The 288,358-nt window shown below is 43.4% G+C and overlaps 3 protein-coding genes, 2 long non-coding RNA genes and 2 pseudogenes across 19 annotated transcripts; 4 read left to right on the forward strand and 3 right to left on the reverse strand.

The window, feature by feature from the left end:
• The first annotated feature begins 1,322 nt into the window (after window positions 1-1,322).
• Window positions 1,323-44,607, forward strand: NCMAP (non-compact myelin associated protein). 10 transcript variants are annotated; one of them, XM_070458938.1, is made up of 7 exons: window positions 22,841-23,053; window positions 23,617-23,684; window positions 24,790-24,929; window positions 25,187-25,272; window positions 36,265-36,352; window positions 40,572-40,656; window positions 43,069-44,607. In XM_070458938.1, the coding sequence occupies exons 4-7, from the start codon at window positions 25,207-25,209 to the stop codon at window positions 43,208-43,210; spliced, it is 381 nt and encodes a 126-aa protein (XP_070315039.1). In that variant the 5' UTR covers window positions 22,841-23,053; window positions 23,617-23,684; window positions 24,790-24,929; window positions 25,187-25,206; the 3' UTR covers window positions 43,211-44,607. The 10 variants fall into 10 exon arrangements, with proteins under 10 accessions (XP_020757708.2, XP_070315038.1, XP_070315039.1 ...); XM_070458939.1 differs by lacking the exon at window positions 25,187-25,272; XM_070458936.1 differs by lacking the exons at window positions 22,841-23,053; window positions 23,617-23,684 and adding an exon at window positions 23,693-24,014.
• LOC139032229 (uncharacterized) lies at window positions 22,283-38,035 on the reverse strand. The gene is made up of 4 exons (XR_011484756.1): window positions 37,820-38,035; window positions 27,170-27,244; window positions 26,243-26,380; window positions 22,283-22,473 (listed from the first exon to the last, which is right to left on the reverse strand). It is a non-coding gene; the product is annotated as an uncharacterized lncRNA (long non-coding RNA).
• Window positions 44,608-59,695: 15,088 nt separating the features above from the next.
• LOC139032147 (mitochondrial import inner membrane translocase subunit Tim9 pseudogene) lies at window positions 59,696-60,501 on the forward strand (annotated as a pseudogene).
• Window positions 60,502-73,354: 12,853 nt separating this feature from the next.
• On the reverse strand, window positions 73,355-74,640 carry LOC110142726 (glyceraldehyde-3-phosphate dehydrogenase pseudogene; annotated as a pseudogene).
• Window positions 74,641-81,304: 6,664 nt separating this feature from the next.
• SRRM1 (serine and arginine repetitive matrix 1) lies at window positions 81,305-111,539 on the forward strand. Of its 5 annotated transcripts, none has more exons than XM_070458943.1 (18): window positions 81,305-81,436; window positions 84,075-84,164; window positions 84,451-84,573; window positions 86,651-86,821; window positions 87,751-87,866; window positions 90,231-90,434; window positions 90,906-91,100; window positions 91,392-91,511; window positions 93,572-93,846; window positions 99,463-99,543; window positions 100,059-100,145; window positions 101,414-101,558; window positions 101,900-101,941; window positions 104,840-104,950; window positions 106,893-107,354; window positions 107,927-108,122; window positions 109,920-110,129; window positions 110,508-111,539. In XM_070458943.1, exons 1-18 carry the CDS (start codon window positions 81,416-81,418, stop codon window positions 110,610-110,612), a joined length of 2,754 nt encoding a protein of 917 aa, XP_070315044.1. In that variant the 5' UTR covers window positions 81,305-81,415; the 3' UTR covers window positions 110,613-111,539. The 5 variants fall into 5 exon arrangements, with proteins under 5 accessions (XP_070315044.1, XP_070315045.1, XP_070315047.1 ...); XM_070458944.1 differs by having other exon boundaries at window positions 100,062-100,145; XM_070458946.1 differs by having other exon boundaries at window positions 90,321-90,434.
• A 6,097-nt stretch (window positions 111,540-117,636) lies between these two features.
• Window positions 117,637-143,424, reverse strand: LOC139032230 (uncharacterized). 2 transcript variants are annotated; one of them, XR_011484757.1, is made up of 3 exons: window positions 143,014-143,424; window positions 140,099-140,176; window positions 117,637-118,477 (listed from the first exon to the last, which is right to left on the reverse strand). It is a non-coding gene; the product is annotated as an uncharacterized lncRNA (long non-coding RNA). The 2 variants fall into 2 exon arrangements; XR_011484758.1 differs by lacking the exon at window positions 117,637-118,477 and adding an exon at window positions 125,088-125,826.
• A 31,416-nt stretch (window positions 143,425-174,840) lies between these two features.
• CLIC4 (chloride intracellular channel 4) lies at window positions 174,841-243,873 on the forward strand. The gene is made up of 6 exons (XM_070458451.1): window positions 174,841-175,256; window positions 214,007-214,116; window positions 224,223-224,348; window positions 231,299-231,405; window positions 242,201-242,382; window positions 243,619-243,873. The coding sequence occupies exons 1-6, from the start codon at window positions 175,185-175,187 to the stop codon at window positions 243,871-243,873; spliced, it is 852 nt and encodes a 283-aa protein (XP_070314552.1). The 5' UTR covers window positions 174,841-175,184.
• The last annotated feature ends 44,485 nt before the right edge of the window (window positions 243,874-288,358 follow it).

Consider the following 288,358-nt stretch of genomic DNA (forward strand, 5'->3'; position numbering starts at 1 on the left):
CTGCCAGATTCTATAGGGAAGAGCTTTTGACACTCATCAGCTGTCAAACCGCCTGTGTAACATTCTGTGATTGGCCAGACCCCAACCTCCCCCAAACCCTTCAGTCCGATCAGCATAATCCCAATTCATTTACTTATTTGGCCTCACCATGCAGCTTGGAGATCTTAGTTTCCAGACCAGGAATGGAACACATGCTCCTTGCAGTGGAAGCATGGAGTCCTAACCACTGGACCACCAGGGAATTCCCCACACAATCCAACTTTAAAGACAACTATACAGAGACAGCCACTACAGAAAATCGTATGGAGGTTCTTTAAAAAACTAAAAATGGAACTACCACATCATCCAGCAATTGCACTTTTAAGCATAAACTCGGATAAAATCATACTTCGAAAAGGTACCTGCACCCTAGTGTTCATTGTAGCACTATTTACAATAGCCGGGACATGAAAGCAACCTAAATGTCCATAACAGAGGAATGGATAAAGACATGGTTCATGTATTGCTCAGTCATTTAAAAAAAAAAATTAATGCCATTTGCAGCAACATGGATGGGCCTAGAGATTGTCATACTGAGTGAAGCAAGTCAGACTCAGAAAGATATATATCATGTGATTCAGCTAATGCGTAATCTTAAAAAAGGGTACGAATGAACTTCTTTACCTGAAGTAGAGTCACAGACATAGAGAACAAATTTATGGTTACCAGGGGATGGGGGAGTGGGGAGGGATAAACTGGGAGATCGGAATTGACATATACACACTACTGTATATGAAATAGATGACATTAGTATAGAAAGTAAATGACTAATGAGAATCTATTGTATACAATAGGGAACGCTACTTAATACTTTGTAATGGCCTGTATTCCAAAAGAATCTAAATAAAGGGTGGATATAACTATTTGTGTAATTTATTCACTTGGCTATATAAGTAAAACTAACACAACTTTGTAAATCAACTATACTCCAATAAAAAAATTTCAAAGGCTACAAATATTATTAAAAAAAAAAAAAAGACTCCTAACAAACTCCCTGCAGTTCACATCTAGCTAAGCGCCTGGCGTATTTAAAGCTTCTTCTCCCTTTCGGCCCTGGCTGAAGTGGCCTTGGTGGACCGAGGGGCTGGGGGTGGGCGAACTGGAGCCCCAAGAAGGACCTGGGCCGGGAGAAGCCCGAGGACGCGACCGGGAAGCGCCGCCCAGCCAGCGCCCCGAGCCAGGCGCCCCTGGGGCGGCCCCCAAGGCAGGGACCGAGGGGGCAAGGGGCCCCTCCCGGGATCACCTGCGCGCGATGGGGCGGGGCCGGGGGCGGGATCCCGGGGCGGCCGGAGCCGGGGCTGGTTCTGTGGCGCTGGCGGGAGGCGGAGTGGGGCGGCGGCCGGTGCGCGGGGCTCCCCCGAACAGGTAGGAGGCGCGGGAAGAGGGGGACTCCGAGGCTCCGGGGTCACGGGTGGTCCGGCTCGGGCGCGACGGGTCACAGTCCACCTGCCGGCCACGATCCTCGGAGGGGAGCCGGGAGAGGGAAGGTGAGGGGTCCCCAAGTCCCACCCATCCCCCTTCGTTGGAGGAAGTGCCTGGGGTCTGCGCCCGGAGGGCGGTGGTCTGTGATCCGAGTGGAGAGGGAGGTCGGTTGTCTTTTTCGGGCTTTGGAAATGGGGATGGGACACGCGTCGCAAGTTCGACCCTCGTGGAGAAGCCTGCATTTGGGGCGTGTTATTCCGAGCATCCGGCTGGCGAGTTGTTTCCTTGACCCACCTCCCTCACTAAGCCTCGGGCGGAGGGACCGAGACTCCCAGGAGAAAAGAGACCCTGCCAGCCAGGAGGTAGAAGAGATTTTTAAACCACTTAGGACCTCTGTTGGCTTCATCTGTGAAATGGGCGTCTGTGCGGAGGCCCCTTTTGGAGGAAGATCTGCAGTGAAAACCCACAGCTAGGAGGAAGAACCCAGGGTTCTAGTTCAGATCAGCCAACTCAGCAGCTCCGGAGAAAGGAGGCGGGGACACGTTCTGTGGTCTGGGTACCTGTCAGGAGGAGGACAAGGGTGTGTCATATACTAGGCGGGCTTCGAAGGATCTAGGAATCTCTCTAGTCTGGGAAGAGGGCCGGGAGGGTTATTTTCCCAGGTAGCGTGGGATTGAGTATCTTCCCGGGTAGCGCTAGTGGTAAAGAATCCGCCTGCCAGTGCAGGAGCCGCAGGGTCAGACATAGGTTCAATCCCTGGCTGGGGAAGATTCCCCTGGAGAAGATTGCCAGGGAAACCCCATAGACGGAGGAGCCTGGCAGGCTACAGTCCATGGGGTCACAAAGAGTCAGACACGACTGAGTGATGAAACAACGACCAATAAAGAAAGTGTAGTGCTAAAGAGCTGCTGTTTTGGAATCAGTCAGCCTGGGCGTTGGAATCCCTGCTTTGCCCCTTAGGCGGCCAATAACTTAGTCTTGGTCAGAACTTTGCATTTCTCTATGGTTTGCGTTACTCCATAAACAAGGCAATTTCTTTGACAGATCGTCAGATAGTCCATATAAAGTGCTCAGGACAAGGTCTTTATGTTATAGGCACTCAATAAATATGAGCTATTAATTTCCACCAGATTGTAGCTCCTTGGGGACAGGGGCCGTGTCTCTTTGGTTCACCATTATTGGTGCCCCGTGGACCGAGGAGCCTAGTGGGCTCCAGTCCCTGGGGTCACAAAAGAGCCGGACAGGACTTAGAGACTAAACAACAACAAAAACAGCGGGTCTCACTGCACATTTGTTGAATGAATGAAGGATAAGTGAGTATGTAGTACCACAGTTGGCGTGTGGCAAGTAATCAATAAATAGTGAATTGAGAGATGGCCAGACCCTAACAGATGGGTATGGATAGGAGACAGTGGTCTAGGTGGATGGAACAGAGTAACAGATTAAGAATAAGCCCAAGCAACAGATTTGGGGCACCCCTTCTTGAGGGGGGCAAGGGAGCAACATGATAAGCTCAGCAGAGCGCAGAGTAGGGGAAAGCTCACAGAATGCTGGGATCCTGACCTAGCGGCCACACGGACGGACATGGAGCAGCTGGAATCTAGGTCAGTCAGATGCCTTTCTCACATCCTCTAAGTGTCCATCCCCAAGCTGCAGGGGTCAGGGGTGCCAAGAGACAGCAAAGGGCTGCGGGTGCCTGGTGAGAATGGAAGATGAAACGGGAGAGGGGCTCCCGTGGCCCCTTTATGGCAGTGGGACCTCCCTCACCTCGTCCTGCTGTCTCCTGGCTCCTGGTGAGGCAGCTGAAGGGGGCAGCGTGGGGCCAGGTGGGCGACCCGCCGGCGCGCGTGCTGAGCCAAGCTCATGGCGAGCCGGGCCAGGGGATTGTGCTGGGTCTCTGGGGAAATCTGCTCTAGTGGAATCAAAGCTCATCCCTGCAGCCAGTTCCCCTGTCCTTCGTCTCCTCCTGTGGACCGTGGCCACTGCCGCCTCAGGCCAGGAGGGAGCTGTGTCCTCGAGGTGGAACCACCCTTAGCCAGGTGAGGAGCCTACAGCCTGTCTGACATCCTGGCAGGCAGCCTGTTGAGGGTTCCATCTCCCTGCGGTGACTAGGAAAGCAGAGATCTGAAGTGGAGGTGAGAGATTTGGGCAAACCCATCAAGAGGACATGGGAGGCACTGTATCTCTCTAAAGAGCCAAGTTCAAAGCCTTTCCTCTTAGTGCTTTCCATAATTGTGCATAATTATTTGATATCTGTGTTTCCCACTGACTTGTAGACTCAGGGAGTAAGCCTGCCTTCTTTCTCACCATATCCCCACCTACCATAGTGCCCCGCACACAGCAGGCGTTCAGTGAATGTCTGTGGAATGCATGAACCCAGGCTAAGGACTGGGGCTCTTGGCTCTGAGAGGAGAGCTTTGATGCTCCAGGGAGAGCATCTCTTTACCGAAGTGATGTAGACACCCCAAGTTCTTCCCCCCACTGCCACCCTCGTCTCCCATCCAATCCCCACCCCCTAGCTTGAAAGGCATGTCCCCAATCACACGTTCTGAGCCTCTGCCCTCTCTCCTGCCACCATCAGGGTCTTTTCTCGAGGAAGAGTCCCCTGCTGGTAGAGTTTACACCTCAGGGACAGGCCTGGACACTGTGCTGCTTCTCCCAGCCTGATAGTCAGCCCCCTAGAGACCCCCTAGGCTCTGAGAGGAGGAAACAAACATCCAGTCTGATCCCTATCCTGCAGGATCACAGGGTATAGGAGCTACAGTTCAGTTCAGTTCAGTCACTCTGTTGTGTCCGACTCTTTGTGACCCCATGGACTGCAGCATGCGAGGCCTCTCTGTCCATCACCAACTCCCAGAGTGTATTCAAACTCATGTCCATTGAGTCGGTGATGCCATCCAACCGTCTCATCCTCTGTCATCCCTTCTCCTCCCACCTTCAATCTTTCCCAGCATCAAGGCCTTTTCAAAAGAGTCAGTTCTTCACATCAGGTGGCCAAAGTATTTGAGTTTCAGTTTCAGCATCAGTCCTTTCAATGAATATTCAGGACTGATTTCCTTTAGGATGGACTGGTTGGATCTCCTTGCAGTCCAAGGGACTCTCAAGAATCTTCTCTAATACCACAGTTCAAAAGCATCAGTTCTTCAGTGCTCAGCTTTCTTTATAGTCCAGCTTTCACATCCATACATGACTACTGGAAAAACTATAGCTTTGACTAGACAGACCTTTGTTGCCAAAGTAATGTCTCTGCTTTTTAATATGCTGTCTAGGTTGGTCATAACTTTTCTTCCAAGGAGCAAGTGTCTTTTAATTTCATGATTGCAGTCACCATCTGCAGTGATTTTGGAGCCCAAAAAGATAAAGTCTGTCACTGTTTCCACTGTTTCCCCATCTATTTGCCATGAAGTGATGGGACCAGATGCGATGATCTTAGTTTTCTGAATGTTGAGGTTTAGGTCAACTTTTTCACTCTCTTTCACTTTCATCAAGAGGCTCTTTAGTTCTTCTTTGCTTTCTGCTATAAGGGTGGTGTCATCTGCACATCTGAGGTTATTGATATTTCTCCTGGCAATCTTGATTCCAACTTGTGTTTCTTCCAGCCCGGCGTTTCTCATGATGAACTCTGCATATAAGTTAAACAAGCAGGGTGACAATATACAGCCTTGACATACTCCTTTCCCTATTTGGAACCAGTCTGTTGTTCCATGTCCAGTTCTAACTGTTGCTTCTTGACCTGCATACAGGTTTCTCAAGAGGCAGGTCAGGTGGTCTGGCATTCCCATCTCTTGTAGAATTTTCCACAGTTTGTTGTGATCCACACGGTCAAAGGCTTTGACACAGTCGATAAAGCAGAAGTAGGTGCTACAGGAACCCTTAAAGGCAACAGAGGGTGCCTTCAGGTGAGGACGCTGGAGTCCAGAAAGGATGAGATACACCCAGTGAAGAACTGTTAGGAGAGACCTCAAGTCCCCTTATCTGAGTGCTTTGTCACTGCCGTCGGCTGGGAGGTTCTCTGGGAATATGAATAGCTACAACACTTCCCTTTACTTTCCAGTCTTCCACTAAAGTAGAATGGAAGGTTATAAAAAGAAAGGTAAAGTGGATTTTAAGCTGCCCAGTAAACCTTTTTAATTGAAAACAAAACAAACAAACAAAGAAAAAACTCATATATGTTAAAAATAAAGACCCCAAATTATATACATTCAATTTACTTTTTAAAAGATATATGTTTGATATTGGAGAAAAATGATCCAAAGCAGGAACCCCTCTAACCTGGGCCGGGTGTTGCTGGCCAAGCAGTGCCTGTGCTGGGGTGTGCCCTGCAGGCTGCCGCGCCAGGGCCTCTGCGGCTGCCCAGAATCAGCGCTGGGTTTGTTTCTCCTGGACCACCTCCGAGCATGGAGCACACTGCCCTATCGGTTTCTGCACCTCCATCCATCTGGCCTCCTGATGCAGCCACTGGCATCTGGGTTTCTGACATCCCACTCTTTGCTTCGGGATCTGGCAGGGTGGATCCCGCTTCGTCTTCTTTCAGAGGAGTTCCTCATCAGGACGATAGGTCCTCCGTGGGCCGGAGGAGGCAGGAAGAGAGAAAGGGGACCGAGCCAAGGCCAGAGCCTACCAGTCAGCAAGTCTCCATGGATTCCTCAGCAGGGCTGGGTGTCAGTACAGTTGAGGGGTAGGGCCAGAGCGTGGCAGCTGGGCTGGAACCTCTCCTGTGGTTTGAAGCTCCCGGGGGTATTGGCTGCAGCTTGGCCTAAGGAAGGAAAAGGGGGTGTGCTGATCTCTAAAGACAGGAGAGGCCTGTTCTTCAGCCAGGCCTGTGGTGAGGGGCCCCCTGCCTGGGCCGGACACTCCTGAGCAGTTGGGGCCCTCAGCAGGGCTGCCAGGTCCATGGTACCTAGTGGGCGGCTCGAGGAGGTGGAGGGGGCGATGTTGGAAGTTCCTGGGATGTCAGGCATCCGTGCAGACCCTGGATGGCCAGGGCAGCCTCAGCCAGCAGGGGAGGATGGGGCGCAGAGTGGGGAGGGAGGCCTTGGTTTTCGAGCTGCGGGATTTTGTTCAAGCCACATCACCTCCCTGAGCCTCGGTTTCCCAATTTATTAAAGAAGATGCTATCCAAGGCCCTCACTTATAAAGATGAGTTTCCCTTCCCCTTCAGAGAAAGTTTGTGTCTTGGGACCTGTTGAGTCAGCTGTTCAGGCCAAAGAGCGTCAGGGTGTTTGAGTTCTTCCACAGTTCACTCATCATTCATTCATTCATTCACTCAGTCACTCACTCATTCTTCAAGACTAACACCTGCCTCTGGCCTGTGCCGGAAGTTCAGAGAGACCTTTTTCCTGCTGTGTGTCTGTTTCTTGCAGAGCCCCCAGCACGTGGGGCCTGACCTTCTGCAGCTTCCATCTCTTCCTCCACCGGGGATCATCTCTTTCAGTCTGCTGTGCAATAAAAAGCAATAGTGTGGGACTTCCCTGGTGGCCTGGTGGTTAAGTCACAGTGCTTCCAATGCTGGGGGCATGGGTTTGATCCCTGGTTGGGAAACTAAGATCCCACATGTCCTGTGGCACAGAAAAAAAAAAAAAAATTAATCCTACGAGGACTTCCCTGGTGGTTCACAAGTGGTTAAGACTCCACTCTCCCAATGCAGGGGGCATGGGTTTGATCCTTGGTTGGGGAACTAAGATCCCACATGCTGCACCACATGGCCAAAAAATAAATAAAAATAAATGAATAAAAAATTAAAAATGCAGTTGTGCAACTTGTTCCCCCAGCTGCCATCCCTGATCCCCTAACTCTCCTTCAGATATCCCTAAGGTTTTAGCCTTCAGGTCTCAGAGGGAAATGGTTAACAGTTAATGCCTGTTTGCTGAGGGTTTGCCGGGGCCCACACAGCACTGAATGCTCCACATGCCTCAGCCCTTTCCCACCCACGGCAGCCCAGGAGGTGAGTAGTTTTCCCTCGCTCCCTGCTGAGGTTCACAGAGGTCTGGTGGTCACAGAGCTAACCAGCGACGCCATTTTGCCTTCATGGGCCCCTTCCTCCATAAAAAATACTAAGTTATATTAATAACTGTATTGGTACATTTAAACGTTTTCTTCATCCTAAAAGTTCCTGTTTTCTTCTGATTTTGAAAGAAATAAGAAGCATTTTTTGTGAGCCCCCAAAAGTCTTGTGAGCCCTGGGCACTGGGTCTCCTGGGTCCTGGAAAGACGCAGGCCCTGAGGCTAGGCAGGAGCAAGGCTGAGATTCCAGGAAGTCCTAACCTCCTCCCTGTATTGCCCTTCAGCAATTAAGAAAAAAAAAAAAAAAAGAACAGGCCAGAAACTGCAGAAAAGGGGACTAGTTATCCAAACTTCTAATGCCTGTGGTGGTTTAGTAGTTCTTTCTGGAAAATGTCACTTGGTTTATTTCCTCACCTCCCCACCAACTCCTACCCTCTTCCTCACTATTTCTTAACCAAAACTTTTTCAAGAGCCAAGTCCACTCCGTCCTCTTTTGTGGCAGCTATAGATGCCCTTCGTTGGTCTCCTCTCCAGTCTCAGACCTTAACGGTAACTGGTTTGCCCAGAGGACAAAAGAGGATTTATTTATTGTACAGAAACAGATCCATGTTCCTCCCTGATCCCCAGAAATGATGTCACTGCTCATAATAATAATAACAGCAATTCATAATTTTGAGAGCTCTCGGTGTGCTGGGCATTTGCTAATCATTTGTAATCACTTGGCATGAGCTGTCTCCTGAAAACCTAACCCTATTGGAGAGTGGGAGGAAAATGAGATATCTTGTCAGTCCTCCAGAAGAAAAGGTGGCAGAATGTGAATCTAGAATCAAGGTTGACAAATTTAGTTATCTTTAAGCATAAGGTATGTCAATTAAAGAAAAGCAAGATGATATTTTTATCATCTCCATTTTGCAGATGAAGAAACTGAGGCTTAGAAAGACTAACTGAGATGCTCGAAAGGCAGGGCCGGGATGGGGACCTTAGTAGGGAACTAGGCTGAGTCTGTTAGTTTGTTGTCAGAGCATGAACCCCGTGACGGCAGGGACCATATCCCACGGTCTGCCCCATCGTCTAGCACGGTGCCTTGGTACACAGACTTTCAGCGTGGAATGAGTGACTGACCTCTGCACTGTTCTCTAAGGACACTTGTCCACTTTGGGTCCCTGCTCCTTGTCTTGGGACAGTCACTGCCTCCTGTCCCTGCAGTGCAGAAGTTGGCCACTACAGCCCTGGGGGAGTCTATTGTTGGTTTAGTCGCTAAAACATGTCTGACTATTTTGTGACCCCATGGACTGCAACCCACCAGGCTCCTCTGTCCGTGGGGTTTCCCAGGCAAGAATGCTGGAGTGGGTTGCTATTTCCTTCTCCAGGGGATCTTCCTGACCCAGGGATCAAGTCTGAGTCCCCTGCATTGGCAGGCAAGTTCTTTACCACTGGGTCACCACGGAAGCCCTTGGAGCAGCTCAAAGCCCTGCTGAGATGAGGAATCAATCAAAACAGACCAAGGCTCAGGTATTCACTTGCCCATCGATGCCCTTCCAACCCCGCCCCCAACCCCAGTCTGTAGAATCCCACCGACGGAGTTGACTTCCTGCCAAGGCTACTGCTCCCTGGAACTCAGAGATGAAGCCTGCAGACACACAGGCAGAGTGCCAACCAGAAGAGAGTGGCTGAGGGAGTCTGTGTCTCTGCCCCGGGCTCATTTTTTCTCTTCCTAGTGCCTCTGGCTCTTCCACAGGGCACATTACCAGGCTGAGAGCAAGTACCCCCAGGGGAACTTGAATTCACTCACCAAAATAATTAGATGCCTAAGAAGTACAACTGTTCTAAAAGACAGTAAATCAAGCAGCAGATGTCATCTGAAGCAGAATGATTGAAGTAGATGGAACCAGATTTTGCAGTAAAGCATGATACTTTTATTAATATTTAAAAAGATAAGGAAAGACTTTTGTAGAATAATACAAGAACAAGAAGTCATAGGAGAGAACCAAAGCAAAAGATTAGCCATGAAACTTATCGTTGTTGGTTAGTTGCTAAGTCGTGTCCCACTCTTTCGCTACCCCATGGACTGCAGCCCACTGGGGTCCTCTGTCCATGGGATTTTCTTGGCAAGAAGACTGGAGTGGGTTGCCATTTCCTCCTCCAGGGGATCTTCCCGACCCAGAGATCAAAATGTGATGCCTGCTTGGCAGGTGGATTCTTTACCCCTGAGCCACCAGGGAAGCCCATGAAAGATATACTATTTAAAATAAAGGACACGACCTGGCAGAAGTCCTTGCCTCCCCTCCACTTAGCTTCAGGTCAGAAGCGCCACAGAGGAAGGCACTCTGTTCTCACATTCCGTAAGCAGAACAGAGCTCTGCAATCCAGCTGGACCCTGTGCTCCAGCGACGAAAGAGGCATTGCCATCTCAGCCTGTTCCTTTCTCCACTTCTTTATTCAGAAATGCTTCACATCGCCTCATTATACGTCTTGGGCCAATATGGCTGAAACATCAACTCTGAATCAGGCTCTTGCGCAAAAGAAAATAAAACAAATTTGTAGTGAAAAAAAATAAAGGACACAATAGATGGTATAAATATCAGGTTGGATACAGCTAAATTAACATTTCCCAGGTGGTGCTAGTGGTAAAGAGCCTGCCTGCCAATGCAGGCGACATAAGAGACGTACGTGGGTTAGATCCCTGGGTCAGGAAGATCCCCTGGAGGAAGGCATGGCAACCCACACCAGTATTCCCCTAGAGGATCCCATGGACAGAGGATCCTTTCCAGGCTGTGGTCCATAGGGTCAGAAAGAGTCAGACACAACTGAAGCAACTTAGCACGCATGCATGCAGTAAAGAGGAAAATTAGATTGAGAACTACCCCAGAAGGAAGCAGGAAAAAAATAAAGAGATAACAAATGAAAAAGAAAATCTAAGCGAGATGGAGAGTAAAAGTAGGTGTCCTGAAAGAAGACGAAAAATGGAGAATAAGGAAGAATTGAAGAAATTATTAATAGAGATTATATGTTCCAGGATTAAAGGAAAATGAATGAAATCATACTGAAAGGACTCATGGAGTCGCCAACAGCAGAAATCTCCACACAAAATATCATGATAAAATTGAAAATCTGAAAGACAGTGAGAAAGGGCAGAGAGAACTAGCCTCCCTTACAAAGCGCCAAGATTTAGACTGATTTTATACATCTCAATAATAGCACTTGATCAAGGAAGTCAAAGAATAATGTTATTATAAGAAGTGAAAGAAGAGAACCCTTTCAATCAAGAATTTTAAAGGCAGCCAAATCGTCATTCAAACATGAGGTCATACTAAAAATATTCTTAGACAAATAAAGCCTTAGAAGGTGGAATACACAAAGACCCACATTGAAAATACTCTGAAGGAACTACTTAAATAATAAAAGAAACAAATCCAGGAGCTGCCGCAGGAGCTGTTGGAAGTCAGGGTGTTTAAGTCTGGGGTCAATGCAAGAAACAGAAACAAAACTCAGCATTCTTGGTAGGAAGGGATTTTATTCACCCTATTCTTTTAAAATATTGGAAAGGCTGGAGGCTTCCAAAACGCTGCAGACTGGAGAGCTCTGGCACCTGCCATAGTCAGGAAGGTGAAGGACTCACAAAGCTCGGGCAACTGCTGAATTTAGGGAGACACGACCACGGTCATGTGATCCAGGGATTCAAGCGCTGGTCTGCTGTAACTGCCTGGATTCTGAATCTCAGAGTCTGGCTACAGCACTCACTCCTTTTTTTAGGAGGACCTGCCTTGGGCCCAGACCCTTTGGGAGGTCACGCTGTCCAGCTAGAATGACACTGATCTGTTTCATCTGATTTATTTTGTTGCTTTCTATTGATGGCAAGTTTTCCATTTTCAGAAACGATAGAATTATTCTGTTTACAGGTTATTTTTTGAATGTTTAAAAGGAAAAGTAGGTCTAGGGATCTCAAGCCATCGTGATTGGTGCAAACAATTATTATAAGTAGTCAGAGGTGGAAGAGGTGTTCTGGGGAGGAGGAGACAGTTGGATGTCATGACCGAGGAAGGTTTAGATTGGGGTAGCACTGGGAAGAGGGCACTGGAGAAAAGGCCAGTTTGCTGATTATCTGTCCCTGTGTAACCAACTGCTCTAAGACTTCATGGCCTGATAGCTGTATAGGTTGAGCGGACTCAGGGGAGAGGTCCTCACTTGGGATCTGACACGTGCTTTCTGCCTGACATTCACAGCTCACGGCTCAGCTGGCCTGGGTGTCTGTGGTGGCTCACTCACGTGGCGACTTGGTGACACGTGGCTGACAGCTGGGACCACAGCTGGGGCGGTCAACTAGCACATCTGCCTGTGGCCTCTGCACGTGCCTGGGGCTTCTCAGAGCATGTCAGCGGGGTGCCGAGAAGGAGCGAGCATTCTGAGAGGCAAGAAGCAGAAGCCTCCCTGAAGGGCTTTACCCCAACAGCCAGTGTCGCTTCTGCCACATCCCAGTGGTCCCAGCAGTCATGGGGCCCACCTAGATTCAAGGGAGTGGAGAAACAGACTCCATCTCATCAGTGGGGAGATACTGTGCAGCTAGTAATAGCTTCCCAGTATGGGAGGCACAGGTGAGGCATGGGTCAGTTTAAGGAGACAGGAAGTCACTCATTCCCTGCCTAGGGTTGGGAAGAAAGGGAGAAGACAGGTGCTGGTGGATAAAAGTGGAAAAGGTTCATGGAAGACTTTGGTTGATAAGACAAAGAATGATGGCTTTATTCTGTGACCAGCCAGAAGTAGATGGATAGTATTGAAATCAAAGAGAGACACCATGCGGAAGGCCAAGGTCTCAGCAATTTTTTCTGCAACAAGGGATCCGTAGGGAAGACAGCTGGTAGCTTCTGTTCCTTTACAGTAGAATATCCCAGGAGCATGAAGGGGTAGAAAATACACAGACACACACACACACTGCCCTCAATCCACTAAGCACTTGTTAGACAGTTACTGTATGGCAAGTGCATGGCCAGACCAGGCACTGTGGAAATAAGCCTATGATTCATAAACCACTGGGCTATCCTGCAAATTCTGGTATTTCTACATTCATTCTATAGCTTCTAGTTCTCCTCTTGGACTCCTTGTGGACCCAAAACCTTTGCTAGGACAATAAAAAGGCAAAAAGATAGGACACTGAAAAATGAACTCCCCAGGTCGGTAGGTGCCCGATATGCTACTGGAGAGCAGTGGAGAAATAACTCCGGAAAGAATGAAGAGAAGGAGCCAAAGCAAAAACAGCACCCAGTTGTGGATGTGACTGGTGATGCAAGTAAAGTCCGATGCTGTAAAGAGCAATATTGTGAAGGAAACTGGAATGTTAGGTCCATGAATCAAGGCAAATTGGAAGTGGTCAAACAGGAGATGGCAAGAGTGAACATCAACATTCTAGCAATCAGCGAAATAAAATGGACGGGAATGGGTGAATTTAACTCAGATGATCATTATAATTTACTACTGTGGGCAAGAATTCCTTAGAAGAAATGGAGTAGCCATCATAGTCAACAAAAGAGTTAGAAATGCAGTACTTGGATGCAATCTCAAAAACAACAGAATGATCCCTGTTCGTTTCCAAGGCAAACCATTCAATATCACAGTAATCCAAGTCTATGCCACGACCAGTAATGCTGAAGAAGCTGAAGTTGAACTGGTTATATGAAGACCTACAAGACCATCTAGAACTAACACCCAAAAGAGATGTCCTTTTCATTATAGGGGACTGGAATGCAAAAGTAGGAAGTCAAGAGATACCTGGAATAACAGGCAAATTTGGCCTTGGAGTACAAAACGAAGCAGGTCAAAGGCTAACAGAGTTTTGCCAAGAGAACGCACTGGTCATAGCAAACACCCTCTTCCAACAACACAAGAGAAGACTCTACACATGGACATCATCAGATGGTCAATGCTGATTTCGGACTGATTATATTCTTTGCAGCCAAAGATGGAGAAGCTCTATAGAGTCAGCAAAAACAAGACCGGGAGCTGACTGTGACTCAGATTATGAACTCCTTATTGCCAAATTCAGACCTAAATTGAAGAAAGTAGGGAAAACCACTAGATCATTCAGGTGTGACCTAAATCAAATCTCTTATGATTATACAGTGGAAGTGACAAATAGATTCAAGAGATTAGATCTGATAGAGTGCTTGAAGAACTATGGGCCAAGGTTCATGACATTGTACAGGAGGCAGGGATCAAGACCATCCTCAAGAAAAAGAAATGTAAAAAGGCAAAATGGTTGTCTGAGGAGGCCTTAGAAATAGCTGAGAAAAGAAGAGAAGCTAAAGGCAATGGAGAAAAGGAAAGATATACCCATTTGAATGCGAGTTCCAGAAAATAGCAAGGAGAGATAAGAAAGCCTTCCTTGGTGATCAGTGCAAGGAAATAGAGGAAAAGAATAGAATGGGGAAAACTAGAGCTCTCTTCAAGAAAATCCGAAATCCCAAGGGAACATTTCATGCAAAGATGAACACAATAAAGTACAGAAATGGTATGGACCTAACAGAAGCAGAAGATATTAAGAAGAGGTGGCAAGAATACACAGAACTATACAAAAAGATCTTCATGACCCACATAATCATGATGGTGTGATCACTTACCTAAAGCCAGACATCCTGGAATGTGAAGTCAAGTGGGCCTTAGGAAGCATCACTACAAACAAAGCTAGTGGAGGCAGTGGAATTCCAGTTGAGCTATTTCAAATCCTGAAAGATGATGCTGTGAAAGTGCTGCACTTGATACGTCAGCAAATTTGGAAAACTCAGCAGTGGCCACAGGACTGGAAAAGGTCAGTTTTCATTCCAAAAGAAAGGCAATGCCAAAGAATACTCAAACTACCGCACAATTGCACTCATCTCACACACTAGTAAAGTAATGCTTAAAATTCTCCAAGCGAGGCTTCAACAGTACGTGACCCGTGAACTTCCAGATGTTCAAGCTGGTTTTAGAAAAGGCAGAGGAACCAGAGATCAAATTGCCAACATCTGTTAGATCATAGAAAAAGCAAGAGAATTCCAGAAAAACATCTACTTCTGCTTTATTGACTATGCCAAAGCCTTTGATCGTGTGGATCACAAGAAACTTTGGAAAATTCTGAAAGAGATGGGAGTACTAGACCACCTTATCTGCCTCCTGAGAAATCTGTATGCAGGTCCAGAAGCAACAGTTAGAATTGGACATGGAACAGCAGACTGGTTCCAAATCGGAAAAGGAGTTCGTCAAGGCTGTATATCGTCACCCTGCTTATTTAACTTATATGCAGAGTACATCATGCAAAATGGCAGGCTGGATAAAGCATAAGCTGGAATCAAGATTGCCAGGAGAAATATCAATAACCTCAGATATGCAGATGACACCACCCTTATAGCAGAAAGCAAAGAAGAACTAAAGAGCTTCTTGATGAAAGTGAAAGAGGAGAGTGAAAAAGTTGGCCTAAACCTCAACATTCAGAAAACTAAGATCATCGCATCTGGTCCCATCACTTCATGGCAAATAGATGGGGAAACAGCAAGAAACTCTATTTTCTTGGGCTCCAAAATCACTGCAGGTAGTGACTGCAGCCATGAAATGAAAGATGCTTTCTCCTTGGAAGAAAAGCTGTGACCAACCTAGACAGCATTTAAAAATCAAAAACATTACTTTGCCAACAAATGTCCTTCTGGTCAAAGCTATGGTTTTCCAGTAGTCATGTATGGATGTGAGAGTTGGACTATAAAGAAAGCTGAGCATCGAAGAATTGATGGTTTTGAACTGTGGTGTTGAAGAAGATTCTTGAGAGTTCCTTGGCTGCAAGGAGTTCCAACCAGTTTATCCTAAAGGAAATCAGTCCTGAATATTCATCAGAAGGACTGATGCTGAAGCTGAAACTCCAAAACTTTGGCCATCTGATGTGAAGGACTGATTCATTTGAAAAGACCCTGATGCTGGGAAAGATTGAAAGCAGGAGGAGAAGGGGACGACAGAGGATGAGATGGTTGGATGGCATTACTGACTTGATGGAAATGAGTTTGAGTAAATTCCGGGAGTTGGTGATGGACAGGGAGGCCTGGCATGCTGCAGTCCGTGGTGTCACAAAGAGTCAGACACTACTGAGTGACTGAACTGAACTGAGAACAAGTGTCCTGAGTTTTGACTAAAAAATTGTGGTACAAGTGCAAGTCCAATTATTTAGCCTTATTGTATAAATAAATCAGGCATTTGTGAGGGTTTTGCATGCATAAGGCATTTAGCAATGCTTTTCAAGCCTCTAGGAGAGTGACTGATGCTTCTTGTTGTCGTTCAGTCGCTGAGTCATGTCTGACTCTTTGTGACCCCATGGACTGCAGCATGCCAGGCTCCTCTGTCCTTCACTGTCTCCCGGAGCTTGCTCAAATTCATGTCCATTGAGTTGGTGATGCTATCCAACCATCTCATGCTCTGCCGCCCCCTTCTCCTCTTGCCTTCAGCTTTCCCCAGCGTCAGGGTCTTTTCCAATGCACTGGCTTTCACATCAGGTAGCCAAAGTATTGGAGGTTCAGCCTGAGGCATAGTGGGCATTAATAAATACTAGTTTCCTCCTCCAGGATCTGTCCAAAGCCTCCCCACGGATCTCAAGTAGGTCAGTCTTTTCTGAGAATTCCCAGCACCTCACAGGTACTTTGCTTATAGCACTATCACATGAAAGTGTTATAATTAGCAAACAGGTCTGTCTTCCCTTCTATTTTAGGAGCTCCTTGGGAAATGAATTCATGCACACTTAGAGGCTGCATGGAAGAGATGAGTCCGCTTATTATTAGCAATGATTATCTTATTTGATTTTTGCAACCAGGGAAAAGACAGGAATCACCAAGTCTAGTTTACAGATGAGGAAACAGACTCAGAAAGGTTAAGTCACAAGCCTAAAGACACTCAGGTCAGAATTCAAGTCCATTGTTGTTCAGTTATCAAGTCGTGTCCGACTCTTTGCAACCCCATGGACTGCAGTGTGCCAAGCTTCCCTGTCCCTCACCCTCTTCCAGAGTTTACCCAAGGTCATGTCCATTGCATCAGGGACGCCATCCAACCGTCTCAGTCTCTGTCCCCCTCTTCTCCTTCAGGCCCATATCTAACTCTAAACCCCCACCTCTGTCGCCTTCAGCACACCACCATGTCACAGGAAGTGGAGGACTTTCCAGGAGAGGGCCGAATCCTGTGGGGTTGTAGGGGACTCAGTAGTCCCAGAGAACCAAGGTTAGGGGTGTGTGGGTGCTAAGAGGGAATGGGGGAGGAGATGGGAGAGAGATGGGAAGGGCTTCGAGTGCCGGGCCTCGATGCAGGGAACAGGTTGGAAAGACCTGCCCGAGGGTCCCAGCGTTGCCCAGATCACACCGTGATCTCGCCTCCCAGCTCACTGGTTGCCTGATGTCCACGTCCTCCCAGTCAGGACTGGGCCTGGAACGCAGGTCTCCTGACTCGCAGCCCTGAACTCACCTCCCCCAGCTTCCTCCCTGTCACAGCCTCCCTTTCAGGCTGTGGTGTTTGCTCAGAGCCCAAACCTGGGGCAGAGAGCAGAGAAATATTTATTTATGTCACCGCCAACCCTGCCTCCTGGAGGCCCCCAAGGGCTCCCTCACAGAGAAGTTCAGTTATATAACCCCGAGTTGACACAGCAGGAAGGAGGAGGACATAAATTATAATTACTCATTTTTTTGCAGTCTCGGATGCACTTTGGATAGCTTGACACTTTGGATACCTCTCTTCTTCCTCATTGTACTGACCTGGGGCCTCCAGGGGGACCTTGGTGGTTCTGTTAGCCGATTTTAGCCTCAATTCGGATGAGCCTGGGGCTTTGAGGAGACCTTCCTAGAGGCTGGGGAAAGGAGAGAAATGAGATCTCAAAGGGCTGCTTTATTCCAAGCACTCTGCCAGGGGCTTTATATTCATAACCTCATTTTTACCTCATGAAGAAGGTCCTGTTTATTACCTCCATTTTGTGGGAAAGGGATGGACGCCCAGAAAGGTTAAGTAACTTCCCAAAGGGCACTCAGCAGAGCCAGGTCAGGAGCTCACAGCTCACGTGGAATCTGTGACATGGGGATTCTGGAGAGATTAAAGTGTGCTAGCATCTGCCTATGCAGGAAATTCTTCCATAGCTTAATCCCCAAACATCCCTCACATTCAATCTCCACTCTGACCTTGCCTGGACACTCAGCTCCGCTGTGCTGGGACCCTCACAGCCCCACCCCGCTCACTGCCCCACCCACCTCCCCAGTCCCACACTTCCCTTTCTAAAGTGTTCGTCCTCATCCCCATCTCCCAGTCTTCATGCCCACTGTTCTTCCCAGCTACAATGTCCCTCCTCCTTTCTCCACCTGACAAAATCCTAGCAAATTAATAATAATAATGCACCTTCATAGAGCAGAAGGTGTGGAGTGGAGTGGAGTTGTTAAAAGAATGAAACTCCAGCTAGTTTCATCACTTTTGCTGGCTGTGTGACCTCAGGCAAGTTAGTTAAGCTTTCTGGACTACAGTTTCTTCACCTGTAAGATATAGTGATACCCAGTTGACCTGGAAGAAGGAGAAAAAGTGGGATGAAATGAAGTAAAAATAAATAAAAATGATAGAAGTAACTTCTTTGTAAATTTCTTAGAAAAGTTCTTGGCACAGAGAAAGTGATCAAATGTTCATTCTAACGGTCAAGACTTTGAAATGTGGAGCAGACTCTGAAGTCGGGTTGCTTGAGTTCACGTCCCACCTCGGTTGGTGACCTTAGACCAGTTAGTTAATCTCTCTGGGCCGTGGTTTCCTCTGTAAAACAATTTCAACAGCAACGTGCTTTCCACTTAGGGTGGATGAGACCGTCAAATAGACTTAAAGTACCCAGAGGATTTGGCACTTAGTGACAGGTAAATACGGGCGTTCAGGTACAGACCTCAAAGCCCTTATTTAATTAAGTCCTTGTTTAGCTTCCCTGGCTCAGATGGTAAAGAATCTGCCTGCCATGCAGGAGACCTGGGTTTGATCCCTGGGTTGGGAAGATCCCCTGGAGAATGGAATGGCAACCCACTCCAGTATTCCTGCCCAGAGAATTCCATGAACAAAGCAGTCCATGGGGTCACAGAGTCAGACACGACTGAGTGACTAACGCTTGTTTAATGACCACATGGTGCCACTCAGCTTTTCCCTCTCTGAGCAGCTTGCCCTTTTCTCTTGTCCCCTGCTCAGCACCGTCTCCCCCACTGAGCTCCGTAGCATTCACAGCCTGTCTGTGTCTTAGCGTCACATTACTGGTGGCCGCTTGGGGTGGGAAGGCTCAAGCCCTATGACCTGTGTTTGATCCTTGCTGGATGCTTTGGTTCAGCCAGCAGCTATTAAACCCCTGTGCTGTGAGGGTGCACAGCATGGGAATTTGAAGTGATGCTTGGGTTAAAGTATCAGAAATGCCAGGAGGTGAGGAAAGAGTGCTCTGGCATATGCAAAGGTCCTGTGGCCACAACGGGACAGAGTTACAGGGCAGAACTCAGACAGAGAGGAGACTGGAGGGGTCTGAAGAATATAGATCCTATACAGGGGCCTTGCTGACGATGGTAAATTCTAGTGTAAAGTAGACTTGAGGTTTTTAAAGATCGCTGCAGCTGCTGTGGAGGATCACAGGGGCCCAGAGCAGAGGTAGTCCTGACCCACTGGGCAGCGATGGCAGCATCCAGGTGACAGAGGACAGAAGCCTGGACCCCAGCAGAGACAGGGATGCTGGAGGAGATTAGTAAGGAGATGTGTATGAAATGAAGGTAAATGTGAAAGGGCTTGTTGATGGGAGTGGCAGACTGGTGACAGGTGATGACTTCAGTGGGTTTCTGGCTTCAGAGGCTACGTGGATGGCAGTGGCATTTCCTGCCATGGGGAACTCTGGAAGAGACCAGATTCTGTGAAGTGCTGGCACGTGACAAAGCCCAAGACACTGCCCAGGCCCTCAAGCGGGGGAAAGCAGACATATAATGATGATGATGATGATGATGGTGGTGAGCACAATGGCTAACTGAGTGCAGGATTTGAACCCAGTGGTCCAACTCCAGAAGCTCTGTTGTAACACCCTGCACGATATAGCCAACAGGCCATCATCTTCATTTTCCTTTTGCTTATTTCTTCCTTTTGGCTCCACTGGGTCTTTGTTGTGGCACATGGGCTTAGTTGCGCTGAAGCATGTGGGATTTTTTTTAATTAATCAATTTATTTATTTTAATTGGAGGATAATTACAATACTATGATGGTTTTTACATACATCAACATGAATCAGCCATGGATGCACATGTGTCCCCCCATCCTGAACCTCCTTCCCACCACCCTCCCCACCCCACCTCTCTGGGTTGTCCCAGAGCGCTGGCTTTGAGCGCCCTGCTTCATGCATCAAGCTTGCACTGGTCATCTATTTTACACATGGTAATATACATGTTGCAATGCTGTTCCCTCAAATCATCCCACCCTTGCCTTCTGCTACAAAGTCCAAAAGTCTGTTCCTTACATCTGTGTTTCTTTTGCTGCCTTGCATATAGGATCGTCATTACCATCCATCTAAATTCCATATATATGCATTAATATACAGTATTTGTCTTTCTCTTTCTGACTTACTTCACTCTGTATAATAGGCTCTGGTTTCATCCACCTCATTAGAACTGACTCAAATGTGTTCCTTTATAGCTGAGTAACATTTCGTTGTGTATATGTACCATGACTTCCTTATCCATTCATTTGTTGATGGACATCTGGGTTGCTTCCATGTCCTAGCTATTGTAAACAGTGCCACGGTGAACACTGGAGTACATGGGTCTCTTTCAATTCTGGTTTCCTCTGTGTGTATGCCCAGAAGTGGGATTGCTGGGTCATATGGCAGTTCTATTCCCAGTTTTTTAAGGAATCTCCATACTGTTTTCCATAGTGGTTGTACTAGTTTGCATTCGAGCATGTGGGATCTTAATTCCCAGATCAGGGATGGAACCCAAGTCCCCTGCATTGGGAGGTGGATTCTTAACCACCAGGAAAGTCCCATTTTCATTTTCTAAGTGCCTACTAGGTGCTGAAGACTGTGCTAGGCACTGGGATGTCATCTCTGAACAACAAAGACCAGTGCCTGCTCTCACAGATCTTAGGGTCTGGAAGGTTGGATGGGTCACAAACAAGATAGTTTCTGCTGGTGGTGGATCTAAGAAGGTCAAAGAGGGTAAGTGAGACAATTCCTGGGGTTGGGGGATAGTGAGCATCTTAGAGTGATGACATTTAAACTGACCCATGGTAAAATTGCACAGTCACACAGTTAATAGTTCAGAACTCCAGCAGGGATTGGGGGTGGGAATGAACAAACTGTATGAGGTAATTTTCTTTTTAACTGAAACATTTGACATAAGTGCTTGAAGGGTTGGACGGTTTGGGCTTTGAAATATCAATAGGAGTTCACCAGGCAGATAGGATTAAGAAGTCATTTTACAGAGAAGCATCAATATGAGCAGTGGCAAGTAATGCTATGGGATGTATGTGTGTTATTGGCCAGTCACTCAGTTGTGACTGAGTGAACACACCAGGCTTCCCTGTCTATCACCAGCTCCCAGAGCTTGCTCAAATTCATGCTCATTGAGTCACTGATGCCATCCAACCATCTCATCCTCTGTTGTCCCCTTCTCCTCCCGCCTTCAATCTTTCCCAGCACTGGGGCCTTTTCCAATGAGTCAGCTCTTCGCATCAGGTGGCCAAAGTATTGGAGCTTCAGCTTCAGCATCAGTCCTTCCAATGAATATTCAGTGTTGATTTCCTTAGGATTGGCCGGAGTCCCCAGCCTGCAATCCTCAGTGACTCTGAGCTCCTCTTTCAGGGGTGGGGCTCCGTGGACAGCGCAGGATCTGCCATGGTATGTGGGTAAACAGGCGCAGCCCTCCACAGTTCAGTGAGAAAATGAAGTGCCTACAGGCATGTTTTGCAGTAGCCCCGCCTGGTGGAGTTTCTTGCTGGCTCAAGAAATCAACACAGAGGCAAAAGCTGGCACGCTGGCCCTGCCCCCTTCCCCTGCTCTGCCCACCACCCCGGGAGGACCCAGGTGCCCCGACACACCTCTCACATCCTTCCCGGCTCTGCTCTCCTGCTCATTTTCATATTTCCTTGGTCCCCAGACTCTCACTGCCTTGCCATGTTCTGCACACCCTCCAAGCCTCTTCCACGTTCCCACTGACTCTTCAAAGATGGTGGGGTAGGTACCGGGAGGCCCCCTGGCTTGGGAAGTTGAAGCCTGGATCCTTACCCCGCTCTGTGACTTTGGGCAAATTGCTTGACCTCTCTGAGCCTCAGTTTCCTTGGGTCTCAAGCAGAATGGGTGTGATGAGGGGTGAAGGAGATTATGAACGTGAAGCCCCAAGTACAGTGCTAGACACAGAGGCGGTCCCAAAACGGAGCAGGGGCGACGTGAGTGGTAAATGCCCGTCACCCCCCACTCCAGCTCCTTGAAAGCCAGGCTGACCTACGGGCCTCTGGACTCTCCCCGCCGCCGCACCTGCTGAGCTCCTGGGGTCCGTCAGCCACGGCAAGAGGGCTCATATCGCGTTGAAACAAAGATAATGGCAGAAACGAAGGCCCATGGGCTCAGCTCTGGGGGGTGGGGGGGAGGCGTCAGGGACCCAGAGGTGGCACTGGGGGCCCTTCCCGGGACAGGGCAGCCCTGCCAGGACCCTGACCCAACACCAGGCCGACTTACCCACTGGGCAGAACAGACACAAGGCCGTCTAAATGTTTTAATTTCTCTTAAAATCAGGAGTGGAGTGGGAATCCATTTTAGGGCACAAGCCAATCTCACTTCAGAAAAAATAAAATGTTTAAAGCCCATGAAACTTTATTATGCTGGAAACAGCCTGCAAAAGCCACACCGCAGCCCTGACCACGTCTTCATTCATTCAACCGCATATCCTGGGCAGGGTACTTCCTGTTGGTTCTTATTTGATCCTTATGATCTTGTCTGGTGACACACACGTCATTTTTCTCCCTGAGATGAGGAAGGTAAGGCTCCTGGAGGGTAAAGATGTTGCCCATAACTTAGATGTGACAGAGGTGGGATTTGAATGCAGGTCCACCTGAGTCCAAATGCTTTTCTTCCCTAGACCACACCCTTTGCAAGTTCATCATCTTATTTGATTTATAGCATAACGGTGGGATAATCAGTCCCATGTTGGTTTGTTTGTTTTTTTTTTCAGCTGCACCATTCAGCTTATGGGATCTTAGTTCCCTAATCAGGGATCAAACCCACACCCTGGGCAGTGAAATTGTGGAGTCCTCACCACTGGACTGCCAGGGAATTTTCAACCCCATTTTATTTTCTAAGGTGGTTTTTTTTTTAATGTGGATCATTTTTTAAATGTTTATTGAACGTGTTACAATATTGCTTCTGTTTTATGTTCTGTTTTTTTGGCCACAAGGCATGAGGGATCTTAGCTTCTCTACCAGGGATCCAACCCACATCCCCCTGTGTTGGAAGGTGGCCTGAACCACTGAACCGCCAGAGGAGTCATCCGACCCCATGAGAAAGCAGAGGAAACTGAGGAGAAGGGGACCCCTTGCTGCCCGGGTCCTTTCCTCGTAGTCAGTGAGGGTGGGGAACCAGCCCCTCCTCCTGCGCCCCTTCCTACGGCCCGGTCGGGCCCAAAGCCCTTTCCTGCACCCCCCACGGTGCCCAGCCTCTGCCCTCACTGCGGGCACCCTGTCCAAGTGGCTCACCTGCCCTCCTTCCCGCCTCCCCCCCACAGAGGAGCTGCCCACATCCCACCTCCTAGCAAAGCCGCCACCTGAGAGGGAGGGAGAGGAGAACGCAAAGGTTCAGATGCAAACCTGGGTCCCCAGACAAACGCCCCTCTGTATCTCGGCCGTGGAGACTGGCTGCGGGCCAGCGCTCCCTGCGGGCGGGCGGCTTGAATGGCCGGGATTGTTCCCGCACCTCCTGTCCCTGTCTGCTGCCCAGCGCCTGCCAGGCTCCCCCCACACGGACAGGAAAGGGGAGGGCCATTCCTTCTGGAATGGAAGGTGTGGGAGGCAGGCGAGCCTTGGGGAGGGTGGGGGGTGGGTGATGTGTCCTGAACCAAACTGGGGAGGCGGGAGAGTCACAGGAGGGAGGGAGCGTGAGAGGGAGGTCACCGTCCCAGCCCGCGCCCTTTGCAGGGGAACAAACTGAGGCGCAGACAGGACAGGTGACTTGCCCAAGGTCACACAGCGCGGCAGTAACAGAGGTAAGACTCGAACCCTGGACTCCTAACTTCCAGCCCGGGGCCCCTGGCCTCCCACGTCAGGCCTCACGGTTGGGGTTTGGGTGCTGAGCCTGCTGAACCGGTGAGGTCGTGAGCGCCACAGCCTGGGACTTTGAGATGCAAAGGAAGAGTGTCACGTAACAGGCTCCACAGCACTAGGTTCCTCTAGCTCTGTAGTCAAGTGCAGATGCTGCAGACAGAGTTCATCCTCGACTCCTTCATCACAAAGACTCGAAGGTTGGCCAAGCCCTTGCCAAAGGTGGAGGAGAGACCGAGAATCAAAGGGAGACCACTGGAAAGTCAACATCAGGGGTAACCTCAGATTATTGGCTCTTGTAGGACGGCACTGGCCTGGGTTCTTAAATCAGAAGCAGCTAGCTGGGGGCACTGGGGGTCAGGGCGCCTGGTTCTGAAGAGACTTGGGTTTGGTTTCTTCTCTGCACTCCCAAGCCCAGTGTTTTTTTTCCTTCGGAGGTTCAGAGTGGCCTGCCCACGGTAGACACAGCTCAGTTACACCTCTGTGTTCTTGCTTCAGCAGGCAGCAGTGAGAAGTAACTCAGAAGCCTCAGTTGGTGTGTTTTAGAGACGTAGCACAGCTTCCAGGCAGGGTGGTTGAAAGCAACGCTGCGGGGCGAACACTGGGCCAGGCGGGACCTTATTGCGCTCACCGGCCGGGGCTCCTTTGGGTTGTCTTTGGCTCTTGCTATTCTTGTTACTGACCTTGTCTTGGGTGAATCAGAAAGGCGTTCTGGAAAAAGTACCCAGTGAATGACCAACGCGCCCTCCCGTCCGTGTGCCCCGGGCATCTCGCTGGCCCCCAGCTTTCCCATTTGTAAGGAGAGTTTTCAGAGTGGCTTGCACCAAACCAGTGATCACAGGAGCTGCCTCCTAGGATCACCGCAGAGGGTGTGGGGACCAGGGAAAGAAACCTCGTGGGGAGACGAGTGGAAGGGAGGAGCCTTTTGGAGGCACTGAATTTTCCATCATAAGTTCATCCCACAAACTCTCCAGCAGAGGAGTGGATCTCCTTTCACTCTGGACGAACACACAGAAAACTGACCAGTTTCACTTTTTTCTTGGCTGGCAGAATTCTCGTGCACCTCCCTCCACCCGCTTGTCGGCCTGGCTGCCCACAGCATCACCCGGGCGCCCCCTGGTCCCTGGGTCCTTGGAGTGTCTCCTGCAGCTCCCTCCTCCGCTTTCACGGGGCAAATCCTCCAGGAAAAGGTGCATGGGGCGGGGTGGATTTTTTTGTGTGTGAAGCTTTTTGTGCCCCTAAATGTTGTTCTACCCTTCCACTCCATGTTTAGTTTGGCATCTGTCCACTTCTAGGCTGGAGATAATCTTCCCTTAGAATTTTGGAGAGTTAGCTCAGAGCTTCAGGACTGCTGCTGTCAAATCCACGGACATTCTGGTTTCATCTGAGTGTTGATCCTTTTCTGGATATTTGACCTTGTTTTTTTTTTTTTTTTAATAATTGATAGATGTGTGGGACATTCTCTTTATGCCCCGTGTTCTGGGAGGTAATGATGACGAGCCCCATTGTGCATCTTTTATATTCACTTTTCTGGTGAGTCCACCGTCTTCTTATTATGAAAATTCAGGTCATTCATTTCTGGGAAATTTCCAGGTATTCTTTGATAATTGATTCCCCTTGAGTTTTTTTCCACTTAATCACTTCTGGAATTCTTAGCATTAGAATGTTGGACCTCCTGGAGTAATTTGTTTTTGCCTTTTTTCTCTCTCAGTCTTTTTTGGTTCCACTTTAAGAGACATTTCCTCGACTGTCTTTGAATGCTTCTATTGAACTTTTACATTTCTTTTGTCATATTTTAAATTCCTAGCACTCTTTCTTGTTCTTAGAATATTCTTTTCTTATAGCATTCTGTTCTTGTTTTATAAATATAGTATCTCATCTTTCCAAGGATGTTGAAGTTTTCTTCTGCCTTTGCATTGTCTCCGTTGGCATGGAAGGGATGGATTTGAGCTGCAAATTCCTCTTTCCAGCCCCATTTCATACCCTGGCTTTTGGTAGTATCAGCAGAATCTGGGGTTTCTTCTGTGCCTTCAGCTTTTGTTGGTTTCCCCAGTCTGCAGGTTTGAGCCTCAGTCTTTGCCAGGCTGCTCAGTCACACTTAGCCTTCAGCTTTTCCAACTTTCAAACCTGGACTGGACTCCCTCCAAAGTGGCTGTCATCTCTCCTTTCCCTTTTGACCTCATGGAGTCATATGTCCAAATTCCTTCACTGCCATTTGTGGGGGGTGGGGTGAGTTTCAAGAGGAAGCAGAGATAATTATATTCCATTTGCTCTGGTTAACCAGAATTCCCTCTTGCTTTTTTTTTTTTTTGTCTGCATTGAGCTGCCTGCTGGATCTTAGTTCCCCCATCAGGGATCGAACCCATGTTCCCTGCAGTGGAAGTGCAAAGTCCTAACCACTGGACCACCAGAAAAGTCCCCCTCCTGCATTTTTTGAACAACAAAGATAGATCCTACAATTGTTTCTCCCAGGATGAAGCAAACCAGAGTTTGTCCTTCTTACCTGTTGTTTTCCTCTGGGCCCAGAGGAACCAGCTCTGAGTCCCTGCAGAGCCTGGAAGCTGCTGTGAGAAGTAGAAGGCTCTGCTGCCTGTCGGGAGATGGAATGCCCGGCTCGCCCACTCCATGTGAGTTCTCTATCCTGTGAAGAGACGGGTAGGCTCATGGAGGGGCCAGGACATCCTTGCAAACCACAGCTGGGCAGGGAGGGGGCTTATAAAACTAAAGACATTCTAAGCCCTTGGCAGGGAAGAGATTTGTCTGTTCAGGCAGGAACGGGCAGGGAAGGCTCGAGAGGATTGAATACAAACCTTTGGGTCCGACAGATTAGAGTCTGAATCCTATATATTAGCTCCCTTAACAGGGAGGAGATTTGAAAAGGAAAAATTGAGAATGAGACTTCCCTGGTGGGACTCCAATCTTCCACTGCAGCGGGCCCGGGTTTAGACCCTCATCAGGGAACTAGATACCACATGAAACTAAGAGTTCACACGCTCCAACTCAAGACCCAGCATGCCGCAACAAAGATCAAAGGTCCTGAGTGCCACAACTAAGGCCTGGTGCGACCAACCAAATAAATAAAAAGAAAAGAAAAATTGAGAATGGTCACCAGTTAACTGGGCAAATTAATCCCACTGATGGGACCAAACTGGGCAAATAAATCCCACCAATGGGACCGAATCCTGGCAGGCACAGGCTAGAGCAGGGGGGCCTTCAGGACAGGCCGAACTGCAAGTATATTTGTAGTCAGGCTGGGAGTAGGCGCTGAGATGTGAACTCAGCTCATGCGGCAGGGGCAGGATCGGGCCTGCCCAGTTGCCTCTTGAGCCCGCTCCCCACGCCCCTGCCCTGCCTGCCCAGTGTCTCCCGGACCCCTTCTCTGCTCCTCTCACGGCAGCTCTCCCGTACTGCCTCCCAATGTACCTCGTACCTGCTACTCCCTCGGCGTGTCTGCATCTCCCGCAGCACCTGGCCTGTGAGATGTGTCGATTCAGGCAGGACGGGGCTGAGGAAACAGGTGTGAATTGACTACAGACCTTGAAGTCCAACAGATATGGGTCCTGTCTATGAGGCTGAGTAATGGTCCCCCCAAAGATATCCGCATCCTGATCCCCAGGTGGCCAAAAAAAAAAAATTCATTAGCGTCCCCTTAAATTCCTTAGTTCCCCTAGTTTCCTTTCCTTCCTGATCAGAATGTTGGGGTTGAATTATCTTCCTCTGACATATTGGCATAGAGCCATCAACTCTTTACCCTTGTGCCTTTTTTCCCTTGGGGACAGTGGGACACCTGGAGATTTATATAGCTCAGGTATATTTGAGGACCCTTGGAAGCTGGGCCCTTGGCTGGAGCCCAAAGACTGAGGGGTAAATGTACGGCGCAGGTCCCATTCCAGCTCTCGGTCAGTCTCAACCAGGACGCCCACTGGTCTCCTCCTCCCACTGACTCCTGGCACACCCTATGCCTCCCATTTGGCACCAGGCATAAGTCTGCCTTGTGACCACTTTCGCCTGGGATTTCTATCTGTAACTTTGGACATGAAAATTAGACTTGCAGGTCTTGGGTGGGAAGCTCCTTGAAGCATCTTTTCTATACAATGTGGGCCACAAAAATCAGAAACATGGGATGTTCAAGCCTGAATTTAACAGGTGGGTAAATAAAACTTAATAGATGTGGTAGACCTGGAACCCAGACTTCCAGATCCACAGGCCACTGCCTTTTCCAAAGGACTTCAATATGATGTTAATCAGCCACCTCTCTGTGATCAAGGCTGGGCCAGGCATGAGGGGGATGATCCCCACTAACTGCTGATAGAAGGAGATTTTCTTAAAAGAAATAGTTTTATCCTCTTTGTCTGAGCTGTAGAGACATGATCCCCATGGCCCCTCTTTGAGTCATCTCAGAGCTGTGTTCATGGTGGGAGCTTGTTGAATGAATGACGGAAAGTGGACAGAACAGGTGGGAGAGTGACTGTGTGCACAGTGGGTGGGTGGATGCGTGGATGGGAGGATGGAAGAGTAGATGGATACATGGAACAAGAAATGGGCTTCCTAATTTCTAAGAGCCAACTGCAAGGAATGTAGTCAGTATGTAATTGTGGCGGGGTGAGGGGGGACTAAGCTCCAGGTAGTATGATGCCAACTCAGCCCCCACCTTCGGGGGCTCTGACACACGAGGGGACAGAACCAAGTACAGGCAGAGCGATTAGAGCCGGGGGAGATGACATGGGACCCAACAGGAATGGAGGGTGTAGGCGGGAGCCGGTCTGGATTCAGGCAGACTGGGATCACCATGTACTCAACAGAGCCTTTGGAGGTTCAAACCCCTCTGTAGAGTTCTCCCTGTTTTATTCCAGTCTCAACTACCTTCCAGGAAGGATTCCTGCCTTCTATCCTGAATTGTACACACCGTCTTCCCTCATCCAATATCCCCCGAGTCAATAGCTACAAAGAAAGATGAGCTTTCGGAAGACACAGGGTCTTGAGATCAGCTATGAATGGCTGGTCCATACCCTAGAACCACAGGTGGAAAGGCCTTTAGAGATCATCTCCAAACTAGGCCATTTTGCAGGTGGGAAAATCAAGGTCTAGGGAAGACGATGACTTTCCAAAGTCTATAGCAAGTGAGTAACAAAAGGAAACCCATGTCTCCTGAGTCTCACCCCAGGTTAAGAATTCTTTAATGCTTTTTCCCTGCACACCCAGCAGCCCCCAGGTCCTGCCAGTCCCGTTAGGACTTTTGCCTGCTTGGGGTTGGTTTCACTCTTTCCTCTGTCTCTGCCCTCGGTGGAGATGGAGGAGAAGGTCAAAGTTCTGGATGTTCTGATGAGTCTCTCCTCAGATCCCCTTCTTGGGATATCAGCCTTCACAGTCTGGCTCCCTGAATGCTTTGTTCATACTTGAGCTCGACCAAGCACAGCAGACACTTGATCAGCTGGAGAACTGGGGGCTCCAAGAAGAGTAGGGGGAACATCGACTGGGGGGGAACAGGAGAGAAAAGAGAAAAGGAGCTCGGATGAACATTCACTGATCACCCACCAGCCAGCAGGCACTTTGTTCATTGTTCAGGTGCTCGGTTGTGTCTGAGTCTTTGCAACCCCATGGACTGCAGCATACCAGGTTTCCCTCTCCTTCACTGTCTCCTGGAGTTTACTCAAACTCATGTCCGTAGAGTCAGCAATGCCATCCAACCAACTCATCCTCTGTCGCCCCCTTCTCCTCCTGCAGGCACTGTGCTGGGCAGTTATAACATCTCATTTATTCTCAGAACCCCACAAGATAGGGAACGTTTTATAAATGAGACTGTTTTTCCTGTTTATAAATGAGACCACTGAGGCCTAGAGAGGTGGCTTGCAGAGCTGGTCAGCAGGGATCCCAAGATTAAAACCCAAGATTTCCTGACCCCAAAGCCCCTGCCAGGTCCCGAGCTTCCAGACCATGTGCTTTGTCACAGTAACATCAAGAGTTCTTGCAGCACCAGCAGGAGCTGGAGTTTCTCTCCTAAGGACCCAATCAACAAGGTCAAGGCTAACAGGAATCAGTGCAAAGTCCTGCATGCATGTTCAAAAAGACAGCTGCACAAGAGTGTCCTGGGGGTCTGGTTACTAGACCACAGCTCATCATAATATCGTCACCATGCGTAATACAGCTATCATTGCCTTCTAGTTCCAAAGGACTCTGAGTGTAGAAAGTCCTTTCATGTACTGATCGTAGGGCTTTGACTGACCATAAACAAACACAAGATAAGTCAGGAAAAGGCATCTCAACAGGGTGTGTGGAGCAGTGGGCTGTAGCTGCTTGAAAAGCTGGTAAGCTATTTGTTTGCATTAATCCAGTGTAATATCAATAGGTTTTGTGCCCAGTCCCTGTGCTAAATGTATCACATGTTTTATCTCATTTAATTCTCACATGACCCTGTGGAGTCTATAATTCTTGCTTTACGGATCAGAAAACTAAGAAGTGAAGAAAGTTGACCAAGGTCACGCAGCTAGTAAATAACTGAATTCAAGCTCAGGTCTGATCATTGTCAAGAACAATGTCATTCTGGACAGTTCAGGTCCCCTTTGGAGTGAAGCATATGGTTTGGGGTATTTTATTTAAGGAAGATACTGACACATAAAGAAACGAGGAACCTATTCATGAGGGAGACTAAAGATTGTTTGAAGAAGCGGAGAATATTTATCCTGGAGAATAAAATCATCAGAGAACATATAGTTGCTGTTTTCGAGGGCAGAAAGCATCTCTACTTAGAAACATGTTGGATTCACAGGACATTTGCATGTGCTCAGACATGTCTAACACTTTGCAACCCCGTGGACTGTAAGTCACCGGGTTCCTCTGTCCATGGAATTTTCCAGGCAACAGTACTGGAGCAGGTAGCCATTTCCTGTGCCAGGGGATCTATCAAACCCAGGGACTGAACCGCCCGTCCTGCATCGGCAGGCGAGTCTTTACCACTGGGCCACCTGGGAAGCCTGAAGGACATTTACCAACCATTTGTTGGTTACGTTCCAAGGGACATACTATAGTGAAGGAAAGAAAGTGAAGTCGCTCAGTCGTGTCCGACTCTTTGCGACCCCATGGACTGTAGCCTACCAGGATCCTCAGTCCATGGGACTTTCCAGGCAAGAATACTGGAGTGGGTTGCCATTTCCTTCTCCAGGGGATCTTCCCGACCCAGGGATCAAACCCGGGTCTCCCACATTGTAGGCAGACGCTTTGCCGGCTGACTCACCAAGGAAGTTCAAAGGGACATACTATAGCCGACTGCTGTTGCCACCTACTGGTAGAAGGTAAAAATGACATGCTGATTTCGGCCACCATCACTGTTCCATTCATAGAACCTTAACTTTTTGTACGTGGAAGGGCTTTTAAAAAGGTCCATTGTCGTGTGTAAGAGGTAATGGGTTGCCTCTGTGGGAAGAGAATTAGGACCAATGGGTTAAAATCACAAGGGAAGAGATTTTGGTCCCAAAATGAAAGTTACTTTTCTGACAATTAAACCATCCCACTAACCTAAGGGACAGCTTGGGAGTAGTTAGGTTTTTGTCTGTGGAAGAAGCCAAGTCATGCTAAATCTCCCCTCTCTCAGATGAATGAGAGAAATCAATCCAGTGTCTTGGCAGGTCTCAGGCATTCATGGCTTCCCTATTCTGAGTTATAGTTGGCCATTTGGGTAGGGGTCTGCCAGACTTGATAGCATCTGGGTTTTCTTATCCAGGGAGGAACATCTAGGCTAGGTCAGAGAGAAGAAGGATACTGTGGGGGCAGAGCAGAAGGGAGGGGGATATTCTGGACAGGTGGCAACATTGATCCTCCAGTTATGACCTTATGGACTTCCCTGGTGCCTTAGACAGTAAGGCATCTGCCTAAAATGTGGGAGACCCAGGTTCAGTCCCTGGGTCGGGAAGATCTCCTGGAGAAGGAAATGGCAACCCACTCCAGTATTCTTGCCTGGAAAATCCCATGGACGGAGAAGCCTGGTGGGCTACAGTCCATGGGGTCACAAAGAGTCAGACACGCCTGAGCGACTTTACTCACTATGACCTTATACGTGACCAAGGAACAGAGAGGGATGGTTCAGCGAGTAAATGGTCATGACTCTCCACCTCTTCCCAGAATGACCTCCCACATGGGGCCATTTGTAAACAACCCAAGGAAACAACAGCTCCTTGTAGATTCTGTAAAGGGGATTAAGACTCTGCTGGAGACAGAGGTTCAGAGTATAGGCAAGGTCAGGGACCAGTCTGGGTCAGGGTTAGATGAAGGGCTCTGGCCTCTCTCTCTTCCGCAGCCTGTGAGGGTCTTCTCATCAAAGCCCTACATTGATTTGGCCCCCAGATGCTGGCCACTGCACCTTGTGCATTCTCTGGGGAGCAGTCTAGTGAGAGTTTATGGAGAAGGGGCTGTGAAATTAGACAAACCCTAGCTTGAATCCTAGCATAGCTACGTATTAGCCCTGTGAAGTTAGATTGATATCTTCCCTGATGTGGGTCTCAGTTTCCCCATCTGTAGAATGGGCACAGTGACTGTATTCTCCTAATCAGACAGATATGAGGATTCAATGAGACCTCTCACATAAATCACTGAGTACAGTGCCTGGGGCACATGGTATATTATTATTAAATTAACCTCTGTCCATGAAGATCAGCCTCACCTCCCTGTACACTCCCCCATTTTCTGTGGCCATGGGCCCTGGTCATGGACATATTTGACACTGACTTCTCCCTGCTGGACCTCACTTGGTTAATAAGAATCACAGGGGCCCGACACATGAAAACACCCACACCCTTGGCTATCAACGCTCCACCACCCTCCCTCCCACCTTCTCTATGTGGTCGGAACAGAGATGTAATTGAGAGCCCTTGGCCCTTAGATGAGGCAAAATATGCTCTGGGATTGCTCACTCTTCTCTCAGAAAGAGGAGCAGCCGGGCCCATCTGAAAGGGAGTCCCTCCTGGAACCTGGCACCCAGGAGGTCACCGTGAAGGACCTGCGGAGGAGCCTGTGCCCTGGGGGCCCTAGACGGCTCCGTTACTGGTCAGTATGTATCTGTGTGCATGTGTGCGGGTTCCTGTAGTGACTGGTCTTGAGCCCCCATCCCCACCCCGGGTGTGTACCAGGGGCAGGTGATGCGGAGGGAAGGATACAGGCTTTGAAGTTTGCAGTCCTGGGTTCATTTGCCAAGCCTGCAGTATTGAGGCCATATGGAAAGTCTCAGGGTCCTCATTTGAAACAAGGGGAAAGGAAGACCTATTGCACATGGCATTTGCTAATTAAATCAGAGGATGGATAAAAAATATCTGGCACAAGGTCTTTGCACATGGCGGACACTCAGATGATGGCTTCAGTCAATTCTGTGCTTGTTGGTTTAACGGGGAATGAGTCCATGATAGAGTTTAGTTTATCTAGTGATTATGCCATGTCTCTCTCCTTAGGTGACCTTTGGTCAATGGCCACCTATTTGCCTCTTTTTTCTATTTTTCAAAGTAATTATGGGTAACTCCCTAGCGGTCTAGTGGTTAGGACTCGGTGCTTTCACTGCCACAGGCCTGGGTTCAGTCCCTGATTGGGGAACTTAGATCCTGCAAGCCACAAGGTGCAGCCAAAAAAAAAAGGAATTGTGAGAAAGCATTACTGGTGAGTGTGCTCAGCTTGATATTGGTGGAGACAGAAGCAGAGAGTTTAGGCAAACGCATATTAAAAGTCTTTATGTGCCAAGATAGGGAGTGTGTGTTGTGGGAGGGAACCTCTCCCTGGGAGTAGGAGTTGGGGGTGGATGGTTGGGGAAGACTTTTATGCCATGTTCTCTTATTGATCCATACTTATTTTTATAGAAAGAATTTTTTTTTCCTGTTTTGAGCTCCTGTCTCTAATTAGTTCAGCAAATACTCACTAATACCTGCTAAAAATCCTAAGAGATACCCTTTATTGAGCACTTAAAAGCACTTTTCATACTTAACCTTGAACCCTCAGTTCCCTTGGGAAAAGCTGCCTCCTTTTACAAACAGCAAACCCAGCTGGGAGAAGTTCAACCACTCACCCAGGTCCTTCCACCCACAAAGGTGAGGAGAGCCAGACTCTTTTATCTGAAGGAGGCAGAAAGATATGGGGGAAAAGCCAAAAGCAGTCTCTAACTCAAGGGCCTGACAATGAGGGCGGAAAGTTGGCTGCCAGACACAGAAGAGAGCCACCGGCCGTGGCGGCGCGTCTTTGCCGAGCCGCTGAGGCAGAGCAGAGGGCAGGAGGGTTGATTCTGTCTGGCGGGGAGTCTTCCTGGAGGTGACCAGGCTGAGCCTGGAAGGTTCCTTTCGGAGGGGGAGTGGGCAGCGGAGCGTGGCTGGCAACCCAGGCCTGTTTAAGGTGGTCGGGAGACAGGAAGCCCAGCCAGGCGGAAAGGTTGGCCGGTGTGGGGCCGTCAAAGGGGTCCTTCAGAGAGCCTGAATCACCCAAGCCCTGAGGGTCTGGTTCAGGGGAGGAAGGGACAGACAACGCGGGGCTTGGGCCTGTGACTAAGGCAGGACTTCAGGGCTTAAAGGAGGGCAGAGACGGTGAAGGCAGAGCCCATCCTGTGGATCCGCAGACCCGGCCACCCGGGGTCATTCTGAGGTTGAGAATGGGAGCGCTGGCCGGGAACAGGTCGTAGTCTCCAGAGCCACCAGCCTGGCTGCAGGTGACCCCGATGGAGGGGTGCTGGCCCCTGTTTCCATCACAAGCTGGCAGAGGTAGGGGACCTGGAGGGGGCCAAAGCCTGGGGCCGCAGCTCAGAGACAGCAAAGACTGGGAGTGATGTGGGAGGACGGAGTGGCCCATTGTCCCAGCGATCTGACAGAGGTTGATGTGGGGAGCCAGGAGGCTGGAAAGGAGGTTGGAAGCAGCCAGTGACGGGCTTTCACTGCCAGACATTCAGGTGTGGGTGCCCAGGAGATGACTCGTTTTTGAGCCCGGGAATGCCATGATCAAACCTAGGGTCTCACTCTCAGCAGAATGCGAGCTTCTGGAGGCCAGGAGTTGTTGGCCTTTGGGCCGAGTTCCCCATCTCCCTAACTGGGGGACCGTGGTTGAGTCACTCATCCACATCGAGCCTCAGTTTCCCAGCAGCAAAACGCAGTGATTGAGAGCGCTGAATGAGCTGACACGTCACGTGTGAGGGCACCTGCAGCGGCCTTGTGCGGAGAAGACGCTCCCTCTGCTTGGAGGGCTTTGGGCAACTTCAGCCGCGCTCTCTCGCCTCTCACCCCGCCCCCAGCCCAAACCACGCCCATCCTCCAAGGCCCATTCAGATTAATCTTCTTGAACTACTCTTCACAACCCAATACCTCATCTCACTGACTGCTTAATAATAGTGTTTTTAGCTGCTTTCCCCCCATCTTATTGTAAAGATTTTGAAACCAGGAACAGAATATCAGGCGTTGTAGGGTGCCCAAAGTCTCACTAACATGGGAAATAGAGCCCTGTGTAAACTTGGGGCTCCATGTGATATTGGGGGTTTCAGTTTCATCAGTAAAATGGCAACAATAACCTTCCTCACACATTTTCCAGAAGATCAATTTAGATACTTGGTGTGAAACATAGTTAGGAGGAGCTGAATAAATATTGTTGAATGAATTGAAACTGATTTGAAAAATGGAAATCTTTAAAAATGTCAAACCTTATTTTTAACTCCCCATTGTTCATTGTTCAATTGCTAAGTTGTGTCCAACTCTTTGCAACCCCATGGGCTGCAGAACACCAGCCTTCCCTGTCATCCACTATCTCCTGGAGTTTGCTCAGGTTCAGATCCATTGAATCGGTGTTGCTATCCAACCATCTCATCCTCTGCCGGCTTCTTCTCTTTTTGCCTTCAGTCTTTCCCAGCATCAGCGTCTTTTCCAATGAGTTGGAGCTCCAATAGTATATGGTAAAAGGCCTGATGTTTACTTGCTGCTAAGAGAAACTTGCCAACAAAGGTCCGTCTAGTCAAGGCTATGGTTTTTCCAGTAGTCATGTATGGATGTGAGAGTTGGACTATAAAGAAAGCTGAGCACTGAAGAATTGATGCTTTTGAACTGTGCTTGTCGGAGAAGACTCTTGAGAGTCCCTTGGACTGCAAGGAGATCCAACCAGTCCATCCTAAAGGAAATTAGTCCTGAATATTCACTGGAAGGACTGATGCTAAAGCTGAAACTCCAATACTTTGGCCACCTGATGCATAGAGCTGACTCATTTGAAAAGACCCTGATGCTGGGAAAGATTGAAGGTGGGAGGAGAAGGGGATGACAGAGGATGAGATGGTTGGATGGCATCACCAACTGAATGGGCATGAGCTTGAGTAAACTTCAGGAGTTGGTGAAGGACAGGGAGGCCTGGCGTGCTGCAGTCCATGGGGTCGCAAAGAGTCAGACATGACTGAGCAACTGAACTGAACTGACTGAAGAGAAACTGTATGCTTAAATATTTTCTCCAGTCACCCAGATGAAGACCAAAAGAGGCATCATACAGGGATTATAAAATGACTGGTTTTAACCAAAATTTCATCTTCCTTCTCAGCACGCCGAGATGACCACAGCCACCCCTTTGGGGGGTAACGCCGTCTACTCACTGAACGTGACCACCAGAGAAGACTTTCTGTACAAGAGTAAGATCAGCTTGGCTTGGCGGCCAGGGGATCGAGGGTGGGACAGGTTTGCCTTCAGCTCCTGGTGTCAAGGTCAAGAGCGTGTCCTCTGCAGACAAAGTGCGTGGGTCTCGATGATGCCATTTGCACCTGCATGAACCTGAGCACGTGACTTCACTGCTCTGGGCTTGTTTCAGCATCTGTGTTGTTGTTGTTGTTGTTTAGTTGCTGAGTCGTGTCTGACTCTTTAGGGACCCCATGGACCGTAGCCTGCCAGGCTCCTCTGTCCAGGGGATTTCCCAGGGAAGAATACTGCAGTGGGTTGCCATTTCCTTCCCCAGGGAATCTTCCTGACCCAAGGATCAAACCCGAGGCTTCTGCATTGGCAGGCAGATTCTGTACCACTGAGCCCCCAGGGAAGCCCTCCTTGTCTGTACAATGGGAGGATTAGTGATCTGCCACATAGGTAGGTGTGAGGGCTACAAGTGATAATCCACTTGAAGAACTTAGAATAGCCTCCATGCCTGTGAAACATGATGATTAGTCACTGAGTTGTGGCCTGATGGACTATAACTTACCAGGTTCCTCTGTCCATGGGATTTCCCAGTCAAGAATACTGGAGTGGATTGCCATTTCCTTCTCCAGGGGATCTTCCTGACCCAGGGATCGAATCCATGTCTCCTGCATTGGCAGGTGGATTCTTTACCACTGAGCCACCAGGAAAGCCCGCCTAAGTACTTAATGAGTATTTTTATTATTATTATTACTACCATTACTTTAATTTCATTATGGAGTTTGGGGGCTTGGAGGGCAATGGAAATTTGAATCTCTTGTAGGATAGCCCTGCATGGGACTTCCCAGGTGGCCCAGTGCTTAAAAATCCGCCTTCCAATGCAGGTAATGGGGTTCAGTCCCTGGTCAGAGAACTAAGATTCCATATGCTGTGGGGCAACCTAAGTTCACATGCCACAACTAAGATGTAATGCAGCCAAATAAATAAATATTTTTTTTAAATGGCCCTATACGAGTCACCTTAAAATGCAACGACTTTCATTTTTTTTTTGAGAGCAAAAACATCCTGTCAATTTATAAAGAAGTCAGTGAATGTAGGTGGGAAGAGCTAGTCCTGGGGAGACCTTTGCCAGGAATAAGAAGAGGGCCCCAGAGGAGAAAAGTGAGGACCACTCCTCAGAAAACCAACTGATTGTATTAGGTGAAGTTTGGGTCCATTTTGTACATGCATGCATGCATGCTAAGTTGCTTCACACATGTCTGACTCTTTGCCACCCTGTGGACTGTATTCAGCCAGGCTCCTCTGTCCGTGGGATTCTCCAGGCAAGAATCCTGGAGTGGGTTGCCATGCCCTCCTCCAGGGGATCTTCGCAGCCCAGGGATTGAACCGACATCTCTTTCATCTCCTGCATTGGGAGGCGGGTTCTTTACCATTAGCGCCACCAGGGAAGCTCCCCTCCCCCATTTGGTACATACCTTTGCAAATGGAACAGGCCTCCCAACACACATGGAGCAGTGATGAGCAGTGATAATTGGCTCCAGACTGTGGTACTGGCAGGAAGCTAGATTCATGGCAGGATGTGTCTCTTACATGGAGACCCACTCTTGCGATGGGGTCTCACATATTAGCCTGCTCTTTGCTGGGTGTAGAGACCTACAGAGGCCTGCTGAGGAGTGTCTCAAAACAGTTCTAAAGGGAAATGCAAAGCAGATAGAATTAGTGTCAGCAAGGTGGGACTAATAATATCAACCAGGCAATTTTGCCCCCTAAATAGGATTGCCAGATTGAGCAAATAAAAGAACAGATTACCAATTAAATTTGAATATAAGATAAACAATTGATAGATTTTTAGAATAAAGGATATATGTAATATTTCAGACATATTTTGAAATTTGTCATTATTTATCAGATATTCTAATATACTTGGGTATCCTATATTATATCTGGCAACCCTACCACCGGAGATATTTGGCAATGCCTGAAGATGTTTTTGGTTATCCCATCTGGGGGTGTGTGGGGAGAAGTGCTCCTGGCATCTAGTGAGTATAAGCCAGGAATGCTGCTGAACACCCTTCAGTACAGAGGACAGCCCCCATGACAAGGAATCATCAAACCCCACTGGACTCCCCAGGAAGGACAGGAAAGCAAGTTACTCCATGATGGATTTCCCAGCCCCTCCATTTGTCCCTCCCATTCTTTCTTCCTATGAATAATTGCGCAGGTCTTTTTTTTTAAGTAAACTACTTTTGGGCCATGCTGTGGGAGGCATGTGGGATCCTAATTCCTTGACCAGGGATCAAACCTGTGCCCCCTGCAGTGGAAGCGCAGAGTCTTAATCACTAGACTTTCAGGAGGAAAGTCCAAAAGTAGGCTTTTTATAAAAGCATTACATACATGCAAAAAATTGCACAAATGATAAGTGCACAGCTGGATGAATTTTCAGAGTGCACACAGCTGTGTGACCAGCACCCAGATGAAGGAGCAGACCACCATCGGTATTCCAGAATTTCCAGTGCTCCTTGCAGTCATTAGCCCATGCCCACTCAAAGAAACCCACTCTTCTGATTTCTACCACCATAGATTAATTCTACCCTGGTTTTGAACTTTGTATACATGGAATCATGTATCTGTATCTTTTGTATCTGACTTCTTTTGCTTAATGTTATGTTTGTATATACATATTTTAATGGTTACAATATGTATATGTGGTTATGTGTATAGTACCATATTCTATTTTCCACTTTTACATCATCGTAAGTGTTCCATGTACCAGAATCTTCATAATCATTATTTTAATTATTGTATAATACTTCAAGGGATAAGTATACCATATCTTTTTTAACCTTTTCCATATTTAGAATATTTATAATGTAATAAGCATTTTCATTTATACAGCTTTATCTTTATTGGGGATTATTGCCTATGATCAATTATCCAGAATCAAATAGATTGGTTTAAAGTGTGAACCTTTTTTATGATTCTTGATACTTTCAATATCAATTCTGGCAAGGATATTCATCTTGAACCTAAAATTAGAAATTGACATTAGGACTGGGCGCTGATATTGAAAGTAGAATCTGAGGTATTAAGCTACAAGGACATTCATTATAGCCTTGTTTTTAATAGTGTAAAACTGAATGCAACATAAATATCCTCAATAAAGAACTGGCAAATAACTTATGGCCAGCCAAACAATGGAGTACTATACAACCTTCAAAAGTCATGAAGAAAACTATATACCTATACAGCAATATGATCAGGATATTTTGTTGTAAAACAGTTTATGGAACATGGTTCCATTTTTATCAAATGCATATTTTTCCATATTTATGAATATTTTCTTAAGATAGATTTTCAGACGGGATTATTAAATTATTCAAAAGATTATGGATATTTAATATGTACATATGCAAAAATATGATCACATTGGTGAATGTATACATATGTAGACTCTCAGTGGTTCTTGGGGCAATGAGGTCTTAGCCTCCCCTCCTTTTTGGCTTGTATTTATATTACCAAAATTATCTACAGAGGCTTCTCTGGAAGTCTAGTGGTTAAGACTTCACACTTTGAATGCAGAAAAAAACATGGGTTCAATCCCTGGCCAGGGAACTAAGATCCTACATGCCATATGGCACAGCTAAAATACACATATAAATCTACAAAAATTACATATTACTTTTATATGATCAAAAAGAAGCAAGGATGTTTTGTTTCATGAAAGAAGTTTGGAGTTATGTTGGGGATGATAGGAGCAGGACTGGACCTGCAGCAGAATTTTGGCAGGTAATGTGCTCAGGGCCCGCACACACACAGCAGGCAGCATTGCTCTGCTACCCTGGAGCGATTCTCTCCTGGGGTCAGCAGTGAGTGTTCCAGCAGTGAGTGTGGCTTTCACGCCTCTCCTCGACCCAGTGAGGATGCAGGGAGCCACTGTATGGGTCTTGCTCTCACCTTACGAATCCTTCTTTGGATTTCAGTTTGCACACTAGCCCAGGCTTCCCTGGTGGTTCAGACTGTAAAGAATCTGCCTGCCATGCTGGAGACCCAGGCTCGATCCTTGGGTCAGGAAGGTCGTCTGGAGAAGGGAATGGCTACCCACTCCAGTATTCCTGCCTGGAAATTCCCTGGCGTGCTTCAGCCCATGGGGTCACCAAGAGCGCACATGAGGGAGCAACTAACACGTTCTCTGCACATTGGCCATCTCCACTCCTGTCTTCCTCGCAGGTTCTGGAGCCATCGTTGCTGCCATTGTGGTGGTTGTCATCATCATCTTCACCGTGGTTCTGATCTTGCTGAAGATGTACAACAGGTACGGGATGCGCTGGGCTTTAGAACCATCTGGTCCCTTCAGTGATGCGAGAATGAATGGAAGCTCACGTTTGTAGTTGCCTGTTATCTGCACAGCAGTATCTTTGAGTCCATTTTCAAATGCTCTTACCTTTTGTGGGTCCTTTTTTGATGTTTATTCTACTGGAAGAATAAACTTGACTGGTGGCTCAGACGGTAAAGCATCTGCCTGCAATATGGGAGACCCAGGTTCGATCCCTGGGTCGGGAATATCCCCTGGAGAAGGAAATGACAATCCACTCCAGTACTCTTGCCTGGAAAATTCCATGGATGGAGGAGCCTGGTAGACTACAGTCCATGGGGTTGCAAAGTAAGACACAACTGAGCAACCTCACTTTCACTTTCACTACTGGAAGAACTTCACAGTGGCCATAGATTTTTGTATTTAGAGAAGTATTTTCGATATACAGTAATGATAATGACAGTGGAAGTGTCTCTAAATAGACATTGTTCCAAAGAAAACACACAGGTGGCCACACTCAACATGACTGAATATTAGAGAAATGCAAATCAAAGCTGTAATGAGGTCGAGTTACACATGTATCAGATATACTTAGGGTTGCCAGTTGGTAAGGAGGGAGGGATAAATTGGAAGATTGGGATTGACATATAAATACTATTCTATATAAAATAGATAATCAATAAGAACCTACTGTATAGCATAGGGAACTCTGCTCAGTACTCTGTAATGCCCTATATGGGAAAAGAATCTAAAAAAGAGTGGATATATGTATATATATATAGCTGATTCACTTTGCTGTACAGCTAAAATTAACACAATATTGTAAGTCAACTATATTCCAATACAAATTTGAAAAAAAAAAAACCTATAATGAGGTATCACCTCATATTGATCAGAATAGCCATCATTAAAAAATCTGCAAATAATAAATGCTGGAGAGGGGGTGGAGAAAAGGGAACCCTCCTGCACTGTGGGTGGGAATGCCAGTGGTGCAGCCACTGTGGAGAACAATACGGAGGTTTCTTAAAAACCTTAAAATGAGAGCAACCACACATGCACGCTAAGTTGCTTCAGTTGTGTCCAACTCTTTGCAACCCTGTGGACTATAGCCCACCAGGCTCCTCTGTCCATGGAATTCTCCAGGCAAGAATACTGGAGTGAGTTGCCATTTCCATCTGTTCAGTTGCTCAGTCATGTCCAACTCTTTGCAACCCCACGGACTACTGCACGCTAGGCTTCCCTTTCCACCACCAACTCCTGGAGCTTTCTTAAACTCATGTCCATTGAGTCAATGATGCCATCCAACCATCTCATCCTCTGTCATCCCTTTCTCCTTCTGCCTTCAATCTTTCCCAGCATCAGGGTCTTTTCCAGTGAGTCAGTTCTTCACATCAGGTGGCCAAATTATTGGAGTTTCAGCTTCAGCATCAGTCCTTCCAATGAGTATTCAGGGTTGGTTTTCATATGAACTAGCAGTTCCACTCCTGGGCATATATCCAGAGAAAAACCATACTTCAAAAAGATACATGCACCCCAATGTTCATAGCAGCACTACTTAACAATAGCAAGACATGCAAACAACCTAAATGTCCATCAACAGATGAATGGATGAAGAAGATATGGTATGCATACAGACTGGAATACTCCTCCATGAAAAAGAATAAATAATGCCATTTGCAGCAACATGGATGCACCCAGAGGTTATCATACTAAGTGAAATAAGTCAGAAAAAGGCAAATATCATATGATATCATTTATATAAGGACTTCCCTGTAGCTCAAACGGTAGAGAAAATGCCTGCAATGCAGGAGACCAGAGTTCGATCCCTGGGTCAGAAAGATCCTCTAGGGAAGGGAATGGCAATCCACTCCAGTATTCTTGCCTGGAGAATCCTATGGACAGAGGAGCCTGGCAGGCTACAGTCCATGGGGTTGCAAAGAGTTGGACACGACTGAACGACTAACACACACACATCATTTGCATATAGGACCTAAAATCTGATACAAATGAACTTATTTATAAAACAGAAACAGGGGCTTTCCCTAAGTGTGGCTAAGACACCACACTTCCAATGCAGGGTGTGCACTGGTCAGGGATTCTTTTTGGCAGTGTGGCCAAAAATGAAATAAGTAAACAAGATACAACTGAAACAGACTCGTAGACATAAAAAACAAACCTATGGTTGTCGAAGGGAAAAGGTGGGAGTCGGGGGAGAGGAATAAATTAGGAGTTTGGGGTTAGCAGATACTATATATAAAATAGATAAACAACAAGGTCCTACTGGATCGCACAGGAAATTATATGCAGTAGCAGTATCTACAGTAATCTCCTCGCTGGAGCTGTGGTTACAGAGCCTGTTCCGCAGGGCACACAACAAGGAAGACTCAGCCCTGTGTGGGTATCTCGTTACAGGAAAATGAGGACGAGACGGGAGCTGGAACCCAAGGGCCCCAAGCCAGCTTCCCCTTCTGCCCTGGGCGCAAACAGCAATATCAGCCAACAGCCTGCAACGGTGACCTTCAGCCCTGTTGATATCCACGTGGAGGCTCGGTGACGCCCACGCTGGTGCTGGCTCAGCCACCGACCAAAGAGCCTTCAGTCAAGACCAAGAAGCACATTTCTCCTCTGGCAGCTTCACGACGAGTCCCTTCCAGTCAGGTTGACTGGGGCATCTCTTACTCAATCCCTTATGCTTCTGGTGACTCCCAACCCCATCCTGCCCAACCCCAGCCCAGCTTCATCCATATCCCTGCCACCACCCTTCCTAAAAGCTCTGCTATGTTGGGAATCCACTGATGTGGGTTTAGTCATCTCCTCTAAACACAACAGCTAGACAGACAGACAGGTAGGCAGGCATGCAGATAGCCCAGGCGTCTTCTGGTTAGGAGTCAGGAGTCAGGGCGTGCTCCTGAGAGTCATGGGGTCTGCCTGCGGTCATATCAGAGGAAGGGCCCTATCCATAGCTTTGCAGCCGAAAATACTCGATCCCATAATCAGGCACAGGGGAACTAACTGGGGCTCACTAACCAAAACTCAACTTGTTCATGTACAACTTGTTCTAGAACTAAATGAACACTAGCTAGCTTCTGACAACTGATCTGCACATTCCTCCATCTTTAAGAAAGGTTATAGAAAAAATTGAATTCTCCAAAAGTGTCTACATCTTTAGTAAAGAGTCAAAGTCAAGGACACAGGATGACCTTGGGAAGACATGGGAAGAGTGGCCTCTAGGATGAGAGCGTATTGCAGTGTCCACGGGCCAAGAATGCGCCTGGAGACTGCTTGACTCGGGCTCATTTCTTGGCTTCCCTCTATTTGGATTCTGAGCAGTCCTCACTCTCCAGTTACCACCTTACCTCCAAGGTCAGGTATTTGGAGACTGATTAGATTACAACTCTATTTATGTTACCGCTAGCCTTCCTGGTCACTTTACAAAGATTCTGGATATATTCAAAGTACCATATTCACAAACCATTCCCCTGGACAGAACTTGTCTCTTTGACTCCTTAGCCTGGAGAACAGTTGAAAAAGGAAAGAATTTGGGATTAAAGTGATGTGTTTTCTAAGCCCCACTTCCTGTTTGTGAGACCTTGGGAGAGTGACTTGACTCCTCCCTATTCTGTTTCCTAACATGAAATGGAATAATGTCTGCCCCACTGGATGACTATAACACGTCAAGCACCTAGTAAAGTAGCTCAGGTGGTGTCTGGCACCCAACAGATGCGCTCTAAATGGGAACCAGCATTATTATCATGAATTTCTTCCGTTGCAAGACATATGCTTGTTCCCATTTTAATGATTCTGAAGTCAGAATATGTTTTAAAATTGATGGACCCATTAACAAAGTTGTATTTTTTTTCCCTCTCAAAAACTGTTTTTTAACCAATTGTACATTTTATAATTGACAACATCTTGGAAACAAGGTAATAAATCTGTATTCTGTTACAGAAAGTGACACACTCTGATCTTTAATCTTAAATTCTAGGAGTCTTTCCTTCTAGATATCCCTTTCGAGGGAAAACTGAGGATCTTGGAGGTAGGAAGACTGACCCAGAGTTATACAGCTCCTGTCACCCCACTGTAAAAATGCTCACTTCAGATTGTCTGGAGAGGGACTTTCCTGGCAGTCCAGTGGTTAATACTTCACACTCCCAATGCCGGGGGCATAGGTTCAATCCCTGGTCAGAGAACTATGATCCCTGAGGGCCATGTGGCCAAACACACACACACAAACACACACACACACACAAGAATATGTCTGGAAAAACACTGGCAAATTCTTTCTTCCCAGACATCTCTTCTCCATCCTGTGTTTAAATATCCACCAGACACTTTTCAAGGTGCTTTCATATAAGTTTTCTCCTGGGATTTGTCTTTCCCAGTTACCCTGGGAGATGCTATTTTTTCCATTTGCCATTGGGAATTTCAAACTCAAAGAGAAAAAATATTTGCCAAAAGTCTCGCAGCTAGTAAGTTGCAAAGACAAGACTCAGATCCAGGTCTCTTTGACTCCAGGGTCCATCTTTGTGTTGTATCATACTCTTCCCTAACACCCTGGCTCAAAGAATGTGGATTCTTCTGTGAGTTGAACAAGAGTAGGACAGGCTTATTCATGTGTCTGAGTGGAGGTCAGGGTCTAGCTTCCACAACAAAAGTGGGGTAAATTCACTTTGTTAGCTTCTTTGGGCTTCTGTAGCCAAGGGCGCCCTTTCCAAGTCCATCCAAGCTCTAAGGAGTCCTGCTTCATTCCCCCTACCATTTAGTCTCAAGGAGCAAGGCATGAGATGCCTCAAACCAGGGCAAAGCCATTTAAGGACTCAAGCACACGTAGATATGTTTCCCAAAAGTATTTTGCTTTAAAAAAAAAGTTGGACCATAAAGAAGGCTAAGCCCCAAAGAACTGATTCTTTCGAACTGTGGTGTTGGAGAAGACTCTTGAGAGTCCCTTGGACATCAAGGAGATCAAACCAGTCAATCCAAACAAAATTAACCCTGAATATTCATTGGAAAGACTGATGCTAAAGCTGAAGCTCCAATACTTTGGCCACCTGATGCGAAGAGCCGACTCATTGGAAAAGACCCTGATGCTGGGGAAGATTGAAGGCAGGAGGAGAAAGGGACCGCAGACAGTAAGATGGCTGGACGGCATCACTGACTCAATGGACATGAATTTGAGCAAACTCCGGGAGATAGTCAGACACAACTTAGCAGCTGAACAACAAAAACTACTCAAAAACCAAACTCTTCTGCCCACAGTGGAATCTTCCAAGAAAGAAAAGCATATTCCTCTAGTATAAATGAAAGTTTGGAAATGGAAAAGGAGGGTAGAGAGGTGAGGGGGAGGCAAAGAAAAAAGGATTGTTGTGTTTTGGTTTTCACTGATGACGATGAACTCAATAAACGTCCTTAGGGCTCCTGTGTGCCAGTTGAAGCGCTACTACACACAGTACGCACGGTCTCTGCTCTCAGGGAGTCTGCAGCTGGCCTCCTGAGACAGGCATCTTGCAACACAGTTGTATTTTGTTTCTGACAGGTGCCTTTCCACACTGAGCAGATGGTGCCTTATTTGGCTACTGAATCAAAGAAAGATATTAAATGCTTAAATGTCTAAAAATAAAAAAATGTTTAAATCAAATATTTGTTGAGTTGATTTCAATTTGGAGCTAACAAATACCTTTTCTGGAAACTTTCTTTCCTTGACAATGTAAACAGGATCCTAAGGGAAGGCCAGAGCTGCTTCAAACATTGCACTCTCAGTTCCGAAGGATGGTGGAAAAGGTGGACTGCTCTGTGAGCTAGAAAACTTGTTAATTTCATTAAATATTAAAAAGGGGATTCCATTTCACAGTAGGCTGAGATGCCGAAGTTTGGAGACCCCTAGGAGTGGAGGAGACATTAGAATGGAACCCAAATTACCAATAATGATGTTTACCATTAATTAAGCTCCTCTCTGTGCCAGGCACAGGATGAATCCCTTCTACCCACTAGCTTCTTTAGCCATTACGACTCCCATGCATAGGGTGAGCATTTTTTCTATTCTTTGGATGAGGAAACAGGTGCAAGTGAAACAGGGAAGGGGGCAGGGCACAACCTTCAAAAGAATGGCACAGTCCGAGGACATGACATAAACTTATCAGAACTAAATAGGTTCAAGATGGTGGATTTGTCAACTTCCACTAAACCTGGAGCCTCAGTATGCATTCACTGTAACATGTCAGCAAGCTAAATGACACCCTCACAGGTGCCATGACAATTTCCAGGCAGACCTTAAAGGTCAAAAAGTGGCTGATGGCCCAATTCCTGGGAATCTCCACCCTCTTCCCCAAAAGAGCTGAAACACTTCTCCCACACATTAGCCTATGAAATTAGGCTAATAAATGCTAACCACACCATATTTCGAGGCCACTCTTGTCTTCTGAGATGATTCACACCCTCTGTGAGGAATGTGTTCCTCTCTAAATACATCTACTCTGGCTCCCCTGGTGGCTCAGACGGTAAAGCGTCTGCCTACAGTAGACCCGGGTTCGATCCCTGGGTTGGGAAGATCCCCTGGGGAAGGAAATGACAACCCACTCCAGTATTCACACCTAGAAAATGCCATGGACCGAGCAGTCTGGTGGGCTACAGTCCATGGGGTCGCAAAGAGTTAGACATGACTGAGCAACTTCACTTCACTTCACCTATTACTTTGTCTCTCATTGAATTCTTTCTGCCATGAGACATCAAGAATCTGATCTTCTTTAAGTCTTAAAACCAGATGTGTGATCTCAGTTGGAAGATCATGGATTTTGGCTGGATTTGAGCCCCCGCACATGAGTTCAAGTCCTAATCTGAGATGAATGGTCTCAATATCATTGACATTTGTCCTTTTGGTCATGTTGACTTCATGTGGCTGGTCTAATGATTGCTGCTGCTGCTGCTAAGTCACTTCAGTCGTGTCCGACTCTGTGCGACCCCATAGACGGCAGCCCACCAGACTCCCCTGTCCCTGGGATTCTCCAGGCAAGCACACTGGAGTGGGTTGCCATTTCCTTCTCCAATGCGTGAAAGTGAAAAGTGGAAGTGAAGTCGCTCAGTCGTGTCCGACTCTTAGCGACCCCGTGGACTGACTGCAGCCTACCAGGCTCCTCCGTCCATGGGATTTTCCAGGCAGGAGTACTGGAGTGGGGTGCCATTGCCTTCTGTGGGTCTAATGATTAAATTGACACAAGACAGATTAACAGGAGAAAAAGATTAATTCATATGTACAGAGGTCAGAAATGAGACCTCTGAAGTGAACAAAGCAGGATATTTATGCAATATCACTTTTGGTTCATTGTGGGGGCTTCCCTGGTGGCTCAGATGGTAAAGGATCTGTCTGCAATGCAGGAGACCCTGGTTCGAACCCTGGGTCAGGAAGATCCCCTGGATAAGAAAATGACAACCCTCTCCAGTATTCTTCCCTGGAAAATCCCATGGACTGAGGAGCATGGTGGGCTACAGTCCATGGGGTCACCAAAGAGTCAGACATGAGACATGACTCAGCGACTAAACAACAGCAACAACAGTGAAACAAAGAGGCTTGGGCTTGGAGTAACAGATGAATGAAGAAGTGACAATATTTGTTTATGCAGTTTTATTAGCCTTGACTTTCCTAACTCTGCTGATAAGGGTGCTCTCTCTCCTGGTAGAAGGAAGATACCTTCACATGGGAGAATTATTTCCCACTGTCAAGGAGAGATGGGATGTTAGGTTTTTATAAATATCATTTTTTTCCCCACCAGCTGTTTCCCAAGCAACCTTAATTCAAAATAATTCAAGAAGCCATTGTGGCATATCTTGGGGCAGGCTACTCTGAGCACCAACAGTGACCATTCTTGTGTTTGGGAAATCTTCTACTTAAAAAGAGGCAGGACCAGCTCCTGCTATAAAAGCTGGAAAGGCCAGACGCTCATTTTCTCGGAGTCCCTTGCAGTTAGGGCGAGGTCACATGACCTAGGCTCTGCTAATCAGACACTCCTGCCACAGACTTCAAATCCAGAGTTGGCAACATCAAGAGGTAGGAACTGTGCAGAATCTGCTCCGGTGGTAGGTGTTGGCACCCTACACTTCAAGGGGCAGCCACATCAGGGATTCGAGCTGCCACATCGGGCATTCTTTTCTTTTTTAATTTTTCTTTTTTTTTCTTTGTTTCATTAATTAATCGATTTTATTTTGGGCTGTGCTGGGTCTTCGTTGCTGCGTGTGGGTTTTCTCTCGTTGCAGCGATTGGGAGCGCCTTTTCGTTGCCATCACGGGCTCCTCCTTGTGGTTTCTCTTGCTGCGGAGCATGGACTCGTCTAGGCGCACAGGCTTCAGTACTTGTGGTGCACGGGCTTAGCTGGCTCAAGGCATGTGGAATCTTAGTTCCCGGAACGGGGATCGAACCCATGTTCCCTACATGGAATCCCCTGAACAGGCAGATTCTCCACCACTGGACCACCGGGAAAGTCCCAGCGGGCATCCTGGAGTCCAGCCCCACTGCCCGTTGGAGTTGGCTGTGTGAGCTCTACCTGACAACCACAGCTGTGGGATCTGTCCCAAACTGGTTCTATGGTGTAATTTTAAGCATCATACCTGGCATCATACCTCTGAGCCTGCTTCTGGCCTTCTAGGAATTCTAGCAACTACCTGATTCCTTTTTCTGCTCAAGAGTCACTTCCTGCTGCTTGTAGCTAAGTGCCGTGTGGCTGTGGGGGACTCACGTCTGTGCCCACCCACGTGGTAAGTGACTGGCCCTAGAACCCAGGTCCCCAGAGCTCTCTCTCTTTCCATGCAGATGCTTCCAGGTGTGTGAGCAAAGGATCCCAAAGTGCCATGAGACTATAGAGGAGGTAGAGTTACCGTCAATTCCTCTTAACCCAGAGACTGTGTGACTTTTTGAATGCTATTGAGGGAGTATTTTAAAAGTACGTGGAAGAATGGGTAGGGTTTTTTTTAATTTTTAATTGAAATATCACACACACACATAAAATGTGTGTATGCAGCTCAAAAAATGTTCACAAATTGAGCACACTTGTGTAACTGGCATGCAAATCAAGAAGTAAAGTATTCCTAGCACCCTAGCACCTCCTTCTTCCTCCCACCCTACTCACCTCCCACAAGGAGTACCCACGATCCTACCTTGTTCCACCATAGAACGACTGTGTCTGTAAGTAGCATTACAGTGTAGACTCTTGTTTCTGGATTGTTTTGCACAGTATGGCGTTTGTAATACATGTTCATCTTGTCACCTGTAGTTGAAGAGCATCAATTCTCATTGTGGTAGTATTTCATCATGTCACAAAAATTATGTTTAATTTTTTTTCTTTTTTTTTTGGCCTCAACATGCAACATGTTGGATCTCAGCCCCACCCCCACCCCCCAACCCCACTCATTGGAAGAGCAGAGTCTTAATCACTGGATCACCAGGGAAGTCCCTTATTGTGTTTTTTAACTTGTTTATTTTTAATTGGAGAATAACTGCTTTACAACATTGTGTTGGTTTCTGCCATGTATCAACATGTCAATATGGTTTTAACTTGTATTCCCTGATGATGAGTGGAACTGATTTTCATGTTTATTGGCCATTTCAATTTCATTAGATTTCCTCTTTCACAAAGTTGCCTTTCCATTTGTCTATCCATTGTTTGTGTTTGGTTGTTTCCTTTTTTATCATTGATTTGCTGGAGTTGTATATCTGTTCTGGATATAAGTCCTCTGTCATCTTATGGCTTGCCTTTTAAAAAACTAACCATTTTTTTGGTATGTAAATTGCATTCCATCAAGTTCGCCCTTTGAAAGTATGCACTTCAGTGGTTTTTGGTATTTTCACAGAGTTGGGCAGCCATCACCACTATCAAATTGCAGAAGACGTTTGGGTTCACTTATTCCTTCTCTGTGGCTCACATTCACGGGCACTGGAGAGACGAAGAGGGTGGGATAGACGTGGCCCTGACGTCACCGAACATCCCGTGTAGCAGGAAAGACAATGAAACAAACACCTGCAAATGGATGGAACAGTTATGCTCGTGATAGAAGAAAGTTCAGGATGCTGTGGAAGCCTCTTGCTCGGGCACCTAGCTCAGCCCAGAGGTTGGCACGTAGGGAAGAAGCTTCCTCGGTTGAAACAACATCTGTGTGAAGACAGAAAGGCTGAGTAGGAATGAGCAGGGGAGGGTGGGAGGAGAGGAGGAGACGAAGGGAGCCCCGGTGGAGAGAGAAGCTTCAGCTGAGCAGGTGTTCAAGGAAGCAGTGGGAGGTGGGCGAGGGGAGGAGATGAGGGGTTCCAGGATGAAGGATCTTCGGGGTTTGCTGTTTTAAAGGCAATGTGGAGCCATGGAACGTGCTGGAACGTGTAAGTGAGCAGATCAGAGCTGTGCTTTATGGAGATGGATCCTGCTACCGTGTGCAGAATGGATTGGTGTGGGAGAGACCACAGGCTGGGAGGACAATTTTGAGTCTATTGTAAGAAGTAACAGGAGCGTCTGTTAATTTTTAAATGCCTTTTCTAAATAACCCTAGAATTGTGAAGTTTTGTTCTTTTCCTTGTTTTTAAGTAGCTATTTGTGGGTGTGCAGTAACCCAACAAAAATGTCTCCAGGAATCGTCTCGAGCCCACTGGACGGTAGCACACAGCGGGGCATTGTGTCAGTTCTGTAGCCCTTTGTCCTCGGACACTCATTCCCTGCACAAAAAATTTCCTGGCAAACAGGCGAATAACTGTGGTTCAGTAGATACTACTGTCCTGGACTCTGATGGTCTGCCCACGTTCGGGAGGAGCAGGTAAAAACAAAATGACCTTCAGGTCTCTAGTGACATAAAACCCTTGGTCTGATCACAGCCCAGGTATTAGCAGAAAGGGCCCCTTCCTGGCTCAAACTCAGTCTCTTGAATTGAACAGTACCTGGGACCCCAGATGCTCTTTAAAGATGTTGCAGTGTCTTAATTGATCTCAGAGAAACAGAGCAACCAATTCGTTCATTCTTTCTAGCTTTTCAGTTCTTGTCTTAGGAGGCATATGGAGTAAAAGAGATAGAACACATTAATGTCTGCGTATTCACAACATTGAATGGAAGAACTGTGAATTGGGCAGTTTGCTGTGTATAATAAAGAACAGGAGGGGAAAAGAGGGGTGTTTTGTTTCCTTTTATTCTGTGTGTTTGCTCCTCCACCCTGCCTGGCCTCCAGCAGAGACAGCTCCTCTGTTTTCTCCAGATTATAGCTCTGTCATCCTTGGTTTTCTGTTCTCCACTTCACCCTGGCCTGCTGCAGTCCATGGGGTCCCAAAGAGTGGGACACAGCTTAGCAACTGAGCAACAGTAACAACGTCACCCTGAGTTCCCACTCCTGCTTTCTTCTCCACCATAGACACTCCCTTTAATTTTTAAAATTTAGCTCATTGAAAACAAATGAGCAAAAACTTTCCATTGACCACGCAGGTCCCTCCTGGCACTGGGCCACATCTCTGCTTTCCCTGATAGGAAAACTCTTCCAAAGTGCTGTGGAACAGTCTTGGGAACAATGCAGGTTTGGCAGAAAGGAATGGAGGAGTGACCCACAGAAGAGGGCCTGAGTGGAGTAAGACGGACCCCGCACAGGTATGGAGCTGAAGGTTAAGTGCGGTCACTGCCCCTTCCCTCTGGCCAGCCCGGTGGTTGGAGGCCGGGGGTCTACACTGGGTGGCCTTGGGGCTGCTGCTGGCCAGACACGAGGGTCAGGGAGACCTGCATGAGGACTTCCATGGTCACAGCTAGACACCCAGGTGTGGCTTTCCACCCAGGACACTCACAAGAGCATCCAGCACAGGCACACCCATGTCACAGCCATGGAGGATGTGCCCCATGCCCCTATTTGCCACTCCCGTGACCGCCTCTCCCACCGAGGACGTGGATATGACCGTGAGCAGCCTATGCGCTGGGGCCGCAGCGCTGATCTCTGCTCTGCAGCTGCATTTTCCTTTCCCTTCCTTATCCCCAAGGAGTCCAGCTCCCCCAGTATCGCTCTCCACCCCCGATCTTATTGGGTTTTGCTTGGGGTGGGCTCCGGGTAGATAGATGTCTTCTGGCACCTTGACCTTCCACCTGCTCTGAAACCTCATCCCCCCCACCCTCTGGAGCACCATGGGAGGTCCTCGCTGTGTCTCGAGACGATGGGTCTTCAGGGGAACAGTCACCTCTTTGTGAGACGTTTTAGAAGGATGGGCACATGCTCTGATCACACATCGAAGTCACAGACGTGGAAGACGGGGGTGGGTGGGGGGAATCCTCTGAAGGAGACCCAGAGCTCAGAGGAAGAAGAAAAGGAAGTGGGAGCTGGGTGGTCTCAGGTGAGCAGAGGGAGGGGCACAAGACTCAAAGATGGGCCCGCAGACCCCAGAGGACAAACCAGGTTCAGACCTGTATGCCTTAGACTGAATCTGGCTGCCGATTGGCACCAACTTCTCGGGGGGTCTGGAAGTCCAGGGCTGACCACAGCAGACTGTCCTGATGCAGGAAGTGCCCCATGGAGTCGGGGACTTTGCCTTGTTGGTCCAGTCTGGATATAGGGGTGCCAGTGGGTACAGCCTGTGCCCTCCTCACTCAAGGAGGGGCCTGGGCAGTAACGTGCCGGTGGGTCAATCCTAGCTGGGCTCTGCCACTCACCGCTTTGTCTACAGACCGACTTTGCCCTGTGTGCGGGCGGCCTGAGCTGTTGAAGGAGGCATTGCAGTCACTTTGGAATATGCCGGGCAGGTTGTCATGATGGTGCTCACGGTCCATTCAGGTGAGAGTTGGCATCAACTGCCCCAAACTTCTAGCCTCTGATTCCTCCAGGTCAGGGGTCTGTGGAGGTTGGGGGACCTGGCCAGGGACCTCTGCTAAAGGAAGCAGCCATATCCGAGGGAAACAGTGGCTTTGGAACAAGGACTAGAGTCTGGCAGTCTTACAGGGCCTGTAGAGATGAAATTGAGAGGCCAGAGGGACGGTGCCTTTGGGCACGGGCTGGCCACATTGTTGGATTTGGGAAGGGGGTACCTGGGGCAATGACGAAGGCTGGAGGAGAGAGAGGGGATGGCAGCCCACTCCGTATGCCCCCTACCTGTTCTCAGACGACCAAGCTGCCACACACAGAATTTCCCAAGGTCTGCATCTCTTTTCCCTCCTGATGGTGCAGCCTTCAAGGAAGGCCAGAGTCCTGGAGACATAGGGAAGCAGAACGAGCTGAGGATAGACATCCCAAGTTAAACTTGGGACTTTTCCTGATGGTCCAGTGGCTAAGACTCCCCCATGCCAGGGGCTCAGGTTCCAACACTGATCAGGGAACTAGGTCTCACCTGCCACAACTAAGAGTTCACATGTCTCAACTAAAGAACCTGAGTGCTGCAACAAGGACTGAATACCCTGCAAGCTGCAACTAAGACCAGGTGCAGCCAAATAAATTAAAAAATCTTTTTAAAATCCTTTGACCTGATCCGGGAGTGGCTGGGGAGGTAAGGGATTAGCTGCTAATCTCATGACCTGATTTGTATGTGTGTGAGTGAGTGTATGTGTTTTTATTCTTTTTATATCACCGTTTGAATGGAGAGCAGAGGTGGTAACTGGAAATAGAGTTCTTCCAAGCCCCCCGCACACCCCCCCCCCCACACACACAGGCAAACTGCTGTCTCTACTTGCATTACTGACTTCTTTTTCTGATCTCTCTAGAGCCCTTTCTAGTGAGGCTTTTAATTTCATCATTGCATTAAGTTAACTTTACCAAAACTCTTTAGTGCTGCCTCATTTTATCAATATTGGAGTTTCTGCTTCAGCCTCAGTCTCTCCAATGAATATTCAGGACTGATTTCTTTAGGATGGACTGGGTTGGATCTCCTTGCAATCCAAGGGATTCTCGTGAGTCTTCTCCAACACCAGAGTTCAAAAGCATCAATTCTTCAGTGCTTAGCTTTCTTCATAGCCCAACTCTCACATCCATACATGACTTTCCACAGTCTGTTTTGATCCACACAAAGTCTTTGGCATAATCAATAAAGCAGAAGTAGATGTTTTTCTGGAACTCTCTTGCTTTTTCAATGATCCAATGGATGTTGGCAATTTGAACTCTGGTTCTTCTGCCTTTTCTAAAACCAGCTTAAACATCTGGAAGTTCACGGTTCATGTACTGTTAAAGCCTGGCTTGGAGAATTTTGAGCATTACTTTGCTAGGGTGTGAGATGAGTGCAATTGTGTGGTAGTTTGAGCATTCTTTGGTATTGCCTTTCTTTGGGATTGGAATGAAAACTGACCTTTTCCAGTCCTGTGGCCACTGCCAAGTTTTCCAAATTTGCTGACATATTGAGTGCAGCACTTTCATAGCATCATCTTTCAGGATTTGAAATAGCTCAACTGGAATTCCATCGCCTCCACTAGCTTTGTAGTGATGCTTCCTAAGGCCCACTTGACTTCACATTCCAGGATGTCTGGCTTTAGGTAAGTGATCACACCATCATGATTATATGGGTCGTGAAGATATTTTTTGTATAGTTCTTCTGTATATTCTTGCCACCTCTTCTTAACATTTTCTGCTTCTGTTAGGTCCATACAATTTCTGTCCTTTATTGTGCTCACTTTTGCATAAAATGTTCCCTTGGTATCTCTAATTTTCTTTAAGAGATCTCTAGTCTTTCCCATCATATTTTTTCCTCTATTTCTTTGCATTGATCACTGATGAAGGCTTTCTATTTCTCCTTGCTATTTTCTAGAACTCTGCATTCAAATGGATATACCTTTCCTTTTCTCCTTTGCCTTTAGCTTCTCTTCTTTTCTCAGCTATTTCTAAGGCCTCCTCAGACAACCATTTTGCCTTTTTACATTTCTTTTTCTTGAGGATGGTCTTGATCCCTGCCTCCTGTACAATGTCATGAACTCTGTCCATAGTTCTTCAGGCACTCTGTCTATCAGATCTAATCCCTTGAATCTATTTGTCACTTCCACTGTATAATCATAAGAGATTTGATTTAGGTCATATCTGAATGATCTAGTGGTTTTCCCTACTTTCTTCAATTTAGGTCTGAATTTGGCAATAAGGAGTTCATGATCTGAGCTACAGTCAGCTCCCGGTCTTGTTTTTGCTGACTCTATAGAGCTTCTCCATCTTTGGCTGCAAAGAATGTAATCAGTCTGAAATCAGTATTGACCATCTAATGATGTCCATGTGTAGAGTCTTCTCTTGTGTTGTTGGAAGAGGGTGTTTGCTATCTATGACCAGTGCGTTCTCTTGGCAAAACTCTGTTAGCCTTTGACCTGCTTCATTCTGTACTCCAAGACCAAATTTGCCCATTACTCCCAGTATTTTCTTGACTTCCTACTTTTGCATTCCAGCTCCCTATAATGGAAAGGATATCTTTTTTGGGTGTTACTTCTAGAAGGTCTTGTAGGTCTCCGTAGAACCATTCAACTTCAGCTTCTTCAGCACTACTGGTCAGGGCATAGACTTGGATTACTGTGATATTGAATGGTTTGCCTTGGAAACGAACAGAGATCATTCTGTCATTTTTGAGATTGCATCCAACTATTGCATTTCTAACTCTTTTGCTGACTATGATGGCTACTCCATTTCTTCTAAGGGATTCCTGCCCACTGAAGTAGGTATAATGGTCATCTGAGTTAAATTCACCCATTCCAGTGCATTTTAGTTCGCTGATTCCTAAAATGTCGACGTTCACTCTTGCCATCTCCTGTTTGACCACTTCCAATTTGCCTTGATTCATGGACCTAACACTCCAGGATCCTATGCAATATTGTTCTTTACAGTATCAGACTTTACTTCCATCACCAGTCACATCCACAACTGGGTGTTGTTTTTGCTTTGGCTCCTTCTCTTCATTCTTTCTGGGGTTATTTCTCCACTCTTCTCCAGTAGTATATTGGGCACCTACTGACCTGGGGAGTTCATCCTTCAGTGTCCTATCTTTTTGCCTTTTCATACTGTTCATGGGGTTCTCAAGGTAAGAATACTGAAGTGGTTTGCCATTCCCTTCTCCAGTGGACCACATTTTGTCAGAACTCTCCACCATGACCCATCCGTCTTGGGTGGCCCTACATGGCATGTCTTATCATTTCATTGAGTTAGACAAGGCTGCGGTGCATGTGGTCAGACTGATTAGTTTTCTGTGACTGAGATTTTCAGTCTGTCTACCCTCTGATAGAGGGTAAGAGGCTTATGGAAGCTTCCTGGTGGGAGAGACTGACTGAGGGGAAAACTGGGTCTTGTTCTGATGGGTGGGGCCATGCTCAGTAAATCTTTAATCCAATTTTCTGTTGATGGGCAGGGCTGTGTTCCCTCCCTGTTGTTTGACCTGAGGCCAAACTATGGTGGAGGTAATGAAGATAATGGCGACCTCCTTCAAAATGTCCCATGCACTCATTGATACATTCATGCCCCAAACTTCTAGCCTCTGATTCCTCCAGGCCAGGGGTCTGTGGAGGTTGGGGGACCTGGCTAGGGACCTCTGCTAAAGGAAGGAGCCTTATCTGAGGGAAGCGGTGCTTTGGTACAAGGACCATTAGAGTCTGGCAGTCTTACAGGGCCTGTAGAGATGAAATTGAGAGGCCAGAGGGATGGTGCCTTTGGGCACGGGCTGGCCACATTGTTGGATTTGGTGGGGGGGGGGGGGGTGTACCTGGGTCAACGAAGAAGGCTGGAGGAGCGGGGGGGGGGGATGGCAGCCCACTCCATGTGCCCCCCGACCTGTTCTCAGATGACCAAACTGCCACACAGCCTTTTCCAAGGTCTGCATCTCTTTTCCCTTCTGATGGTGCAGCCTTCAGGGAAGGCCAGAGGCCTGGAGAGAGAGGGAAGCAGAAAGAGCTGAGGATAAACATCGGTTAAACTTGGGACTTTCCTGACGGTCCAGTGGCTAAGACTCTGCATTCCCAATGCCAAGGGCCCAGGTTCCATCCCTGATCAGGGAACTAGAGCCCGCAACTAAGAGTTCACATGTCTCAACTAAAGAACCTGAGTGCTGCAACAAAGACTGAATACCCTGCAAGCTGCAACTAAGACCAGGTGCAGCCAAATAAATTAAAAAATCTTTTTTAAAAACCTTTGACCTGATCCGGGAGTGGCTGGGGAGGTAAGGGATTAGCTGCTAATCTCATGACCTGATTTGTATATGAGTGTGTGTGTGTGTGTGTGTGTGAGTGAGTGTGTGTGTTCTCTATTCTTTTTATATCACTGTTAGAATGGAGAGCAGAGGTGGTAACTGGAAATAGAGTTCTTCCAAGACCCCCACTCCCCCCCACACACAAAGTACCATCTCTCCTTGCTTTACCCACTTCTCCTGGTCTCTCTAGAGCCCTTTCTAGTGAGGCTTTTAATTTCATCATTGCATTAAGTTAACTTTACCAAAACTCTTTAGTGCTGCCTCATTTTATCAACTTATCAGTAGAACTGGGCACAGCCTATTGCTCCTACCTTCTGGAAATACTTTCTCGCTTGCCCTCCAGAACCCTACCCTCTCTTAGTTCTTTTCCAACCTCAGCGACCATTTCTTTCCAGCCCCATTGCTGGCTCCTCACCACCTTCCCTCCTTCTAAGTAAAGAAGTGTCTCTGTGCTTGATCTCAGTCTCTCTTGCTCATTCCTTGGTGACTTCATTTAATTCCTGGACTTTTTGTGTAGGATATGATTCATATAAATTAATTGAATACAAATCTATTATATTGAAATTATTAATGACATCAGTCAAGATGTTCCTATTCTTATTTTTTCTGCACTTGATAAAATATTCTCAGAGAAATGTTAGTGTGTCTCGCTATGATTAGATATGTTTTCTTTTTCCTTATATTTTTCTTCTAATTTTTCCTTTATTTATCTTTGTGGTAAGGTGTCTAATGGTTTATGATGTCTGTCTTCTTTGTGAAGTGTACCTTTTATTATTAAAATATTCATCTTTGTTTCATTTAAAAATAAATAAACTTTTTTTAAAAATCCCCTGATTTAGAGACTGCCCTGGTGGTCCCGTGACTGAGACTCCTCGCTCCCCAGGAGGGCCCAGGTTCTATCCCTGATTAGGGAACTGGATCCCACATGCTGCGGTTGGGAGTTTGTGTGCGGCAGCTGGGGACCTGTGTGCCCCGGCTAAAGACCCCGCATGTTGCAAGGATGACCGAGGGTCCCAGGTGCCACAACTAAGACCTAGTGCAGTCAAATAAATAAATACTAAAAGAAGAAGAAGAAGTGAGATACAAGAGTATGTACTGTATCCAAAAAAAAAAAAAATCCCATGATTTAAATACCTCCTATCTATTGCAGCTTCTAAAAGTGTAACCTCAGAACTCTCCCCTGAATTCTATTCTAGACAAATGGCCAATAGACTCCTGATACCTCCACTTGGGTGTCTAATGGGCATCCTGAACATTCAAACCAAACTCCTGGTTTTTTTCACCAAAACTTACTCTCCCCAGTCTTCCTGTCAGTCTTCCAGGTGCTCAGGCCAAAACCCTCAGCAACATCCATGGTACCTCCAGTTCCCTCAACACCCATTCACTCATAAATTGTCTGCTCTTTTAAAAATCCTCATTTTTCTCCCAGTTTATAGCTGGTCCTTTTACTCTTGGTGGTATCTTTTGATGAACAAATGTTTTTCATTTAATGTAGTCAAATTTGTTTCTCTGATGCTTAGCACTTCTGAAAATATTTTGTTTGAGGTATTTGTTCCCCATCACCAGTCCTTAAAGATACTCGCTGGTAGCTTTCCGTTTTTTCTCTAAAGATTGGCCTTTTGCATCTCTCACACCACCCTCTTCCAAACCACCATCACCTTGTCCTAGATTGCTGTGATCCCTCATTAACACTTTCCAGCCTCTAGTCTTAGCTCTGTACAAAAACCGTGGTGATTCTGTAAAAATAAGCCAGATCATTTCACTCCTCCCCTAAAAGCCTCTCATTTTGCTCCAAGCAAAACCCTAAGTGCATACCACAGCCTGTAAAGCCCTGTGTGACCTCGCCGACTACACCTCTCACTTCCTATAACTCACCCTCTCTCTACTCTGACCACGCATTTAGAAACTTAATGTTGTTCTCTTTCATCCAGCGGCTGAGGCGCCCGCCCTGACCCAAACCCTCCGCCCCCCTCCCCAAGAGTCGACTGGCAACGCAGCCCCCCAGCCTCTTTTGGTGTCGGATGCGAGTCTGTCCTTAAGTAAGAAATCAGGCCTACTGGAGACATTCTAGCAAAGATTGGACAACTCCTTTTCCAGAACAGAAAGGAAACCCATGCATCAAGAAAGGTGACTAATAACGTACCAAAAGAATATGGCTGCACAAATACCAGAATCTGATCAGATAAAACAGTTTAAAGAATTTCTTGGAACCTACAATAAACTTACAGAAATCTGCTTTTTGGACTGTGTTAAAGACTTCACAACAAGAGAAGTAAAACCAGAAGAGACTACCTGTTCAGAACATTGCTTACAGAAGTACTTAAAAATGACTCAACGAATATCTATGAGATTTCAGGAATATCATATTCAGCAGGATGAAGCCCTAGCTGCCAAAGCAGGACTCCTTGGCCAGCCACGATAGAGAAGTCCTAACGGATGGACTTTTGATGAAAAATTGCCAACAGCTATTGCACTGGAAATGAGGATTCACCTGATGGAATCCTCTAAAAGCAGTAGCCATCATGTTAAACCATCTGTCATGACTGGCAAATGGAAACAACTGGAGAAACAAAATTGTTATATACAGGAATAATCAAAATAGAAGGTCTTATTGTTCAATGAAAATAATAAGATGCAACACTTGTTGAGGCCTTCAGATTCAGCAGCTTGGTCACTTGATTAGAAAAATAAACCATTGTTTCTTCAAAAAAAAAAAAAAAAAGAAACTTAATGTTTCTAAAACATACCAAAACACACTCCCACCTCAGGACCTTTGCACGTACTGTTCTCTGCCCAGAGTTCTCATTCCCCACATATCCAATCTTGTTCCTCCTCTTAAAGAGTTTCCCTTATCAGAGAGGACTTCCATGCCCACCCTGTATTAAAAAATAGCACATCTCTGACTTCTCTGGTGGAACAATGGATAAGAATCTGCCTTTTAATGCAGGGGACACAGGCTTGATCCCTGGTCCATGAAGATTTCACATGCCACAGAGGCCCATGTACCATGACTACTGAGTCCAAGTACTGCAACTAGTGAAGCCTGAGTGCTCTAGAGCCCATGATCCACAACGAGAGAAGCCACTGCAATGAGAAGCCACAATGAAGAGTAGGCCCTGCTCGCCCCAACTAGAGAAAACCCATGTATAGCACCAAAGAACCATGCACCAAAAATAAATAATAGAAAAATACAGTGAGTCTCTTAAAAAAGGTACCACATCTCCTGCATCCAGAATCTTCATCTTGTGTTTCTCATTTATTTTTCTTTATCATCTCTTTTCTTCTAGTAGAATATAAGTTCTATAAAAACCACAATTTTCTTAGTTTGCTACTATATCCTCAATGTCAGGAGTGGTGCCTGACATATAATAAGTATTAAAGAATGTTATTAAATACTTGATGGAGTGAATGAATGTGTCTTGAAAAACATAGTGTTCATTTAAGAATAAATGTTTTGAATGTACATAAGTTTACATAAATGTGGTATAGATATTCTGCTTCTTGCCTTCTCACTGAATGTAAATCCAGTTCATCATTTCTAACCACTGTACAGTGTGACATCAAAGGTCACATTTTCTCATTTGTCTTCTTAATGGTGGACGCACCATGGTTTGCCTCCAGCTTCAGCTACATACATAACATGAAATAAACATTCTGAAATTTTACTGTTGTTTTTATTCACTAAGTCGTGTGACTCTTCTTTTTTATTATTATGTTTTTGTGTGGGTCCAGCTCTTTTGTGACCCCAAGAACTGTAGCCTGTCAGGCTCCTCTGTTCATGGAATTTCCTAGGCAAGAATACTGGAGTGGGTAGCCGTTTCCTTCTCCAGGGGATCTTCCCAATGCAGGGATCGAACCTACGTCTCCTGAATTGGCAGGCGGATTCTTTACCACTGAGGCACCAGGTAATCCCTCTTCTGAAACTTACACCTTATGAATCTGTGTGAAAGGTCTTTTTGGTATTTGGGGGGTGGGGAGTGGAGGGAGTGGGATGGTATATACATACATACTCAGGAGTAGAATTGGTGAGTCACAGGACAAACAGAGATACACTTATCTATATACAGCGTTTGGGGACAAAGCACACATAAATTCATGCCTCCCTCCATCAGCAATTTGTGGAAAATTCTGTTCTCTCCATATCTTTACTGGCCCTTTGAATTGCCTTGAGTTTCTACTTTTTGGCATTATAACAGATATAAAATGTTATCTAATTGTTGCTTTCATTTGGATTTCTCTGATTACCAGCTAAGAGCTCATGGAGTTTTAAGTTCTGACATTTGCAGTGTTTGGAGGTTTTTTGTTTGTTTTGTTTTGCTTTGTTTTTTGAGGGGAGAGAAGGGAGGAAGGGGAGAAATCTCTATCTAGATACTAATAAAATTTATTCAGTCATATATTCTCCTTTATTCCCCATATCTCATCACTTTCTCCTGGATTCAGTTCTCTTCTTGCTGTGCTTACTTTAGGAGGCATTTCAAAGAAGGTCTTTCATGGCAACATTCCTGAGGTCTTGAATAAATATTTATTTTCCTGGAGTATTTAAATGACAGTGTAACTAGAGATAAAGTTCTCATTCCAAAGTTCTTTGCCTTCTAGCACTTTGAAAATATTAGTCCATTGTCTTTCACATCCCAGCTATTAAGGAGTTCAAAGATATAATAATATGGCCAGGAATTTTTCTCTGCCACATTGTATTGTATTTGTAAAATACCAAGTATGAACCATTTTTGGACTTTTCTGGTGGTGCAGTGGCTGAGAATCTGCCTTCCAAGCAGGGGACAGGAGTTCCATTCCTGGTCAGGGAGCTAAGATCTCACATGCCATGGAGCAGCTAAGGCTGCGCGCCACAACTAGAAGAAGCCCTTGTGCCTCAACAAAGACCTAGAGCAGCCAAAAAAAGAGGAACATTTCTAAAAACTGGCTCTGAACACGTCCTGATTCAAGAGTTGGAGCATTACCAAGGCTGTTTAAAAATCTACCTCCTCACTCCTTCCCTATCTTATCTTCTATTCTCCACCATCACCCCATCCGGGAACCACTTTCCTGAATGTTCCTCACTTTAAAAATAATTTTGTTATAAATGTGTGCTTTCTTAAAATAATACATGGTTTAGTTTTGCTATTTTTTTTCAGCTTTTAATAAATGAGCTCATATTGTGCATGTGAAGCGAAATTGAAGTGAAGGCCTCTCAGTCTTGTCTGACTCTTTATTACCCCATAGACTGTAGCCTGCCAGGCTCCTCTCTCCAAAGAATTCTCCAGGCAAGAATGCTGGAGAGGTTAGCCATTCCCTTCTCCAGGGGATCTTACCTAGCTAGGGATGGAACCTGGGTTTCCCACATTGTAGGCAGATTCTTTACCATTTGAGCCCCCAGGAAAGCCATCATATTGTGCATAGTCTTCTGCAACTTTTTTTTTTTCACTCAGCTTTAGATTTCTGTTTCATCTATCTTGTTGAATGGAGCTGTACTTAATCCTGATTCTTTTTGCATAATATCCCACTTTGGAATCATATTACAATCTATCCCTTATCCTGATGACAGACATTTAGGTTTACATTCAAGTTTTTGACAGTAGATAGAATATTGTTATGAATATTTTATACATATCTCTTGGTACATGCATACAACTGTTTGGAGTAAGGGTCATAAGGTTTGCATATCTTTAATTTCATTCAATAAGACCAAATTGTTTTCTGGAGTGTTTGTGAAATTTCCTTTTTTTTAAAAATTGCATTATAGTTGCTTCGCAGCGTTGTGTTCGTTTCCACTGTACAATGAAGCATGTCTATTCACTTCAGCTAGATGTACACACTTTCCCACTTCCTCATGGATCTTCCTCCCCAGCAACCATCCCACCCATTTAGGTCACCACAGAGCACCAAGGTGAGCAACCCGAGCTATACAGCAGGTTTCCACTAGCTATCTCTTTCACCCATGACAATGTACATATATCAATCCCAATCCCCTAATTCACCCTGCACCCCATCCTCCCCACGTTCACACATCTGTTCTCTGTCAGCATCTCTACTCCTGCCTTTCAAATGAGTCTGGGGTCCTGCAACTACTGAACCCTGGGCGCCAAGAGCCTGTGCTCCACAGTGAGAAGCCACGGCAGTGAGAAGCCTGTGTATCACAGCAAAGGGTAGTCCCCACTTACTACAACTAGAGAAGGCCCAAGCAAAAGGCAGTGAAGACCCCGTGCAGCCAAACAGAACTAAATTAATTCATTTTAAAAAATTATTAGACATTCAACAAGACAGGAAACTGTGATCTGTAATGAAGAGAAAGATCAGTCAATATACAGATATCCACAAATGACCCAAACGTTGAAATTCGCAAAAAGTTGAAATAACGTGGATGAATTTGTCAGAATCTACAGAAGATCTGCATAATGACTTAAGAGATGGGAAATTTCAAGAGAAAGTTGGAAACTATAAAAGAAAAACCAAGTTGAAATCCCCAAACTGAAAATGCCATATCTGCAGTCAAAAATGCTTTGGATGTGATTAACATTAGGTTGGATATAACCAAGGAAATGACTAGTGAAGGTAAAAACAGATCAGTAGATGGGAGCTGCTTGGTGGCCTCATGGTTAGGATTCAGGGCATTCACTGCTGTGGCCCACCTGGGTTTAACCTCTGGCAGGGGAACTGAAAACCTAAAAGCTGCATGGTGTTGGGAGGGGGAGGGAGAAACAGATCAATGGATATGGTCTCAACCGAGAGAATGAAAGACCCATAATCGAAAAGGGGAAAAAAAGGACAACCAATTAATGCCCAAAGGGCAATAACACAGTAATCTTTGGAGTTGTCTTTTTCTTTTTAATTTAATTTTATTCTTGGCTGCGCTGGGTCTTCATTGCTGCTAGGATTTTTCTCTAATTGCGGCGGGGGGAGGGGGGTTGCTCTAATAGTTGCGGTACACAGGTTTCTCACGGCAGTGGCTTCTGTTGAGTTGGGGGGCTTCAGTAGTTACAGCACATGGACTCAGTTGTGGCTCCCCGGCTCCAGAACACAGGCTCAATAGCTGTGGCTCACGGGCTTAGCTTCCCAGGGGGCGCCAATGGTGAAGAAGACGCCTGCCAATGTATAGAACAGACTTTTGGACTCTGTGGGAGAAGGCGAGGGTGGGATGTTTCAAGAGAACAGCATCGAAACATGTATATTATCTAGGGTGAAACAGGTCACCAGCCCAGGTTGGATGCATGAGACAAGTGCTCGGACCTGGTGCACTGGGAAGAGCCACAGGGATCGGGTCAAGAGGGAGGTGGGAGGGGGGATCGGGATGGGGAATACATGTAAATCCGTGGCTAATTCATGTCAATGTATGACAAAAACCACTACAATGTTGTAAAGTAATTAGCCTCCAACTAATAAAAAGAAAAAGAAAAAAAGAAGATGCCTGCCAATGCAGGAAGACCTGAGACATGGGTTCCATCCCTGGGTTGGGAAGATCCCCTGGAGGAGGAAATGGCAACCCACTCCACTATTCTTGCCTGGGAAATCCCATGGACAGAGAAGCCTGGCGGGCTACTGTCCCACGGGGTCACAAAGAGTCAGACACGGCTGAAGCGACTTAGCACGCACGCACGGGCTTAGCTGCTCCTCGGCATGTGGGATCTTCCCAGATTAGGGATCAAACCCGTGTCTCCTGCATTGGCAGGAGGATTCTTTACCACTGAGCTGCAACGGGAGCCCTGGAATTCTCTTTTTTTAGTAAAAAAGATTTTGTATTGCTATTGGACGGAATAACATGGGGTTTCCATGGTGGCTCAGATGGTAAAGCGTCTGCCCACAATGAGAGAGACCCAGGTTCGATTCCTGGGTTCAGATCACCTGGAGAAGGAAATGGTAACCCACTCCAGTATCCTTGCCTGAAAAATTCCATAAACAGAGGGGTCTGGTGGGCCACAGTCCAAGGGGTGACAAAAAGTCGGACACGACTGAGCGATTACACTTTCTTTCTTTCTGCACAGAAAGCATTTGGGTTAAGCTCGTTAACCGAAAGCTCGGCCTCTGTACACCCTTGCCGAATCAAATCCCAGAGACAAGAGTTTGGGGTGAAGCAGGAAAGGATAGCTTTATTGCTTTGCCGGGCAATGGGAGACACACACTGGGCTTTTGCCTCGAAAACCTATGTGTCTCAAATCCAGAGAACTTAATGATGGTTTTTATAACAGTGGGTCAAATGTAGGGTCTTTGAAGGAAATGGCAACCCACTCCAGTACTCTTGCCTAGAGAATCCCATGGACAGAGGAGCCTGGCCGGCTACAGCCCATAGTGTCGCAACTTAGTGACTAAACCACCACTTGACAAGACTGGGTGTGAAACTGTTTGCACTCCCTTAACCTCCAGTCGGGTGGTTCCTCTCCTGAACTTGGTGAACGTCTCTGGTCCCTTTCATCTTGCCTCATGTAGTTTCTTGGCCGTCCGTCTCTCGTTGTCCCCCACATAGTCTAGCGGTTAGGATTCCTGGGTTTTCACCCAGGCGGCCTGGGTTGACTCCCGGTGTGGGAAGGAAGAAGTTTTTGGGCCTCCTAGGTGGCGCTAGTGTAAAGAATGCTGTCAACGTAAGAGGCTCGGTATTCTTTACCCCTGAGTCACCAAGGAAGCCCTTAATTAGCAACCATTCAAATCAGCCCTTTTCTAAATCAAGGAAGGTGAAGGAGGCAGGAGTCTTGCCTAAGAGAAAAAGGGATCAGAAAGATCTCCATGCCTGGGAGCCCCACACAGCCCTTCTCTGTTTCACCCTCAGCCTTCTACAAATTAATATCTAGCCTTACATACTTTCTAAGTGTTTTGATCAATAGTAAATAATAATTGAAATAAAAGAACACCCCTTTAAAGAATTGGATAATCCGCCTTGCGGGCAGATTCTTTACCAGCTGAGCCTCAAGGGAAGGCCGAGAACACGGGAGTGGATAGCCTATCCCTCCGCCATCTCATCTTCCTGACTCAGGAATCGAACTGGAGTTTCCAGCATTGCAGGTGGACACTTTTATCAACTGAGCTATCAGGAAAGCCCATAGTTTTTAAATGTTTTAATCAACAGTAAATAATAAATGAAATAAAAGTACACTCCTCTAAAGAATTGGATAATCACTGATAAGACCTGCTAGGCAATGCCCCAAAATATTAAGAAGAAATGCAATAATTCCTTTTATCCTATTTCCAAACTTTGAGTAGTTTTTCCTAAACAAGAGTTAAGAGCTAAGACTTAAAAGATAAACATGGCTTTTTCTTTCTTCTTTTCTTCTCTCTCTTTTTCTCTTCTTTTTCTCTCTCTTGAAGACATGAGGGGATACAAGAATTGGGATCATGAAATCAGTTTCTGAAAACAATGGCAGATTTTATTTTCTTGAGCTCCAGAATCACTGCAGACAGTGACTGCAGCCACGAAATTAAAAGACCCTTGCTCCTTGGATGAAAAGCTACGACAAACTTAGCGTATTGGAAAGCAGAGACCTCACTTTGACAACAAAGGTCCATATAGTCAAAGCTATGGTATAATCAAAGCTATGGTTTTTCCAGTAATAATGTACGAATGTGAGAGTTAGACCATCAAGAAAGCTGAGCGCCTAAGAATTGATGGTTTCAAACGGTGGTGCCAGAGAAGACTCTTGAGAGTCCCTTGGACAGCAAGGGGATCAAACCAGTCCATCCTAAAGGAAGTCAACCCTGAATATTCACTGGAAGGACTGATGCTGAAGCTGAAGCTCCAATATTTTGGCCACCTGATGTGAAGGGCCGATTCATTGGAAAAAACCCTGATGCTGGGAAAGATTGAGGGCAGGAGGAGAAGGGGACGACAGAGGATGAGATGGTTGGATGGCATCACAGACTTAATGAACATGAGTTTGAGTAAACTCCGGGAGACAGTGAAGGACAGGGAAGTCTGGCCTGCTGCAGTCCACGGGGTCACAAAGAGCTGGACACAAGTTGGCTACTGAACAACAAAGACCTGTTCCACCAGTTTCCCGAGAACACAGAATGCCTCACTCTCCACCCTAAACTGCCTTCAGGGCATGTCAAAGGTCAACGACTGCAGCAGCCCAGTACGCAGTCCCCACAGAGGCAGATGGCGAATGGCCTTGTTGCTGTTCAGTCGTTGACAAATACTTTTGGCAGGTACCAATTTGTACTTGACGTGTTTAAACCTGGAGAAGGACATGATAACCTGCTCCAGTATTCTTGCCTGGGAAATCCTATGGACAGAGGAGCCTGGGAGGGCCCATGGGGTCACAAAGAATCGGACATGACTGAGCAACTGAGCACACACTTTAAAGCAATTTTCTGATGAATTTTAATGGGATCAAGACATTCTGGAAACTAGTTTCTTGTTGTTGTTCAGTCATTCAGTTGTGTCCGACTCCTTGCGACCCCATGGACGGCAGCACGCCAGGCTTTACTGCTCTTCACAATCTCCCCAAGCCTACTCAAACTCATGTCCATTGAGTCGGTGATGCCATCCAACCATCTCGTCCTCTGTCATCCTCTTCTTCTCCTGCCTTCTGTTTTACCCAGCATCAGGGTCTTTTCCAATGAGTCAGCTCTTCACATCAGGGAGCCAAAGTATTGGAGCTTCAGCTTCAGCATCAGTCCTTCCAATAAATATTCAGGGTTGATTTCCTTTAGAATTGACTGGTTGGATCTCCTTGCTGTCCAAGGGACTCCCAAGAGTCTTCTCCAATGCCATATTTCAAAAGCATCAATCCTTTGGCGCTCACACCAGGAAATCTGGTGTGCTACAGTCCATGGGGTCACAAAGAGTCAGACAGCTAAGCGACCTCCTTTATGGTCAACTCTCACATCCATACATGACTACTGGAAAAACCTTAGCTTTGACTATGTAGACCTTTGTTGGCAAACTAATGTCTCTGTTTTTTTAATATGCCGTCTAGGTTGGTCATAGCTTTTCTTCCAAGGAACAAGTGGCTTTTAATTTCATGGCTGCAGGTCACCATCTGCAGTGATTTTGTAGCCCAAGAAAATTAAGTCTGTCACTGTTTCCATTGTTTCCCCATCTACTTGCCATGACATGATGGGACTGGATGCCATGATCTTAGTTTTTTGAATGTTGAGTTTTAAACCAGATTTTTCACTCTCCTCTCAATTTTATCGAGGCTCTTTAGTTCCCCTTTGCTTTCTGCCATAAGGGTGGTGTCATCTGCATATCTGAGGTTATTGATATTTCTCCTGGCAAATTTGATTCCAACTTGTGCTTCATCCTGCCTGACATTTTGCTTGATGTACTCCGCAGAGAGCACTTACTGGGCTTCCCTCATAGCTCAGTCAGTAAAGAATCTGCCTGCAATGCAGAAGACCCTGGTTCAATTTCTGGATGGGGAAGTACCTCTGGAGAAAGAAATGGCCACTCACTCTAGTATTCTCACCAGGAGAATCCCATGGACAGAGGAGCTTGGCAGGCTACAGTCCATGGGATCACAAGAGTCGGACACAACTTAGTGACTAAACCATCACCACTCTGTAGAAAAGTTAAATAAGCAGGGTGACAATATACAGCCTTGACGTACTCCTTTCCCAATTTGGAACTAGTCCATTGTTTCATGTAGGAAACTAGCTATTCACCTACAAAGTAACTGGTGTCTCAGACAGTAAAGAATCTTTCTGCAATGCAGAAGACCAGGTTCAATCCATGGATCAGGAAGATCCCCTGGAGAAGGGAATGGCTACCCATTCCAATATTCTTACCTGGAGAATATGTGGACAGAGGAGCCTGGCAGGCTACAGTCCATGGGATCACAAAGAATCAGACATGACTGATTGACTAACACACACACAGTTTTCATTCCAATCCCCAAGAAAGGCAATGCCAAAGAATGCTCAAACTACCACACAATTGCACTCATCTCACACGCTAGTAACGTGATTATTAAAATTCGCCAAGCCAGGCTTCAGCAATTGGTGAACCGTGAACTTCCAGATGTTCAAGCTGGTTTTAGAAAAGGCAGAGGAACCAGAGATCAAATTGCCAACATCTGCTGGATCATCAAAAAAGCAAGAGAGTTCCAGAAAAACACCTATTTCTGCTTTATTGACTATGCCAAAGCCTTTGACTGTGTGGATCACAATAAACTGTGGAAAATTCTGAAAGAGATGGGAATACCAGACCACCTGACCTGCCTCTTGATAAACCTGTATGCAGGTCAGGAAGCAATAGTTAGAACTGGACATGAAACAACAGACTGGTTCCAAATAGGAAAAGGAGTACATCAAGGCTGTATACTGTCACCCTGCTTATTTAACTTATATGCAGAGAACATCATGAGAAATGCTGGGCTGGAGGAAGCACAAGTTGGAATCAAGATTGCCGGGAGAAATATCAATAACCTCAGATATGCAGATGACACCACCCTTATGGCAGAAAGTGAAAAAGAACTAAAGAGCCTCTTGATGAAAGTGAAAGAGGAGAGTAAAAAAGTTGGCTTAAAGCTCAACATTCAGAAAACTAAGATCAAGGCATTCAGTCCTATCACAATATGGCAAATAGATGGGGAAATGGTGGAAACAGTGGCTGACCAAAAATCACTGCAGATGGTGATTGCAGCCATGAAATTAAAAGACACTTACTCCTTGGAAGGAAAGTTATGACCAACCTAGACAGCATATTAAATAGCAAAGACATTACTTTGCCATCAAAGGTCCATCTAGTCAAGGCTATGTTTTTTCCAGTGGTCACGTATCGATGTGAGAGCTGGACTATAAAGAAAGCTGAGCACTGAAGAATTGATGCTTTTGAACTGTGGTGTTGGAGAAGACTCTTGAGAGTCCCTTGGACTGCAAGGAGATCCAACCAGTCCATCCTAAAGGAGATCAGTCCTGGGTGTTCACTGGAAGGACTGATGCTGAAGCTGAAACTCCAAAACTTTGGCCATCTGATATGAAGAACTGCTCATTGGAAAAGACCCTGATGCTGGGAAAGACTGAAGGTGGGAGGAGAAGGGGATGACAGAGGATGAGATGGTTGGATGGCATCAGTGACTCAGTGGGCATTGGTTCGGGTGGACTCTAGAAGTTGGTGATGGACAGGGAGGCCTGGCGTGCTGCGGTTCATGGGGTTGCAAAGAGTCAGGCATGACTGAGTGACTGAACTGAACTGAGCACGTACACACACACTACCCAACTGATTTCTAGCTGAGAGTCTTCTATCAAGAGTCTAGAAACTCTTTTTTTCTTTATCTGATCAAACAATGGTTGTCTATCCATTTTCTTTTTTCCATAATGGACTAAATCTTTTTAAAAAATCTTTTGGTCATGCAGCATGGGCATGTGGGATCTTACTCCCCAACCAGGGATGGAACCTGCACCAGTACACTGGAGTCTTAACCACTGGACCACTAAGGGAGTCCCTGGAGCAAAATTTTTATTTGGCCTACTAAAAGCCTTTTCTTTTGGAACAAGATTATAATATAATTTTGACATATGCTATTAACTAAATTATCTATAAAATCCAATTTTCTATAGCAACCCTCAAAACAACCCAAGAGATCTAAATAGAACTCTACCCTCCTTTCCCACCCAATGTTTGTGGCTCAAAATTTCAAACACTTTCTTTTCCCTGGAAGAAAGTGAAAGTTAAAGTCGCTCAATCGCATCTGACTCTTTGCGGCCCCATGGACTATACCATCCATGGTATTCTCCAGGCCAGAATACTGGAGTGGGTAGCCTTTCCCTTCCCCATGGGATCTTCCCAACCCAGGGATTGAACCCGGGTCACCCTCAATTGCAGGTGGATTCTTTACCAGCTGAGCTACCAGGGAAGCATCAGAAGTTTACGGCAGACACAATACGCGTTTGGATTCACAAATGTCCGTTGGAAGAAAAAAGTCATCTACCATCAGTTCACACCAGAGTGATCACAGAGGACCATCTATCAAGATAACAGAGTATTTCTAGAAATTCAGATATCCTGGAGAAATAACCTGAACTTCAAGATAACCTACATGAGCAGATTAGGTTATGGAGTCCCTGGATAAAGAGAACCATTTGGCCTAAGCCATTTTGTGATCTAAGCCTGGTTACAATGCTTGCCCTCCAACAGATCTATTACTAAGGTTTTAAGAATCAGCTCTCAGGGTCTTCTTAGTGAAAAATCAAAACAGTGTTTCTCAAAGTAAGATTCCCTATCAGAATTATCTGGGCATGTTATTCCTGCCTGCCACATAGATCACAACACTGGGGGTGAGGCCCAAGAATCTCCGTTTTCTAATCAGGCTGCCCAGTCTCACCACCTTGAACTTAGGGTGAAACAATAAAGACAGTTAAGGTGTGCCTCATAAATGTTCAGGGGAAATGAAAAGTCAGCCTCCACAACTCCAGGGTGTCAAAGCCACAGAGAGTCTGTGCAGTGAATTGTTCTGTATTCACTCAATTGGCTTTAATATTTGAAATATATAAAATACAAACAGATCAGAGGTAGCCTTTTAAAAAAAGTACGGATTTTATTATAAGATTATTTAATACAACAAAAGATTTTCCAATATAAAATGTCTAATCTACCTATTCTAGACTAACATTTCTGTTAATTCACTTTACATTTACACACACTTCTTTGGAAAGAGGTTATAGGCCATAGCTTCTTAGCCTCTATTGGGTCCATGAGTTGCCTTGCAGGTATGGAAGCTCCTCACTCTTTCCAGCTGCTGCCTGGGCCTTGGGGGGGTGGAGGAATGACAGGCATTCCTACTGTGGCAGTAGGTACCTAGATATGATCAGTGCATATGCTGGCTCTACCACCCCCACTCATCTGGTTGTAGGTTTGACAGGTAAATTAAATAACCTCAATTAATTGATAAGACATGGTGACCCTCGTTGGGATGTAAGCAATGGGTCAAGTCATAATTCATACATTCTACATCTAGTCTAAACGTCTTTATCAACTGCCTGTGGGCCACTGGACCACAGCCCTTCAGGAGTTCTACAAGATCAAAAGTGAAAGTGTGTGATCCAAACTTATATTTGCTGACTTGCTTCCCTGTGTTTGGTCTCTAGCCAGCCCTACATTTACAAGACAGTGTAAAGGATCCTGCCCATCGAGGGAACTTGGGTGTGGGAGATAAAGAGAAAAAAGAAAGACCTCTTAGAATGACAGTATTTGTTGCTCATTTTAAATGAAATCAAGAATGATTTTCAATCACTGACCACTTATGGTCACCACTGCCAGAAGAGTTCTGGGCCAGAAGGTGAAGGAAGTTGATCCAGGCCTCTCTGGCTTTCCCTTCCTCTCACCTGGGTGAGACTGGGAGGCATTTCATTGCCCAAACTTGTTTGCTTACTGATCAATAGGATAAGGTCTGTCTTCATTCCCTCCTCCAGTCACTTGCTCAATACTTACATGAATGTCAAGCCATTTGTAATGTTGTGGTCGCAACCCCCAGCAGATAAACCGAACCCTGAACCTGAGTTTGTTGTATGCCAGCTGTGTGATTTTAGGCAAGTATCTTCTCCTTCCTAGGTCTCACTTTACTCATCTCTAGAATGAGGATAATACCTATGCATTCGCTTGTGAGGGCTCTTCCAACAAAGTGACACAGACTGCGCGATTCCAACAGAAATGCATTTATTTAATTTTTTTTTTCTGGGTATAGGGTACTTTTATTGATGGCACACGACAAGGCAGGGCTCCCTAAGCCCCTCCCCTTCCTCAGGGCCTTGGAGATGGAAACTGTGGAGGTCGGGAGATTCTCAGTGTGGTGGAGGATCAAGGTGGGGCAAGGACTCCCCAGCAGCTGAGGAACTCTCTCTTCCTCTCGTGCTCCTGCCGGGGCTGGGGGTCCGGGGACCTTACTCTTTGGAGGCCGTGTGGATCATGAGGTCCACCACCCTGTTGCTGTAGCCGAATTCACTGTCGTACCGGGAAATGAGCTTGACAAAGTGGTCGTTGAGGGCAATGCCAGCTCCAGCATCAGAGGTAGAAGAGTGAGTGTCGCTGTTGAAGTCGCAGGAGACAACCTGGTCCTCAGTGTAGCCTAGAATGCCCTTCAAAGGGCCCTCTGACGCCTGCTTCACCACCTTCTTGATCTCATCATACTTGGCAGGTTTCTCCAGGCGGCAGGTCAGATCCACAACAGACACGTTGGGGGTGGGCATGCGGAAGGCCATGCCAGTGAGCTTCCCGTTGAGCTCAGGGATGACCTTGCCTACGGCCTTGGCAGCGCCAGTAGAAGCAGGGATGATGTTCTGGGCAGCCCCTCGGCCATCATGCCACAGCTTCCCGGAGGGGCCATCCACGGTCTTCTGGGTGGCAGTGATGGCGTGGACGGTGATCATGAGTCCCTCCACGATGCCGAAGTGGTCATGAATGACCTTGGCCAGGGGGGCCAAGCAGTTGGTGGTGCAGGAGGCATTGCTGACAATCATGAGGGTGTTGTTATACTTCTCGTGGTTCACGCCCATCACAAACATGGGGGCATCGGCAGAAGGCGCAGAGATGATGACCGTCTTGGTGCCACCCTTCAAGTGAGCCCCAGCCTTCTCCATGGTAGTGAAGACCCCAGTGGAGTCCACCACGTACTCAGCACCAGCATCACCCCACTTGATGTTGGCGGGATCTCGCTCCTGGAAGATGGTGATGGCCTTTCCATGGATGACGAGCTTCCCGTTCTCTGCCTTGACTGTGCCATGGAACTTGCCATGGGTGGAATCATACTGGAACATGTAGACCATGTAGTGAAGGTCAATGAAGGGGTCATTGATGGCGACGATGTCCACTTTGCCAGAATTAAAAGCAGCCCTGGTGACCAGGCGCCCGATGCGGCTGAATCCGTTCACTCCGACCTTCACCATCTTGTCTCAGAGATGCGGCTGGCACAGCACGAAAGTTTAAACGGGCAGGAGCAGAGAACCTATTTAATTTTTAAAATTTGATTTATTTATCTGGCTCCATCAGGTCTTGACTTCCCAGGTGGTGTTAGTGGTAAAGATCTTGCCTGCCAATGTGGGAGATGTAAGAGGCCAGCGTTCGATTTCCTGGAGAAGGGCATGGCCACCCACTCTAGTATTCTTGCCTGGAGAATCCCATGGACAGAGGAGCCAGGTGGGCTACAGTCCACAGGGTCGCAAAGAGGTGGACATGACTGAATTGACTTGGCACACACGCACAGTCTAACTTGTAGCAGGTGGGATCTTCTTTCTGGCATGGGGATACTTCGTTGTGTGCCTTCTCTAAACTGTGGCATGCATACTCGAGAGTACTTGGGCCCAGTAGCTGTGGCCCATGGACCCAGTTGCCTGACCAGGGATCAAACTCATGTCCCCTGTGAAACTGTTTACCACAGATTGGGACTTGAACCCATGTGCTGGGACTCGAACCCAGCCAAAATCCAGTTTGGGACTTGAACCCATGTGGCTGGTACTCCCAAGCAGGGTTTGGCTGGTTCAAGTTCCAGTAACGTGGGTTTGAGTCCCAAGCAAGGTTTTGGCTGGGTTTGAGGTGGCTTGGATGGTAAAGCATCTGCCTGCAATGTGGGAGACCCAGTTCGATCCCTGGGTCGGGAAGATCCCCTGGAGAATGAAATGGCAACCCACTCCCAGTACTCTTGCCTGAAAAGTTCCATGGACAGAGGAGCCTGGTGGACTACAGTCCATGGACATGCAAAGAGCCGGACACGACTAAGCGACTTCACTTTCACTTTGAGTTCCAGCCACGTGGGTTCAAGTCCCAAATAGAATTTTGACTGGGTTTGAGTCCCAAGAAAGGTTTTGGCTAGGTTCGAGTCTCAGCACATGGGTTCAAGTCCCAAGCTGTGGTAAATGGTTTCACCTGCATTAGCAGGTGAACTTTTTTTTTAAAGAAATTATTTTAATTATATTTATTCATTTTTTTTGGCTGTACTGGGTCTTTGTTGCTGTGAGGGCTTTGTTTTTGTTTTTCTCTATTCAGGAAGATCCCCTGGAGAAGGAAATGGCAACCCACTCCAGTATTCTTGCCTGGAGAATTCCATGGACAGAGGAGCCGGGCGGGCTACAGTCCATGGGGTTGCAAAGAGTCGGACACGACTGAGCGACTTCACTTTCCACTTTCTTCTTTATGAAGAGCAGGGGCTGCTCTCTTGCTGTGGTGTGTGGGCTTCTCATTGCAGCGGCTTTTCTTATTGCAGAGCACAGGCTCTATGGCTCTCAGGCTTCAGTAGTTGCAACACACGGGCTCAGTACTTGTGACCCTCAGGCTAGAGAGCACAAACTCAGTAGTTGCGATTCACGGGGCTAGCTCCTCCAAGGCATGTGGGATCTTCTTGGATCAGGGATTGAACCCATGTCTCCTGCACTGTTAGGTTCACTGGCAGATTCTTTACCACTGAGCCATCAGAGAAGCCCCTAAACAACAGAAATGTATTTTCTTTCATTCTGGAGGCTAGAAGTCTGAGATCAAGGTGTTGGCAGGGTTGGTTTCTAGTGAAACTTACCTCCTTCTTTGGTTGTATAAAACCACATTCTCTTGGCATCTTCACGTGGTTCTCTTTCTCTAATTATAGCATCCATGTCCTTATAAAGGCACCGACCATACTGGTCTAAGGCCCACCTAGTGACCTCATGCATGGGTGTGCAGTCGCTGCAGTCATGTCTGTCTCTTTGTGATCCTCTAGACTGTGGCCTGCCAGGCTTCTCTGTTCATGGGATTCTCCAGGAAAGAACACTGGAATGGGTTGCTATTTCCTTCTCCAGGGAATCTTCCCAACCTAGAGATCAAACCCATATCTCCTGCATTGTAGGCGGATTCTTTACCCACTGAGCTACCTGGGAAGCCCCTCTAACGACCTCATTTTAACTTAATTATCTCTTTAAAGACCTTAACTTCAAATACAATCACATTATGAGGTACCTGGGCTTAGGACTTTTAATACTGAATTTTGGGAGGACACAGTTCAGCCCATAACAACCTACTAGGTATTATTGTGAGGACTGAATTTTCTAAAGTGTCTAAAGCATTAACATAAAGCCTGACATGACTTCCCAAGTGGCGCAGTGGTAAAGAATCCGCCTGCCAATGCAGGAGACTCAGGAAACGCCAGTTTGATCCCTGGGTTGGGATGATCCCCTGGAGAGGGAAAGGGCAACCTGCTCCAGTATTCTTGCCTGGAGAATTCCATGGACAAAGGAGCCTGGCGGGCTACAGTCCTTGGGGTCACAAAGAGTCGGACATGATGGAATGTGGACACACGCACTGACATAGTATGTCCCGCAAAATGGGAAATGCTACTATTTTGTGGCCCTATATAAAAGAAAGATACTGTCATTGAAACACAAGATAACGCAGATGGAAAAAGGGAATTCTCCCAATTATGACTTCTCATTTCCCATCTAATGGATATTTTGTGTTCTTCAAGTCCTTCTGTTAAATATGTGCCAACACAACATCTGAACACAACATCTCGGGGCAGAGGGGAGGGGACTTTCTTCTGGCTAGAAAGCGAGACAGACAATTAACAGTATTCTTCTTTGCCTGTTGCTGTTATCCTTCTGACTGTATTATAAGCTCTTTGAGGACTGCCTTAAATTTCATTTGTGTCTCTTATTATATCTAAGAACACTATGCTGAGCATAGAGTAAAGGCTCAGTAAAAAATAAATTAAACCACGAGTCTTTGTGATAGACACTTCTAGTGTCAAGTTCTGGCCAAAGGGGTACGTTATCCTGAGAGAGCAGATCGCCATCTAGTGACTCTTGTTATTAATATTAGACTAGGAAAGTGCGAGGTTCAGAAAATCCTAGGTTGCTACTTCTATGTTTCATATATTCGATATTTATATATGCAAACACAACCACAAATCTTACAATTGGACAGCTTGATTAATTAATGATACACTAGACTAATCTTTTATTTTCCTTCATCCCCAAGAGATTTATCACTCTCAAAACAAAACAGAAATTTACCAAATAATCTATATAGACTAAAATAATCTCATAGCTGAATAAAAATGACTGGATAAAATCTGATACATTTTGCACTGGAAAGTGTCTTTGAGCACAGTGGTGAATGTATTTTCAGTAGGAGTGATTCTAGAGGACAGAGGAAATCGGCAACAAGAGAACAAGCAAGCAACAAGCAATGAGAATAAGTGATAGAGGAAATGGAGCCTAGAGGATCAGCACCAAGGCTGGATGCCTATTAGCTTTTTGAAGTTCAGAATTTGAGGACTTAAAGACCAGGCATAGCCAAGAACCATTAGTGACTTCCTGGGGATGGTTTCTTGGTTTAAGGCCCATTTTCAACTGCAGAACATCAGAGCTTACAGGAGATGGTGTCTGTAAGTACCTTCACTGCCAAGTGGAGCAGTATCTCCACTGCACCTCTAGGGTGGAGGCTTCTCAGTCTCAGCAAAGTTTCACTGTGGACTTTTCCTTATAGAATCAGTGGTTATATTTCAAAGACCAGATTCACTCATTGGTAGAAATGCTTTTGGTGACTAAGCCTTAGACTCTCACTCATACATTCATTCAATAAGTATTTATTGATGTCCAAGAATGTGCTAGATACTGTTCCAGACACTAAGGCTTTAATGGTGAACAAGATGGACAAGATTTTTGCCCTCACAGAGCTTCCTTTTTTTTTTTAAAGGGGCAAAGACAGTAAGCATGTAAACAAATAGATAATAAAGTCATGTACTATAAAGAAAAAATAAAGCAAGGTAGGATGGGGGTGGTGGTGGTGGTGAGGGTTCTGCTATTTTCCACAAGGCTGGTCAGGAAAGGAATATTTGAGGAGGTGACACTTCAGTCACTTCTTAAGTCACTTTTGGCTTACCAACATACAGACCCAAAACTGACTTTTGAAACCTAACCTGTTCATAATTAGACTAGAGTCTATAGCTCAGTGTGGCTGCAGTTTAGAAGTGAGAGATGGGGAACGGGAGCTGATTAACCCAGGAGATGAGTCTGGAGAAGGGAGCAGTAAACAAACCGTAAAGGGCTTTGTAAGTCACTGTAGCTAATTTGGACTTTATCTGGAGAACAACAGAGAAGCCACTGATGAATTTAAAGCAAGGAAGCAAAAGAATCAAGATTATCATCTTAAAAAATCACTCTGGATATAAGATGGAGACATCAAACCCTGAAGGCAGAGAAAATGGTCAATAGGTTAGTTCAATGAGCCAGACAATAACCCAAACTGCCTAAATTAAAGAGGCAATGGGGCTAGAAGGAAGTTGAGGTGAGAAGGCAAATTTTGATGGTTGTAGAGTGTGAAGAGAAGAATGATGACAGGGAGAAAGGTGTGCTCATTAAATAATAAGAAAACAGAGGGTGAGACAAGTACAAGGAAGATGAATTCAGTTTGAGCTACCTACAGACATCAAGCAAATGTTAGCAGGAAGTTGAAAATACAGGTCTGAGGTAGCCCTATATCCGAGATACGCAGGTTTGAGAGACAAAAAGGTAATCAAAACCAAGAGAGGACAGATAGGTCAACTTCTTTTTTTGAGAAAAAGAGTTAATGACAGAACCAGAAGGAAAACCAACTTTTACAAGATAGGCAGCAAAAGAACAAAGGCAGTGAAGGAAGTATAAAACAGAATGACTGATCAGAATCACACAGAACAGTAAGACATGCATTGTGATTTCATAGGCCCATCTAGTTAACTGCCTTGTTCTGTGGAAACCAGTCACTTCCCCATCTTTGACCCTCTGACAAAGCTTTTGTAAATTCAACAAAATCGAGCCTATACTGTTAACATGTGCCAGACACTGTTCTGCGCCATGAGTGTACCAAAAAGACACACGCCTTGACTTTATGCAGCTTACATTCTAGTGTGGGGAACAGACAAAATAAACACACTAAATATAGGTAAACAAATACTAGAAAGTGATATATGCTATGGGGAAAAACAAAGTAGATTAAGAGGTATCCAGGATGCAGAGGGAGTATGTGACTAATTTCCAATGGGGCAGTCATGATAGCCTCATTGAGAAAGTGATGCTTGAGTAAAAATCTTGACATTTGCAAGTAGGTATCTGGGGGGAAGAGCATTCTAGGCAGAAGTTAAAACCAGTGCAAAGACGTTGAGACAGAAGCTAGCTTAAGAAGTTCAAGCACTGAGCTGTGTTAGGGTACTAGAAGATGAAATCAAAGAAACAAGGGGAAGTCAGGTGGAAATACCAGGGGCTATTGGGAGGTCTCTGAGCTTAGGACACACTTCTAAGTTTTTCTGTTTTTTTTTTTTTGTTTTTATTTTTAATGGGGCCACTCTGACTGCTGTATTCAGAACAGATACTGAGTGCCAAGGGTAGAAGCAGGAAGGCCAGTTAGGCCAGGGCAGAAGTTCAGGCCAAGGATGACGGTGTTTTGAACTAGGATGATAGCAGAGAGAGTTTCTTGATGGTTTGGAAGTGGGATATAGGAGGAAGAAGAATCAAGAACAACACCAGTGTTTGTCCGCAATTAAACAAAACTGCCATCAACCAAGGCAGGGACGACTTCGGGAGGAGAGGGTCGGTTTTTGGTGGAGTGGAGGGTATTTGAGAGAGAGGAGGAGGAACCAGGAGCTCAGTTCCGGGTCAGGTTAAGTAGGTGATGTCTTTCCAGTGGAAACGTCCAAGAGGACGTTGCCAGCACACGTTTTAAGTTTGGGAGAGAAATCTAAGGTGGAAATCTATGAAGCTGCTAGGAGGGAGCTGGTGTTTAAAGCCGTGAGAGTGAATATAGTCTCCAGATGAGTGCTGTGAACAAAAAGCAGCAAAGGGAGGTGAGACTGTGTGCTGGGGGAATGACAAAAGGTGGCCAGAAAAGGATCACATGCTTATCAGAGAAAAAGAGAGCGCCTAGAGTAAGTGTAGCAGGAGATATCGATGCTGGAGTCCTCACAGTCGGAGCAGATCGCTGGAGAGGCAGAACTGGGCCAGCGCGGTCGACGCCCTGGCCTCCAGCCTGGAGACCGGCCGCTTCTCCATCAGGCCGGCAGGGTCACAGCTTTCCTCAGCTTCCTGCCCGTAAGCGTGGGGACCGGACAGCCGAAATCGAAACTCAGTTCCAGCTTCTCCCTAAAGCTAAGGAACTGTACGGAAACGGGCGCTAGCCGAGGGAGCGGGGCCAGAATGCAAACTTCACTCATACTACGTAGCTCGGCTACTTCAGGGCCGAAGTCAGTAACTGACAAACTCGAAAAACCAACACAATCACAACTTCCATTAACGACAGAGGAGGCCGTAGGCTTTTCCTCTGCGCAACGGCGGCCTCACTAGCGTCACTCTGAGGTAACAGTCTTTTTCTTGAATCGCTCCATGGAACCCCCAAAGCGGGAAGCCTCCCACACTACGAGTAGAAGGATGGGTCAATTCACGGTCGGCGAACGCGGCTAGTTAAGCACCACAAAAGGATTCGCAGGGCAGGGCGAGTCAGTGACTCTCGCACGCTCGCACTGGCTGAGATCGCGAGGCTCTCCTCATGGACCGGCCAATGGGGAGGTTCAGAGACCGGTAGCAACCCCCACGCCCCACAAAACGCGCGTGCGCGAGTGTGACGGGCGCTAACCACACTGAGCAGGCGCAGCCTCGTGTCGGCTGGAGGGGCGGGTGTAGCGGCGCGCGCTGCGTCCCGGCGCTCGGCTTTCCTTGCCGGTCCCGCCCTCCGTCGCGGCGGCGCGGTGCACCTTGGGATAGGGAGCGATCTCCGAGCGAGGCAGCAAGATGGACGCGGGATTCTTCCGCGTAAGTAGGAACGCGGGGACCTGGGGTGAGGTTGGAGGGGGGGTTATCCGCAAAGCCCGGCAGGACCCCTAAGCTCAGGACGGGGTAGCCGGCGAGCAAAGGCTTCGAAGATTCTGGGGATCCTCGGTGGCAACGGACGCTCCCCCCTGCCCTGCGGCGGGGACCGGTGCGCCTCTGCGCAGTCTCCTCCTCCGGAATCGTCCCCCCTACGCGGCGGCGACGACGGTCGCCGGAAAATGGCGGCGGGAATGGCAGGGAGCGATACCTCGCCTCCCGGCCTGCCTGACGGGGCCTGCAGACCGAGCCTCGCGTCCCGTCGGGTCCTCGGGCCTAGTGGGCCCGCGAGGAGGAAGTCCCTGGGGGGAGGCGGAGGGAAACCCTGAGGTGACTGGCTGCAGAAGGGTCTTGAGAGAGGACGGGTTTGAGGGTACCGCCTCAGGAGAGCGTGGTCCGGAAGCGACGTTGAGCAGCTTTTCTTGAGAAAGCGGGCGCCTATCCCCCCCCCCCACCCCCACCCCGGGTCTAAGCCTTCGGGAAGGCTCCGGGTCAGAGTTCGCGGGAGCTCCCGCCCAATTTGATAATCTCTTCAGGGAGGGGAACGCGGATAATTTGTGTTTAGAACGTTCGAATCCGAGACTCTCTGAGCAGAGAGGGCAACAAAAAAGTGCGCGTTATATGAAGGCGGGGTTATGGAATGGATATGCTTCTCCTTCCCGCTCACCGTACCCCCTCTCCAGTTTGTTTTACTCTTTTGAAAGTCTGCTCGAGGAAAGGTACCTCTAGATTCTCAAGGGTCTGCGGGCCCATCACTTGCCAGCAGGGACGTTACCGCCTCGAAATTGGCCCTCAGGGCCCATAATTTATCGAGCGCGTGTTGGAGCCTGTTCATCCCCTTTTTCACTCGTGTAGGAAATGATCACGCAGTGGAGATCTGAATCCTGGTTTGGCAAGTGACACTAAGAGATCTAGAGTTTGCAGGTTCTTTTTAATGCTGAACGGACCGTGTAGAGACCAGTTGGTTTAAGTCAGAATATAGGTTGGCTCTTTCCACTCCCTGGAGTATGAAATATGCAGCTTCTGTGTGTGTGTGTGTGTGTTTAAAGGAAAAGTTAAAAAAGGGGAAGACCGGGACTTTAGTAAAGAAAACTCTTGACACTCCAGAACCAGCGTTGAAATTTCTTTTCCATTGACTTTAAATGTGTTAGTTTTTCATTAAATGTTGAAGTGTTATTCCAGGCGTTTGACTTAACAGCCAGTTATATGACTGTTTTTAGGTTGTGCAAACAGTACTGTAGTTGTTTATGTAATGATAGTTTCGATTGAGTTTATCAAATTTTCACACTGCAAATTGTATCAAAGTATTTTGTAGTAAGTACTATTTCCTGTAGTGTTAATGTAATATTTTAAAACACAAGCCTATTCTTTTGATATTTTCATTATTTCGCATGGAAAGGAATTCCTAAAGGAAAAGAGCAAGACGGTTGATAAATTTACAAATGAGGTTTGCTTTTAGTGTTGGTAAAAATCTGTAAGAAAAGGGTACAGTATAATCCTTAGGGGGATTGACTGGATTTAAGCTGAGTTAAAAGATTTTAGGACAATTATTCTTTTAGTACACGGCCATTCAGGTAGTAAGATAGAAATAGTGGCTTTCATTTGCTGGACTACTGCCATCTGCCAGTTACTTTAAGTATATAATTTCTGATACACACCACCCTGCAAGATATTGAATAGATTTTAGTAAGTAAGGAAACATTCTCAGAGAGGTTTAGTAAGTTGTGAGGTCATATGACTTACATAGTGGCAGAGTTGGGGTTCTAATCCACATTCTTTACCTTCCTAAAAGAATTTTCTTGATTACTTTCCAAGGGACAGTGGCCAACTCTGTGAACCATTCGGTAGTTTTCATAGCTCAGCCAGCTATTTCCGTGTTTAATTGGGCCAGTAGGAATGACAAAACTCATAGTGATTACTTGATGGCCCAAGTAGTGTTTGATGGCTCTCATTTTTCCAGTTTCTTTGCAGAAATTGAGTTTATTAAAGTAAACCTACTATGTTTTTCATACATCTCAAGTTCTAAAAGTTGTGAAACCTAACAACATGGTCTCAGGATGTTCTTTTTCCTTTCCCCCCTGCTTATATGCATTGTCACAATAATTTTGCAGGCATGCTACTGGCTTTCAGAAGAGGATGAAGCTTAATGGTTTTGTTTAAAAAGGATATGTTAATATTTACTATATTTCAGTGTGTTCTCATTTAAAAAAACAAACCAAGAAGAACCTTAAATGTTTTAGCATAGAAAGAGGTGAAAAAGATATACATCAAATGTAACTTGGTAATGGGGGAGGTGTTAGGTTTATGCTATATTCTGTGTATTGTGTTTGACTTGTTATAGTGAGCATATATTTTGTAATTTTTTTAATATATATTTTTTGTAATTTAAATACAGTCAAATTTTCAAAATGTTAACTATGTTGGGAAAAGAGTATATACTTTGTACCTGTGAATATTAGCTATGATATTTCTGTTTACTTGATGACCCTATTTCAAAACTGTAAAGGTCATAACCATCATTAGCAGATAAAAAATAGGATTTTAACTTTGAGTTCTTAATTGAAATGTGCTTCTCTTCCTACAGGGAACAAGTGCAGAACAGGATAATCGGTTCAGCAACAAACAGAAGAAGCTACTGAAGCAGCTGAAATTCGCAGAATGCCTAGAAAAAAAGGTATTCTTTTGGTTAAACTGTTCTGCACTTTTATAGCACAGTTGATTCAAACATTTTGGCTGTTTTGGAGCTGGACTGTAACATGACTACTTAGGAAAACATTTATAATTAAACATTTTCCATCTTTTAGCAACAATAGCAAACACTTGGAGACTGGCACAAGCAAATAAGAATGAGCTCTTAATAAATTGTATCATGCTAAACCAAAGAGGAACTTTGTTAACGTGAGCTTTCTTTCAGGATTGTGAAGTTGTACTCAGTAATAATTGCTTGCATCTTTTATCAGGTGGACATGAGCAAAGTAAATTTGGAGGTTATAAAGCCTTGGATAACAAAACGAGTAACAGAAATCCTTGGGTTTGAAGATGATGTTGTGATTGAGTTTATATTCAACCAGCTGGAAGTGAAGGTAATAATATACAGATGGCTCTTATTTCTGAATATGTGACATAATTTTGTGAATCTATGGAAACTGAATTTTTCTATGGAGTACAAATATAGGAGGGTTATTTTACATTGTTTGTTGTGAAAAGAATTCACTTTGTAAACAACTATTAAGGCTGGAAGTTTAGTGAAGGTACATAGTTTTGAAAGCTACACAGGTGAAAAATCAAACTTATTGTTTGTAATTTTGCTGTTACATGTTAAGTTACTTTGACAGCAATTTTCTAATGATAATGTGATTTATGATTTAAAAGGCCTGAACCAAAATGGAAGTTATTCCTTGCGTCTGAAGTATAGCACCATCACCTTATTAGGTCACAGCAGAGTGAGTGTCCCAATGTCGCTCTGACCCAACTCCCTTGATGATGCAGTGTGTGTTTGGAGGTGAGTTGTGTAAAGTGGCCGAACATCAACAACAACAACAAAATACAAACAGGAAAGAGCAATGGGTAAATCTGTACACTGCTCTTTAAAAATACTATTATGAGATGTGAAGCATGAGGGGCAATTCTGATTTGATTGGATATTGTTTTTAAAATAATCAAGAAACTAAAGTTTTTAGTTGTAGCTGCATGTCAGCTAGTCATCAATTACATTTTAGGCACAGAATTTTTTGTTTACATTATAGTTAAACTTCAGACTAAAATTAATTGACAATATTGTTAGACCAAGTTGATATAATTGTTCCTTTCTTCATACATGAGATATGAGATGACAATAGAATTGATGTTTAAAAACAATTTTATTATAAGATAGTTTGCTGTTATGCCACGACAACCCAAAGGACAGTAAGATGCACCATATAACCTTTTGGCAAATATACCAATGTGAATTTACTTTTCCCAAAGAGTTCACCCTTGTGTTTTGACAGAACAGTTGACATTTCAACTGATAAGGTATTTCTATTTTTAAGATATAATTTGGTAATTACATTGTGTTTTGAATATTTGCAAATAGTATTTAATTTTAAGAACATGTTTCTTTTAAAATGTATGCATTTTACTTAGAAAACCAGGAACATGGGAAAAAGTTTTTTAAATGATGATTAAAGATAGATTTTATTGGAGAAATGCTTTACTGATTTGTATTTTAGTGCATTTTAAAAACCTTAAGTATCTGGTAGTATTCCCCTTATAGTGAGCATGAGATTAAAGTTTAGAACTTTTTTAAACAATCTTTTCTTTTTTTGTGGTTGTGTACTCATTATTGCTTGTTCGTCTTTTGCAATTTAGATAAATGATATAACATTAAACTCAAGGTGGTTGAGTTGCAGTAGGGAGTCGGAAGCAAGCCAAGGGAACATCTTTCTCTACAGGGGACTTGGCGATTCCAAACCCCCAAGGTTCCAAGAAGAAACTGAAGACACCTGGAATCTGTACTTGCTTTGTGCTATTGAGCTGTGCTTGTTATATGGACCTTGTTGCTTGACCAACAGATGTAGCGTTTAAACACCCAGTTATTCCTGAGAAATAATGACCTCTTAGCCCTTTGTGGACAGTTGAGAATTTGAGGTGTTTTTATAATAGATTTTCCTTATGTAGAAGTGAAACTTTCAGCTTAGTCTTCAAAAGTTACAGAGTGCATGCATAACTGGACAATAGATATTTTGTAGAAAGCTATCTACAGTGTTAGAAGTGAACAGTTTATATACTTTTCTATTTCTCAATGAGGGAGAATTTCCAGACAAGCAGAATCTTTCCTTGTTAGTAAATGCAAGAATTTGTGGATGTTCCATGTTGGTTTTAAAGTTGATAAATGTAAGGCCCACTAACAGCCATAGTCTAAAAATACTTAATGAAATCCACAAAGGATTAACGGGCTGCTCTGATGGCTTTTGGTAGAGTGAGAGAGAATTTGGTAATCTGTCCTAGAGATTACATTGCTGAGAAACTACTAGGGAAAGCTATTTTTAAAATAGTAAAGAATATATGTATCTAAGCCCCTATGATAGACTTAAAAATACTAATTTAAATGAGTTTTAGATTGGTTGGTTGGTTTGTTTTGAAGTAACCTGTTTTTCTTCCTGTCATGTCTTTTTGCAGAATCCAGATTCGAAAATGATGCAAATCAACCTGACCGGGTTTTTGAATGGAAAAAATGCTAGAGAATTTATGGGAGAACTGTGGCCCCTACTCTTAAGTGCACAAGAAAACATCGCTGGAATCCCTTCTGCTTTCCTAGAACTGAAGAAGGAAGAAATAAAACAGAGACAGGTGATGACCTTTACTTTTTTGTAATGTTTGACTGGAGAGAGTAGTATCCAGATTGCTGAGACACTTTAAATTTTACATGTCCTGGCTAGGGTCAGTATGTTTTTCTCTACTGTAACATGTTTGAATGTTTGGCTTTAGTTCTCTACTTCTCTCACTTTCATATCCCACCCCCCACCCCCTAACAGTGAGTTTAAAATGTCATTGTCTCAGAGTCCAATAATTTTGTAGATTATATATAAAAAACATTTAAAATATATGTTTGTGTGTGTATATATATATATATATTTTAAAACATACCATATATGTATATACATTAAAAATACGTGTGTGTGTGTCTAGTACATTTAGCTTAAAAGAAAATTGAACTTTAGTAACCGTGTAAAAGGTAAGCACAAGCTCTTCATATGGGCAATACATTTTAAATCACAAAAGGATAATATAAATGTGAAAATGATCTCTTTTTTCTTAGTAAACTTGAAAACAGCCATTCTCTTTAGTTCAGCAAGTATTCAGTACCCATCATAAAGTTTGTCTGTAGTGCCGTGTGCTCAGTTGTGTCTAACTCTTTGTGACCCCATGGACTGTAACTCTCTGGGCTCCTCTTGTCCATGAATTTTCCAGACAAGAATACTGGAGTGGGTTGCCATTTCCTCCTCCAGGGGATATTCTTGACCCAGGGATCAAACCTGCATCTCCTGCATTACAGGCCAATTGTTTACCCACTGAGCCATCAGTTATTCAGTCTGTAGTATGGATGAAAAAAGACCAGTCTTGTTGAGAAGCAGAGACTGATGAAATGACAGTTAACTAAAATTGGGGTGGTGAAAGACAGTTGTATATAACATTGGTTTTTATCAGATGTACAGTCTTCAGTTTGCTCATTAATCTCATATGTTCAGCTGTTTACTTTGAAAACCTTATCTTTACAGATTGAACAAGAAAAGTTGGCATCTATGAAAAAGCAAGATGAAGACAAGGATAAGAGGGATAAAGAAGAAAAAGAAAGCAGCAGAGAAAAAAGGGAGCGGTCTCGAAGCCCAAGAAGGTACGGTACAATCTGCATACCTGATGTTTTGGGTTTTTTATGTGAATTTATTTTTAGTTGAAGGATAGTTGCTTTACAATATTGTGTTGGTTTCTGCCATACGTCAACATAAATAAGCCATAGGTATACATATGTCCTCCCCTCCTTGAACCTCCCTTCCACCCCTCTAGGTTGTTACAGAACCCTGGTTTGAGTTCCCTGAATCATACAGCAAATTCCCATTGTCTAGCTGTTTTACATATGGTGCATACCTAATGTTTTATGAATAACTTAGGTATTAAAATATTGTGTCCAAGCCCTCTGAATATTTGAAGTTGTGTATTTTATCTTCAGGTTAAATCCACCCCCTAGTTCATTTATTCTGCATTTGTTCAATAAATATTTAATTGAATTCTTAACAAAAAAAATAAAAATAAAATATTGTGTCCAGAAAGTTGAGTTCAGTCAGTCAGTCGTGTCCAACTCTTTGCAACCCCATAAATCACAGCAGGCCAGGCCTCCCTGTCCATCACCAACTCCTGGAGTCTGTTCAAACTCATGTCCATTGAATCGTTTATGCCATCCAGCCATCTCATCCTCTTTCGTCCCCTTCTCCTCCTGCCCCCAATCCCTCCCAGCATCAGAGTCTTTTCCAACGAGTCAGCTCTTCGCACTAGGTGGCCAAAGTATTAGAGTTTCAGCATCAGTCCTTCCAGTGAACACCCAGGACTGATCTCCTTTAGGATGGATTGGTTGGATCTCCTTGCAGTCCAAGGGACTCTCAAGAGTCTTCTCCAACATCACAGTTCAAAAGTGTCAATTTTTCAGCGCTCAGCTTTCTTCACAGTCTAACTCTCACATCCATACATGACCACTGGAAAAACCATAGCCTTGACTAGATGGACCCAGAAAGTTACACAGTTAAAAAGGAGCTAAAAATACAATTTAGGAAATTTTTCCATCATACAGTTTTCATGGTGAGCTATGGCTTGCCTCCAGACTAGGATATTTCTTTTTTTAAGAGATCATCATTTGACTATAATAATTATCTCTAAAATCTAGGTAAATTAGTCAGTCCCTTAATTCCTAAATCAAAATCTTGGCTTGTCTTTCATATTGCTTTAAATTATTTTGAGTTACTTTGATGTACTCCAGCTCTTTTCTTTAGTTTTTTTTTTTAATTGGAAATCTATACCCACTAGCCCTTCGTATTGTACTTTTCTTAGATGATTGTAGTGAACGCAAAACAGATGTTTGCTTTCTTTCTCTTTCCATTGAGACTATGGTTAGGTTCCCATTTTTTAATCCATGATTCAACTTGTGTATATGTGGTGGTGAGAATTCCATTAGGCTTTCCATTTTTCGGATTCTAATATCTTCATAAATTAGCTCGCTGGAATTAGTAAAGAGCAGATAATTTCTTTGTCCCTTTTATTGATATACTTGATATTAAAAGCTGTTACCAGGGAAGCAGTATATCTTAGGCAAGTTTGATATATTCATCCTCTTGTGAAGAGCATATTGCTTTAGTTGCCCTAATAATTTTTTGTACAATTCCAAGAGTATATGATGAATTTTGATGGGATCTGTCCAGATCTAAACTGCTTTTTTAGATCTGATTTATATACAGGGCATCCCTGATAGCTCAGTTGGTAAAGAATCCACCTGCAATGCAAGAGACCCTGGTTCGATCCCTGGAGAAGGGATAGGCTACCCACTCCAGCATTCCGGCCTAGAGAATTCGATGAACTGTATAGTCCATGGGGTCACAAAGGGTTGGACACGACTGAGTGACTTTCACTTTCAACAGACAACTTTCTTATTATTACATATTTCATTCCTTTTACACATCCTCTTCCTGTAAAAAGTTGTCCTTTGGTCTTCCCAACTCTCGGAATGATTAAGAACCTAAATCTAGAGTCCTAGGTCAGTATGTTCCTCTCATAACTGTACGGGACCGCCCTGGTGGCTCAGAGAGTAAATAATCCGCCTGCAGTGCAGGAGACCAGATTTAATCCCTGGGTCAAGAAGATCTGGAGAAGGAAATGGTAGCCCACTCCAGTATTCTTGCCTGGAGAACTCCCATGGACAGAGGAGCCTGGTGGGCTACAGTTCATAGAGGCACAAAGAGTCAGACATGACTGAGTGATTAACACTTAAAACTGTTACAGTAGAGAATGTTGTTATCCTTCATTTGCTTGATTTTCTGGTGTTCTCGGCCCTTTTCCTACTAAATAAATGTGAGGGAGTATCTTGTATTTATAGGGAACTGCACAGGTGTAGACAATAATGGTGTAACTTAAAAGGTTAACCTCACTTCTTTTGACCTTTTCTCTGGTCCACGTTATTTAAAAAACCTGAAAAAAAAAATTGCTTTCATCCTAGACGCAAATCCAGATCTCCTTCCCCTAGAAGACGATCTTCCCCTGTCAGGAGAGAGAGAAAGCGCAGTCATTCTCGATCTCCCCGTCACAGAACCAAAAGCCGGAGTCCTTCCCCTGCTCCAGAGAAGAAGGAAAAAACTCCAGAGCTCCCAGAGCCATCAGTGAAAGTAAAAGAACCTTCAGTACAAGAGGCCACTTCTACTAGGCAAGTACATAAAAATTCATTTTTAAATATCACAGTTTTAGGCTGTTATTAAGTCACAATAAATATACTTGTGAGTTAGAAACGTAAACTTGTTTTCCTTACAGGTTTTTAAAATTATAAAGTTAAATTGTTGAAAAGTTCAAATTTTATAGTAAAGTATAAGTAAGATGACCCAAAGGTGACCACTGCTATCTGCTGGTTGTGTTGTTTCAGACATTTTATATACTGTAACTTGCTCCCCCCATCCCCCATATCATGGACAACTTTGCAGTCTTAAAAAATACATGTGATTAAAATTGTTAGTTGTTCTCTGGATTTCAGTGATGTATATATCTTTCTAGATGTTTTTATAGATTTTGAAAACTTTTTAAAGAGAAAAATAACTTTTTCATATCCCTGTATTGACTTAGGAGTCTGAGTAGAAAAGGCACAAAATAAGCTTTTTTTCAATCCCCCACCCCCACCCCACAGTGACATCCTGAAAGTTCCCAAGACTGAACCAGTACTAGAACCTAAAGAACCTTCTCCGGAGAAAAACTCCAAAAAGGAAAAGGAAAAGGAGAAGACCCGACCAAGATCTCGGACACGTTCCAAGTCAAGATCCCGGACACGTTCTCGCTCTCCTTCTCATACTAGACCAAGGCGGCGCCATAGATCTCGATCAAGGTGAGTAGTGGCTTTTAAGATCTGAATAGATCTTGAATTTTTATGTGTTGTTCTCCTAGGTAGAATTAGGTAAATTATTTCAAAGCAGTAGAAAATAATTTAGCACAGGTTTATGTTTTGGATTTCCAGAGATGATTTGAGAACACTGTCTATGTTCTGTTAAAAATCTCCACACAAATAAAAAATTGTGTCCCTTGAAATCCATTTTTTAAATGTAGCTGTTGAGAAAACTATACTAAGGAATTCATTCCTTGCGAGTGGTTTATTCAGATTCTAACTCTGTTGTGGCAGATCATACTCGCCTAGGAGGCGGCCAAGCCCAAGAAGACGACCCTCTCCTCGAAGAAGAACCCCACCAAGACGAATGCCTCCTCCCCCAAGGCATAGGAGGAGTAGATCTCCAGTGAGACGGTGAGGGTTTGGGGGTTTGGGGGGGTGGTTTTTCTAAATTTGGAGCTGTCAGGTATACAAAAGTGCATTGTGTTTGTTTCAGGCTAATCAAGTTAGTGTTCCTTCAGGAAAGAAAAAAAAAAAAGAACTCATGAGTAATAATAGGTAATGTCTCATGAAGGGATACTTCATTTGAGGTGTAATGCTGTTATTTTTGAGTGATAACACTTATCCAGTGTTGGAAGATGAAAAAAACAAGACATTCACCATCCTGTTGGGTATTTGTGTTAATCTTTACCATTTTGGACCCTACCAGGAAATCTTACCAAGTAAGGGAATTGTCCACCTTCTCCCTTTGGCTTTTAATTACCACTAGCTTCTGAATATAGATGACTGTAGAGTCAATAAACTGGTTTTGTTACTGTTCAGTCACTAAGTCGTGTCCAACTCTTTCGCAACCCAGTGGACAGTAGCCTGCCATGGGATTTCCCAGTCAAAAATGCTAGAGTGTTAAAATAATCCATTATACCTTAATGTTTCTTTCATATTAAAGAAATAATGAGTACTTAGGATAAACAGTTGAAGTAGAAATGAAATGATTTAAAAATTACAGCCTCATTCCGTAGATATAACCATTAATGGCAGTTTGGTCCTATTTTTGAAGAGATTTGGCATAAAAGTCACTTTGTCAGACAATACTGGTGTTCTTTTTTCAAAACAATTTTTCAGTTAGCCTAAGGTAAATGTTAGGATCGAACACTTTTTTGACAAAAAGATTATTGCCACACCTGCTTCGAGTAGAGGTATAGTGTTCTGGTAGCAGAGTCCTGTGCCGTCTTGACTATGCATTTCACCTGTTTTTAGAGGAACTGATGATTGTGCTTCAGATTATATTTAGGACAGAATTTTTTTGTGTTTTGAGTCTCTTAAGGTTTTTCAAGGCCCAGATCAACTTGGAGATAATAAGCTCTGTAATTTTGTTTTGTTTCTGCAGTCTAAAGTTTTCCAGAATCCCATATTTTTAAAGAAGATATTTTGGAGGAATTCTCTGGTGGTCTAGTGGTTAGGATTAGGCACTTTAGCTAATGTGGCCCGGGTTCAATCTCCAATTGAGGAACTGAGATTCCACAACCCTTGCAATGTGACCAAAATAAAACAGAAACAAACAAAAAAGACAGTATTTTTTTTCTCAGGGAGGAGTTGTCAAGATATGTTGGATCAGTTTTTATAAATACAACTAGAAATTATGGAATTGATGTTACTAGTAAAGAGACTAAAGATGTAAATGGTCAGTCAATTTAGGCATCCCACTTTTCTAAAACTTATTGTTCCTCCTTGGGAGAAAAGTAATGCTGGTGCTTTGTAGTATAAGATTAGTGGAAACAGCTACTTCTCATACTGGAGTTTTGCAAACAGTGTGTTTTAATTGCTTACTAAGCCATTTAGCAGTCAAGATAATTTGCAGATTGTGTAAGATTCCCTTTCAGCCAGTTTTTGTCTCACACTTAAGGTAGGGTTTCTTTTTTTCAGGTTCTCAGGAATTCTTCCGCCAAAGGTGAATTCTGCAGGTACACATAATTGCAACAGAACTTACCACAGATTTTGCCGCAGAATTCGAGAGTCCCCTGCTTCTAAGTTTATGTAGCTAAATGAATTCCTAATATTGTGCTTTTTTTTAATGCAACATAAAAGGTTGCTTGACATTGTGTTATTAAATGAAAAAATACTTTGCCATCCCAATTTTGTATGCAGACTCCAAAACACTCATTATTCCTAAGGCGAGAAGAGACCGGTTAGTTGTATAGCACTTGACATTTTATAACTATGGGGAAGAAAACTCTCAAACAGAAGCATTTATCAGAATAAGTTATTTAGTTAGTCTCAGAACTAGCTGTTTCCTATCCTGGGTTATGGTTTTGTTTCACACCTTTTTGAAAAAGCAAACTCATTTATGTGCTTAGCTACATAAACTCAAAAGTTGGATAAAAATAGCTGTATTTTTGTGTAAACTGTGCATACATACCTGTAAGGTCATTCTCTCTAAGCGTGCAGTTAATGAACACGAGTACTTTGTTCCACAGAAGAAGGCGTTCATCGGCATCCTTGTCTGGGAGTAGTTCATCATCATCTTCGTCTCGTTCCCGGTCACCGCCAAAGAAGCCTCCGAAGAGGACATCCAGCCCTCCTCGAAAAACTCGTAGGTTATCTCCTTCAGCAAGTCCTCCGAGGCGAAGGCACAGGCCATCACCTCCAGCTACTCCACCACCAAAAACTCGTCATTCCCCAACACCCCAGCAGTCAAACCGTACAAGGAAAAGTCGTGTTTCTGTCTCTCCAGGGAGAACTTCAGGTAAAGGTAAAAATCACATAAAAACAGTATGTTCTTCTTCATGCTGTCCCTACTCCCTTCAAAGTATGAAGTAGCCGGGTAATATTTGTGTCATGTTTTTTGTAAATTTGCTTAGACTCTCACCTTTCCTGCTTTAAGCTCTTGGGGGTTTGCTGAAGTGGAGTTTACATGTAAAATGGTTTTGTTTTTAGCATTGCCCTCTGGTGTTGAGTAGGTGGAAAAAATGTACCATTACCAGCCGTGGGCTGTTAAGAGTTGGGGTAACTTACCAGAAGTTTGTGTTGTCATGGTAAAGGGATCATTTTATTACTGAGACCAGTTAACTTTTTTTATACCCTGCAGATATTTTGTTTGATGTCTTACTTGAGGACTTAATATTCTGTTTTAATTCTTCCTGTGACCACATTGTACTCCCTAGGGAGGGACATGGTGTCCTCCTAAAAGCTGGCTTGTTTTTTTTTAATTTAGGCTCTAGGCAAGGTTCTTCTGAGTGTTGTCCTTGCTTTATTCTGCAGATTGATTTCTGAGGAATTTATGATCTGTGATCCTGCCAGACAAGTAGAATGCTAATGTTAAGTCTTGAGTGAAGGTTGTGGTCTGCTGGCATTTGTTTCTTAAGCGTTAAATACACAATGGAGAAAAACTATGGTATCCATTTGAGTTGAACCTCTGGTACTTAGGGCTGGAATAATAAACAACCTGATAGGTGAGTAGAGGGGGAATGGTGAGATCATAAAAGAACTGTTACAGTAACTGGGTTTTAAGGAGCAATCTGTAGATGAATATATACTGGGATTGCTCTGATCACATTTAAGTTCTCAGGTTATAAATGAAAAAAAATGGGGATATCTCAGTCAAAATCTTGACTATTGTGTTTTTATGAGGTTGACGAGAGCAGCATTTCTGATCAGCACCCTGCTGCTTGGTTTGTGTCCACCCCTCCATCACCCCCTGGCCCCACAACTCTGCAATGTGATGATATCTAGAAAGACAAATTTTGCTTTTTGAAGTCTGTTAGTGTGAGGTGTAGACACGCTATAAGAGTGAGGGGTGAGGGTACTGTCAGATGATGGTAGTATGTAGAGAGTAATGTATAGATTATTTCTGAACTTCAACAGGTTAATTTGCTGATAACATGAATATGATGCAGTCATTTTTGTTGCATTGACTCATCAGACTGACAGCTGGATAAAAACAGACACTTGTAGGTCTTCGAGATTCAGACTTAAGTTTGGGTGTTTTAGGATTACTTACTTTCATAATAATCGTGTCCCATATTACTTTCTATTGAAGAGTTTCCACTCACTTTGTCCAGCTCTGATGCCTCTGATCCTGACTTATTTTTCTTTTCTGGTGAAGTTTTTGCACTTCTGAATACTTATTTCCTTTCTCTGGAGCTAGAAATTTGTCTGGTAAAAAAAAATGTTACGAATGTTACCTTGCAGACATATATCAGATTATGATTTTTCTATTCACATCGTATCACCAAAGCATAATAAAAGTACCTCAGCAGAAGAACTGAATCCTTATTAAATAGGTTGATTAAGCATTATTTATTACCTTTGTTAGGGTCTGCACAGGTACCACCTCTTGTTTTGATATGTTGTCAGAAAGAATGGGCTGCTGCTTTTTGAAAACAAGTCGCAGTGAAGGGAAATGAAGGTGAAAGACAAAGGACCACTTATATTCCTGGAGCTTATGGGACAGGTCTTCCATGTCGAGGCAAAATCCAACCAAAGAAACAAACTGTGGGCAGTGTAGTGAGAGGCTGCCTTTTGTCCACTGAAGCTGAATATTGGTTCTAACTACTTGGAGATAAATAGCTTTTTATAGTAAAGTGATCCCAACTCTTTGTGATGAAATTTCAGAGCTAGGAAAGACTTCAGAGATTGTCATCAAGAAACAGGTTCTCAGGTTAAGTGATTTTGGTCAGGGTCAACCAGCCAGGACTAGAATTTGGGTTCTCAGTTGAAAAATGTCTCCCAGCTTTCCTACCCCCAAATGCCTGTTTTGATTGCTAGGGGAGAGAGATGGAAGGCAGGATCAAGTTTTTCAGCTTCTGTAGCTGATAGTGTGATTTCAGAAATTCCTTTCTTGTCTCCACTGCTAATAAGAGTAGTGATACCATTGAAAAGTGGTATATTTTACTTTTGTATTTCATGTGGTAGTTATCAATCAGGGCCTTAAGGTTCTGCTGTTAATAGTGGGCGGATGGAGGGGGAGGAAAGAAGGAAAACTTTTGGAGGATTAAAGGTAAACTATTTGGAATATAATACACATTCTCATCTGAAAGGAAGCATTTTGTAATCAGTGTCATGTTATAGTTAAATTGCCATTATCTTAGTACATAAAACAGTGCTTTGAAATTAGTGAAATATTTAATGAAATATGTTTCCAGAAGATCTGTACCTGTAGTGGTGGTGATGATTTTAAGTTGAGATCAGTGCAGCAATATAAATTGTGCTCTGTAAATACTTAATGATGCTTTTACTAATTCTGGTCATAGAGTGACATATCTTTACCAGATTAATCTTTCAAGCAAGTCTGCAAGATTAATGATTAATAGGACTACTGAAATAAATTACTGATTTTTCAGTGACTTTGGAGATTTCAGATTTCATGCTAGAGTGATTTTCCCCCTTGAATACTAAAAATGAAACAACATCAACATAAAAATAAGCTCTTTTTTTTTTTTTACGATAAAAATGAATTGTTGAAAAATCTTACCTAGACAAGCAAGCACTAATGAAGCATAGTACTAATAATGCGATGATTCAGTTAGTCTTTTTAAGCCAGAGCAGGGAGTATGTTTAACACTAATTATATCAATAATGACTCAAGACTATTTTAGCCAAGCCATTGTAGAGATTAAATCAGGATAAAACTCCAAATACAAGCTTCTGTGGGGGTGGGGAATGCAATGTTATAGCTCAGTTGCATTATTTACTAAACAGGCATTTGCCAAATTTATAGCAAACATAACCACATTTTTAATGTTTCTTAGAGGAAAGTGCACTCTGGCGTCCAAATACACACCTCAGAGCCCGTTTCTCTAAAGTGGCGCTTTGATGTGCAGGTTTATAAACTAGACTCCCTAAAACGTCGTTTTAAGAGTTGAAGATTCACTGACACTTAGAAATGAAGAGGACCTATCCAGAAAAGAGCTTTGCATGTTTAAAATTTTAAAAACCTTTCTATTTGTGCCTTTGACTTTGTTAAAATGCAAGTTTTAAGTGCAGTCTTGCTACTGATCACTAATTCAATAATCACTAGATTAATCACTGGATTCTTTAGCCATTCCAGTGATTTGTCCAAAAGGCTTGTTATTAGGTAGAATTAATAAAAAGTATAGTGTTAAATTCTTTGATTGGAATGCTTCAGCAAAGATGATTAGATTGCTGTTACTGCCTCTTAAAATAAATCTTTAGAGAAATTTGAATATGTGTGTCTGTTAAACAAAATTATATAAACGTTAGGTTAAACATTCCATATTAATTGCTTCAGTGAAACAAAAATAAGTGTGAGGATCCTGAGGGGATCACTTGTCTTCAAGTTTAGTTCTTAGAGGACTGTTCTGTGATATTTCAGGTTAATCTTGGGTAAGATTAATGGTTATGTATAAACATTTGATTTTAGTTGAAGCAATGGGACAGATAGTATAAACAGAAATAGTAATTGTTAGAAATTAAAGCTCATGCCTGTGCCATAGAAATAGTGTCTTGGATTCAGATCCTAGTTCACTTGAATTATTTGCATGACTTTGGTTAAGGTTGCTTTTTAAAATTAAGCTTTAGAAAGAAACCTTTAGTCTTAGCATTTACTATGTTTACCACGGTGAAGGTCTGCGTGTGTGTGTGTGTGCGTGTGCGATTTCATCTCTTCACTGTGCTGGGTCTTCACTGCCGCTTGTGCTTTTGGTCTACGTGTGTGTGTGTGTGCGCGTGCGTGCGTGTGTGTGTGCGCGTGCGTGCGTGTGTGTGTGCGCGTGTGTGTGTGTGCACGTGCTGTGTGTGTGTGTGCGCGCGCTGTGTGTGTGTGTGCGCGCGCTGTGTGTGTGTGTGTGGTGTGTGTCTGTGTGTGTGTGTGTGTGCGCGCTGTGTGTGTGTGGTGTGTGTGTGTGTGTGTGTGTGTGTGTGCGCGTGTGTGTGTGTGTGCGTGCGTGTCTGTGTGTGTGTGTGATTTCATCTCTTCGCTGTGCTGGGTCTTCACTGCCGCTTGTGCTTTTGCTCTGGCTGCGGCGAGCTGGGCTGTACTCCCGCTGTGCCCGGGCTCACCTTGCTGTGTGTGTGTGTGTGTGTGTGTGTGTGTGTGCGCGCGTGTGTGTGTGTGTGCGTGCGTGTCTGTGTGTGTGCGTGTGATTTCATCTCTTCGCTGTGCTGGGTCTTCACTGCCGCTTGTGCTTTTGCTCTGGCTGCGGCGAGCTGGGCTGTACTCCCGCTGTGCCCGGGCTCACCTTGCTGTGTGTGTGTGTGTGTGTGTGTGTGTGTGTGTGTGCGCGTGTGTGTGTGTGTGCGTGCGTGTCTGTGTGTGTGTGTGTGATTTCATCTCTTCGCTGTGCTGGGTCTTCACTGCCGCTTGTGCTTTTGCTCTGGCTGCGGCGAGCTGGGCTGTACTCCCGCTGTGCCCGGGCTCACCTTGCTGTGTGTGTGTGTGTGTGTGTGTGTGTGTGTGTGTGTGTGTGTGTGTGTGTGTGTGTGTGTGTGTGTGTGTGTGTGTGTGTGTGTGTGTGTGTGTTGTGTGTGTGTGTGTCGTGTGTCTGTGTGTGTGCGTGTGATTTCATCTCTTCGCTGTGCTGGGTCTTCACTGCCGCTTGTGCTTTTGCTCTGGCTGTGGCGAGCTGGGGCTGTACTCGCGCTGTGCCCGGGCTCACCTTGCAGGGGCCCCTCCTCTTGCTGAGCACTGGGCTCTCGGGCGTGTGGGCTGCAGACCTCGCGTGAGGGCTCAGTAGTTGTGGTGCACGGGCTTAGTTGCTCTGTGGCACGTGGGATCTTTCCAGACCAGGGATTGTCTCCTGCGTTAGCAGGCTGATTCTTTACCACTGAGCCACCAGGGAAGCCTTACTTTTTAAAAAATCTTTTCACGGGTAGTTTAAGTCTCTCCTGCTATTGTGAAGGCTATTCTCTACATCAAGAGCCTTTGGTCTCTTAGATGACCAATTTGTTCCTCAGATTTCCAGATCAGATATTTTTCGCTGTGAAAGTTTCATCAGATCTTAAGTCTTAATCAGTTATCATCTTCATTACTTTTCTGGACCAACCTGTAGTGGTGCTTAAAAGTGCTTACATAGTCAAGAGTGTGTGCTTGACATTTTAAGGTAGCACATAGAGATTTACTGAACTAAACTGAAATGCTATTCTCTTAACTATTTCTCTTGGGAGAAAGTTTGAAAGTTTTAAAATCATTGTAGAACTTTCTGAGGCTTTTCACCAAACGTTTATGAATTACTTCTTTTGCTTCAGGTGATGAACAGGATCTTTAAAAGAACTTTTTAATTGTCAGTAAATTATGAGAAGAGTCACACTTTTTTTGTATCATTAAGATGTGTAGCCTTTTGTTCCTTTTTTTTTTTTTTAAATGTATGTAAGTGGGGCTTTTTTTTTCCCCCTCCCCACTTATTTTTAGTGACAAAACATAAAGGTACTGAGAAAAGAGAATCCCCTTCACCAGCACCGAAGCCTCGGAAAGTAGAGTTGTCTGAATCGGGTAAGTCTTTTGTGTTTGTTTTGTTTTTTAAGCTGAATTTAATTCTGGTTAAAGATTAATTATAGCTTAATGATTAAGAGCTAGGACTTTGAAGTCAGACTGGCCTGTTTGAATCCCCAGCTCCACTGCTTTTTGTTTTAATTACTTAAGTTATCTGAGCCTCTTCTCCCCTCCCCTCCCTCTCTCTCCCATCTCTGAATTGCATAATAGTACCATCCTTTAGTCTTTGGTGGTTAACTGAAATAATGTTTATAAGTGCTTGGCACACAGCCTGAACTGTCAAAAATGCCTAGATAAGTTTATTTTTTCATTATATTTGGTAAAGATAGTCTAAATTAGCATTTAAATTGGCATTTTAAGCTCCTTGTTTATTGGGGGCGGGGGGGGGGGGAGTAGATAGTGCTTGACCCAGCTATCACAGATAAAAGTTTAGGAGAACATTTCCCAACTCAAATGTGTTATATTTTCTGTATGCACAACTAAAGAAACACTTTCTAAATGCATCCTTCTTTCAGAAGAAGATAAAGGTGGCAAAATGGCTGCAGCAGATTCTGTGCAGCAGAGACGCCAATATAGACGACAGAACCAGCAGTCTTCATCTGGTATGGACAGTGATTACATGTTTTTTCTCTCTGCATATCCTAATAAAAATATTTAAGATAAAAATATCCACAAGTGTAGTGAGTGTATTTAGGAGAAATATTTTTTTGCCTTCATAGAAATAAGAGGGATTGTTAGTTTTGGAGCTTTGGTATTAAGTACTTCCTTAAAACTTAATTTTCTTTTAGATTGTGAAAGTAATAGATCTTCAGAGTACAGAAGTTAAAACAGGAATAAAAATTGGAAAAGTATGTTTCTTTCCTCAACCCTAAGTCTTAACTCCCCAAAGCTTTTATTTATAAATTTTCTTTGCATGTATTAAGTATCTATAGTTTAAAAACAAACCAAAAACACCTAACAGGCTCAAGCTGTAGATTATAGTGCTTGCGTTTTTAACTTACTATATCTAGACATCTTCCCCTGTTAGTTCTTAAGGGTCTACCTCATTTATTTACTGACTGCAACATTTTAAAAATATTGATAACATACTATGGAGCCACTTGCCTATTTGGACATTTAGGTTATTTCTAGTTTTTTTTTCTGTGTATGTGTTTATATGAGTGTATCTATAAAATGAAATTTCTGAATTAAAAAGTGTGTATACAGAAAACTGATTTTAAAATCAGATATCCTGGTTTTATTAGCTCAGTTGGTATTTGTGATGGAGTCTAGGCACTGCCTTTCCTTTTCACTTATAAAATGGAAACCAAAGCATTCCACAGTGACATTAAGTCAGTTAAAGCTATATAGCTTTTGCAACTCCGTTAAGATGTGGTTAATCATGGAAATGTTTGAAAATGCATTTATGTTTTGGATATTTTTTGGTATTTATAGGAAATGTCAGATACATTTTATTTGATAAATAATAGGGATATGAAGTAAATTATTCAAACCCCAGTCAGACTTTCAGTAGCCTTAAAAGTGCTTAGAGTAACTAGAATTAAGTAATTGCTCGAGATGCTTTTTTTACTGGGCTTTTTGGAAAATCACTAGATTCTTAAGGAGTGCTGTCTTCTCGGCTTGTGCTATGGAAATGATTTGTATAAAATAATTATATAATTGTATTTATGTATGCTTGACTTTGAAGTCGTTGAGCACACATTGGTAATTGTCTTTTTTTTTTTATCAGAACTCATGGCTTGTATGTGTGCTCACTTATGTTCGTGAACTTGATTTGCTAATTTGGATACTCCCTACTTAGCGTCCAAAAACGGGTACAGGCTGTTAAGCATACATCTGATGTGAATTTTTGCTTATTGTATAATTATAGATTCTGGCTCCTCCTCTTCCTCAGAAGATGAACGACCCAAAAGGTCCCATGTGAAGAATGGTGAGGTAGGCAGGCGACGGAGACATTCCCCTTCCCGGAGTGCCTCTCCATCACCTCGAAAGCGCCAGAAAGAGGCTTCCCCTCGGTAATGTCTTCACTCTTGATTTGTAGTTGTGATAAAGCTTCATAACTTAAGGGATGGGCTGTGGGCTTACAATTTGGTTAACTCCATTTCATTAGAGCTTATAGTAGGAAATGGTCAGATTTTGGGGTATTTGGGTTTTCTTTTGTTCAGTGATTATTACTGTTTAATGAGAATTTAGTAAGTTTGTATCAGCATGTCGTCGTGCATGTGCATGACTTGAATAGACCAGTTAAATTACTTCTGACTGTCTTTGAACATCTAAAATATATATATATATATGTATATCTCCATTAATTTGGTGAATGGAATTCTTGACACTTGTTTTTTTCCACTGCTCTCAGGATGCAGATGGGAAAGCGATGGCAATCGCCAATGACTAAAAGGTTGGTTAGATGCTATTTTGTAAATTAGGATTACATGTCAAAGTTCTAGTGACTTAATTTACTGTTTAGGTAACATCCCGTTCCCAGGTTTACAGGTTATGATGGTGGAGAAGTTCCTCAGTTGTTTTGGTTTGATTTAATTATATTTTCTTACACAACAAATTAATGAGGTAGGACAAGAGGTAGGACAGTAATAATAGCTCTTTAGATTTAGTGGGGAGGGACTTGGTGATAATAATAGGGAAGGCAAGAGAAACTTGGGAGAGACATTTAAAAGGTTAAAAAATGACTGTAAGGCTTAAAGCAGTATTTTTGATGCTTCTAAATTTTGTCTTTGGCTGTTGAACATTTCTTCCTTAATAGTTAAAGATATATCAATCATGTGCTCAGTCGTGTCCGACTCTTTGTGACCCCATGGACTGTAGCCCATCCTCTGTCTGTGGAATTCTCCAGCAGGAATACTGGAGTGGACTGCCATTTCCTTCTCCAGGGACACTGCCAGACCCAGGGATCAAACCCATGTCTCTTGCATCTCCTGCATTGGCAGGCAGATTCTTTACCACTGTGTCACCTGGGAAGCCCAAATATTAATCATACTTAGTGTAAAAAGGTTGTTGCATGTATAACTTGTCCTTATTACCAGTGTGACTAGGAAAGGATGTAGTTCTGAAGAGGTCACTGCACGGATAGGAAGCTGTCTTCATTCTGAGACTTGTCTATTCCTAATTCTTGAGGGCTGCTTTGTGTTTTGAGGCTTAATGAAACTGGTTTTTACACAATTTGGGGTGGTGGGAGACTTCTCTACTCAAGTGTCTACACAGAGTTGAAGGCTTGGGTTGTCATTAGTGTTCAGAGTAACTAGAAGATGTTTGCCTTTTTTTCTTTTTTAAACCCCTGAAATGTATATCATATCAATCAGCTTAAAGAAGCTGTAGATCTATTCAGTGTCAAGATTCCAGTTATTAAGTGATTATCAAGTTTTTCTTGTAGTTCCTTAAGAATGCTAGTTTGGTTATTTTATTTAACAGGTTATGGTTTTATTCTCTTCTCAGTTTTCTCACATGGAAACATAGGTCATTGGAAGTTATCACTGAAAGGGACCTTTTAGTGATGCCAAGCCTTTCATTTTGCAACTGAAACTGAGGCACAGGGTGAATCTCTCAGGTCATTAGTATATCGTAATAGATTCTAATCTGAGTTCAGTTTTTTTTTTAATGAGAATATTTTAAAAGGGGAGCCATATAATCAACAATAATAGCCTCTTGTACTGTTACATCTGCTGATAACACACTAGGAGTTCTGCTTTGTATCATCTCATCACTCAGGTTTGTGAGTGTCATTGTTTTTCTCTTTGAGTCAAAACCCAGATGTCTTTACCCATTTGACATCTTCATTACCTATTGAAGCAGTACAGTAGTCCACCCTGTTTCTCTAGGTCCTGTAATTCTCAGATTAACCCTGCTAATAGAGTGACTTCTCCTTTACTGTCTTTCTTGTAATTAAAAATTTGGTGTCTGCATGTCATCTGAAACATATCTGTCTTGACCTATTGCCTCTTTTAGTTTATATTTTAAATCTGCTTAAAGTGAAATCTTAGTCTCCACAAAGCATAAGCAAGTTTAACTTAAAAATCAAATTTATTAGTGGATGTTAGAATGTTCATTGTTGTGTTAATGAACTCTCGTTAGTTTAATTGGGGCATCAAGCCAAGTAAACTTGAGAAAATATTTCCAGATTCACAGGGAGCTTCAGTCCTTTACTGGGCAAGAAATTAGGAACTAATTACAGTTGACCCTTGAACAACATACATTTGAACTGTGGGAGTCCACTTACACAAAAAATTCTTTTTTCAAATAAATAAATACTGTAGTAATGAGTGATCCTCAGTTGATTGAGTCTGCCAGTGCAGAATCTGGATATAGAGGGTTGACTATAAAGTTATCTACAGATTTTTAGCTGCACAGATTCAGTAACCCAAGCTCCCCATTGTTCAAGGATCAATTGTATATTATTTGACTGCTTTTTATACACAGACTTAGCCAATAGATGTCAAAATGGCTTGATATTTACTTTAGTAGATCTACTGGGAGACTACTATGAGTTGATCCGGTTGATGATAATCATATTTTACAGGTGTGCCTTTTGTGGTTTGCAGCAGAGCTCAGAATTAAGGTCTATGATTTTTATCTATATTTTAACCATAGTGCTCCTCATCATGGCTTAAGTGCTCAGGCAACTTTGTTTCTTTGTCTTTGGAGTAGTGTTTTTAATTAATTGTTTGCAGTTGAACTCTTGTTCAACCATAGGAACGTATTTTTTTACAGAGCAAGAACTTGGGAGCACTGACACTCAGTTTTGGGGCCTTTAATTTTAAATGTCTATATTATCACGTTGCATGTTTCTAGGCTTTACAGCAGTTGTTCTAACAAGGAATCAAAAATTACTTGAAGAACCTTTTTATTAACCTACATCAGCTGGACCATAGCCAAGACCTGGTGAACACAAAGTTCAGATAAGTTTCCCAGCTGTTTCCAATGTACAGTCCAGTTAGAAAGCAACTCCCTGAGGTAGTGTTATCAAAGTGTTTTCACCTTGTGTCATGTTAAGAATGTTCTGAGTGACCCAGACTGCATATTTATATACTGCAACAAAAGTTTCACACAACAAAATTTACCATAGTTATAAAACACTTAGCTTTTCTCTTTTCCTTCTTTCTTTTTTTTAACCTGTTCTCATGGAGTTTTGACTGACTGCAGTGTAGTTTGAGAAACACTGCTGTGAGGGATGAAGTGATGGCTGCTGCCCTTTGGGTTGACAGTGACTGAAACTAAATCATCTCGATCACTTAGTTACAGATGTTACTGACTCTGAATCAACTATAATTCTTCTTTGGTTTAGTGGTAGACGGAGGAGAAGTCCCTCCCCACCACCCACCAGAAGGCGACGTTCTCCTTCTCCTGCTCCTCCGCCTCGTCGACGCAGGTCTCCCACACCACCACCACGGCGGAGGTATTTATGAGATAGGCTTGTGGGTGCTGATGGGAGCAACTTTGGATTTCTGTGATTGAAATATTTATTCAAGTGGCCTTGTTCAGCTGTTTAGAAAATACCACATATTAACATTTCCATTTACCTGACAAGTCCAGGACACACAAATCTAGAGGGAGAGAGAAAGTAGATTCATGATGGTGCCCAGGGTGGGATGGGAACCAGGAGTCATGATGGTTGAAGACCATGAACGCAGTTGACCTTGAGCAAGGTCAAGGATTGGGGGTACTGACGAGTAGCTGAGAATTTGACTCTAACTTTACAGTTGGGCCTTCCATATCTGTGGATTCAGCCAACGGCCAGTTGTGTAGTACTGCAGTGTATATTTTTAAAAATCCACATATAAGTGGACCCATGCAGTTCAAACCTATGTTCAGGGGTAACCTATATACTAAAACAATTGAAATTGGGTGAATTTTATGATTTATAAATCATATATCATTAAAAGAGGTTAAGTAAATTAAAAGAGTCACTCTAGTCATTATAGAGGGAACATTTTTATGTTCAGATATTTTCAACCCATTGAATATGGGTTGGTTGAATCTCTGGATACTGGGTCTTTGAACACAGAGCACTGACCATCTCAGACAAACCCAAATTGAAAGTGATTCTACATAGTAACTGATGAGTACTCCAAAAAAAATCGATTGTGAGAGAGACTGAGGAACTTACAAATTGGCAGAAAAACTAAGGGCATGGGACAGTTGGATGCAATGTAGGATTCTGATTTTTGGAACCTGGAACAGAAAAAGGACATTACTGGGAAAACTAAGGTGGCATTAGTATTTTTTTAGTTATTAGCAAATTAGCACTAAGGTTAATTTTATAGTCTTGGTAGTTTTTCTATAGTTATATGAGATGTTAAGTGGCAAGTCTCTACTATTGTTTATCTCTTCTGTCAATGAAAAATGATTTCAAAGTAAAAAGGGGGATTTTTTTTTTATTAAGAGAATTGCTCAAACATATTATCAAGCAGTATAGCGACTACATCCTGAATGCCTTTTATGTGCCAGCTAAAGCATTAGACGCTTTATTTAGTGTATCTTCAGTCCTCAAGATGATCTTGTGTAATAGTGGTATTCCCATTTTCCAGGTGAGGAAATCTAGGCTCAGATTTAGTAACAAGAGCTAAATGGAAGTGCATTCTATGATGTTGCACAATGTATGGCCTTTCTAAAAGCTGATTTTTAGACAGTAAAACATTTGAGCTCAAGGTCTGAATGTTTCAGGAGAAAATCAAGTGGTTGAGGCTGAATGTTTGAGGTTTAGTCTCTAAGAGGCAAGTCAAGGTTATACAGGGATTAAACATGAGGAGAGAGGCCAAGTGGGGCTTCGGCAGGAACGCACTCTCCCAGCAGTAGGTTCCCACTGAGCGCTACTGCTCCCAAAATGCAAGTCTCTCAATGAGGGCGGGCTGACGTCTTTTAAACCTTGTGCAAGGGAGCGCTCTTCACTAATACAGAGTCCAAACACCAGTGTAGAGAATGTTCCCCCATAGGAGAGCTCTTTAAAGCACAGACTTCCTGAGTTCAAGTTGAACACAGTCAATAGAATCTTATTAATAGTTAAGTTACTACATAGTAGTAATGGATTTTCAGTTTTCTTCAGAGCAATGCAAGATTCTTTTCTGAAAAGATATTAAACTGATTCTACATGGATTTTACTGAATGACTTGACAAATTTGAATTCAATCTGAACACTAAATCTCCACGAACCAGAATGTCCTATTTGTAATCATGTAGGATACACAGTAATTTGCTAAGTGATTTTCTTTTTAAACTTAAAGGCATGGCATTTCCACTTAGAAATATTCTCTCTGTCTGGTGTTGTAAGTGCATAATTTTCTTTGTATTCTGTTTCTAGTCTGTTGGACCTTTAAGCTTTCATGATTTTTTTTTCCTAGGACTCCGTCTCCTCCTCCACGTCGTCGCTCACCTTCCCCAAGAAGATACTCTCCTCCAATACAGAGGAGATACTCTCCTTCTCCACCTCCAAAGAGAAGAACGGCTTCACCCCCTCCCCCTCCTAAACGAAGGGCATCACCATCTCCACCACCAAAGCGTCGGGTCTCCCATTCACCACCTCCCAAACAAAGAAGCTCCCCAGTCACCAAGAGACGTTCGCCTTCACTGTCATCAAAGCATAGGAAAGGGTCTTCCCCGAGCCGATCTGCCCGGGAGGCCCGGTCACCACAGCCAAACAAACGGCATTCGCCCTCACCACGGCCTCGAGCTCCTCAGACCTCAAGTCCTCCACCTGTTCGAAGAGGAGCATCATCGTCACCCCAAAGAAGGCAGTCCCCATCTCCAAGTTCTAGGCCCATTAGGAGAGTCTCCAGGACTCCGGAACCCAAAAAGATAAAAAAGTAAAAATATTTTATCCTTTTTGGTTAGGAACACTTACCTTGCATAGCTCTTTATGTTTGAAAACTCCTCCTTCCCCCCCCACTGAGAAATCACAGGAAAGAACAGCTGTGAATACAAATTTTAAGGCAAATTCTTGGTCCTATTCATATATCCTTTTCTGTTTTCAGGATAGTTCCTTGTGGTATAAGCTAAATGAGGATTTTATTTGGTTCTTAAGGATATCAGGTTAATTCAGAAGTGTGCTTCCAAACCCAGCTCTGAAGTGATGTATAGAATGTTTCTTGCATGTCTGAAAGACTGATAAAAGCAGTGTTAAATATGGCAACTGGCATTACTTATTTCCTACAGGAAGAACCATTAACAGAATGGGTAGAGGATAGTGGGACTTGGAACTACTCTCCGGGAGACTTAGATGATAAAAATTGTGTCAATAACAGCCAGCCAGCAAGCTAAGTGCTGTAAAATATTTAAAGTTGGTGATCAGGTTGTGTAATGGTAGTTGGTCGTTTTCTCTTAAAGCAGGATCTCTGTTTTGAAGGCTAAATGTTTTATTTTTTCCTTCTGTTTCTAGAGCTGCCTCACCAAGCCCTCAGTCGGTAAGGAGGGTCTCATCTTCCCGATCTGTCTCGGGATCTCCTGAGCCAGCAGCTAAAAAGCCCCCAGCACCTCCGTCACCTGTCCAGTCTCAGTCACCCTCCACCAACTGGTCACCAGCGGTACCGGTTAAAAAGGCTAAAAGCCCAACACCAAGCCCATCACCGGCAAGGGTATGTCTGCCCTGTTGTGGACATCCTTTATAAGTGTACATGGTTACTTGCAATGAGAGGGGTCTTTGTCTTCAGTAGTTCAGAGGAGCGTAATTTTCTGATTCAGGTGGACTTCAAAAGGAGGCGCATATTAAGTGGTGGTGTTTGCATCACTGTGCATGCTTAATATTCTAGACATCCACTAATTTCCAGTGTCTTATAGTATTAATTTCTATAATCTTGGTGGTGAAGGCTGGGCTATATAGATAACTTAGAAAAGCAGGAAAAAAATAAAAACCTTGATTCTAATATTATCTAGGAGATAATTGTCTAGGAGGAATTATCTCCTAAGTCCTAATTATCTAGGAGGAAATTAGTGTTTCTGTTGTTTTCTCTAGTATTTGACAGGTTTGGGGCTGTACACAGGCAATGAAAAGTTTTGATCTTGGATCACGTCTGTTAGTATGATTACATTTTATTTAAAAAAAAAGTATCACAAGATATCAAAATGTCACTAGTGGTTTTGGAGGAGAATAATGAGTGATCTTTTTCTCCTTTATGTTTTAATGCTCTTAATTTTTCCTATAGTGGAAATACATTATTTCTATAATAACAAATGAATCTTGAAACATGTGAAATATTAGATGGAATAGAAAGCACATTACTGACCCAGGTAGTCTTATCGTTGGCAGGCTACATAAATAAAAATAACATTCTTGTTTTTACATCTTCAAGCTTACGTATCATTGGGATATTAAAATATCAGAGCTTAAACTGTTTTCCTTTGTGATTCATTAATCGTGGCAGATTCTTATATTGTATAAAAAACATCAGTAGTTAGTTGTCCATCTTAATAGGGTTGTGTTATTGTGCAGACTAATTGAATGATGAAGAATTTTAAGTAATTGCTTAGAAATGTGAGAATGAAAAATTACATTACAGACTAGACTCATTTATAGCAGAGCCTACCCTTGGCTTAAATTTGGAATGTATGCAGTGGAGAATAAATAACCCTGCATTCTAGAGATCAGTGACTAGAGATGTGGCAATCACACACACTTATAATTAGAGTAATAGTTCTTTATTATTTAGGCTGGTATGATGGGTGATTTACAGATATTCCCATTTAATTCTCGTAAACAGCTTTATTAGGGATCGTTATACCCAATTGGAGTTAATAAAAAGGCCTCATTACAAGTCAAGCAGTTTGTGTGAGGTTGACCAGTAGGTTCAGGAATCAGAATTCAATTTGGGTGAGTTCAGAGACTTTTCTTCCTATTCATCATGGTGCTTTTCCTTGCATCTAGAAGTAGACCTAGACTCAGGCCATTCTTGGAGACCTGATTCATAGTGTGCGGCTGGGAGGCCTGGTTTAGTGTGAAGTTAGGTGTGTGCGTGCTCAGTAGTTTCAGTCATGTCTGACCTGTTGCTGCCGTGTGGACCGTAGCTCACCAGGCTCTTCTGTCAATGGGATTTCCCAGAATACTGGAGTGGGTTGCCATGCCCTCCTCCAGGGGATCATCCTGACATAAGGATGGAACCTACATCTGCATGCAGGCAGATTCTTCACCTCTGAGCCACCGGGAAAGCCCAAAGTCGGTTGGGGAAATTTAAATCATTTACCTTCAGGGTCCATTTCAGCTCTTGGAAGTCTTTACTCCCATCTTCAGGAGTACTTTTCTTGGTGGTGACTGGCCTTGGACCTTCCTCCTGAAGCTGTATGAAATCCTGAGATTAATCCAACTGGTTATTCCCTTGAAATAAAATGTTTCATTGGACAGGTTGACTTTATTGGTTTTTGTTTTTCTGGATTTCTAGAATTCAGACCCAGAAGGAGGTGGAAAGAAAAAGAAGAAAAAGAAGGACAAGAAACACAAAAAGGATAAGAAGCACAAGAAGCACAAAAAACACAAGAAGGAGAAGGCCGTAGCTGCCGCGGCTGCAGCTGCCGTAACCCCTGCAGCCGTGGCTGCCCCCACAACCACCTCAGCACAGGAGGAGCCAGAGCCAGAGCCAGAGCCTAAGAAGGTGCCCGTGGGCCCTGCCCTGAAGTCTGTGCAAGCAGCGAAGTAGCTTGGCTTGCGGAAGCAGCTGGGGAGGCTGCTTCTAATGATTAGATGCCCCATGTTAGCTGTCTTCTGATTGGTATCTCTAGGACCACCTACCAAGAGCAGGATTTGCTAAGGCTAAAGATGAGAATACGAATAACGTCCAAAAAGTTTATATTTTTAAAAAGAACTTTGATATTATTAAACTTAATTCACCCATTTAAAGTATAGTGATTTTGTGGTTTTTAGTATATTCATAGTTGTGCTGCCATCACCACAGATAGACTCAACATTGCCAACCATTGTCTCAAGATTTAATAATATGATCTTTCTGGTTTTTTTCTTTTTTTTTTTTTAGGAGACTGAAAGTGAGGCTGAAGATAACCTTGATGACTTAGAAAAGCACCTGCGTGAAAAGGCCCTGAGATCAATGCGGAAGGCTCAAGTGTCCCCACAGTCCTAGATGGAAATGTTTGTTATGATGTAAATTTTATTTGGTTTGTACGCAATTCAATTTCAAAATTGCTAAAATGTGTTTGAGCTTTAGACTATAACATTTGTTGTAATAATTGCTAGGTTGAAGTTCACCATGTAAAAAAAAAGGGCATGGATTTACATTGCAAAAGGTGTCCACAGTGTATTAGTGACATTCTTTCATTGACAGCTGACATAAATTCGTTTAGACTGAAATATTTTAAGCCAAAAAAGAAAAATCCCCTTTTTAAAAAAGGGGGTTTAAATATCGTTGGCATTCTTATGGTTCCTTTAAATACCCCTGGCTATTCCCAGAGGTTTCTCTTTCTACTTTTTCTTTCCTTTTTCATTTTTCTCATTTGAGTCTTAGCACCCATTTAAGTTATGATGCTTTCAACCTTGATGGTTTGCAAGCTTGCCCAGAAATAAGACCACTGTTGAACTACCACAAAAGTATAAATGAATATTTTAATGCCACAATCTTTCCTGTTGCCTGTGGAGTCTCTGCTGAAATGAATCAGGATTCGAGCTCTAAGATGAGACAGAAAATGAAAGCATGTTGTCTGCCAGGACACTGTGGGTTTATATAGATGTGTAACAAGTTGATTTGGAACACTGGAATTTCATTCTTTTCTCTTTTTTTTGTAAAGGCAATTAACTAGCCCCAGGAAGGATCCTTCAGTTACATAAAATTTTGTTTTATGAAATGTCATGGCTCCATTCATAATTTTGTCTTGTTCCAGTCGGTATATACAACTTTCAGAGCTCTTGTATTTGGAAAGCTGGAAGGGCCCAGACTTTGAAATAGTGTCTTGTTTTCACTGTTTTTGTTTCGTTTTTGTTTCTTTTTTTTTTTTTTAAACTAAAGCTATATAAAGCTTGTGGATTAAACAGAATAAATTTCTAAATTTAAAAATGTTGGCCACTCACTTTTATTACCCATATGAATACTGCAGGAAACCAACCTTAGAAATCTCAGTGTCTATATTTTACCCTCTTGGCAACTCTGGCAGAGGGAGGATTGGGCGAGGGAAATGCAAGGTGATAAAATTGTCCTGGCATCTTTATGTTAGTAATTAATGTGATAAGTGCCATGAGAAGGAAGTACACAGTGAAATTGGAACATATATAATGGGCAGGTCAGCCAGGCATAGGGGAAGAGAAGAGTTTCAGGCAGAGCATACAGTATCTGTATACCCCAAGGCAGAAGGAGTCTGGCACATTCTAGGAAGTGAATGAAGGCTAAAAAATGATTGGAGCTGTCTCCCTGTATCAGAGGCGTGTGTGTGCACTTGTGTGTGTTGGGGGGGGGGGGGGGTGGTATTGGTGGTGTATGGTGTTGGTGGGGGTAAGGTGGTTGGCTCCCTATAGACCATTTTTGAATTTTAAGATTGAGGAGAGTAATATAATTTGAGAGAACTTAGAAGGTGATAACACTATATAAGGTAAAACAGTAGTATTCACATCTTCTGTGTGTATGGGGCAAGAATACAGAGCTTTCAGGGATCTTCCATGTGACTTCTTTTGATTTTATAATTCAGTAATGTTGGAAATGTACAGAATATCCAGTTTCTAAGGTGGTTGCTCCTGACTTACCCCTTCCAATATGAACAAACCAATGAACATCACTGGGGGTACTTCTATCTGTCTAGCCATTCACTCATTCAGTCCATTTATTCACTTATTCCATTTATTCAGTAGGCTTTCATTCCTCCACGTGACTGAACTTGTTAAGGTGAGCAGCAGCCTTTATTTTGCCAAGATGAACGATCAATTTCCATCTTTTACTAGCCCTGTTGGCAGACTTTGACTTATTCACTCCTTTGCTGAAACACTTTACCTTCTAGATGGAACATTTAAATATCTTTTTGTTCATGTGTCAAATTTTCCAATTAAACTTCCCCTTGACCTAGACCTCTGTCCAGCTACCTAGTTGATAGGTTCATTTGGGTGTCTAAAAGGCATACCAAATTGAACGCATCCTCTGATCTTGTCTCAGTCTCATTTGGTACCTGTCACGTTCGCTCAAAATTGAGTTGATACCATCAGTGGCAGCGTTGTCCACCCTCCAGTACTCACGCACACAAGGCCATCCAGTTCCCAGTAGCCTGTCAGATCATGGTGGTAGTTTAGTTGCCAAGTCGTGTCTGACTCTCTGCGACCCCATGGACTGTCGCCTGCCCAGCTGCTCTGGATTTTTTCAGGCAAGAATCTGAAGTGGGTTGCCATTTCCTTCTCCAGGCATCTTTCCATCCCAGGTCTCCTGCATTGGCAGGTGGATTCTTCACTGTCAGAGCTACCAGGGAGTCTTCTTGTCAGATCATAGTACTGCTCAAAACCCTCAGTAAAATCCAAATTTCTTACTCTGGCCCGCAAGACCCAGCAGCACCTGCTTGGGCATCTTCATCTCCCCTCAGTCTGCTCAAGCCATATCTACCTCCTTGCTCTGCTTTAATTAAAGTGTTCTCTAGGGTCCTTTGTTTTCACTGCCCAATCTGACCTGTTTCTTTACTAGGTTTTCTTCAGACAGGCTTCCCTAACTCCTCTTTTTTCATCTGTAGTGATGATTACAACCTGAAATGATGTATTTTTGGTCTCTAGGAACTTGGTCTTGCTTGTGACTGTGTCCCCAGTGCCTAGTACACTGTAGAAGTACAAATACTTGATAAACAGATGAGAAATAAGTTTTAATTGACTGTCATTGCCAGGCACTGCTAGGGCTTGAGGTGAGGAAAATGAAGACATGGTGATTGCTAAGTGCTTCCATTTCTTAGATCGGAGTCAAATAATGGGACTACCTCAGTTTTTAAAGAGTTAAATGTGTTAGTTAATACATACAAAGCAATGATAGTACAAAGCGAAGTCCCCATTTTCTTAGGTAACATAATGTGTGGTCATCCTGTTAACTATGACAAGTTTTAGTTTGGCTGTCTGAAAGGGATTTTAATCATCCCTTTTCAATGTAATTTTTTCTTTAAATAAAATTCACCATTTTAAAGTGTGCAGTTCAGTGGTACTTAGTATATTCACAAGGTTATGCAATCATCACCATTATTCCGGAACATTTTCATTACCCTAAAAAGAAACTGCCCATTAGCAGTCACTTCCCATTCTACTGACAGTCCTAGCAGACCCAACTGTCTATAGATTTGTCTATTCTGGACATTTCATTGGTATCATTTAGTATGTGCCGTTTTGTGTCTGATTTCTGTCATTTAATTTATAAACTGTTCAGTTGTGTTCGACTCTGCGACCCCATGGACTGTAGCCTGTCAGGCTCCTCTGTCTATGGAATACTTCAGGCAAGAATACTGGAATGGGTTGCCATTTCCTCTTCCAGGGGATCTTCCCAACCCAGGGGTAGAACCTGCATCTCTTGCATCTCCTGCATTGGCAGGTGGATTCTCTACCACTGCATTAGCTGGGAAGCCCAACATCATGTGTTTAAGGTTCATCAATGGTACTTCATATTTTTTATTTCTTAAGTGGTATTGCCTTATACTACATTTTGTTTATCCATTCATCAGTTGGACACTTGAGCTGTTGGCGCTTTCCAGCTATTGTGAATAAAGCTGCTATGAATGTTTGCATACAAGTTTTTATGTAGACATATATTCTCTTGGGTATGTATATACATATACATGTATACCTAGGAGTGGCATTGCTGGGTCATATGTAATTCACCTTTTTAAGAAACTGCTGGACTATTTTCAAAAGCAGCTGTACTGTCCTAACATTGTTACTAGCAGAGTATGAGGATTATTACTTCTCCACGTTCGTAATAATACTGTTTGATGATAACTAGCCTAGGGTGTGAACTAGTATCTCACTGTGGATTGATATGCTTGTCTTGTGATGGCTAATGATGTTGAGCGTCTTTTCATGTGCTGACAGACTTCAACGCCATATTAAGGCAGACTTGTATCTATGAGAATATTTCTGAAATTGTAGGCTCTCAGGGTTTCTGCAGAGTAGAGCTTAGCAGTAAACAATCCACCTGCCATCCAGTAGGCAATGGACATGCAGGTTGAATCCCTGGGTCGGGATTTCCTGGAGGAGGAAATGGCAACCCCTTCCAGTAGGAAAATCCCAAGGACAGAGGAGACTGGTGGGCTACAGTCCATAGGATTGCAAAAGAATTGGACACAACCTAGTGACCACCACCAACAAACAAATCGATAATGCATTTGTAAAGTGCCTGTTGTGGGGGTTGGGGCTGGGGGTTATAGCCAAACAAAAGTTTGTTCCCATATTGTAAAAAGGATCAGGAGACTAAGCAAGGGTGTGACTTCCTTAAGATACATGCAGGTCTGGTTGATACTGTCCCTCCTATCATCTGGTGGAGAACACTTTTTCTCAATATACCTGCCTGGTATAAAAATCACATTAGATGATGGAAGTAGAAACTCTACCCAAATATGTATGGTTCTTAGAAAGGCATTGGAACTAAGGATGGAGCTTATGACTCTGAAAAATCCAAGTTTAGAAGTTGAAATTTGAAAGGCATTAATATTCTAAAGGCCCAACTCTGCTCGTTCCTTTCTGAAAGGCTAGTTCCAAAAGTCTGTAAGACTGTTTTGTCTTTTGAAAGCTTATTTGCAGTATCCTTCACATAAAAGATCCATCTTAGCTCATACAAAACATGTCTTTTGGCCCTTAGGAACTCAATTATTGCTATACTCCTAACTGGTCTATGCGAATCTGTTTTTAAAAGAAAGATAGGATCTGAACTACAGGTTTGTCCAGAGCTCCTTGCAAAATCTTCCACATTCGTCAAGTTTCACATTGTATGTCGCATATGTCAATGATGTTAAGTTGGCATGCTTTCACATCATAAGGGATTTTTGCCAAGATGCCCTTTTATTTCAGGTGTATCATGGTAGGAGAAGCTGATGTGCTGATTTCCCGAGTGGCACCATATGTACAGAGGACTGTGGGTACCTCTCACCGGACAGGGCAGTCGTAAACTCTTCAGCTGGCGACTTCCTTAAGAGGAAGTGTTTTGCAGACTGCAGGTTGAGACGCAGCAGTGACTTGTAAAGTTGAATGGGTCACAGCATATAAAGAAGAAAATGAAACAGTAAATTGAAGTATGAATCACATATAGTAGGTTAAATATTGTTTCATGAAGTATGTATGTGCGTATGTGCTTGTGTACTGGGTTACAATGTAATTAATATAGTCAACAAGATGGAAAACTGCTACCTCACAGATTGCCTAGTCCACCAGCTTTTAAACTGCCCTGCAGAGCCCTGAGTGGTGGCAGTATGATGCAGATTTTCTCTGTAGGATGGGGTCTCTAGCAATACCGATCTTTGAGGGATTGAGAGATGATACAGGTAAGATTGAGATATGATACAAGTTTTGCAAGGGCTTTGCTCTGCTCTGATGGTTTTGTTCCCTTTAACTTTGAACTTCCCTGTTGGGGTTCCACAACCAAAACTATGTGAAAACCAGCCATTTAGCTTAGACCTGGTGATCAACAGATAAAGACTGCAAAGGGGAACTGACTGCCCCAAAGTAAAGCCTCGCTCCTCCAGGTGCCCTGACCCCTCCTCCCCCCGCCTCAGCCGGGGGCAGTTACGGGCACTGAGTGTTTTTAGTTTTTGTTCTTAAGGCAGGTTTGAAAGTAAGTGTTAGTTGCTCAGTCGTGTCCAACTCTTTGCAACCCCGTGGACCATAGGCCCACCAGGCTCTGTCGATGGAATTCTCCAGGCAAGAATAGTGGGTTGTCATGCCCTTCTCCAGGGGATCTTCCTGACCCAGGGATCAAACACGGGTCTCCTGCATTGCAGACAGATTCTTTACAGCCTGAGCCACCAGGGAAGCCCCAGGCAGGTTTATTGAGATGTAATTTACAAAAGTAGAATCCAACTTTCCTGGGAGCATCATTCTTTGAACTCTGTCAAATGTGTGAAAGTGAAAGTCACTTGGTCATGTCCGACTCTTTGCGGCCCCATGGATAGTGCATGGAATTCTCCAGGCCAGAATACTGGAGTGGGTTGCTCTTCCCTTCTCCAGGGGATCGAACCCAGGTCTCCTGCATTGCAGGCAGATTCTTTACAAGCTGAACCATGAGGGACGCCCTGTCAAATGTATAGTCATATAAACACTACCACAGGAAAGACAGACTTATTTCCATCCCCTCAAGGAATTGAGGGCACCCAGCTTTAATTCTGTTGTAGTCAAAGGAAACAGTACCCAGGCGCTTCTGAGGCAGGGGTAGCAGTAGCTTTCAGTGAAGAGTGGAGACGTGGAAGGAAAATCCCAAAGCGGCCTTTGGGAGCCTCAAGTCCCACATCCGCTCCTTACCTAGAGCATAGCTGGGTAGGGACCTTTCTAGCAGTTTAAGCGTGGAGGCTTTGGCTTACGTAGCCCACAGGCTCAGAGAGGGTGGTAAGCCTGCCCGGTCTGGACCCCACCTGGAGGGAGAAGCTCACCTTAACCAGGGGGACCCACCCAGCCACAAGGTGTGCTGAGCAGCCCGCAGGGACCCTGTGATTTCCCACTTCCGTTCTTTTGTGTTTCTCCTGCTGTTCTCTACCTGGGATACCCTTTCTTGTCTCCTAATGTCCAAGTCCTTTTGGGACTTAGTGTATTTAAGATGATGATATCTAACTATAATATATATATATATATATATATATATATGTTCACTTTTAGAGAAATTGGAAAACAAAAAGAGAAAAACGGGGAATTCCCTGGCAGTTCAGTGGTTAGGACTCAGGCTTTCACTGTGGGGGCCTGGGTTCAATTTCTGGTCTAGAAACTTGATCCCACAAGCCACACAACACAGCAGCGCGCCCCCAACCCCATCCCACCCCCCAAAACAAAAGAAATTGTTGTCAATCCCATCATCCAAATACAACCAAAGGCCCCTACTTCAGGTCAAGTACTCTACTTGAAAATACTCAACCATCACTGAGCTCCCCTCCTTTAATATATGGAACAAACCAGGTTTTCCCCCAAATATATTTAGAAGTACTCACAGAGCATATCAGGATCAAACGATGTATATATAATGTTTTATTATTTGTCTGTGTTAGATCTTAATTGTGGCACATAGGATCTTCGTTGCATCATTTGGGGTCCTTTGTTGGGGGTTCAGGGACTCTAGTTATGGCACATGGGCTTAGTTCTCCAAAGCATGTGACATCTTAGTTCCCTGATCAGGGCTCAAACCTGTGTCCCCTGCATTGCAAGGCGGATTCCAAACCACTGGACCACGAGAGAAGTCCCTTGTAAAATTTAGTAATTTTTTTTCCATTTGACATAACATGAACTAAAATTGCAGATACATTGTAAAGATTTTCTACAACCAGGAAATTTGGAAAATAGAAGGTGAATTAATTCATGCCAACATCAAAACACAGCTACAGTTCTCCCTTTTGTATACTTATTATTAATATCTAGTCTTTTTTATGTATATACTAGATACTTCTAGTTTATTTGAACTCTTGCCTCTATGGGTAAAATGGTAACAATGGTACCCACCTCAGGGTTGTGAGGAGGATTGAATGAGATGAACAAAATGTAGTCCCGGCCCCAGTGAAGCTCTTGGCACAGGACCAGGAAGAGGGGTGATGAATCAGGGCTGAAACCTCATGCTCAAGGACATGAGAGGGGAGTGGTGCAGTGTTGCTATGGTCAGGAGTAACGCTCCGTAGCAGCATCTCAGCCAGATACACTGTGAGACGAGGCAAGTGACTTCACCTCCCTCAGCCTGTTTCCAGTTGGTTTTCTGTGAGAATTGTTCCACATGTACATTTATCTTCGTTGTGTTTGTGGGGGAAGATGAGCTTCATGTCCTCTGACTCTGCCTTCTTGATCTACCGCCAGCCTCAGTTTCCTCTCCTGTAAAGTGGGCATAAATTCAATTATTTAATAAGATAATGTACATCAAGGGCTTAGCTTGTGCCTGGAGCATCATGAAGACTTCATTAGTGAGAGTGATGACTGAGTTTTATCAAAACTTGGATGCTGGCAATTAGAGGATGTACCACCATCTAGTAAATGTTATCTGTTCATTGTAAAGGCATGTGGTAATTCTGGAGAAGTGAAAATTGGGCGGGCGGGGGTGGGGGGCGGGTCTTACACTATAACTTACAATGTATATCTATCTTACATTATATACAATGTTATGCACAGAAGGGTCTGGAACCCTGAAGAAAGAACACACTCATCTGTCACACTCAGTTTCTCTGTCCTCATCTCTACCTTTTCAAACTGTTCATGGGGTGCTCCAGGCAAGAATCCTGGAGTGGGTTGCCATTACCTTCTCCAGTGGACCATGATTTGTCAGAAGGAGATCAAACCAGTCAATCCTAAAGGAAATCAACCCTGAATATTCACTGGAAGGAATGATGCTGAAGATGAAGCTCCAATACTTCGGCCACTTGATGTGAAGAGCCGACCCATTGGAAAAGACCCTGATGCTGGGAAAGATTAAAGGCGAAAGGAGCAGGGGCTGGCAGAGGATGAGATGGCTGGATGGCATCATCGACTCAGTGGACATGAATGTGAGCAAGCTCTGGGAGATAGTGGAGGACTGAGGAGCCTGCGTTCTGCAGTCCATGAGGTCTGAGAGCGGGACTTAGCGACTGGACTCTACTCCCAGCTGCTTGCTTTTCTCTCTCCTGTTCCAGCAGCTTCTCACATTCTTCCACGAGGTGGCGCCCGGACCCTGGGACCCGCAGCAGGAACAGACGCCCTAGATGTTAGTCCATCTCTCCTGCTTTCTCTTTCTTTTTCTTTCTCTTTCCTTCTCCCTCCATCCTTATTTTTCTTCTGGTCAGTGAGACACTAGATTCAGTGCTCAGAGGCTCTCTGGAGGCTTCCAGAGCTTGAAGAACAGCTCCAGGGCCCTTGCAGCTCACCTAGTCCATCCCAAGTTGTAATTCTTTTGTAGCCAGTCCCTAGCTCTCTCCAGTTCTCACTTGCATACCTTCAGTGACAAGAAACTCCCTACATTATGAGGCTTCTGTTCTGCAAGGAATTCCATATAATAGTCAAGCACTCGAACTGTGAAGATAAACCCAGCTGGGTTCTAATGTCCCAGTTTTGCTCTTTGCTCAACGAGTGATTCAGACCCTTGCTGCTTTGTTTATGAGTGAATCACCAGGGTCTGGCACAGGAAAGGCACTCATCTGGTAAATAAGTAAATGAACAAAGCCAATTGTCTTCTGCATCTAGTTTCTTCACCTGTAAAATGGGTTAATAACAGTATTCACCTCATATGTTTGTGAAGAATTAACACAACAGGACCTGAAACAGGCTTTTTCCTGGCACATCAATAATTACTTCTTTCATTTTCTTTTGTATTTCCAGTATTTCTGCTCCTCTTATCTGAAAGTTGTCCTTTAGAGCTCCTTTCAGTTTAGCCCTATTCCTTGGAGCCATGAAGAACATTTGCTCACTTCTCCAAATGCTTCAACTCTGCAAGCCACATGTGCCTGCTGTGTGCCAAGCACTTGGGTGACTACAACAAAGACTTGATCACGGTGTTTTCTTTGGGTGCCTCTTTGTCTAGCCATAGAAAGAGACAATGAAGCAACAATGGGTGCTCAGTGAAGATTTTGAAAGAACAGTAGGACTTATCCCAGAAAAGTCACATAAGCTGGTGAGTATAGATCCAGGATTTGGATCCTGTCTGATCGCAGCCTGCACCTTAGGCCCTCAGTCCTGTCAGCCCTTCGCTCTGGAGGATGCTGGAGCCTGTGGTTCATTTCCTGTTCCTGAGCATTCCACCACCACCACGACGTCATGGCTATTATGTGGCTTCTCATCACGCGTTCCTCGTCTCTCCCACGTCGGAACCGTATTTGGCTCTGTTGGAACCCCATGTGACTGGCTGGGGGTAGGGCTGGCACCTCCACCTCCAGGGTGGGCTCTGATGGCCTGGACCAAGCAATGCCTCACCCCCTTACATCAGTCACAGAGACAGACACTACCTGAGCCAGAGCCAGGGATCTGCCAAAGGAAGCCAGCGGGGGTCTTCCCTGGTGGCCCAGTGATTGAGGCTTTACCTTCCAAAGCAGCGGGTGTGTTTTGGATCCCTAGTTGGGAAGCTAAGATACCACAAGCTTCACTGCCCCCCTCCCCCCAAAAAACCACACAAAACATGAAAAAACAAAAGCACTATTGTAACTTTCAATAAAGATTTTCTTTAAAAAAAAAAAAAAAAGGAAAAGCACAGCTTTCAGAGGGCAGAAGCTGCTTTTTGCTTCTGCCGAAGTATTGGGTGGGATATGGTTGCCCGCAGAGTGTGCTGAGGGGATGTGAGAGCTGGAGGCGCAGCCGCTCTTCTGCCCAAGCAGGATCCCTTTTGAGGATGAAGTCAATATACAGAGGCAGGCAGAGCCTAGAGGCTTCCTTGAGAAACAGAACCCAGTCTGCGTTTTTCATTAGTTACTATTGTATAACAAATTACCCTAAATTTAACAACGTAAAGACAGCAAACATTTATTATCCCACATGGTCGAGGGTTGGGAGTTTGGAGAGCCTAGATGGGTGTGGTTCTGGTTCAGGTTCTCAGGAGTTTACAGGAAGAGGCTGGCTATGGCTGCACTCATCTGAAGTTTGACTGAGGCTGGAGGATCCCTTTCCAAGATGACTCACTTATATGAATGTTGGGAGGAGGCCTTGGTTGCTCACCAAGTAGACCGCTCCATGGCACATGGCTCCCCCACTCCCACCCACCCTGGACAGCCAGGGAGGACTAACCGTGCCTTCTAGAACCTAGTCTCTCAAGTCACATGCTATTATTTCCATTTTTTACTGTCTTCTAGAAGCAAGTCATTGGGTACAGCCCGCACGCAAGGGGAGGATCATTAGGCTTCCTTTGAAGGGAGTGTTGAAGAATTTGTAGACCAGTTGGCTTTTTTTTTAGTGGAGACTTTTAAAAAAATTGAAGTATAGTTGATTTGCAGTGCTGTATTAATTTCTGTTGTATAGCAAAGTGATTCAGTTACACAGATATATATATGCATACTCTTTTTCCTATTCTTTTCCATTATGGTTTATTACAGGATACTGAGTCTAGTTCCTTGTGCTATACAGTAGGACTTTGTTGCTGATCTATTTCATAGGTAGTAGCTTGTGTCCGCTAATCCCAAATTCCTGTTGTATTCCTCTCCCACCCCTTTGCCCCTTTAGTAACCTTAAGTTTGCTCTCTATGTCTGTGAGTCTGTTTCTGTTTCATAAATAAGTTCATGTCATATTTTAGATTCCACATATAAGTGGGGCTTCCCAGGTGGTTTAGCGGTACAGAATCTGCCTGACACTGCAGGAGACTCAGGAGACACAGTTCGATCCTTGGGTCAGGAAGATTCTCTGGAGGAGGAGCTAGCAACCTACTCCAGTGTTCTTGCCTGGATACGATCCAGAGGAGCCTGGAAGGCTACAGTCCATGCGGTGGCAAAGAGTCAGACCCAGCTGAGCACACACGCGTCAGAGATGTCATCTGGTATTTGTCTCTTTCTAACTTACTTCACTTTGTATGATCATCTTCAGGTTCATCAACTCTGAATCTTCATTAGAAGGACCAGTGCTGAAGCTCAGGTGACTCGCCACCTGATGCCAACAGCCGACTCTTTAGGAAAGACGCTGATGCTGGGAAAGATTGAAGGCAGGAGGAGAAGGGGACAACAGAGGATGAGATGGTTAGATGCCATCACGTACTCAATGGACATGAGTTTGAACAAGCTCCAGGAGGGATGAAGGACACGGAGGCCTGGCAAGCCGCAGTCCATGGGGTCACAAAGAGTCAGACAGGACTGAGGGACTGAGCAACAATAACAATGTTGCTGCAAACGGCTTTATTTCATCCATTTTTATGGCTGAGTATACCATCGTATGTATGTGCCACACCTTCTTTACCCATTCATCTTTCAGTGGACATTTATGTTGTTTCCATGTCTTGGCTATTGTAAATAGTGCTGCTATGAACACTGGGGGGTGTGTGTATCTTTTTGAATTATAGTTTTGTCTACATATGTGCCAGGGAGTGTGGGAACTCTATTTTTAGCATTTTAAGGAAACTTCATACTATTGACCATAAGTGGCTGTACCAATTTACATTCCCACCGACAATGTAGGAGGGTTCCCTTTTCTTATGGACTGGTTTTAACCCACCACTGTAGTGATACCTGGAGAAGGCAATGGCACCCCACTCCAGTACTCTTGCCTGGAAAATCCCAAGGACGGAGGAGCCTGGTAGGCTGCAGTCCATGGGGTCGCTGAGTCAGACACGACTTAACGACTTCACTTTCACTTTTCACTCTCATGCACTGGAGAAGGAAATGGCGACCCACTCCAGTGTTCTTGCCTGGAGAATCCCAGGGACGGGGGAGCCTGGTGGGCTGCCATCTATGGGGTTGCACAGAGTCAGACACGACTGAAGCGACTCAGCAGCAGCAGCAGCAGTAGTGATACCACTGGAGCTGCTCAGTCAAGCGCACACCTGAGGATCCAGCTCTGACACACGAGTTAGTTCATTCTCCTTGTTGCTGTTATATTTTTTGGAGGGAGGAGGGCTTCCTTGCTGCATGCAGGTTCTCTCTGATTGCAGCGGATAGGGGCTATTCTTCGTTGCGGTACATGGGTTGCTCATGGCGGTGGCTTCTCTCGTTGTGGCGCACAGACTTCGCTGCCCTGAAGCATGTAGAATCTTCCCAGACCAGGGATCCAATCTGGGTCCCCTGCACTGGCAGGTGGATTCTTAACCACTGGGCCATCAGGGAAGTCCTCAAGTTGTCCTTGTTGTTGAAGCCAGTTTGGGCTGGGTTTTCTGATCCCGGCAAATCGAAGAGCCCTGGTGAATACCTCCGGTGCCTCATGGGAAGAGCTTTTGTCTGCCTCCTCTCCTTCTCCAGGCCTGCCTTTTCTGACCGTGTCCCTCTTAAGCGCAGTGAAAAGAGCTTGGCCCAGGCTCCAGGAGAAGTCCTTTACCCTGCAACAAAGTACGCGCCACAGCCCCATGGCCACTGGTGAAGGCAGATGTGGGAAAACACTCTGCTTTGTTGACTCATGATCCTTCAGATTCATTTTTCCACCGGTGGCTCCTGCTAAAACATGCCTTTTCCATCCGCAACCTGCCCTTAGATATTTGGCAACAGTTTCCGAGTCTTCCTGAGTCAGGCCCGTTTGGGAGGAGAGAGACAGAGGACTCAGTTCCCATGGGGACTGTCGGTTTCCAAGGGGAGAGAGTTCTGTGTCCACCTTCACCCTGCCTCGCCATGTGAATATGAGCAGGTACCTGCTTCTCTCTGGTTGTCAGCGCCCTCCCTTACAAAAGGAGGTGAAGGTTACACCAACATGTCAGAACCTGCTTTAGGATGTTCTTAGTTCCCTTCTGTCCAGAGGAGACATGAAATTGAAGAAGGAGCCTCGCTCAGACAATCTGAGTCTTGTGCGGTCAGTGGTATCCTAGCAGAGATAAAGGCATACACTCTATGCCCTTTGCCATCTGCCATCTCATTTGATACTCCCAGAAGCCAGTGAGGAGACAGGACAGACAGACCTGTGGACAGATACGGTCTCACCTCCAGGGCCTGGGATAAAATAGCCGCTGTGGATTATGGAGTAGTTTCTGCTGACTGTGTGCCAAGTACTTTATGTATGATCATTCTGTTTCACTCTCACGTCAACCCTGCTGGGTGGTTACTATTATTAGTCTCTTTTCCAGATAAGGACCCTGAAACTCAGAGGGGTGATGTAACTGTCCAAGGAAAAGGAAGCAAAAGGAAGCGGTGGAGCTGGGATTCAGATGCCACTCCAATGTCTCAGAGGCTGCCTGTGCTTTCCATCACACAGCACTCCCTCTGGTGCTAACAGGAGCACAAGGGTGGGAGTAGGGTGGGGCAAAACAGGAATGCAGAGACTCGGGATCACAAATAAACTCTGAACACTTAGCAGTTCTTCACAGGAGAAACCGACAGACATGGCAAAGCAGCTAGACTCCAATAAAAATTAATAAAAACAAATAAATTAGCTATCAGTTCAGTTTAGTTCAGTTCAGTCGCTCAGTCGTGTCCAACTCCTTGTGACCCCATGGCCTACATCACGCCAGGCCTCCCCGTCCATCACCAACTCCTGGAGTCTACCCAAACCCATGTCCATGGAGTCGGTGATGCCATCTAGTCATCTCATCCTCTGTCGTCCCCTTCTCCCCCCACCCCCAACCCCCCCCAGTATTTGGGTCTCTTCAAATGAGTCAGCTCCCTGCATCAGGTGGCCAAGGTATTGGAGTTTCACCTTCAGCAGCAGTCCTTCCAATGAATATTCAGGACTGATTTCCTTTAGGATGGACTGGTTGGATCCTGTTACTGCCCAAGGGACTCTCAAGAGTCTACTTCAGCACCACAGTTCAAAAGCATCAACTCCTCAGTGCTCAGCCTTCACTATAGTCCAACTCCCACATCCATACAAGATCACTGGTAAAACCACAGCCATGCTATATATTATACAGCATAGAAAATATAGCCAATAATCTATAATAACTTTACATAGAGTATAAACTATACAAATTCTGAATCACTATGTTGTGTACCTGAAACTAATATTATATTGTAAACTGACTATACCTCACTAAAAAAGGGCTTCCCAGGTGGTGCCAGTGATAAACAACCTACCTGCCAATGCAGGAGACATAAGGTATGTGGGTTCGATCCCTGGGTTGGGAAGATCCCCTGGAGAAGGAAACGGCAACCTACTCCAGTATTCTTGTCTGAAGAATCCCATGGACAGTGGAGCCTGGCAGGCTATAGTCCATAGGGTCTCAAGGACAGGACTGAAGCAACTTAGCACACACTGGGGGTATGCGTGCACACACACACACACACAACAAAAAAATTGAAGAAAAAAAAAAGAAAAGACAGTAAAAAAAAAAAACAAAACAACCAGCTCTATACACTTACTAGTTCTGTGGCCAGGGCAAAAATCTCCCATCTCACTGAGCCTCATTTTCCTTTTCATTAAAAAGGGGCTAATGGTTCTTATATGAATTGTGAGGACTTGGGGGAAAATATTTGTAGCGAGGGCATGTAAGTGAGCATCCCTTTTGTACTGCAGAGCGGTCTAAATGAAGAGAGTGTTGTTTTTCTTAATCCCAGAGCAGGGGCTGGGCCAGGAAGTAGGCAGGCCGATCGGGATCGTCCAAGTGTCCCAAAGTGGCTGTTTCCACGCTTGGCGTCCACCAAGTCCCCTGGAAAGGAAGAGAGGGCAGGAGGAAAGGCCCAAGCCTTGGATTCTTATCTAGAACTTCCCTCCACCCCGGGCCCTCCAGGGGAAGAGCAACTCTGAGCTGTCACCACCGAGTTCCAGGCATTCCAAAGGGCTCAGTGGGGAGGAAGGCTGTCATCGCCCGAGCCAGCAGCAGCCAGAGAGAGGCCCGGAAAGGCTGGTGGAAATCCAGGCCTTGCAGCCTCCATCCTCGCCCTGCCCTGGTCTCACTGTCCTACCCGAGGCCCCAGAGACTGGCCCGCCCAAGAGAAGCCACGGACCGCAGGCCCCAGCAGTGATGGCCTACCGCCCAACCCTCCCGAGTGGCAGCTTTAAGGGCGACTGGGATTTGGACTCAGGGGGCCTGGCCTCTGTTCTGGTTTAGTCCTCTCCCCTCTCTGGACCTCAGTGTCCCCTCTGTGGGCCAGGAGTGTCAGGGAAGGGCACCGCAGTCCTGGGGTGAAGTCAGAGTCCCTGCTACCCGGTCACAAAGTGCCCCTCTCATCCTTCTTCCCAGGCTGCCCTCTGGGTCTCGGTCACAGTCCTCCAGCCCAGGGCTTCCACGTGCATGCCATCTTTATAATTCCATGTCTCTGATGCTTCCTGAATCCTAGGTCTTTCCTGCTCCCGGTTAGGCTGAGAGTAGGGGGGCCTGCTCGCTTCTCTGCACCCCTCAGAGCCTGGCCCAAGGCTGAGCTCTTTCCTGATCATGCTGCTGGGCCCTCCTGATGGACACTCAGTCCACTCCCAGCGCCTGTCGGAAAGAGTTCTGGCCACACAGATGGGGCAGTCCTGCCTTCTGACCCCAGCTGCCCCCAACTCAGACTGCGTGATTTTGTTCAGGGCCCTTCCCCTCTCCCAGAAGCATCCGCGGCTCTTTGAAACGTGCTCAGTGGAGACCCAGTGAACACTGCGGCTCCCAGGAGAGTGAGCAGTGGGTGTTCCTGGGTGCTGGGGTGAGGCCCCGGGCAGGAGCCGGTACTTCAGACCTCAATACCACCCTGCCCCCCAGAGCTGCTCTGCCCTTCACTTTTAACTTGTATGCACTGGGCAAACCTGGGATTTGTGTTGTGTGTGTGTGTGTGTGTGTGTGTGTTTAAGGCTTTCCTGAGGCAAAACTGATGCACAATAAACTGCCATATTTAATATGTAGACACTTTGGGACTTCCCTGGTGGTCCAGTGGATAAGAAAGTGAAAGTCGCTCAGTCGTGTCCGACTCTTTGCAACCTCATGGACTATACAGTCCATGGAATTCTCCAGGCCAGAATACTGGAGTGGGAAGCCTTTCCCGTCTCCAGGGGATCTTCCCAACCCAGGGATCAACCCAGGTCTCCCACATTGCAGGCAGATTCTTTTTTTTTTTCCCATTTATTTTTATTAGTTGGAGGCTAATTACTTTACAATATTGTAGTGGCTTTTGTCATACGTTGACATGAATCAGCCATGGATTTACATGTGTTCCCCATCCCGATCCCCCATCCCACCTCCCTCTCCACCCGATCCCTCTGGGTCTTCCCAGTGCACCAGGTCCGAGCACTTGTCTCATGCATCCAACCTGGGCTGGTGATCTGTTTCACCCTAGATAATATACATGTTTCGATGCTGTTCTCTTGAAACATCCCACCCTCGCCTTTTCCCACAGAGTCCAAAAGTCTGTTCTGTACATCTGTGTCTCTTTTTCTGTTTTGTATATAGGGTTATCATTAGCATCTTTCTAAATTCCATATATATGTGTTAGTATACTGTAATGGTCTTTATCATTCTGGCTTACTTCGCTCTGTATAATGGGCTCCAGTTTCATCCATCTCATTAGAACTGATTCAAATGAATTCTTTTTAATGGCTGAGTAATATGCCATGGTGTATATGTACCACAGCTTCCTCATCCATTCGTCTGCTGATGGGCACCTAGGTTGCTTCCATGTCCTGGCTATTATAAACAGTGCTGCGATGAACATTGGGGTGCACGTGTCTCTTTCAGATCTGGTTTCCTCGGTGTGTATGCCCAGGAGTGGGATTGCTGGGTGATATGGCAGTTCTATCTCCAGCTTTTTAAGGAATCTCCACACTGTTTTCCATAGTGGCTGTACTAATTTGCATTCCCACCAACAGTGTAAGAGGGTTCCCTTTTCTCCACACCCTCTCCAGGATTTATTGCTTGTAGACTTCTGGATAGCAGCCATCCTGACTGGCGTGTAATGGTACCTCATTGTGGTTTTGATTTGCATTTCTCTGATAATGAGTGATGTTGAGCATCTTTTCATGTGTTTTTTAGCCATCTGTATGTCTTCCTTGGAGACATGTCTGTTTAGTTCTTTGGCCCATTTTTTGATTGGGTCATTTATTTTTCTGGAGTTGAGCTGGAGGAGTTGATTGTATATTTTTGAGATTAATCCTTTGTCTGTTGCTTTATTTGCTATTATTTTCTCCCAATCTGAGGGCTGTCTTCTCACCTTGCTTATAGTTTCCTTTGTTGTGCAAAAGCTTTTAAGTTTCATTAGGTCCCATTTGTTTATTTTTGCTTTTGTTTCTAATATTCTGGGATGTGGGTCATAGAGGATCCTGCAGGCAGATTCTTTACCAGCTGAGCTATCAGGGAATCCTCCTGCCAATGCAGGAGACACAGGTTGGATCCCTGGTCTGGGAAGATCCATCATCCCATGGGGCAACTAAGCCCATGCACCACAACTATGCAGCCTATGCTCTAGAGACAGTCCTCTGCAACAAGAGAAGTTATTAAAATGGGAAGCTGGTATACTGTAACGAAGACCCAGAGAAACCAAAAATCATTTTTTTAAAAAAGACTTAAAAAAAGAAAGTGTACGCTTTGATAAGTTTTGACATACATGTACATGGAGGAAATCATCTACAATCATGAGGGCGGAGGTATCCATCACCCTCAAAACTTGCCCCACGCCCCTTTCTAGTCCCCCCCATCACCCAAGAGCCACCAATCTGCTTTCTGTCACTGCACACCAGTGGTCATGTTCGACATTTTTTTATGTAAATGGACTCACCTAGTACGGTCTTTTGCCTGGTTTCTTTCACTCAGCATAATTACTCTGAGATTCGTCTTTGTAGGCACCTGTATCAGTAGCCCATCCCTTTTTAATGCTGCCTGGGGTTCTGCTGTGTGGATGCACTGCGGTTGTTAACCCACTGACCTGGTGATGGCCATTTGGGTTGCTTCCCATTTTTACCTATTGCAAATGCGTGTTCCTGCTATGAGTGTTCCAGTTCACAGGATTTTATCTGAAAAAGTTGCACTATTAAAAAAAAAAAAAAAAAAAGCTAGGGGACTTCCCTGGTGATCCAGTGGTTAAGAATCTGCCTTGCAATGCAGAGGATGCAGGTTCGACCCCTGGTCTGGAAACAAACATTTCACATGCTGTGGAGCATCTAAGCCCACACCACAACTACAGAGCCCCTACGCACAATGAAAGGCCAGCAACATGCAAAAAAGACGCCTCACGCTGCGATGAAGACCTGATGCAGCCAAACAAATAAATGAATAAATAAATAAATATTTTAATCGGTATTGCTGTTGTTCAGTTGCTAAGTTACGTTTGATTCTTTGCGACCTCATGGACTGCAGCATGCTGAGCTTCTCTGCCCTTCACCATCTCCCGGAGTTTGCTCATACTTGTGTCCACTGAGTCCATGATGCCATCCAACCATCTCATCCGCTGCCGTCCCCTTCTCCTCCTGCCCTCACTTTCCCAGCATCAGGGTCTTTTCCAATGAGTCAGCTCTTCCCATCAGTGGCCAAAGTATGGGAACTTCAGCTTCAGCATCATTCCTTCCAATGAATATTCAGGGTTGATTTCCTTTAGGATTGACTGGTTTGATCTCATTACTGCCCAAGGGACTCTCAAGAGTCTTCTCCAGCACCACAATTCAAAAGCATCAATTCTTCAGCGCTCAGCCTTCTTTGTAGTCCAACTCTCACATCCATACATGACTACTGGAAAAACAATAGTTTTTACTATACTGACCTTTGTCGGTAAAGTAACGTCTCTTCTTTTTAATATGCTATCTAGGGTTGTTATAACTTTTCTTACAAGGATTAAGTGTCTTTTAATTTCATGGCTGCAGTCACCATCCACAGTGATTTTCTGCAGCGATTTTGGAGCCCAAGAAAATAAAATCTACTGCTGTTTCCTCTTCCCCCCCTCTATTTGTCATGAAGTGATGGGATTGGATGCCATGATCTTAGTTCTTCAATATTAAGTTTTAAGCCAGCTTTTGCACTCTTCTCTTTCATCCTCATCAAGAGGCTCTTTAGTTCCTCTTCACTTTTTGCCATTCGAGTGGTATCATCTGCATATCTGAGGTTACTAGTATTTCTCCTGGCAATCTGGATTCCAGCTTGTGATTCCTCTAGCCCAGCATTTCGCATGATGTGGTCTGCATATAAGTTAAGTAAGCAGGGTGATAATATAAAGCCTTGACAAACTCCTCTCTCAATTTTGAACCAGTCTGTTGCTCCATGTCTGGCTCTAACTTTCGCTTCCTGGTCTGCATATAGGTTTCTCAAGAGGCAGGTAGAAATGTTTACGTGTGTACATATTTTTTTTTTAAGCTAGACAATGTGATTCCTCCCAACTGAAGGCTCTAAGGACCAGAAAGCTGTCATGGAGAGTCAAGGACTTAAGGAAGCTCCTGTTTTGCTCTCCTACTGGTGCCAAGAACCTGACCACATCTGCTCATTTAATCACAGCTCATCTGGGAAGCAGGTGCCACTGTTACTTTACAGATAAAATAGCTGAGACCTAGAGGCATGGATGCGGCCAGCTGACGACACACATCCAGGCTGGGGCAGAGCCATGACTCAGTCCCAAAGCCTAGCTGCCTCTCGCCTCTGAAGAGAACCAGCATTGGTTCCTTCTTGACTCATGTGTGGCTGCGGATGACGTCTGTGTTGACTTTTGTCATGCTGGGCCCGCTGGGGATAACCAGTCAAACCTGAGAGGCGCAGCGGGGAGCTGGGGCCAGAGCAGGGGCAGGAAGTGAGTCAGCCGCACTCCTGAGGGCCGCCGGGTCGGGGCCCGGCCGAGGAAGACCTCACACAGAGGTCACTAGGCTTCCCACACAGGTTCTCTCCTATAATGTTCACCGCAATTGTGAGACGTGAGAGTGACCATCTCCATCTTACAGATGGGAAAACGGAGGCTCGGGAGGGTCTATCAGTCAGGATTCTGTCAGCTTCCAGTAACAGAAAAGCCAGCTGAAAGTGGCTTCGGGGATTCCCTGGCAGTCCAGTGGTTAGCACTCTATCCTTCCACTGCTGGGGCCCGGGGTCAATATCCGGTCGAGGAACTAAGATCCTGGGCCAAAAAAATATAAATAAATAAGTGGCTTAAACCATAAATACATTTAGTTGACAAAACCTCCAAAGCTCTAGGTGGGTTCGGCAAGAGCCAGGTTGTTGTCCAGAGGCCCCACGGGCCCTTAGGACCTGGGTTCTTCCCCTCATGGAGGCCTTCATCCTTCATGTCTTGGCTCATCCCTCCCTCACAGCCCTGAGAAAGCCTGTAACGGTTTCAGGGGCCACAAGCCAACCATGACAACTGAAGGCAAACAGAGAACCCTCTCCCCCTTGTTACCCCGTGTAAGAGGGAGGAGACCCTCCTGGAGCTCCCAGCACACTTCCCCTCACTTACCATCAGCTGTGCTTGTGCGCTAAGTCGCTTCAGTCGTGTCTGACTCTTTGTGACCTATGGACTGTAACCAGCCAGGCTCCTCTGTCCAAGGGAGTCTCCAGGCAACAATAGTGGAGTGGGTTGTCAAACCCTCCTCCAGGGGATCTTCCTGACCCAGGGATCAAACCCATGTCTCTTATGTCTCTGGCATTGGCCGGCGGGTTCTTTACCACTAGCGCCACCTGGGAAACGCCTACCATCAGCCAGAATTGCCTAAAACAATCACTGGGTTAGGGATTGGACCTCACTTGTGGCCCAGACCCATCCGGACCCACCTCCAGGGTGGGATCCCTCTGGAGGCTGGATGCTGAGAGGGGGGTCTTGTTTTCGAGGAAGAAGGGGTCTGCCATGGGAGGAACAGAGGCCTACACAGTGTCATCTAGCTGGTCAGAGGAGAAAATTGTGGCTCCTGTTATGGAAACCAGAACATAGGCCACCCTACTGCTCCATGAACACTGTGCCAGCTGGGTATTATCCCGCCACCGTGAGGTGAGATGCTAATATTACACCCACTTTATCGAGGGAGATATGGAAGCTCAGAGAACAAGAAGTTTGCCTGAGGTCACACAGCCAGAAAGTGATGGCCCTGATATTTGAACTCTGTCTGGAATTCCAGCTTGTTCTTCCTCCAGCCCAGCATTTCTCATGATGTTCTCTGCATGTGAGTTAAATAAGCAGGGCGACAATATACAGCCTTGACGTACTCCTTTTCCTATTCGGAACCAGTCTGTTATTCTACGTCCAGTTCTAACTGTTGCTTCCTGACCTGCATACAGGTTTATCAAGAGGCAGGTCAGGTGGTCTGGTATTCCCATCTCTTTCAGAATTTTCCACAGTTTATTGTGATCCACACAGTCAAAGGCTTTGGCATAGTCAATAAAGCAGAAATAGATGTTTTTCTGGAACTCTCTTGCTTTTTCGATGATCCAGTGGATGTTGGCAATTTGATCTCTGGTTCCTCTGCCTTTTCTAAAACCAGCTTGAACATCTGGAAGTTCACATTTCACCTATTGCTGAAGCCTGACTTGGAGAATTTTGAGCATTACTTTACTGGTGTGTGAGATGAGTGCAATTGTGCCACAGTTTGAGCATTCTTTGGCATTGCCTTTCTTTAGGATTGGAATGAAAACTGACCTTTTCCAGTCCTGTGACCACAGCTGAGTTTTCCAAATTTGCTGACATATTGAGTGCAGCACTTTCACAGCATCATCTTTCAGGATTTGAAATAGCTTAACTGGAATTTCATCATCTCTACTAGCTTTGTTTGTAGTGATGCTTCCTAAGGCCCACTTGACTTCACACTCCAGGATGTCTGCTCTAGGTGAGTGATCACACCATCATGATTATCTGGGTTGTGAAGATCTTTTTTGTACAGTTCTTCTGTGTATTCTTGCCACCTCTTCTTAATATCTTCTGCTTCTGTTAGGTTCATACCATTTCTATCATTTATTGTGCCCATATTTGCATGAAATGTTCCCTTGGGATCTCTAATTTTCTTCAAGAGATCTCTAGTCTTTCCCATTCTATTGTTTTCCTCTATTTCTTTGGACTGATCACTGAGGAGGGCTTTCTTATTCTCCTTGCTATTCTTTGGAACTCTGCATTCAAATGGGTATATCTTTCCTTTTCTCCTTTGCTTTTTGCTTCTCTTCTTTTCACAGCTATTTGTAATGTCTCCTCCCCAGCCATTTTGCTTTTTTGCATTTCTTTTTCTTGGGGATGGTCTTGATCCCTGTCTCCTGTACAATGTCATGAACCTCCGTCCATAGTTCATCAGGCAATCTGTCTATCAGATCTAGTCCCTTAAGTCTATTTCTCACTTTCACTGTATAATCATAAGGGATTTGATTTAGATCATACCTGAATAGTCTAGTGGTTTTCCCCACTTTCTTCAATTTAAGTCTGAATTTGGCAATAAGGAGTTCATGATCTGGGCCACAGTCAGCTCCCGGTCTTGTTTTTGCTGACTGTATAGAGCTTCTCCACCTTTGGCTGCAAAGAATATAATCAATCTGATTTCAGTGTTGGCCATATGGTGATGTCCATGTGTAGAGTCTTCTCTTGTGTTGTTGGAAGAGGGTGTTTGCTATGACCAGTGCGTTCTCTTGGCAAAACTCTTATTAGCCTTTGCCCTGCTTCATTCCTTACTCCAAGGCCAAATTTGCCTGTTACTCCAGGTGTTTCTTGACTTCCTACTTTTGCATTCCAGTCCCCTATAATGAAAAGAACATTTTCTTGGTGTTAGTTCTAGAAGGTCTTGTAGGTCCTCACAGAACTGTTCAACTTCAGCTTCTTCAGCGTTACTGGTCCAACCAGTCCATCCTAGAGGAGATCAGTCCTGGGTGTTTGTTGGAAGGACTGATGTTGAAGCTGAAACTCCAATACTTTGGCCACCTGATGCGAAGAACTGACTCATTGAAAAGACCCTGATCCTGGGAAAGATTGAAGGTGAGAGGAGAAGGGGACGACAGAGGATGAGATGGTTGGATGGCATCACTGATTCAATGGACATGAGTTTGAGTAAACTCCAGGAATTGGTGATGAACAGGGAGGCCTGGCATGCTGCGGTTCATTGGGTTGCAAAGAGTTGGACATGACTGAGTGACTGAACTGAACTGGTATTTGGATCCCACCTCACACAAAGATCAAGGGAGGGGCTTAGAGAAGGCCCAGGTGAGTGAATCAGAGGGCAGGTGGGGCAGCCCCCAGGCCAAGTAGAGATGGCTGAGCAGTGACAGGTAAGGGTCAGCTGCTTGGAAAGTCCAGTTTCCAGGAATAGGTCTGGGGCCAGGCTGGCCAGCAAGCCCAGCCCAACCTGTAACACAAGCCCAGGAGGTTACCCCAGCCACCCACCTTGCCTGATTCTCAAGTTCCAAGTCTCTTGCCTGAGCCCCCTGCTCCACATTCCAGATGGAAAAACAGGCTGACCTTGCATAAAAGTCTGGTTTATCTGTTTTATTCACTGCCTCATCCTTTGGCCTAAAACAGTGCTTAGCCCATTGTAGGCAATAAATAAACATTTTTAGAATGACCGACTTGTTGAATGAAGGTGGTTTTCTGGAGGCACTTAGAATTGCAACAGAAAGCTGACTATCAGAACCAAGTCTCGTGACTTCTCTCTGGTGGTTCAATGGCTAGGACTCTGCTCCCACTGCTGGGGTGGGGGAGGGCAGGGTTCAATCCCTGGTCCGGGAACTAGATCCCACATGCCACCATTGAAAAGATCCCCAAGGCCACAACTAAGATCTGGTGCAGCCAAATAAATACTTTTTTTTTTTTTTTTTAAAGAGCAGCCTCTTCTTCAGTCCCTGATGTTGCACATGGGAAGAGTACTGGGGGTATCCCTCACAAGGCACACAGGCTCTCGCAGACACATTTAATACATTTCCCCCAATGCACGCACACACACGCAGACACACACACACACCCCTTACTTTGGTTCCAAGGACAGACTCCCCTCAGCCTACTTAAGCATGAACGGGGTGGCAGGAGGTGGAGAGGGTCACTGGCAGGACCCTTGTGTAAGGGCAAGATCAGGAAAAGCAGCCTGAGCTCCAAAGGGTCAGAAACAAAACAAGGGAAAAAAATGACATCACCCGCCACCAACCCTGCCCATTTGGGCTGAATGCCTCCTCTTTTCTCCCCTTCCCTGAACACTGGCTTTCTCAGGACTCCTGGCTACCTCAACGCCAGGTGTGCAGGTCCTCTCAGTTCCAACACCCAACTAAGACTGGTGTCTAGGTCTCAATTTCAAATTCTTTGAGAGTGAATCTGATTGGCTAGCTGGGGTTGCATGCCACCTCTGGTTCAGGGGCCACAGCCCAGGACCCATGATGCGGGGGCAGACCCTGAAAATGCCAGTGCACATGCCTTCTCTAGCAGGAATGTGGAGGGTAGAGGGAGTGATGCCTTCACAGCCCCCATCCTTCAGGATATTCAAAAAGTCCTGAGTATCTCCCGTGATGGAGCTCTTATTACCCATGCAGCACAATGCTATCCATTGTCCCTTGTTATTCAGCGCCTTGGTCACGTCTGACTCTGTGACCCATGGACTGCAGCACGCCAGGCTTCCTGTTTTTCACTGTCTCATGGAGCTTTCTCAAACTCATGTCCATTGAGTTGGTGATACCATCCAAACATCCCATCCTCTGTCGCCCCCTTTTCCTCCTGTCTTCAATCTTTCCGAGCACTGGGTCTTTTCCAATGAGTCAGCTCTTCCCATCAGGTGGCCAATGTATTGGACCTTCAGCTTCAGCATCAGTCCTTCCAATGAATATTCAGGGCTGATTTCCTCTAGGATTGACTCGGATTTCCTTGCTGTCCAAAGGGCTCACAAGAGTCTTCTCCAGCACCACATTTTGAAAGCATCAATTCTTCTGCAATCAGCCTTCTTCGTGGTCCAACTCTCACATCCATACGTGACTACTGGAAAAACCATAGCTTGATTATACCAACGCTTGTCAGTAAAGTGATGTCTCTGCTTTTTAATATGCTGTCTAGGTTTGTCATGGTTTTAAATTATCTCTTAATTTCATGGCTACAATCACCATCCACAGTGATTTGGAGCCCAAGAAAATAAAATCTATCACTGTTTCCACTTCTTCCCATCTATTCGCCATGAAGTGATGGGACTGAATCCCACAATCTTAGTTTTCTGAATGTTGAGTTTTAAGCCAGCTTTTGCACTCTCCTCTTTCACCCTCATCAAGAGGCTCTTTAGTTCCTCTTCACTTTCTGTCATTGGAGTGGTATCATCTGCATATCTGAGGTAGTTTATATTTCTCCTGGCAATCTTGATTCCAGCTTGTGATTCATCTAGCCGGGCATTTCACATGATGTACTCTGCATGTAAGTTAAATAAACAGGGTGACAATATACAGCCTTGTGGTACTCCTTTCCAAATTTTAAATCAATCTCTTGTTTCATGTCTGGTTCAAACTATTGCTTCTTGACCTGCATAAAGTTTCTCAGGAGGCAGATAGGGTGGTCTGGTATTCTCATCTCTTCAAAAATTTTCCACAGTTTGTTGTGATCCACACCGTCAAATGCTTTAGCATAATCAAGGAAGCAGAAGTAGATGTTTTCCTGAAATTCCCTTGCTTTTTCTATGATCCAAGGGATGTTGGCAATTTGGCCTCTTTTTCCTCTGCCTTTTCTTAATCCAGCTTGCACATCTTGAAGTTCTCAATTCATATGCTGTGGAAGCCTAATTGAAGGATTTTGAGTATTACACCTTGGTAGCATGTGAAATGAGCACAGTTGAATAGTCGTTTCAACATTCTTTGGCATTGCCTTTCTTTGGGATTGGAATGAAAACTGACCTTTTCCAGTAACATGGCCACTGCTGAGTTTTCCAAATTTGCTGGCATACTGAGTGTAGCATTTTCACAGCATCATCTTTTAGGATCTGAAATAGCTCAGCTGTAATTCCATCACCTCCACTAGCTGTGTTCGTAGTGATATTTCCTAGGGCCCACTTGACTTTACATTCCAGGGTGTCTGGCTATGGGTGAGTGACCACACCATCATGGTTATCTGGGTCATTAAGACCTTTTTTTTGTATAGTTCTTCTGGGCATTTTTCCCACCTCTTCTTCATCTCTTCTGCTTTTGTTAGGTCCTGTTGTTTCTGTCCTTTATTGAGCCCATCTTTGCATGAAATGTTCCCTTAGTATCTCCAATTTTCTTGAAGATCTCTAGTCTTTCCCAGTCTATTGCTTTCCTCTATTTCTTTGCATCATTCACTTAAGAAGGCTTTCTTATCTCTCCTTGCTGTTTTCCAGAATTCTGCATTCAGTTGGGTGTATCTTTCCCTTTCTCCTTTGCCTTTAGCTTCTCTTCTTTTTTCACTATTTGTAAGGCCTCCTCAGACAACCACTTTGCTTCCTGGTATTTCTTTTTCTTTGAGATGGTTTTGGTCACTACCTCCTGTACACTGTTATGAACTTCCATCCATAGTTCTTCAGGCACTGTCTACTAGATCTAATCCTTTAAATGTATTTGAGAGATGTATACCACCTCTTCTATACAATCATAAGGGATTTGATTTAGGTCATACCTGAATGGTCTAGTGGTTTTCCCTAGCTTCTTCAATTTAAGCCTGAATTTTTCGATAAGGAGTTCATGATCTGAGCCATAGTCAGCTCTCAGTCTAATTTTTGCTGACTGTGTAGAGCTTCTCCATTTTGGGCTGCAAAGAATATAATCCATCTTATTTCAGTATTGACCATCTGGTGATGTCCATGTGTAGTTACCTCCTGTGTCGTTGGAAGAGAAGGTTTGATGTGACCAGTGTGCTCTCTTGGCAAAATTCTTTTAGCTTTTTCCCTGCTTCATTTTGTACTCCAAGGCCAAACTTGCCTGTTATTCCAGGTATTGCTTGACTTTCTGCTTTTGCATCCCTATGCCCTATGATGAAAAGGACATCTTTTTTTGCTGTAAGCTCTGGAAGGTGTTGTAGGTCTTCACAGAACCTTCAACTTCAGCTTCTTTGGCTTTAGTGTTTGGGGCATAGATTCAGATTACTGTGATGTTGAATGCTTTGCATTGGAAATGAACCAAGCTCGTTCTGTCTTGAGACTACACCCAAGTAGTGTATTTTGGACTCTTTTGTTGATTGTGGGGGAGTACTCCATTTCTTCTAAAGGATTCTTGCCTACAGCAATAGATATAATGGCCAACCCGGGGATCAAACCGAGGTCTCCTGTATTGAGGCAGATTCTTTACCAACTGAGTCACTAGGGAAACCCTAGATATAACGGCCATCTGAATTAAATTCACCTATTCCTATCCTTTTTAGTTCATTAATTCCTAAAATGTCGATATTCACTCTTACCATCTCTTGCTTGATTGTTTTAGCTTTGGCTTTTGAAAGTGTTTTCTCCTCTTATCCTGAGTTTCCTGTGGGTCTGGGCCAGTTCCCCCACCAGAATTCTTTGCTCATTGTTTACAGAGGCTTATTCTTCTCCTTCCTAGTGTTTCTCCACCTCTTCCCTGCCGATTGTGCGTTTTGGACACAGCTCTGATCATTTCAAGCAACAATCACACGTATCACTGTGAGCAGGTCTCTTATCCTCTTTGAACCTCAGTTTTCTGTGTGTATGTGTGCCCAGCTGCTCAGTCACGTCCTAGCCCGTGGGCTCCTCCACCAGGCTCCTCCATCCGTGGAATTCTCCAAGCAAGATTATGGAGTGGGTTGCCATTTCCTCCTCCAGGGGATCTTCCTGACACAGGGACAGAACCCACATCTCTTGCATTTCCTGCACTGGCAGGCAGATTCTTTACCACTGAGCCAACTGGGAAGTCAATGCTGGGGCTACTAATTCTCATCTCACAGGATTACTGAGAAGATGAAAGCAGTCCATGTATGGGCAAGCTCCACAGAACTGAATCCCAAACAAACTCAGTGTTGGTCTTTCCTTTTGGCATCAGCCCTTAGTTAAGTTGATCAAAAGCTGGACCAGGAGAGAGAAGAGGTTTGACTTCAAGCCTCAGCTTGGCCATCTAACTTTCCGTGTTTGGGAAATTCCCTTCCCCTCTCTGGGATCAGTTTCCCCATCTGTATGCAGCATCAGTGAAAGGCAACTCCCCTCACCCGTCATCCATGGATCAGTGAAAGTCTACCACATCCTCACGCATGACCTTGGAGAAAGTTTTTACAAAGTGGGAGGGCTATGTTCAACTTTTGGGCTGCCAATGGAGTGGAAAGGGCCTTTAAGGGAGTTGAGAACTGAAGGAGATCAAGAATTCAGCAGGAGTAGGTTTTATGAAAGGAGGAAGTGAAGAGGCTGACTAGGAGAAATGGATCCCCTTCCCAAGAATCCCCATAGAGATTAGGTGTGGTGGTCCTAAAACATGGTGCCCAAATGCTTTCTGACCCTCCCATAAGAATGTGGGGTTTTGTATGCCTTCTCCTTGAATATGGATTTTGTGATTGACCAATAGAGTATAGAAAATGACCCAAATCTTAAGAGACTGGAAGGTCACTCCCTATTTCCAGGAACACTTATTCTTGGAATCCAGCTGCCCTACTGTGCCCAGGGTACCTTAAGAGGCCGTGTGTAAGTGTTCTGGCCAACAGCCCCAGCCGACATACCAGCTGACAACAGTATCAACTGCCAGACATGTGAGTGGGGGAAGCCTCTAGAATACTCCAACTCCATCCACCATCTACACTCGATCTCAGTCAAAAGGCCGAGAAGTGTTCCATCCACCATCTGATCACGACCACACGAAGAACCCTGACAGAGAACCCAGCCTAGCTGAGCACAACTGACCCGAGATCCGCAAGAAATAATAACAAATGATATTGTTTTAAGCGATTAAGTTTTTTGGTTGACTCCTCTCACAGCAACAGTTTAACTGGAATAGAAGACCAGCTATGAATCCTTTCACAGTGGGATAGGATAGGAAAGCCCATTTTTCATGAGATCTTAAAGCACAGGGGGACCCCTAGCAAGCTGTTAAACTTGGAGGTCGAAAGCAGTGACATCTGGAGGAAACTGGAGTGAGATAAGTTTCTGCTGTGACCTTTAGGAGTTGGCCAGAGACTCACCAGGTGAGAGAAAGTGTCAAAAATGACTTGGAAGTTTCTATCTTGAGCAACTGTCCTTGGTGATAGCAGGAGATGAAACTGGAAAAGAGGAGAGCAAGAGGATGAGCAGGTTTGGAGGGAGATGATGAGATCAGTTCTGTACACAATGTTGCATTTGCCGAGTGTCTTCTGTAAATACAAGAGCCTGCAGATAAACTGAGAAAAAAAGAGGAATTCTTTCTGGAAGCTTCAGCTTAGAACCCCAGTCCTCACTCATCAATGCCCATGCTAATTCACTCATTCATTCATTTATTCATCCATTCATTCACTCATTTAGTAACCCATTCAGACAGACAGGTATATTTAAGAACCCAGACTCTAGAGACTGCCTGGGTTCAAAGCCCATTTCTACCTCTTCCTACCCATATCCATCATGGCCTTGGGCAAGTAACATAATCTCTTGGTACCTCAGCTTCCTTATCTCCAAACAGGAATGATAATAACAGTATTTATATTATTATAAAGATTAAAAGAGCACATACTTGGAAACCTTTAGAATAGTACTTGGAACATAAATACATATTACATATTAGCTATTAATAGTTCAACAAAAAATCTTTATGCTGGACCCCCTACTGCACTGAGGATGCAGCTGAGAATTGGGCAGACACAAGCCCTGCCACATGAGGCTTACATTTTTGTCCTTATCCAGCACTTGGGCCCTAGGCTTCCTCAAGTTTTCTTTCATGAGTATTGTCCCTTTTGATCCTCAGGAAGAGACTATTAAAAAAAAAACAAAACAGAAAGAGCCCATGAGGCTGGCATGACAGTGACCTTCTCCCCATTTGACAGAGGTGGAAACTGAGGCCCAGAGAGGAGCATGGATGTCCTCTTTGCACAGTGCCTCTGTCTACTGGCACAAATCAATGTGTCCCTTTAACAAAGGCACACTGGGGACTTCCCTGGCAGTCCAGTGGTTAAGACTATGCCTTCCATTGCAGGGGGTGTGGGTTTGATCCCTGGTCAGGGAACTAGGATCCCACACACAGTGGGGTGTGGCCAACAAGTTAAAATAAAAAACAAACAACCAAACATAAAAACAAAGACACTCCCACATGAGTGGGCCTTTCTCCTGTCAGGTAACTCTGCTTCCTCTGCCCGTAAATCCTTCAGCAAACGAAATCTCAACCATGATTAACCTCTGACCTCTGTGCAGGGATCTCCACAAGCCTTTCAAGGCAGAGTTTCCGGAGGGACAAGGTCAGGACCCTGTGCTCACACTGCCCTGCTCCTTACTTGGTCTTTCAGGGGAACTGGGTGTTTTTCTGCTTGGTGGGACCACGCCAAACCCCACCCAATCCATATTATCTTCATGGATGCCTGAAATTCTAGCATTCATGATTCATTCTTTCAAGTTGAGCAATGGCTCCCAGAAACATCCTGTAATATCCCCAGATCCCTCTGAAGTGGGTCACCAACACCTTATTGAGCTAAAGCGGGTCTTGAACACGATCACCTTCCTCCTACAAATGAAGAAACTCTGGTCCAGAAAGAACTCGCCTGAGGGCACAGAACTGGTCAGCGGCAAAGCAGGAGCGGAAGATGGCCCTGTTTCCTCATCCCATAGGAGGGACACAGGGTAGTCCCGTGGGCCTCCTGCTCAGTTCAGTTCAGTTCAGTTCAGTGGCTCAGGCATGTCCGACTCTTTGAGACCCCATGGACCGCAGCACACCAGGCCTCCCTATCCATCACCAACTCCCGGAGTCTACCCAAAATCATGTCCACTGAGTCAGTGATGCCACCCAACCATCTCATCTCCCTGCTCATCTCATCTCCCTGCTCGTTTACAGCTTGCAAAGAGCTTCCCCATCAGAGCTCACCTGATGGAGGCCATGCCTATGAGCAGACCATCTTCCTCCCTGAGGTGCACATGGGCTGCCTGAGGCTACACAACAACCATACCTGCTTCTGATAACAGGGCCTGATCGATCGTTTAGGGAATCAGCTTAAAGGTACTGTTCATTGGTCCCAGCCGCTGGGTCCCCCGAGTGGCCCTGGTTGCTGGCTTTTCCAAGGCCTCATTCAGCTCCTCCTCCCATTCTCTGGGCAGCCCCAGATCCTTCCAAGGCATTCCATTTATTGTCGTTTAGGGAAAGCCAAGTTGCTTTCTGTCCTGGTTTCTTAAGAACTCTAACTGACATACCCACTTTACAGGTAAGAGGGATGAGGTGTGGAGAAGAAATGTGAATGATAAGAGATAGGGCCAGGGGACTTCCCTAATGATCCAGTGGTAAAGAACCTGCCTGCCACTGCAGGAGACGTGGGTTCGATCCCTGGGTTGGGAAGATCCCCTGGAGAAGGAAATGGCAACCCACTCCTGTATTCTTGTCTGGGAAACCCCATGGACAGAGGAGCCTCACAGGTTACAGCCCATAGGGTCGCAAAAGTGTCAGAAACAACCAAGCGACTAAAACAACAGCAGCACCTCCACTGTGCAGTGAACTACACACAACAGCCCTGGAGACAGATTGTTGCTGTTTAGTTGCCAAGTTGTGTCTGACTCTTTTTTGCAACCCCATGGGCTGTAGCCCTCCAGGCTCCCCTGTCCTTGGAATTTTCCAGGCAAGAATACTGGAGTGCCTTGCCATTTCCTTCTCCAGGGGATCCTCCCCGCCCAGGGATCAAAACCAAGTCTCCTGCACTGGCAGGTGGATTCTTTATCACTGAGCCACTTGCCTTATACGGTTGTTTTAAGGACTAAATGACATAAAGTCTTTGGCACCATGCCCAACACTTAGTAAGTGCTCAATAAAGAGTAGCTAAATATCATGACACCCTCATCGCAGGCTCTGTCTGGAAGGTGTCTGGCAGTCTGTGGTGAAACTGCAGGTCCTAAGTGCCTCGCTTTCTCACCGCCCACTCCCAAACCTCCTAACCTTTCCTGGATGGCCTCTGTGCCTGATCTCTTCCTCCAGGGCCCTGCAGGCTTGGCTGGGCTGTTGAGGAACAGGGTTCTGGCCTTGTCGGGCGCACCGTGGCTTTCAGTTTGGCAAAGGCTCCGGATATACCAGGGCTCAGCTGTCAGGTCATTCCTGCTCCAAGGCTCAGAAGGTTCCAGCAGGATGTTCTACCCTCCAGCCTCCTTCAGCCCCCGAGCAGATAGAAATCAGAATGCAGCACTTCTTCAGGGCCCACCTACGGCCCGCTCAGTAGCCCCCACAGCTGCCCAAGCCGCCTCACACCTTCTCCACCCTCCCCTGCCAGCAGGCCAAGCAGCCAGAGACAGGCATGGCTGGACCCAGGGCCTTTGGGAGAGCCACGTGTGCCAGCCCAGCGCCTGCCAGCTCTCAGGCTGGTCTCACAATGGCCCCTTTCACCAGGGAGAGAGCTGGCTACCCTGGAGCCCCAGGGGTGACGTCCCAGCCCCAGGGGCAGGGAGGAGGAGGTCAGAACTCAGGAGGGGGCGGCCGAGGCTGGGAGAGAGCAAGGTGCTGAGGCCCTGCCGCCGCCACCACCGCTTGACAGCAAGGTGCCCGCAGCACAGCCCAAACCACAGAGATCAGACTCCCTGGGGCCCGGGCGTGGGGGGACAAATAAGTGTGGGAGCAGATGGAGGGAAGGAGTTAGTCATGGGGTTCTGGGGGAAGGGAGGCTGGGCCCTCAGCCCACGCTCTGGCTGGCATCTCCAGGCCCATAGCAAAAGGGTGACGTGGTCTTGGTCCTTGAAACAGCCCTTCCCAGCCAGGCACCTTTTGCCCCTCCCCTTTGTCCCTATGCCTTTTGTCCCAGGCCTCCAGGAGCTCTTAAAGGAACTTGCATCTTCCTACAAGTATCTCTGTCCCTGTTTTTCGGTTCAGTTCAGTCGCTCAGTCGTGTCTGACTCTTTACAACCCCATGGACTGCAGAGTGCTAGGCCTCCCTGTCCATCACCAACTCCCGGAGTTTACTCAAACTCATCTCCATGGAGTCAGTGATACCAACCAACCATCTCATCCTCTGTCATCCCCTTCTCCTTCTACCTTCAATCTTTCCCAGCATCAGAGTCTTTTTAAATGAGTCAGCTCTTCGCATCAGGTGGCCAAAGTATTGGCGTCTCAGATTCAGCATCAGTCCCTCCAATGAATATTCAGGCCTGATTTCCTTTAGGATGGACTGGTTTGATCTCCTTGCAGTGCAAGGGACTCTCAAGAGTCTTCTTCAACACCACAGTTCAAAAGCATCAGTTCTTCGGCACTCTGTCCCTGTTAGCTGCCCCCTTCTCCACTCCTAGTGCCTAAACCTAATCTAAGCAACTCAATCCCCAAATTAAAGCCTTCACTGGCTCCCCACTGCCCAAAGGACCATGACCTCAAAGTCTGGACTGTCAACTTTGTCCACCCAGTAGCCTTTGCTTTTCCTTATTATCTCTAAATTCCTTTGTTGCAGGGAAGCCATCCCTGCCTCACTCTGTCCATGTGGTTTGGATGGGGCTCAGGGATATAGGGAAAGGCAGGTGACCCCAACCTGGCCAATCAGAGTAGTTCAGCCCCACCCCCAAACAGTGATTGGCTCAGGCGTAGTCATGTGACCCAGACCAGTCCAGGGAGAGTCAACTGCAGAACCTGTGTTTAAACCCTGGGAGAAATTGATTTTTTCCTTCCCCTGGGCTAGAAATTGGGATGGGACCGGTCTGGAGAGGCCTTCGTTTGAAAAGGAACTGCTCCAGACGGAAGGCAACACAGGGAGAAGCAGAAAGATGGAGAATAAGTCCTCGTGGCAGCATTTCAATCCCTAGATCCAGCTCTTTCCTGAAGCAGAGAAAATGAAGTTTTTGTTTTTGGTGGGGGCAAATTTCCTTCTCATTTAAGCCTCTTGGGATTGTGTTTTCTGTGTCTTGCAACCCAGGAGTTCTGACGGATTCAGAGACCCTCCCTAGTCCAGTGCAGCACCGCATCAGCGTGGAGCACGCTGTCTGCCTCCCTCTGGATATACCGAAATTGCTGCTCTCCCAAACACCCCATGTACCCTATGACTCTACTGGGCTCTCTGCTTCTGGTGAACTCACTTTTCCCTTTTGCTTTTGCTCAGCTCTTAAAGATCCAGTTCAAATGCCCAGTTCCTCCACAGAGCCTCTGCCAGCTCCTCCCGGGGAAGAATTTGCTCTTTGCCCCTGATCTCTATAGAACCATTATTTGGCTGGATCACAGTAGTTTGTGTGTGAATCCATCTCCCTCACTAGATTATTGAGCTTCTATAGGGCAGCGACTGTGATTTTCTTTTCTCAGTGTACAGTACCTGGTCTGGCACATCCTAGGGGCTCAGAAATGCTTGTGAAATGATCTGAATTGCCATCAGACTGGGTGGCTCCCAGCTTGGGATTGGCATCATGGGGCTGGGCCCTGACTCTGGCATCACTATTGGCAACTCTGTGGCCCGTTCCCACCTCGGTGTGGATGCTCTTTCCTCAGCTTAAAATGTCTGTCTCAGCCTGTCCTGGTGGTTCAGTGGTTAAGACTCCATGATCCCAATTCAGGGGATGTGGGTTTGATCCCTGGTCAGGGAACTAGATTCAGCATGCCATCAGTAAGAGCTCATCTGCTGTGACTAAGATCTGATGCAGTCAAATTAGTAATAAAAAAAAGTCTGTCTCCCCTCAATCTATAAATCCTGCTCATCCATCAAGGAGCTCGAAGCTCTTAATATATGAGATGAAGGCTGCTTTGAAATTGAACAGACTTGAGTCCAAGTCCTGGCCCTTCCACATGGCACACGTGTTTATGGGGTGAGTCATAGAACTTCCCTGAGCCTCAGTGTCCTTAAAGTGGCAAGTGCATAGGGTTTATTACATGCTGGGCATTGTTCTAAATGCTTTACTGGTGCCAGCGTGCCTCATTCTTCTGTCCACCCTCTGGGGTGGAGGCACTAATATTATCCTCATAATAGATGAGGGAACAGAGGCCCAGAGAGGTTAAGGGCTGCCTGAAGCCATGACTCGGAGGTGGCAGAACTGAGGTTGGAACTCACACAGTCAGTCGCCAGAGCAGTCCTGCCCCTCGCAAAATGAGGACAGTACTAGCACCTTCTTTTCAAGGTTGTGACAGTCAACCTTCAAATAATGTGTGCAGAGGACTAGCAGAGCTGAGCACTGCTGTTACCTCTGGTGTGTTCTGAGCCTGGTAAAGTCCAGTCTTCCCAGAGAATCCTGGACCAGGCTGGAGGGAGTGGGGCTGTGGCTTGGCTGGGACAGTGTCCACGTGGCTCTGGCTGCATTTTAGGGCTCTCTCTGCTTGGCAGAAGGATTCTGCTCATAATGCTCATTTGTCCAGACTGTGGGTCAATGGCTTCTGCATTCTCTGCATGCACTTCCCTGGGCGCAGAAGGGGTGGAAGAGGACAGCATGGACTCCAGCCAGGCTAGGGAAAGCTTCTGGGAATTGGGAGGTCTGGGGTGGCCAGAGGACCTCGTTTCTAGAAACCCCAGCTCTGCCACTGCCTGGATATGAGAACTTGATCACTTAATCACCTTGGGCCTCAGTTTCTTCATCTGTAAAGTGGGGACAGTCATGATATCTACTTGATCTGGTGGTGTGAAGATGAAAGATGGTGTGTTTTGCAATATGTGTTGTGGGCACTCAGTGAAAGACAGTTGAGTATCAGTCTCATTTTGCTTTTTTGCTCAATCAGGCTGTCCGGGACTCTGTCCTGGCTCTACTGTTTCCTAGCAGTGGGACCTTGAGCAAATTACTCAGCTTCTCTGTGGTCAGCTCCTCACTTGTGAATCTGGGACAATGACAAGACATAATGAGACAACTGTGTCTGGCACCTTAAGGATGCTCCACACATTTCAGTGCTTGTTGTTATTATTCTCCAGCTGTAAGACCTTGGGAGACAACCAGCCCCTCCCCAAGACTTGGCTTCCCCATCTATTAAGTGAAGTTTAGACTTGGCTCTTGGGGCCATTTCCTGAGATTCCCGATTCCAGCCCCCACCACTGAATCACTCCCTCTGGGAGAGAGGCCAGATATCCTTTCTCTGGGAGCCGCTGTGTCCTCCTTCATCTTACTTCACTCCCTGCTGGGTCACCAAAGCCTGACCTGGACCTGGCACATGATGGGCCCTCAGTAAATGTTTACTGAATTTATGTGTTGTTTTTTTTTTTAAATGAAACAAACACTGATTTAGAGATTTTTATGTTTCAGGCACTCCTCTCAAGTCTTTACAGACAGATATAAATGTGTTCACTCTTTGTGATCTTGGAGGGAGGGACTTTTTTTTTTAATTAGTTTATGTATTTGGCTGCACTAGGTCTTAGTTGCAGCACATAGGATCTTCAGTCTTCGTTGTGGCATGCAGGATATAGTTCCTTGATCGGGGAGCAAACCCAGTTCCCCTTCAGTAGGAGCCCAGGGTCTTAGCCACTGGACCAGCAGAGAAGCCCCAGGAGGTATTCTTATTATCTCCGTTTTTTTCACAAGTGAAGCAGTGAGGCAGGGAGTCAGGACAGTGTACCCAGGATTTACACCCAGGTCCTCTGGCTCCAGGTTCATCTTCAGACCTTCTCTGACCTTGCTCTCTCTGTTCAAGAACCGACATATATAGTGTACCCATCCATCCACAGGTATCCATTACACATCTCCTGGGATGGGATTCTCCCATCCTCAGGGTGAGAGGCGGGGAATGGCCGTGAGATGCGCAGAACTGAGCAATGGGTTTAGCCTCTTGGGGACAGTCTGCCAACACCTGCCGCTCTGCCAAGTCCAAAAACGGCCTGGGAACAGCTCACATCCTGCTGTTCTTCCGGAGCCTGAGGAGCTAACAGGAAAGGCTCAGAGGCCTGGCTGCAGTGCTGACTCACTGGGAGGTGGGGCGAGCAGCCGGTAGGGAAGGGCGAGCAGCACATTAAGTTCATCCTTCCTTTCTTGGGCACTCACTGGAATAAGGCTGGGCCCTGGAGCCGGAGGCCTGAATCCTCCAACCCAGAACCACAAGATGCTCCCAGGCCACATGTATTGGATTAAAACCTGGCCACAGCACCCCTCTAAGAAGATGAGGGTCTCTGCACGGCCAAATCCAGTATTGGCCTCCTTGAGCACTGCCCACTTGCTGACCACAGCCTGCAGGCCTAGAAAGGCCCCGGGAAGGAAATAAGGAGAAACTTGAAGCCTGAAAGTGGGAGGGAGGGATGAGAGCAGAGAAATGCAACCGGAAGAAAGAAGCAACGTGTCTAGACTCTGAAAGCTCCTAAGATGGAAATGGTTGCTCAACTTTTAAGAGGAAGTATAGTTAGTATTCAGATTTTATCTTTTAGTGGTGCCTCCACCCACCATCACCACTAAACTTCCAGATGGCCTAGTGGGATAAATTGTGAGGGTGTTAAGGGTAGGGCCATGTTCCTGGAATGGGACTTGGGGGTATGCACAGCACGCATGGGACACAAGAGATGTCGAGACTGAGAACTCAGTAAATGCAGCCCTGGGAGGCTGGTGAGTCAGGCTCTGTAAACTGCACATCTCCTGGGCTTCCTACAGGCAAGCGCTGGAGGCTTGAGCCATGTGGTAGAGTGCAAACTTTAGAGCTAGATTATGTGAGTCACACACTCACTACATCTGTCTTAGACTCCTGAGCTTTGATTTCATCTATAAAATGCGAATAATAAAGATGAATTTTTTCATCACCTAGTACATGCTCGACACTGATATCAGTATACCTTATGTGGATTACCCTTTCTAAAATCCTTAATGCAACCCTATGAAGTACCTTCTGTTTTCAGATGAGGAAACTGAGGCATAAGAAGTTTAAGTTTATACAATAAGTAGCAGAGTTGCGAAAACCCCGAGGTCTCAAATGACACAGGTCACATCTACCCACTAAGGGAGCTGTGAGTGTTTAATGAATACACACATGTAAGTCTCACAGACCAGTGCTTGGCACATAGTTACTATTGCTCAGTCTCTCAGTTGTGTCCAACACTTGCGACCCCATGGACTGCAGCACGTCAGGCTTCACTGGCCTTCACTATCTCCTAGAGTCTGCTCAAACTCACGTTCACTGAGTCTGTGAAGCCATCCAAACATCTCATCCTCTGTCGTCCCCTTCTCCTACTGTCTTCTATCTTTCCCAGCCTCAGGGTCTTTTCCAATGAGTCAGCTGTTCACATCAGGTGGCCAAAGTATTGGAGTTTCAGCTTCAGCATCAGTCCTTCCAGTGAATATTCAGGGTGATTTCCTTTAGGATTAATTGATTTCATCTCCTTGCAGTCCAAGGGACTCTCAAGAGTCTTCAACACCACAGTTCAACAGTATCAGTTCTTTGGTTCTCAGCCTTTCTTATTGTCCAGCTCTCACATCCGTACATGACTACTGGAGAAACCAGAGTTTTGACTATACAGATCTTTGTAGGCAAAGTAATGTCTCTGCTTTTTAATATGCTGTCTAGGTTTGTCATTGCTTTTCTTCCAAGGAGCAAGTGTCTTTTAATTTCATGGCTCAGTCACTGTCCACAGTGATTTTGGAGCCCAAGAAAATAAAGTCTGCCACTGTTTCCATTGTTTCCCCATCTATTAGCTATGAAGTGTTGAAACCAGATGCCATGATCTTTGTTCTTTGAATGTTGAGTTTCAAACAAGTTTTTTCACTGTCCTCTTTTACCTTCATCAAAAGGCTTTTTAATTCCTCTTCACTTTCTGCTATTTAAGTGGTATCATCTGTATATCTGAGGTTATTGATATTTCTCTCTGCAGTCTTGATTCCAGCTTGTGATTCAACCACCCAGGCATTTCGGGTGGTGTACTCTGCATAGAAATTTAAAGAAGCAGGGTGACAATATGCAGCCTTGATGTACTTCTTTCCCAATTTAGAACCATTCTGTTCCATATCTGGTTCTAGCTGTTGCATCTTGACCTACATACAGGTTTCTCAGGTGGCAGGTAATGTGGCCTGGTATTCCCAACTCTTTAAGAATTTTCCACAGTTTGTTAGGATCCACACAGTCAAAAGCTTCTGAGTAGTCAATAAAGCAGAAGTAGATGTTTTTCTGGAACTCTCTACCTTTTTCTATGATCCAATGGATATTGGCAATTTGATCTCTGGTTCCTCTGCCTTTTCTAAGTCCAGCTTGTACATCTGGAAATTCTCTGTTCAGACACTATTGAAGCCTAGCTTGAAGGATTTTGAGCATTACTTTCCTAGCATGTGAAATGCGTGCAATTGTGTGGTAGTTTGAACACTCCTTGGCATTGCCTTTCTCCCTCTTCCAACAACTGAAGAGATGACTCTACACGTGGACATCACCAGATGGTCAATACTAAAATCAGATGGATTATGTCCTTTGAGCTGAAGATGGAGAAATTCTATACAGTCAGCAAAGACAAGACGGGGAATGGACTGGCACAGAGTAAGTTCTATGCACCATAAGTACTGGCACATAATAAATTAAATGTGAGCTCTTGTGTTCACAGTGAAGCACAAGAGTGGCATCAGTGAAGATGTGACCATCTGACTCAATGGGGTTAAACAACAAGGGAATTTGTTATTTCATCAACTGGAAGTCCCTGGGCATTCTTGACCTCAGGACTGATTGAGGCAGTGGTTCTATGATGGCATAAAGACCTAGAATCTGTCTCCTGCTCTGCACATTGGCTTCAACCCAAGGGAAGTGGCAACACTTGGTGGCAAGGTGGCTGCCAGAAACACCTGGAAAATCCTACATCCTCACTCTTCCCCAGCAAGAGGAAGAAACTGTGTTCCTGAACTTAAACGAAGCAAGGCAAAGTCTAAGAGAGTTTTGCCAAAAGAATACATTTTTGGGTCACAGTGAACACCCTCTTCCAACAACACAAGAGATGACTCTACACATGGACATCACCAGATGGTCAATACTGATTTCAGATTGATTACACTCTTTTAGTCAAAGATGGAGAAGCTCTTTACAGTCAGCAAAGACAAGACATGGAACTGACAGTGGCTCAGATCGTGAGCTCCTTATAAAAAAATTCAGGCTTAAATTGAAAAAACTAGGGAAAACCATTAGACTATTCAGTTCAGTTGCTCAGTCATGTCTGACTCTTTGTGACCCCATGGACTGCAGCATGCCAGGCTTCCCTGTCCATCACCAACTCCCAGAGCTTGCTCAAACTCATGTCCATCGAGTCGGTGATGCCATCCAACCATCTCATCCTCTGTCATCCCCTTCTCCCCCCACCTTCAATCTTTCCCAGCCTCAGGGTCTTTTCCAATGAGTCAGTTCTTAGCATCAGGTGGCAAAAGGATTGGAGCTTCAGCTTCAGAATCAGTTCTTCCAGTGAACACCCAGGACTGATCTCCTTTAGGATGGACCGGTTGGATCTCCTTGCAGTCCAAGGGACTCTCAAAAGTCTTCTCCAACACTGCAGTTCAAAAGCATCAATTCTTTGGCACTCAGCTTCCTTTATAGTCCAACTCTCACATCCATACATGACTACTGAAAAAACCATAGCTTTTACTAGATGGATCTTTGCTGACAAGGTAATGTTTCTGCTTTTAAATATGCTGGTAACCCACTCCAGTATTCTTGCCTGGAGAATCCCATGGACAGAGGAGCCTGGTGGGCTACAGTCCATGGGGTTGCTAAGAGCTGGACATGACTGAGCGACTTCACTCACTTTTCACTTTCATGCATTGGAGAAGGAAATGGCAACTCACTCCAGTATTCTTGCCTGGAGAATCCCAGGGACAGAAGAGCCTGGTGGGCTGCCGTCTATGGGGTTACACAGAGTCGGACACGAATGACGCGTCTTAGCATCAGCAGCAGCTTGGTCATAGCTTTTCTTCCAAGGAGCAAGCGTCTTAATTTCATGGCTGCAGTCACCATCTGCAGTGATTTTGGAGCCCCCCAAAATAAAGTCTCTCACTGTTTCCATTGTTTTCCCACCTATTTGCCATGAAGTGATGGGACTGGATGCCATGATCTTAGCTTTTTGAAAGCTGAGTTTTAAGCCAGATTTTTCACTCTCCTCTTTCACTTTCATCAAGAGGCTCTTTAGTTCTTCTTCACTTTCTGCCATGGGTGGTGTATCTGCATATCTGAGGTTGTTGATATTTCTCCTGGCAATCTTGATTCCAGCTTGTGATTCATCCAGCTCAGGATTTCACATGACGTACTCTGCATATAAGTTAAATAAGCAGAGTGACAATATGCAGCCTTGTTGTACTCCTTTCCCAATTTGGAACCAGTCTATTGTTTCATTTCTGGTTCTAACTGTTGCTTCTTGACCTGCATACAGATTTCTCAGGAGGCAGGTAAGATGGTCTATTATTCCCAACTCTTTAATAAGAGTTTTCCCCATTTTGTTGAATCTGCACAAAATGGATCACAAATGACATGCTTTGGCATAGTCAGTAAAGCAGAAATAGATGTTTTTCTGAAACTCTCTTGCTTTTTCAATGATCCAATGGATATTGGTGATCTCTGGTTCCTCTGCCTTTTCTAAATCCAGCTTGAGTATCTGGAAGTTCATGGTTCACATACTATTGAAGCCTGGCTTGGAAAATTTTGAGCATTACTTTGCTAGTGTGTGAGATGAATGCAATTGTGTGGTAGTTTGAGCATTCTTTGGCATTGCCTTTCTTTGAGATTGGAATAAAAACTGACTTTTTCCAGTCCTGTGGCCACTGTTGAGTGTTCCAAATTTGCTGGCATATTGGGTGCAGCACTTTCACAGCATCATCTTTTTGGATTTGAAATAGCTCAGCTGGAATTCCATCACTTCTACTAGCTTTGTTTGTAGTGATGCTTTATAAGGCCCACTTGATTTCTCATTCCAGGATGTCTGGCTCTAGGTGAGTGATCACACCATCATGATTATATGTGTCATGAAGATCTTTTTTGTGTAGTTCTTCTGTGTATTCTTGCCACCTCTTCTTGATATCTTCTGCTTCTGTTAGGTCCATACCATTTCTGTCCTTTATTGTGCTCATCTTTGCATGAAATGTTACATTGGTGTCATTGATTTTCTTGAAGAGATCTCTAGTCTCTCCCATTCTATTGTTTTCCTCTATTTCTTTGCACTGATTACTTGTTACTGAGGAAGGCTTTCTTATCTCTCCATGCTATTCTTTGGAACTCTGCATTCAGTTGGGTATATCTTTCCTTTTCTTCTTTGCCTTTAGCATCTCTTCTTTTCTCAGCTATTTGTAAGTCCTCTTCATACAAGTATCTTGGCTTTTTGCTTTTCTTTTTCGTGGGGATGGTCTTGATCACTGCCTCCTGTATAGTGTCTCGAACCATTTATGTATGACCTAAATCAAATCCCTTATGATTATACAGTGGAGGTGACAAATAGATTCAAGGGATTAGATCTGGTAGACAGTGCCTGAAGAACTATGGATGGAGGTTCATAACACTGTGCAGGAGGCAGTGACCAAAACCACCTCAAAGAAAAAGATACAAGAAGGCAAAGTGGTTGTCTGAACAGGCCTTACAAATAGCTGAGAAAAGAAGAGAAGTGAAAGGCAAAGGAGAAAGGGAAAGACATACCCAACTGAATGCAGAGTTCCAGAGAACAGCAAGGAGAGATAAGAAAGCTTTCTTAAGTGAACGATGCAAAGAAATAGTCCTCTATTTCTCTATAGTCAATAGAATGGGAAAGACTAGAGATCTTCAAGAAAATTGGAAATATCAAGGGAATATTTCATGCAAAGATGGACTCAATAAAGGACAAAGCAACAAGGACCTAACAAAAGCAGAAGAGATGAAGAAGAGGTGGCAAGAATGCCCAGAAGAACTATACAAAAAAGGTCTTAATGACCCAGATAACCACAGTGGTGTGGTCACTCACCTAGAACCAGATATCCTGGAATGTAAAGTCAAGTGGACCTTGGGAAGCATTATTTAGAACAAAGTTAGTGGAGGTGATGGAATTCCAGCTGAGCTATTTCAAATCCTAAAAGATGATGTTGTGAAAGTGCTGCACTCAATATGCCAGCAAATTTGGAAACTTAGCAGTGGCCACAGGACTGGAAAATGTCAGTTTTCATTCCAACTCCAAAGAAAAGCAATGCTAAAGAAAGTTCAAACTATTGTACAATTGCTCTCATCTCCTATACTAGCAAGGTGATGCTCCAAATCCTTCAAGCTAGGCTTCAATAGCATGTGAACTGAGAGCTTTGAGATGTGCAAGCTGGATTTAGAAAAGGCAGAGGAACCAGAGATCAAATTACCAACATCCGTTGGATCATAGAAAAAGCAAGAGATTCCAGAGAAACATCAACTTCTGCTTCGTTGACTACTCAAAAGCCTTTGATTGTTGGATCACAACAAACTGTGGAAAATTCTTAGAGAAATGGGAATGCCAGACCACCTTGCCTGCCTCCTGAGAAACCCGTATGCAGGTCAAGAAGCAACAGTTCGAACCAGACATGGAACAACAAACTGGTTCAAAACTGGGAAAGGAGTACATCAAGACCATATATTGTCACCCTGCTTATTTAACTTCTATGCAGAGTACATCATGTGAAATCCTGAGCTGGATGAATCACAAGCTGGAATCAAGACTGCAAAGAGAAATATCAATAACTTCAGATATGCAGATGGTACCACCCTAATGGCAGAAAGCGAAGAAGAATTAAAAACCTCTTGATGAGGCTGAAAGAGAAGAGTGAAAAAGCTGGCTCAAAACTCAACATTTGAAAAACGAAGGTCATAGCATCTGGTCCAATCACTTTATGGTTAATAGATGGGGAAAAATGGAAACAGTGACAGATTTTATTTTCTTCGGCTCCAAAATCACTGTGGATGGTGACTGTTACTATGAAATTAAAGGACACTTGCTCCTTGGAAGGAAAGCTATGAGCAACCTAGACAGCATATTAAAAAGCAGAGACTTCTCTTTGCTGACAAAGATCCATCTAGCCAAAGCTCTGGTTTTTCCAATAGTCATGTACGCATGTGAGAGTTGAACTGTAAAGAAGGCTGAGTGCCTAAGAATTGATACTTTCGAATTGTGGTCTGAAGAAGACTCTTGAGAATCCCCTTGAACAGCAAGGAGATTCAACGAGTCAATCCTAAAGGAAATCAACACTGATTATTCATTGGAAGGACTGATGCTGAAGCTGAAGCTCCAATATTTTGGCCACCTGATGTGAAAAGCCAACTCACTGGAAAAGACCCTGAAATTGGGAGGAATTGAAGGCAAGAGGAGAGGGGGTGACAGAAAATGAAGTGCGTGGATGGCATCGCTGACTCAATGGACATGAGTTTGGGCAAACTCTGGGAGACAATGAAGGACAGAGAAGCATGGCATGCTGCAGTCCATGGTGTCACAAAGAGTTTGCCATGACTTATCGACTGAACAACAAGTCTGACTGGTCAAGCTGTATCTTGTGCTCATCTGTGGACCAATAACAGCACCAAAACAGTGCCAGGAGCTGCTAGTATTAGCCTTCACTGGCTCCACTCCTAGAGCTGAAACTGGGGCAAACATGGATGCAACTTTAAAGAACTGGTGACCCTTGTTAGCTGGAGGACTGGGGGAACCCTGGGTTACACAATCCTGTGTACTCATCCAGTGTCCAGTGGTGTTGGATCCAGAGGAAGAAGAGGTTTATTTGGATTGAGGGTGGAGGTATGTTTTTGGAGGATCCCTGGAGGCTTTGCCTCTGAATCCTGAAATATGAGAAAGATTTCCTCAGCCAGGAAAGTCTGGAAAGAGAGTCAGAGAGTATAGCATGAGCAAAGATCTGTGGATTTGGGGGAAGTTGGGACCCTGGCCAGAGTAGCCTGGGGGGAGGGAGGTGTAATGTGAGATGGGGCTTCAGGGCACAGGACTCCTGTCCTCCCCACCTCACCTCTCGGCTGAGAGGACCAGAATAACAGATAACATTACCAAGCGCTTGCTCTCTGTGCATACTTTCTGGGCAATTAATCCTTATGACAGCTCTAGGGAGAAGTACTGCTACTGTCCCATTTTACAGCTGGGGAAAGTGAGACACAGATTAAGTAATTTGCCTAAAATCACACAACAGGACAGGGCAGACCTGGGCTACAAATCCAAGCAGCCTGACCTCAAAGCCTATGCTTTCAACATGCCCTTGACCTTCCTTGCTTGTCCCCATCCCAAAAGGGGCTGAACATCACGGGGCAGGGAGAGAGAAGTTCCATCAGGCCTGTGCATCATTTTGTGAGTCACTGCAGCTGGTGCTTGCCGCAGCAGGGGCACCTGCATCTGGCAGACAAAGGCTCAAGAAGGTTTTGTCTCCAGTGGGCAGGGAGTCGGCCCCCTTCCTGAGGCACGGGAGACAGGGAGAAGGTGGGAGAGCTGACGTGGAAGGAGCTCCAGGGCCAGGAGATCTTCCTTCCTAGTACTTGAGTTCTTTGAGTCTCCATTCTCTCCTTTGAAATAATAATAATTCTCATTATTCCAAATATCATGCTATTAGGAGGAGGCAGATGGAACTCGGTAAAGAATACAAAGCTGCTTTTTACCATGTCATTCAAAGGTTATTTGTTTTTCTTGCTAAAGCAGAAATCCTGGGTTGGAAATGTTAGCAGTAATTGCCTTTGCAGCTTCATTCCTTGTTCTGCTTTTCAATCTTTTTTTTTTTAATCTTCTGTACAATGAACATATTTTACTTTTTAATGGACTCTCCCCCACAAAGAAGAACATTAAAATTCATTATTAAAATTCTTCCATGGGATATATCTACATAAACCTATGCAGATGTATGTAGGATGGCTTTGGAAGGCAACCCAGGAAAACGACTGTGTGCAGCCTGAGGGAGGGGAAATAAGAGCCTGGGGTGGGGGTGGGGAACTGCTCTTGAGCTGTGTGCTTGAATTATTATTTATTTATTTTACCCCTTGCTTGCATAACCTCTCAAAAACTGTTCTTTTTCAGCCAAGAGAAAGAATCAGACCCAAGCCTCAAATCCTCGCTAGGTCCCCTGGTGACCATACTTGGGATCCATCTCTGAGCTCCCCTTCCCCTTCTCTGTTCTGGCTTTTTAAGAGATGCCTTTGGGAGGGACCCCGGTGGGACTGGAAGACTGACTTGCCTTGTCTCCCAGCCAAGTGGCTGATTCCAATGAAGTGGGTGTCAGACATCCTGCGGGGGGCAGGGAGTTCTTCCCCCACTCAGCGTGGAGCTGCTCACTGCAGCCTCCACACCAGGACCACATTTCTTTTCTTTTTAGTTAATAAAATTAGTTAATTTTTAGCTGCGATGAGTCTTCGATGCTGTGCATGCTCAGGCTTTCTCTAGCTGCAGAGTGTGCGGGCTACTCTTCGCGGTGGTTCGAGGGCTTATTGTGGAGGCTTCTCTTATGGAGCGCGGCTCTAGGCACTCGGGTTTTGGTGGTTGCAGCCCAAGAGGCTTAGTTGCTCCGCTGCATATGGGATCTTCCCAGACCAGGAGGTGAACCCCTGTGCCCTTCATTGGCAGGTGGATTCTTAACCACTGGACCACCAGGGGAATCCTGGCCACATTTCTTAGGGCAGTATAAGGCCCTCCCTGCCTGGCCTTTCCTCTGTCCAGTTTCACCTTCTCCATCCCCTCATCTCAGACTGATGGCCAGGCACCAAAAGAGCCTATCTTCTCTCACCCCAGGTCCATGCACAAGCTGTTCCCTCCACCTGAACAGTCCTTCTCCCCCGTCTGCACAGCTAATACCAACTGATTATGCAAACCTCGTCTTAGATGGAACCTCCTCCAGGAAGCTCTCCTTGATCCATCCTGTTAGGGGCCCTCCTCTGGACTCCCACAACACCCTGGGATCCCCTAGTGCAGAATTCTAGTTGCGCCACTTTTGCCCTGGCTGTGTAACTCTGGGCTAATGATCTAACCTCTCTGTGCCTCAGTTTCCTCATGTGTAAAAGTGCCCTTAGCTCAGAGTTGTTGTAAAGATGATATGACTCAATGCAGATAAAATGTTCAAAATCGTGCCTGGTACTTAGTAAACTCTGGATAACTCTCGTTCTTATCACATGGTATTTGGAATGGCCTGTTTATCTGTCTCCCCCACTAGATTGTTATGAGCTTCCTGAACCCTGTGGCTGGGTCATGTCCTGATGCTTACTCAGGGCCTGGTGCATATTAAGACAATCTTGAAAAATTCCTGTTAAATAAGTGAAATAATCTTTTCAGATTAATAAACATTTCTTGAGCACTTGCAAAGCATGTACAATATGTAACACTCCTTATTAGACACGGGGCTACTAGGTACCTTCTAAGCAATATTTCACTTAACGCTTATTACAAGAGTTTGAGTTAGGTACTTGCAGCATTCCCATTTCACAGACAGGTAAACTTTCTGTCCCCATGATCTGTCCCCATGATCTGTTTCATTTTATCACCATAGCACATCACCTCCTGACATGTTATGCATTTATTTGTCTGTGAGAGAGCCTACCTCCCCTGGCAGTTCTATAAGAGCAGAGACTCTATTTTGTGTTCTATTTTGCAGTGTTCACAGGGCCTAGGACAATGTCTTACACAGAGCAAGTGTTCATTTTTTGTCTGTATTAAACACCATTGCCTCTTTTTTTTTTTTTTTTTACCATTGCCTCTTGAGAAAACTTTGATGACTGCCTTTCATCCCAGACTAAGTTAGACGCCCCCATCTGTGCTTTCATAGCACCTGGAAATTATGTGTACTTCCCCTAATCCAGCAGCTATCAGGCTTTGCTGATATTTCTTCTTAAATCTTGGCCAATTGGCAGACTCTGGGAGGGCAGGACCTGTGGTTAATAATAATAATAATAAACAATGAACATTTGTTGAGTATTTAGGTGGGACACCTCTTTCCATGAGGTATCTATCCCACTCAGTAGTATCTGTCCTCCTCAGTAGAACCCTATGAGGAAGCATGTTGTCTCCATTTTACAGAGGAGGAAAATTGAGGCTCCTGGAGGTGAAGACACTTGCTGCAGATAAAGTGAGGAGCAAGTCACGTGCTAGCAGTGCCTGGCCCAGGCAGTCCGAATTTAGCATTGGGATCCTTAACCATTACACCTATTGCCTCTTTAGAAAAGACAACAGCTATTTATGCCACAAACTGAGTCAGGAGTACTTGAGAAATGTCTTCTGAATGCCTCTGACAAGCAGGAAACAAAAAGGTGTTCCCAGTTCCGGTTCTGCTGATTTCTGGTCCACTGGAGACAATAGGGGGCGGGGTGCTGAACCAGTCTGCGCAAAGGGAGGAATCACGCAGGGCTTTTTGGAAAGGGCGTAATAGTGCCTCTTCCTTCTCACTCCCCAGCGCAGGTCCCAGAGGCTCAGAATCCCTGGAAAGTCCAGTGGTTAAGCTGGTACTGCTGTTGTTTCCTGGCTGGCCCAGCCCCTATGGGCAGACTTTGCGGTGGCCCCAGTGATGGTGATCTAAAAGGCTGGAAGGTCTTCCTGGCTATTAGCAAAAGGGAAACCAACCAACACATAAAAAAGTCCTTCAAAAGAGAGATATCATAGAATGAGTTCCGTTGGTTCAGCCATTCCAAGAGAGAGGGAAAAACTCCCTGGATTTCAGTTAGGGATCTAGCTTTTCCTGCCTCTGGGCCCCTATGATGTTTATTTTAATTTAAAGCAATTTCAAACCAACAGAAAAGTTGCAAGAATAATATGAAAGCTCATATTATGGATGTTTATTTATATGAGATATATAAATATATGTTATTTATATATGAGAAATATATACATATTTGTCACCTAGCTTCCACAAACTTTTTACATTTTGCCGCTTTTATTTTTTCTCTCCATTGATAGATGGTAGGTATTAGATATAGGTCAATAAATAGATGGATATTAGATATAGATAGATGGTAGATGTTAGAAATATGGATATACATCTAATTCTAGGATATATACTATGGTTTCTGAACCATTTGAGAGTAGGCTGCAGACATCACACTCCGTATCCCTTGATACTTCAGTACATATTTCCAAAAAATGAGGATATTCTCCTCCATAACCACAGTACAGCCATGAAATTCAGGGGGGTGGGGGGTGGGGGAGGAAAGCAATCTGTTAGGGGGCACTTGAAGGTCAAGTAAATATCCTGTTCCTGCTGATTCTTACAGTGTTTATTTCCAATCAGCAGGAAGAGGTGCCCCGTCCCCTTTTACCGTCTTTGTCCCAGTCAGCCCCCACACCATGAAGCTGGGATGAGGCTTCTCCTAGCATACTTCATCAGCGTTCACTGGGGCTTGGACATGCTTACCCCACCTGACCCTGTTATTTGAATCCTGTTATTTGGGACTCTCGTGCATGCCTTAACAGGGTGGACTCAGCAGCTGAAGGGTATGGCAGGTTTTGGGCAAGAAAGGACTCCTTTTAGAGTTTCACTTGAAAACAAAGAGACAAACCAAGTGGGAAGAAAAAAAATAAGTGTTGGGCTCAGCCTTCAGAAGCCTGGCCATGTCTGCGGTCAGCTCAGGAGCAATGGCTGTGGTCCTTCTGTTAGGGACTGTCCTCTGTGTGTATACAAATACTGGCAGTCCTGGTCCAAATACAGACAGCCCAAAGGAAGCACAGTGCTATTTAAGGAGATGAGTGACTGATATGGGAAACAAACAGATCAACTAGCCAAGCCTCCAAGTATCACCAAGCCACCAACCATGGAGGGAGCAGGTCTGAGCATGTGGGATGCAGCTGGGAAAACACCGGCCCGTGGCTCGCAGGTCTCCTCTGGCCGCTGAGACTCGGCGTGGCTCAGAGCTGGGGGCCGTGTTTATTCTTTTGAAGCATGAAGGGTACATCTCAGCTTTGGAAAAATACAGTTGCCGGCTTAAGTTTCAAATAGTTCAACGCCCCCTCTGCTACCTAGCTGTGATCTAAAACACTGGGATCGTTCAGACCTCAGAGTACCAAATAAATGAACTGTGAATGCCCAAGGATGAGAAAGAAGTGTCCTTATTCAAATCAATCTTTGTGGCTGGAAAAGATGGTCGATTTTTGGTCTGATGTTGCAGGGAAGCTGCTGGGGGCTGGGGACCCACCCCTGCGTTCTCCTGTGGTAGCACCTAGCTGTCCCTGCATCTTTAAACTGTAGGAAATGGACATCGCATCTGAGTTGAGGCCTCCACCTCTAGCTCTGAGAGCTATTTCTCTGTGCTGAAGGTCATATCCATGGTCTTAGGTCAAGAGGCAAAGGGCGGAACAGGAATTTGGTGGAAGACGGTTGAACGCAGGCTACTGCCCACAGGATGGCTATGGGTGATGGGAGGGGGTGGTGCAGTCTGGAGTCAGAATCGATTTGGGTTCAAATCCCACCTCTGTCTCTTACTTACCAGCTATTTGGCTTGGGCAACTGATTGAAGGTCTCTAAGCCTCAGTTTCTCCCTCTGCAAAATGGGGTTCAATAATAACAGTGGACTTGGGTTGTAGGTATTATATGAGATTGTGTATACAGTGTACTGAATGCAGCACATATTAAGTGCTAAATGCACCTCTAGTAATAACAGTGATGATGGCGGTAGTCATTATTATTATTTCTGAACCTCCAGGCTATGTTTGGCTTGGCTAGGAGGTTGGAGCTGGGGTGGAGGTAGGAGTGGGGATGTGGGCCGAGGGAGCAGTGAGTGGCACTGAATTGAGGCCACCAGGCACAGAATGCCATCATCCTGATGGCCAACTCCACTAGCTCCTACCCTCATCAGCAGCCTCATTCTCAGCAACCTTGAACACCATTTTAAGCGACTATGTATTATTGCATTGTGTAGATGAACTATGAGGGTTTTTCAAACTATGTTTTTTTTTTCAAACTGTGTTTCATTTGAGGAATTTTTAACAGCTGCAGAATATTCCAATGATTGGTTGGATCATGTTTTGACAGGGAAACAAAATGGTGTATTAGAATACAAACAGGCTTTGGAAATACAGATCTTCAACTGTTTAGTCAACATTTTTTGAGCATCAACTTTGGGCCAGGCCCTGTGCTGTGTGCTGGTCATACAAGGGTAAAGAAGACTGACGGGGATCTGCCCTCATGATGCTTAGGGTCTAGAGGGGCCGACAAGCATACAAGCGGACCTGAGTTTAAACCCTGGCTGTGTGATCTTAGTCTCGTGTCTTCCCTGAGCCATAGTATCCTCATATACAGAGGCTCAACGTAGGGTGTTACAGCCACAGTATTTGGCCAACAAACATTAGGTCTCTTTTATATATATGCATATATATGTGGTTTTATATATATGCACATATATATGCATATATATGTGGTTTTATATATATGCATATATATAAACATTTATACATATATATATGTATTATATATACATATCTAATTTTAAAATATACTACACATAACATAATTATTAATATATACATCTTTTTTTGCCCTTATGGGTAATATAGCCATGGATAGCTTCCTAAAATACCTTTTTCTTTTGGGGATGGATTATTTATTGTCCTGAGATAATTTTTGAGATAATTTTTGCTATCTGGCTAAAGAAGGTTTTTTTTTTCTTTTTTTTTTTAGGCTGTGCTGGAGGCTTGTGGAATCTTACTTTCTGGATGAGGATTCAACCAGGCCCTGGCAGTGAAATCACCAAGTCCTAACCACTGAACCATCAGGGAATTCCTTGAAGAAGTTTTTCTAAACCCTCTGCTACTCTCCAGTGTTCGCCTGGCAAGAAGGGGGCAGGAGCCACTGAACTGGCAGGAGGTCTCAGCAAGCAAGTAAGATCTTTTGTTTCCCATCTGCCTCCTTTGTGACACCAAGGGAATTCCTGCCTCGGCGCCTTTGCACGTGCTGTTCTCTCTGCCTAAAGCACTGGATGCCGCCTAGATATCACCTTCACTTTCTTCAGGTCTTTACTTAAATGTCATCTTATCAGAGAGGCTGTTCTTAACCACTCCCCCTCAACTCCTCTCTTCATCTCCTTTCTCCTATTTCTTCTTCTTCATAACTCTTATTACCTCCTAGCATAGGTATATTGGCCTGGGTATTGGCTTATTATCTGTTTTCGTCAATGTTTCTGAAAACCAGGATGTTGTCTGACCTGGGCCTGGAACAATGCCTGGCATATAGGAGGCCCTCAATAAAAATTTGTGGCATAAGTAAATAAAGAGATCACATGGGACTACTCATAATATGTACAGTATATACTAGTGTCTGGAAACAGTAAAAAGCTGTTCAAATGAAAGGGAGAATGAAAATAATTGGAAACTGAATACACTACCTTATTTGGGTGATAGGCCATTGAAGATCTTGGCTGGGGTGTATGTGAGTGGGGATTGGGGTCGGAGAGACAGTATTTTTTCCCTGCCAAGCTGCAGTGAGAGACTAATGGCTTCTATGGGGATCCAATCCAATTAAGGCCCTGGCTCCAAGTCAGCTCGGGTTCCCTTGCTGGCTGCAGCAGCTTCCAAGTAACAGAATGAAACCTGTAACTTTTCCGAGATGAGACAGTCTCCAGGTGAGCAGGGCAGAAAGGGGCTGAGGGTAGGGTTTCTGCTCCCAAGGGAGCAAATCTGCCTTGCATGCACATGGTTCTGATATTCTGTGTATGTGTGTGTGTGTCTGTCTGTCTGCATGTCTATATGTCTGTCTATGTGTATCTGTCTGTCTATGTGTGTATGTGTGTGTGCGTTCCAGGCAAAGTGGCTATTTACCATCCTCCAAAACCAGTGCTCACAGAGAAGCACCTGGATGCGGTGGAAAGACATCAGATGCAAAGCAAGGGGACGTGGGTTCTGAGATCTGCTCCCACATAGCTGTGTGACAGGGCAAGAAACCAAGAAAGCAGGGAGGCTGAGACCTGCCCCAACTCACATAGCTCCCTACTACAGAGCTGGAAAGATGACTGTCCACAAGTTTAGGCTTCATTGCACTCAGAATGCTCTTTCAACTGTTGTTTTGTTTTTTTTTTTTTTTTTCCTTAAAAAAAACATTTTTTGGAGAGGTAATACATAGCCAAAGGAGAAAATTTTAAATTTATGTAAAAAAAATCTCTATTGTAGTAAACAAATGTACACCTCTATCCCCAGTGACCTAGTTCCCCTTTCTGGGGGTAAACACCGTGTCCAATTTCTTGTGTATCCTTCCAGAGAGAAATGCACTTGTGACATAGAGTTATGAAAAGGTTATTATTGTATGTGAATGTGATACACAGGCATGCAGAAATGATGCACAAGTATTACATTAAAATTTAGACTAATATAGAGAAATCTAATATCACAGATATAGATTATGCTTCTTCATGTATCCAAGCATTTTCAAGGTTTTTTGGTGAATATATTATATGTGTGTGTATGCTCAATTGCTCAGTTATGTCTGACTCTGGACTCCCTGGATTGTAGCCCGCCAGGCTCCAATGTCCATGGGATTTTCCAGGCAAGAATATTGTGGAGTGGGTTCCCATTTCCTATTCCAGACTATCTTCCCAACCCAGGGATCAAACCCACGTCTCTTGCATCTCCTGCCTGGGCAGGCAGATTCTTTACCACTTTACCACCTGGGAAACCTGGTGCATATATGAGGGTATCAGTTCAGCTCAGTCGCTCAGTTGTGTCCGACTCTTTGTGACCCCATGGACGGCAGCACACCAGGCCTCCCTGTCCATCACCAGCTCCCAGAGCTTGCTCAAACTCACGTCCATCAAGTTGGTGATGCCAGGTGATGCCATACAATCATCTCATCCTCTGTCATCCTCTTCTTAGTCTGCCTTCAATTTTCCCAGCCTCATGGTCAGGGTCTTTTTCAATGAGTCAGTTCCTTGCATCAGGTGGCCAAAATACTGGAGTTTCAGCTTCATTATCAGTCCTTCCAATGAATATATATATATGTATTCTAAGAACATATTCTAAGCATATATATATGCTAAGTTGCTTCAGTTGTGTCTGACTCTGTGATGTTATGGACTGTAGCCCACCAGGTTCCTCAGTCCATGGGATTCTCCAGGCAAGAACACTGGGATGGATTGCCATGCTCTCCTCCAGGGAATCTTGCTGACCCAGGGATTGAACCCAGGTTTCTTCTTCCTGTGTTGCAGACAGATTCTTTACTGCTGAGACACCAGGGAAGCCCAATTTCCCTTATGCCTTATATTATATATCAATAACATATATGTGCCATATATATGTATGTTTCTCAAAAACAATTTTGATAGAACTTCACATATTATTAAGGGATTTCCTATTCCCAGATATTTTTATGTTTTTGGTTGCAGTAATAACTGAGATGTTTACTTCTATTATAATTTCAAACGGGCAGGCACTGGTTTCTAAAAAAAATAATAACTTTATATCTTATCATTTCCATGACATTGCTCACTATTTTGTTGTTGCTGTTTCGGTCATGCCATGTGACATGTGGGATTTTAGTCCCCAGACCAGGGATTGAACCCATGCCCCCTGCAATGGAAGCATGGCGTCTTAACCACTGGACTGCCAGGGAAATCCTAAAGTTGCTTATTGTTGCTTACGGATTTCCAGTTGTTTTTCTTTGTAACTAATGTAGAAGACAGTCAGCCCAGTAGATCCTGCTCCCATGGATTCTTTGTTAATAAACTCTTCTTGATGTGACTGATGACCTATCACATCTGTGTAAACTTCCCTTTCTTTCCCTGACTCAACATAAGCCTCTGTTATAGATATTATCCCCACACTTGACAGAAGAAATTGTGGCTTGGGAAGGTGAAATGATTTGCCTTAGCTAGTGAGTGGCAGACCTGGCATTTCAACTGAGGTCTGTTATGCAAAATCTTTTGATCTTAGCATGGCGAAACGAAGGAGAGAAGAGGTTAGAGAGGGGTTTGTGCAAAAGCAGCAGAAGACGACATTTTTTGAATGCCTAAGCCGTGCCAAAAACTTTATGTACTATCTTTTTGAATGCTCATAAGACCTCTTGGAGGCCAGTGTTATGAGCAGATGGTTGGCCAGGGCCTGGGCTCAAGGACAAAGAGATCTGGGTTTGATTATTAGCTCGGCCGCTTTCCAGCTGTGTGACCCTAGGCACATTGCTTAACTTTTCTGAGCCTCAGTTTCTGTGCTGTATCCTTGTTACAAATGGTACCTGAATGGTCCTCCTCTCAAAGGTCTGTGTCCTGGAGCTTGTGGCCAAGAACACCTCAGTCCTTGGACCCACACACTGGAACTCTGTTTCTAAAGCCTAGAAAAGCTGAGTTGACATGTGTCTCCAGCTTCTATGTTTGTTGAATAACTTTGCTTCCTCCAGAGGAGCCCATATCTACAGGGAGGTGGGAAGTTGGTGCTTCTGCGGACACAGCATTCAGGTTAAACTTTAGCCAAAATTATGGCTAAGTCACAATTAGCAGGATTTTATAGGACCTAATTGTGGGGACACATCTGAAGTTCAAAGATGCATTGGGATTTTCCATAACTGAGTTGACTGACATCACTAGAGATTAGTTTGTTGTTGTTGTTTAATTGCTCAGTCGTGTCCCACTGATTTTGACCCCATAGACTGTAGCCCACCAGGCTCCTCTGTCCATGGGATTTCCCAGGCAAGAGTACTGGAGTTGCCATTACCTACACAGGGGATCTTCCAGACTCAGGGACCAAACTCATGGCTCCTGACACGTCTCTGGCATTGCAGGTTGATTCTTTACTACTGAGCCACTGGGGAAGCCCCCAGAGATTAATTAAGCATCTGTTACAGGTGCAATGAGAGAAACGACGATGTGAAACTTAGGAGATGGAGGTTAAAAGGCAATGTTTGAATTTTACTTAGTCTTTCACTGAATCTCATCAAACTTGGGGCTTCCCAGGTGGTGCTAGTGGTAAAGAACCTGCCTGCCAATGCAGGAGACATAAGAGTCTCAGGTTCAATACCTGGGTCAAGAAGATCCCCTGGAGGAGGGCATCAAGATTATTATTATTTTATTATGTCCCAAGCACTGAGCTAGGTATAAGAAAGTATAAATAGGAACTATAGGCATACATGATTTTGTTGTACATCATTGTATTGTGCTTTGTAGATATTGCATTTTCTTACAAATTAAAGGCTTTTGGCAACCTGGCATTGAGCAAGTCTATTGGCACTATTTCTCCAACACTGTTAATTTAATATACTTATTTTTAAAATGTATTTCACATCTGTAATGTATCAAGTACTTTGCTAAATCACTTGCATGTATTATCTCACTTAATCCTCACAATTACTCTGTGATATTAATATTCTTATCACCCTTATCTTATACATAAAGAAACTGAGGCTTACAGACTAATTTGCTATTTTTCCCATTGTCAATTTAGTTAGCAAAGAATAAATATTTGAAACCCAGGTCTAGTGTACCAACAGCATTATTTTTATTTACTTAATTACTTTATTTATTTATTTGTGTTTGTTACTTTTGGTTATGCCATGGGATCTTAGTTCCCCAACCAGGGATCAAACCTGTGCCCTCAGCAGTGAAAGTGTGGCATCCTTCCACCAGGGAGTTTTCTAACAGCATTATTTCTTTTTTGAATTTTTAATTTTTTTTAAACTTTTAATTTTGTATTGGGTTATAGCCAATTAGCAATGCTATGATGGTTTCAGGTGAACAGCAAAGGGACTCAGCCATGCATATACTTGTGACCATTCTCCCTCAACCTAGACAGCATATTAAAAAGTAGAGACATCACTTTGTCAACAAAGGTCCGTCTAGTCAAGGCTATGGTTTTTCCAGTAGTCATGTATGGATGTGAGAGTTGGACTATAAAGAAAGCTGAGCACCGAACAATTGATGCTTTTGAACTGTGGTGTTGAAGAAGACTCTTGACAGTCCCTTGGCCTGCAAGGAGATCCACCCAGTCCATCATAAAGGAGATCAGTCCTGGGTGTTCATTGGAAGGACTGATGCTGAAGCTGAAACTCCAATACTTTGGCCACCTGAAGCAAAGAGCTGACTCATTTGAAAAGACCCTGATGCTGGAAAGATTGAGGGCAGGAGGAGAAGGGGATGACAAAGGATGAGATGGTTGGATGACATCACCGACTCAATGCACATGGGTTTGGGTGGACTCCATGAGTTGGTGATGGACAGGGAGGCCTGGTGTGCTGCAGTTCATGGGATCACAAAGAGTTGGACACAACTGAGTGTCTGAACTGAACTGAACTGATTCTCCCCCAAACTCCCCTCCCATCCAGGCTGCCATATAACATTGAGCAGGGTTCCGTGTGCTGTACAGTAGAACAGCATTATTTTTTAATTAAAGTATGTATATTATTTTTTTCAGGACAATGCTACTACACACTTAATAGACTACATACAGTGCAAACATAATTTTTATGGGTACTGGGAAACCAAAAAATCTGTGTGACTTGCTTTATTAAGATACTGTCTTTATGAGTTAGAGGTAGCTGCAGAGAGAATTGAAAGCTTAGGCTTTGCTGTGGTCATGTTTCTTCAGTATTACTACAGTGGGCAGGGAGACCAGGTCTACACGCTGAAGAAGCCTGACTCTATGGGACAACAGACGCACTGGGCCTATACCGCTCAATTCTCCCTGGACGACAAATACGCTCAAGATGAAATCACCATCAAGAAATGCTTCAAGGTGCTCGTGACCCAGCAACCTCGGCCTGTCCTCCGAGGATCTCTTAAAATCTCATATCCCTTCTGCTGCCTGCTAGCCCCAGGAGACTTAATGAAATCATGCTCTTCAATCTGTGAGCCTTGAAGTCTTGCTTCAACTCTTGCTTCTTGAAGCCGGTCTCATCCTTTCCTTTGATCATGCTTGTTGTGAGGCAATTATGGTAGCATCCTCTTTAAAGGGAAGATGTTTGAATCATCTTTTCATACTTTGAATCACTGCCAGGTTATTAAAATGATTTGAAAGAGAAAAAAAAGATACTGGCTTTATTATAGTGGCCTGGAACTGAACTCACATCTCTAAGGCCTGCCTCTCATGTTTATTAGCATTTAGTATATGCCAGGCAGTGTGTTAATAAGCTTTACGTTTATTTACCTGTTTAATCTCCAAAATGACTCTATGAGATAGGTATTGTAATTATCATCATTTTATAAGAGGAAATTGGTATAGAGAGGACTACTTTCTCAAAATTGCACAGCTGGGAAATTTCGTTCAAGTAAAGATGGATATAAGGTTCCTTCTACTCTGAGAATCTCACAGTATACCAAGGAAGAAGACATTGATATGAGCAGTAATAATAGAGAACATTTATTAAATGTTTATAATTAAATGCTTTACATGGATTATCTCATTTAATCCTCAAAGTGACTTTATTAGTTAGGTTCTATTCTAGTCTCTTGTAATGAGGAGGCTTGCTTGAGTTAAGTAACTTGTCCAAATGGAGTTCAAAATCAGGCAGTTTGCAAAGAAGCTCACATTAGTACATGCAATACCACCTAACCTCCTTGATGGATGATGTAGAATCCAGACCAATACATTGGTTCAAGGCAGCTCCTTGGAGCAGGGGAATATTTAAGTTGGGCCTTAAAGGATAGGTAGAACCTTACCCATACCCACTAAGTATACAACGTGGTGAAAAGACAGTTGTGGGTTGAACTCTCAGCTCTGCCATCTTCCCAACTGAATGACTTGTGTTTAATCTCCTCCATTCCCTAGTTTCCTTAACTGTAAGTGTGGACAATGAAAATTATTCATCTGAAACACCATGAGGAATAAAGCTTTTTTTACTTTTTTAAGTGTGCAGTCTCAGTAGTTGTACGCACAGGCTTATTTGCCCCAGGGTATGTGGGATCTTCCAGATGTACAAGCTGGATATAGAAAAGGAAGAGGAACCAGAGATCAAATTGCCAGAATCTTTTGGATGATAGAAAAAGAAAAGGAAGTTCCAGAAAAACATCTACTTCTGCTTTATTGACTATTCAAAAGCCTTTGACTATGTGGATCACAAAAAACTGTGGAAAATTTTTAAAGAGATGGGAATACCAGGCCACCTTACCTGCCTCCTGAGAAACTTGTAGGGTCAAGAAGGAACAGTTAGAACCTTACATGGAACAATTGACTGGTTCGAAACCGAGAAAGGAGTACATCAAGGCTGTACATTTTCACCCTCTTTATTTAACTTATATGCAGAGTACACCATGCAAACTGCTGGGCTGGTTACAAGCTGGAATCAAGATTGCTGGGAAAAATATCAACAACCTCAAATATGCAGATGATACCACTTTAATGGCAGAAAGTGAAGAGGAACTAAAGAGCCTCTTGATGAAGGTGAAAGAAGAGAGTGAAAAAGCTGGTTTGAAACTCAACATTCAAAATACTAAGACCATGGGATCTGGGCCCATCACTTCAAGGCAAATAGAAGGGGAAAAAGTGAACGTGGTGACAGATTTTCTTTTCTTGGTCTCCAAAATCACTGTGGACGATGACTGCAGCCATGAAATTAAAAGATGCTTAATCCTCGGAAGAAAAGCTATGACCAACCTAGACAGCATATTAGAAAGCAGAGGCATCACTTTGCCAACAAAGGTCTGTGTAGTCATAGCTATGGTTTTTCCAGCAGTCATGTATGGATGGTAGGGTTGGACCATCAAGAAGGCTGCTGGTGCTGCTGCTAAGTCGCTTCAGTCGTGTCTGACTCTGTGCGACCCCATAGACGGCAGCCTACCAGACTCCCCTGTCCCTGGGATTCTCCAGGCAAGAATACTGGAGTGGGTTGCCATTTCCTTCTCCAATGCATGGAAGTGAAAAGTGAAAGTGAAGTCTCTCAGTCGTGTCCGACTCTTAGCGACCCCATGGACTGCAGCCTACCAGGCTCCTCCGTCCATGGGATTTTCCAGGCAAGAGTACTAGAGTGGGGTGCCATTGCCTTCTCCCAAGAAAGCTGAGCACTGAAGAAATGATGCTTTCTAATTGTGGTGCTGGAGAAGACTCTGGAGAGTCCCTTGGACTGCAAGGAGATTCAATGAATCAATTCTCAAGGAAACCAACCCTGAGTATTCATTGGTAGGACTGATGCTGAAGCCGAAGCTCCAAATGTTCCAAAGCTTCACATCAGCCACCTGATGTGAAGAGATGACTCATTGGAAGACCCTGATGCTGGAAAAGAGTGAAGGCAAAAGAAGAGAACAGCAGAGGATAAGATGGTTAGATAGCAACATCAACTCAATGGATATGAATTTGAACAAACTCTGGGAGACAGTGAAGGATAGGGAAGCCTGTAAGCCATGGAGTCGCAAAGAGTTGGACGTGACTTAGGGACTGAACAATGATATGTGGGATCTTAGTTCCCCAACCAGGGATCAAATCCACATTCCCTTCATTGGAAGGCAGATTCTTAACCACTGGACCCCCAGGGAAGTCCCCATGAGGAATAAATGTGATTGGATATAAAAACACTCAGATATCTAGAATGCAGGGAGTTCAGTAGTGGAGATTAAGGACAGATGGGTTTAAGACCAACAGTTCTTCCTAAGCAGCACTTAGCATGCACCAGGCACCATTACAAGCATTTAAGATGCATTTACTTATCCACAATCCTATTTACTCATTGAAAAGCATAACTATTATTAGTTACTATTTTTAGACCAATTTTACAGAGGAGCAAAGGGAACACAGTCAAGTTAAATAAGGTATCCTGAGCCAGCAAACGACAGTGGCAGAACTGGGACCCAGGCAGTCTGACACAGAGTCCACGTGTTTAGCTCTTCGCTGCCTCAGTGGCACAGAGTGGGTTTGAGACAGTCAGCTAGAGCAGCACTACAGAATCAGGACTGGGAAGAGGCACCTGTGCCAGTAGTGGGGGCTTTCTGGAGGTGCCACCTTGCCCTTTGGAAAACCTGACTTCTCATGTAGCAGCAATCATAGACAAACACAAACCACCTGGCCTCTCAGAAAGGGTGAACAAGACCTTCCAAAGGGTACATCAGGGGTACAGGAAACTGTAGCTTAAACAAGGCACATACGCCCATTCCATAAGTTCTTACTCTGTATTATGAATTGTTATATGAGCTGGGAATATCAGCCATAACCAAAAATCAAACAAAAAGTTCTGCCCTCATAGAATTGATGTTTAGTGGCAGGAGAGAGACAATGAGCAAATAAACAAGTAAAATGTATTTCAGAGGGTGATAAGTGTTATGGAGAGAAATAAAGTGGAGAGTAGAATGAGCTTGAACCATTTGCAATATTGAGTAGGATGGTATTGGAGGAGATTTCCCTGAGAAAGAGGTATGTGAGCAAAGACCTGAAGGAGGCAAGGGAACGGGAATTGTAGGAATCCTGGGGGGAAGAATGTTCCTCTGGGGGAGGAATGTTCCAGAGAAGGAGAATAGCAAGTGCAAAGGCCCTGAGGCAAGAGGGCATTTGGCACATTCAAAGAATAGCAAGGAAGCAGGTGTGCCTGGGATAGAGAGCAAAGGCTAGAGGAATAAGAGATGAGGTCAAAAGCAGGTGGGGGTGGAGGAGGGAGGAGAACACATCTCTATCTGACTTCAAGATCTGTGTGTGTGTGTTACAAAAACAAAACAATACAGAATGTAAAACATGCATGCATTTCAATACTGGAATATGAGACTTAAATGCAATATGCTTGTGGACCCTCCCCTACATACACTTCCTGGTTCTCTCCCTTTCTACCTCTCCCTGGACTGGCTCCGCCCATTCATGCAAGCCACATGGTGGTGGAAATTGGGAAATGTAGGTATAAGTGACTGTGATCAGATTTCTAAGCACAGGCTCTGGGTCTCAGCCTTGGAGATCATCACTGCCTCAAGGTTCTGTGAGGGAGGATGTCAGTGGCTTCCTCTCAGTTAGGATCTGCCTCAATAAGTCCTAAAAACTCCTGGTCGGCTCATCCCTCCACGCCTTGGTCACTTTCATGTCCTCGGCCGAGAGGCCAGCATGGGGCTGTCAGCAGACACTCACCACAGGTAACAGTGATTGATTCAAGCTGAATTTGATGACCACCAGGCAATCTTTGGAAAACAGAACTGCCTGGAAATACTCCTTTGCCTCAGGGCCAGTCTGGGGTCATCTTGGAGGTACCATTTGATTGTTTTGGACCTGGATCTGCTTTGAACTGGTTCACCATTTTGGTTCCTTTTCAGGCAGGTAGAGACTGGAAGCAAACTTTGGTTCACTTTCCTGACTCCATGAAGAACTAATACTAGGTTCAGTTGGCACTTCAGTTTTTGTTTTGTTTTTTTTTTTTTTTTTTGGTTTGGGTTCCCATCTCGGGGACAGCCTCCTAGCATTTACTTCTTTTCAACAAATGGGCTGGTCTCAGAGAGTTGAGTATGACGCCATCCTTGCCTGCAGGGGTGGACAAGGACAGTAGGAGGCCTAGAGTAGTGATAATAGCTATCATTGACTAAGCAGGAGGTGAGGTAAGGAAGGCCCAGTAACAGCCCCACCCCCATCTAGAGAATGAAACTGAGGCTTAGGGAGTTGGGGCTTCCCAGGTGGCTCAGTGGTAAAATAATCTGCCTGCCAATGCTGATTCGATCCCTGTGTCGAGAAGATCCCCTGGAGGAGGAAATGGCAACCCACTCCAGTACTCTTGCCTGGAGAATCCCACGGACAGAGGTGCCTGGCAGGCTACCGTTCATGGGGTTGCAGACTGAGTGACTGAACAGGCAGGGATTGAAGGATCTTGCAGTTTCAGGGCTTAGGCTGACTCTATCTAGATCATGTGCTCCTAACCCCTGGGGTAGGATGTTTCTTTAACAGAGTTCCTGTAAAAGAATTTGAGCAACACGCTATGGACTGGGAGAGGGAGGAGCTGCAGGTTTCACTATATTTTCACACACACGTTCAGTTTGTTAAAACATTCTGACAAGTGCTATGCTCTGAAGATGTGGAGAGATAAACGTCAGTCTGATCCTCTCAGGACTCAGCCTTCAACTTAAGCTAGGAGGTGGGAAGGAGTAGCTGAGTCATGCGTTACCGAAAGTTAGAAGAGGGGACAAGTAACTGTTTCCAGAGGGGATGACGCTTGCTCCAGGCGTTCATCAGTCGCAACACCAGACCGGTGCTTACCTCCTGCCTGACTCAAAAGTATACCGCCACTGTCCTCAAGGACTTCAAATCCCAGTAGAATTTTTCCAGTTTGAAGACCACCCGCATCAAAAAGGTCCCAGTGCTTGTTAAAATGGCAATCTGTCCCTTCCCCTCCGGAGGAGAATCAGAGAATTGGGTAAAGCAGGTCTGGGAGTAGCGCCCAGGTGATTCTGATACACACTTCAGGTTTGCCAGGTGGATGGGGAAAGGAAATCACTTCGGGGAAGAGGAACCCTATGGATTAACGGCGTGAGAGTCCTTCGTAGCCTCGGGCAAAGGCGTTCAGTTCAAGACCTTAGGCTCTCCGCGGAGAGGGATCAAGGTCCGTGCTGTTTACTGCGGGCGGTGGGGGTAGGCACACTGTAGGGCCTTATAAATATTTGTTAATACGCTGGCTCCCAAGACAGAAGTGACGGGAGAGTCAAAAGGGAAAACGGAGAAGTCAGAGAGGAAGGATAAAACAGTGCTTCTAAGGGGATGAAAACTTTCTCCGAAGAGGCAGAAGGGAGCTCTGCCTAATTGAGGGTGTTGGGGGGAGGCGACTGCCGAGGGAAAGGGCGACGAGTGCTGGGGGGCTGCAGCAGACGGGAGAGGGCGGGAGATGCCTTCTCACTTCTCCAGGCCGGCCGAAGGCTGAGGTCACCTGGCGCAGCGCCAGTAGCAGCTGCGAGGACGCGCCCGCGCTTCGGCGGGAGGCGGTGTCAGGCGCTGGTCCCCGGGGGACCTTCCCCTCCGCCCCACCTCGGGAGGCGAGGCTCGGAGTCCCGCCCTCCGCTCGCCCAAGCCCAGACTTCTCTTGGTCCCCACCGGCGCCACGCCCCTGAGCCGAGGTCAAGCCGCCTCAACAGCCTCCAGGGGCCAGAGCCATCCTTCTGCCGCCAACCCCCCGCCCCACCTCAACACCCATTTGGCCGAGGCCACGCCCCCGAGCCCCGGCCCCTCACTTTTCCACTGGAGAGTCCTGAGACGCCAGCCCCGCCCCCAGCCGAGGCCCCGCCCCCGGCGCCCCGCCTCCGCGACTTGAAGGGGCCGGGGCTGCGGCCGCCTCAGAGTCGCGCGCGCGGGGCGTGGGGCGGTGCTGAGGAGACGAGCCTGAGGCACGGAGGCTGAGGCGAGCTAGACGCCAGGACAGCCCAGGGTGCTGCAGCGCGGCGGGAGCCCGTAGCCAGAGCAGTCCCGGAGCAGAAACAGCCGCCGCCGCCGTCCGCGGAGTCCAGCCGAACCGGCCATGGCGTTGTCGATGCCGCTGAACGGGTTGAAGGAGGAAGACAAAGAGCCCATCATCGAGCTTTTCGTCAAGGTGAGCGCTCGCCGCCGTCCCGTCCTCCCAGAGCCGACACCGCCCCCCACCCCCCACCCCGCCCTGCGCCCGCCGGGCCGCAGGGGGCGGCGGCCCTTGGGCGCTTCTCAGCCGCGGCGCCCCCACGCGGCGCAGGGCAAGCGGGCTGGAGGGGAGGTTTGCTCCCGCGCCCCCGGCCCATTGTCTTGGGCCCACCCGCGCCTTCCCGCCGCCGAGGCCGGTCGAGGGAGCCGGGGTGGGACCGGGATCCCAGAAAGCCAGCACTGCGGGGCGGAGAGGGAGGGCGGGCACCGCCTCCAGCCGCGGGGACCCCGGCGGATGCCTCACCATCGTCCCGCGTCCGGGTGGGGCGAGCTTCTCCCTCCACCCGCGCCGCCACCCCGGGGCCCCGGAGGCCCCAATTCCTGGGACCGGGGCGGGGGGTGGGTCCTGTCACCCCCCTCTCCCCAAGCCACCGCCGGGGCGCCCGACCCCACCCCACCTCAGCCCTCGGCTTTCTATCCAAGTCCACTCCCAGCCCGGGAGGCGAAGCCTCAGCGCTGTCGTGAGCTGAACTTGCTTGAATACTTTCTGAAAGAGCGTGTCACTCCCGGCTGTGGAAAACTGTAACTTTAACTTTCGATTCCATCTGAAAAAATATTTTAAAAAGAGCAGACATTCCTGGGCCTCCGGAAAAGACCGAGATTCCCAACTTGGGTTTTCCTGTCTTAGGTATTTTACCACCATCTGGTTTCTTGTTTCTCAAGCGCGAGTGTTTTGTATGATGCAACATTTTGGCTGCTCCCCTCGGTGTTGCTGCCTCGGGAAAGATTATGTGCCCTTTTGTTTTGAAAGAAAAACTGATGAGGAAAGAATTCGTAACTTGTTTGGGCTTTAAAGGGTTGATTTTTTTCCCCCCTTCTTGTCTCTTCAGTTTTTATATCTTGGAACTACCATGTTTGTTGACAAGTACTACCTCTAGCCCTTTACTTTTTTCTTCAGTATTTTTCGTTTTTGCAAAGGAGAAAGATAGAAGTTATGAACATCTGGATCCAACTGCCTCTCTCAAAACTTCTTTAAAACCCTCGAGATTTTCTTTCTTAGTCACTTACTTAAGCCAGCTCTCAGATTTAAGCTCTTAGTTGGAGAATTTAACAGAAATCCAGAACAATTTTGTTCATTTCCTGAGTTTTTCTTCTAAAGTACAGAAGGCATTTGGGGGTGTGTTTGAGACATGGAAGGAAGAAATGCTCTGCAAATGATGGGAACAGTGTTTTAAGATTTCTTTCAGTTATCAGTTTTAGAAGCAGTTTGATTCAGGGAACTGAAACAGCGGACTGGTATAGAACCCGCAGAGTATCTTCAAAGAGTCTCAGTTATTTATAGTGGCAAATATAGTAATTTGAGATGCAGAGAATGTAGGAAGAAATCTGAAATAAGAAAAAGGAAGAGGCCTGGAAGGCAGCATGGAGAAGGGAGAGGGGTGGGTCAGAGAGAAGTATTCAAAAAATTTCACTGAGCCAAGGAATAGGAAGGAATTTCCATAAATTCAAAAACAGTGTATCTACTGAAAACCTAAAAAAAAAGTTACTTAAACCTTACTTTAGAAGTATCATTAAATTTACAGTCAGATAAAGGTGCTATCAGTAGTGGCCTTTCAGCATTGTACTGGAGGTCTAGCCAATACAATAAGACAAGAAAAAGAAATAAAGGATATGAATTACAGGCAAGGAGATCAGTGCTTAATTCCCTATTGCTATTAATTTAACTCTTCAGTTAGGAGAGAGATGTGGTGCCTTGTTTCCAAGACTTGAGTCACTTGTATACATCCCTTCTTAATTTTCTGTATATTTCTTGAATTGGTCTTACTTACTAAATCCAGCTCAATTTTTAAAAAGCATAAACACACTGCCCTAAGCAATAATGCTTGTGAAACTGGATTAGGTGTGGTGATTGTATTTCTTATGTGCATAACTATCAAAATAAATGTTTGTGAGCTATTTAAAAGCATCCTGCTTATCAATAGTTGTAAGCCTCTGTCACTGGGCTTGGTGGCAAAGAACCAGGTTCAAGTCATAGTTCTGTGTTCACTGGCTAGTTTAACCTGGGCAGGTTATTTTCCCTCTCTGAGACTTGTTTTCCTCTTTATGAAGTAAGAGGTGAAATGTTTTCTGCTGCCCCATGATTCTGCATAGGCAAAACTTTGTACTGATATAAATCAGGATAGCTGTTTCAAAGAGGGAAAAGGGGACAGGTAAGTTGTGGTAAAGAGTATTCTTGATTACCAAAATCTATGGGTGGGAAATGCCAATGGGGAAAATACTCTTGTAAATAAAATTATTTTGAGAGCAGCAAAGGGGTGGTGACTGGTTGTCCAGTGCGGTGTATTAAACATCTGAGTTTGTAGCAGGAAACTGTTACCTACACCTAAAGGAAGTGAATATAAACATGCTACCTGTTTAGGTAGCATTAAATTTTATGGAAATAGGCTAGGACCTTACGAGCTAGTGTGACTAGACTCACTGCTACATTTTTTTCCCCTTGTGAGTGGTGTTTTTGGAGTTGTCTGTTCATGAGCCCAGTGAATTCTCATTGCCTGTATAACAGCAGTGCTCCATTTTTGTTTGTTTACCCCAGCATGTACAGGATGGGGGGTACCCTCCCAACAGTGAAAGAGGCCTACAAAGGCAGTCATCCTCAAGAGTTAGGATGCCCTCTTTTTCCTACTGTAAGGGGCCTGGTATGGATTTTGATACACTAGTCCTACTTGGGGACCACTGATTAGTAGGGTGAATTTCAAGCCCTTTAGCAAGGTCATAAACTCTCTTATCTTCTGCCAGGCTTCTAATCCAATTTGTCCACTTAATAATTGTGAGTCCCAGACACATTGCTTAAACCTCTCTATGGCTCATCTGCATAGGTGAGATATTATTAGACCAACCTCATGGGATTAAATTAGTTAATAGATATGGTGATAATAAGCTTAGAACAATGCCTAGTTCTAAGATACTGGAAGTAAATAAATAAGTAAATAAATGCTAGTAGTGTGTCATTTTGTATACACTTATTTGTATATACATCTTCCCTACTTGAAAGGCAATAAGTTTCTTGATGGTAAGGTCTGTGTATTGTTCTGAGTGAGTACCTAGGATGGTACCAAATAGTTGGAATGAGATTGTTTCCTTTCTGAGCATTTTGGTGTCGATATGTGTTTGACATGCTTTGGAATTGAGGGCTACTTACTTTTTAGATCCTGATGGTCTGTGTCCCAAACCTCAGTCCTTCATTTGTTCAACTTTGCTTACCCTCCAGCCTCCAAAACTGTGTGGTTTTATCTATTTTACCTTCCATTTTTGGTACTTATAGTATGTTCATGTATCTGCCATATATTTTCCACCAGTATTTCTTTTTTGTTACATTCAAAATTTGAAAACCCAGATTTCTGTATGCGGTAAAAGTAAATACTGTGTTGAACAACAAAATGAGAGAAGTTGAGAAGAGTCTGAATCTTTGGATTTTTCCTTTGCTTCTATATCCCTAACTCCTATTGATTCCCCTGCTGCCCTCTGGCCCCACCCCGTGCTAGAATCTTTGGTATGATGTGATGGTGTTCCTGATCTTGGGGAGGAGGATTCCCTTTGCAGAATTTACTTTTATTGGCTGGAATGTAAAGTCGTTGGTGTTGCCATTTTGAACTGGGACACTCACTATTGGCTGTCATTCCTAAACTGCTAGAATTGGAGTGGTGTAAAAAGTTAATCTGGTGCAGAGTGGCTTAACACACAAGAATGATTGTTTCTTTTGAGGTATTTGGCAGAATTTTTAATGTGCGTGAACCCTGACTGCTTGGAGCCAGACTGCATGGCTTGAATCTGGCTTCTAGAAGTGTGTCAGGGAAGTTTCTTAAGTTCTTAGTACCTCAGTTTCTTGACCTCTAATATTGAGATGATGATAACAGCACAATTTTATGGGGCTGCTGAGGGGATTAATTGGTGATCTATGTGTATTAATTACGGTAATCTAAGCTTCTGTAATAAGTACTGTTATCTACCCCAAACAGTGGTTCAAACAAAATGGAAGTTAATTTCCTTTCTCACCTGGCAACCCAGGCAGGGTGTTCTCAATGTTGACGGCTTTCCTCCTTAGAGTCATTTAGGGATCAAAGCACTTTTCAGCTTCTTTTCCCACCAGCCCCCATGGCATTGTCCTCTCAGTTGGCCGAGCTGGTAACTGAGAAATCCTGGTTGCAGCAGTTGGTGAAGAGTATGGAGGAGGCTCATCATAAGGGCACCAGCCTAGAACTTCTACCTGTCACTTCCTTTCATTCTCCACTGGGGAGAACTATAATCACATCATTTCATCTAACTGCAAGGAATGCTGGGAAATATGATCCAGCCATATATCTTCCTATGTAAAGTATTAGGAATAGTGCTTGGCACACAGTAGAACAGTGGACACCTATTTTTGTTCTTGATAATATATTTTTCTTCTTTTTTTGGCTGTGTTGTGTGGCTTTGTAGGATCTTATTTCCCACCAGGGATTAAACCCAGGCCATCGTCAGTGAAAGTAGAGTCCTAACCACTGGATTTCCAGGAAATTCCCAATAGTGTATTATTCATAAGTACGAGCTTCATTAATTGGATTCAGGGGATTTTGTAAATCCCTAAAATTACATCTAAAATTCTATATGAATCTCTTTTTCTGGGAATTAGGAACCATTGTTCTAAAAAGTATATGGTGGCATTCTGATTGTTGAGTATTAATTCATATAAGAAAGATATAGAAGAAAAGTTTGACCTAGATGATCCCTAAAGTCACTTCCATTTGTTATCTGTGATTTAAAGCATTTATTGGAAAGAAGTAAGTGACTAAAACTGAGTTAGGTGTTATGGGAAATATAAGAAATTATTAAACATTTTCTATTTTTAGGTTTATAAATTTATTGAAAAGAAAACAACAATACAGGGTAGTACATGCTTAACGAGTCAACTGTGGTTCACATTAAGCTGGGCCAGGACAGATGGGTAAAGGCAGAGAAGTAAGCTTTGACTTGACTTTGAAAAAATAGCTATCGTAAGGGAATTGGGAATAGCCAAAAATGGGAATGTTAGGGGGGTGTGTGTGTGTGTGTGTGTGTGTTTTATAATTTTATTTATTTATTTTGGCTGTGCTAGATCTTTGCTACTGCGAGGGCTTTTCTCTTGTTGCTGTTTGCGAACTTCTTATTTCGGTGAAGGCTTCTCTTGTTGCAGAGCACAGGTTCTAGTACATGCAGGCTTCAGTAGTTGCAACTCCCATCCTCAAGAGCACAGGCTCAATAGTCGTGGGATAGGGACTTAATTGCTCTGCATCATGTGGGATCGACCTTGGACCAACCCAAGTCTCCTGCATTGACAGGTGGATTCTTTACCACTGAGCCACCAGGGAAGCCGTGGGAATGTTAGTTTTGACATCACTTGTAAACTCATTATGCAGGAAACAGTAGATAGATGATACTTTCAGAAGAAGAAGGAACCAGCAATGTTCCAAACTCATAGTGCCAGGGAGACAAGTTATTTAAAAGTTGAGAATGAGACTTTCAAAACCTAAGTTTGAGTCTCATTGTTTTCCCAATACTTCTCTACTTTTTTGATTGCTGTCTATTCATCAGCTTCTCATCTGCATTTGGAGAGGTGCAAATGGATTATGGGCAGGCTCGCAGCTATCTTTTTTTTTTTTATTGTATAATGTGGGAGTTCTTTATGTTTTGTTTTGAGGGCAGGCTTTTTAAACACAGACAAATGAAATTAATTTTCTATAGGCAGTGATGCTGAGAACTTTGTTTTAATAACTGAACAAAAACTAACCCAACATCAAGACAGTGTTACCTTGGATGAATTGCTTTGACATTTGAGGTTTTTAGAGGGGAAAATTCAGGAGATAGAAATGAATGTAAAAATGTGAAGTTAATGGCAACTCTGTTTTATTATGTTTTGTCTGAGCTGTTCCTGAAGACTTAACAGTGCAGTTCTTGGCAAAGGCCAAGGTGATAACTTGATTAAATGTAAAATTCTGAGAGAAAGGAACCCCAAATGGGTAACAGATGGGAGGATTCTGAGACAAGGTGACTGAAAACATGAAAAGTCTAACATGAAGGAAGGAGATTGGTGGGAGGGATAAATTATGAGTTAGAGGTTAACACATACACACTACTATATATAAAGTAGATAACCAACAAGGATCTACTCTATAGCACAGGGACCTATACTCAATATTTTGTAACACCCATAAAGAAAAAGAATCTGAGAAAGAGACTGTGTGTGTATAACTGTACACCTGAAACACAACATTCTAAGTCAACTGTATGTCAATTAAAAAAAGTCTAATGGTATGAATAATAATAGGAAAGAGCAATGCCGAGGACCTGGCTGTCACTAAACTGACTAAGTTAACTAAACTCTAAGTTAGAGTTGGTTTGGAAGGGTGCTTACAGAGATGCCTGAAAGCCAGTAAAATGATGGTGAGCAAGACTTTCCCATTTCCTGTTTCATTGGCAGTGTGGAACCTCAGTGTTCTTATGTCTCCTGACTAGGGAATTAGTGAGTCCGTAAAAGGGAAATTTGTTAGCCAGGCTGAAGAGTGTGATTAAGGCAGATTTCAATCAAGTAGGGGAGTAAGTTAGGATGGGTTTGCCCACTGTATAGGTTTTTGTAGAAAATGGAAAGGGAGTTTCTGAAGGAAAGTAACAGTAAGGTCATGAATGCAAACTGTCCAAGTTTGATTTACTAGAAATCTAAATTTAATTCAGAGATCAGTTTGTGAATTCTTTTAGAAGTTTTAATCCTTTTGTCTTTTTGGTAACTTGACTTTATCCCTCGGTACTCAGTACCAAGAAATGGTATACAGAATATCAGTTAGTCTTATTTGATTTGTTATTTTCCTTTATTTAAAATATAAAACCAGGAAACTATATTAGTATAAATTGATGAAAATAACAACTTAATGTAGATGAATGAGACTATATTTGAAAGGTGTACCAAAGATGGTCTAGGGGTATTTTAATATTTTGAAGAGGTAGTAAATTAGAATCAGGGCCAGGTATTGACCCTCAGAGATATATTTTGTTTTATAGATTTTTTTTTTTTTTTTTTGCTGCTTTGCTTAGAGCTGAAATACAGTATGACTCTGGGCAAGAGGTGTAATAGTTTCTTACTTTTTTTGTAATAAAATTATTACTTCCAACTTTACAGGTGAAATAATTTATTTTTATGGAAATAATTAAGTTTTCATTATAACAGAATTGTAAAAATATCAATCATCTGTAATAATTTAAGTATTAAATTTTACCATCATGTAGCATAGCTATTTATTTTTATGTGTGAGAGAAGGAAAATGGAGAATCTGAATAAATATTAGAGACTACAAAAGCAATTAGCTGAAAGTTGAAGTAATTAAGAACTTTTAAGAATATGTGAGTTCTGTGTATGTTTCCTTAGTTAACAACCTATTGCTTTATTATGGAGGTAGAGACCAGGTGGTAGATTGCTAGAGTGAAAGTTCATTTAAAGCTAAAGACAACCCAATTAGTCTGCTGTGCTATTTAGGAAAATGGAAGAGTGGTAGCTATGAGCCAGACTACATAGACTAATTGAAAGAAAAGAAGAGAGACTTAAACGAAGTTTTAGCCTTGAATATACATATGCCCTAGACTTAACTGAAAAATTTGCAGAGGTATAAACTTATGAAGAGTGTGAAGTTTTGTATTATTTTATTCTGTAGGTTACAGAATATATTAGTTAACATGTGAAATGAAAGACTCTTAGTCGTGTTCGACTCTTTGTGACCCCATGGTCTATACAGTCCATGGAATTCTCCTGGCCAGAATACTGGGGTGGGTAGCCTTCCCCTTTTCCAGGGGATCTTCCCAACCCAGAGATTGAACCCAGGTCTCCCACAGCGCAGGCAGATTCTTTACCAGCTGAGCCACAAACGAAGCCCAAGAATACTGGAGTGGGTAGCCTATCCTGTCTCCAGCGGATCTTCCTGACCCAGGAATTGAACTGGGATCTCATGCATTGCAGGTGGATTCTTTACCAACTGAGCTATCAGGGAAGTCCATATTAGTTAACATAGGGATCTAAATTTTTGATTTATAGGTATTGAGGGCTTGTTGATCTGCATTAAATCAAGTAAAAACTAACGCTAGCCATCAATAACAGACTTTACTGACATTTTTACTTTTCAGCAGGACCCTTGATTGCAAAGGTATCTAAAAAAAAAGGACTCAGCATCAGTGGTATCTAACCTTAGTCTGTTTTAATTTAAATATTGGCCCTAAATTTGAAAAATAATGTCAGTTTTCTTCTGCTTCCTAGTATATTCATATGTACATATTATGCTTTTAAAAAAATGTTTCTAAAACAAATGTTTCTTTCTAGTTATAAAACCAACAGTTATTTACTGTAGACAACCTGGGAAACACAGAAAAGCATTATAAAATAAAATTACTTTTGTCTCTCTTTTCTTAAAATGACTACTGTTGCTATTTTGTTATATGTTCTAATCTCATTCAGAAACTTGCATGAATTATTGGTGACAGTTTATGTATAATGTTTTAATGTTCTTCATGCAGAATACTTGGAAGAATGAAAAGTAAAACCCAATCTAAAGTAACATATACTGAGTTAAGTGAGTTGGTTTAAAGAAAATTAACTTCATTTAAGTTTAACCAGAGAAACTCAGATTGAATTTGGATTTATTTTCCTAATGGCACTAAAAGAACATTGACCCTGTTTGATCTTTGCAGGAAGAAGGGAAGCTTTTATGTTGTGAAATCTGCCAACACGTATAATTGCTCTTAGTATAGATATTGTTTAAATGGTTTGAAGGTAGGCCCTCCTCTGTGCTCTTTGGGATATCCATTTTAAAAAGTCTTTTTTTTTTTTTTAGGTATTTTCCCCCTCAAGTTCTATCTATTAATAGTAGGTTGCAGTATGCCCATTTTATAGTTGGAGGATATAAGATGTAGTCTTTGTTTAGGAACAATCAAGCACACTATAGGGATCATAATAGAAGCAAACATTGAATACTTTCCATGCACCAAGTGCTAGAAAGATAAAGGAATAAGAACAGTTTCCTTTGTCTTCAAGGAACTCGCAAAACAGTTTAATGGACAGAGGGTGAGTAAATGAGCTGTGTTTGATGATGTCATTTTCCACATAATACAGTCACTTTTTGTCTCATGTGCTTTTTAAAATCCAGTTGAATTAAGGTCTTAAGACACAATTTATGTGGCAACCTAAATGACATAATTGACTTAAGAGATGAGTGAAATATTTATGTTGTATTCTAACAGATGAAGGGTAGTTGGTATTACTGAATCTACCAGGTATTGTATATTATTAGTTTGAAGAAACTTTCATCCTTTCCTTCAATAATTGTGTTATATTCTGTGATTTTGCCTGAAATAAAACTGATACTTTAGTCATAAATTTTAAAAGGATCCTGCTTTCTCTAGCTGTTTATTGAATTAGATACAAACTCCATGATCTAGCATTTGTAGTCTTTCAGATCATGATCCCAACGTGTTTTCAGTCTTATCCCCCCACTGCAGCTGCAGATATGTTATGTTCTAGCTAGATTGGTCCTTAACATGCCCTGTACTTCTCTGCCTTCATAGAAGATTTTTGCTCTTGTTTCTTTCATCTGAAATATGCTAGCCTCTCCCCCTACCTCCACTTTCTGCCTGCTGCAATAATATTTGTTATTTTCTCAATCAGTCATTTAACAAGTAACTGTGATACTGTTCTATGGACTTGGATATACCAAAGAACATTATGGCATTCATATTCAGTTGAGGGAGGCATGTAGTAAATGGATGTCTACTAGTGATAAGTACTGTGAAGAAAAATGAAGTGTAGGGTAAGGAGTATACAGAATGATAGCTGTGTTCTTTTTGATTTAACAGGACATTTAATAGAATCTTTAGCTCTGCAGAAAGTAGCAAATAGGGGGGTGAGGGCAGAAGCAAGGAGACTAAGTAGTGGACTGTCTATAATTCAGGCAAGAAATGGTGGTGGCTTGGGCTAAGGTAAGAAGTAGTCTAATTCTGGATATATTTCTAAGATGGAGGTCACAGGATTTCCTGATGGATTGGATGAGGAATTTGAGAGAAGGAGAAGTCGAAGATGATACTGAGATTTTTTTTTTTTTTTTTTTATAACTAGAATGATGGAGTTGCTATTAGCCAAGATGGGAAATGCTTTGGGAAGGGATAGTTCTGATGGAGAGATCAGGAATTTTGTTTTTGATATGTTAAATTTGAATATTTTAAGACCTCATAGAACGTGTTGTCTAGTGAAAGAGGCTTCTGTAAAAGAAATACACAGACATGGTATATAATTACATTAAGGACAAGAACAGGGATTCTGAGAAAGAATGACAGGAAACCAGTTTAGATGGAAGCTTAATGGGAGCTTCTCTGAGTAAACAACTTGTAGGATGAATAGTAATTAGGGGAAGAATGAGAGGAAGATCATTCTAGGCTGGAGGAACTGGCATATGTAAAGGCTGGAAATACTCAATGGAGGTATTCAACAAATTGAGACTGTGTTTGGAATAGAGAGAACAAGACTGAGGTGCAGAGTGAGAAATAGACAGGCCACATCATGGAGGTCCTTGTGTGTCTTGTGAGTTTTATCCTTAGTAAAATGGCAGTGTCATGATTTAATCTGTGTTTTAGGATGAGTAGTCTAGCCATTCTGTGGCAAGAGTGGAAACAGGGAACACTACTTGCAGGTTGTTGTGATGGACAAAGATGGTGGTGGTGGTGGCTTGAATTAGGATGGCGATGGAGAGAATAGAATGGATTTGAGATAAATTTTGGAAGTGGAGTACATAAGAAAGTGCTGAAGAAGGAGTTCTGTGAGACGACGAGGACATCTTAGTAGAATCACTGGTTGATAGTGGTCCCTTTCATGAGAAGGAGAAGGAGCAGTGTTCAGGTTTTGACTTGTTGAGTTTGAGATGACTGAGATGTCAAGCGGACATTTCTAGTAGAAAGTTGGATGTACAGACCCAATGCTCGGAAAGAAGTCTCAGGAGGGTAGGGAAATTTGGGACTTGTGTGTGTGTGTGTATGTACTTTATTTGTTTATGTGGTGTTTAAAGTGTGTGAGATCATTCTGTAAATGAGTGAAGAGTAGGAAAAATGCTCAGGACCAAATTCCTGGGAGCTCACAAGACTGAAGGGTTGTGTAATAAAGAATCTGGAAAAGGGGAAATAGGAGGAGTTGCAATCAAGCAATAGTGGGAAGAGGAAGGCGATAAGAGCAAGGTACCAAGGAAACTAGAAATTTTGAAGGAGGGAGCAGTTGGTTGTGTCAAGTAAAAGTTGGATGTTCTGTTTGATTTATCAGTCTGAAAGTCATGGGTAACCTTAGTAGTAACGGCTTTGATGAAGAGGTGGTGGGGAGGCTATCGCAGAGCTAGAAGAGTGAAGAGGAAGTGAGAGAGTGGGCTCAATGAGTAAGTCAAGCCAAACTCGAACCAGAACCTTGGCTGTGTCAGAGAGACAGGTTGGTAGGTAGAAGGGGATACATGTCAAGGGAAGGGCTTTTTAAAAAAGTTCAGCGGTAAGAGCTTTAATGTAGGAAGGAAAACTTACAACATCATCTTAGAGATGAAAATAGTTCTCATGAGAATCATGATAATTCACTGACTGGGATGCCTTTTTACTACAAGGAAGATCTGATTTGTAGATTTTAAGCAACAGATGCTTAATCTCACTGACTTAATTTTCCTGTTGCATTTTCCAAATGCATGAGATAGAAATGTAGAAGAGTATTTCATACTTAACTGAACTAATATAAATATTTATGAGGTGCTTTCTCTGTGCCAGGCACCACTGTTCACTGCATTATGTATATTAACTCATTTGATTCTTCTTCAATAAAATATTTGCTGAAAAAATATACAGAAGCTTTGTGTTTTTTTTCCCCCCTCTTCCCTTGAACAGGGTTGATTCCAGAGGAGACTGGGAGGGGGAAAGAAGAAATAAAAAATCACATTACTGGGGAAAAGCAGATGCTTATTAAATTCACAGAAATCTTCATATAGAGAAGCCAGAGAAATAGGCTGAGAGTATAGTGCACATCACAGGGCTCAGTTCATATTTGCAGTTTTGATTTAGTACCTCAAAATCATTGTTACTTTAGATTGAAATGAACAGTTACCTTTTTTCCTGGCAAAATAAAAAATTGCAGGGAGAATCCTTGGCTGCTTTCTGGCCCCGAGTTTGTGGTTTAACAGCCGCTGGGGTAAGGAGTTGCTATCATTGTCCTGATGACTCAGCAGGGACCCCGTGCTAGATTGTAGTGTTGCCTCAGTGATGGTTGCAAAAGTTCTTTCTATTCTGTGTAGTATTTGGTATTCCAGATCCCAAAGTCAGAGTCAGGGAGTCATTGTTGACTTGAATTATCATTTGTATTCCCTCTATGGGCACTGAAATAGTCTACTTCAGAGTTGAAGATCATTAGGATTAATATTTCAAGTAAGGTAATTGAAGTGTCATTTGGAAGACTGGTTCTTTGTGTTACGTTGCTGCCACAGGGTAGTGGTTAAGAGCATAGGCTCTGAAGCCATGTAGACTGTTTTAATCTTAGTTCTACCTTTCTGCCTGAGTGTCTCCACTGTGTAACAGTGTTTACTTCCTGGGTTTTGTGAAAATTAAGAGTTAAAATAAGAAAAGCATTTAATGTCTGACACAGTTAGCATTATTGTTTGCTTACTATCCCATGGACCTTTGGGAATGCTGAGTTAAGCCTGCCTGTGGTTACTTTATATGTTTAATGTATCTGGTTTCATCCACCAGGATGTTACTATGAGAAGCATCTGCCAAGCTGTCATAGGTGGGGAATTTTCTGTTCTTTATCAGAAGACCAGGTTTAGCACAAAAAAAGGTTAGTTTTGAACTTATTCCTGAATTTAACTTCAGTGAACAATGATCCTGTTGACACTTACTAGGTAACCACAGAGAGTCAGGTTGGACTCTGCCATCTTAGAACATCTGCCTCAGCAACTCTTTCTGGACTTGGAGCTAAAGCTGAGAGTCCATTATTATCAAGAGTGTTTTTCTTATTTTTTTATTTCTTCTTTTTCTTTTTTTCTTTTCTTTTTGTGACAGCATGAAAAAAAATAAAGAGACATAATCTAAATCATATAGGATCTAGTGGTTCTGCAAAAGTGTGTTATAATTATGGATCTTGGTGTATATGCGTGTGTGTATATATGTGTGTGTGTGTGTGTGTGTGTGTTAGTTGCTCAGTCATGTCCAACTCTTTGCGACCCCATGGACAGTAGCCTGCCAGGCTCCTCTGTCCTTGGAATTCTCCAGGCAAGAATACTGGAGTGGGTTGCCATTTCCTTCTCCAGAGGTTCTTCCAGACTGAGGGATCAAACCTCGGTTTCATGCATTGCAGGCAGATTCTTTACCATCTGAGCCCCTAGGGAATCCTATATATTATATATATATAAAATTTTTTTTCCCATTTAGCTCCCTGTGCTACTAAATTTCACTGTTCCTTGATTTTTATGGTAAACTGGCATGAATATAATTGATGCATGGTGTAAGGATCATAAAGTGACTTTGAAATACTTCATTTTATAACATTATAAGTTTCTTGAAACTACTTGATTTATTCCTATGCAAGATTGAGTACACTGGTACATGAAAATGAACAGTAGGTTTTTGTTTTCCTAATAATAGTCATAAGATGATAGATAGCATTGAGTGCTTGCTGTGGTTCATGCGCAGTGTGCCAACAAGCCCTTTAACTGTGTTAAGTAATTTAATCCTCATATAAACTCAGAAATAAGTACTATCAATACTGTTTAACACAATGAGGTTTAGTTCATTTCTTGTGTATGGTCACAGGGCTGGTAAGTAGCAGTACTGAAATTTGTACCAGGGTCTTTGTAATTCAGAGAGGCTGCCTCTTAACCACTAAGAGCTTTTTTATTTGTTTGTATTCTTTTTCTCTGTTTGAAACTTGAATTTTTAAACTAAGTTTTGTTTTCACTATTCACTATTTTCAGTCACCCTGAAAAATAAAAAAAAAAAGAATTCAGAGAATGTTTAAGAATATTTCTAAAACACTAACCCATGGACTTAGATGGTTTTTAAAAGAGTTTGGTGCTTCCAGTTCTCTTGGTTAAATTTGAAGGAAGCTGTAAATTTTCCATTACTTCATCTCTTTGCATTTTGGGGGCCTGGGTAATTAGTATTTTTAAAAGTACTTTAAGGGTTTATTTATAATCTTGTTGAGGAACTTGACTTGAACATCACATATTTGATTTAAGGATTGTTTTCCAATTTAAAAGTTTCAGACAGTCCCAAGTTTAACAAAAATCACCTACTAAATTGTTAGTTTTCCTGTTGTTTTTTTTTTAACCTCTCCCTTCAGAGGAGCCTGCACTAATCTTTTCATTGTTGATAGGAAAAAAGCAAGGAAGTTTCTTTTTGTGGAGAGAGGAAATGGCTGTTAGTTCAGGACTTTATCCATATTAGGTATAAACTGAATATAGATGTGTAATCCAGGAGTGGAGTCACATCTGTAAAGTTTCTTAGGCAGAGCTAATGACGTCAGTTAGTGCTTTTGGATCTGGGTTTTTTCTTTAAAATTTTGTTCTTGTTGTTGGATTTTTGGTTCACTAAAAGGTTACCAAACTTATTAGTTCTATGGTCTGCCTTCCATGTCCCTTGAATTTTTTTTAATAAGGAATCTTTCTTTAAGCAAACATAAATAAATTCTGCTTTGTCTGTAAGGAATGGTTGCTTATGCTTTTTTTTTTTTTTGGCTGCACTGCACAGCTTGCTGGAACTCTGTTCCCTGACCAAGGATTGAACCCTGGTAGTGAAAGCCCAAAATCCTAACCACTAGGTCACCAGGGAACTCCTGCTTATGCCTCTTTTTGAGGGGTGGTAGTAAATATGTTAGTTTCTTTAGTTTCTTGATCCTAGTGTTATTTTCCTATCTCTGTGTTGTTGTTGTTGTTGTTTTAAACTTAGTTGCGCCCTTAAGTCTTCTTTACACATATTTGTACTACACGGCTAGATTCTTGTTTTGTGTAAGAAATGTGTTTTACTTAGCATCTTCTTGGGTTTAAGTCAGATCTCAGTGTGGCCAAGTGGTAACAGGATTCTTCTGATTAGTTGGTTAGTACAAATACTGTAGCAGAGCAGAATGGAGGAATAAATTTCCTGTTTCTGGCCAAAAGCACAAATGAGGACTTTTAAAAGACCCTCCAAAGAATTCTTATAAATGTCAGCTGTTATACTTCTTCCCAGAGCCCTTTGCAAGCATGCCAACACATCCAGGCACTTAGCACTGTACGGTGCGGCTGAAGAGAAGAATGATCTACCTTTATGGCATATCGTCATTATAAATCTTTTAAAATACAAACTAACTGTAAAAAAGTTTATCTTAATGTGCCTCAAGGGGTTTAGTTCATGAAACCAGTGCCCTCCAAGGTTTAAGTTGAAATATCTTGTGAATCTGTCTCTGACTTTGTTGCTCCCTCAGCGAAGCTAATCCTTTCTACTATCTGTCTGGAGCACTTTGTGTATTTGCATATTCTGCCAGTCATTGAGTCATTTTTCTTCATATCTTTGTTCCAGTTAGAATGTGAATTCCATGAGATCAGGGATCAAGGATTATTTTCTTCATCTTTTGTATCGCCTAACACAAATCTTGTTACACAGGAGGTAACTCATTAATTTAGTAAATATATTAATGTTTGGGGACAAATTGGTATGTGTAGTCTGGGGATGGAAGCATATAAGAGAGTATTAAGCCTATTTCTGGTATTGTATTCTATATTACCTCATAGTAAAATACCAGAAATAAAAATAGTATTCAGTTATTGAACTTGAGACTTGTAATTTGGGTTTTATGACTAAGCTGTTCACTAGATAGATAGCTGTTATTCTAAACTTAATAATAGATTGGTTTAGAGTGTGAGAATCTTCAAATTATATAACTGGAAGATCAGGTTTAAGTTGTTTTCATCTGTAAATCAGGTGTGGTTTCTTAGAAATGATGACCACTCTAGCTCAGATTTATGTTATGTACCTGAAGTAGACTTAGTCTTGAGTATTTAGGCCCAGACAGAAAGTTGAGACCTGAGATTTCAAAATCAGGTCCAGATAATTAAATTTTCATAATTGGAAGCAGTTTATTAGAAAACAGATATAAATGGAGCCAATAAAATTTCTCAGTGATAATGGGGGCAGTTTGCCAGAGAAGTGAAAAGTATTCCAGAAGTAACTTATTTGACCAGAAAGAATATATTGTATTTTTCAAATAAACTACCTGAAAGATAATGGGAAGATTTTGTTGTGTCTAAAAAAAATAAAATAGATAGAACTATTTTAAGTCCTGTAGAACTTAGTTCTATAGTTCTTTTTTTTTTTATAGTTCTTGTACTATAGTACAATAAAGGACTGTAGTACAAAAAGAACATATTGTCTCTATAGTATTTAAGGCACCCATGCATTAAAATGGTAAGTAACTTTTCACACTTGCAATATGTTGTTGAATATATAGTTTTAAAAGAAAAATTTATTTTGTAATATATTTTAATGAAAAATTTAAACATAGATAATCTGAAATAAAATACCAGAGAAAGATTAATTCTTTCGTGTGTTCATTGTGTGCCAATATTGTATAGTAAAATATTCTATAGCATTTTTATGACTTCAGTTTTGCATTGCTCACTATCACTACTAATCCTCTGTTCCTAGTCATTTAGAGGTCCAAAATTTAGCTCTTAAACAATCCTGTAGTGTAATGAGCTCTTGAAAAGGTGCTTAGCATCTCTGGTAATTAGAGAAATGCACATCAGAACTACAGTGAGGTATCACTTTACACTGGTCAGGACAGCTATCATCAAAAAGTCTCCAAATAATAAATGCTGGACAGGGTGTGGGGAAAAAGGAACCCTTGTACACTATTGGTGGGGCTGTAAATTGGTACAGTCACTATGGAAAACAGTATGGAGTTTCCTTAAAAAACTAAGAATCGATCTACCATATGATCCATCAATCCTACATCTGGGCATATATTTAAGAAAGATGAAAACTCTAATTTGAAAAGACACATGTACCCCTAATAGCACTATTTACACTAGCCAAGACATGGAGGCAACCTAAATGTCCATTGACAGATAAATGGATAAAGAAGATGTGGTACATACATACAATGGAATATTACTCAGCCATATAAAAGAATGAAATATTGCCATTTTTAGCAACATGGATGGACCTAGAGATTATCATACTAAGTGAGGTAAGTTAGAGAAAGACACATATTATATGTTATCACTTTATGTAAAATCTAAAAAATAGAATCAATGAATCTATATATGAAGCAGAAACAGATTCATAGACATAGAAAACAAATTTAGTTACCAAAGGGGAGAGGGAAGGGTAGAGTATGGAATAAACATATGTACACTACTGTATATAAAATAACTAAGCAACAAGGATTTACTGTATAGCAAAGGGAACTATGGTCTTCCCTGGTGGTTCAGATCATAGAGAATCTGCCCGTAATGCAGGAGACCTGGGTTCGATCCCTGGGTCAGGAAGATCCTCTGGAGAAGGAAATAGCAACCTACTCCAGTATTCTTGCCTGGGGAATCTCATGGACAGAAGAGCCTGGTGGGCTATAGTCTATGGGGTTGTAAGAGTTGACATGACTTAGTGACTAAAACCAGTATCATCACAGGGAACTGTATTCAATATCTTGTAATAACTTGTAATAGAAAATAATCTGAAATATATACATACAAAACTGAATTACTTTGCTGTGTACCTTGAAAAGTGAAAGTGAAAGTCAGTCACTCAGTTGTGTCCAACTCTTTGTCACCCCAGGGACTGTAGCCCACCAGGCTTTTTTGTCCATAGAATTCTCCAGGCAAGAATACTGAAGTGGGTTGCTATTTCCTTCTCCATGGGAGTATATACCTTAAACTAACACAAAATTGTAAATCAACTGTATTTCAATTTTTTAAAAAGGCAAAAATAAATAAGTAGGCCAAGAAAAAAATACCCCGTGCTGTAATGTGTATTTTTATAGCCAATTTTCTGTGCATAACCATATCATGTAATTGTTTTTAAAGACCCTCACCTATCTTTTATCCTCTGAATTCTTCATTTTCTTTTATTTATGTAAAATGTGATCTCTTAGATTCTTTGTGCTCAGTTGTGTCCAGCTCTTTGCAACCCCATGGACTGTAGCCCGCCAGGCTCCTCTGTCCGTGGAGTTTTCCAGGTAAGAATACTGGAGTGGGTTGCCATTTCCTACTCTAGGGTAAATTCTTTACAAAGGAAGAAACTTTTGACTCTACTGCTGAATGCTTGATGGAATTTCTAGTTAAAATTGCTTGGTCTTGGAACATGTTGATAAAGAGAAATAGCTCTTACCTACTTTAGTTAGGTAGTTGCCGTAAGCACAGACTGAGGAGGGAGTATTTTTTTTAATACTTAACTGTTTTCTTCCTCTCCTAGGATTCTTTCTGTATATTTTTAAACTACCTTTAATGGTTTTGACTTGCATTAGAATTTCACTCATACCTCTAACATATTTGTCTTCAGCTGATAAGCAAAGGAGCACTCTGACAGTTAGTGAATTTATCTTTGGTTAGAAGATGTGAAGAGAACAAGGCTTAGGCAGTGACAAAGTTTGAGATACACTTTTTGTATGTGACCAAAATGAGAATCTGTAATTGTAAAGGGGATAATGTTTATTTTTAAAACTAATATAACCATGCCTTAATATAATAAACATTACTTAGTTTTCTGTGTTCCTGAAATTAACTCATTTAAATGTCAAACATTCAAATTCTATATAGTCTTATCTGAAAATGTCTTGATTCACCTCCATTCCAAGATATTTTCCCTGGATGTAAGGTTTGGGGGTGATTTTTGTTGTTTTTGTTGTTATTGTTTTTATTTCAGTATTTAAAAAATGTAATTCTGTGTTTTCTGGCCTCCATTATTTCTGGTGAGAATTCAGGCGTCATTCAAATCATTATTCCTTTGTTTGCAGTGTGTATGTTTATTCTGGTTCCTTTTAGGATTTTCTTTTTTTTATTTTTTCATTTTCTAGCATTTTAATTATGATCTACCTAGGTGTGGCTTTCTTTATGTTACTTCTGCTTGATGCTAAACTTCTTGAATCTTTAAATTTGTCTTAATTTGGGAAAACTTTGGCTGTTATTTCTTGAAATTTTTTTTGCCTCCTTCTTTCCTCTCTTTCTGAGATTCTAATTAAACATATAGACCTTTTGATATTTTCATAGGTCTTTGAGGTCCCCTTAGTTTTTTTCACTTGTTTTCTTCTGTTCTTCAGATTGAGTAGTTTCTTGCATCTATCTTCACATTCGTAGATTCTTTTCTCTCTGCTGCTGCTGCTGCTAAGTCGCTTCAGTCGTGTCCGACTCTGTGCAACCCCATAGACGGCAGCCCACCAGGCTCCCCCGTCCCTGGGATTCTCCAGGCAAGAACACTGGAGTGGGTTGCCATTTCCTTCTCCAATGCGTGAAAGTGAAGTTGCTCAGTCGTGTCTGACTCTTATCGACCTTATGGACTGCAGCCCACCAGGCTCCTCCGTCCATGGGATTTCCCAGGCAAGAGTACTGGAATGGGATGCCGTTGCCTTCTCCATCTTTTCTCTCTTTTCTACTGTTAAACCCATCTTGTGGTTTTTAAAATTTTTCAGATACTGTGTTTTTTAGTTCTAGAATTTACATTTTATTCTTTTTTGTGGTCTCCTTTCTCTACTGAGAATTTTCCACCTTTCTTTATCATGAGCTTATTTTCCTTTGTCTTCGAACATAGTTATAACAGCTTCAGAAATTCTTGTCAAGGGACTTTGCTGGTGGTCCAGTGTCTAAGACTTCATGCTCCCAATGCAGAGGGCCTGGGTGCGCTCCCTGATCAGAGAACTAGATCCTGTATGCCCCAGCTAAAGATTCCACATGCTGCAATGAAGATCAAAGATACAGCATGCTGCTCCTAAGACTTGGTGCAGCCAAATAAATAATATTTTTTTTAAAAAATCCTTGTCTGTAAAATGCAGCATCTGGATCAGTTTACCATGTGTCTCCTTGATGATTTTTTCTCTTGAGAACGGTTCATGTTTTTTCCTGTTTTTATAGGGAATCATTTGGATTATATTCTGGATATTGTAAATAATAAATTGTAGAAACTTTGGATTTTCTTATATTTTCTGAAGAGTATTTTTTTTCTTCTTTTTTTTTTTTTTTCAGGCTAATAGTTTACTCGGCTGAACTCAAATGTCTCTTGAAGTGAAGGCAGCTGATATTTCAATTCAGTTCTTTTAGCTGGCCTATTTGGAATCTGCCCTATGCATGTATATGACAGGGATCAGCCAGAGATCTACACAGAGTCTTGTGCAGATTTTAGGACTCCCTCCCTCTAGTTCTCTTTTTCGTGATGTTCAATGTTATTTTCCATTGGTGATGGTTTCCCTGAATCACTGAACTGTGTTCTTCGTTTCTTCAAGCCAGCAGGACTGTGAATTGTTCATTGGAATTTTAGCTGCCCTGCATAGCACAAGGTTAAAAGATAAAAATTGGAGAAGCTTGTCCAGTGCATTTTCCTCCTGGGTATCAGCTCCCCTCCAGCATATGTTGCTTCTGTTCATTCTGCAGTGTAGTTCGCCCCAAGTGATCATTTCTGTCTCGATGTTATCATTGTTATGGGTGCAGAGGGTTGATCTTATGGGAACTACAGTTCAGTCGCTCAGTCGTGTCCAACTCTTTGCGACCCCATGAACTGCAGCACGCCAGGCCTCCCTGTCCATCACCAACTCCCAGAGTCCACCCAAACCCATGTCCATTGAGTCAGTGATGCCATCCAACCATTACATCCTCTGTCATCCCCTTCTCCTCCTGCCCTTAATCTTTCCCAGCATCAGGGTCTTTTCAAATGAGTCAACTCTTTGCATCAGGTGGCCAAAGTATTGGAGTTTCAGCTTCAATATCAGTCCTACCAATGAACATCTAGGACTGATCTCCTTTAGGATGGACTGGTTGGATCTCCTTGCAGTCCAAGGGACTCTCAAGAGTCTTCTCCAACACCACGGTTCAAAAGCATCAGTTGTTCAGTGCTCAGCTTTCTTTATAGTCCAACTCTCACATCCATACATGACTACTGGAAAAACCATAGTCTTGACTAGACGGACCTTTGTTGACAAAGTAATGTCTCTGCTTTTTAATATGCTATCTAGGTTGGTCATAACTTTCCTTCCAAGGAGTATCTGTCTTTTAATTTCATGGCTGCAATCACCATCTGCAGTGATTTTGGAGCCCGCAAAAATAGTCAGCCACTGTTTCCACTGTTTCCCCATCTATTTGCCATGAAGTGATGGGACCAGATGCCATGATCTTAGTTTTCTGAATGTTGAGCTTTAAGCCAACTTTTTCACTCCTTTTTCACTTTCATCAAGAGGCTCTTTAGTTCTTCTTCACTTTCTGCCATAAGAGTGGTGTCATCTGCATATCTGAGGTTATTGATGTTTCTCCTGGCAATCTTGATTCCAGCTTGTGCTTCATCCAGCCCATCATACTACTGGGCAATACTAAATGCTTCAAATTGTTTTTTTAAAGCTAACTTTATAATTTTGGAATAGTTTTAGATTATAGAAAATTTACAAAAATAGTGTAGAGTTATAATTGGTTTTATTTGTTTTTAAAACTTATTTACTTTGTCATTGTGCTGGGTCTTCCTGGCTGTTCACGGCCTCTATGTAGTTGTGGGGATGGGGGGCACTACTCTCTAGTGTGGTACATGGGCTTCTCAGTGCAGTGACTTCTCTTGTTGTGGAGCGTGGGCTCTAGGCAGGGGGGCTTCAGTAGCTGTGGTGCAGGGGCTTAGCTGCCCCCGGGGCCTGTGGAATCTTCCTGGACCACGGATCAAATCCATCCATGTCCCCTGCACTGGCAGGTGGATTCCTATCCACTGCACCACCAGGGAAGTCTAAAATTGATTTTAAATGAAAATATTTCTAAAATATGTTAATACTTCCTGGACTTCTTAAGATGCTGAATTTAACTGTCAGTTAATGTCAGCATTCTGAATACAAATTCAGAAATGCAATGATGGCCTCAGAAACTGTTGAGCTATGTGGACTATTTTTGCCTTTCTGCTAAAAGGCCTCAGCTATTGTGCTTTTTTAATCTCCTGTGTGTGTGTGTGTGTGTGTGTGTGTGTGTGCGTGCATACCATGGCTGCATGTGTGTTTATGTGTGTGTTTTCTATTCCTTTGCCAACTGAACTCTATTGATGCAGCCCATTTCCTTTAATTTTCTATTGTAGTCTTTTGTGGCTTGGGTAAGCCAGATAAACAAACTCATTAAAGTTTGTTTGAAATAAGAGTAAATAATCTGAGTTTCAGTGTTGAGTTGATGCATCAGGCACATGACCTTTAGTACATGGTCTCAGTGATAGACATTAGTGTTTGTTGTTCACAGACTGATTATCTGGCCATGTGCTGTCTGGTATGATAGCCACTAGCCATATGTGGTTGTTAAGTGCTTGTTTGAATTGCGACGTACTCTAAGTATAAAATATACACCAGATTTCAAAGATTTAGTACAAAGAAAATAAGCTAACAACTCTGTTGATTACATGTTCAAATTATACTAATAATATTCTAGATATATTGGATAAAATAAAATATTATTTAAATTAATTTCGCTTTTTTTTCTTTTTAAAATATGGCTGCTAGAAAATTTTAAATAACATTTTGGATTACATTGTCATGGTTGTGGTTCAGATAATTTAACTTACTTGATAGTAATGTCATGTGTAAGATGGTGGTTGTACCATACAGATCATGAGACTAAGCAGGTGCCATTCCAGGTTTTCTTTCTTATCTTGGTGTTAGAAACTGTAAACGTGGTTAATAGCATGAATTTAAAGTTCAAACTTCAGTTCTGCTATTCCTCAGTTGTATGACCTATGGCAAGTTACTTAGTTATATGAAGAAAACAATACCTAACTTCATATGGTTATTGTGAGGATTAATATAGCAATAAAAAGCACTTTCCTATAGTGCATGTTGAATGAGAAATTAACCAATAAATTAAATAGTAGCTGTTAACTTGTTTGCAGGCAGTTTTGGCAACATTTTCATTTATTACTGTTGATTCTTATAAGGAATACTCTCAAGATTGATCCAGACAAGGAAAAGGGTTATACCTGTGGCTGTCTTTTTTTTTCTAATCATTCAGTATTTTTAGTTATATGGATTATAATTTGTTCTGAAGAGATAATAGACTTTGTTCCTCCTAATTTAGGCTTTGGGTGACTGTGAACAGAGCTTGTTTTTTTCCATTATGGTTCTGTTGTTCTTAGATGGAAAACCTGGTCATTGTATATCTGGCACTTAGTTTTAACAAATGATTCTGGCTGAGACAGTTCAGATTTAATTTTAATCTTGATTAGAACCTTTGTTTTCATTTTCAGCATACACTTCAAATATGTAATGGATAACAAAAGTAGTACTCAGTAGAATCTTGACTGTCATTAATTCCCTACGTTAGTTCAGGTAGTAGTTTTTGAGTTTGCATTCAGAATTTCTTTTGAGTTCTTCATAGTGCTTGAAAAAAATGCTGTCATATTTAAACAGCTGAATTTTTTGACAGTGATGAGGGGCAGGAATAAGATTATCATGTATAAACATGTAGGACATTTTCTTTAAATTTTTTCTTAAATCTTAAAACAGTACAGAGATGTATAAAGTTAATACCCCTGTTTCTACCTTTCCCCAAGTCTGTCCTGAGGTATAAACAATGTTAATTTTGGTTTGCAGTCTCCCACACCCTAGAAATACCTTCAAATCAAGGTTATAGCTCTTGTGGTTAAGAGCTGTAAGTGGTTATCTCTTGAAGGGATTTCTCTTTCTGTCCTCCAGCAAAGAATAGGCAGGCACAGCCTCACCTCCATCCATCTTGAGGCTTTTCTCTACCCAGTTGCTGAAACCCAGAAATCTAGAAGATACTTGATTTCTTCCTTTCCCTCACTTCCCACATCCAAACCATCCACAATAACTCGTTTAATCTCATAATAACTATGAAGTGGATATTATTCCCCTTTCATATATAAGGAAACTGAGTTCCAGAGGTTAAGTATGTGCCCAGTATCATACAGGTATTAAGTAGAAGAACCCTTATGTCAAACCAGGTTCTCTGCTTTCAGAATCCTTGCTCTTATGTTAAATAATTTTTTTTTTTTACACATAGAGGGTGCATGGTGAACATTTGTTCAATGAATATAAAATTGTTCCTTCTGTGAGATCTGGCCCCCTCCAACACCACTTTCTCTAGTATTCATAGCAATCTAGTCACACTGGCTCTTTGTGGGGCTGGTTTCTTCTCATTCTTAAGGTCTAATCTTTTATGACCATCTTATCTAAAGTAGGCACTCCTTGTCCTCTCTCTTAGTACTTTGTTTCCCTTTAGGTACTTATTGCAGTTTACAATTTTAACTTGATGGGTTTATTCTGTTTTCTTCCACAGTCATGAAGTCAGCTGTTATCTTTCTCATTCACAGTTGTTTCTCCAGCGCCAGTCACCAGCACTTGGGAGGTAGTGAGTCCTCAGTAAATATGTGTTGAATGTTGAATAAATAAATATATCTGGGTCCCAGGCAAGGAGGTATATGTAAGATGTTTGTGAATGAGGAAGAAGAGCCCATAGCTTGAACTTCAGTGGCAAGTATTACACAGACTGCTGAAATCCTAGAGCAAAGTCTGAATGGCAGCCTGTGAAAATAGAATTAATTGTAAACAAACCAGAGCCCTGGTTATTATATCTCCTTTAACTTACCTTGTGAATTTTCTTCTTTCATTCCGTACCACATTTACATATTTTAATTTTTCCTCCTATTTTTTTTTTTTTTTTTTTTTGCTGTGCTGTGAGGCTTGCAGGATCTTCCCTGACCAGAAATTGAACCCACGCCCTGGGCAGTGAGATTGTGGAGTCCTAACCTCTGCACCACTAGGGAATTCCCTCTTCCTGCTAGTCTTAATTGGAGATAAATGGCAATGTTAGTTTGGATACTTACGATTGTAAATAACAGAAAACTTTGCCCCAGATTGTCTTAAACCACTAAGACAAAGTACCTAGTGAAAGAAGTCTAGCAGGGAGACTGGCTACTGTGTGATTTTCTTGTGTTGGTTGTAGCCTCAGGTTACTGTTAGGTTGAGCACATCAGCCACAGGTTTCTCACTGAAGGATTTCCTCTCCTGGTATCTTTGTCTTAAGAGTGAGAAACTTTTCTGTGGGGACTGTTGACTAGAATTGAGTCACATGACTATACTGTCAGTCACTGGCAAGAGGATTGGAACTATCATGACTGGCTTAGAATCAGTCAGGATTTACCCCTAGTTTGGAGATTGGGTTATCATCCCCTGTGTCTCTTAGGGGAGGGAGGAATGGATTGCTGATCAAAATTTCAAGGTCTATCAGCAAAAAAAAAAAAAAAAAATGGGAGAATGGATCTTGGGCAAGCAACTGTCAGACTTTGCTTGTAGTGGTTTCTGTGGTTTGTTAACTTTATCCCAATGTGATTTGGAGACCTAATTAAATTTTTTGAAAAAACTTATTAAATCAGAAAGATTTGACTTAAGTTTTTCTATACTGATAATCCTTTTTTGTGATTCAAAAGCTTTCATTGTTAGCAACCAATAGAAATCTATTAAACAGTAAGACATTTGCAGCAGATGAAGTCCGATAGATTAAAAAAAGTATGGTGTGTCACTGAGTTTATAGTCTAGTTCAGGAGATACAGTGCAGAGATACGAATATTAAAGTAATAACACATAGCGGTGTTTTAAGAATCACAAGGCAAGTCACAATTAACTTTTAAAAAATGATGTAGAGTTGCTATATCTTGGGAGTTTGTAAGAGACTCAGAATCTTGGGCTTTAACCAGGATCTACTGAATAAGAATCTGCATTTTAACAAGATCTTCTTCCCACATGCCAAAACTAAAAAGATCTCCATGTCCTAACTAAAAAGAAAAAAGAAAATCTGCTTATTTGTGTTGAGATCAGGGTTTGAAAAGCTGCAACAGAAAGTTCTCTTGCGGGTGAGACTGGAGCTTGACCTGAAGGACAGGTGCAGTCAGGGGCATTCAGATGAGGGTAGTGTCACTTTCGTCATGAAGGTGTCCACGTATTTACTGCCTGTTGTACAGGATGAATGCAAGGGGATAAAGGAATAGTAGTGTGAATCCTCACGAATATTGATAGGGATTCACTCTAGGAAAGAAAGAAAACTTTTGCAAGACCTCATTTTTTTAAAAAATTATTTATTTATGGTTGCCCTGGGTCTTCGTTGGAGCAGGAAATGGCAACCCACTCCAGTATTCTTGCCTGGAGAATCCCAGGGACAGAGGAGCCTGGTGGGCTGCTATCTGTGGGGTTGCACAGAGTCAGACACGACTGAAGCGACTTAGCATGCATACATGCATGGGTCCTTGTTATTATGCCCAGGCTTTCTCTAGTTGGAGCAAGCAGGGGCTACTCTTCAGTTGTGACATGCAGGCTTCTCATTGCAGTAACTTCTCATTGTGAAGCATGGATTCTAGGGGGCACGGGCTTCAGTAGTTGCAGCTTGCAGGCTCCTAGAGCACAGGCTCAGTAGTTGTAACGCGTGGGCTTAGCTGCCCCACAGCATGTGGGATCTTCCCAGATCAGGGATCGAACCTTTGTTCCTTGCATTGGTGGGTGTATTCTTAACCACTGGACAACCAGGGAAATCCAAGACCTCATTTTTAAAGACTGTTGTACATGTTTGCTGTGCTGTGCTTAGTCACTCAGTCATGTCCAACTCTTTGGGACCCCATGGACTGTAGCCTGCCAGGCTCCTCTGTCCGTGGGATTCTCCAGGCAGGAACACTGGAGTGGGTAGCCATTTCCTTCTCCAGGGGATCTTCCTGACCCAGGGCTCAAACCTGAGTCTCCTGCATTGCAGGCGGATTCCTGACTGTCTGAGCCATTGTATATGTCTATAAGTTTTTTTTTAAATGTATTAGCTAAGGTAGATAGTTGAATCATAATTTGATCACTTTTGAAGGAAAGAAACTGACAACCTTTGAAACTACTGGAGTTGAATTATCACTCCTATTTGATAACTGAATAGTTGTGAGAGAACTGTCTATACCTTGACATTTAGCTCAAACAATTGGCTTAATCATGTATCTTAGTGATTTCTTACAATGGCATTCAAGTAACTTTGAATCTTAAAGACTTTAGTAATAACTATAGATTTTAGTGGCTTGTTTCAGATAGGTAAGCATGATAAGGGCTTCCCAGGTGATGCTAGTGGTGAAGAACTCACTTGCGAAGGCAGGCGACATAAGAGACACAGCTTTGATCCCTGGGTTGGGAAAATCCCCTGGAGGACGGCATGGCAACCCACTCCAGTATTCTTGCCTGGAGAATCCCCATGGACTGCAGCCACCAGTCCATGGAGTTGCAAAGAATTGAACATGACTGAGCATGCACACACACACACATACAGTTTTTTAGTGGAAAATCAGGTATTGGTTCTCATCCCTAAATCACAGCAGAATCTGGTGTTTTTTTCCTTCTCTTGACAAGTCAAATCATTTAGTAGTATAACATACTAATTAAAATGTGCAGTTGTTCTTTTAAGCCAGATATAGTCATCCTGCAGCATAAAGGACTTGATCTGTAAAGGATTCTAGGTCACCATCATTGTCTTTGACATTATATTTGGTCTTAAGATATAGACAGTGGTGGTAGTGGGCTTCTCTGGTGGCTCAGAAGGTATAGAGAATCCGCCTACAAAGCAGGAGACCTGGCTTCGATCCCTGGGTCGGGAAGATCCCCTGGAGGAGGGCATAGCAATCTACTCCAGTATTCTTGCCTGGAGAATCCCTATGGACAGAGAAGCCTGGTGGGTGACAGTCCATGAGGTCGCAAAGAGTCAGACATGACTGAATGACTAAGCACAGCACAGTAGTGGTTTAGTCGCTCTGTCATGTCTGACTCTTTGGCTTAAGATAAGCTTCTAGAAGCTTTAATAGACTGTTTTGTACCAAAAGATACTTGCCTCTGCTTCTTAGATTGTGTGGAATAAGAATGAGTGTTTAGGCTTTAAAAGGCTTTAGGCTACCAGTTTGGTTTAAGTAACTTGACTTTTGCCAAGTTTGAGGCAAGATAGCTTGGCATTCCTTTAAAGTATGAGAGGAGGCTGTTATTTATCAAATCCGACCCTAGCAAATCGAGACTAGATTGCTGGCTTACAAAGAGCAGAGTCCAAAAGGCATCATGAGGAATTCAAAGTTTAACTGTGGAGTAAAGTTCTTTCCTGTCTTTTATTTTTTGGCATGTTTTCCCTCCATGTCAGTGTTTACCAAAATATGGTCTGCCCACCAAATGCATGAGAATTAGAATTGTTTGAAGTGCTTGTTAAAAACTGCAGATTCCTCTACCCCACCACAGATGTTCTGAATCAGTGTCTGGAGGTGAGACCTGGTAATCTGTGTTTTAAACCCACTTCCTTACAGATTTATGTATCCTAAGATTTTGAGAATCCAGTTTCTTCATGGATTCCTTTTATTTTCGGGTCTTTTCCACATTCATGTATAACTTATGTTTCACTTAATTTTCATATGTTGAGGGCAGGAAGTTTTTTCTTTCTTTCTTTCTTTCTTGGCTGAATCACACAGCATGTGGGATCTTAGTTCCCTGACCAGGTATCAAACCTGTGCCACCCACAGTCCTGCAGTGCAAGCACAGACTCCTAAACACTGGACCACCAGGGAATTTCCTAGGGTAGGAAGGTTTTTGGGGCTTCCCAGGTGGTGCTAGTGGTAAAGAATCCCCCTGGCAATGAAGGAGATATGAGACTCGGGTTCAATCCCTGGGTTGAGAAGATCCCCTGGAGTAGGGCATGGCAACCCACTCCAGTATTCTTGCCTAGAGAATCCCATGGACAGAGGAGCCTGGCATGCTACAGTCCACAAGGTCGCAAAGAGTCGGACACGACCAAAGCAACTTAGCATGCATGTAGGAAGGTTTTTGATTGCTTGCTTTTTGTTGTTGTTGTTAAATGAGAGATTCATGTGCATGGTATGAATATCAAAAAGTATGAAAGGGCATTCAATGAACAATCCACTCATCTCCCTGTTTTAGTGCATTGTGCTGCTCTAAGCCCTTTAATATATTAATTCATTCAGTTCTTCCAAACAATCCAGTTCGGTAGTTCATGTTACTGTTCCCATTTTATAGAAGACAGAAACAGACCCAGAAAGGTTAAATCACTTTTGAAAGTCACACAGCTGGGATGTGCTGGAATTGTCTAGGAGAAGGATATAAGGGTTAACTAGATTAAAACATGTGAAGAGCTTGTTTTGGGAGAGTATAGATAGAGTTCATCTTCAACATGGTAAATGTTTCACATGAACTCTTAACAGCCTACCCTGGAGTTTCGTCTAAGCATGGTATCTATTTCTCATGTAATTTCTTTTCAAACTAATCTGTTCTTCTCTAAATTGCTCTGGCTCTCATCTGGAGAGTAGACTTCATGGATTGGTGATACTGAACAAGAAAAATGGTAGCAACTGAGGTCTTTTCAGTGTCCTCTCATTGACTGGCTTTGTTTTATTTACATGAGCAGAGCTTGGGATGTGGTAATTCTTCCTTTACACATCCATTGCCTTTATTTATGGAGTTATTTCTATGATGCTTCTTTCTCTTCCCCTAGTCATAGCACCCTTCACCCCCAGCCCCTTCAACACAAAGAAATATAGAGAAACCAAGTTAAAGCTCTCTTCCTAGGGTGTTTTAAAATCTGACTATTCTGAAAACTGATTAAACTGGGTTTTCTAAGTGAGCAGTTCCTTAACCTTGAATTAGTAAAACATTAAAAATATTTATGGCACCTACCACTGACTCCTCTTCTGCAATGTAGTAGTTAATCTGGGTAGTTTCTGAATAAATACTAGTATTGGGCAATTCAAGAATTACAACAGAGGTCAGATGGGAGAGAGTGAGGAATAGAAAGTGTAGAAGAGCTCTCGATCACAGATTAAACAAAACCACCCTTTTTATAAGAGCAAAACCTAAATGAATGCTAAGACGCATTGTTTGTATGGAATTAGTGGTTGTTTCTGTCAGTGGTATTGTTCATGTTTTTGCTTTGATTATTTGGAATAATTAATTTTTAAGAAAATGTTTTCTCCTCCAACTAATAAAAATAAATGGAAAAAAAAAAGAAAATGTTTTCTGTAATATGAAATCATAGTTTAAAAACTATTTATTCCAAATTAAAGTTTTGTCTAGTATGTATATATTTATACTTGTAATCTGTATATACATTTAAAACAGCTTTATCGAGATATTTAGATATTACTCAATTCACCCATTTCAAATGTACAATTCAGTGGTTTCTTGGTATACTCACAAAGTTATGCAACCATCAGCACAGTCTAATTTTAGAACATTTTTATCACTTCAAAAAGAAATGACTACCCCTTAGCAGTCCTTCTCAACTCCCTTTTCTTTCCAACCTCTCTCCCCTATCCTTAGCCCTAGGCAACTGCTAATCTGTCTCTTTGGACTTGCCTATTTTGGACATTTCATATAAATGAAATCATGTGATCTTTTGTTACTAGCTGCTTTTTTTTTTTAACTTTATTGCTACTTTTAAAATATTTTTATTTGTTTGGCTGCACTGAGCCTTATTGCAGCATGTGGGATCTGGTTCCCTGACCAGGGATTGAACCCCGGCCGCTTGCATTGGGAGTGCAGAGTCTTAGCCACTGGACCACCGAGGAAGTCCCTGGCCCCTTTTATTTAACATAATTATTCAAAGTTAATCCAAGTTATAGAATGATCAGCACTTCATTTTATGTAGGTATACTACCACCTTTTATATATTTTTAATTTTTATAAATTTTATTGACATATATTGACATATAGTTGCTTTGCAATGTTGTGTTAATTTCTGACATATAGCAAAATGATTCAGTTATACATATATAGTTTTCATTTTCTTTTCCACTTCCAAATGTTCATTTGTGTTGTGTTTTAGATTCCACATATAAGTGATGTCATATAGTATGTGTCTTTCTGACTTAACTTTGCTTATTAAGATACTCTCTAGATTTATCCTTGTTGCTGCAAATGGCATTATTTCATTTTTATGGCTTAGTAATAATCCATTGTATTAGTTTTGCTTTTTAAATTTAATACATCTGAAAAACTTGCACTTCTGGGAAGATGGAGTAGTGGATGGTGGTGGTGAGTTTCCTGAGTTTTTGCTTCATATATCCCAGACTTGGCGTTATAGAAACCAGCAACCTGTAAACACCTACCGCTGCAGACGAAACAACAGCACCAACAGAAGGCTGCTGTTTCTAGCCAGAAAACCAGGGAAGGGACGGCCTAAGCAAGACAGAAAACTTTCAGACAATAGCTGCTTTACTCCAAACACCACAGGAAAGACTATATGGTCCTATCCCCCACCCATGCCAGCAAAGGCCAAATGGGTTAGCCCTGACTTCCACCCTCTGGTGGGGTGATAACATTTACCAGATCCTTCACCAATGGGCATTGGGTTGGGGGGGGGCGGGTCTCCAATGTTTTGTTTTCTGGTTCCTCCTTATGTCTTGAATTTCTTTGCTGAAGCTATTTTTATGTTTGCTTTTATGTTTTAAGCTGTTCATACTTGCTCATTGAAGCATCTTTATCATGGCAGCTTTAAAATCTTTGTCAGATAATTCTGACATTTCTGTCATCTTGATGTTGACATCTTTTGATTGCTTTTTTAAAAATTCAGTTTGATATGGTTATTGGTATGACAAGTGATTTTCAGTTGAAACCTAAACATTTTCTTATTATGTTATGAAACTCTGGATCTTATTTAAACCTTCTCTTTTAAACTTCTCTGACATGCAAATAAGGCTTCTCTGACACTCATCTGGAAGAGGGTGGGAGAGAAGAAGGGTGGTGGGAAGGAGAAGCCGGGTGGAGATAGATGTCCAAGTAGAGATGGAAGTCCATGTGCCCCACTTGGCCTCCACTGATACCCAAGGTGGGAGGCTGCTCAGTGTTGCTGGGCCAGGATCAGAGTTCCAGCTCCCCATGGGGTCTCCACTGACACCCCAGTTCAAAGTGGCCTCTTTATAGCTGGTTAAGCTTGAAAGTCCTGGCTACTCTGTTCTAGGCCTCCTTTTCTGACACCCCTCACCCCACTTCCCTCCTGCCAAGGAGAAGGGAGGGTTCTCATCACTGGCTGGCAGTATTGAAGGCCCTAGCTCCCTCCTTGGCCTTCTCTGATGCCATCCTGGTTGGGACATTTACAGTCTCCAGAGGACTGATTATATTAGTTTGGGAATAAAACATTATAAAAAACTATGCAGTGTGATCACATGTTTAAAAGAAAAAGTAGTGTGTATGTAGAAAATAAAAATCTAGAAGAATGACTGGTGAATGGTTCAAGGGCAGGGGAACTCTGACCTTCTGTAGTGTTTCAGTTTTTGTTTTAAAAGTAATAGAGTTAAAAGACCTATACTCAGAAAACTATAAAACACTGATGAAAGAAATTAAAAGCAATGCAAACAGATAGAAAAATATACCATGCTCTTGGATTGAAAGAATTAATGTTGTTAAATAATCAATGTTCAGAAAACTAAGATCATGGTATCCAGATCCATCACTTCAAGACAAATAACAGGGAAAGAAATGGAAACAGTGATAGACTTTATTCTTGGACTCCAAAATCACCGTGTTGACTGCAGCCGTGGAATTAAAAGATGCTTGCTTCTTGGAAGAAGAGCTATGACAAACCTATACAGTGTGTTAAAAAGCAGAGATGTCACTTTGCTGACAAAGGTCCATATATTCAAAGCTATGGGTTTTCCAGTAGTCATGTACAGATGTGAGAGGTGGACCATAAAGAAGGCTGAGAGACAAAGAATTGATGCTTTGGAACTGTGGTGCTGGAAAAGACTTTTAAGAGTCTCTTGGACAGCAAGAAGATCAAACCAGTCAATCCTAATAGAAATCAGCCCTGAATATTCATTGGAAGAACTGATGCTGAAGCTGAAGCTCCAATACTTCGGCCACTTGATACGAAGAGCTGACTCATTGGAAAAGACCCTGGTGCTGGGAAAGATTAAAGGCAGGAGAAGGGGACGACAGTGGATGAGATGGTTGGGTGGCATCACTGACTCAATGGACATGAGTTTAAGCAAGCTCTGGGAGATGGTGAAGGACAGGGAAGCCTGGGGTGCTTCAGTCCATGGGTTCATAAAGAGTCGGACATGACTAAGTGACTGAACAACAACCCAAGGCAATCTACAGATTTAGTGCAATCCCTATCAAAATACCAATGGCATTTCCCACAGAACTAGAACAAATAATTTAAAATTTTGTATGGAAATATAAAAGACCTTGAGTAGCCAAAACAATCTTGAGAAAGAACAAAGAGGGAGAAATCATGCTTCCTGACCTTAGACTGTACTACAAAAGCTACAGTAATCAAAACAGTGTGGTACTGGCATAAAGACAGATTTATAGATTTATAATAAGCCCATTAACCCACCCACCTATGGTCAATTAATTTATGACGCAGGAGGCAAGAATATACAAAGGAGCAAAGATAGTCTCTTCAATAAATGGTGTTGGGAAAACTGGAGCTACATGTAAAAGAATGAAATTAGAATATTCTCTGATACCATACACAAACTCAAAATGGATTAAAAACCTAAATGTAAGACCAGATACTATAAAATTTCTACAGGAAAACATTGATAAATGAGGTTTTAAAGTGTATCTGTAGTGTGGTAGTGGTGGTTTAGTCACTAAGTTTTGTCTGACTCTCGCAAGCCCATGGACTGTAGCCCTCCTGGCTCCTCTGTCCATGAGATTTTCCAGGCAAGAATACTGGAGTGGGTTGCCCTTTCCTTCTCCAGGGGATCTTCCTGACACAGTGGTCAAACCTGTGTTTCCTGCATTGCAGGTGGTTTCCTGCATTGCAGGCAGATTCTTTACTGCAGGGCCACCAGGGAAGCCCAACTTTTAGCATGGATTTTGTCTAAATTAGCTGCTAAATTCATGAAATGACTTTCTTTGATTAGATTAACCTAGAAGTCATATAGAACAATCTTTAACATAAATTGCAGCAATGTTTGTTTGGATCTGCCTACTAAAGCAAAGAAACAAAAGCAAAAATAAATAAATGGGGCCTAATGAAACTTAAAAGCTTTTGCACAGCAAAGGAAACCAACTACAAAATGAAAAGGCAGTCTACTGAATGAAAGAAGATATTTGCAAATGATAGACTGATAAGGGGTTAATATCTGTTAATATCCAAAATATATAAACTCAGCATCAAAACAACCATATTAAAAAATGGGCTGAAGAACTAAATAGACATTTTTCCAAAGAGGAAATGCAGATGGCCAACAGGACATGAAAAGATGCTCAACATCACTAATTATCAGGGAAATGTAAATGAAAACTACAATGAGATATCACCGTACACTGGTCAGAAAGGAAATCATCAAAAAGAATGCAAATAGCAAATGTTGACAAGGGTGTGGAGAAAAGGGACACTTAGACACAGTTGGTAAAAGTGTAAATTGGTACAGCCACTGTGGAAAACAGTATATCGGCTTCCTCAGAAACTAAAAATAGAACTACCATGTGACCCAGGGATTCCACTCCTAGGAATATATCTGAAAAAAAAAAAAACAAAAAACACTGATTCAAAAAGGTACACGCACCCCAGTGTTCATAGCAGCATTATTTACAGTTGCCAAGGTAGATAATATGGGAACAAGCTAAGAGCCCATCAACAGATGAATGGATAAAGAAGATGTGATATGTGTGTGTATATATATACACACATATATACATAACATACAATGGAATACTACTCAGCCATAAAAAAGAATGTGATTTTTGCCTTTTGCAGCGACATGGATGAACTTGGCGGGGGAGCTCATTATGCCAAGTGAAATGAGTTAAACAGAAGACAAGTACTATATGATATCACTTATAAGTGGAATCTAAAAAATGCAACAAACCAGTGAATAAAACAAAAGAAGCAGATTCAGAGCACAAACTAGTGGCTACTGGTAAGGGGGGGCGGAAGGAGAAAGGGGCAGTAGAGGGGTAGAAGTAAAAAAAGGTTATCTTGGGATTATATGAAATTGTGTGTGGAACTTTAAAAATTTAAAGCACTATAGAATTTAAAGAATCTTTCATTTAATAAAAAAATTGAAAATGTGTATGTTCTGTTAGAAGAAATAAGAAAAAGCAAAACTTTTAAAATGCTATATGTATGCTTTTTAAAATGCTATGTGTACCTTTTTAAATGCTATATGTTCATTTTTGTCATCAATACAAAACTGAGTGTAGAATAAGATACCATGATTCCCAGTTGTAGAATGCTTTTTGTATACTACATTGTACCATAATACCCTTCTCAGTCAGTTGGACCAACTATTCATTGTAGTTGATACTCAAAAGATTGATTTAGATCCTTTAACTTTGTTGAAATGGAATTTTATTAGTACAACTTGGATTAAAGGAGAAAGTTTTGATTTATGACTACTGGAAATCTTGAGTTTTTCCAGTTTCACTCTACTTTATGAAAACATCATCTGACTAGTAACTCCCAATTTTCTAGTGGTCTTATGGCTTTGGAAAAACTTATTCATGGTACTATTTCTTATTTGAATTGTTTTGAATTTTAGGAGAGTAGTTAATAAGAAGCCTTTTTCCAAATTTGTATTGGAGAGTGCACATACTGTGTTGTTTTTTTTTAATTAATTAATTAATTAATTTCACTGCACTGGGTCTTAGTTGTGGCATGTGGGATCTAGTTTCCTGACCAGGGATCAAACCCAGGCCCACTGCATTGAGATGCAGAGTCTTAGCCACTGGACCATCAAGGAAGTCTCCTACCTGCTATGTTTTTACTTGTGCATAAAGGAAAGTAGCTTGATGAGGAGTATGAGATGTGTAACAGCTTTTGCTATACCTGAAAAAGAAGTAAATTGGTAAAACCGGTAGAACATTATAGACAAAAGAGGTGGAAACACAGGGACATTTGTATCTGACCAGGTTTTCATGAAGCAGCTAATGTACCGAGATTCTTTTGTCCATACTCTAGGATGTGCTATGCAGACCACTGTAGGAAATTGAGGTGCAATGTCTTTGACCTGTAGCCAGTCACTGTTTACCTCCAACTTGTCTTCAGTTTAATGTGTTTCCAGGTGCTTGGATATAACATCTTCTTTACCAATTTATTTATTTTCACACTGCTGTCACAGAGACTTGGAAAATAAAGTTAATTTTATAGATTAAATAAATGGAATAGGATGAAGACGATAAGCCACACTCATTCTTTGTCAATCAAACTATTGCTTTTCCAGTAAGTCTCAATTTGTTCAACTTTTTCTTATACTTCTGCTCCCAAGGATATTAAAACTGGGAGGGAAAAAAATGCAAAAAATAAAATAAAAATTGGAGCATATGAAGCTACAGGTTTGTATGAAAATATTAATCATCAAGCTGTGTAGAAAGATAGTATGTTACCTTTTCATCTGTGAAAAATTTAGTTGTATGTTACCCATGTTCCATATGTTGTTTAGATGGTCAGCAGCTTCTAAAAAGCGGATTTGGGTGCTGACTTATCATATATTTAACCTAGTGGTATGACTTAGTACTGTAAACTGACTTGTGCTCTGAAGAAAAAATTACTGTCCTCACTTTTCCACATCAGTGTTTCATCATGTGTCCAGCAGATGCCTCACTTTGTCTCCTTGTAAAGTGAAAGTTAGTTGTTCTGTCATGACCCCGTGGACTGTAGCCCACCAAGCTCCTCTGTCCATGGAATTCTCCAGGCAAGAATATTGGAGTCAGTTGCCATTTCCTTTTCCAGGGGATCTCCCCAATCCAGGGATGGAACCCAGGTCTCCTGCATCGAAGGCAGATTACCATCAGAGCCCCGAAGGAAGCCCCTCTTCAGGTTGTTTTTAATCACACCAAAGTTTAAGAACTAGATCTTTTTTAGGAAGTAAATTTTTGTACAAGTTGTAGTATTATAAATGAATATAATTCATGCTGGCTACAATTTGGTGTTTTGTTACTGATAAAGAATGATCAAAAAGATTTTTTATGAAACCAAGCATATCCCATGCTGTGTGATTAGGGTGGAGTTCTGAGATCCTCCTTATATGCCCATGTATTTTGTTGGTTGTATCAATATTATCTTTAATCATGCAACTGCTTTTGTTCTAACTCTACTCCATTTCCCTGTTAACATAGGAATTAATGACTTTCCTAATGTAGCATTTTACTGAAATGGCTTCTGAAGTTTCTGAGAATTACTTTAGGAAAATGAGCTATTTTTACCGACATCTTTGAGTGACTTGTGTTGAAAGGTGACTTCTGGCCCGATCCATAGACTTCGTGGTGAAGAGGGTCGTGCTGGCTGCTGGTCAGTGTCTGAGTTCTCCTCCACCCTGTAGGTTCGCTCTCTCATTTCTTGCTCCCCCTTGCCTCCTTTATAAACTCAGCGACCTACATGATGGAGTTAAAAATTTGTCTCACTCTGATTTTTAGGAAAATTTTGTGTCATTGTTGAGCTCAGTGAAATCAACTGCTTCCTTTATGAAGTAGGATTACAGATAACTTGGCTTCTCTGGTGGCTCAGACGGTTAAGCGTCTGCCTACAATGCAGGAGACCCGGGTTCAATCCCTGGGTTGGGAAGATCTCCTGGAGAAGGAAATGGCCACCCGCTCCAGTACATCTTGCCTGGAAAATCCCATGGATGGAGGAGCCTGGTAGGCTACAGTCCATGGGGTCACAAAGAGTCAGACACGACTGAGCAACTTCACTTTCACAGATAACTTATTTTAAAGATATCTTTTGTTATTTTCTTGTTCCCTGAAGGAATGTGTAAACAGGATACAGGATTTTTATAATGAATAATTTAAAAATTATTATTTTAAATTGGCAATTTAAATATTGGGGGAGGCTGGCGATTAGTTTACTCTTTGGAGGCAAGCACGTGTTTCCTTTTTTCATGTTGCCCTGTAAAGAACACTGTCTCATAGGGTAAGAAGTAATTTACATTTCACAAAACCTGTGATAGTTTTTGCCCCCACGCAAGGATATATGTTCCCCCTAGGGGTTGATTATACCTGTGCTATCCAATATGGTAGCCATTAGCCACATGTGGCTGTTTAAATGTAAAATTAATTAGAAGTAAATAAAATTAAGTTTGTTGAACCAACTACATTTTAAGTACTCATTAGCCACGTATCACAAATAACTACTGTTTTGGACAGTGGTAGTTTCTATCATTGCAGAAAGTGGTCTTGGACAATGCTGTATTAGGCTAGCCATTTTTAAGAAGAGAAAGAGGTGAGAATTCTCTGGTGGTCCAGTGGTCAGGATTGTGTGCTTTCACTGCTGAAGCCCTGAGTTCAATCCCTGGTCAGAGAGAGCTAAGATCCTGCAAGCCACGAGGCACAGCCAAATAAATAGAAGAGTGAAAGAAAGAGGCCAATGAAAGACCTGAGTTTCTTCCTTCCACAGTGCAACTTTCCCTGTCTCCTCGTACCCTTGATTAAAAATTCAGAAAAAGGTCTGTAGTTTTGTGTATCATCACTTTGACATTTTTTTTTTAATGTTCATTTCTGTTTCCCAGGCTGGCAGTGATGGTGAAAGCATAGGAAACTGCCCCTTTTCCCAGAGGCTCTTCATGATTCTTTGGCTCAAAGGAGTTGTGTTTAGTGTCACAACTGTTGACCTGAAAAGGTAAGACTTGGTTATGGTTAGGGATCAACCTGAGTACATACGTTACTGTTTCAGTTTGATCGTCTCCCCGTCTCTCACTCTAAAGAAATGTATTAAAGTTCAGCTGATTGATGGACACATTTAACTTGCGTAAGTATTACAGATAATTCACAGTGTCAGTATATTGCATGTGACCACTCTGTGTTTTTAAGAACTTATTGTATGTTTACCCTATATTTCAAGAGCAGCACCAGGAGCTATTTTAGTGTAGATGCAGTGACATCTTTGATGTTACAGGATGAGCATGGAACTATGAAGAACTTTCTAAGCAGATGCCTTCTCATGTGCTAGTAAACACATGGCCTATGTATCTGGATTTTTAAAACCAAGCATTGAATTTTAGGAGGTTGATTACTGCTGTGGTCTTTTTCATTTAATCTACTTTTCAGGGAATAATAGGAGTTTTCTATAAAACAATTTTGACCATATTTGGTTAAATACAATTATAGAGTAAGAGCAGTTATCTTGCTCTATGGCCCTGTGATTGTTCTTGCTAGTTGAAGGATGTTTCTAATTTTCTCTCCATAGACCAAAGTGGAGAGGGCTGTGAAGAGCCCTGATAAGCAGTAAGCTGTTTTCCTCAGGAACTTCTGTTGTCCCCTAGCAAACAGATCCGAGGCGAAGAACATTCATACTTTTTTATTAAAAAAAGGTTTAAGCCAAGGGTTGAGAACATTTATACCAATAGACAGTTTAGGGTGTGGCAGTAGAAATGTATATTCCTCTTGACACAAACGCCACGACATGCGTTGCTGTTTATTTTGTGAGCATGTCAATCATGGACAGTATCCAAGCAACAGTATTGACAGGCTGTCACTTGTGGGTAGCAGAATTCACGTGCATTCTTCTTCTGGGCATCACAAGGTGAGAGTTATTAGACAGCTATAATCCCATGCCCTGTTCTTGGTTATCATTCTCTGGGACCTTAAAATTTTTTTTTTTTTTGGCTTCACTTAATTAGATTTTGAGGACTTAAAATGTCTTTATTGAAAATAAGTCATAAAGTCTTCTAGGAACCCCTTTGGTTATATATATGAGCATAGAAGTAAGCCTTGGAAATTGTAAGAATTAACACTACAGGTTCATTTGAAGAAAAACCTGGCTATATTGGACAGGACTGTTGTAAGAATGAAATAATTTATAGTTACCCTTCTATTACTGTTTTTTTCCTACACGCATTCACAAAGGGAGTTTCCCAATATAACTCCTAAAAATAGACCATGCCGCCAAGCACACACCCTTAGTGTGTCTTAAAATACATGGATTCCTCCTATTCCATTTTTGGCTTGGAGTAAGTGAATTGACTGCCATGCTTTGAAAAAAGCCTTTTTTGAACAGCCCAATACAGTGCTTGATTGTGGTACATACCAGTAATAGCACAAAAAACGATGGGAATCTGGTTCAGAAAAGGAAGTGAACTTGTAACAGCCGTTTCTAATTCATCTGTTTCACTTTTCACTTACAAACTTTTTAAGACATTATTCCTGGAAGTTGATTGATATTTGAGGGCTTGTATATGTTTAGGGCTTGTATATGTAATGTACCCTGCATGCAAAAAGTGACACAGAAGTGGGATGAAAAATTCAGGGTTTTCTCACATAAAATATACTACTCCAGATATATGTTTATTTCCTAGAGCTTTGTGTTAAATAAACAGAGAGCACTGAATATTGGAGCCTATATTCTTTAGCATTCTTTAAAAATCTTAGGTCTACAGTATATATTAAAAAATTAAAAAACCTTCTTAAGATCAATTAAAAGTATACAGCTAGTAAATGGTAATGAGTCCCCTTCATTCCCAACCTTGGTCATCAAGTTCCCCTTCACAGAGATAATTGAACTTAGGTTTGGTGTTTATCATTCTTCCAGATCTTTTCTATGAGTTTCACCCTTATATGGGCTTCCCAGGTGACTCAGTGGTAAAGAGTCTGCCTGCCAAGTAGGAGACATGGGTCTGATCCCTGGATTGGGAAGCTCCCCTGGAGAAGGAAATGGCAACCTACTCCAGTATTCTTGTCCGAGAAATTCCATGGACAAAGGAGCCTGGTGGGCTGCAGTCCATGGGGTCGCTAAAGAGTTGGACACAGTGGGCAACAACACCACCCTTAATATGTAGTCTAACTAAGATTTCAAAGAGAAGGTACCTAAAGAAAGTAAACATTGGCTCAAGAAAAAAAATGTAAATAGAATAAAGTTGTCACAGAAGAATAAAACATCATGTAGTAAAAAGTACCTTTCAAAAAGAAAAAAGTACCTTTCATAATTTTTAAAACTTTAAATGTGACTGATTTTAGAAAGCTGTGGGGGAGAAAAGATCTGGTTCCCACAGTGGTTGTTTTCTGCTTTTTCTGATAATTGCCTAATTTCTTGGTGAAATGTACTGATCCCAGAACAAGCTGGTGGAGAGCAATAGAACTCTACTGAGAGCTTTTTAGAAGCCCACTCTCTGCTCTGAAAAAATTATTGTTACATGACATTTCATCCATAAGAACAAGCCAGTTTCTAGTTCTGGCACTGTATGACAGGTTCTCTTTGAAGCTCAATTGGTGTTAATGACTATGCTGGAGGTATTCATATGCCCCTGTGATACTTGGAGCAACCTACCATTGCTTGCCTGCCGGTGCTGCCTTAATACTTTAGTGGGAGTAATTTCTAAACCTAATTTTCAGTTTATGCTGCAATCATATTACAGAACTTTTAGATTAAAAAAAAGTTTGTAGGCTTTAGGAGGAATTTAAGTTTTTATCAACTGCCATTTGAACAAAAGCTTCAGGCAAATGTAAGTGAAAATAATAAAATGTGGGGCACATTTCAAGATGTTATCACATCATCAAAAGGGGAGCAACCATGGCATAGTAGAAAATTCGAGAGGCAGAGACCTGGTTCTGTGCAGAGAGAGCCTGTCCCTGGTTTCCCTGGGACCTCAGGCAAGTTACCTCATCTTCTTCGAGGTCAGTTACCTCATTTTTAATCTCAGAAAGGAGAAAGGGGAAAATAAACTGGCATTTCTTCAGTGTCTATTACATGTTAAATATCTTCACCATACTTATTAGAAACTACTCATATCAAACCATGTTCAGACCTTTCATTGAATAGAATTATTTTATCACACTGGTGTTATAGGGCCTTTCTAGCTAACAGGTTCATGGCAGTGATCAAGATCTTTATTTAAAGACTTCCACTATCTTCACTGTGCTCAGAAGTTCCTAAATCAGAGATCAGCATCATCAGAGCACAGATAAACCTGAGAGGTAGGCTGGAGGAAGAGAAAGAAGAAAGCGTGAAAACAGTAATGAGAGAGACAGTCACACTGACTGGGATGTAGCTGAGTGTGGCCATGTAGTTGTTAGGGTGAGCTCCTCTGGCTTGGGGAACTGAGAGTAGAACTGATAACTTTAAGAAATTAGCTTTTTATTTTAAAAGCAGTGTTATATTACTAGTGCATAAAATTCCTCCTCCATGATATTCTCAGAGAAATTAAGTAAATTGGGGAAGACCACCTTAAAAGTCTGAGCAGTATTTTTTTTCATTTTCCATTCCTATCTTAGACATTGAAACTCTCATCCTTTGAGGTGTTGCTAATTTCCTTCTGCTTTAGAAGTCTGCACACCATTTGTAACATTGTGTGAATCAGACCCACAGTAAGTTGCCATTGTCATGGCATAAAGTTTGGAAGATTGCTATGATAGTTTAAAACAATTTTGAAGTAATTTAAAATGTTACAGTGGAACTATGAAAATGATAGCTCTGTGTGTCTTAAAAGGACTTATAAACTCAGAACAAAATCTGATTTCCAAGTATATTTTTGAGGTAATTTGCTTTCATTATCACTTTCATTATCTCTGTGGTTCCACCCTTCTGAAAATAGTCATTAGCAAGTTGAGAGATCAGTTTGAGTTCCAGGTATTTCTTTAGTAAACAGCAGCTTGAATGACATGTACAGAGAGACTAAGTGGAGTGGAACAGTCCAGCCTTTTAGAGAAATCATTCATTTCCTGCTGCTAGTCAGGCAGGAAAGTACAGACTCTGTCCTTTCCCTTCGTGAAGTTGACTTGGGCTACATGAAGCCCTTGTTAGAATGGTCCTACAATTGAAGATACATGTCTCATGAATGCATTCTGAATCACATGTGTACTTTCGGTATGTGTGTGTGAGACAGACAGACAGGGAGAATTTCATTGCCATGTGTCTTTATGTTCTTTTTCAAGATAATTTCAAAGATGGAAATCCTGTTGAGGCCACTAAGAGCTGAATTAGAAAACTGGATTGTAAATGAAAGGTTTTCTAAACCTGTTACCAGTGTGTGTTCGTGAGTGCTCGGTCACTTGAGTCATGTCCAGCTCATGTCCAGACTCCATGGACTGTAGCTCTCCAGGCTTCCTCTGTTCTTGGGATTCTCCAGGCAGGAATAGTAGAATGGATTGCCATTCCCTCCCCCAGGGGTATCTTCTCCACCCAGGGATTGAACCTGGTGTCTCCTGCATTGTAAGTGGATTCTTTACTGCTGAGCCACCGAAAAGCTCTGTTATCAGTATACATTCTGCTTATAAACTATAAATCTGTTAAGAATTATAAAAGTTGTATTTGATACCTTTTCATAGATGTTATTTTGTTTTAAAATGACTGCTCCACAAATTGACTTTCAAGTAGACAGGGATCAGCAGTATACCACATTTGATCACAATAAATAAAATCCTTTAACTGGTTAAACTGGGACACATTACTAAGCAGATGCTTAGTAATGGGGATCTTGGTGTGTGTGGTTTGATGTCCACAACGATTCAGTCATTCAGTTAGTGATTTAGTATTAGTCAGAATATTGCAAATCTAGTGAAGAATAATTAATAGGAGTAAAGTGATCTGAACCAAAAGATTTGTGTTGTTACTTTTTTTTTCTGCTAATTTGCCATATACTATGTCTAGCATTCTCTTGACTTATGTGAATTAATTTTATGTCTGAAAAATCAACACCTTTAAAGTTTTAAAAGGAAACTCAATTAACAAATAAGTCTACATCCTTAGTATTTTTTTCTATTTAGTGAGTCGACTAGTTACATTTGGTCATTTTTAAGAACCAGCTCCAGTCTCCTGTGGCTGTGCTATACTCATTTTTACCAAGCAGCTGGAACTGAGCCACCAGCCCAAGGGCCTCCAATTGTTTGTGCTGAATTAAATTTTAATTGAAGTTAACCCACTTAAGTTGCTTAAAGTATTAGCTTCTATAAGGTGCCTCCTTTTCATTCCTTCTTTCTCTTTCTGTTTTTTTTGTTTGTTTTAGTTTTTTCTCTTTATATATTTCCTTTTTTTCATCTGGAAACAAAATAGGCAATAACAGAATAATTTTTTTCATCTAAATAGAAGACTACTATAAAAAAAGACTTACTCTGATGGTTAACTGTGAAAATAAATAGCCTCCAAAACATTCATGCTCTCATATCAAGGCATGAATTCTGTGCACTTTACTTTCCTAGATATCTGTTAAGGGAAACATTTGAATGAATTGCTGAATACTTATTGAAGGCCTTTTATGAAATAAACCAAAGATGTCCTGAAAATTTGAGCCATTACCTGTTCAGTTTCATTTTTCTCACGTTGCAGTTCTTGAAACGTCAAGTTTCTGTGAAGCATCTGTGAAAATGAGCCTTTGTGGGTCAAACAAAACATGAGACCTTAGAGTGCCGAGTGAGGACTCGAAGGTGAAGAATCTTAGATTCTATCTGGTTGCTGACTTGATAATAGCTTCTAAGTGAGTCACTTCAGTGCTTACAACTTGTCCATTTGAAATCTGCTGATCTGTTTAGAGGCATTAAAGTTTTTTCTCAAATCTACTTTCACTTGGAGGAAGGATCTAACATGATTGTCCTTCATCTCAACAGTTAATCCTGGAAAATAGTTTCATCACCTTAAAAAAAAAAATCTATATAGCCTTTCAGCAGAAACAAGGACTATTCACTAGTTGTGCATAGTTTCACTTTACTTACACACTTCTATGTTAATCAAATTTCTTAGTACCAGCTAATGCTAAATAACCATCAGACTCAAATAGAATTTTGAACCATCAGATTCAGAGTTTAAAATTGCCACTTTCATGAACACTTGTATAAAGTTAAGTTCACTTTCATACCCATTATTTGATTTGATCTTTATAGACAAATCAAGTCTTATATCCATAATACAAATGAGGAAATCTAGGCCCAGAAAGGATGTGATTTATTTAGTCACATAGCTGATGAATAGCAGAACTGTTCAATTTGGGACTTTAACCAGGTTCTTTTTATTTGGTTTTTTGGTTTTTTCTTCTCTACCATGCTAACTTTATCCCTCCTCTAACAAATATTTTTGTTTGGAAACCTTGAAAATTGTCGTAATTTATTGTAGAAGTAGTAACTGCTATTTATTTTGCCACCCTACCTTATAGATTATTTTATAGCATTGATTTCCTTCTTCTCCTTTACCTAACTCTGCCCTGTTCATAAAAAAATGATTACCTTATACTTAAGCATTAATGGACTCTTCATTAGTCATAAGAATGTTAGTGGATATGTTTTATAACTTCGAAGTGAGAAAAGTGTCTTCTGGGTGACCACAATTTGTGTGTGACAGATTAAAGGATGTTCTTATTCATCACTGGCATTGATGGAAGATATGTGTATTTTCTTTGTCGTGTATTTTATACAGTTTTATTAGCCCTCCTTGCAGTGATGAGATACTGTTGTTCTTTCTTACCTTTGTGCTACTTTCTTAACTTTTTTAAGTGTTAGGAGTTGGAAATAAATATATAAACCCTAAATTGTTAGGGTTTCCAGACTCTTGATTTTGTGTATGGTCTTTCTGAGTTGAGGAGGAAATAAATTATAAATGGGAACAAATGTGATTCTGAGTAAGAATATGAATGGGTGACTTGAAGACTAGAGATAACTACCATCTTGGACATACTGGACCCTTTAGTGATCAAAGAACAGGTGGTTAAGATGAGTAAAAAGGAATAACAAAAAGAAACCAGTGGCAATTCCCTGGTGGTCCAGTGGTAGGGCTGCCGTGTGCCCATGCCCAGGTTCAGTCCCTGGTCAGAGGAACTAATATTCTGAAAACCATGCAGTACAGCCAAAAACAAAAAAAGAAACCAGTGAAATGAAATAGAACAATTCTAATTTGGAGTTGAATACTTATATAAAAGTTACTGGAACCGTCTAGTCATGCCTCACTATTTAACTCACGTTTCATGTATTCTGAATATTTTGTGCTCAACTTTACCTTGTCCAACCAAAGAATGCTCAGTAAAAGAATAAGAGTTGAAAATCAGATCAGATTTTGACTTTTAAAAAGTTCTCTTCTGGAATTTAGGTTATTGCAGAAGTTGATAAATAGTGTTATTTTTTCTTTGGCTTGGGATGGAGATATGCTGTAGAACATGAGTAGAGGGGGGCCCTGAGTTAGAACATTTGAGCTATTTGGATAATTACTAAGTCCTTGTATATTTGATTGGAATATAATGGTAGATGAGGCACTCTCCAGACCTAAACTGAGAGAGAGTTAACATGGTGTGGGTGGGGTAAGGGGAGGTAAAGAAAGGGAGAGAGAGAATTGATGTGAATAAGCACAGGGGAAATTGATAAGCTGGACTGAGTATAGATTTTAAGATACACTCTATTTTAAAAATTCTTTTTAATGACAAAATATTTTACCTTCATGATACACTTAAAGATATCCTTTATTTTATTCAAATTGTGTGCATTTGTGGTAAGGAGGGAAGGAAGGAAGGTCTTTACTAGGGGAAAAGTTCTTTGAAGCAATGCGCTATTTTTTTTAAGTTTTTAATGTTCATCTTCTTAATTATGAGAGTTCTTCAACTTCCTTGTAACTTCAGTTCTTTTAACAAGGTTTTGCTTCCATTTGCTTTGTCCCTTTTTTTTTTCTTCCCTGAAATATTTCAAAGCGCACCCCAGGAATACTGTCATTTCACCTCTACTTATTTCATTGTATATCTCCAAACAATAATGACATTTCTTTACCTAACCACAATGCCATTATAATATCTAGTTCCCAGTGTATAATCCAGTTTCCCTGTTGTTTAGTCACTCAGTCGTGTCCGACTCTTTGCAACACCATGGACTGTAGCCCCCGGTCACCTCTGTCCATGGAATTTTCCAGGCAAGAATACTGGAGTGGGTTGTCATTTCCTCCTCCAGGGGATCTTCCTTGAGACCCAGGGACCAAACCCGCAGCTTCTACCATGTCTCCTGCATTACAGGTGGATTCTTTACCGCTGAGCCACTGGAGAGGTTCCCCGCCCCAGTTTCCTTAGTTGTCTCCAAAATATTCTCTCTTTCACTGGTTTGTTCAAATTAGGATTCAAACAAATTAAACTCATATTTGGTTGTTATGTCTCATAAATTTTTCTTAATCTACAATAATCCCTTCTAACTCCCACTTGTGGCTTTTTGTCCTTCTGTCATTGACTGGTGAAAATCCAATTAGTTGAACTGTAGATTGCCCCAAATTCTAGATTTGGCTGACTGCTTCCTTGTGGTATCACTTAACTATAAATGAACTTTTTGGTCTCAGGACCCCTTTATTCTTTTAAATTATTGAAGACCTCAAAGAGCTTTCATTAATATTGATTTTACTATATTAGAAATTAAAGTTAGGAATAAAATTTTAAATTTCTATTTAATGTTAGAAATTTAAAATGATTATTTACGAATTCATTTAAGTAGAATAATCATGAACTCGTCATCACAGTTTTTAATTAAAAATAACTTTATTCTTCGAAATTAGTGAGAAGAGTGGCATTGTTTTATATTTTTGTACATATCTAATGACTGCCTTAATAGAAGACAGATTCTTATATCTGCTTCTGTATTTGTTACTTTGTGATATCACCAAGTAACCTGTGGAAAACTCCACTATACAACATGAGAGTGAAAAAGCTACATGATGTCTTTGTATTATTGGAGTGGTTTTGACCTCATGGACTATCTGATGAAAAGTGAAAGTTGCTCAGTCGTGTCTGACTCTTTGCGACCCTATGGGCTACACAGTCCATGGAACTCTCCAGGCCAGATCACTGAAGTGGGCAGCCACTCCCTTCTCCAGGGTACCCTGGTTCCCTAGATCACAGACTGAGAGACAGCTGCCCTAGGAGGCTTGATTGGTAAGAATGCTTTTAGGTGGTGATGTGTGCTTCATGTTTTATCATTAGGATGCACACCATATCTGGTCATGCATGTTGGGCTTAGTTGAGGCATTTTGCTTTTTAATAGGGCAACATACCAGTTTTGCCATTTTTATTAGTGTTCTGTGTATTTTCAGTTTGTCCTAATAGGAGGAGAATGTCTTCATTCTTTAATTTTGAATTTCTTTGATAATTGGGTTTGTGGACATTTTTCCATATGTTCACTTATCTGTTGCTTATCAATTTATTTTGACCCATACCTATTAGAATTTTTGAATTTGGACAAAATCCTTCTTATTACTGTCATATTTTTCCATTCTGTGTTGCCTTTTATCTTTGTTTATGCTCTCTTATATATTAAAGTATTTTGTTACTAGTCAAATCTTTTAATTTTTTTTTTCCATCAAGTCTGGACTTGGAAAATGGAAAGGAAGTAACACCTGAATTTGAAATGTTATGGAAAAGGATTGTGGGAATCAGCTACTCCTCTCCCTTATTTAAAAAATAAAAGGCCTGGAGAAGTTATAGTTTGTCCATCTTTATACAGTAAGTTGGTGCCAGTGTCTAGACTAGAGACTGACTTCCAAGTCGTCTTCCCCTCATTCTATCTCCATTTCTAATAAGTACCTCAGTTAAATTTGAAACATGAATGAAGGACTTTGTAATTAAAATCAAAGATTTAAAATTTTCTTATAAATTATATGCTTTGTGGAGGTTTGCCTCTTACTAGAGTACTGTTGCAGCTATTATACTTAGTGGAAAAAGTATATTTTTTTCTTATTCATTTTTATGCACTTTAAAATTTAGAATCACTCTGAGAATGTGAAGTATTGTTGCCTTCTTTAGTTAGAGTTAAAAGTGACCTGATTTTGACCACTGTTTTGCCTAACAGGAAGCCTGCAGACCTGCAGAACTTGGCTCCGGGGACCCACCCACCATTTATAACTTTCAACAATGAGGTCAAAACGGATGTAAATAAAATTGAAGAATTTCTTGAAGAAGTCTTATGCCCCCCCAAGTGAGTATCCAAGAAAATATGCCTGGAAATAGTGCCGTCTTTTTAAAGCTTTGTCTTATCCGTCCCTTAGAGACATTTCTACTCATTGTACTTAAGTTAAATTGTCACAGAATTAAGTTGGAATTACTAGGACTTCTCTTCATTCATTATAATGCTACACAGTTGTCAGAATTGGCTGCTGGCTAGGCCAGTGAGCCATACTAAGAAAGATAGGAATCGGGTTAAGCTGGAGAATGCCTGGTGTTTGGGATATGAGACAAGTCAGGAAAGACTGATTATTTGAGGTCCCAAAACGAGAGTGAAATTTAAGGATAAGAGATGGGGAAAGACATACTCACATTGAACCCAGCCAGAATGTCTAAGCAGGAGTGTGGTACAGGTTGCTGGGAGATTTCCTGTCAGGCCATTTTAAAGGTAATTTTCTGAAGCTACTACCCAAGGGCATTAACTTTTTAGACTGTGTCCCTGGGATTCCATTTTTATGTATATATTTCTCAGAGGTGTTCTAGATCCCCTGGTCCTGCATATTAGCCCACATGGTAAATGATTTTAAAATACTCAACTATTGCCTATAATGTGAGATGTAGTTGAGAAATAAATGTACTGTAATGACAGTTACCTAAATTGCAACTATGCAGGTTTGCATCATAATGTAATCTTAGCATAGATTCAAAGCCTTTTAGGCTTTTCCAGTTTGATTATCCTGAAAACCAGGTTTTTTTTTGGGGCGGGGGGCCCAAGCTTTCTCTTGTTAGTTGTCCTTACTCTCCACACATACAGATAAATTTCCCTGGAATGGGATTATTGAGTTAGAGAGTTCTAAAATAATAGTTACTCAGTATTCATTCCTTCATTCACTGGTTTATTCTGCAAACAGTTACTGGGCAACAAAGTTCTATGGATACAATATGAGATAGTTCCTGCTCTCTAGAGGTGCAGTTGAATATGGACAGATAGTGGTGCTATGGGAAAGTGAGTGGAATCAGGAAAGGCTTTAGAGAAAGAGATAATATTTGAATTAAGCTATAATTGAAAAAAAAAGATTGGCATTCCACAGGTGAATGCAAAGATGACAGACGTTCTAAGCAGAAAAATAATTTTGAATAAACTGTTTCTTTGGAGGACCTAAGGATGTGACTGCAGCATAGCATGCAAGATTGAAGATGGTAGGCAAGAAGACTGCCAGGAGATATATGAATAATGACACCCCTGTCTGCAACTAGTTCATCTTCAATTAGGAACAGAATTACCCTCTATTCAGCAATCTTATACTAAGCTTAAATTTTCTTTTTCTTAATCCTATATTCTAAAGTTTATCCTCTGCTTTCCTGTCTTTCTGAGAACCTCAAACTTCTTTTATCTCTATTTTCCAAGAGTCCTAACCTACCTTCCATCCCTAGTAAAGTTTCTGTAGACCAATATCTATAAAACTATGTTTGACTTTTCCTCCAGAACATGTATATAGTTAGAATACTGATAAACTGAAACTAAGATCTTTATAAAATAGAAACTGAAGCTTTATATACATTAGTAATGAACTATTATGAACATTCATTCAAATAACTGTTGAGAGAAAATGGAACCTGCCAGACCTCTTTTTATTCTTTTTATGTATGTGTGTATATATATATATATATATATGTATGTATGTGTATCTTACCCTTTTCATTTTTAAAGTCTGTCAGCTGTGAGGAAGGTTCCGTATTTGCTAGTTTATCCTCAGATGCTAGTGAAAGTAGTCTTTCTCTCATAACTGTAGATTATTGTATCAACACTAAATTATAAATAGAGAAACAGTTTGAATGACATTCATTCTCTGGGAGGGAAACTGTATGTTGTTTCAAATCATAGTCTGAAAAGTTTCTTGTGTAAATCCTTGCAAGGATATTTACGTTTTTGAAGTCAGTATGCTGATAACATTATATACCATTTCAGTAAAATGGGGGTATTTTTACATATTCTCTCCTAACCTTATTCAACAATATCAGCAATAACAATAACAAATTTCATTATTATTTTTTCTAAGAGGGAATACATATTAAGTAATAATCTTAAAGTTATTAATAAATAATAATAGCTCCATAATAAATATTAATGGAGCTAATATTAAAATATTCTAATTTTTTGGCATCCAGGACTCTCTAAGACATCATAGCATTTTTAATTTGATTTGGACTTTGAAAATAAACATTTTCACTTTTTTTTTGGCCTCATTTTGTGGCTTGTGGGATTTTAATTCCCCAACCAGGGAATGAATCTGGGTGTTCAGCAGTGAGAGCAGAGTCCTAACCACTGGACCACCAGGGAATTTCTTCACTTTGTTTTTTATATATAGAAAATTTAGCTTCATTTCATTTGGGCATATTTAAAGAGATACTCTAAGCAGAGATGATCTTTTCATTTAAGTAATTTAATTTAAAACTTGGGAGACCTTTCTGTTTTAAAGGGTTCTTAATCTGCTAAATTCTCTCTGTGGTTAATTTTCCTTGTTTTTATGTTGATGTTTCTGATGGCTCAAATGGTTAAAGAACCTGCCTGCAATGCAGGAGACCTGGGTTCAACCCCTGGGTAGGGACGATCCCCTGGAGCAGGGAATGGCAATCCACTCCAGTATTCTTGCCTAGAGAATCCCATGGACGGAAGAGACTGGCAGGGTACAGTCTATGGGGTTGCAAAGAGTCGGACACAACTGATTGACTAACAACTTTGACTTTATATTCTGAAGAGAGTTTCTAAATAAAGTTTAAAATTTTACTTTAAATAGAAGGGAGTATTTTTGATGTTACTAATGCCTCTGCTGTTATTAACATTCAAGTGCTAATTATGTGCCGTGCACTGTCCATTGTGGAGTATTTTGTGGAGTATCTCAATCCTCTCCAAGACTTTATGGAAAAACTGAAGAGGAGTAATCAAAATAATTTGTCCAAGGTTTCACAGTTAATGGTGGCAGAGTTGGCATGTGCATACTGCATGCTACGTCGCTTCAGGGATTGAACCTGCTTCTCTTATGTCTCCTGCATTGACAGGAGGGTTCTTTACCACCAGCGCCACCTGGGCAGAGTTGGCATACTTACTTTCAAAGCTAGATCTATATGCCTTCAAAAACCTATGTTTCCTCTTACTTCTGTTTTTCATTTGGTTGAGTTTGACTTTTGTTAAAGGTAAACTGTGAGCCTTTAATTGGAATTGTGCTTTAGTGAGTACAAAATTGAAGGGTAGCTCAAGTTTAGAGGAAGAGTAGGATAGAAAGCAAAGGGAGTTTGTTTCACTGTGATGACCAAGTGAGACTGAAAGTGGTTGTCCAACTTAATTTAGTGAACCCTTTTTAAAAAGTAGGGGAGGTTTAATTTCTGATGAGTTTCTGTTTATATGCATGGGAGCAGCATGTTTGGATTGACAGTACTTTGCCCTTAGTGGGTTCTGTAACCCGTAGTGTGAAATACTGATCGAACAGCATGTTCTCTGTCACACAGACTTGCTTCTAGAGGATGAGAGAGAGAGAAGAAAGTGGGATCATCACATGCATTCTTTTCCCCTTCCTCTGTTCTAGGGCAGTCAGGTATCAGCCTTTTCTCTAGGATGAGGTCTTCGGGTCCTTAGCTGATCCTGTTCACACTGATTGTAAGCCTTCTAGGAGGAGGAGAAAAGGCAGGAGAGTTGTATAAGCTGGTGGACTGGAATCCAGCATTTCTAATACCGTGTTTTTGGCATTTGATGAAACTGAGAACAGAGGGGTTTTTATGTGAGCATTTCTAATTTAATCATGACAAATATAAGCTATTCTAGAGTTGTTTAGAATTTAGAGACTAATGAAAAGCTAAAATCAAGGAGCTTTTGCTAGTCTAGGTAACTATAGGTTTTAACGGAGAAACTGTCTTCTCTTCTGGGGTTTTTTTTTTCAGTTTCCCCCTTGCTTGAAAGAAGGAACTACTTTGCCACCCCCCATCCCCACCCCCACCCCCACCAAAAGCTTTTAAAAAACTTTGAAATTTGGATTTTTAACTGAAGCAGGCTTGTATACTTGGCCAACTTACTGATAAAAGGAGAGAAGGATGGAGGAAGATAGATAATTTTGGAGAAAAGTTCTATAAACTGTTGTTAAACCTTTTTTCTTTCTTTTTTTTTTTTTAAGAGAACAATGAAACTTGAATTTACAGGAATAATTTAATAGACTTGTATAACCACACTTTATGCTCACATTAACACAAGAAAGGAGAAATGTCTGAGATCTTTCTTAAAGGATGGAATTATTCTTAGCTAGTCTACCATAAATACTAGCGATAAATACTACCATAAATACTAGTGATACAGGATGTAATAAAGGACTGATCTTAAAGTCTCAATGCCCTGGATGTGCATGTCTGTTCTGTGGTTGACACATAGCCTTTTATTAATCATTTACTTTTGTTTTGTTAAATGTTAAAGTAAATGTTCATAATAGTTGAAAAGTATTGCTTAATCAAGCAGTTTGCCAAAACTACTACTAATGAATTATTAAAATCCAGTGTTTGGGGGAAATGCAAAAAAGTTGACAACTGATTTTGGACTTAACGGTTTAGAATTTGATTTATCTTTTTGAACTTGATCTGTAATAGAACAAAAACAACAGCACTGGACTTGGGGACAGGAGATGTGAGTTTGATGATACTTTTAATAAGTCCAATGATTTGGGGGTAACTATGTAAGTTTTCTGGAATATAATTTCCTTTTAGCAAATTGAGAGATTGAGGTTGAGTGGTCTCATGTACCTATAGTATTGTGTGCATTAAATTAATAATACAAGTTTAACTGTTTGTCTTGGAGAAGAATAGGGCATGTTTTAGAGAACAGTAATTTTTTTTTTAAAGAGTTGTAATAGTATCTGTTTCCATGTAATAAAGGATACGCTGATTGCAAGTCCTACATTTTTACCTGCTCATTAAAATAGGTCTCTGGTAAGTATGATTCTGTGTGTTCGTCTTTATAACCCCAGTACTTAGTACAACTTCTGACACATAGTAGATATCTAATTATTAGAATAAGTAAACATATGCATAAAATGAATATGTAAATAATCTATAATTCAAATCTACTTACCTATAAGTTACTTTGAGAATTATGAAGTTTACTTCATTAGAAAAAGTAGGTACTCTTAAATATTGGTTGGGGAAAAGAATAAATTTAGAAACTTGGCTAGAGGAAGACATAGGTGTACTGAAGAGGCGCTTTTGTTCCTTGCACTATATTTTCTTTGGAATGAGTCAATGAAAGTACTGTATTATAAGTGGTGGAAATATTTAAACTACAGGCTGGTTATTTTCATAGTCAAGGGAAATCCAGGGATGTTGAAACTGGAACTAACTGTTTCAGCTCAGGCAAGGGGGAAGAAAAAAGAGAGAGAGATGATAAAGTTTCCTGTAGTTAATCAGAAAAAAACCATGTTATATATGTATATATATAAACACACACATCACACACACATATATAATATGCATATACATACACTCAGGTGAAATTTATTTACTGTAATTATTCACTGAAAAACTCATTATGTAGTTAATATAACTTCTAATTATAAAGAACCTTTTAAGCTTAAAATAGATATTAAAAAAGAAATAACTTGAGCATATAGGTATTCAATAGATATTTTATATTTTTCTTCCCAGTATAGTACTATGTCTAATTTAGAAGATATCTTTTCTTGAATTTAAAATGGTAAACATAAAAAATATGAATATAAAAACTAGCCTGAAACTACAACTTGCAACTGGACTAAATTTTTTTCCTAAAATTTTTTCATTTTTAGTTTAAAGAAAAGTGGTAAGAAAGCATCTTAAAATGCATGAATAAATCTGAATAACTAGTTCAATGTAAGATTTTTTTTCTGTAGTTTTACTGCCCCAGTCCATTTTCCAGGGAAGTTTTGCAGGGCTTTTAAGAAAAGATCAGTCTTTCCTGAAGTGGTGCTAAGAGTCTGAATTTCTCTAGTTCTGTCTCCTTGGAGTTGCTGCAAACTCTACTGAAGGGAAAAGTAAAGAATTGGGCTTTTTCACGTGTGTTTTCCAATTTAAGGAAGAAATAAAAATTATGTATATGTGTTGAAATTTGAGTATGTAAAGTACAAGTGTGTGTGTCTTTTTAAAAAAGCTGTTGTGTCATGAAATGTCTCTTCTCAAAGTAGAAAGACTTTGTAATAACACAACAAAGCACTTGTTAGCAAAATTCCAGTGTCTTATTTTTCTGTTGCTCGGTGTCACCCTTACTGTATTTCGTATATGGGAAGTTTTGGAAAATCCTGAGTGTGGGGCTAAAGTGAATGATCGGCCTCCTGCTGTTTTTGTCCTTGACCTAAATTTGGCCAGTCTAGATTCTTTTCCTACTGCCACAGTTCTGTGGTACTGTTGTGCACGGCTGGCTCGGTGTATGGCATGCCAAAGATGTCTCTTTGGCGTCCCTATCTGAGAAAGCTCTACAGTTGAAATGGCTAGTGCAACTGAGGAAGTGAGTTTTAACTTTATTATGATTAATTTAGATTCCTATTTGGATAGGCACAAGTCACTAATGGCTACCATACTGGACAATTCAGATATGTAATATTTCCGTCAGCACAGAAAGTTCTTTTTGATAGCTCTGCTCTAGAGTTCGCTTACTAAGACACCCATTGGCTTGGCACCACTCTCTGAACAAGTAGACTGTTTTCCCAGCATTTTAATTTATAAAATGGAGATGGGGTGCGGATGCCCTTTGGATGCCAAGAATATTAATATGTGAACAAAAGCACTGTGCAGAACTTTGTTTCCTAAGGAAAAAGCACATCTTAAAAAATTCTGTGGAAAACTGATGATGGCATTTCTTAGAGTAATAACTGTTAAAAGATGTCTAGTAACTGCTAGCACAGTGGTTTGATTGAGAGGATTTATGCAAATGTCTCTTTGAAGGCTCTATAATCCATTATTACATTTTTCATTTAGGTACTTAAAGCTTTCACCAAAACACCCAGAATCAAATACTGCTGGAATGGACATCTTTGCCAAATTCTCTGCATATATCAAGAATTCAAGGCCAGAGGCTAATGAAGGTAAAAAAAAAAAAAAAAAAAAACACCAAGTGGTTGAATTAGCAGTGTAGAACCAGTCCCTCCTACCTGCACCCCAGAAAACCTCCAAAACAAAACAAAAACAGGAAAAAGATCAGAAAACCCTATTATGACAGTGATTGTAAATGATTACTTTGGAGGCCATTCCTTAAAGTATTAAAAACTAGCTTTCAGAGTTGATCGGAGATTTGATGATAAACCAGAGTCAGTCCTTAAATTGTTCTTTTTCTTTGTTTCTTGTTGATTAACTGTGCCTAGCATAAAGTGGGTGTGTGATTAAATGTTTATTGAATGAATTTGTTCACATATTCTTCTGAGAAGTTACCCTGAAGGGAGCTATACAGAAAATTACAGTGTCTCAGAAACAATGGATTGGGTCGTTGTAGTGGTTGGGATAGATTGATATAGCTTAATTTAAACTATTACTAAAGCTTTTGTTTATTGTTGGGTGCCAGGAAGCTAAAGTCAGCCTGGGTGGATTTTTGTGCTAATTACCCTTATGAGCAGTTTTTGGAGTTGCTCTAAGAGAGCATTTGGACACACCAGCCTTGCAAAGGTCTCTGTATCCTAAAGCTAAGGTTTTCTCTCCAAGTCCTATTTTCATGGTGAGAGTGGTTTGTGTAGTACAGATGCTACCTCCTTCTTTTATTTATTAAAAGACACTGTCTTCTCATTTCATTTACCAAACATAGTAAAAGGGAAATCTCTTTGAAAGAGGTCCCATTGAATGAACCTTGTCTTAACTACACCGTTCAGTCATCTCCCCTTTTCTCCTCTTTGGGATGTTAAGCATTGTTCTTTCTGCCAAAAACTATATAGAGAGAGCATTAGTGTTTAATTAAAAGTATCAGTAATTACCAAAGAGCCAATTCCTAAAGACACTATAATCCATCATAATTTTAGAGTGTTTGGTAGTTTGGGTGGGGTTCTTTGGGTGGAGTTTATGGCCGCAAATGAGCAAGAATACCAAAGGGAAAAAATATCTCAGTGCCAGTTGAGCAGGAATAAAAATTCTAAAAGTTGACACATTTGCCGATTTCCTTCTGTTATTTCAATGGGTAGAGATTTCCAAGCTACTCAGGCTTTTAAAAATTACTATTAAAATTTTAAATTGCAGCATTTTACAATTTAGTACTGAACTTCAGTGGTTTCTGGAACAATATTTACTGCATGAAATCGTGTTTCTATAGGGAAGGGAAACACTTGAGTGCTCAGGCCTGTCTTAGGTCTGTTAAACGTGTTTCAGTAGCTGCCACAGCTCGGGAGCAATTTTCCGTAGTAACTGTCTCTTGTTGTCCGATGAGTGGTTCTGTGTGAGCCTTGCGTGCGCGCAGTGAACAGTTCACTGGAGCCCCTCCTGTCCGTGGACCGTGTCTCTGCTCTGTTCTTCCTTCCTTCCTGCAGGCGGCTGTTCTCTGTACACCCAGATGTTCTTGCTGAACATCTTCTATGAACTCTCTAAGTTAAAATCATAATGTTTTTATTTCTCAGTGTGGCTGTTGGAAACTAGAGGGTGGTTGAATTTCTTTTGATGCTTGGTAAAGAGGAGAGGGAAATAAAATGTGTCTGCTTTAAAAAAAAAACTGCTTTGAGGGATGGGAATGGGGGAGGAGACTAGGGGAGAAAGTGACTCACTTAATTATAACTTTGTATTCTATTTTCCTATCAATTTATTCCTGTCTTAAGTAGCCACCTACGTGTACTTTCCTTTGAATTCTGTAACCAATAAGATCAAGCGACATAATAGATTATACTGCGCATAACTTAGAAGGCCTTTTATATTAAATTACCTATTGGTAAATAAGAATTCCAGTTGCCAAGCAGCTTCTCCCCACACTGCCATGAGATTTCAGAAAACAGTGTTCCACATCACTTGGAGCTTAAGGGGTCTCCCTTGTGTATATTTGTTGCCGGCCTTTTATCTGTCTGTTTAGTACAATTCAAATACCTTAAATAAGCCTTAATGATCTACCTCCTTATTCCCCCAAATAATCAACAACCTACATACACGTTGATTGGTTTTTCATTTTACATGGTAAATTAGAGTAGGCAAGTCTTTGATTGGTTTTAAAAACCTATTAAATATTTCACAAAATTCAGTGTGTTTGGACAATTTTAAGACCCTTTAAGACCTACTTCTATCTATGTAAGGGATTAGATGTTTGGATGCCTTAGCAGTTGGGCGAGTGAAACAGAAGGGCCAATGCTTTTATCAGGGTACAGAGTAAACAAAAAAGATCTAGAGAATAAAATAAATAAAAGGAAACATAGATAAAACATAATTCTTTAGTAACTTGTCTAAGGTGACCGAGAGTAACTGTGTTTTCTTTTGAAACATTAAAGGAGAAATTAATGGGTAATTACTTTTATGGGATGGGTTAGGTATGACCTGTCCCATATCTTTCACGTTTTTTTAAAATTCTTTGATTTCGTTAATTTATATAATTTATTAAGCTCCCAAATGTAACTCATAGATAATTTATTAGTCTGTTGATGTTTATAATATTCTTAGGAGGTCAGTGAATTTAGCAGTGATGAAATCTGCACTATATCCTCAGAGGCATATTCCATAATGTCCCAATTCCCATTTTTAAATGGAGGCAAGGAATCGTTAGGTTCTGATTAGTTCCTTTTTATTCAAGGTTTATTCTCCCTCCCTACTTAACTCCTCTCTTGCGCTGCCTGCCCTCCACTAAAAAGTGTGTGAAATCAGAGGATGGTTGTTCACCATTGTAGCAGTGAAATACCCATATTGGGTATTTAATCGTGTTTAAATACTTAATACCTTTCTCTATTTTCTGCCAACGTGTTACCAGACCTTTAAAAATTGCTTGTGTAAGATTACCTCTTTATTAAAACTAGCAGTAGCTTTAAAATAGTTTTATTGATGTAAGTGCACATAATTTTTTTCTTCACTGTAAATTCTTTTTCTGTAACAGAAATTGTCTTGTTTAGTTAATGCCTTCTGCCTTGTTCTTACTCATGCAGATTATACAATTCATAGAGTAATGCATGCTTATTGAAGAAGTTACAATAGTACAGAAACTAATAAAACTTCAGTGTCCTTTGTGAGTCATATCACATAACCTGTTCCCCAACAGTTAGGATGTCTCCTTCTTTTTTCTATGCACACACATTGTACTTAAATGTGTATTTGTGTGTGTGTGTGTGTGTGTATACAGCAGTTGTCTTTATCATGTATTATATGGTAGAAATACTTCCATTTCAAAGTGTAGATCTACCTCACTTTAAGAAATGCTGCTTGATATTCCATAATATGGAGTTTTTAGTTAACTATTTCGCTGCTGATAGACATTTAGATTGCCTCAAGTTTTTCATTATGACAAACCATGTTGCCACTGATATCCTCGTGCTAGATTTCAAATAGGTCAAAAGATTTTGTTCTCCAGAGACTATACCAGTTTATCATCCCACCGTGAAGGTATTCATTTCCCCACACTTCTGATCCTGGTGTGTTTGTGAGTGTTTATTAATATTTTGATTTTTCACAATTAAATTTAAAAAATAATTTGTATAGCCTCTGTTGTACTTAGTAATTTTTTATTGAGAACTTTTGAAATACCTTCTTAGAGATACAGCATTAGTACAGTAGGGGTATTAGAGAATAATAGTGCTTGTTACTAGTTACAAAAGACAAGGAGCTTAAACAAAAAAGGAGTTACTTTCTGATGGCCTGCTACTGCCTTCTAGTGGTTAATCTTGAGATTTTCATTTTAACCAATTTCAAATTCCTTTGTGATGGTTTGTTTTCAAAACTTTATTATGTTTATTAAATGATGTTCTTTAGTTCTTGTTACCTCATTTTTTAGTTCTCGTTACCTCGTTTTTCTTTGTTATCCATTCTTTATATTCTTCCATAAAAATTGTATGAAACTAATTCATCCTTCTTTGTTTTCATTAATACACCCTTTATTCCAACATTCTTAACTATGAAAAATCACTAACACTGGTCAAGTACAGCAAGTTGACTTCATTGCAGGTATTTTGTTAAGTCCAAAATTACAGGGCAGCAATTGTAATGTTCTGTTAGCCTCTGAATTTTAGTGCCTTACAGCTACAAATATAAACATTGTACATTATAAACCTTGTAAATTTAGGATATTTTATTTTTGTTTTGGATACTTTTGAGAATTAATTCAGGAAAAGGATTTATTTAGAGCAGATCAGAGATCATATACTTGCTCAGACTGATCATGCCACTCAAGTGCCGTTTGAGACATTATTTCAGTGTTTGAATTCAGTATTATCTTCCTTGTAGACCACGATCCTGTTCATTGTAATCTGATCAAAGAACAAGTCCTTGTATCTAATATGTATTTATTCTGTATTCACTGCTTTTGACAGAAGCATATTGAATCTTCAAAACTGAAAGCAAGCACTTCGAAGTATTTTATTTTTGCCTCAAGATTTGACACTTATGTTTACAGCCCTGGATCCATATAAGGGCTTCCCTGATAGCTCAGTTGGTAAAGAATCCGCATGCTATGCAGGAGACTGTTTCAGTTCCGAGGTCAGGAAGATCCACTGGATCATGTACTTGCTAACCAGTCAACTTTTTCTTACTGCCTCCTCCGTGAGCCTCTGAAATTTACAATTCACTTTATAATATCAGGGAATTGTAACAAGTCAAATTCCAAGATGTCAGATCTCCTTTCTTTGATGTTGAGAAAAGGCAAATGCTCTTCTCCTTTATCTCAGTATCTGTAAGATAGGATAATATCTAGTCTATGTCCTGTGGCTGCTCTGAGAATCAGGTCTGTTAACATGTTCTGCATCAAGTTTTTCAACTGAAAAATAGAAAGTAATGATTAATTGTTTTTTATTTATGAATTTTAAATGGTAATGGCAAAATAGACATCTTCAAATAAACAGAAACCAAACATTCATGTTAGCAGACTCATACTAAATGAAATACTACTAAAAGTAGCTTTTCAGGCAGAAGGAAAATGATTTCAAATGAATACCCAGAGATGTAGGAAGGAAGAGAAACCAAAAATTCGTGTAAATATAATAAAGTATAAATGAATACTGTCTGTATAAAAAAGTAGTAACTTCTGAAATTTAAAATATATGTCAAATTAATATAAAAAGCAATAGTAGCATGTGATTGAAGTGAAGTCACTCAGTCGTGTCTGACTCTTTGCAACCCCATGGACTGTATAGTCCATGGAATTCTCCAGGCCAGAATACTGGAGTGGGTAGCCTTTGGGGACCTTCCCAACCTAGGGATTGAACCCAGGTATCCTGCATTACAGGCAGATTCTTTACCAGCTGAGCCACAAGGGAAACCCATGTGAGACAGGAAGGCAATTAAATACAGTTAGAGTGCTCGGGCTCTTGCATTATCCTGGAAATGGTAAAAGGTATAATTATGCTTTAGTAAGTCAAGGAAACATTCTAGCCAAAAAGATGTGTAATACACGAGTAGAGGGAGAAATGAATAATAATTTTTTTTAATTCAAAAGAAGGCAAGAAAGAAGAGAACAAGAATAGGCAAATAGAAAACAAATGTATGATAGCAATTCTAAACCAAAGTTTGTTTAGACGTAAATGATTCAGATACTCCCAAGTAGAAAACAAAATATGCTAACAGGATTAAAAATAGTTGTTTATGTACAAGAAGAAATAGTCCCCCTTCACACACATTTGAAATACACACAGATAGATAGACCGACAGATCATCAGACCCAGGAAAGTTGAATGTAACAGTGTAAATACTAACCAGAAAGATGGTAAAGCTATATAGACATTGCACAAAGTAGACTTTGAGGAAAGAAGCATTGCTAGAGATAATGAAACATGTTTCAGAATGATTTTAAAAGATCAACCTACCAGGAAAATAAAATAACTCTAGATTCATATTTATAAATAAATTAACTACCCTGGCCTGGAGAATTCCATGGATTGTATACTCCATGGGATCACAGAGTCGGACATGACTGAGTGACTTTCACTTTCACCCTCAAAATATATAAAGCAGATTGACAGAGCTAAAAGAGAAATAAACTAATCCGCAATCTTGGTGGGAGATCTTAACTGACTCCTTTAGTAACTTTTAGAATCTGCCAAAAAGAAAAATTCAGTGAGAATATAGAAGAATTGAATAAGACAGTGAACAAGTTTAATCTCACTGATATTATAAATTTAATCTCACAGTGCCCCAAAACTGGAGAATATAGCCTTGTTTTTCAAACACACATGGAACACAAAATTGACTGTAAAACTGATGTGTGTGTGCGCTTAGTCGCCCAGTTGTGTCTGACTCTTTGTGACCACATGGACTATAGCCTGCCAGGCTCCTCTGTCCATGGGGATTCTCCAGGTGAGAATACTGGAGTGGGTTGCCATGCCCTTCTCGAGGAGATCTTCCCAACCCAGGAATTGAACCCAGGTCTCCCACATTGCAGACAGATTGTTTACTATCTGAGCCACTCAGTTCAGTTCAGTTCAGTTTAGTTACTCAGTCGTGTCAGACTCTGTGACCCCATGAACTGCAGTATGCAGGCCTCCCTATCCATCACCAACTCCTGGAGTTTACTCAAACTCATGTCCATTAAGTCGGTGATGTCATCCAACCATCTCATCCTCTGTCACCCCCTTCTTCTCCCACCTTCAATCTTTCCCAGCATCAAGGTCTTTTCCAGTGAGTCAGTTCTTCACATCAGGTGGCCAACGTATTGGAGTTTCAGCTTCAGCCTCAGGCCTTCCAATGAACACTCAGAACTGATTTCCTTTAGGATGGACAGGTTGGATCTCCTTGCAGTCCAAGGGACTCTCAAGAGTCTTCTCCAACACCACAGTTCAAAAGCATCAATTCTTTGGTGCTCAGCTTTCTTTACAGTCCAACTCTCACATCCATACATGACCACTGGAAAAACCATAGCATTGACTAGACAGACCTTTGTTGACAAAGTAATGTCTCTGCTTTTTAATATGCTGTCTAGGTTGGTCATAATTTTTCTGCCAAGGAGCAAGCATCTAAATTTCATGGCTACAATCACCATCTGCAGTGAATTTGGAGCCCCCAAAAATAGTCTGTCACTGTTTCCATTGTTTCCCCATCTATTTGCCATGAAATGATGGGACCAGATGCCATGATCTTAGTTTTCAGAATGTTGAGCTTTAATCCAACTTTCTCACTCTCCTCTTTCACTTTAGTCAAGAGGCTCTTTAGTCCTTCTTCACTTTCTGCCATAAGGGTGGTGTCATCTGCATATCTGAGGTTATTGATATTTCTCCCGGCAAGCTTGATTCCATTTTGTGTTTTATCCAGCCCAGTGTATCTCGCGATGTACTCTGCATATAAGTTAAATAAACAGGGTGACAATGTACAGCCTTGACTTACTCCTTTACCAATTTGGAACCAGTCTGTTGTTCCTTGTCCAGTTCTATCTGTTCCTTCCTGACCTGCATATAGATCTCTCAAGAGGCAGGTCAGGTGGTCTGGTATTCTGAGCCACTAGAGAAGCCCATAAAGCTGAACCATAAAGCAAATCTGAAAAATTTTCCAAAAGAAATTTGTATCGTATCAACCACAAAGAAAATAAGCTAGATATTGGTAGCAAAAGTACAGCTAGAAAATTTCTAGCTGAAATAAGCAGTGTATTTCTGAATAATCCATGGGTTGAAGAATAACATGATGAAAATATACCACGTCTAAATTTATATGCTATCATTTGGGCTTCCCAAATGGTGCTAATGGTAAAGAATCCACCTGCCAGTGCAGGAGACACAAGTGATGCAGGTTCAGTCCCTGGGTTGGGAAGATCCCCTGGAGTAGGAAGTGGCCACCCATTCTGGTATTCTTGTCTGGAAAATTCTGTGGACAGAGGAGCCTGGCAGGCTACAGTGTGTGGGGCCGTAAAGAGTCTGACAAAACTGAGTGTACATAGACACACACACAGCTTTGTTTAGAGGAAAATTTATAGCTCTAAATGCATATATTAGAAAAAAAGAAGAGCTAAAAATTGGTAACCTTAAAATATCCACCTCAGGGATTTAGTTAGATCAGCAAATTAAACCCAAGAAAGTAGAAGGAATGAGATACGCAAAGAGTAGAATTTTATGAAATAGAAAACAACTAGGACAGGATTAGCAAAGCTAAAAGTTCTTTGAAAAGTATAAGAAAATTGATGAATTCTTCACAGGAAAAATCAAGATAAGTAAAAGAAGGTAATAACCAATATTAGCAATGAAAGGGAATTACTACAGATCTTACATTTAAATGATTTGGGGAGAATGTTATGAAAATGTTTATGTTTATAAATTTGAAAACACTATTGCATAAATTTACAGAGAGTATCATGTAAGCAAATTGTTACAAGAAGTGATGCAAGATGTAAATTGTCTTATATTTATAATTAAAAACTCTCTCACAAAGATGACTTCGCTGATGAACTCTTCTAAGTATTTGGGGAAGATGTAACATCAGTCTTGCATATACTCTTCCAGGAAACAGAAAAGAGAATATACTTCCCAGCTTGCCTTTTGAGGTCAAACGACACAAAAACATCAAAAAGAAGGAGTCTTTCAGGCCAGTCTCTCTCAAACATAGTCGTAAAAGGCTAAAACAAAATATGCCAGATCCAGCAATATGATAAAAAAATAATACATATAACCAAGTTGAGTTTAATTCAGGAATGGAAGATTGGACATTCAAAAAAATCTATTCAAATTGTCACAATAATAGACTACAAGAGAAAAATTATGATATTATTTCAATTTATGCAGAAAAGTACTTGATAAAATTTAGTACTTATTAAAATGTTTATTTTTTAAAAGTACAAACTATATGTAAAAAGGAATTTCCTTAATCTGACAGAGAATCCACAGAAAAGTCAGACTTAATAGAGGAATAGTGAAAGATTGCCTCTTCAAACCGAGACTAGAAAACAATGCTATTGTCACCACTTCTATTTAGCATTGTATTGGTGGTTGTGACCAGTATAATAGGCCAGAAAAAGTAATGAGTCGTATGAGACTTGTGAAAGAAGGGATAAATTTGTCATTATTCTTAATTATAATCGAAAATGTAGAAAATCCAAAGTAATCTACAGACAAACCCTAACAATTAAAAAAAAGTGAATTATCAGAGTGATTGCATATGAGGCTATTATAAAAATCAGTTTTATTTGTGCCTGCTAGCAAGAAGCAATAGAAAATGTGATAAAAATATTTATACAATAAAAAAATCAGATATTTAGGAGTAAATGTAACAACAATGGACAAGACTTCTACATAGAAAACATAGAAGAAATCTCTTTTAATTTCATAAAATTGAATAAAATTTTTAAAAATCATAGATTGGGACACTCAAAATTATAAAGATTCCAGTTCTCAAATTGGAGTTGTGGTGAATCTATAAATCATTCAAAAGTTCAACAGTTTGTGTGTGTACGTGCTTACACACATGTAAATTAACATGCTAATTCTATAGTTTATTAGGGATATGTAAGGAGCCAGGAATAGCCAAGAGGATCTTAAAGAAAGATTTGTTTGAAAACTTATACTGCCTAATATCAGGATGTGTTGTAAAGGTACAGTAGCTAAAACTGTGGTATTAACAGGATAGACAAATAGAACAATAAAACAGAATACAGAGTCAAAAAACATCCCTGTCTCACACTATACACAATCAATTCTAAGTGGATTAGAGATATAAATATACTTGGTAAAATATCTTCTAGAATATAATGAAAAATAGCTTCATAATTTGGGTTTAGGTAACCAAGGCAACCACAGCCTTGTCTAACTCAGTAAAACTAAGCCATGCTGTGTGGGGCCACCCAAGATGGACAGTCATGGTGGAGAGTTCTGACAGAATGTGGTCCACTGGAGAAGGGAATGGCAAACCACTTCAGTATTCTTGCCTTGAGAACCCCATGAACAGTAGGAAAAGGCAAAATGATAGGATGGCTGGATGGCATCACCGACTCGATGGACAGGAGTTTGAGTAAACTCTGGGAGTTGGTGATGGACAGGGAGGCCTGGTATGCTACGATTCATGGGGTCACAGAGTCAGGCACGACTGAGCAACTGAACTGACTGAACTGAACTAAACACATTTCATGGCTATAAATCCAAATATTTTTATAGGAGCAGGATTTAAAATTGAGGGCAAGAATCTCTGTCTCAGCAAGACATTCTTCCCTAGATTTGAAATAACAGGTTTGTCTTTTTAACCCTTTTTTTTCCCCCGGTTTAGATATCAACTGTGTTGGGGCATGATGTGTTTGTATATGGGGCATTTAGTTATTAAAAAATGTTTATAGATGACACTATCTGAAATCATCATACTTGTTTTTATATTTATCTGTAAATTTGTTAGTCTCATCTCTTTCCCGCAAGTGAATAAATAAGCTCCTGGAGAGTAGGAACCTTGTCTGTTTTGTACCCCAGTGTCAGAGAGACCAGTTACTGACTGAAGGAGTAACATTTCTAGACTTTGGGGATTGGGTGATTTTCCTTCTTATAGCATTTCCATCTTTCTTTTTTTTTTTTAATTTTTTTCCTTTTTCATTTATTTTTATTAGTTGGAGGCTAATTACTTTACAATATTGTGGCGGTTTTTGCCATACATTGACATGAATCAGCCATGGATTTACATGTGTTCCCCATCCAGATCCCCCTCCCACCTCCCTCCCCATCCCATCCCTTTGGGTCTTCCCAGTGCACCAGCCCTGAGCACTTGTCTCATGCGTCCAACCTGGGCTGGCGATCTGTTTCACACTTGATAACATTTCCATCTTTCTTTCAGCTTTGGAGCGGGGTCTCTTGAAAACACTGCAGAAACTAGATGAATATCTGAATTCTCCCCTCCCTGATGAAATTGATGAGAATAGTATGGAGGACATCAAGTTTTCCACACGTAAATTTCTGGATGGCAATGAAATGACTCTAGCTGACTGCAACCTGCTGCCCAAGCTGCACATTGTCAAGGTAGGCCTGCAGGATGTGGGGTCACATTGCTATTAAACCTGATACCTTTTTACGAAGACAGGACTCCCCCTGTGTGTAAAACTTGGCTGATATTCTGACAGTCACAATTTAGAACCTCCAAACAGTGTAACTTAATATTGTCTAGGCAATAGGTGAAACACCCTAAGGTGTATTAAATGGAAAATTGTGTATGAAAATCAATGCCTATGTGAAATGGAAAATTTTTTTTCTATGACTGCATAAAAATTCAAGGTAACTTTAAAGTGGTTGCTACACTGACATACAGCATCAAACTTTGTTCTTTGATCACCTGGCTTTTTCTTTTCAATGCAGAAAATATTTATTGAGCATTTATTATGTGAATACATTTACTGGGCTTCCCAGGTAACACTAGTGGGGAGACATAAGAGACATGGGTTCAGTCCCTGAGTTGGAAAGATCCCCTGGCGGAGGGCATGGCAACCCACTCCAGTATTCTTGCCTGGAGAATCCTATGGACAGGGGAGCCTGGTGGGCTGTGGTCCATAGGGTCGCAAAAAGTCGGACTCGACTGGGCGACTGACACAAGTGACAGTGTGTGAAACACTATGCTGTATGGTTGTGCAGTAAAGATCAAGGTCAAGAAAAACAGATCGCAACTAGTGTGTTTGCAGCGATGTCTTTTTCAATCCATCTCTCAGAATAATGGAAATAAAAACAAGAATCGACAAATGGGACCTACCTAAACTCAAAAACTTTTGCACAGCAAAGGAAACAAACAAAATGAAAAGACAACCCACAGATTGGGAGAAAATATTTGCAAACGATGTGACTGACGGGAGATTAGGCTCCAAAATTTACAAACATCTCATGATTTTTAACAACATCAAAACAACCCCATCAAAAAATGGGCTGAAGACCTAGACTAGTGTGTATGTTTTAAAGTATTTATCCAGTGATTTCACTTGACTGTTTCTATTGTTGGTAAAGGCAGGAGTTTGCAGTCACCACCACACTTCTGAATCTCTGGTATAGTTTACAGTCCTTATCATTATTTTAAATGTCTAGTTATAATGAAGGGGTATAGTTTACAGTCCTTATCATTATTTTAAATGTCTAGTTATAATGAAGGGGACAGACTTCAAGTAGAGGCAGTTTTGAGAGGCTCACGGAATTAATTTGCCCTAAAATCAGATACATGTCTGGTTTATAAGACATGGCATATAAACATTAACGTTTGATCTCTTTGTATTTCAGGTGGTGGCGAAAAAATACCGCAACTTTGATATTCCCAAAGGAATGACTGGCATCTGGAGATACCTAACTAATGCCTACAGTAGGGATGAGTTCACCAACACCTGCCCCAGTGATAAGGAGGTTGAAATAGCATACAGTGATGCCAAAAGACATCAAAAGACATTACCAAATAAAAGAGGACTTACGAGAGAAATGTCTTCACATCTTCCCCTGACTAAGAACATACTTTTCCTAACAGACTGCTCCTCTTCCTAGAAAGTAGAAACTTTATTTGGCATGAACATGCAGTTATTCCAGATTAGGATAAAGGATAGACAAGGTGTAGTAGCTGTCTTGAAATATATATACTCTCTAAACAGTATTATTTTAAAATTCCTTTACCCTGACTATATCCCCTAGCCCGTATCCTCCTTTCCTCCAATTTGGAGACGCTCCATCACAGACTTTCACTTTAAAGGTAGTTTGCCATCTCTCTGGAGCCTTCATCACTGGAGTCCATTCACTGTGTATCGATGACAGAACTTTTGAGGTGCACTGTTCAACTGTTAAAATAGTAACTGTAAAAAAATAAAAAAAATAAAATAGTAACCGTGACCCCTTCAGTCAGGCCCAAACTGGTGCATAATGCATGGTACAAGGAATATTTATGTATTTTTGGAGTTTTATAATATTTAGTAAGAGTATATTAAAGGACTGCTACTGTATCAAAATATTCTCTTTCAGTTTAGTCTATCCTGGATATGTACTAAAGGATGTTACCACCTGAGAAGAGTGCTTTTACAGAAAGTCAGTGCAGATTTTGTTATTTTACTTTGTACATGGGTTTTTACTTTTGCCTAAAAGCATTTTTCTTTCATACTAATGATAACATCTGACACTACTTAGAAGCTGAAAGTTTAGAGGGAAGGATGGTATTTTCAAGATCTTCTCAAGCATATATGTATTTTGTCCAGTGACATTCATTTGGAACATTATTGATTTCTTCCTTTATTTTAAAAGTGCTCTTTTTTAAGGTAAGCATCAGCCTTGCTGTCTATAGATCTTTTGAGCAACACTATGTAAACTGTTATTTAGTTCATTTAGCTCTAGCAGTACAGTGATTAGTAATATAAAAGTTAACCTAAGGAATATAGCATGGGTTTGTCAAAATATCAGGCATATTTAATGTGGATAATCTAGAGTGCAGTATAAATCATATATTAAAAACAAGATAAAACAAGTTATTATTCTACCCCATTTACTGTTAGACTTCAGGTAGAGGATGGTTCACTCCTTTTGGACTAAATTATAGTTGTGATGGTGACTTCATATTTACTGCAGTTTTACCTAATCTCAATCATTGCATTTCCTTCAATTAAATTTTTCTGAAGCTACATTGAGGAATAGCACTCTGCATGTTTGTTTCTTAAACTGAAGTCCTAAACCAGGAATTTTTTTGTGTTGTAACAAGGAAGGATAAACATGATGAAAATAAAACTTTGTTAAGTATTTATTCACTTAAAAGAAGAAAAAAAATGACTTTCTGTGTACTACTCCAAAGACTGTGGTTGTAACTGTAGTTAATGTTTTTGGTCATTTTTATACCTAACTTGTTTAAGAAGTGCTATTTCTCATAGGCTGTTTTTGGAAATTTTAAGTATATTGCTTTAAAATGGCAATGTTTTTTTTCCCTATGATATGCTAACATTTAGTAAACACTGGCTTTAAGGAAGCAGCCTGATTTTTTATAAGCATTATGCATTTATTTAAATCTATCAGTAATTAGCTTGGTGTAGAAAGATAAGAAAAACTCCATATTGTATCCATTTGGCTCAGGGAGATTTCTTTGCTTTACCTTTTTTAGAACTCCTTATTGCTGAACAAAGTTAGGGTACCCACCATTTTGTAATAAAGTATTGGGTGATGGCTTATCTTGTTCCAGAAAGAAGCAGTATCAGGTTATATGTTGAGAAATTCTATGGCAGCAGCTTCCGTGGGTGAATTGTATCACCTCTGCATCAGTACACAGACAGCCATATTCACTTCTCACTTACTTGTACAATAGGACTGACTTGGCGTCAGGTGATATCGAATCTTGCCTCATAGCTTAAAGCATAATTCAGGAGAAGCAGGGTGTCTATTTCAGGTGAACGGTGGACTGAGTGATGCAAGGTAGAGGGCTAATGAGGACAGGGCCACAGTCCTCAAAACAGGGATGAAGAACACATTCTGAAGTTCAGTTGTGAAGAGTTTTCCACTTTGGATATTTATTCTCTTCTTCTTTTTAAAAAATGTACCCCATGATTACACTTGGCTGTCTCTCTAGATATCCAAGGAAGGGAGGGTCTATCTGTTATAATTTTGATGAAGGCAGAGTTATGTTTCTGTCAAAAGACAGATCTTATTACTTTATCAGGAAAGTTAGTCAGATGAGACTGAAATTGGCAAATGGACCAAAGCTAGTAGAAGACAGTCCTGGAACAGACCTTTCCCCCGTCTCACACTGTGGAGAAGTCACAGCTCAAAGCCTTGGGAGACTCGAAACATGAAAGATTTTCATGGCAGCTCATGTAGTGTATGGGTTGACATAATAGAAATCATCTGATATTATTTCTATAACTACTGAATCATTCCCCCCTTCATTTAAACCCCTTTTGTTCCACTTAAACAAGATAAGAGTCTGAATGGAAGATCTTACAGTTTCCAAGGGATTCTGAGAAATTTTTGTGTTCAACATTTGGAAGGCTGTCTACCGTTTCAGTTGATATAACATCCCCCTTTAAAAAAAAAAAATAGATGTGGATTTTCTGTATAGTTCTGTTATTTTCTTTTACCAAGATTGTTGACTTTTGTGATAAAATTCATACAAGATTTTATTTCTTGGTAACTTTGGCTTATACAACTATCTTTAAACCCTTGAGCAATCTGTATACAATGAAGAGGTTTCTGACAGTTTATTCTTACACTCATTTGTTTGACTTTAGAATTTAGGCACGTTTACTTCTGTTGTTTTGAATCTCTTTTGAGCTGTGTGTAGATAGCCTTTATTTCTGTGCATTTAAAATAATCCATTTAGAAAATATCTACATGGTAAAAATGAGAAGAAATAGAAATGTATTTTTTCATGAACATTTTGATACACATTTCATCAAATTTATTGATTAACCAATTTCTTACACTGGTTATAATCAGTATTTGATTCAAAGAGAGGGAAGCATTCATTATTGTTATTACTGTATCATCATTTTTATTCCATCCTTTACAAATTACCAAGGTTGGGGCTGTCAAAATTATACTACTATTATGGAAAAAAATTTCAACTCCCCCAAACCATAATGTTGAACAGAATTGAAGTATTTTTTTTTAATTACTTGAAAAGGAAAATGAAAGCTTATTATAGAATGCTTGTATTTTCTTTTCTTTCTGTGGAACCAGTATATTGCTGGCAGCTATTGTATTAAAAAATAAAGTATATTTTCACTATCATAAAAGGTTCTTTCTTCCCCCCCCCTCATGAAAATAAATAACAATTTGGGGTAAAAGTGTTTATTTGAGACTACCTTTGTTTTTTTTGAGGGGGCAGTTCACCACATTTAATAGATTAAAGGGAAAAACCATACAATCATCTCAGTAGGTGCATAAAGTAACTTATAAAAACTTTCACGGTACCCATTCTTAGCAAAGCGGGATCAAAGATTAACTTTTTTTTAACCCAATAAAGACATCTGCCAAAAACCTACAGCAAATTTAATAAATAAGTGTGAAACAAGCCGTCAGAAACAAGTGTGAAACAAGTCAGAAGCAAAATACGGTTGTCTTCTATCACAGCTATCACTCAGCTATTTTACGTAACTGCTGTGTTAGATGTGTCCTCCACCAGTGCAGTGAAATCAGTGAAAGGAGTAAGGGATGGAAACAGATGGACCAAGTGACTTCTCCTTTATAGATGATACATATATAAAAAAGAAATTCCAAATAACCTATTAGAAATAATAAAACTCAGTTGCTTACTAGATACAAGATTGAACTATACACTAACATTAACCACATTAAAAATAAATAGGTAACATTCATTTCTTCTAGAAGAAAAGACATTCTAGTAAAATTCATTTCTTCTAGAAGAAAACTGGGTGACAGAAAAATGGATGAAAATTGTCAGTGTTACTTTTTTGAGCTTTTGGAAATTTGTAAGTACTTTAAAAGATCATCTCTAAGGTATTTGGGATAAAACCTGATAAAGTATGTGCAATTCCTTGATGGAGAAAAGTACAAAATATTATTAAAGGACCTAAAAGAAACCTACTCAATGGATAGGAATACCATGTTCGTAGATGGAGAATGTAAAAGTTATAATAATTTCAGTTTTTAAGTAATTTATAAATTCAATATATTTTCCCAACAAAATCCCAAGAGGATTTTTTTGGGGGACACAGATAAATGGATTTAAAACATTCATGTGGAAGAAGTATGCTCCCCAAATAGCCAACATATATCTGGAAGGAGAGGGAAAGAAAAGAAACTTGCTTGACAGGATATAAAGTCTTAAAAAGCTTAATATAATTGATGAGTAGGATATATTAGGTCATATCAACACAACACTCCTGCTGCAACTACCAGAAAAAACTGGTTTAAAATACCAAAATTCAATACTGCTTTTAAACATCAGAAAACTGCAGAAGCAATAAAGACTAAAAGACTTGGATTTCGGAGGAGGAAGCCTTTCTGAGGTGGACTGACGGTCTGGCCATTTTTTCCTTAGCCTTTGCTGATTCTGGGCCTGGGATTGAAGATTGGGTTTAGCCCATGCAGAAGGGCACTACTTGGTAAAAGAAAGTAAAGGTCCTCAGTGATGACATACTGGACCCCTGAGACACCTTACGTAAGTGACTGGTTTTCTCCCAGGACATTTGCTGAATTCCAGCGCTCTACATGCCATGCCAGATGCTAAGCCCAGGGCCACCAAAAGGCAGAGTGAAGCGTCCCACAATGACACAACACTTAGGAGGCAAAATCTCATTAAAAGGTGGGCTTACCTGAAACAGAGCAGCTGTAGCTTAGCGGTTGCCTGTTACTAGGGTTGGGAGTTCACAAAGAGTCAAACACGACTGAGCAAGTGAGCAACAGCGTTGGGAGTGGGAATTGACTGCAAACGGACACGAGAGGTCTGCTTTAAATACAGTAGATAAGGGTCTAGTATGCAGAATATATAAGGAATTGTTAAAACTCAATGATAAAAAGACAACCCAGCTGGGGGCTTTGCTGGCAGTCCAGTGGTTAGGACTCTTCTTCCACTGCAGGGGGCATAGATTCAGTCCCTGGTGAGGGAACTTAAGATCCCTGCATGCCATGTGTGTGGCCAAACAAAACCCCACAACCCAATCAAAGAATGAACAAGGGTTTAAACATACATTTCTCCAAAGATCTACAGATGACCAGTAAACACTTTGAAGCTTAACATTATTAGTCATTAGGGAAATGTAAATCAAAAACCATAAAAAACACCTTTTAGGATGGCTATAATCAAGAAGACAGACAGTGTTTGCAGTGACATGGATAAATTAGAACTCATGCATACATTGCTGGTGGGAATGTAAAATGGTACAGCCACTTTGGCAGATCCTTAAAAAGCTAAGCATAGAACTAATAATACTTACCCAGCAATTCCACTCCTAGGTTTATAACCAGGAGAAATAATGCTCATGGCATGGTTTTTCATAGTAGCCCCACATGGAAACAAATAGCCATCAACCAGTGACTGGATGAAATGTCCATATAATGGAATACTATTTGGCCATCAAAAAAGTACTGATACAACCTACAATGTGATCCTTGAAAGCATGCACAGTGAAAGAAGCCAGACACAAAAAGGCTCCATTTATATGAAATGGCCAGCATAGACAAATCTACAGAGACAGTAAGTTAGTAAATTAAGAGCTGGGGAAGGAGAGAAGGGGAAATAACTGCTAGTGACTACATGTTTCTTTTTGGAGTGATGAATGTTCTGGAATTAACTAATAGTGATAATTGTACAACTTTGTGAATATACTAAAACCCACTGAGTTGTATACTTTAAAAGGTAAACTTTATAATATATGAATTATATCTCAATTTTTAAAAGTTACAAGGGGGCCATTCTGCCTGCTTAAAAGTTTTGGGTAAGCAGTGTATAGACAGGTTGATTGGCAAAGCTAGTGATGTCTATTTCCTTTGTATTTGACTTAAATTTCAATTTAGATGTCATCCAGAATATATTCTTAAAGAAGAAAGAGGGGAAAATTTGTGTTAATGGCTGCCCAACTTAATAAATCTAAAAAAACTTTTGTTTTCCTAAAATGGGTGAATTCTGCAGTTTGTAAGTTAAACCTCAATAAAGCTGTTTGAAAAGAATATTGCAATAAAAGCTCAAATCTGAAATGAAGAACTCACTGTGTAGGTTTAACAGCAGAGCGCACACAGCAGGAGATAAGATCAGTGCTTGAAGATGGGGCAATAGAAAAATTCAAATGGAAGCAAACAGTAAAAAGAATGTACAAACCAAACAAAAAAACAGGATAAGAAACATGGTGAACACAACCTCAAGATACATGTAATTGAGGTCCAGACGTAAAAGGGAATGGGGCAGAATCAATATTTGATGAAATAATAACAGGATTTTCCAAAATTGTTGACAAACTTTAACCTACAGATGCATAAAACTCAGCAAATTCATTATGGAGTAAAAGCAAAACCAAAAGGCACACTTAAGAATATCTTAGTCAGACTGCTGGAAACCAAAGACAGAAAATTCTAAAGATGGCCAGAGAGAAATATGTAACCTTTGAAGGAGCAGTGGCTGACTTTTGAGCAGAAACTTTGGAAGCCAGAATCTTAAAAGTCCTGAGAAAGGTCTGCCAACTTGGTGAAAATATTCTTAAAAACAAACTAAAGGCATTTTCAGACAGACAAAAGCTGAGAGAATTAAGCACCAGCAGACATGTGCTACAAAAATACTTAAGGAAGTACTTCAGCCTAAAGGAAAATGACCCCAGGTGGTAGTATAGAACCGGAAGGAAGAATAAAGAGCAATGAACAGGGTAAATATATAGGCAAATATGAAAGAATATTGACTATTTTAAACAGCAGTAATGTCTTGACATGTATTGTTAAAAATATGTGATATGGAATACATAACAGTGGTTATATATTATACATGTATAATAGTGTGGAAGGGTAGAAGAAAGGGTTGTTTGTACTTGGCAAGTGGTGAAAGTACTAATTTTTAAAACCTGTAATCATAAATATTGTATTCTCTAGAGAAGCTTAGGTATTATTAGGATAACTAAAAAATAGCTTGAAAATCTAAGCTTCAAGAGTACATGAATGCATTTCAAAAAAATCTAAGAGGCAAGAGGAAAATGGAATTTTAAAAAAATCCAGCAACTCCAAAAGAAAAAAGGACTAAAGGAACAAAGGAGAGGACTAATTGGAAAAACAGCAAAAGATTAGCTATAAAGTCTACACCATTAGTTATAGTCAATATAAGTGGGGTAAACAATCCAACTAAGAGGGAGTATGAAACTAATCAAAACCCAATATATGGCATTTACAAGAAACAAACTTTATAACGACACAGAAAGTTTGAAATTCATGGATGTAACAGTTATTTCATTGACACAGCAAACAGGAAAGCAGATGTAACCATTATAAAAAGCAGGCTTTGAGGCAAGAAGTATTTACCAGAGACAAAGAAGGACATTTTACAATATAGACGTGTATAGTGCCCTTTTATAATTATGAAAGTTTTATTCACTAGGAAGATACAAGAGTCCTGAATTTATACTCTTCTAATAACACAGCCTTGGATACATACAGCAAAAGTTAGTGAAGCTGAAAGGAGGAATAAACAAATTCACCATCATAAGGAGATTTTTAACAGCTCTCTCACTAACTAATAGAACAAGCAGGAAATGAACCACACACACGCCCACATACTCAGTAAGGAATAACTCAATTAACTAATTTGACTTAATTGACATTGGAACGTTACATCTGGCAGCTGCAGAATGTACATTCTTTTCAGGTGCACAGGGAGGTTTTAGGAGAGCAGTCCATATGCTGGCCCAGAAAAGAAGCCTCCACATGTTTCAGAAGAGTGGCATCATACAAGGTAAGTTCTCCCAATGCCGTGGAACTGAACGAAGATAGGCTAGGATGAAAGACCGCAAGAGGGCTTCCCTGGCAGCTCAGTGGGAAAGAGTCTGCCTGTCAATGCCAGGGACATAGGTTTGACCCCTGCTGGGGGAAGTTGGTTTTTGTTTTTTTTTCCCCCCTGCAGTGAAGCAACTAAGCCTCTGTGCCACAACTAGTAGTGAGTCTGTGCTCTAGAGCCCAGGAACCGCAGCTATTGAAGCCTGCCCACCCTAGAGCCTGTGCTCCACAAGAGGAGTCAGGGCAATGAGAAACCCTTCCACCACAACTAGAGAGTAGCCCCCCCACCCCACCCCCTCCTCCACAACTAGAGAAAGCCTGAGCAGCAAGGACGATCCAGCACAGCCAAAAATATATGTATACACATATATATAAAGGCAGCAAGAAAATCCCCAGAACAAGGAACCAGTTACAGCAAGTTCAACGAGCCTTCACCCTACAGTGAAATTAAGCAATTTAACTGACGGATGTGCACTGAGCCAGGAAGCTGTTCTAAGCACTTTTACATATATTAACTCGGTCTTCCCTACAACCTTGTGGGGTGGAGTCTATGATTCCCATTTTATGAATGAGGAAACTGAAGCACAGGGGAACTTGCTCAAGGTCACACAGTTAGGAAGCGACAGCAAAAAATCAGAGCCCTGGAGCGGAGCTCTGCCATCTTCAGAAGTGCTTCTATAGCTTTCTCAGTAGGGTGGGCTTGGCTCCGACCCCTGGACTGCCAAGGTAATTGGGTTGCCAGGGTCTTCCCTGTAGCTCAAATGGGTGAAGAATCTGCCTGCAACGCAGGAGATCCGGGTTCCATCCCTGGGTCAGGAAGATCCTCTGGAGAAGGGAATGGCAGTCCACTCCAGTATTCTGGCCTGGAGAATCCCCATGGACAGAGGAGCCTGGCGGGCTACAGTTCGTGGAGACTCGCAAAGAGTCGGACACGATTGAGCGACTAAACACTACGAGGTAAGCAGAGCCCAGCTGGAGCAAACCTGGCCCTGGGATTCTTTCTCTGCGGTGTCTGGCAGGCAGCCGAAGATAAAGGATGCAGGCCCAGGCAAGCTCCGTATCCCCCCCGGAGACTTACCCACCCAGGGCCTTTACCAACTAAGATTGAAGGCGGGAGGAGAAGGGAACGACAGAGGATGACATGGTTGGATGTCATCATCGACTCGATGGACATGAGTTTGGGTAAATTCCGAGAGCTAGCGATGGACAGGGAGGCCTGGCGTGCTGCAGTCCACGGGGCAGCAAAGATCGGACACGACTGAGCGACTGAACTGCACTGAATTGAACTGAGGAGGCGGCGGTGCTCGCGCCCTGGTCCCCGCAGCCCGGCCCGCTGTCCGGGCCCCCGGGACGGTCGCTCCGAACGACCGGCAGGGGGCGCAGGCTCCCCGGCTTTTCGGCCCGGCCTCCGCGCGCCCTCAGGAGCTGTGGCAGCTGCAGGACCTCGTCGGTTTGGGGAGCCGGCAGCTCGGCTCAGCCGCGTCGAGGGCTTCCTTCCTCTTTTATCAGATCTGTCAGGGCACCGCGCTGTGAAGGCGCCTCCGGCCTCTTCCCTCCTTCCTGTGGCGAACCGACGGGCCCCGCGCCGCCGCTCATCTCCGCCCCTGACGCCAACCGCAGGCCCCGCGGGCCCAGCTCGCACCCTTTTCGGGGGGTGGGGGCCGGGGAGTGCGGGACCCCGCTTTGAGGTCAGGTCCGGGGGCCTCTGGTTTGCCCACCCGCCCCCCGGCCGGGGGCCGCGCGCGGAGCCGCTTCTTGCAGCTCTTTGCGCACTTCTGCACGAGCTCGGCCCGCGGGCGGCTGGAGGAAGCGCCTCGGAAGCGAAACTCTTGGCAGGTCTGGGGGCAGTTGGGACGCGGCCTGGGTGCAGCCGACGTTAAGGCCCGGGCCTCCTCCTCGCTTCGCCCTCGCGCCAGGGGCGGGCCCCCACCCCCGGGTCCAGATCCCGCAAGGTGCCCCGCCGCCGGCAGAGGAGACCCGCCCGCGTGCCTCCGCCAGGGGGTCCCCGCGCTGAACTTGACTCTGTCCCCGGGGAGGAGAGCCCCGCCTGCCAGACGGCCTTGGAGGGGGGACTGGCCTCAAGCTGCCTTTGGGACGGCCTTTGGGGCAGGGGGTGGGGGTGGGAAGAAAAAGCCAGCCACCCATTTCTGATCTCATTTCTTATAAGAAATGGACCTGCTTCCGTTCCTTCCAGTGTTTCTTCGTTCTCCGGTTTCCTCAGTCAAAGAATAAATGCTTTTCCTTAAACACCGTATGCCCGACTCTTGGTCATCCCATGGACTTGTAGCCTGCTGGGCTCCTCTGTCCGTGGGATTATCCAAGCAAGAATACTGGAGTGGATAGTCATTCCCTTCTCCAGGGCATCTTCCCAATCCAGGGATCGAACCTAGGTCTCCCGCATTGCAGGTGGATTCTTTCCCTTCTGAGCCACTAGGGAAGCCCCTGCCAATTACTCGGCTTTATATACATATAGGTACAAATATATTGTTAATATAGGTAACTGTTTCATCATTTCAGCTTGTCAACAGTCTTTTGGAGTATTAACCCTATTTTAAAGATAAGGAACTTTGAGAATCCAGAGGTTCAGTAATTTGCCCAAGCTCACGCAGTCAAGAGCGGATGGAGGCCTTCTGGCTCCAGAGCACTGGGCTCCCGGCTGTCACCTCTCCAGGGTTGGAAGGGGCTCAGGCTGGGGACACAAGAAGGCTGATTTCGTGGTACTGTGGTGGAGCAGCCCTGAGCTTCCCACTGGACATTTCTCCTGGGAGTTTGGGAGTTCCTGGTTACACCATGCCCAGCTCCAATCTCTGAAGGGCATGCAAGCGGGGACAAAGCAAGCAGAGCTCAGGGTTCTAATACCAAGAACCAAGCTTCAGGGCAGGCGCTCCATTTCTGTGTGATCGAGAGGGTCCTGGTTGGGAACAGGGGACTCTGGGAGTCCGGGGAGAGCAGGAGGGGCCTCTTCACCCTTCGGCTCAGAGACAAACGTGCAACTCCCTGCTGTCTGCAGGGGTCACTGCAAACCAGCAAAACCACCCTGCTGCGGCTGAATGCGGAATTCTGGACCAAGGAGGGGAAAGAGAAGAAAAGCCCAGGATCCTCTCCATTCCCTGCCCTCACTGGAAACACTGACGTTTCAGTAGTCATCTCATTCTCCGAAATCATTGACTGTAAGAGGAGTTGTTGCTTATCTCTACAGATGCTCCAGGAATCCCAGGGTCCTTGCCAGAACCTTAAGGTTGCCTAATTTAATTATTAAGATTGACGATAAAGACAAAAATGTCAATGAAGTGGAGCCCAGCTCACGGGTGCACATTATCGATTTGGTTTATCAATAGAGGCTGTTTTGCTTTTTTCTTTTTTTAAGAAAAATTCTGCCATGTTCTGAAGATCCCTTTCACCTTGGTATTCCAAACCAACTTTCACTATCAGATGCTTTTTAGAAATCCTAGTGCCAGCAAGCTAGAAGTACTCCAGCACCTTTGGTTCACGCTTGAGTGAACTAAGGATGAGTGACTTCCCCAGAGTCCCGTAGGTAGTTAACTGCAGCCTGAGGACTCCTAGGACAGTGCTCTCAGGACTAGACAGCAGCTTTGGCATAAACGCCTGATGGCTTCCGGGTTGGGGCAGAGTTGCCGCTAGAATCCCTTTTCTGATCTCCTTGTTCTTGGCTTTCAGGGAGTCCTACTTCAGGAGGCTTGGGTTTAACATAATCTTTGGCATCCTGAATCTTTATCTCATGTGAGAAAACACTTAACTGTATGATATGCTCCACTCATTTAAAAATAACATTTGGAGCTCCTCCTGGGTTCAAGGCACTGGCTGGATATGAATAAATGGAGACATGTGATTTCTGCCTTCTGAGACCTTCCAGGGTCACGAGGGAGAAAGCCATATACACAAATAACTAGGCAATAAAAGCAGAAAGTGAGAAACAATTCACAAGAGTCTTAAAAGCATTATTCACTCATTTGCTCATGAATATTTGTTGAACCTACATGTCAATTCATAAAGGGAACAATTGCTTTTCACTAGAAAAATCGACTGTATCAAGGAGAATAATTTTTTTTTCAGATGTTAACTACTTAAGTGATTATCAAAGTAATCCTGCACACTTAAGACATCTTGGAAAGCACAGAAAGCGGTAAAGAAGCACATATACAAATTTCCCCTAAGTTCACCAGCCAGAGGCAATCCATGTGTGGTGTGTTTTCCCTTCTGTTGGCTAAAAATTTTTTTTCTTTAAGAAATTGAGAGCTTACTTCCCACTGCAAACCTATTACCTCATAAGCATTTCCCCACATCATTTGGAACCTTCGACTGTTATACGGTTTTTTTCCCAGTGCTTTTAGTCACATGGACGTACGGTAATTGCCTCACCCGCTCCCTGACCGTAGGTCACTTAGGTTCTTTCCAGCTTTTCGTTACAGCCTATTCACACTGCAGCAGACATCTCTTTACATACATCCATCTTCAGCCGCATGTCAACTTGTAGATTTCAGAGAAGAAAATAATCAGAAATATGAGTCAAAAGTACAACCATCTCAAGAAGACTGATAAATATCAACAAGTTATTTGCTGAAAAGTTTCTAAAGAAACAGTAAAAAAAAAAAAATGTGAACAAAGTAGAAACATTTTTCAGGCTTTTGATAAAGATCACCAAGTGGCTTGCCAGAAATAGCTCATGAATTTACAAGCCCCAGTGCCTACACGGATGCTATCCCTCTGTGCTTCAGTTAGCAGGGAGCAGTGTCTTTGATAACTTAATCTATCTTATTGCCATTTGCGTTTCTTTGACCTTTAGAGAGATCGAGCATTCTTTCCCCCTCCAAATGTCTGTTAGCCTCTTATATTTGCTTTTTATTAAATCATTTGCCCTTTTATCCATGAGCATCTTTGTATAAGTATCTTCAAAAGTGATTTATGTGGGTTCTTTCTAAAGTAAGGATCCTCACCATCTGTCTGTGGTATTTGTTGCAAACATTTTCCCCCAGTTGTTTGTCTTTTAATTTTGCTTGATTTTCTTAATCGCACCGGAATTTCTTGTTTTTATGTAGCGTGGGACTGTCAAGCATTTCCTCTGTGGTTTCTTCCACGGCTTTGAAGCTTAGAAAGCCCTTCCCCATTTAAAGATCATTTGGTGAAGGGAGTTCCCAGGTGATAGATACAGTGGGCCCTTGGCCAGGTGGCCGGAGGTGACAGTCTGGGGTGCCTGGGTTGCATCTGTCACTTTTTACCATTCTGGGCCAGATCAGGGACACTTTTTAAGGTTGTGCTGGGGGTTACAGGTGGGGGAATTCACCAACTGGTTTTGAGCTGGGAGAGGGCATACAGAAGGAGTGTGCCAGAGTCTGTGTCTTCAGGATGCTACCGAATACTGAAATGTGTGATTTCTACTGAGAACAATGTGGAACCTGTTCTGGAAAGCTGTTACGGGAAATCCAAACTTTATAGCTCAGTGAAACTGGAGAACTTTCTCCCCTGTCTTCTGAGCCTGCAGCCGTTTGGGGATTTGGAGGTGATGTTTCTGAGTCTATTGCCGCCTGCACTGGGAGGGCGCCTGCAGGCCCGCAAAGCCCTTACTTCGCAGAAAACTAAAGCCTGCTGCTCTCTGCCCACCACGTCGCTGACACCTCCTGTCCGCCTGGCCTAGCTTCTCTCCACGCCCAGCTGCACTGCGGACTTTGAGCGCGGGCGCCCACTTTTCTGCTTAATGAGGACGGCAGTTTCAATAACTGATTCTGCTAGAGAAACCGCACTTGAACAACTTGTGAAATCTCTGGGAAGGAGTTATTCTGGGTGGTCAAATTTGGGGTGAATAAAAAGCTTACTCCTTACAGGATTGTATTTTAGCTTCTGGTTAGACTCCCTGTGAAAATGTATTATACCTCTCAGCCCTTTATTCATTCTCTATGACAAGACAGTCTAACACATTCCTAAATGAAATACTTCAAAGATTTTTAAGTTGCCCGGAATCCCTGCCTTGCAACACAAACATTTCATCTTTTTTCCATCCTGCCTTCTGTGTGAGTGTTTTATAGGACTGCAAATCATTGCACAGGCTCTCCTGAAGTTCTGCCCTTTTCATGGCCCAGAATCTGATTCTAGGTCTCTAGATTTCAAACAGTATCCATACAATCATCATTTAAAACCATTTCATATTGAAATATAGTGTGCATACAGACTAGAGCATGCATCACAAATATACAGCTTGATGAATTTTTACAAAAGAAGCATACCCATGATCTAAACTATACAGCCCCTAATCTATGGCCATACCACCCGAATGTGGCAGATCTTGTCTAAACTACACAGCCGCCAGCCCAAAAAGTGGAATGCTATCAGCACTTCGAGGCTCCCTCCTAATTGGTCCCAGTGGCTACCCTGCTTCCCCTCCCAAAAAAGGACCACTATGAGACAGCAAAGATTAACTTTGAGTGTTTAGCATCTTTGTGCCAATAAAATCACAGAGAATGCCCTCTTTGGTATCTGGCTTCTTTTGCTTAACATCATGTTTATGAAATTCATCATGTTTGTGAAACTACTGCTATTGTGTGAATAACAGTAGTTTAATCACTTTTTACTTTCACTGCTGTATGAATTACATCATGTCTATTGCTTTCAAACAAATGACCCAAATCCGAGTGACTTAAAACAATGGCATTTATTGTCTCTCATAGTTTCTATCTGTTAAGAATGTCAAGAGCGGCTTAGCTGGGCAATGCTGGCTCAGGGCCTGTCATGAGTTTGCCCTTGAGATGTCCGGTAGGGCTGCGGTCATCTGAAGGCTTGACTGGGGCTGGCCACCCATTCCCAAAGTGGGGCACTCACCTGGCTCTTGGCCGGAGGCCCCAGACCCTCTTCGTGGCTTGGGTTTCTCTACAGTGTGGTGGCTGGCCTCCCCCAGAGTGAATGATCAAAAGACCGAGACAGAAGCTGCAACATCTTCCAGGACCTCTCCTTGGAGGTCACACATGGTCACTTCCACCCAACCCTACTGGTTACCAAGTCAGTTCTATTCAGCATCTAGAAGGGAACTTCACCAGGGCATGATTACCAGGAGGTGAGACTCATGGAGGGCAATTTGGGGACTGGCTACCACATATGGAGAAACTACTCATCACAAAAAGTCACTTTTTAAAGCATCTCCCATCACATTGTTGGGGCTTCCCCTGGTGGCTCAGCTGTAAAGAACCCGCCTGAAGTGTAGGGGATGTGGCAGGAGATGTGTGTTTGATCCCTGAGTCAGGGAGATCCCCTGGAGAAGGGAGTGGCAACCCACTCCAGTATTCTTGCCTGGAAAATCCCATGGACAGCCCAAGGGATCGAAAAAGAGTTGGACTTGACTTTGCGACTAAACAACAAAATCACATTTGTCGTTTTATAAGTCATTTGCTAGTGTAGCTAATACCGATACGAACATCTTTATGCCTGTCAATTTCTATTTTTTTTCTGCTGAAGTAGTTCTTAGAAATATATGCTTGGGAATGGAATTCCTGAGTCAAAAGGTCTTAACCTGCTTTTGAGTCTTGCTCTGATGTGTATTGCTTCCAAAAAGGATTGTACTGATTTTCTGTGCTACCGGCAACCAAATGGCACATGGAATCCACTGCAGCTTTATCTGCATTAGGCATTAACACTTCCAAATAAAACATTGTATTCAGAACATAAAAATGACCTTCTGTCATCAAAAGACTTGGCAAACAACAGCCAGAAGGGCAGCTGCATTGTGAGAAACTGGTGACTCTTCTCTAAGAAGCCCTAGATAATGGATACTCTAAAGCAAACTGGTTCGCTTGTTTGTTTGTTTATTATGTGCTGGGTCTTAGTTGCATCATGCGGGATCTTTCGTTGCAGCACAGACTCCCTAGTTGAGCACACGGGCTCAGTTGTTGTGAGGGTTTAGTTGCTCTGAAGCATGTGGGGTGTTGTTAGCTCCCGGACCAGGGATCAAACTCATGCTCCTTGCATTACAAGGTGGATTCTTAACCACTGTATCACCAGGGAAGTCACCAAACTGGTTTTGGAGCTGCATTTTCTGCCACCTCTTGGAGAGGCAGCATGGTGAGTGGAAAGTTGCTTTCACTCTCAGCATCCCCATCTGTAAAATGGGGATCAAGGCACCAAACTCCCAGGGTCTTGAGGTGTGAAGATTGAAGAGATAATTGAGGGGTTCCTAGCCCTATGCTTGCCACACAATAGGCACCCAACATATATTGGTCATCCCCCTTGCACCCTCTCCCATTCTCTCTTCTTGTTTAACAAGAGTCACACATTTTACCTTCATTTGGATGAAATACTTCCTGCGATATGTCCTTGGTTTCTCCTGGAGGGGAAAAAAAAAGCATAGTAATTTTTTTCTAATTATAACACCAATGTGTGCTCACCCAATAAAAATTTGGAAACTGTGGGAAAGTACAAAGAAGGAAACAAAAATTACCCGCAATTTCACGCCTCAGATCTGCCACTGCGAACGTCTGGGTGTGTCCTAAGGGGTGTCGGGGCTGCTACTTATTCTCAGAATTCTAAGGTGTGGCTCCAGGCCAGCACGGCATCACCCCTGTCTGGGCTCCATCCCAGGGATGCTGAGGATGGGGTGCACTGGAGCCGTCGGGTCCCAGCTGTGACCGGCTCCTCCCGGCGGCCTCACTTTTTCCTGCACACGGAAAGCAGATAGGATTTCAGGACTTGTCCTCAACGCCCGTGGAGAGCAAGACCGCGTGGGGCAAACCCTGTGGGGCAAAGGGCGATCTTTGTTCTTCTCCCTTTCCTCTGCAAGGCCCTGACCAGACTCATCCAGATTCGAGCACTTTCTGTCTCTGGGCCCCAGTTTCCTCACCTGTCTGATGAGCAGCTGGACCTTGCTTTGCAGGATTAAACCTGGGTGGCCTCGGCGGTGTCACCTGTGCACACACGCGTGTCTACTTTATTCCTCCGGTGCCCATCCCTTCTCCTCCCCCAGCTTCAGCTCATGCTGGCACCTGGACCATCTCCAATCAGGCTCCTCAGTTGCTCTGGGAGTCTCGAGTCAGGCACGGAGTCCTTCTGAGAGCTCCACGAGGAGGAAATGGAACAACATTGTGTACAGGCCTCTGTGCTGATAAGGTAGAGTTGTCATGATGCCACTGGTAGAGAAGGACTGTCCAGGTTCAAATCCCAGCTTTGCCACTAACTGTGTGGCCTTGGGTAAGTTCCTTAAAGAGCTGTGTCTCACTCATCTGTAAACCGGGAAGGATGAAGATGGTAATGTGTGTTAAATTGTATGTGGATTAACTGAGTTAATATGCCTAACATCCTTGGCATGTGGTATGTACTGTTATTGATCAGTTGCTCAGTTATGTTAGATTCTTTGCCACCCATTGGACTGCAGCACTCCAGGCTTCCCTGTCCTTCAGTATCTCTCAGAGTTTGCCCAAACTCTTGTCCATTGAGTCAGTGATGCCATCCAGCCGTCTCATCCTCTGTCACCCGCTTCTCCTCCTGCCTTCAATCTTTCCCAGCATCAGGGTCTTTTTCAATGAGTTGGCTTTTCTCCATCAGGTTTTGGAACGTCAGTATCAGTCCTTCCAAAATGAATATTCAAGGTTGAGTCCCTTTAGGATTGACTGGTTTGATCTCCCTGCAGTCCTATGTGGGTATTGGTATTACTATACTGTCTAGAAGGTAGTCAGTGATCTGAGATGTGTGCTCGGTAGGATTGTAAGCAGTTTCCAAAAAATGCAAATGTGATTGACGTGGAAAGTGAGTTTCTTCTCCGTCACCTACTCTCACACTCCAGAAATAACCACTGAGAATAGATCAGTGGGCCACCTTCCAGAACATATATAGGGACTGTTTCCTCTTAAAAGCATTACATATTGTTCTGCAATTTGCTTTTTCACTCAGGATGTTATTGAACATACTTTCACGTCACAAGGTGCAGAGATGTGGCTGTTAAATTTATGCCTCCAACTCCCTGTAAATGGACAGTTAGACTAGTTCCAGTTTTTGACTATGCAAAGCACAGCGAGGAACATCCGTCTTTAGAGTTTCTCATTCCCAAAAGAGTACCCTGGGGGGAGGGGGTGGGGGACGTGACCTGTCCACTGTTGCTACCCTGGGAAGGTCTAGTCAGTGCTAGTGAGGGTTCCGAGTGGATCTACTGTGCCACCCTGGGAGGACCCCCTCCATCTCCCCAAAGGAAACAAGAGTCCGCCCAGGAAGGTCCCTCCTGGAGGTGAGGACAGCAGTGCAGCTTGGGGAGAGGGCGGCGGGCACTCAGATGACCCTAGAGCCCCTTTCTCATCATTTCCTTTTAAAAATTATTACTTAAATATCTTTATTATAAAATTATCAAGCGCATATAAAAGATGCAAGACTAGTCTAACATGCATGCATACAGTAGTAGTAGAAGTGTTCGTCGCTCAGTCGTGTCCCACTGTTTGCAATCTCATGGACTATACAGTCCATGGAATTCTCCAGGCCAGAGTACTGGAGTGGGTAGCTTTCCCCTTCTCCAGGGGATCTTCCTGACCCAGGGATCTAACCTGGGTCTCCTGCATCGCAGGCAGATTCTTTCCCGACTGAGCCACCGGGGAAGCCTACATGCATATACCTACCATTAAATGTAATGACGGTTGTCACGTGGCCATGTGTGTTTTCCCCATTTATACTATACCTTTCTCTATCTCTAGCCCTATAGTTTGGCTGGAATATTTCAAAGTAAGCTGTAAACTTCACAACATATCCCTCTTAAATAACTCAATGTTCATCTGCTGAGAATATAGATATTCTTCTATATAACCCCAAACCTGAGGAAATTAAAAGGCATTTCTTAATATCATCTAATAATAAATGGATTTTCAAATTTCCCAAGTTGTCCTCCATATAAATAATTTTACAAACCAGGCAGGCTCCAGTGACCTGGGGCTGGATGACAGTCCTTGGCAGAGGCTGATACTTGGCCCTGTGACGGGAAGTGGCCTGAGCTCTGCAAAACCTATCACTACCTGTGTGGTGCGTTTGGAAAGAGTAGAAAACATGCCCCTGTGGGCACAGGTCCCATGCCAGCGTGCCTGGCTCCGTGGAGGCAGGTTGGAGTCCAGCCCCAACGCTGGCGACCACACTTTGTGCAGTGCGCAGACTAGGCCACTGCATGTGGCGACCCTGCCTGGGACGGGCAGTTTGGTCAGCAAGGCAGGGCAGAGAGAGCTTCCAGCCTGAAAGTGAGCAAGGTAAGTGGTTAACCACCCCGCGACAGCCCTGACAGCAGCGGTGTTTACTGGGCATCTCGCTGTGCTGAGCCCTGCGCTGGGCACTGTCTCGAATTCTCTCCCATTGTTTCATTGGTGCCAGGATTACCCTCACTTGGCGGATGGGAATACAGGCTCAGAGAGGTTCGGTGTTTGCTCAAGGCTGCACTGCTCATAAGGGGCTGAATCAGGGCTTGATCCTGGGTCTGTTGGCTCTTGGGGTTGTGCTTTAAGAACTGCGCCCCAGGTGGCATTGTTTGGGGCCCAGGGGTGCATTCCAGGGCCAGGACCTCAGGGGTTCCATTTTGCAAGTCCAAAGTAGGGTCTGTGTAGTCAGGTTTCAAATGAGGCCCTCTCTACCCACTCTAGGGCATACTCATGTGCCCCCCATCCCCACCATTTAGGAACCACTGGGCAACAAGGACATCTGGAAATCCAGGGCCCCGCCGTCTCTTGGCGACTGTCAGCGGCTGTATGCTGACCCATGGGTCCCCAAGGCAGAAGTCCCACCACCTGGAGGTGCAGAGGGGCGTCAGGAAGGCGGTGGGGATTCTGTGACTGGGGCCACAGCAGGTCCCAGTCTTGTCGCTCCCCCCTCCCTGGGGCATCAGACATGGGGCAAAGTGGCAGGAAGGAGGTGAGGTTGGGTGTGACCCACAAAGGCACCCAGATGTCCTGGCGACCCTACCAGCTGCGTGGCCCCTGAGAGACTGGAGATCATGGCTTGCTCTGGGCTCCCCCAAAATGCAGTGATGTTGCTGGTTCATCTCCCCTGGCCGTGATCATAACTGGGGCCTGGGGAGCCCTGGAGAAGGGGGTGCAGATGCTGAAGTCTGCGGCCCTGACACCACCCTCTCCAGGCCCTAGGCCGTCCTCTAAACAATGAACAGTTTACCACCCGCCTGCCCAGAAGTTGGCTTGCAGGGATGTGGGTTCTGACGGGCACTCCCTCTTGGCAGAACCCGTTGTTAACTTGGATGAATTGACTACATGGCCTCTGCCGTCTGGGTAGGTGCTTGAGAAGGCTGGGGCGCGGCCTTGAATAATTTCAACTCTGCACTCACCGGCCTGGGACTTGCCAGGTTACCTGTTCTCCAGAACAAACATCAGAACCCAGAGCTGTTTCTCAATTGTCAGATAAAGTGATGTTTTGTATAAAGGGGTCCTAAAAGAAATCAGGCGGGGCTTCAAGGAGATCCACAGCAGACCCAAAGACACTTGGATCGTGACTCCTGGATTGTTTGTTTTGGAGGGAGAGGCAATTAGCAGAAATTCTTGGCTGGTGCCTGAGCTAGGGAGGCTCGGGGTGAGGAGGAGGGCGCAGGTTTGGGTGTGTAGAAACCACGCTTGGTGGGGCCAGTGGGCAGCGTCAGACTGAGCCACAGTCGGTGGGAGGAGGGACCCCGAGACTCCCAGAGAGGAAACTGAGCCTCAGAGTGGTCGGGGTGAGCCCAGGGTCACACAGTTTTTGGCAAAGCTTCTAAGTACAACTGAGCGGACACCAGACATCTTTCCAGGCCGCTCCCTGTCCCTCCTCCTGGTGACAGACCCCCTCTCCCTCCTAATTTATGCCAATGGTGGATGCTCAGACTCCATCCTCAGCGGACCTGGGGGTCCCTGCTCTCATCCACGTCCAGTTTTCCTTTCTGACTGCCATCTAGGTGACCTGCGGTGACTCAGGCCTCACCCCAGCTCCCTAACTCTACTGTGGACCCTCACTGGGCTCCTTGGACAGGCCTGGTCTCTGCTGGGACCCTGCTCAGCGATCCCTCCCTGATCCCTTATGCTCCGGCTTCCTCAGTCTTCTTCCATCTCCCTCACCTCCCCCCCTCCCTCACCCAAACACAGGGTCTCCCAAGGTCCATCTCCCTCACCTCCCCCCCCCAACCCAAACACAGGGTCTCCCAAGGTCCCTGCTTATGATAATAACATGACATAAAAATAATATCTCCCATTCACCAAGACTGTACCAGGCCCTGCAGCTAAGCACTTGCAAGTCTCATCAGGGCCTCAGGCCACACCGCGTGGGGAAAACTGTCTCTTCCTGCAGCCCAGAGGGTGGGGAGCTGGCAATTTTGGACACCCATCCCCCCATGGAGGACCTTCTGATGGTTTGGTCAAGATGTGTAGATGAGTGTAAGGGAGAGAAGTGTCTGGAGCCAGGCCCAGCTCCTCTGCCCTTTGGGAGGGGCACGGGGACAAGGAAGTGAGACCCCGCTGTCCGGGGCGGGTGACCCTGCCCTGGAGGGTTCGAACGGAGGGAGTCTGCTTGGGATGCGAGGGGGTCTGCTTGGGATGCGAGGGAGTCTGCTTGGGATGGCCCAGACTTCTGACCTTGCAGGTGTCTTTTCTCCCCAATCCCTTTCTTCTGGGAGCAGTTCTGTGTGTGTGCGCGTGTGTGTGAGTGTGTGGCACACATGCGTTTGCATCCACCGTGATCCGATTTCCTGCATCTCGCGACTCGCCATCCCCTAGACTTTCCGGAGTCGTCCTCCTTAGCGGCCGCCGTGGTTCGCCGTGTGAGGGGATTTAATGCGGCTCGTAAAACACCCGCTTGACGATGTTTACTTTTCCCCGCTTTTCTCTCTCCCGGCAGCGCGGGTTTCTCCCCTGCATTTGGCCAGATCTATAAAATAAATACATCCACTGCACGGGAGGAAGTGACCTTCGGGTCTGGGGGCCTTTTTAATGGGGCCTGAGCTCTGCTGACAGCTCCTGGCTTCCCGGCTTTACCCGCTGGGGTAAAGCCTGGCGAAGCCTTCCAGTCACCCCCATTTCTTGCTTGGAGTTACCAGCTGAACCTCTGTCATAATTTCCCACGGCTTTGTGCTTGCTTGCTTGCTTTTTTTTTTTTCCTTTTTTCAAGTAATAAAGAAATGTCTGTCTGTCTGTCTGTAAGACTGTAAAGAACTCAGACCTGAATGTCCTCGTCTCTTCTTGTCTGAATGGCCTGCACTGTCTTGGGAGCAGCTATGGATTTATCATCCCTTGTCTGGAGTAGAAATCGCCGTGAGGCCCCTGTTGGAATCCTCAACTCCCACCCCCCATCCTCGGCGGGGGGGCCCTTCCCTGGGGGCCTGTGTATCCATCTCAAGAGGTGGGCGTGTGTCTGAGGACATATGTCATTTCCTTGAAGCAGGAGGCCTGGCTTGCTACAGGCCCCTGGCAAAGGTTGAGTGAATGAATGAGCAAATGAATGAAGGAGTGAATGCATGAGTGAGTGAATGCATGAGTGAGTGAATGCATGAGTGAGTGAATGCATGAGTGGATGAAGATGCGCTGAACAGTCAGCCCCCACGTGGGTGGATCATCCAGGGGGCACCCTGATCAGCCTTCCTGTAGCTCCACCTGTGGCTTTCTGTGACCTGAGGCAGTTGTCATTTCTAGAAACTTCAGTTTTTCCATCTGCTGACTGGGGATATCACCTGCCTGTTTCCCATCAGGGGCCTGTGAAGGTCAAGGTAGAAGGCAGGAGGGAAGCACATCCTGGAAGCACCAGGACGTCTCAGAGACAAAGCGCTGATGGGAAAATCAAGTTCAGGCCAAGCCACACAGGATGGTGATACTCATTTTTTTAACTACCCCCCACCATCCCCCGCTGTACCCCTTCCCCTGCCTTATCTCTCCAGATGCGGTGGAAAGGTCTGGAATGGAAATTACTCACCAAGCCAACAGCGGTTGCTAGGAGCTCATCAGGTTTATTTGCAATGTTTTGGTAACAGAAATGTACTGAGGTTGTGCTTTTGTATTGAAAAGCTTTTAATTTATTTGCAGAAGAATAAATAACATTAATCGTGGTCTCCATTGATTGGACACTGGCTCTGTAGCAGACTGTGAGGGTTATTAAGACGTCCATTTTCCGGGTGAGGAAACCAAAGCCCAGAGGAGTGGGTGACTGTCCCAGGGTCACACAGCCAGGAAAGGCCAAGGCCGATTCTGGCCCCCTGCACAGCTGACCCCTGGGGGATGGTTGGGCCCTAAGCAGACCTTGACCACAGCATCCCCTGGGTGACCCGCTGGGCAGGGCAGGACTCAGAGTGGCTTCCTGGTACAAGGCGAGAAGCAACCCACAGAACGTGTTACCAGGGCCAGAATTCACAACATCCTGTCGAAGACGGGCAAGGGTTTTAGCATCAGAAAGACAGGCTGGTGTCCCGGTTCTGCCGCTTGCAGGCTGTGTGACCTCAGGCAGATCCCCTCACCTCTCTGAGCCTTTGTTCATCTTCGAAAGAGCTGAGAAGCCACCTGCTGCTGGGCTTGTGTGGAGTGAATGTGCTGCGGACCCAAGGGCATCGTGTAAACCGCCAAGGGCTGCTTATTTGTTCTTGGAATGAGCATCTATAACACCCCTGCTTTCGTGCCTGGCAGGCCCTTCTTACAACAGACTGAGTCCTGGTCCCCCGAGGTGACCTATGATGCTGGGAACCGACAGTCAACCCGGAGGCCAGGGAGAGTCTTCCGGAGTGGTGACCCGGTATGGGGTGCAGGGTGGGCGCGGGTGGGAGAGCTGCCTCCGAGGCTGGGCACTGAGGGGGTGGCCAGCGAAGGCCTCTGGGGAAGCTGACATCTGACCGAGGCCAAGAAGGGGAGGTCAGCGTGGGAAGCTCTTTAGGGGAGTGCCCTGGGCAGGCGACGGCCCCGAGGGAGGGAAGCGCTGGTGTGGTTGAGGTGCCAGGAAGGCCAGGGCAGGGAGCGCGGGGAGAGGGCGGGGGCCGGGCCAGAGCTGGAAGGCCCTGTGAGGACAGTAGACTAGACGGCTTCCCCGGGCGCACGTGTGACTCCTCGACGCCGCCATCCTCGGCTGGGGGCCCTTCGCAGGGGGTTGTGTATCCATCTCAGGAGGTGGGCGTGTGTCTGAGGACGTCTGTCATTTCCTTGAAGCAGAGAGCTTTCCTGCTGAGATCATGGACGAGCAGGAGGGCTTGGGCAGGGCTGCTGGGAGGCGGGAGGAGGAGACACCTGTCCAGAGGCCCTGGTCCCCGGGAGCTGCCAGGGTGGGTTAAAGGGCGGCAGTGGGGCGCAAAGTAGCGGAGCTCAAGGGGAAAGAAGAGCCTAATGTCCCCAGATCTGGGGAGAGGTAAACAGGCCCAAAGCGGGGGGTGGCCAGAGGGGGACCCAGGAGGCCCCAGAAAGGGGCTCAGAGAGGTGCCCAGGGAAGCTCTAGAATGTATTCTCCCAGGCACCCCCATCAGAGGCAGGGGTTTGGACTGGTCCCTGGAGTTGCCACACCCTTAAAAAACCCCAGACGTCTAATGCCCACCCACAGCTCATGGTCCTTAGCAAGATGGGTCTTTCTAGAAATGCTATTTTCTCCCCAGTGCAATAGGTTTGATGGGGGTGCCCGTGGGACATCTCTAGGAGGGCGCCCTGCGGGGGCGGAGCCTGCCAGTGTCACCCCGGTGCCCTGAGACGTTTCCTCCCTGCCCGCAGCTTTGCCGGGAGGCTTGAGGCACTCCTGCTTGCAGAGCCCTCGGCTTAGCACTTGGCCCAAAGTGAGGAACCAGCAAGGCGGCTCTTCCAGTCCTGGGTCTCCCAGTCACAGGATCACGGACTCTCAGGGTGGGAGGTCCCAGAGCCCACCCCTCTGTTCGGTGACTGGTCAATTCTATGGAGTCCTGCTGGGCATCACCCACCTCAGCTTGGTCTCCTCTGATGACAGGATGCTCGCTCCCCACCCCTCAAGACAGCTCAGTCCAGTCTTAGGCAGGTCTGTTGGTAGTTCTCCCTTTTGCAGAGCCCAGCTTTATATCCTTTATCTCCTCCCAGGGGTTACAGTCTTTCCTCCTGGGACTGCAAAGAGCATGTGTGTGCCTCGTGCTTAATTGCTCGGTTGTGTCCGACTCTTTGTGACTGCATAGACAGTAGCCTGCCAGGCTCCTCTGTCTGTGGGATTCTCCAGGCGAGAACACTGGAGTGGGTTGCCATGCCCTCCTCCAGGGGATCTTCCTGACCCCGGGATGGAATCCTCATCTCCTGTGTCTTCTGCATTGGCAGGAGGATTGTTTTGACCACTGAGCCTGCATAGAGCACATCACGTGTCTAATCCACACACACATTACGGTTACCTGGGTCTGCTCTCTGGTCCCGCCAGCCACCCTCCATCAGGGTGCTCTAGCTCTGATCCCCCACCTCCCACCCCTTCATCTGTCTGGATCCCTTTTCCATGCAGGGCTGAACACGAGACTAGATGCAGAACGCAGAGAAGACACAGGGGCCTCCGACCTCCTCCTTGTACGAGGTCGGCTTATCTGACATCGGGGCCTTTGCCAGCCGTTTCCCATCCTTTCCTTTCTCTGTCGTCCTAAAAGCACAGACACAGCTATCTGAGGCATGGAAGGGGGCTCCTGGATTGCCCCCTTCCTTAGCCAGAGGAGGGTCAGGCTGAGCCAGCCATACGCCCAGAGACCAGAGGAGACTCCTGCCAACCGTGGGCATTTTTAACTGAAAACACGTTTTCTTCCTCTCGCCTTTAAGTAACAAAAATAAAACAAGCTCGCTGTAAAACTATGAAGCAATTCCAAAGTGTATAGAGTACAAAGCAAAGGCCCCTTTCATAGCTCTCTCTCTCCCCAAATCTTAACCTCTGTCAACAGATTGGTGGGGCTCCTTCAAGCATTTTTCTTTCCTCATGGAAGTATATCTCTTTTCCTCCCAAAGGGAGCACTACCCACAGTGATCGCTCATTTATCAGGAACAGGTTTCCACGTCAGCATGTTGAGCACAACCTCATTTTTTTTTTTTTTTTTAAATATCAATTATGAAAAACAACTTTACTGTTCTCAGAACAATGCTGTGCCCATGCCGGCCATGTAAACAGCATAAAGGATTTATTGTGAAAGCCGAGTTATCCTTCCATCTCATCCCGCACCCCCGCCACTGCCCTTTGCTCTGAGCTCTCTGCACCCCAAACCCACAGGGCCGGGCAAGTCACATCGAGTTTGGTCAAATAGCTGCCTAGGGGTGGGCCGACTATGCTTTGGGACTGAACTCCTGCTCATGTCACTTAGGTTACCTCTAGCTTTTCACTCCTGTTCTTGTATTTTGGGGCTGCTCCGCAGCATGTGGGATCTTACTTCCTTGACCAGGGATTAAACCCATGCTCCCCCGCATTGGAAGCCATAGTCTTAACTGCCGGACCAGCAGGGAAATCCCTAGCTTGTCACTTTTAAACGCTTAGAGCTGCGTAGGAAACCTTCTCAAGGGTGGGCTGGCCAGGCCACCACAGCACCAGTCCCTGCCAGGGTGCCAGCAGCCCTGAAGATCCCTATTCACTCCTGGGAGTTGGCCAGGGATAGGATAACACAAGAGGGGAAAAGGCACCAGGCCAAGAGTCAGGAGGCCTGGGTTTAGAGGGAGCCACTTCCCCATTCTGACCCTCGTCCTTCCTCCTCAAATGAGGATGCTGGCCCAGAGGGCACTGGTGGCCGTTCCTGGCTTGCATCAGACCCCAGTGCATAAAATGGTGCAGAATCTTCTCCAGCGCCCTGCAGTTCTTCCCCACCATTCAGAAGGACTCTCTGCTCAGGTGACCACAAAAGGCTACTGGACTTGTCTGGTGGTCTGCAGGAGGTTCAGTCTGCTCTAGGACCTATCTGGGTGGAGGCAGACGGTCCGGTGCCACATCAGAGGGAAGATGGCACTGGGATAAGAGGGGAGGACCTGGCTGAGAGTCAAAGGCTCACGAAGGACCTTCTGGATCAACCTCTACCCCTGATTTCTCAGGACAAGGCTTTCCATGTGGCTTCAGTAAGGACTTGTGTCATTTCAGGCTCAATTAAGTAACAGACACACTCTAGGTGTTTCAGATTGCTGTTGTTCAGCCACTAAGTCTTGTCTGACGCTTCACAACCCTATGGATTGCAGCACGCCAGGCTCCTCTGTCCTCCACTGTCTCCTGGAGTTTTCTTCAAATTCCTGTCCATTGAGTCGGTGATGCTGTCTGACCATCTCACCCTCTACCACTCCCCTTTCCTTTTGCCCTCGATCTTTCCCAACATTGGGGTCTTTTCCAATGAGTCTTTTCACATCAAGTGGCCAAAGTACTGGAGCTTCAGCTTCAGTATCCATCCTTCCAATGAATATTCAGGGTTGATTGACTGGTTTGATCGCCTCGCAGTCCAAGGGTATTTCAGATGGAGATACTTAAAACAGGGCGCTGGTTCCCCAGGTTGTTTATAAGGGAGCTGAGGAGCCAAAGCGGGGAATGATGAGTCAACCCAGAGACCAGCCACCGTGGGAAGCTGCCACCACCCAGGGGTGGAGGGACCAGAGGCGGCGCTGGGATGTGCGGGGCCCAGGGTCCCGGGCCAGTTGGTGCCAGCTGGAACCTGGCTGGGTGGAGCGCAGAGGAAATGCAGCAGCCTCCAGTGACCACACCGCCCCCCCCTCCCCCCCACCCCGCCCCCCTGAGCAGACTTGAACGTGGGAGGAGTAGTCCATCTTCTCCCTTCATGCCCCCACCTCCATTTCCCCTGCTACCTCGACGGGGCAGAACGTACCTGAAAACTGGCTGCCAAGGGAGCCTGGGCAACAGGGCCCACAGGCGTCAACCCCCTCTGCAACTCAGACAGGAAAGTGTTTGAGGCTGGAAGCCCACACCTGGCTCATGGCTATTTGTGCTTAAATGCTCCAGGCGCCGGGGAGCTCACCCTCTAACCTTAGGGGTGGCGGCTGTAGTCCGTTTCACCGCCTGCTGAGTACAAACACTGGCTCAGGATAAAGGAGAAGTGTCTGTGACTCCCATCCTGAAGACGAGGGTTTGCAGCAGGAACCCTCCGTGTAAGACAGTTGCCTCATGCCTCCCGGCTTCGTTCATGCTGCCGTAACTGCCAGGAATGCCCCTTCCACCAAGTTGACTCTCATCCACCTGATGAGATTCAGCTCCTCCCGAAAACCTCCCAGCACCCCATACTGGGTGATGGCACCCTGTTGCCCATTCAAAGCACCTCATGCTTCCTTCCCTATTTAGCACTAAGTATATTACATCATGCTCAAATCTCCCTGTTGGTCCATCTGATTTTTGACGGACTTGTCTTTGCCTCCCCAGTGCTAACCTACTAAATACTTTGCATGCATTATTGAATTCTCCCAACTTCGGGAAGTTAGCTACTATTCTCATTTCTCAGCTGGGGAATCTGAGGTTCAGAGAGGAGAGCGTCCACGTCCACTTGGCTCTGGGAAACAGAGCTGGGATCTGAACGCACTTCTCATCTCTGAAGGCCAGGTTCCGTAAGTGCAGGGCCAGCCCACACGGCCTTGCCCCGGTACAGCTGGGCAGTGGGGTGGAGATGCACGGGACCCCTCCCTGGGAACGTTTTCAGTTCAGCTCTGGTGCCTCATCCCTTACCCTCCGTCCAAGCCCCTACGTCAGTCCCCTGCAGATGAGGAGGCCGTTCCCATGGCCACTTCTCCATTCTGAAATGACCAAGAGGCTGGGCTGGGGCGGCAGGTCTAACCACAGATTGACAGATGTTTCCACGTGTGGAAGTGGGGTTTGAGCCTTGACGTGTGTTTTCAAGGTTCCCTTTTCACTCTCTCCCTTGGGTAACGTGTCTAGTCGTAGTCCTGATGCTCTGAGGTATTTCATGTCTATTGCACACACTCCTTAGACTGTTCTTACCACTTTTTCTCATTAGCAGAGCACTTTCTAGTTTGCATAGCACTTTTATATGCAACAGTCCAGTGGATCTTCCTGGCAAACCTGGGACTTGTGTCTGTTTGATAGATGGAGGCCCAGAGAAACTAAGAAACGAGACTGACAACAATTTGTTGCCCTTTATTGGGCTCTTTTATGCCTTTCTAAAATCAAGACTCTCGATCACGCTGCATACAGTATCTCCTTTAATCTTCCCAGTAGCTATATAAGGTAAATGATATTCGCGACCCCATTGACTATAGCCGACCAGGCTCCTCTGTTCATAGGCTTTTCCAGGCAAGGATACTGGAGTGGGTTGCCATTTCCTCCTCCAGGGCATCTTTCTGGCCCAGGTATTGAACCTGGGTCACCTGCCCTACAGGTGGATTCTTTACCGATTGAGCCACTGGGGAAGTCCCCAGAAGATATTGTCATCCCTATTTTGTTTTATTTTGGCCACCCCCTTGGGGAGGCATGTGGAACTTTCCCAACCAGGAATCGAACCCGTGCCCCCCTGCAGTGGAAGCTTGGCGTCTTAACCACGGGACTGCCAGGGAAGTTCTCCTCCCTATTTTAGAGGCAGGAAAACGGAAGCCCAGAGAGGATAACCGACTTGCTCAAGGTCACACAGCAGCAAATCCAGACCTAGAACCCACCTCGTGCTTCCTGGCCCAGTGTTCTAACCCGCTCTTGAGAACAGCTATCAAAGTGGAAAAAACACATTAGTATATTTCAATAAATCCACATCATTGAACATAGACATACTAATACTTTATACATCCTAGGAAATAAGAATGCTGTCAGTTAAACTAAGACACGGTACTTTATCACTTAGAATTTGTTTCCCACTTAGTGAAAGAACCCTTTTAGACTTAGATGCATATCGTATATATGTATATTTATATACAACACTTTCTACATACATAAGAGGAAATTCGTATGAAAACAAATTTATGTGAAATGAAACTAAATTTATATAAAAATAAACTTCTTCACATAGAAAATCTGACTCCAACTCAGGGAGCAGCCAAGGCTCATGATTTTTTACACAACATCATCCACTGAGCCAGCCAGTACCAGTGATATGGACCTCGCCCCCCGTTTCTGTTTTTTAGAAACATTTTATGGAACCAAAGTTCTCGTATAATGATATACACAAATCATAAGTATTTCTGATGGGCTTTTATCCACATATGTGTACATGTATGATCAGTGATGGGCTGGTTGTTTAAGTATTAATAGCTAGGACTTTTGCAAACCAATTTTTAAATTAAACTCTTAGTCCCCACGGTGGGAATATTTACACCATGGAAATTGGCAAGTGCTATAGTTCAGGGCTCTCCCTCCCCACTACCCTCAGAGGTTGGTATGCCAGCACCCCCTCATTGACTGTAACCATCATCAGGAGGTGGGGCAGAGGATGAGACGGTTGGATGGCATCACCGACTCAACAGACATGAGTTTGGGTAAACTCCGGGAGTTGGTGATGGACAGGGAGGCCTGGTGTGCTGTGGCTCATGGGGTCACAAAGAGTTGGACACGACTGAGCGACTGAACTGAACTGAACTGAACCGTCAGGATCAGGAGCGAGATTTCCAGCCGCCTAGAAGGCCCCTCTGTGCTCTCCTAGCCCATCTCCACCAAGGAACCTCTGAAGCAGCACTTTTTTTACAAGAATTTCACAGATAGACTAAAAGGTGAGGGTCCTTACACTGGCCCTGACTTTTGCGGCTCTTCCCACATTTGAGTCCCAATGAGGAATGTGGCTGAACGCGTCTGTCTGCTTTACCCACGATAGGTTGTTTCCTAAAGGTTAAAAGAATGCTTCTCTATTGTCTCCAGGGTTTTCTTCCAAGCCACAGAAACCTATCCCAGAGTGCTGGGCAGGCAATAGTGACTCCATCCAGAGGGCTCCTGGCCAGCAGAAACTGGGAGACGCACCCTGATTTCAGAGCTATTAAAATGTGAAGGCCATGCCTCTTAGGATGGCTGAGATACAGGGTATTATGACTTTTTTGAACATCTTCCTTTGCGGAAGCAATTTCCTTTGAGAAGCAGCTTGTCTTGATGATTACGCCCTGTGGAGCAGAAGCATCTCGATTTCCTCGTGGCCAGCAGTCTCAGTGGTAGTCCCGTCCCTAAGCCGCTGGCTTCTGCCCACTTCTTCAGGGTCAGCTGGGTGTTACCATCTCTGGCTCTGACCTGGAAAGAGAGGGAAACCATGGCTCTGACACCAGACCGCTTCTGGATCATCTTTTCTGGGTGCAGATGAAGGCAGGGCTTGTGCCCTCTGGGAATGGTTCAAGGTGTTCTTTATGGGCTTCCATCGCAGACACACCCCTGTGATGCCTATTTCAAAGGGTCAGCATCCTCTTCTCAGCCTAGCAGTGACCTTCTGCAAATTTGCATGTGTGTGTGCCAAGTTGCTTCAGTCGTGTGACCCTCTGGACTGTAGCCCACCAGGCTCCTCGGTCCATGGGATTCTCCAGGCCAGAATACTGGAGTGGGTGGCCATGCCATCCTCCACGGGATCTTCCTGACCTAGCAATAGAACCTGCATCTCTTATTTCTCCTGCATTGGCAGCAGGTTCTTTACCACTAACTAGAGCCACTGGGGAAAGCCGGTATATTATGTCCCTCAAAGTCCAGCATGCCATTGACGTGGAGCAAGTGCCCAGGAAGTATTTAGATGAAGGAGCCAATGGCAGACCTGGGTGGAGAGATGTCACTCTGCAGCCTGCCCGACTCCTTGCCCTGCAGAAAAGCCACTTCTCCAAAATTGACAGGAGCAACTAGGATGGTGTGCATCCTGGCTTCACCTGAGCTTGGAGGGGATCACTGAAGGCATTGTAGGTGACCCCTTTGGAGACCTCTGGACCACTCCTTCTTTCTGTGTCTTGGTTCAGGCTGCCCTACCCCGACCCAGCCTGGCAGGGCCAAGTCCTGGGTCTCTGGCAGGTGGGGCTGAGAGTGCCAGGGAGGATCTGGCTGAGACCTGCTCTGGAGCTGGGGGAGGGCGTGGCAGGACGCAGCACCCAGAGTGAAGCCGATCCAGAGCAGTGGGTTTAGATCAAACTGCAGAAGAGCAGGGAGGTTGCAGGAGTTTGCTGGAGATGGACTGAGTGGGTTGGAGCACTGGGAGTCTGGAAAGGACCTAGCCTGTTCTTCAGGAGCTGGGGCGAATCAGAGGGAAGTGCATGGACCAGAATGTCCAGGCTCAAGTCCCAGCTTGGCTCCCTCCCATCCTCACGACTCCAGGTGGCTACTGCCTATTCTGGGCCTCAGGTTCACCACTCAGATGATAACCCTGGTTCTTAAAACCTGCCAGTGTGGTTGTGGGGAAAAATTAAAATGTGCTTATGTGATAGTGAGTCCTTGTTCAGGGGCCAGACTCAGAGCACTTTTCATGAATTAATTCAGGGCTTCTTAAAGTGTGGTCCGGGGACCAGCAGCAGCATCAGCCTCACTCGGGAACTTGTTAGAAAAGCAAATTCTTGGGCTCCTGCTGTATCTGAAGCCCTGGGAACGTGGCCAGCAGTTTGTATTCGAACAACCTCTCTCGAAGATTCTGCTGAAACCTAAAATTTGAGAATCCCGGCGTTAGCTTCTTGGTCTGCTCATTCCTGCCTGTGAGGCGAGTGCTGTTGTGATCACGAAGAGGAAAAGCCTCAATCATGCTGGATGGTGCCCAATTTTTCCAGACTCAAAATTGGGTTTTCTAAAAAATGATATGATTCATATATTGTACAATTAACCCTTTTACAGAGTGTGCAATTCAGTGATTTTTAGTATATTCACATCGTCATGTAGCCATTACCACTAATTTCAGGATATTTTCATTGAGCCCCCAAAGAAATGGTGTATCATTTAGCAGTCACACTCCATTCCTCTTTCCTCTTAGGCCTTAGGAACCATTAATCCATTCTGTTTTAAGGACAGACATTTCTGGACATTGTGGGACAATAGATAATGTTAATGTCAATGTCTATTCTGAATATTTTCCTATAAATGGGATCATAGTAATAAGTGCTCTTTTGTTTCACTTAGCATAATGGTTTCAAGCTTCTTCCATGTTGTACTTGATTCCTTTTTATGGTTGAATAATACTCCATTGTATGGATATATCACATTTTGTTTATACTTTCTACTACTGATGGGCGGTTGGATTTTTTCCAGTTTTTGCTAATCTCATTGTGCACTGAATGTACAGCACTTTGTAACCATCACCTCTACCTAGTTGCAAACATTTCATCACCCCTAAAAGGGACCCTGCACCTGCTTCTTATTCCTCCCTCCCCTAAGCCCTGGCAACCACTCATCTGCTTTCTGTCTCCACGGATTTAACTATTCTGGATATTTCACATAAAAGGAATTATTCAACAAGAGATCTTCTGTGTCTGACTTATTTGATTGAGCATAAAGTTTTCAAAATTCATCTATGTAGTTAGCATGCCTCAGTCCTTCATTTTTTTTAATGGCAGAATAATAGTTTATTGTACAGATAGACCACATTTTGTTTACCCATTCACCCACCGATGGACATTTCCATTGCTTCCACCTTTAGCTAAGGTGGATAGTGCTTCTACAAACATTCATGTACAAGCACTTGTTTGACTACCAATTTTCAGTTCTTTGGAGTATACATCTATATGGGTCATATGGTAACCTTTTTGAAGAAATGCCAGTCTGTGTTTTTCAAAGTGGCTGCACCATTTTACATTCTCACCAACAATGTATGAGGGTTCCAATTTCTACACATCCTTGTCAACACTTTCCGTCTTCTGTTTTAAACATTACATCCATTCTAGTGGATGTGAAGTGGTATCTCATCGTGGTTTCGATTTGCATTTCCCTAATGATTAGTGATACTGAACATCTTTTCATGTGCTGGTTGGCCACCTGAATATCTTCTTTCCAGATTGTTTTTTAAGTCCTTTGTCCATTTTTGAACTGGTTTGTCTTTTTGTTGTTGAGTTTGAGGAGTTCTCTATATATTCTCAATATTAATCCCTTATTAGATATGTGACTTGCAAATATTTTCTCTCACTCTGTGGTTTGCCTTTCTACTCTGTTGGTAGTGTCTTTTGATGCACAACATTTTTTTCATTTTGATGAAGTCCAATTTATCTGTTCTTTTTCTTTTGTTGCTGTGCTTTTGGGTCATATATCTGAGAAGCCATTGCTAATTTCAAAGTCATGAAGAGTTAACCTCTATAAGCATCATTGCTTACACTTAGCTCTTTGACCTATGTTTGAGTTGGTGTTTGTATATGATGTGAGGTAGGGGTCCAACTTCATTCTTTTGCATATGGGTAGCCAGTTATCCCATCACCACTTGTTGAAGAGACTAAAACGAGGCAATAAAGAAAAATGTGAAGTAAAATACTTATGAAACTGATATGTGCCAGAAATGCAAAAAGTGGGTATGTGGTACTTGAGTAAGTGAAGTTTGGGTGAAGCTCTTACTAGTGGATTTTTTGCTCCTTGAAGATTTCCTCTGGCCCGGGGAGATGCTCTGTTTAGTAAAAGATGCTAGGATTGAGGTGACATGGCTGCTGCCTCCCACCAAAAGGGACAACTTGGCAAGATCCCAGCCAAGCTTCTTTTCCGCTGCCCTTCCTAGGTCTCCATTCATGACTAGGGTCTCCAGGAGCAAAGAAGAACGAGCCCCCTCATTTGCTCACCTGGTGTCCGTCTGCTCCTTCCTCTTCCCCTAACCGGGCCGTGGTCCCGCTGCCAGGCCCAGCACCTCTCCCATCTGGCCAAGTGCAGTTCCAAAACCAACCTCGGGAGCACTCGGATATGTTTCCAGCCCAGACTAATGATGCTCCCATCCATGGCCCAGACTCAGGTTCCTGTTGGGTGGGGCAACAGCTCCTCACGTCCTGGAAGGTGATGGAAGCATGTGGTTTTGCTTTTTCTCATTTGTTTTTGGAACATGAATATCTTTCCAAGGCTCTCTGGCCAGAAGGTGACAGTGCAGGTCGGTTGGCTTCCTTGTCCTATGAGCTGCGTCCCCTGCCCATCACCCAGGTCCTTCCGGGTGTGCTCATTTCCTAGGACCACGGCAAAGCACCACGAACTGGGGAGCTTGTAACAGCAGGGATGTACTTTCTCTCAGGTCTGAAAGCTACAAATTCAGAATCAAGATGCTGGCAGGGTTGATTCCTTCTGGGGGCTCTGAGGGGGGAAGTCTGCTCCATGCTTCTCCTCTAGCTGCTGGGGGCTGCTGGCAAGCCTTGGTGTCCCACGACTTGTAGCTGCATCCCTCCAGTTTCCGCCTCCTTCACCTGACCTTCTCCCTGTCTCTGTCTCTGTGTCTTTTCTCCTCTTATAAGGACATCAATCACAGTAGATGCAAAGCCCATTCTACTCAGGGGACTTCCCTGGTGGTCCACTGGCTAAGACTCCATGCTCCCAAGGCACGGGCCCTGGGTTTGACCCCTGATCAGGGAACTAGATCCCACATGCTGCGACCAAAGATCTGGCATTCTGCAATGAGGATCAAAGATCCCGTGTGCTACAACTAAGAGCTGGTACAGCCAAAGAAACAAATATTGTAAAAAAGAGGACATTGCATCTTAAAAAAAAAAAAAGCCCACTCTATTCATCTAAAGCTAATCTTTTGACCTCATCTTAACTAATTACATCTGCCATGATCCTATTTATGAATTAAGTCACATTCTGAGGTTCCAGGAAGAACATGATTTTGGAAGGGACTCTATGAAACCCCATGCCCGAGGTGAGGAGCTGTGGGAAACTCGCTGGAGCTGACAGTCTGTTTCTGTGAGCCCCTCCTGGATGCCTTTGCTTCTAACAGCCTGCACCTGCAGCTCTCTTCAGAGGCATCTCCTTGGGCTACTAGAGCTGTTTTGTTCTCTCTCACACACACACACATCCAGATGTGCCTGGGCATTTATGTCCTCTGGGCCGCCTTAACGTGATAATGACTGACTGGTTCTCCTGCAGGAGTTTGAAAGCCCAGCTCACTTGCCTTCAGCTGGGGACAAACTCTGAGGTGGAGCAGACACTCCAGAGTGCCCCACAGGTCAGGGTGGAGCTGACTAGTTCACTCTCCAGGTCCAGTTCCCCCGAGTCTGTTCGTGACTTGTCCTGGGAGCAATGTCTCAAGAAATTTGCTATAAAGGTCCTCTGCTCAAAGTCTGTTCTGGGCATCCCAACCTGAGATGGATACCCATACCTGGAGCCTGCTGTGGCCAGGACTGATGCAGGAACCTAGGCCAGAGGAGCCACAGAGGGACCCATCTCACAGATCCCGAGACTCAGTGATTTGTGACAGGTGGTGCTTTGAAAATGGACTTGCCCTTTGGGGGCACTGAGGCATCTCCCACACATCCCGCTGAGACTGGTCTTCCCAGCCACGCCATCGGAGCCCTAACCTTGTCCTTTCAGGCTTCTGGCCATCCAGTTAGTGCCAACAGGCGGTCCTTCTTCCTCCACAGGAAGGAAGACCACGTGGATAGCTCATCGCTGTGCACCAACAACACACAACTTGGCCCTGACTCCTCGACTTCTCTGACGCTGACTGCATAGGACACAGGAGCGTGTGGAGGGTCAGGTGTGGAGGAAGCGTGAGTGGGTGAGCTGGGGCCTGCACACCTCTTCATGGAACCCGCCTGGATGCTCCGGACCTCTCAGTCCCCATTCCAAATGCAGCATCTTAACTCTATAATGGATCGTTGCTGTGTCTCCCTAATACTGTGACCTGCTGGGCTTGACAGTATCCAGTTCGCAAGGGACACTCAGAAGAGCTATAGTTGCTGAGGGTCTCATGGTCAGGCATGCAGTCCCAATTAGGAATCAGGAGAATGTCAGAAACCTTTTTTTTTTTTTAAAACGAGTAGTTCTCTGCTGCAGAAAACCCAAGGGGTGTGCACTAGCGCTCTTCCACCAGGGCTTGCCAAAGACTCTGTCCAATATCCTTGTCTAGCGCCGTGGAATCTTCTTGGTCATGTGGCTTAAATAACGAGGCAGCTTGCATTGCAGCCTCAGTCTCTACAGAGTTCTCTCTTTCTTTGTCTCAGAAATGATAGTTTTTGTTTTTTTTTAAATAACAAATGCTAGTGAGGATGTGAAGAAACTGGAACCCTTGGGCACTGTTGGTGGGCATGTAAAGTGGTACAGCCACTGTGAACAACAGCGTAGGGTGTCAAAGTAATACTGAGAAAGGAGAACAAAGCTAGAGGCATCACTGTCTCTGATTTCAGGCTGCTCTACAAAGTGACAATAATCAAAACAAGATGGCACTGGAACATATATATCAATGGAACAGACTAGACAGCCCCAAATTAAACCAATACCGTTATGGTCAACGAATCTATGACAAAGGAGACAAAAATACACATGGAGAAAAGACAGTCTCTCCAATAAATGGTGCTGGGAAAACTGGGTGGCTACATGTAAAAGAATGAAATTAGAACATTTTCTCACATCATATACAAAAATAAACTAAACATGGATTAAAGGCCTAAATGTAAGACTGGAAACCATAAAACTCCTGGAAGAAAACATGGACATAACACTCTTCAACACAAACTGCAGCAATTTTTTTTGGATCTGTCTCCTAAGGAAAAAGAAACAAAAGCAAAAATAAACAAGTGGGACCTAATTAAACCTAAAAGCTTTTGCACAGCAAAGGAAACTGTCGACAAAACAAAAAGACAACCTATAGAATGGAAGAAGATACTTGCAAATGATAGACTGATAAGGGGTTAATACCTAAAATATATAAACAGCTCGTACAACTCAACATAAAAAATTCAAACAATTCAATTGAAAAATGGGCAGAAGACCTGGACAGACATTTTTTCCAAGGAAGACACACATATGGCCAAGAGGAGCATGAAAAATGTTCAATATCCAATCATCAGGGAAATGCGAATGAAAACTACCTTGAAAAATCACATCACAACTGTCAGAATGTCCACAGTAAAAGGGACCAGAAATGACAAATATTGGCAAAGATGTGGAGAAAAGGGAACATTTGTTCTTGCTGATGGGAATATAAACAGGTGCGGCCACTATGGGAAACTATGGTGGTTCTCAAAAATCTAAAAATAGAACTACCATATGATCCAGCAACCACTCCTGGATATATTTCTGCAGAAAATGAAAGCACTGATTTCAAAAGATTTATCCCAGTGTTCACATGTGCGGTCACTTCAGCTGCGTCTGACTCTTCGCTACCCTACGGACTGTAGCCTGCCAGGCTACTCCGTCCATGGGATTCTCCAGGCAAGAATCCTTTAGTGGGTGGCAGTGCTCTCCTCCAGGGGATCTTCCCAACACTGGGATCAAACCCTTGTGTCTCCTCTACGGGTGGGTGGTTTCTGTACCACTAATGCCACTGCTCACAGCAGCATTACTTACAATAGCCAAGATACGGAAGCAACGTAAGTGACCATCAACAGATAAATGGATAAAGAAGTCGTGGGGTATATGTACCATGGAATACCACTCAGGCATAAAAAAGAATTAAAAGTTTGCCATTTGCAACCAAATGGATGGACTTTGAAGGTATTATGTTTAGTGAAATAAATTAGCTCAAGGATATATCATACAACATAGGGAATATAGCCAATATTTTTATAACTTGAAATGAAGTATAATCTATAAAATTTTTGAAACACTATTTGTACACCTAAAACTGTATAATACTGTGAATCAACTTAAAAAATATCTCCCTCCCCCGAGTATGGTGGCTGCTCAAATAATTAAAAATAGAATTACTGTATGAGCCATCAATTCCATTTCTGGGTATATACTCAAACAAATAAAAAGAGGGGCTTTGAGGATTTATTCTACACTCACAGTATTATTCACAAGTAGTTAAAACATGGAAGCAATCCTAGTATCCATCAATGGATGGATGGATGGGCAAAATGTAGTATATCCATACAGTGGTACAGTAGTCAACCTTAAAAACAAAGGAAGTCGGTCATATACTGCAACATGCATGAATCTTGAGGACGTAATACTAAGTGAAATCAGCCATCACAAAAAGTCAAATACAGTACGATTCCATGTATATGAGATACTTAGAGCAGTCAAACTTATGGGACAGAAAGTAGAGTGATAGTTGCCAGGGTCTTGGGGGTTATCATTTAAGAGAAATAGAGTTTTCACTTTGCCAGATGAAAAGAGTTACAGGGATAGATGGTGGTGATGGTTATAGGATAATGTGAATGAATTTAATACCACTGAACTGTTTATTTAAAATAGTAAAGATAGTAAGTTTTGTTATATGTATTTTAACACACACACACAAAGTTGATAACTTTCTCATCACCTAATAAACAGATCCAAGTAATATTCCCAAGGGTGGAATATACTGCTTCGAAATTCAAAGAGGCCAAAGAAGGTGGCTTAAAACAGTAAGAGTTGCCTCTCTCAGAGTTCTGCAGGTCAGAAGCCTGAAATTAAGGGGTGGGCAGGGCTGTGCTCTCTCTGAAGTCTCCAGGACCCATCTTTTCTTTGCTTCCTCTGGCCTCTGGTAGCTCCAGACATGCCTTGGCCTGTGACTTCTTTACTCCAATCTCTTCCTCTGTGGTCACGTTGCTTTCTCCCTTGTGCGTCACTTATAAGGACGTTAGTCGTTGGATTTAGGATCTGCTTGGATAACTCAGTATTATACTCTCATCTTGAGATCCTTAACTTAATTACATCTGTAATGACCCATTTTCCAAATAAGATATTCACAGGTTTCAGGGATAAAGATATGGATGTATCTTTTGGTGGGAGGGCTTTTTTTTTTTTTTAAGTTTTTGATGAGGACCATTTTTAATGTCTTTGTTGAATTTGCTACAATATTGCTTGTGTTCCATGTTTTGGTTTTTTGGCCAAGAGATGCGTGGGATCTTAGCTCCCCTAACAGGGATCTAACCTACAACCCCTGCATTAGAAGGTGAATCTTAACCACTAGACCACCAGGGAAGTCCCTGGGGGGACCTTTTTGCCTACCATGTGGTCAAAGGTGCAAAAATGTAGCAACTTCTCTTAGAGGTGAGGGCGTGACCTGCCTCAGCTCCATGTTCCTCACTATCTACATCAACATGTTGGACCCTTGAATCTTCATGGGGGTTTATCTCCCACCCTCTGGCCATGTTCTTGCCACTTCCTGCTTCCCCAGCAGCAGGGGCATGTCATGGGGTGCTGGCCCAGGGACGAGCGGGTGGGTTATGTTCTGACAGCATCCATGACAGTATTCTTGATCCTCCTGCCGTTCCAGACACTACTCTGGGCCACCAGGTTGGCTCCAGCAGCTCGTATCTTCCCACTTCTTTGGAGAACTGCACTCTGTCCCATCGTAGGGAGCCTGTCAGGGAGGTCACTCCCCTATGAGGGGCCGGTCAGTCACACTGGCTACCTGGGGGCCAAGTCAGTGGTTCAATTCACCCTCCAGAGACCCCTGCGAGACCAGGAGGAGGAAAATCTCCAGCCCAAATGCATCATGGTAATTAGCTTTCTTCTCTTGCTCTGTCCTATTTGTCATTCTGCTTCTGAAACAACACCCCGCCCCCCGCCACCCGCCAACAAAAATCCCTGCCTCTGGATCTGTGTGTAGGGTGTCTGAGTTAAGACAGCCCCCGGGATTTCCCTGGTGGTACAGTGGATAGGAATCCACATGCCGGTGCCGGGGACACGGATTTCGATCCGTGTTCGGGGAAGATCCCACCTGCCGTGGAGCAACTGCGCCCAGGAGCCACAACTACTGAAGGCTGTGTGCCCAAGAGCCCGTGACCCACAAAAGAAGCCACCGTGATGACAAGCCAGCGCACCACAATGAAGCGTAGCCCCCACTCACAGCAACCAGAAACAGCCCGCACGCAGCAACGAAGACCCAGCGCAGCCAGAAATAAATTAATTAATTAAAAGAAAGGAAAAAAAAAAGATAGCCCAAAGGAGCGTTGTTTTGATGATCAGACGGGGCCGGGAAGAGGGTTCTGTGGTCCCTGGTGGGCATAGGCGAACTGCTTTGCCCCCTCTCTGCTGTGGGACCTCGTGAATAGGGTCTGGGACCTCGTGAACAGTCGGCCATATCAATGGCTGTCTGCCGGATTCCAGACATGCTGGACACCTTCCAGACATCTTCCAGGGAAGATGCCACCTGGCACAGAAATTCAGCGACACTGGGCTGAAGCTCCCGGCAGCCTGAATCCCGTCCTCAGAGGGCCCTTCGCTGACCACCTTTTCTAATGTCCTCTTCCAGCACTCCGTCTTCCGCCATCATATTCTCCCATCTTATTCTTTGTAGCCTTTATTCCTTTCTGAAATCATGGCACATGTTTATCTGCTTGTTTATGGTCTTTCCTACTAGGGCCTAAGCTCCAAGGGGCTGAGGATTCTGGCTTATTCTCAGCTGCATCCCAAGCCCCCATCATGGTAGTAGGTGCTGAACCAATATGTGTCAAATGAATCAAAGAGTGGTCTGTGTTCTTTCACTTGAAATCAACAGAAGGCAAGCCAGAGGGTTTTCTGCATAGATTTTAAAGCAGAGGCCACTTCTGGGGGTCACCACGGTGAGAGAAGGCAGGTCAAGGTGGGCTGTCTTCCAGGTGGTGAAAATCCCCTTGGCCCGGCGAGCCCCTCCCTGGCCCGGGCTTCTTGTTGGGTCTGGCGCAGACCTCAAGGAAACATAACATTTTTAATAAAACCTCAGAGTCAATAAAGCCAAATGGTCCCGGGTGCCCCTCCTGCCGGCCCTAGCTGTTGATCTTAGAAGTCAAGAGGTTGGGGAGTCGCCTAATTCCCGTGTAGTTCGGGGAGACATAAGCTAAAAGGGTCTGGTCCATTTTCTATGAAAAAAAAAAAAAACAACACAAAACAAAATAAAACTCACTGGTCCTGGAAAGATTCCATCGCCAGCCAGAATCAAAGGTCCATTCAGAGCGACAGAACCGCTCACACTCGCCGCTAATGAAAACCAAATTTCTCGTCCCCTTGAGCGCTTCCACAGGCTGCAACTGGAAGGGGCTGCTGTGGGCTCCTGGCCACCCCTCCTGCCGCCCAGACGGCCCCACCATGTTAAAATAGTTTTATGATAATATGGGCCACGTATTTTTCTAGTTTCAGGCGTCGGTGATTTAGAACTGAGTTGTTTTCACGGAAAGAGAAATAGCACTTGTTTAAGGAGGGGAAGACAGCTGGTTGTCCCACTGTGTGTCCCCCTGCAGAGTGAGGGAGACTGCCGCCAGGGGCTCCAGCCCCCCAGAGAGGCCTCATTCACAGGGCACCCTTGCCCCTTAGGGGCAGGACGGGTGGTGGGGTCACCAGAGGGTCTAGAGATGTCATTTCTGTCTTTTGATTTCACGCTTCTGTCAAATTTCAGGTTCACAATTCAGAAAGACAGATGCATTATTCTCAGATGTGGAGAAAGGGCTGTAAGTCTGTGTCCTTTCCATTTCTGCTTTCTTTCTTTTTTTTTTTAAAGGCATTGTCTCATAACTTTTTCCTTTCTTTCTCCCTTTAATGGGCAGCCTTTATGTCAAAGATGATTCACGGGGCACAAACTCAGGTGTGCAAGAAATAACAACTTTTTCCTAAAGTCAACTCTTACTTTGAGCCACCTATACCTTTAGTTGATGGGACATTTAAGCTCAACTTTATCAAGTATTGAAATAAGAAAGAAAGAAAGAAAAAGTCGCTCAGTCGTGTCTGACTCTTTGCAACCCCATGGACTGTAACCTACCACTCTCCTCCGTCCATGGGGTTTTCCAGGCAAGAGTACTGGAGTGGGTTGCCACTTCCTTCTCCAGGGGATCTTCCCAACCCAGGGATCAAATCCACGTCTCCCACATTGCAGACAGACGCTTTACCATCTGAGCCCCAGGGAAGCCCTTATTAGGTATTGCTCTACCCTTATTAGAAATAGGAGTGAATTCCTTTCTTGTTTCTCAGTTTTTTTCAGCTTTAAGATGGGGATATTGATAGTATAGACCTTGAGAAGCTGAGTTAACATGGCAAAATATTTATAATAGTGCCTGACATGCAATGTTAGCTATCAAAGCTATAGTTTTTCCAGTAGTCATGTATGGATGTGACAGTTGGACTATAAAGAAAGCTGAGCACAGAAGAATTGATGCTTTTGAACTGTGGTGTTGGAGAAGACTCTTGAGAGTCCCTTGGACTGCAAGGAGATCCAACCAGTCCATCCTAAAGGAAATCAGTCCTGAGTATTCATTGGAAGGACTGATGCTGAAGCTGAAACTCCAATACTTTGGGCACCTGATGCGAAGAACTGACTCATTTGAAAAGACCCTGATGCTGGGAAAGATTGAGGGCAGGAGGAGAAGGGGATTACAGAGGATGAGATGGTTGGATGGCATCACTGACTCAATGGACATGAGTTTGAGTAAACTCCGGGAGTTGGCAATGGACAGGGAGGCCTGGCATGCTGCAGTCCATGGGGTCACAAAGAGTTGGACATGACTGAGTGACTGAACTGATACTGATACTGATTATTATTTCAAAAATAAATGCAGAGAAGGCCCCAAATTCACCATGAGGTTACCAAGGAAGGCTACCTAGAAGAGGCGACACCTCAGCTAATGTCAAAAGAGTTAGTCCAAGCATGATTTCAAACTCCTCTGCTTGGATATTTATCAAGGTCTAAAAGTTTAATACACTATGCCCCTAACAAATGTGCTCACTTTAGAAAACTTGAAAAAACACTGAAAAATATAAAGAAGAAAACAGGAAACAGCTATAACCACAATCTTCCAGTGATTTCACTCTAGATTCCTTTCATTTGTTTTTTTAACAATATTAATTGATATTCTGTATATACACTGTGTACTTGGCTAGAAAAAACCTTGTTCCTGGAAAAATGTTTATATATTTATAGAAAATAAAGATCTGCACGGAGGAAAAATTCCTGAAAATATGAACAATGGTTATCTTTGGAGAGGTGGGATTATGAGTAACCTTTTTTGTGCTCTTTTTGGTAACCTGTATAATCTACATTTTCTCCCAACCATTTCATCCTCTGTCGTCCACTTCTCCTCCCACCTTCAATCTTTCCCAGCATCAGGGTCTTTTCAAATGAGTCAGTTCTTCGCATCAGGTGGCCAAAGTACTGGAATTTCAGCTTCAGCATCAGTCCTTCCATTACAGCTATTACCTTGTAATAACGTTTAATGAAGTATCATCTGCAAAAATACTGAAAAAAATAGAGTATACCAAGCCGCATACCTGAAACAAACATAATATTCTAAATCAACTCTACTTCAATTTTAAAATTTTGATTTTAAAATTTAATACACAGAATCTGGGAACCTCAGACATTAGATCTTACAATCATTACATTTTTGGGGTGCCAGGACCAGATTTTGAGCACTGGACCCTTTAGTCTGGGAGGCTGTATGTGACCTCGGGGGTGGTGAGGGGTTGTCATGAGCCAGGACATAAGGCTTCACTGAGACCTGTGCGGGGTAAGGAGCCAAGGATCACGGAGAGAGCAGGGTTGCTGTTATTATGCACTGGGCAACAACAAAAACTATTATCAAAACTTTGTCCCCAGTGGCTCCATCAAATCCCATGAGCCCAGGAAACCAAGAGACACTTGAATCTGAGGTTTGGGGCACTGGATCCTTCCTGAATAAACCTGAATATTCACTGGAAGGACTGATGCTGAAGCTAAAGCTCCAATACTTTGGCCACCTGATGGGAAAAGCCGACTCACTGGAAAAGA

Source organism: Odocoileus virginianus, chromosome 30 (genome assembly GCF_023699985.2).
Source record: "Odocoileus virginianus isolate 20LAN1187 ecotype Illinois chromosome 30, Ovbor_1.2, whole genome shotgun sequence".
NCBI classification, from domain to species: Eukaryota; Metazoa; Chordata; class Mammalia; order Artiodactyla; family Cervidae; genus Odocoileus; species Odocoileus virginianus.

What these genes read in the sequence shown, in the direction of transcription:
- NCMAP (XM_070458936.1), top strand. Translation starts at nt 23,890, where the DNA reads ATGCTGCAGACAGAGTTCATCCTCGACTCCTTCATCACAAAGACTCGA. An exon ending in CTGGAAAGTCAACATCAGGG is followed by an intron (nt 24,015 to 24,789) that starts GTAACCTCAGAT and finishes CTTGGCTGGCAG; the next exon opens with AATTCTCGTGCACCTCCCTC. An exon ending in GGCAAATCCTCCAGGAAAAG is followed by an intron (nt 24,930 to 25,186) that starts GTGCATGGGGCG and finishes AATAATTGATAG; the next exon opens with ATGTGTGGGACATTCTCTTT.
- SRRM1 (XM_070458943.1), top strand. Translation starts at nt 81,416, where the DNA reads ATGGACGCGGGATTCTTCCGC. An exon ending in CAAGAGGCCACTTCTACTAG is followed by an intron (nt 90,435 to 90,905) that starts GCAAGTACATAA and finishes CCCACCCCACAG; the next exon opens with TGACATCCTGAAAGTTCCCA. An exon ending in AGTAGAGTTGTCTGAATCGG is followed by an intron (nt 99,544 to 100,058) that starts GTAAGTCTTTTG and finishes TCCTTCTTTCAG; the next exon opens with AAGAAGATAAAGGTGGCAAA.
- CLIC4 (XM_070458451.1), top strand. Translation starts at nt 175,185, where the DNA reads ATGGCGTTGTCGATGCCGCTGAACGGGTTGAAGGAGGAAGACAAAGAG. An exon ending in ACAACTGTTGACCTGAAAAG is followed by an intron (nt 214,117 to 224,222) that starts GTAAGACTTGGT and finishes TTTGCCTAACAG; the next exon opens with GAAGCCTGCAGACCTGCAGA. An exon ending in AAGGCCAGAGGCTAATGAAG is followed by an intron (nt 231,406 to 242,200) that starts GTAAAAAAAAAA and finishes TCTTTCTTTCAG; the next exon opens with CTTTGGAGCGGGGTCTCTTG.